The sequence below is a fragment of the Gopherus flavomarginatus genome, chromosome 10 (genome assembly GCF_025201925.1).
Source record: "Gopherus flavomarginatus isolate rGopFla2 chromosome 10, rGopFla2.mat.asm, whole genome shotgun sequence".
Taxonomy (NCBI): Eukaryota; Metazoa; Chordata; order Testudines; family Testudinidae; genus Gopherus; species Gopherus flavomarginatus.
The window spans coordinates 44,573,257-44,861,614 of record NC_066626.1 but is presented as its reverse complement, the minus strand read 5'-3'; the positions used below and the strand labels follow the sequence as shown (position 1 = coordinate 44,861,614).

Here is a 288,358-nt window from a genome sequence, read left to right as displayed (position 1 = left end):
TGGTAATTTCTGGCTCCTTCTCAGGCACAGGTTGGCCACCCCCGGTATAGACCATGTTCATGAAATCACTGATGAAAAAGGTTGCCTATGCAGTTGAGGTCACTACTGCACTCAGCACACATCTGTTAAACAAACTGAGGGAGGACACAGAAAAATTCTGTAATGCATGCTTTACACGATATTGTACATGAGGGATGTCCACTCAGAAGATGTGTGAGTCCCAGGTTGCAGCCTTATTGGGCTGTGAAAAAACACTATCATCACAACAAGGTTTGTTAATCGTTGGTGACAAGCTAATTATTCCTAAAAATACAAGGCAGAAAATGCTTAACCACTTGCACAAGTTACAACATGGCATTCAGAGAACAAAAGCATGAGTTAGGTTGAAAATGTACTGGTCAGGTATGTTTCAACATATAAAATAACTTATAGAAGGATGCAGGGTATGTCAGGAACATAGACCGAATAACCAAAAAGACTATTCTTGTATCATAAACTTCTTGATCAGCCATGGCACAAGATAGCTGCAGATACTCATACCTAATCCTAGTGGGCTACATTTTCAAATTTCCAGAAGTTCTGCACCTGCCACTGCTACAACCCAAAATACCTCAGAGGTTCACACCTGATTAAAGCATCTACAGGAAAGACCAAAGAAACAATATCACTAGACAGTTAGGCGACTATCAGTGTTTCATCCTCAAGAGCCAATGTGCCTGGAAACAACATGAAGTTGGCAACCAGCAAAGGTGGTAGCGACAGGTCCATGGTCATGTCAGATTGAGACACCTACTGAAGAAAGGTGTCTTCTATTACATCTGTATCTACAACCTGACCATACAGTTCTAACAACCAATACACAAAATACTTCTAAATTGGAAGATTCACATTAGCAGCAAGTGGTAATTATACCAGAAAACCAGCAATCATAATCATCTCCAACATCTCGGTGACACTGATTGCATCAGAAAATACATTCAAAAGAAGTAGATGTCAGGTTCACAAGCCAAGTGAATGTCAGGTGTGTATGCCAGCATGATACCAAGCCTTGTATGACAATGGACTACCTGCAGAAGCAGACTGAATTGAAGGTAAAGATTGAGCTCCAATAGAATAAGTGTTAATCTCTGATCCACCCATATAAAGATTAAACAGCAAGTAGTCAGCTGCACTGTGATAGTCTTGTCATGCATGCGCACAAAGAAGACACTCTTCAAATGCCTAAACATGTTAGAAAGCATGGCATTGTAGTCATCAAAGATCCCCTGGCACTTTTCATTGAGTTGGGAGTGTAACAAATTCTAACTCAGATATTCTAAATTTCCCCAGTAGTTTCCATTATGAAGAATGTATCTAACAGTCCTAGACCCATCGTTTACTATTTAATAATACAGTAACACACATAAGTCCCCTACTTAATCAATTTATTGTTTTATTGGCTCTGATTGTGGTTGGGCTCATAAAAGACCAGAGTTACAGTCCAGTAACACTTTATGAGGACTCTAGAAGGGCAACTATGGGAACTGTTCATTTTAGTTGAAAATATTTCTATTAATATCTTTGTAGAACACTCGTTATCTTCAAAGCATTCAACAGACATTAACTAACTAATCCTCACGTTATCCCCCACCCTCTGCAAGATAGGTAAGTATTATTCCATTTTAGGTAGAGGTTAAATAACTTGCCCAAATTTGCTGAGTGAGTGTTGGTACTGGAATTCATGAGTTCCTGGCTCCCAGCTCTATGCATAGGCGAGAACTCTGCACAGTTAAAAGCACATGGCTGAAAGGAAAGCATTCATGCCAACAGCATATCACTGATTTTGACTCCAATGCAGTCACAAGGATTTCTGCTCTTTGGTTATTGATGAAAAAGTGGCGCAAAGAGTAATGTTTCCACTCAATGAGCATGTGTTTGAGATCTTTGGTGCCTACCACTTACTCTCCTCTCCCCGAGGGCAATTGCTGGGGTATCTTGGAGCAAGATTGATCAGTGTGATCCTTGCAGAAGGCCTGTAGTTTTGCAGGGTTGTGAACATGATGGATTGGCTTCCAAGAACATTCTTCAGGACCATAACCTTCCCAGTCAATCAAATAATACAGTACTTCTCTGCATATTTGGGAATTCAGGACCCACCAAACTACATATTTCTCGTGGTCTTGTACTTGAACTAGGGTGGCGGTGGTGGATGCCAGCTGGGAAAAGACTTTAAGAGAGATACCTGAAACATTGGATAGATCTTCCAGGATTGAGGGAGCTATAATTCAAACACCACCTGATTGATTTGTCAAAGAATGGTGTAAAGACCTGTGTGCTAGTGGTCCAATTTGTGTGTAGGCCAGCCAGTCTGAAGATAGTGGACATTGATACTTTTTGATCAGCCTTCAGAGTTGGGGGGCCTCTTGGCGGTATTTGTAGGTGTGATGTTTGGGGGCTATTTTGGCAGCCTCTACGTGCTCCTTTAGGTTAGCCTGAGTCATACGCATAGTCTGTACAAGATCTGAAGTAGCAGGAACTGCTATGGACGAGGGGACAGAGAGATGGAAAACCATAATTGGAGTAGAAAGGATTGAATTGGGTGGAAGTATGTTCTGTATTGTTATGAGCAAATTTGCCTAACGGGAGTAACATAACCCAGTTATTTTTGCAATGGTTCAGGAAACAGCATAGATACCACTTAAGTACCTGGTTGACCCATTCCAATTGGCCATCCATCTGGGGGTGATGGGAGATGGATATATGAGAACAGACTTCCAGGGAGTGTTTTTCATCTCCTTCCAAAACCTGGATATAAACTGAGAGCCTGAAATGTGGTAAAATTAATTGGGGGAAGCCATGGAGATGAAAAGCATACATAATTATGAGACATGTGGTAGTCTCAGCAGTTGGGAGGCACATGACTGGAATAAAAGACTACAATTAGTATGGTATTGTGTCCTTCCGATTCTGCTAGCTTGAGTATGAAATCAGGGGTTATACATGACCAGGGTTGGGAAGGAGTTTTGGATGGTATCAGAAGCCCAAAAGGGTTGCTTTGGGAGGTCTTAATCCAAGCATAGGTGTCACAAGATCTGAAAGGATCAGACAACATCCCATATCTGCAGCCATCACAATGAGCGGGCAACTGCATGCCAAGTCTTTGGATTGTCCAAAGCGACTGCTCAATGAGTGCCATAGTGCATACATAGCACAAAAAGTCATGGGGGACCCTCAGGGACATATAGATAGTCATTAACATAGAAGAGATCACCAACCCAGCAGCAATAGCATAGGGCAGTGCCAGGGAAGCCCTCCTTGGATAATGTTATAAGCTTTAAAAAAGGATCACTGGAGAAAGCCACTCAAACTGAAGTAAGGAAGTCCAATGGTACAGATCCACAAAGGAAATGGTGTGATTTCAGTATGTTGGGTGGAAGTTCTTTGCGGTTCACAGATTCCATATGGTGAAAAGGAGTGAGTGAGGATGGGGAGAGCAAGTGACAGAGGGAAAGGGGATGGAATGAGCAGGGGTGGGGCCTTGGAGAAGGGTGGAGCAGGGGCAGGGCCTCTGGGAACGGGCAGGGCAAGGGTGTTTGGTTTTGTGCGATTAGAAAGTTAGCAACCCTAGCTGTGGTCATGGTCAGAAGTCAGACCAAAGTTCACAGCTGGAATCAGAGGTAAAAACCATGCAGAAGGTCAAACTGGAGTCGGAGCCAGAAATCATACCAGGGATAAAAATTGTAGTCAATAAGTGGGGTCAGGACAAGGGAGCGGGAAATTGATCTTAGGGGTCTGGTCTGCAGCAACTAGCTTCTCAGACAAGGGGTCTGGTGGGAACAGAAAGCTATCTGCTAGAAGATGACCAATCAACATTTGGCTGCTAGTCAGCTGATCCTGCAGAGTCAGCAGATTTGGCCTCCATTTGCTGGGTATCATCTGCAGTTTCCCTGTCTAGCCTTGCAGCATAGCTGAAAAAGTAAAACTCCTGCTTAGAAACCCTATGGGCCTGGGTTTGAGACTTGTGGCACCTGATACAGCCAGGTGATAATGTTGTTGTCTGTCTGTAAGATCATGGTGCTCATTCAGCTAACACCAACATTCTCTTAAGTCCATCCTTTGTTCACGTTGCTTGTAGCTGATCAGGATTCTGACTGCTACACACTAACATGCTAAGGTGACAGCTTGATATTGTTGCTGCTCAGCTGTAGCCTAAATCTGTCTTTTGATCAATTTGGATGCTTCCGGTAGGAAACTCTGCTCTGACTGTGCTTTTTTGCTTTTCATACTAAACATAGTGCAAGTGAAGAAGGTGAGAATTGAAATCTTTCCTCATCTCAGAGACTTTGATCAACCAACCTATCACAAGAGTGTATTTTCAATCATGTGTGGTGCTGCTGAGCACCTAGTTCTTTGTGGCCCAATTAGCCTTCCTCTTTAGTCTCTTATTGCCTCTTCCAAATGTATCTCAATTGGACAGTAACAGTTGGGGTTACAGAAGTGCTGAACACCTGCACCTCCTACTGTAATCAGGACATTATTGAGTGTTCTTTGGATGAATCAAAATATCCACAAGACAGAGCAATTTACAGCAAACTGATTTTTCCTTAGAAGTCTGAACCATATAGACCACACCTCAGGCACTCTTTTACTTAGGGAAATAATTTTTGCTAATGTCTCTTTGCCAAAATCAGTTGTAGTGATAATTGAATCTGATACATCTACTGTTGGGGGCTATAGCCTACCCTTACAGGGGAATGGATTTGGCCATCAACTAGATCTTCTCTTTTTCCCACTGCTGAGATGATCCACTGTATATGCACCTCACTGATGGAAAAGGTCAGCTCAGTTCAAGAGATGTTGGCTAATCTCCATGCAAAGACAGAGAGACTGCAGAAAATGCTGCCCTCCAGACTAGACACAAAATATGAGTCCGTGAATGCAAAGATTAACAATTTGGATGGATGCCTGGTCAGTATGCAGGAATGGATTTATCTGACTTAGCCCACGGTAAAAGTGTGTAAATGTTTGAATGCAGATTTGCTGAGGATTCTTAAAATGGTATTTTGATGGAATTGGAAAATCAACCTTGTTCCAAAAATCTAGTTGAGGATTGAGTTTGCTTTAGGTAGGTTTCATTAAGAGCAGGATTGTTTACAGTTACTTTGTGTTTTGTTTTTAATATTTAAAATGGACCTAAGAACTTTTTTGTCAGGAACCTATACTACAGCTGACCATGTAACATAAATCTCTGTCTAAGGCTATAGAGATGTGGGGGTTTGTTCTTGATTTTTCAGTATGTGAACGAGACGCTGGCGTTGTATGGGGGGTTTACTCTTCCCACTCCAGAGGTGTGCATCAGCTCAGTTCAAGAGATGTGAAAGTGGGGGGCAAGTGGGGCAATTTTCCCTGGGCCCTGCAGGGGCCCCCACAAGAATATAGTATTCTATGGCATTGCAACTTTTTTTATGGAAGGGGCCCCCTAAATTGCTTTGCCTCAGGCCCCCTGAATCCTCTGGGCAGCCTGTTTCAGAAGGAAGTGTTCAGCACTATCCACTAATAATTAATAAGTTTTGAGAATTTAGGCCTGTATTTTGTTTCTCCCTTGGAACAAAAATGAGCCTTTAGACTTTGCTTGTTTGTTAAATCTGTCTAAAGGGTTATAAACTGCTGGAAACTCTTCTTAACCAATAGGGAACAGGGAAGGCAGTTGGGGAAAAAGGGTGTTGTCTTGGATGGTGAATTTGGGAAGCCAATGCAGACAGATGCCCTGATAAAGAGTCTGAGACTGGAACTGTAAAGTGCAGGGTGGGTTGGAGTTTCCCTCTTTCCCTAGTACCAACAGACAGCAGAAACAACCCCATATAGATATGCACACCAGGGCCACCCAGAGGATTCAGGGGGCCTGGGATCTTCAGCAGTGGGGGGACTCTGCCGCCAAATTACCGCCGAAGACCCGGCACTTCGGTGGCAGGTCCCAGGGCAGAAGGACCCTCTGCTGACAAATTGCCGCCGAAGACCCAGAGAGGAAGAAGCTTCGGGGGCCCAGGCCCTGTGAGAGTTTTCCAGGGCCACCGGAACGAGTGAAGGACCCTGCTCCAGGGGCCCCAAAAAACTCTCGTGGGGGCTCCTGCGGGGCCCGGGGCCTGAAGCAAATTGCCCCACTTGTGCCCCCCTCTGGGCAGCCCTGAAGGTTTCAGCTGCAAGGAATGCAAAGCACAAGGATAACATTGACAGTGCATGCTTTGTTTCTGGTGCGAGGTTAATTTTTTTTATAAACCGCCCCCCACCCCTCAATACGCTTCCCTGCAAGCCACAACGTAATCACAACCACTGGCTATTGCAAGAGTCAGTTTGCGGCTCCAGCCATGGTGAGTAAGGCCACGAGGAATGGGCGAGAGGTCTTGTGCTGCTGCTTTTGTGAAGACATCCTTGGGATCACAGGTTGGAACTTGAGAAAAGCTGCCTTTTCCTAGCAACTGGATGATGCTTGAGGACAGGCACCAGTGTAAAGACCCCCAAATAATTTGTTTGTTACAAAAGCAAAACCACGGCAGGGGAGGATGGGGAAGAGAGACAAACAGGAAGCCGCCAAGCCTCTTTTTTTCAATGCTGCTTACAAAACCCGGTGATCCCTTCCAACCACAAAATGTTTGGGAAAGCATGGTTGTGTGACCCATATTTCACCAAATGGATGGCGGATTACTTGATGAATTGTTTGCGGTTTAAGGGCTAGCATTGAAAGCTTCCCCCGTTTCCCCTAGGTGACCCTATGCAATATCACTCTCCTGAGGGTAACAGTGGCGGCAAGGGAGCAGCTGCTGCAAGCGTCTGGGTACAGACCTGGTCGTTATGCTGCAATGCTGTGTGCTGAAGTGATGCCAGCATAGTTAATACTGGAGTGATGTGGGAAAGTGTCTTACTGTGGTGGACGAAATAAGAAACCTTCTGCAAAGGATTGCAGAGTACCACCATGAAAGCTTCCTGGCGGAAACTTTTCTCGCTTTGTTTCACAGATATTATGGAGCACACAGCAATAACAAAGGGGATATTGCTTTCACTGAGGTCTAACCTAATAAGGAAACAGTGCCAGTGTTTTTAAACATCCAAAGGCACATTCCACCACTATTCTGCACTTGCTCAGCCTGTGGTTGAATCGGTCCTTACTGTTGTCCACGCTGCCAATGTATGGCTTCATGAGCCAAGGGAGCAAGGATTAGGCTGGGTCTCCCAGGATCACGATTGGCATTTCAACATCACAATGGTTATTTTACAGTCTGGAAAGAAAGTCCCTGCTTACAGCTTTCTGAACAGACCTGTGTTTCTAACAATGCGTCTGTCATGCACCTTTCCCAACCATCCCACGTTGATCTTGATGAAATGGTCTCTGTGATCCACCAGTACTTGCAACTCCATTGAGAATTATCCCTTTCGGTTTATGTACTCTGTGGCAAGGTGGTCTGGTGCCAAAATAGGAATATGCATTCCATCTATTACCCCATCGCCATTAGGAAACTCCATTGCAGCAAACCATTCACTATGTCCTGCGTGTTTCCCACAGTCACTACTCTTCTTAGCAGAAGTCTGTTAATGGCCCTGCTGTAATAACCTTAGTCCCAGATTTGGACCTTAGCGTCCAAAATATGGGGGTTAGCATGAAAACCTCCAAGCTTAGCTACCAGCTTGGACCTGGTACCTGCTGCCACCACCCAAAAAATTAGAGTGTTTTGGGGCACTCTGGTCCCTCTGAAAAACCTTCCCTGGGGACCCCAAGACCCAAATCCCTTGAGTCTCACAACCAAGGGAAATAATCCTTTTTCCCTTCCCCCCTCCAGGTGCTCCTGGAGAGATACACAGACACAAGCTCTGTGAAACTACACAGAGGGACTCCCCCTCTCCGTTCCCAATCCTGGAAACAAAAGTACTTTCCTATTTCCCCAGAGGGAATGCAAAATCAGGCTAGCGATCCAACACACAAATCTCCCCTTGATTTCTTCCTCCCACCAATTCCCTGGTGAGTACAGACTCAATTTCCCTGAAGTAAAGAAAAACTCCAACAGGTCTTAAAAGAAAGCTTTATATAAAAAGAAAGAAAAATAAGTACAAATGTTCTCTCTGTATTAAGATGATACAACACAGGGTCAATTGCTTAAAAGAATATTGAATAAACAGCCTTATTCCAAAAGAATACAAATCAAAGCACTCCAGCACTTATATTCATGCAAATACCAAAGAAAAGAAACCATATAACTTACTATCCGATCTCTTTGTCCTTACACTTGGAAACAGAAGACTAGAAAATAGAAACTACTTCTCCAAAGCTCAGAGAAAGCAGGCAGCCAGAAAACAAAAGACCTTAGACACTCAATTCCCTCCACCCAAAGTTGAAAAAATCCGGTTTCCTGATTGGTCCTCTGGTCAGGTGCTTCAGGTGAAAGAGACATTAACCCTTAGCTATCTGTTTATGACACGCCCCCCAAATTGCAGACAGTGGGGAAGCTCACTGGCGGCGATTTCCTTCTAGAACTTGAAAATAAACAGATTAATACAACACATACACCTTTACATATACTCCTAAGTATATAACTAACAGACTTCTACATTTTAAGAACACTTTTTAACTACTGAATTCTGGGAAACTCTCACGGGAGAGTGCATCAGCAACTTTATTAGAAGCTCCTGTGATGTGTTGAATTTCAAAATCAAAATCTTGGAGAGCTAAACTCCAACGAAGAAGTTTCTTGTTGTTCCCCTTGGCAGTATGAAGCCACTTTAGTGCAGCATGGTCAGTTTGTAGTTGGAACCGCCGTCCCCAAACATATGGGCGTAGCTTTTCCAGGGCGTACACAATGGCATAGCATTCCTTTTCACTGACTGACCAGTGACTTTCCCTCTCAGACAGTTTCTTGCTGAGAAACACGACAGGATGGAAGTTGTGATCTGTTGCTTCCTGCATGAGCACTGCTCCTATACCACGCTCAGATGCATCTGTGGTTACTAGGAATGGCTTGTCAAAATCCGGGGCCCTGAGCACAGGGTCAGACATGAGCGTTGCCTTAAGTTGGGTAAAGGCCTTTTGACACTCATCAGTCCACTTAACTGCATTTGGCTGGGTCTTTTTGGTCAGGTCGGTCAGTGGGGCAGCGATTTGGCTGTAGTGTGGTACAAATCGCCTGTAGTATCCGGCCAAGCCTAAGAAGGATTGGACCTGTTTCTTTGACCTTGGGACAGGCCACTTTTGGATAGCATCCACCTTGGCCTGTAGGGGGTTTATGGTTCCTCGACCCACCTGGTGCCCCAGGTAAGTCACTCTGTTTTGGCCTATTTGACACTTTTTGGCCTTAACAGTTAGTCCTGCCTGCCTGATGCGCTCAAAGACCTTTTCCAGGTGTAGTAGGTGTTCGGGCCAGGAGTCTGAAAAAATGGCCACATCATCGAGGTAGGCAACTGCAAATTCTGCCAGTCCAGCTAGTAGACCATCTACCAGCCTCTGGAAGGTGGCGGGTGCATTTCGAAGGCCGAAAGGAAGGACATTGAATTCATAGACCCCCGCATGGGTGACGAATGCTGACCTCTCCTTGGCAGGTTCATCTAGCGGTACTTGCCAGTACCCCTTGGTTAAGTCTATTGTAGAGATGAACTGGGCACGTCCCAACTTTTCCAATAGCTCATCGGTACGTGGCATTGGATAGTTGTCCGGACGAGTTACAGCATTTAGCTTACGGTAGTCCACGCAAAAGAGTATTTCCCCATCTGGTTTGGGTACCAGAACCACTGGAGATGCCCATGCACTGGTAGATGAGCGGATTATACCCATCTGTAGCATGTTCTGGATCTCCCGTTCTATAGCAGCTTGGGCATGAGGAGACACTCGGTAGGGTGGGGTTCTGATTGGGTGAGCATTACCTGTATCAATGGAGTGGTATGCCCGTGCAGTCCGTCCTGGGGTGGCTGAGAACAATGGGGCGAAGCTAGTGCACAGCTCCTTGATTTGTTGCCGCTGCAGACGTTCCAGGGTGGTTGAGAGGTTCACCTCTTCCACGCCACCGTCTTTTTTCCCGTCGTAGTAGACACCGTCAGGCCACTCAGCATCCTCTCCCTGGACTGTAAACTGACAAACCTGTAAGTCTCTGGAATAGAAAGGCTTGAGAGAATTAACATGGTACACTTTAGGCTTTAGTGAGGAATTGGGAAATGCTATGAGGTAGTTTACAGCTCCCAGGCGCTCTTGGACCGTGAATGGCCCTTCCCATGAGGCTTCCATCTTATGGGCCTGTTGCGCCTTCAAGACCATAACCTGGTCTCCTACCTTGAAGGACCGATCTCTGGCATGTCTGTCATACCAGGCCTTTTGCTCTTCTTGAGCATCCTGTAGGTTCTCTTTAGCAAGGGCTAAAGAGTGTCGGAGGGTGCTTTGTAGGTTGCTTACAAAGTCCAGCATGTTAGTTCCTGGAGAAGGCGTAAACCCCTCCCATTGCTGCTTCACCAACTGTAATGGCCCCTTAACCTCGTGACCATACACAAGTTCAAATGGTGAAAACCCTAAACTGGGATGTGGTACAGCCCTGTAGGCAAACAGCAACTGCTGCAACACTAGGTCCCAATTATTGGAGAATTCGTTGATGAATTTTCGTATCATGGCCCCCAAAGTTCCATTGAACCTTTCCACCAGGCCATTGGTTTGATGGTGGTATGGGGTGGCAACCAAGTGATTCACCCCATGAGTTTCCCACAGTTTTTCCATGGTCCCTGCCAGGAAATTAGACCCTGAATCTGTAAGGATGTCGGAGGGCCAACCTACCCTGGCAAAGATGTCTGTTAGGGCCAGGCACACAGTGTTAGCCCTGGTGTTGCCTAGAGCTACTGCTTCCGGCCATCGGGTAGCAAAGTCCACTAAAGTCAGTACGTACTGCTTTCCTCTGGGCGTCTTTTTTGGGAAAGGGCCCAGAATATCCACAGCTACTCGCTGAAATGGGACCTCAATTATGGGGAGTGGCTGGAGAGGGGCCTTGACCTGGTCTTGAGGCTTTCCCACTCTTTGGCATACCTCACAAGACCGGACATACTTGGCAACATCCTTGCCCATCCCCTCCCAGTGGAAGGACTTCCCCAACCGGTCCTTGGTTCTGTTCACCCCAGCATGGCCACTGGGATGATCATGGGCTAAGCTTAAGAGCTTCCCCCGGTACTTAGTTGGAACCACCAACTGTTTTTGCGGCTGCCATTCTTCCCGGTGTCCACCAGAAAGAATTTCCTTGTATAAAAGTCCTTGGTCTATAACAAACCGGGATCGATTAGAAGAGCTGAGAGGCGGTGGGGTGCTCCGTGCCGCCGCCCAAGCTTTCTGAAGGCTGTCATCTGCTTCCTGCTCAGTCTGGAACTGTTCCCTTGAGGCTGGGGTCACCAGTTCTTCTTCAGACTGTGGACTTGGGCTTGGTCCCTCTGGAAGCGCTGTAGGTGATGGGGTTGTTTCCGTTGCTGGTGAACCGCTCTCCGCTGGTGCACCTGAGGGCATTTCAGGCTCTGGCTGAGCCTTTTGGGTATGGCTGTCTTTTGCTTCTGCCAGTTCTGGCTCGCTGGCGCCCTCTGGCGTTGAGTTTGAAGATGTGGTTGCACTTGCTGGTGCTGGTTGCTGTTCCAGTTCCGGGCCTGGGACTGGAGGTGCTGTGGCTGTTTTAGTGGTTGGCATGGAATCCGGGTCCACTACCTCTGTCTGGGTCTCTGGTAACACAGACGGGGCCTCTGTGGACGGCTCAGGAACAGGAATGGGTCTGGAAGCTTGCCTGGTTTGGCTACGTGTAACCATTCCCACTCTCTTGGCCCGCCTCACCTGGTTGGCCAAGTCTTCCCCCAGTAGCATGGGGATAGGATAATTGTCATAGACTGCAAAAGTCCACATTCCTGACCAGCCTTTGTACTGGACAGGCAGTTGAGCTGTAGGCAAGTCTACAGCTTGTGACATGAAGGGGTAAATTGTAACTTTGGCCTTTGGGTTGATGAATTTGGGGTCAACGAAGGATTGGTGGATAGCTGACACTTGTGCCCCCGTGTCTCTCCACGCAGTAACCTTCTTTCCGCCCACTCTCAAATTTTCCCTTCGCTCCAAGGGTATTTGAGAGGCATCCGGGCCTGGGGATCTTTGGTGTGATGGTGGTGTAATGAATTGCACTCGCATGGTGTTCTTGGGACACTTGGCCTTGATATGTCCCAGTTCATTACACTTAAAGCATCTTCCATCTGATGGGTCACTGGGCCGAGGTGAGTTACTGGAGACTGGTGAGGTTGAAGGGTAGGGTATCTGTGGCTTTACTTGGGTGGTATGTGGGGTCTTTGGCTGTCCTCGGTTGTAGGGTTTATGGTCTGTGTGCCCCCTGGGGTAATCGTTCCCCTTGACAGTAGCTTTCTTGCTTTCTGCCAGTTCCATCCATTTGGCTCCAATCTCCCCCGCCTCAGCGATATTCTTGGGGTTTCCATCTTGTATGTACCGTGTGATGTCTTCAGGAACACCATCCAAGAACTGCTCCATTTGTATGAGGAGGTTCAGTTCTTCCAAGGTTTGAATGTTGTTTCCTGTTAGCCAGGCCTCATAGTTTTTTGCAATGTAGTAGGCGTGTTTGGGAAATGACACCTCTGGTTTCCACTTTTGGGTTCTGAAGCGCCGACGGGCATGATCTGGGGTTATCCCCATCCTGTATCTGGCCTTGGTTAGGAAAAGTTTATAGTCATTCATTTGGTGCTTAGGCATTTCAGCTGCCACCTCGGCTAAAGGTCCACTGAGCTGTGACCTCAATTCTACCATGTACTGGTCTTCGGGAATGCTGTACCCAAGACAGGCTCTTTCAAAATTTTCCAAGAAGACCTCGGTGTCATCACCTGCCTTGTAGGTGGGAAATTTTCTGTGCTGTGGAGCAATATTTGGTGCCGGGTTGTTAGGGTTGGCTGGCACAGGCAGCCCAGCTTTTGCCAACTCCAGTTCATGTTTTCTCTGTTTTTCCTTCTCTTCATTCTCTTTTTGTTGTTTTTCCATTTCTCGGTGGTGGGCCGCCTCCTCTTCTTCTTGCTTCCTTCTGTGGGCCAACTCATCTTCTGCTTGTTTCCTTCGGTAGGCCATCTCTTCTTCTTCTAGTTTTCTTTTGTGTGCTGCCTCTTTGATCTGTTCTTCTCTTTCTTTCATCTCCATCTCTTTTTGTTTTATTTCCAGTTGTCGCCTGTGTTCAGCTTCTTTGATTTGTTCTTCGGCGTCAATTTTTGCCTTAGAAGTCATGGTTCCTGTTTTCTTGTGTTGGGGTGCCCTCTGGTGTTTATCTTCCTAACTGCAGGTTCTCTGTTGCCTCCTGAAGTCTGCCTAGCAACAGTGCCTTTAGTTAATTTTCCTTTTCTCTCTCTAGCTAATGTTCAATGAAGGGAAACCAGAAAAACCACTTTATTTGCATGCATATAAGTGCCGGTACTTGCCTCCTAATGGGAGGGCTATTGCATGACAAAAGACCCTTAACATGCAAGCCACAAACTGCGAGAGAGAGCAGAAAAAAAAATTCTCTCTGGTTCCCTTTTAAAACCAACTGCTTCTCTCTGCTAAAAAGCCCTTAGCAGAGAAAAGAAAAATATAATATTTCTACTGGCTTCTGGGTTCTGTCTATCTCCCACCAGCTGCCACTCATGTAATAACCTTAGTCCCAGATTTGGACCTTAGCGTCCAAAATATGGGGGTTAGCATGAAAACCTCCAAGCTTAGCTACCAGCTTGGACCTGGTACCTGCTGCCACCACCCAAAAAATTAGAGTGTTTTGGGGCACTCTGGTCCCTCTGAAAAACCTTCCCTGGGGACCCCAAGACCCAAATCCCTTGAGTCTCACAACCAAGGGAAATAATCCTTTTTCCCTTCCCCCCTCCAGGTGCTCCTGGAGAGATACACAGACACAAGCTCTGTGAAACTACACAGAGGGACTCCCCCTCTCCGTTCCCAATCCTGGAAACAAAAGTACTTTCCTATTTCCCCAGAGGGAATGCAAAATCAGGCTAGCGATCCAACACACAAATCTCCCCTTGATTTCTTCCTCCCACCAATTCCCTGGTGAGTACAGACTCAATTTCCCTGAAGTAAAGAAAAACTCCAACAGGTCTTAAAAGAAAGCTTTATATAAAAAGAAAGAAAAATAAGTACAAATGTTCTCTCTGTATTAAGATGATACAACACAGGGTCAATTGCTTAAAAGAATATTGAATAAACAGCCTTATTCCAAAAGAATACAAATCAAAGCACTCCAGCACTTATATTCATGCAAATACCAAAGAAAAGAAACCATATAACTTACTATCCGATCTCTTTGTCCTTACACTTGGAAACAGAAGACTAGAAAATAGAAACTACTTCTCCAAAGCTCAGAGAAAGCAGGCAGCCAGAAAACAAAAGACCTTAGACACTCAATTCCCTCCACCCAAAGTTGAAAAAATCCGGTTTCCTGATTGGTCCTCTGGTCAGGTGCTTCAGGTGAAAGAGACATTAACCCTTAGCTATCTGTTTATGACACCTGCAAACTTGGATCACAACAGATCCCACAGTAGATTTACCCACTCCAAATTGATGCCCCACTGACCAGTAGCATTGCAGGATTCCACAGAGTGATTGCCACTTGCTTCTCCACTGTCAGAGCAGCTCTCATTTTAGTATTGCTGCACTTCAGGGCTGGGGAAAGCTCTACACACAGTTCCTGGAAAGTGGCCTTACACACATTCAGCAGTTCTGCAGCCACTGCTCATCATCTCATAGTTACAGAATGATGCAGTCCCACCAGTCAGTGCTTGTTTCCCAGGCTCAGAAACGGTGCTAAACCTTGTCAAGGTGATGCATGACTTCCGCCAACAACTGTGAATTGCTCTGCTCTATTTCTTCCAGCAGGGCTGTTTGCATGGCATCACATTGTTCCGTGCAGCGACTACTGTACTGGCTGTAAGAAGAACAGGAGTATTTGTGGCACCTTAGAGACTAACAAATTTATTTCAGCATGAGCTTTCATGAGCTACAGCTCACTTCTTCGGATGCAATTGGCTGTGTAAATACTGCACGATAAGGTACAAGGCGTTTGTAATGCTCACAACAACAGTGTACAGCTGAGTAGGGTCCATGCTTATTGTGCTATGTTGTCCATTCGGGTAACGCAGGCTTACGAAAAAAGGCATGAAAAAGGCTTGGTTTGTTTGTTGTTGTTTGTAAGTGCATCATGGGAGACTAACACCATGTTCCCATAACCACTCACGCCAATGTTTTGGTCCCATAAAGCATTGCAAGCCCAACCCAAAATTCCACTCAGCTACATGCCCTATAGAATAGCTACCCACAGTGCAGTGCTCTGTGCATCAGTGCAAGCTCCACTAGTGAGGATTCACTCCGCTGACACAATGAACGTAGTGTGGACATGCAGGATTGACTTGCTTAAATAAGAGGCTTGATGTCAACTTACATAAAGTCGACAACTTTGTAGTGTCAACATAGCCTGAGCCACAATTTGGTCCCTGTGCTGCCCTTTTCTTATGGCAGATTGCAAGGTGCCAGTCTAGCCCCTGACAAGTGCCTCATCATTAATGTGGTTACAATTAATCACTATCAAATGAATTAGTAATGACTGGCTTTGTGTTATCTAAATTATAATCATACCTGCTCAGAAGACATTGTGCAATTCTAGCTGAAGCTCTATCTATGAACAATAGACTATGATTTAAATGCCACTAAAACTTTTCAATTAAAAAGGACCTATTAGCCAATATTTAGGTTTCACTCATAATTGTTCTCAAAAAGTGTTCCATCCATGTAAAGTTTCTGAGCATAAGGAGATAGGCGGAAAAGAACTGTGTGGGTGGGTGTAATAAGGCCATCCTCTTCCAGTGCACACACTTGCAAAATCATTTATTCATATTAAATGTATGGCCTCTCCTAAGTTTAATATTCATGAAAGCAATATCTCCAGATCATAGGAATTAGTTTTCTTTCTAACTTAGTATCTTTTTGAGAACATCCTCAATAGAAGCACTATTATGGCTCCAAGGATTTGTTAGGGCAGCCTCCCCTCTCCTGCCTTTAGCATTGTTGTTGCATTCCTTGCTTTATAATTGTCAGTTTAAGTGTGTAGCTGAGTATTGTTTCCTTTCTTAGGGAGAAGGAGGGTGAGAGTTGATGCCAAATATTATTATTTCTTTACAAAAAGCTTATTTAATGGTTAAAAACTGATGAGCATAAATAAGTGTTGTTCATGAGGATGGCAGAATACAAGTAATGTAATTGACATCAATTGTATTCCTGAAAGGTCATACCAAGCAAGCAGAAATTCAGACTCTTTGAACATGAAAAAAATTGGAAATGTCCCCCCCTTCTTTATTTTCAGTAGGGTAGACCCAATTTCAAACACATCATGCTGCTGTAATAAATCATCAGTAATAGTTAGACTTTGCAATAATTTAGCAGCTTCAATCCAAGACACTCAGAACACTGGACAAACATGAGGGGCTTACTTACCCCTGCCATGCACTCAGCAGCTCCTGCATCAGGCATTGGGGTTTGTCAGCACCTTACAGGAGCTGCCCAGTCTGAGAGCTCATCAAAAGAGAGATTCGTTCACAGGGAATTCACACACCTCCCCAAACCAGTTGCTGCTGACATTTCTGATTTTCTATTAGCTCTTCTCAGCGGCATCTCCCATTTCATTATGCTGTATTATGCATTAAATTGGGTCAATATCATCCCTGTTTTTACAGCCAGGGAAACTGAAGTACATCATGTCTAAACGCCCTACCCAAAGTCATATCAGCAGGAAGGATGGTGCCATGCTTAGGATGTTAGCCTGGGATTCAGGAGACATGCATTCAATTCTTTGCTGTGCTACAGATCTCCTATGTTATCTTAGGCAAATCAGTTAGGGTCTTGTTCCTCATCTGTAAAATTGAGGTAATAGCATTTCCCACCTCACATAGGTGTTGTGAAGATAAATACATTGAAGATGGTGGCATGCTCAGATACTTTCATAATGGGAGCCATGCATGTGACTTAGAAGTAAAATTTAAAAAAAATCACAGAGCAAATTTGTTTCAGATCACAACTTGGCTTTCATGAGTGCTCATCTTGCACATAAACCATTAGACTATGGTGCCTCTGGTTAACCCGAAGTATTTGTCTGTTGTGGGTTAGTTCTTCATGTGTTTTCTTTAGCTTGTATAGCATCATGTATATGGCAGGAAAAGGGTGAGTTCATCCAGGTAGAGTTTGCAGTGGCCCTTAGGACATCAGCTAAGGAAGGTGGTTTACATTAAGGACTGCAGGGTCCATTTCAATGCTTTATGTCATTGGAATTGGAGTTAATCTACATAAAGGGACCAGTCTGCATAAGATGTGTTTGTCTGGCACCTGGTGGGATATATCTAGTTAGTAAGCTTGTGAGGTCTTGGATCTGCATCTTCAATATGGTTCTGTGACAAAGTTCCTCCTCTACCTTGGTGGGTCCTGCGCTTATTTGGCAGATTTGCTCACCTCAGTGATCCTTCCCATGGTCTGGGTCAACTTCTCCTGTGTCTGATCAGGAGTTGGGAAGTTTGGGGGAAACCCGGGCCCGCCCTCTACTCCGGGTTCCAGCCCAGGGCCCTGTGGATTGCAGCTGTCTATAGTGCCTCCTGTAACAGCTGCATGACAGCTACAACTCCCTGGGCTACTTCCCCATGGCCTCCTCCAAACACCTTCTTTATCCTCACCACAGGACCTTCCTCCTGGTGTCTGATAACGCTTGTACTCCTTAGTCCTCCAGCAGCACACCCTCTCACTCTCAGCTCCCTGCACCTCTTGCTCCCAGCTCCTCTCACACACTTCCTCTCCTCTGCCTTCCCCCCTCCCTGGCTGGAGTGAGCTCCTTTTTAAACCCAGGTGCCCTGATTAGCCTGCCTTGATTGGCTGCAGGTGTTCTAATCAGCCTGTCTGCCTTAATTGGTTCTAGCAGGTTCCTGATTACTCTAGTGCAGCCCCTGCTCTGGTCACTCAAGGAACAGAAAACTACTCATCCAGTGACCAGTATGTTTGGCCTCTACCAGACTCCTGTACCCTACCGGCCTGGGTCTGTCACAGTTCCTATCCACAAACTGAGAATTCTTTCTGTGAGAAGTCAAGTACTCACCCTCTTCAGTTCATTCTCACTAACCTTACATTTTAGTGTTTTCTGCTTTAAGGAGACCTAGGAGAAAAGGGATCATTATTTGTTGATGACATTCTTAACTAAAACAGCCGAATTTGTAGCCAAAACTGACACTGTCTATTAAAATTAGATTGAAAATTGCAACATTACAGTATATAGAAGAAAGAGGATTTTATTTATGCATTTGATTTATGTCTTTGTTTATCAATGACAATTTTTTAGGCCACTTGCTATTGTGTAATCAGTTGCCTTCTTTTATGTTAGAAAATAAGATAGTAAATTATTATCTGAACAAAATTATCAGGGTTTGGTCCTGCACCATTCAAGTCAAAGGAATTTTTTCTATTGATTTGAATGGGAGCAGGACCAAGCCCTAACTGCAGAAATGTTTTCAGCAAAAAACATAAGAAGCATCAACAAACTGGGCCCAATCCTGCTTCCACTGAAGGCAACAGAACTTTTGTACTCAGGACAAGCAGGATCAGACTGTTAGTGTGCTCATGGCATTAACATAGTGGTCCTTAATGGACCTGTTGGATGGGTGTGAATAATATGGTAATACAGCATCCCTAAGAGCTTGCAAACAAAAGAACCTTCATCAGCTCCCAATGAACAATTCCACGCTATCAGTTGAATATCCATGGTACATTGGGTTAATAATATGCATTGTTAAAAGTCCCTGAAATGCACAATGTAGTCATTACAATCCATGCAGCCAATAAGAAGCATTTTTAAACCTCAACCATTAAAGAAGAGAAATTCACACATAAGAAGAATGCTGAGGATTATTTTTCAGTCTTAAAGGTTACTTTTCCCCTGGATAGATGTATTGATATACAGCGTTGCAGCTAAAATGTGTCTAAGAGGCAGTGTTGTCTGGCCCCTAAACCCGGGGATTACAATCCTGGGTTCTGTTCCTTGCTCTGACACATACTAAAGGCTTGTCTCTAGGTTGAACACAGTTTATGGCAATCTAGGGTGTAAACTTTAGCCTGCTGTGCACCAAGGGACCGTGTGGAGCCTGTTTCCATATGCTAAAATTTCTCTAGTGCTCTTTGATCTACTCAGCTTTGAAATGGGGTTCGATTAAAGGGAAATTTTAGTGCACGGTAGCAGGGTCCACATGGACCTACAAGGCGACAGGCTGGTTCAAAGTAAACTGACATCCCAGTTTGCTGCAGACTAAGTGTTTGTAGAGATGAGCCCTAAGACATCTCTTTTCTATTCAGTGGAATTGATATCATAATAGTGGCCTACCCCATAAGGGTGTTGTGAGGTTTTGTAGCACACAGCTTTGGGTGAAAAGCACTATAGAATTGCAAATTAGTGTTGCCCACATGGCCTCCATACTTTTATTTGTGAATGATCATATATATTCTCTGTACAGCAAAACCTGGGCACAACACAGCCAGTAATGGGCTGAGTTGCAGTTTTAATTCTCTGATGCGTATCAGTCTGCGTCAGATCCTTGCTTTTTATAGCAGAGTTTCAAAAGCATAGTTTGTTTTTAAATAATTGAAGATCAGGAAATGCATCTGAGACCTGTATTGTACCTCCTGGAGTGCCTGCCTTTTACTGATGGTGAGCAAACCTCAACCCATGTTGTTGTGCCTCTCCACATGAAAAACCAGGCTGAAAAGAACAGCAGAAATCAATTGAAGTATATTTGTCCTGCAACCTATGAAGAAGGAAAATGTTAACTACAATTGATTTTCCATTTTAATGGCCTGCAGATGAGTGAGGGGCTAGCTTGTTGGCAAGATGTTTCTATAGTTAAAAGTACATACAACTATAATAGATGCACATTGAGATCCATGTATTGTTAGTAAAGAACTGTCATGGCAACTATCGCAATGACAGTTTCGTCTGCTCATGGTATAGAGCTGTCAGTAATTGGCAATAAACTTGAATGTAATGTGGGAGACAGATTTCAAACTTAATGCCTCTTTAAAAGCAGAATTGAAGAAACACATCCAGGGCTGGCTCTGGCTTTTTTGCTGCCCCAGGCAAAAAAAAAACCTGCGGGGCGGCTGGAGCCAGAGTGCAAACTTTCAGCTAGAGGGACTCCCTGCACTGCAGATGTGCCCCAGGCACTGGAGTGCGCGTCCTGGCTAGTAGGAGGGAGGGGAAGGGAGGTGGGGGAGAGAGAGAAAGGGAGAGGCCAGGGCTTCCGTCAGCCAGGGCGCTCACCACTCGGCCCCTCCCGCTGCACCGCCTGCTGGGAGGGCTCTGCGCCGCTCCGGTCAGCGGGGAGGGAAGGATGCGGGCTGCCAGACTTGCTGCAGACCTGGCACCGGCTGGGGCAGACGGAGCTTGCAGCCAGCTCCCAGCAAGGCTCTCCCCTTCTTCGCGCCACCACCCCCTACAGGGCAGCCAGAGCGGTGAACAAAAAAAAGAAAGAAAAAAAAAGGGCAGCCATGCCGCCCTAGGATTGGGCGGAATGCCGCCCCTTAGAATCGGCCACCCCAAGCACAAGCTTGCTTGGCTGGTGCCTGGCGCTGGCCCTGAACACATCTCAATAAGCAAGGAAGCCTCCAGTGTTTAAGAAAATAAACAGACAGGAATTTCATGTGGTTTATATCACAGCCTAACTCTTAAAAGTGCATAACGTACACACTAAATAAAGTAGCATGTACAAAGCACATGCAGTTAATGTCCAAACTGGAAATGGTTCTGAGTCTCAACTGAAGCTGAATTCTCTAGAATGAAGAAAATATCCAGTAAAAGCAGAATTGGGCCTCTCTTTCCACATTTGTTCACTCTCCACCACTCTGTTCCCACCCTACACACATACATATATGTATGTACCCTATTTCTGCTTGTTTAAATATAACACATATATTGCAGAAGTTTTGGGGAGAAGAATGTTGCTGACAGCTGACATATTTGGGAGACATGTTTGAGATGAGAAGATTAAAAGTAAGAAAATGAGGATGGGGAGGTTCTCTTTAAGTTAAATTTTTAATAGACGTTTAATTATTTATGACTACATTGTGCTTCCTGTTCACCTGAAATTCAATATATTCTGGTCTAATAATTTCAGAAACCTATAACCTAGATCATTGCTATTACCTCATAAAAGGAAAGTACCTTAGATCCTTTTGAGTTTAGGTGACAGATCCTCAACTTTGTGAAAGGTGCGTTTTATAAATCTAAAAATAAATAATAAAGGGACTTGAAGGTGCTTTTACAAACATGGAAGCAATGCACTAAGCTATTTGGGGCAGGGATTGTTTTGTAATGTTTGTACAGCACCTTGCACAACTGGGTCCCACTGAATAACTGGGCTCCTACATGCTACTGATATATTCAAAATAATAATTACGGGGACTAGTATCATTTTACAGAGAGGAAACCTGAGGCATGGAAAGGTTAGGACCAAACCTGTCAAAAGAGGCTTCTAATTTTAGATGACCAGATGGAGATATCTAAGGCTAAATTTTCAAAAGTGGCCTCTCATATTGAGTGCCTTAATTAGTCACATAACAGAGGGGGGCAGAGGCCTTATTTAAGGGCAAGGTCTGCTCCAAGCTTGCTCCCTCTCAACAGCCAGCTGTCACTGGAGAGCTGAAGGCAGAAGGCCCTATCCACCTGACACACTGACCAGGCCTAAGGACCCACAAAATGGTTGGGTGTAGATTATGAGGAGAAAAGATATAGGCTTTACCTAAAGGTCTGTAACTCCTGTATGCTTTAAGAGTAAGGGTCACTGTGGTTAAGAAACTCCTATGTGACGTCTCTATTCCTTGCAATATGTGCCACATGAGCCCAGACAGCTTAAACTATCAACCAAAGTGCCCATGGCAAAGTGGGACTCTGAGGGAGCATGCGTAAGCAACTGGGGAAGCTTGAAAAGTCTCAGCTCTGGCTTTGGGGCCTTGGGCAGTTGGACTGTGGTGTTCCATATCCCAAGCAACGGTGCCAGAGAGGGAGTAAGCACACAAGAGTGTTCCTTAGAGGTCCAGAGCTAGGAACAGTGACTGGATGCTGCTCATGCCCAGCTGACTTGGAAGTATGTGGGATCCAAAGGTAGGGTCCAATTACAACAGACCAATGACCATCCACTAAGGGGACCCAGCCAGGTGTGTAAAAGCACCCATCACCGTGCTATCTGGATGGTCCAATATAAAATATTACCTCACCCAGCTTCTCTCTAACTTTAGAGAAGTTATTCCTATAACATCCCTGTGCCTTGCCTTCCTCTAGTCTAGGTTTATCCTGCTTTTACAGATGGGGAACCAATGGGAAGAGAGAGAGTAATTTACCCAAGTGAGCCTCTAGTAGAATCAGGGATTTTGAACCCATATTTCCTGAATTTCAGGCTCAGGTTTTAATCACATGACCATCCTCTCTCTTGCTCTAGTATCCCCAAAATGGGGATGAGGCTGTGCATGCAGACATGTTTCTCACTGATATTTAGTTACAAACACCAGTAGGATGTGCTGAAAATAAAATAGAAACCAAAAATATAAATAAAGAAAACAAACCCAGTCACCAAATGCAAGTATTTTGAAAATGTTTACTTAACAAACCTAAACGTGATTCCTAAAATTGGCTGACAGAGTCCTTTTAACATAGTTTTATAAATATATTTGACACTTTATTCCTGAGGAGAAGTGCTTCTGAATTCTCTGACTGCTGCAAAGAGCAAAATAGCGAAATATTTTCCATAAAGACGTATTCTAGCCCTACAAGCTTCTGCAGAAATCTATGTGATTGCTTACCAGCATGAGCATTAGTAAAGTTCATTTGTCATGATGGACAGTATCTCAGGAGAAAAGAACAGCAGACAAGCAGAGTATATAAAAGGGATCTCTGGTGGAACTGAAATCAAGATATTTCTTAACTAAGATAAAATTATGGACTATCATTAGTATTAATTTTGCAAATGAACAGAGGATTGACACTTATACATTATGAAAGTAAAGTTGAACTACTCTAGTTTAAAGAAACTGCATCAGATCAAATTTGTTCCAAAATTTGATTTTTATAAAAATAAGTTTTTGAAAACCTAAGGCGAGCAGGAATGATTCTTGTCTTTTTAAATTCCATTAGAAACAGGTTTAAAAACAAACAAACAAACAAAAACCAACCACTTGCATTCTCATGCAGCATCTTACAAACTAAACCTACTGCTTAAGTGTGGACAAGGGAAATGTATCAGAAACTGATTATGTAGAGAAATGAAACTGACACGTCTAATTTTACAGTAGAAAGAGAATTGAAATGGCTGGGTGTGTGGATGGAGGTAGGTGTGTGGGGACACAAACAATTACTAAAAGAGACAAAACGGCACTGTATGATAAATAGGAATAGTTTAAAACTTACTTTTCTCCTATGTGAGGAACTTCAGAGAGGCCAAAACAAGCTAGTGAATAAGCAACACTATGGTACGTGATATTGAATGTTGATAAACACAAAGTAATCAAAATTGGAGGGGAACATTTAAATTGCTAGTAACCTTACTGGGTTCTAAATTAACTGCCTCAATGAAGAAAAGGACTTGGGTGTCATTGTCAATGGAAACCTCTGCTCATTGTGTCACTGTGGTCAAAAAGCAAACAAGATGTTAGGATCGATAAGAAATGGGATGGCAAATAATACAAAGAATATTGTGTAATGCCATTATACATATCAATGTTGCAGTCTCATCTGGGTACTGTGTGCAGAACTGGTTACCTCACCTCTAAAAGGATACTGCAGAACTAGAGGGGGGTCAGAAAAGGGTGACAAGAATGATCAAGGGCCTGAAAAATATTTCTTATGAAGAGAGATTGAAAAGATTGGAGTTATTTACTTTAGGATGGAGATGAATAAGAGGGAACATGATAAAAGTATATAAAAGTATATAAAAAATGAATGGTCTAGAGAAGGGAATTGAGAACTTCTGTTTCCCCATCTCATAACACAAGAACAAGTGGACATATAATGAAACTAAAAGGAGGGAAATTTAGTAATTTTTCACATCATGTAATTAAACTGTGGAATTCACTGCCACAAGAATCATCAAGACAAAGAATTTAAAAAGATTCAAAAAGGGATTGGACATGTATATGGTTATCAAAAATATCTAGAGTTATAATTAATGATAAATTTTGGTATGGATATTAAGCTTACCTCCAAGTATTAGAAATCTGGATGAGATCTAATATGGGGAGGCAGATCAACCCATATCCATCTGCTGTAGGGTTCTTATGCCTTCTTCTGAATCATGTGGTGCTGACTACTGTCAGATACAGGATACTGACAAAATCGGGGTTCTCAAACTTCATTGCACCGTGACCCCATTCTGACAACAAACATTATTACACGACCCCAAGAGGCTGGACCAAAGCCTGAGCCCACCTGAGCCCCACTGTCCCGAGAGAGGACCAAAGCCAAAGCCCAAGGGCTTCAGCCCCAGTCAGGGAGCCTGTAACCTGAGCCCCACTGCCCAGGGCTGAAGTCCTTAGGCTTTGGCTTCAGCCCCAGGAGGTGGAGCTCAGACTTTGGCCCCAGGCCCTAGCAAGTCTAAGCCAGCCCTGGCAACCCCATTAAAATAGGGTTGTGACCCACACTGGGGTCCCAACCCACAGTATGAGACCTGCTGGATTAGATGGACTGAAGTCTAATCCAATATGGCAATTCTTTTGGTCCTATGTTTGTTCCATGACACAAGAAACATTTGTGGTTTGCTCTTTGCAAATCTGTTAACTACCTCAAGTTAACTGGCACCCAATTAACTTGAGGTAAAAATCTCTAGTGTAGGTAAGCCCTAAAAGAGCATGTCTTGGGTGGTAATATATTTGGGCCAGACTCCAAACTGGTGTAAATCAGTGTTGTCCTATCAATGGAGATGAGGATCTGGCCCAAAGTCTCCAATAACCTTTCTCACCATTCATTTCACATAATGTGCATGGGGGGATGTTACAAATGCCACACCGCCCAAGGAGGCTCACTCAGCCCCATCCTACTACACCTGCAATAGGTGTGAGGCCTGGAGGGAGGAGCTAAAAGGGCTGACCTCAGCTCAGGTGAGGGCTAACTGGAAAGGAGGGCAAAACTCTGGCTTTCAGTCAGGAAGAGAAGCCTGGCTGCAGCTGAGCTGGACTGTTGGCAGACAGAGACTCCCTGAAGGCAAGCAGGCCTGAAGCAGGGAGCTCAGGTGAGTGTTGACTAGAGAAGACAGACCCTGAGAGGAAGGGCTGGGTCCAGCCGAGGCCTGGGATGGATTACCCTCTTTTTAAGTTTGTTATATGTGGGTTGGAACTTTGATACCCTGGAAGGGGTGGAGCTGCAGCTAAGAGTATGTCTAGACTAGTTTAAAAGGTGGTGAGTTTAAATCCCCTTGCATTTACGTGTCACATGGACATATGTAGACAGAGCAACTTGTATTTTGACACTAGAGTTTTTAAATACACTAGCAAACATGTTTAAAAACAACAACAGAAATACACACCTTATCCTAGTCCAGCTATACCCTAAGGCCACGTCTACATTGGGAAATAAAGTGTGTTTAACACATGTTCACTAGTATATGTTAAAATTCTAGTATAGACAAGGCCATTTTAGTTAACATTTTATCTAGTTGAAGTAAACTCTAGGAGAAGCCTAGGATTTACCTTGATCAGCTCGCGCTCTCTCTCTCGTGTATGGTATCTGCACAGCAACATTCTATTGATGCAGCTGTCACTGCATTAGCCATTTCAGGGCCTCCTGTGTGCCATCCAATTCACCTTTGAATCCATATTTGAGGCATTGTGTTATAATGCATTTGATGGTTTGGATGTTCTCACTGCAGTCGCACAAAGGGGAGTCTTTGATTTTCCACTTGTGCATCAAGCAGCCACATCTTCCATTGTTTGTTCAGTTTGCTAATCAATGTGTGTGTGGCAGGTTGAAACCAGGAGGACATAGGCTTGTTGGGTCAGTAATAATGTTCTTGTTTGGAATGGTAGATGAAGTCTAGACACTTTGCCATTCCTAGGTCGGATCCAGAGACATGAGGTGGTTACGTGCGGTCCTTAGTGATTTGCACAATTTCAGGCATTGTTTGGGTATGTTATCCATAACTTGCTGGTTGGGAGTTCTGGGTAGTCTTTGGAGCATTTAAGTTCTAGTCCTGTGGCTGTATCTCGGTGGATAGCTGGAGGTTCGATGTTCGCTGATACAGAAAGTCCTGGAGGGGTGTTGATTTGAAAGGTCCCATGATGATTTGCATGGTCTAATTCAGTTGCCTATCCACAAATTGGGTATGGCCGCTTCTTATCTACACCAGTGCACAGCACTCTGCAATGGAGTACACCAAGGCCAAGACTGATGTTCGTAGCACCCAGGCTGTTGATTCCCAGCTTGCTCCTGCTAACTTTTGAATAATCTGGAGATGAGTCTCCACTTTACAGGCTACTTTCTTTAAGTGGTCATGAAAGGTCGGCGTGTGGTCAGGAATGACACCAAGATGTGTTGGCTTTGGGTCACCATGAAACTTGACAGTTAGGGTTTTGTGTGATTCTATTGTGAAGGTGGAAAGTAGAGACTACAGATTTCGTCTCAGCTGCCACTTTCGGAAGTACTCCATGATCTTAGAACATAAGAATGGCCATACTGGGTCAGACCAGAGGTCCATCTAGCCCAGTATCCTGTCTTCCAACAGTGGCCAATGCCAGGTGCCCCAGAGGGAATGAATAGAACAGGTAGTCATCAAGTGATCCAGCCCCTGTTGCCCATTCCCAGCTTCTGGCAAACAAGCTAGGGACACCATTCCTGCTCATCCTGGTTAATAGCCATTGATGGACCTATCCTCCTTGAATTTATCTAGTTCTTTTTTTAACTCCGTTATAGTCTTGGCCTTCACAACATCCTCTGGCAAAGAGTTCCACAGGTTGACTGTGTGTTGTGTGAATAAATACTTTCTTTTGTTTGTTTTAAACCTGATGCCTATTAATTTCATATGGTGACCCCTAGTTCTTGTGTTATGAGAAGGAGTAAATTACACTTCCCTATTTACTTTCTCCACACGAGTCATGATTTTATAGACCTCAATCATAATACCCCTTAGTCGTCTCTTTTCAAAGCTGAAAAGTCCCAATCTTATTAATCTCTCCTTATACAGAAGCTGTTCCATACCCCTAAATATTTTGTTTCCCTTTTTTGAACTTCTCTAATTCTAAATCTTAAGATCAGATGCAAGGGTTACTTCACGTTCTAATAAGCTAGAGACTTGAGTTGCAAGTGCCAAATCATCAGCCTGTGCAAACTTCTGTGCCATTGTTTCAGGCATATCACTCATATAAACATTGAAGAGTGTCAGAGCAAGTACAGAGTCTTGTGGGAGTCCATTATTCAAAGTGCCTGGCTTGCTGGTTTGACCTCCAAGGTATATGCGCATCCTTCGGCTACTAAGCATGGTATTCAGCAGCCTGAGAACTTCCACACTGGGGATCACTTTGGCTAGTTTCAGTAGCAGACTATCCTTCCAGATTGTGTCATACGCCACTGACACATTAATGATAGTGAGTTTTCGTTGGAATCCAGCCTCAATGTTTATAGTGAGGGCCAGGAACTGGCCGCAGCAATCTCCGTGTGGTCGAAAACCAGCTTGCTTCATGGGTAGGCTGGTGTCCAACTCACATGTTAATTTGTCTGCACTGGGATTTTAACATTGGATAGCTAATGACATGTTAAAAATACACCTTTTTTCTCCTAGTGTAATCTAAGAGGATTAAACAGGGCCCCAGAGTCTGTGCGGGGTAGTAGCTGCAAAGTAGCCTGGGAGAAAGATGTCTTTAACATTGACAGTCCCCCTCTTCGTGTGCACAACCTGGTCAAGCAGAGTCTGGCCCTCAGTGTATTCCATTGTCAGGAATTTTCACATGAATATGTGTCAGATAGCTGAGCACCTCCAGCTAAGGATTTCAGCACATTATATGTACAAGATAGTCAAGAGTTCAGCATTGCAGCTGTGGCCAAGTGATCAAGAGAGCTCAGCTTCCATTCAGGCACTTGAATAAAGGGCCAGCTTTTGAGACTTCAGCACCAAACCTGCTCAGTTCTCTTGAAAAATCTGGCCATACATCTGTGACAGCTTCTGAGTACTGAACACTTTTGAGATTCTGGCCCCAATTGTGGGTGCAGACAGAATACTTGAAAATCTGGTCCTGATCTCAGCTTTAATCTAGGCTACATAGTGCAGATGACTACCTACATTAGAAAATGGAAAGCTGCACTAAAGACTGCCCGAATGTTGCATGACAGGATCTAGTCTCTAGGGTAGTGAATGCACCCCGAGGAGGTGCAACAGAACAGTACAGTTCAGATGATAAACCAATAGAAAACACCGTGGCAAAGTGGGTAGCATGACCCCCTCTGAAAGACAGCACAATTCAATGAACATGAGATCCTTTGCTGTTTTCACAGGTGTTTCTTTCAGGAATCTGAAGAGAGGATGTAGTAGTGGCAGATCTGCAGAATTACAGCATTTCTCATAGATGTGTTGTCATTCATGTAGAATTCATGTACGTAATTGTCTGCTTACTGATTGTCTTAATCTCATCAGCCTTTGTTGCCTAACTTAAAGTATTATGTACTTGAGCTACGTTAGCTGGCAAACATTTTGGAATGGCATCATCGTTATTCAGCTTCCATAAGGGACTTGCATAACTGGCATGAATCATGTATTGTGATGTGGAAATCAAAGTCACTGAACTATATGGGGCCCACTCTGCTCCCATTGCAGTTAATAGCAAACTCCCCATTGACTTCAGTGGGGGCAGGCAGAATCCAGTGCCCTAAAGCTGTTTGTGACCATTTTATTATTCAAATGTATATTATAGTAATGACCTAAGGCCCCAATCAGGTTAGGGGTTCCATGGAGCTGAGCACTAAACAAATACAAATAAAGAGAGTCCCAGAGTACTTACAATCTAACCATTCAATATAAACTGGAACATAAACACTATAATAATACTGAGCTCTTACATAATGTCTTTAATCAATAGATCTCAAAGCACTTTAAAAAGGAGGTCAGTATCATTATCCCCATTTTACATTAGAGAAATTAAGGTACAGAGAGCTGAAGCACCTATTGCCACCCACCAGGCCAGTGGCAGTGTTAGGGAATAGAACCTGGGTTTCCTGCCTCCTACCCCATTGCTCTGTTCATGAGAAAACACTGCCTTGTCCATTCTTAAGGTGGGGCAGTGTTCTCCCACCCCAACCTTCTGCAGTACCAACTTAGGCAGATGTTTACCCAAAGCTTGGTGAGCAAAGGACAATGTGAAGACAGGATCAATTCCACAAACTACAGTTCCGCAAAGGACCTTCCACAGATTTGGGTGGAAAGGACGGCCAGTGTCTCAGGGGTGCTATTTCTTCCTTCTGTAGTCCCATCATCAGGGATCTGCTGGCTGGGTTCTCCACAGTTTGGATTTTGATTTGTTCACTACGTTTCACCACGAACACCTAATATAACTAAATCACTAGTGACAGCAACTCTTTGATTATGCTCTTAATGAAACAAAAAAGCAACATATAGCTGACTGTAATTATTCCAAATAGCACCTTGAGTGAGAAATGTATCAACAGCTAAATAATAGTAAAGTAGAGGCTTTGAACATAATAAACTGATGCAGTATTTGGGCATTCCAGCAGGGGGAAGACCTCTCCTACATAAACTTTTCTCCCACTAACTAAGGTCTTGGCCAAAGTTTAATAGGGTTAGCTAGACTGGAGCTAGCTGTCCAGTTATGAGTTGCTGTACTAAAGGACTGTTTTGCAACTTAGAAGAAACAAATATGTATAACAGGCTGGTTCTTCCTCCATCTAGGGAGCACCTGTTGGGGGCAGCTGCTCTCCCTCATTCATAGTTTTAGAGTGTTTGTCTGCAGACTTGAAGTAGAAATTCAAAGTCAATATCCAGCGTAGCCAAGGCCTTAGTAACTGTTGTCCAGAGAAATGCCATGACAAATTAGAAACACATTTGAGAGGTCATTGAGTTGATAATTTTGATCTTAAATAGTCTTTATGTGGAAAAGTTGTAACAGAAAGAAGAAAATAATAAAGAAAAGAAAGTACCCCAAACCCTTAATCTTTTTTTTTACCTGGAGCTAAAAATCTCTATCAGACTTAATAGACTAAAATCAGTATTGCCAGCTCTCTCAATTTTTATTATAAATCTCACAGTATTGGGGATGTTCCTTAAAGCCATAGCTCCTGAATTCAAGCGATTGTACAAGAATTTCTGTTTTCATTTTAAAAAATAAAGAAAGAAAAACGCCCACATATAGCAGTTGTGATTGGGGAGAAAAGCTTGAAAATGTGACCTCTAAAGGCTTATGACACCAGACAACAAATAAAAATAATCCAAATGTAATTTTTTTAAATCTCTTGATTTTTAAGCCAATCTCATGATTTGGGGGCCTGACTAACTTCTGAATGCTTAGAGTTGAAATGCAAATATTACTTTTCCTCTACTATTGCTGATCTTTGTAAGCCCCTTTCCTATTCTTTCCCATCTCTTGGAAAGAGAGATTTTTAGAAGTGTTACTGAAGTTATTTAAGACAACCCACTAAAATGCAATGAAAAAATATGATAAATTTGAATATAAAATGCTGTTTGTGTTTTATTAGTTCTCTCAACTCAATTATAACAGTCCTTAACTTTTATTATTAGAATGCTTCAAATCATTCTCCAAATGGGATGTTCTGATGGGGGACTTCCTCAGTCTCTCCTGTTGAAGCTGCTCTACCATGGATAAATAAGGAAAGTCATGTGGCCAGAAAGAGAGGGACTGAATCTCTAGTCAAATGGGTAAGGCACTCACCTCGGAGTGGGAGACCCCTGCTCCAATGCTCTGTCATAATTTAATCCACTGTGGAACAGCTTCAACAGGAGGAACTGAGGGAGTCCCATCAGCATATCTCAGAGCTCAGTGGTTAGATAACTTTCTGAGAGGTGGCAGACCCCTGTTCAAATCCTTTCTCCCTCTCTACTGGAGAGGGGGGAATTAAGCCCAGGTTTCCCACATCCCAGGTGACTGTGCTAACCCCTAGGCTAAAACACTGCCTTGTCCATTCTTAGTGTGGGGTAGTGTCCTCTTCCCCACCTTCCACCTTACCAACTTTGGCAGATATTTACCTAGAGTTTGGTGGACACAGGACGATGTGCAGATAGCATGCAGCTCCTCGTAGAAGTGGCATGTCTTCAGCGCCGCACCAGAGTGATGGTTGGCCTCCCTTGCCTTCTGGTATGCCTGCCTCAGCTGCTTGATACCCTTTCTCCTGCATCCCTCGAGCAATCAGCCCACAGGTATCAAAGTTCCTACGGCTGGATCAGGGCTGCAACTGCACAGCCTCCTCTCCCCACAGACCCAGCACGTCCAACAGCTGTGATGTGTTCCACGCAGGAGCACATCTACTGTGGAAAGCCAGCATGGTCAGCTGAGAAGATGCTGTGTGAACTGTCCATGCCGAGCAAACAGGAAGAGGAATTTCAAAAAAATTCCTGGGCCTTTAAACAGGGGAGGGATACATGCTTGTGCACCGTGAGGGCAGTGGAGCTCAAACTGCTGACCAGAGCAGTCATGATAAGCATTGTGGGACACCTCCTGGAGGTGACATAAGCAAGCACACTGTCTGTCTGTCAACACTGACACTGCATTGATCTTTCTTTGTCACAAAAAACTCTAGGCCCCTTGTTGAGGTAGTTTTATTTTGTCGGTGCCGCGGGAGAGTTAAATCAGTGGGAGCAGCCTTGTAGTGTATACAACTCCACTGTTCTGTCGATCTTTACCATTGGCTCGGTCTGCTTCTGAGGCTTTCCTATAAATGTGGAAGCATTGTTCCCATCTCCTCAAATTCTCAGCAAGGTTACCAAGGAAAGATAGTGATGGAGGTGATTTGTAATCCTCCTGGTTTTGATTTTTTTTTCATAGTGCCCTGCCAGTAATGGGGGACTTTAACTACCCAGACATGTGATAGAAAAGTAATATGGCAACACACAACATTTTAAGTAAGTTCTTTGAGACAACTTCTTGTATCAGAAAGTGAAGGAAATAATGTGGGAAGAACCAGACATGATTCTGACCAACAGGCAGGAACTGGTTGTGAGTCTGAAGGTGAAAGACAATTTGGTTGAATGGGATCATGAAATGAGTTTAAGGAAAGTAAGGAGTGAGAGCAGCAGAGTAAGGATAATGGACTTCAAAAAAGCAGACTTTAACAAACAGAACTGGTAGGTAATGCCCCACTGGAAGAGAATTTAAGAGGGAAAAGGAATTCAAGAGAGCTATGACTTTCTCAAGGAGACAATACTAAAGGCACAACTGCAAATTATCCCAATGTGAAGAAAAGACAGGAAGAATAGAAAGAGGCCATTATGGCTTTATCAGGAGCTATTTAATGACTTGAAAATCAAAAAGGATTTCTACAAAAAGTGGAAACATGGACCAATTGCTAAGGAGAAGTACAAAAGAATAGCACAAGCATGTAGGCACAAAATCAGAAAGGTGTAGGCACAAAATGAGATCCACCCAGTAAGGGACATAAAAGGCAATAGGAAAAGGTTCTTTTAAATACATTAGGAGCAACAGAAAGACAAAGGAAAGCGTAGGCCCGCTACTTAGTGGGAAAGAAGAGCTAATAACTGACAACATCAAGAAAACATCATCTCTATTTTGCTTCAGTATTCACTAAAATGGTTAATGTTGAGTAGATACTCAACACAATTAATATTAAAAACAAGGGGGAAGGCATGCAGCCAGAATAAAGAAAGAACTGATTAAAGAATATTTAGATTGTATTCAAGTTAGGAAAGCCTGATGAAATTCACCCTACTGTACTTAAGGAACTAGTTGAAGCAATCTTGGAACCATTTGCATCTTTGAGAACTTGTGGCAGATGCATGAGATCCTAGAGGACTGGAGAAGGGCAAACATAGTACTTATCTTTCAAAGGGAGAACAAAGAGGACGTGGGGAAATATAGACCAGTCAGCCTAGCTTTGATATCTGGAAAGATACTGGAACAAATTAGTAAACAATCAATTTTTAATCACATACAGCAGTGATCCCCAAACTGTGAGGTGCGCCCCCCTAGGGGAGAGTGGAGGAACATTTGGGGGACACACAGCCAGACCAGGGCTAGCCCTCTGTGGGGCAGGGAGGGAGAACCATGCTTCCAGCCCTGCTCTGTCCCCAGAACTGCTCTGCCCCCAGCCTTGCTCCTCACTCAACCCCATTCACCCCCCAGTCCTGCTCCACGTTCAGGCCCAGATACGCCTTCACTCCCTCTCCACCCGCAGCCACACCACCACTCCTCCCCCGCTCCACCGCCAGCCCAGCTTTGTCCTCACTCCCTCTTCACCCGCAGCCACAGCTCTACTCCCCCCCTGCTCCACCCCCAGCCCGGCTCTGTCCTCACTCCCTCTCCACTGGTAGCCACAGCTCTACCCCCCCGACCAGCTCTGCTGCCATCCCAGCTCTGTCCTCATTCGCTCTCCACCCCAAAACCAGCTCTGTCCTCAATCCCTGTCTACCCGCAGCCACAGCTCTACTCCACCCCCTGCTCTGCTGCCAACCCAACTCTATCCTCAATCCCTCTCCATCCACAACCACAGCTCTACTCCCCTCTCTGCCCTTCTGCCAGCCCATCTCTGTCCTCAATCCCTCTCCACCCCCAGCCCAGCTCTGTCCTCACTTCCTCTCCACCCACAGCCACAGCTCTACTCCACCCCCTGCTCTGCTGCCAGCCCAACTCTGTCCTTATTCCCTCTCCAGCCCCAGACTAGCTTTGCCTCATTCCGTCTCCACCCGCAGCCACAGCTCTACTCCACCTCCTGCTCTGCTGCCAGCCCAACTCTGTCCTTATTCCCTCTCCAGCCCCAGACCAGCTCTGCCTCATTCCCTCTCCACCCGCAGCCACAGCTCTACTCCACCCCCTGCTCTGCTGCCAGCCCAGCTCTGTCCTCATTTCCTCTCCACCCCTAGACCAGCTCTGCCTCTAGCCCCAGCTCCTCCTCCATCAGGCAAATGTGATCTAATAATGCTGTTATTCTCCATGTCCACTGGTGGTAGGATAAGAAGTGATGGGCTTAATCAGCAGCAGGGGAGATTCAGGTTAGATATGAGGAAAACCCTTCTAAATCTACAGGTAGTTAAGTTCTGGAATGGGCTTCCAAGGGAGGCCGTGGAGTCACTGCCACTAGAGGTTTTAAAGAACAGGCTAGACAAACACCTGTCAGGGAACGTCTAGGTATGTGTGGTCCTGCCTCAGTGTGGATTTACTTTGGTTTCACGTTTGTGCACTCACTGTGTCTCAGTACTCTGCACCTTCTGTTGGTTCATTTTGGTCTGTAGACTGCACTTTCTTGTGTAGCAGTTTGTTCCGTTTACTGATCCACTGTTCTCCTGACAAAAACAGATGCTTTTTGCTTCATGCAGAATGTGGGCACTTCTGACTCTGTCATGCTTTCTAGCAGAGCCAGGCATCCAGTAGTGTTATCCTTGTGAGTATGCTGCAGCCTCCGTACTTCAGGAACCAGAGTGAGGCCAAGAATATGGCGTTTAAACCACAGCTCTCTTAATTAGATACATAAAAAGGTGCCTCCTACAGACCATTGGTGTGTTTGCATCATGTGAGAGACGCCTTATGCTGGGAGGCCCTCTCGTGGTTATGCATGACTAAGTTTAAAGAGTCAGGGTAGGTGAGGTAATATCTTTTCTTGGACCAACTTCTGTTAGTGAAAGAGACAAGCTTTTGGGCTTACATAAAGCTCTTCTTCAGGTCCTTCATTTAAGGAGACTACTATATTACCATGTCATGGGTAGCAACATGGATGGCCACCTCTACCATAGCCGCAACTCATCCAAACTAACCTCAAAGACTGGGGGATTCCATGACCAGTAAGAGTGGCTTTGGTGACGACCATGAATTACCCAGGGTTCTAAGGGAGATAGATCATTGCAACATTCTCTCAGCCCTAGAGCTTGGATCTTATTTTGAAGATTAGCTTCCCAAAGAAGAGGACTAGAGACATAGCTTACATTTGAAAAAAAAAGAGTGCCATTATTCTTGACATTTACAGGGTAGCAAAATTAGGGGCTATGGATGATAGGAGGTGGTGATTCAGTGAAGTAAAGGGCAGAAGACTTGACAAGCAGTAGCACAATGCCTGCAGTAGTATATGGAGTGTTGGAAGGCGGGATTCTGTTTTGAATTGGAAATCTCCTCTCATTCATGGAGAGATTCAGAATTTTATCCTCATTCAACTGGCCACTGTTTGAATATGTCTTATTTGTTAAGTGGAAGGGGCCTTAAGATTCTAAGTATTTGCCACTCTTACACAACAACATCTGCAGTTGAGAATAATGGGCAACCTGCTTCTCAGTGCAGTAATAGAGAAGGCAGGAGCCAATGTGTTGGGGAGAGAAGCCAATGAGTCATAGCAGCAGCAGAGTCTGTAGGAGTCATCCAGCAAAGAAATCTGTAGTCAGGTTACTTAGGGAAATGCATTTAGAGACCTAATGGACACAATTGATAGAATTGCTGGGATGCTGATAAGAAGCTGATTGTAGCCATCTGTTTAAGGACAAATGACATTAAAAGTAGAAGGTCAAAGGATTTAAGGATTAGATTTTGTTAAGTTTAGAAAAATAACAATTACGCTGAAAAGTCAGGGCAACGATGTGATCTTTTCTGGGATATTGTTTATTACCAGAGAAGGGAAAAGAATGATGATAGATAATTGGTATAAATATTGGTTTTGAGGGCTGTATGGAGATGAATGTTTTATCTGAGTTACCTTTTAGAGTTAGAAAAATATTGTCATGAAAAGCCATCTGCAGCTAACCTGGAAAGCTAGAGATTGCTAAGCACCTCTTTCTAAAGAGTTCTGGGTGTTGACTGGAACGTAACCTACTCAAAGTGATAACAAACAGGAATCTCTTTTGATTGAACATTAACATAGAAGTAAATGAAAAGAGAACACTTCTTAGTGCCTGGGGGATCGTCAACAGTAAAATGTTAGCTTGTGCACTGGTGCCCTGTATCGCTCAGGAGTGAACTTAAAGCAGACCTTCTTTCTCTTGACCATACTTTCCTATGGACATAATGGACCTGATATTGAGCTGTGTCTCGGCAGCATTTGACACAGCATAGGAGGTGGGGATGGGAGTAGAGGTGATTTTATCCACCCTGCAGCACTTGGATGTAAGTTTCTAGCAACAGAGAAGTACTCCAACCATGACAATGTTTAATGCTGTGGGCCAGATGCTGATCTCAGCTACTTTCAGGTAGCTCAGAAATGATGGCTAATATTAACAATTCGTCAGGAGCCAAGGGCCAGGTGCAGCTCCCTCCAGCGCTAGTCAGTGTAGTCCCTGAGTCAGTCAAAGAGAGCTTAATCACAGATGTTTCTTGCCCTCCTTGGACACCACCAATAATAATATTGTTAATTAATTGTACAATGTCTGAAGACCATTTCTGGTCCCCCTTTAACACCACTTATTTCAGTTTTTTCTCCGTTTGTGATCTTTCCTAGATCTCCCCATAATAAAGAGTGAGCATTGAGCTATCATAGCTGGAAGGTCTAGATCAGGACAACTGGAACAAGTTTTATTTAATATGTGAAGCCACCCCTCTCACCAATGGGATATGCTATTTATATCTAGTACCTCCTTTTTTCCCACACACGTGAAGCTCTCAAGGACATTGTGTCAAAAATTCACTTTTCCTTTAAGCTGCCCATGTTCTACTAGATGACTAAGTGTGTCAAGTAAGTCTTGATAAATATATTGACTATCATCAGTGATTGTGAGTCAATATCTTCTTGTAACATGTTTTGAGTACTCTTCTAATTCCTGTCTTAGATAGATTCTGCTTATATTTTTGTCAGTCTTTTGTCTTTTTTATATTATGATGCCTTCAGATCAGCATGAAGGCAAAGAGAATATGTTAATTCTAGGAACATACCAGTAAGTAGACCCAGACTGTTATTACCCATTTCAGATAGTGATAGTCAAAATATTCAGATTTAAAATTCTTGTATTTTGTGAATGCTGAAAGTGGGGTAACAGTTTACAGTAAACAAAATTTGACCAAATACAAAGGAAAGGATGAAAACACAGTCAAGCAAAAAAGAAAAATTACTTATAAGGCAGTGAAAAATCTGGAGAAGAAAAGCTTAAAAAAAACCACTGATGCAGAAACTCAAGGACACAAACAGTAATTAGTGATTCAGATACCTAATTAATATTTTCATCTTATAAAAGAGCACCTGTCAGATGTTGAATGTTGGACTCTTCTATACATATGGATTAGTGATGGAAAAAAAGGAGAAAAAGGTTACTGCCAACTGCATTTAAGAAGAGGTGATAAATTGACACTAAGGTCCCTCTTATGTGGGGATTATCCATACTTCTTGTTAACACCCATCTTTATCAACATATCGATTTTATGTAATGCCATGTGTTACTTGCTTTTAATTCCTGGGTGTGATCTTGATACACTAGGTTACATTCACCAAAGTGAAAGCGAGAAGGTACTTTTCTAATTTTAGTTAAAGGCATTAAAATTCATATGTATATAAATACTGACTAATTCTAGTCATGATGCAATTTTAATATTTATGAAGTGTTTGCTGGTTTTCTATAGCAATACTCCAGGAATCAAGTTTTTTTTGTGTGTGTATGAAGGGTCTAATCCAACAGTGCTTTGGAGCACAAGTCAAATTGGAATTTGTGTGTGTGAAAGCTGAAGAATCTGTCCAAAAAATTGGTAATTATCAGTTAGGGTGACCAGATGTCCCGATTTTTATAGGGACAGTCCCAATTTTTGGGTCTTTTTCTTATATAGGTTCCTATTACCTCCAGCCCCATCTCGATTTTTCACATTTGCTGTCTGGTCACCCTATTATCAGTACACCACTTTTATTAGATTATTTCTGGAACAAATTGGAAAATATTTAATTACTGTATTTAATAAAAAAAACATAACAAAGGTTCTTCCTTTTTATATGCCAGTGCAACTAAAACCAGGATGCAATAGTTATAGTCTGGCTTTGTGATATACACATTATGAGTAACTTACAATGGTGGAAACAATTATAGTATAAATTATAAAATAAATTACTATTGTGATATGAAAGTGGTATAGAAAACTAGGATTGCTACAGAGGATTTGAGAAATATTAAGGAGATTATTTAATGTGGCTAAACATTGTGCATTAATGATTTCAAAAAAGGCAAGTTGTGTTGGATTTTAATTTGGAAATCAGTGGCTGACGATCATTAACTGGGTATTTCTTTCAGCTTCTGCCCAGGACAACTTTTCACACTCTCTCTGGGGTTCTATTCCTGGTGTCCATTTCTGATCCATTAGAAAGTTACTATGAAGCAAAGTACCATCTATCTCCTTCATCTTAGGATCAGGCAAAAATTTTTTTTCATCACTTTTATTATTTAAAGTTTCTTGTGAGCATAAGGAAATCTTCCTCTCCCTCTCTTTCTGGTAGCAGTGTGTGTGATCTATGACTGTGGAGAATTGCCAGTAAAGTGTCAAGAGCAAGTGCTGTAGAAGAGGAAAACCCAGAGAAAAGTCTCAGTCTTTTCAGGAAAGGAACAACAAAAAAGGAGACTGGGAAAAATGAGTTATAAACAGCTGAAGAAAAGTTAACTGGTTGAGAAACGCAGAGAAAGGCAGTTTGTCACTGAGGAGTGGATAAAGGCATAGCTAGTCGACCTGCTATAGTGTGAGGACCAGAAAAGAAATGATGGTCCGGGATTTCAGGCAAAACCCAGCCCAGAGAGTCTGGCAAGAGAGGGAAATCTTAGAGCCAGCTCCCTGGAGGGAAGCAGGGAAGCGGATGACAGGCAGTAACTGTGCTCCACCCATTTAATGGGTTTAGAACAATTCTCTAAACTCTGCCCCCTCCCTCCAATCTAAAATCATGGTTAATCAACAAAGATCCAAGAGATCTAACCTTAGCTGAGAAATGGGCCGACCGGTATGCAGATAGCTGGCCTGGGTTTGATACAAAATTCAAGGGTGAGTGGCACAAAGCTGACCTCACCAACCAGAACCTCCCCAGAAGGAAGAATTTGTTAAATCCAGAGGTGTGGCAGAACCAACCCCCCCTACAAAAGGAATCCAGTGATCTGAAATGCTTTCATGGCAACAAGAATGGTATTCATCACTGTCTGGGTGCTGGGGAGATCAGTGCATGAGCCAATACCCCCAGGAATTGAGTTCTTGGCAGACTCCCCTCCACTTTGCCATACAGGAACAGACGCCCCATGTGCCAGGTTGCAACATCATCTGGCTTGGCCACCTCACCATCTGGTCAGAGGGACAGCTCAGCCAAACTTGAGTGGAGCTGCAAATCCATGCACCAGGTCACAATGACACTCCCTGAGATTTGGCTCGGCTACTGCTCTGTATGTATAGAGGGGCAGTCAGTTTACAGCCCCTCCAAGTTGGTGCCACTGCTATCAGGGGCCTAAGGATGTTTGAGTGCACTTCCAGCTACCCGCTGGGGAATTACTTAGAATCCTGGCCCAAGGCCACTTGTGTGGTTACTTGGAGCCAGAAGAAGAAAGCAGCAGCCCATGAGTCTGACCCTTGGCTGCAAGCAGACAGCAGAGAGGCAGCTCTGAGCTGTTCCCTGGCAGTGTGAATGTATGTTTTTGGGCCAAGTGGAGTCCTGCTGATGCTGATACAAAATGATGAAAAGGGGGAGATGCTCCCCATAGCGTACCTGAGCAATAAATTGCTTCCCTGAGAGAAAAACTATTGAAATAGAAAGTTTAGCCACAGCGTGGACCCTCAGCCTTATCTTTTTCATGACATTTCACTGTATATATTCACCACTTACCTGGCTGCATGAAATAAAAGGGACTAATGCCAAGTTTCTGAGATGGAACCTTGTGCAGCAAGATTATGGTGCAGAAGATTCATGTCCAATTGAATGCAAATTTGGTTGCTGATGCTCTGTGCAGGAGATAAGTCAGTGGATTCTCTTAAGGTGCCAAACAGTCACCCTTGCTAATATTGGCTTCTTTATGGGGGAGAAGTGACAGATATTGCAAACACTTGCACTGTCTTTAGGAGACCATATTGTATTAATTTAATGATTTATGTATCATTGTGGGCCAGGGATTGTATGCAACTCTGTGAGGATGGTTACCACAGCTCCCCCAGAATCAAAAAATAGCGGGGAGTGATTAAGGCTAGTGGTTGAAACTGTAAATACCGCCAGTGAGGTACTACCTCTAGGAGAGTCTTGACTATACTGTTCAGACTGGGTTTTCAGAGACCAACAGACAAAGAAAGGGCTTTTGATTAAAAAAAAGTCCATTTAGGGAGTGGGGAGGCCCCACACTTGCAGAAGGGTTGGAAAGACTTGAGTTTAGTTGGACCCCATACGACTGATGGGTGACCTCTGGTAAGCTTTTAGTGTGGGTATAGGAACAGTTATTATTTTTTATATTTCTTTGTAATGCTTACCTTAAGAATAAATGTACTTTACTTTGTGAAGGCTGGTTGATAACTGGTATATACTCTTGTGGCCCTGGACCTTGGTCAGATCTGCCGGGGAAATCACAATGAAGTGCAGATGCCTAAACTCCCTGTCTGGAGGGAGAGAGATGCAGGTTTCAGCCTGAGAGATGACAGCTGGGAGCCTCAAACCTTTAAGTGGGTGCCCTAGAGAAGAGACCAAGAGGGGAAGTCAAAGGTGCAGATAACCCTGAAACTGTGACACTGTTCTTCATATTTCAGACTCTAGAGTAGAAAGTGCCTCTGTCTCAACCTTTCCATCATGTTGGTTGCATAATTGTTCCTTTGGTTATACTGTGCTTTAAGCACATCTCTCTCGTGTACACCTAGGGTGACCAGACAGCAAGTGTGAAAAATCAGGACAGGGGGTGGGGGTAATAGGAGCCTATATAAGAAAAAGCCCCCAAAATCGGGACTATACCTATAAAATCGGGACATCTGGTCAGCCTATGTACACCTACCATCTCCAACCACTGTCTCTGGAGACATACATACTACCCCTTGTCTTCCCTGCATACACAGTCCTTGCAGATTGCTCCTACTGTCTCCCTACAGACTGCCCCACCATCCTCATATCACAGTCCTCACAGGCTTTCTGCACCATTTCCATATTCACACCACACCTCTATACGCCTGCCAGGACACATTGTCCCTTGCCCTTCCCTAGTCACATCTGTGTTCTTTCTCTCACACCTCAAGGTTACAATTCTTGTCAGGAAGAGGGACCTTCCCGCCTCCTAGGAAGGAGAAGCACTTTTGAGCTAAGTTTCACAGTCACACATACAATTAATCATTCTACCATGTTGCTGAGCAGGTACTACCAGTCTGTTTCTCCTTGCAGCATTAAAGGCAAACATAGAGCCAAATATTGCAGCTTGTAATTAGTTTATACTCATGCAATAGTCCCAGTGAAGTCCCCACTCAGTCCTTGCTTAAAGCATCACTCCTGTTGAAGGCTGGGGCTGCAGAATTTTGCCCATTCTTCCCTTCTCTTCCTCAGGATGAGACTAAACCTTTAAGTGCTCACTAAATTTTGATCCCTCAATTTTTGCATGGCAAACTTGAGACCTGATTTTTCAAGGGTGTTGAGCACCCATAGCACCCATTGAACTATCACCTCTGAAGTCAGGCCTAAGGTATCTGAAGTTAGTAACTCAAACATTGTTACCAAAGCGGTCACTTTATGTAGAAGGGTTTTCTGGCCCCTTTTAAGGAAGGGGGTGGGGTCCTAGAGCCAGTCAACCATGTTCTATGACATGACTCCTTTAAAGAACAGGTGAGCCTTCCAGCCCAGGTAGACAGACAAGTGCTAGCAGGGCTCAAACTAGAGTGCTAAAAATAGCAATGTGGATGTTCTATCTCAGGCTGGAACTCAGGCCCTCAGGCCTAGGGTGTTGGGTGGGCTTGAGACTCTGAGCTTCTTCCCTAATTGGAATGTCCACATTGCTATTTGTAATATACTAGCTTGAGTTCCCCTGGCATGAGTCTGTCTACATAGGCTGGGAAGTTCACTCCCAGCTGCAGTGTAGACATGCCCTGAATGTCTCCTGCTGATAGCCCCAATGCAGGACAGATGCTGGATTTCTAATCCTAGAGGCAAAACTTTAATAGAGGAGTCCATGAGTCACAAACAAAGCACCTCCTGCACATCACTAGTTTAAGTTTGCATGTTTGTGCTGGAATTGGTCAAAGAATGGGAAAATAAATTCACAAGATGGCCAAGCTGTTTCCATTTTGCAAGGTTTCAGATAGTCTCTTTTTTCATGAAAGCTTTTTCTTAAATGTTCCATGTCCCAAAAATAGTATTTTCAGTAGGAAAAAATGCATCTTTTGGGAAATGAGGAATCTTTAAAATGTTAGATATAAAATTGTGGTTAAAACTTACAGCATGTCCACAATCTTTCATGAAAAGCTTCATTTTCAGGAAAAGAACATTTTTGAAGAAGAAAACTACTTGTGTAATAAAATGTCAAGTAGTGCTCACTTGTATTATTCAGCTACCCTCATTTTCTTGGTTTAAAGTTCATTTCCTATTTATTTTTGCTCTTTAGGCTTATAGCTTGCCCACCAGGGAAATTTCCAAGCTCTTGCAGCTGTATTTTGTTTTAGCTAGCAAGAAGTTGTTTTGGATTTATATAATTCATCCTTGCAAAATTTCCAAATTATAACCTTGCCACTTCACTGTGTAGAAATCAAGCTTTTCTCAGAATTATAGCAAAAATCAGTGCAAAGGAGGTGATAAAAGCCATTCAGCAGCTAGAACAGAAAGTTCCTGTGCAACAACAATTATCAGCATGTAGTTCAATATTTGAATTCAGTGGCTTCAGAGAAATGGAGACCACCAACCTCAACAACACTTGTCATTAGCTCAGAGGCAACTGCAATACCAAATACATTTTGATTTTCTTGAAATAATATTCCTTTCCAAAGAACTTTAATAAAGTTGATTCATTGGCACACTTGATGTGCTCAGATGTGGTGATCTGGTCAAAAATGTTCGGACATAGACTGTTTTGAAAAATTAGAAGTAACTTTTTCCAAATGGTTTTTTGTTTTGAAGATATTCTGTTTAATACAAGATAACATCCAGATGATTATCAGACAGAAAATAATGAACTCAGCCAATTGCCTCTACTATATAAAAGTCTGATCCGCTTCCCTTTGAAGTCAGTGGCAAAACTCCCATTGACTTCAACTACAGACAGATAATGCCCTAAATGATATAAAACTTCAAAACTACCTGTATCCAGCGCTCTATCTCTGTACTTATATGCTTCTATGAAGCTGGAAATTCCTCCCACTTATGCTGCAATTTCCCCCATGATGACACTAATAAAAACAGTGGGTGGCTCTTACCTGGCTGTAGATACAGTTCCTGGTCCTGCACCGCTCAGTTTCCAGAATGTTCCCAGGCCCCAGTCAACAGCGATTCCTCAGAGAAAGAATCCAGGATACCCTCTAGCCCATCCAGCCACATGTGCTGATCCTGGGCTTACAGCACCATGATCTGGTCCTGAGACTCCATCCCATCTTCTGCCATGGTCTCCCATCTCCCTACAGCATCAGCATTAAACCTTCCCCGCACAGAAGCCTGTCATGCAGGACAGTCATCTCTGCATTTGGGGCAGCGGTAAGCACCTGACTGACCTCTTAATAGGGGCATGTAGATGGGGATTTGCAGGACCTTCCATTGCCATCCTTAAGCCCTGCAGTAGAGGATCTTGATGCACTCCCTCCACAGCACACCAGACTGGTAGTTGTCCACCACCAGCAGCCTCTTTGAGATGGTCTCATAAATGCAGATCCCAGGTGCTTCTCCCAAAATCATGCTCCTTGCTGTACTCACACCAGAGGTTAACCAGAACCCTGGAGTGCTCCTCTGCTCAGCCAGTAGCCTGGTGCATGATGAGCATTTTGCTGTTAAACAGAGCTGGGCTGAGCTGTGCAGAAAATGGAGTATGCTGTGTGGAACTGAAGGATTAACTGCTGATCACGTGTATATAATAGGTGGGCAGCTTCCAGAGCATACGGAGCAAGTGAGAACAAGTAAGTAGAAGGAAGGGCTGGAAGCTACAGGCATAGGAAATTGGGGGAATAGCATGTGCATAGGTACTCAAGACTTTTACTGCCTCTCACTGCAGAATAGATGGATAGAAGAATGAGTTGAAGGACAAAGTATGCTTTGCCCCCTACTTCCACTGGAGAACATGAACACAGGTTCAACGCACACAAACACATATTTAAAGGGTTTGAGTATGGATGGAAGGGTCATCTGGGCAACAACATATGCAGCAAGCCTGCAGTGTAGACATACCCAGATTATGAAGAGTACTATAACCTGAGCATTCTCCCACATACAAGGCAGAAGTAAATAAGCAAAATGAAGTTGTCAGCATCTGTCTTCATTCTGGCATGAAACACAGTGACAAATCTATAAAACAATCACTGAAACAGTAGAGTTGTTCTAAAGGTTTTCCACATAGTTAGTTTTACTTCAAGGGGGAAAATGGTCTTTTTCAAAACACATAGGTTTTAATTAAAGATTGTTGTTGACTTTCTGCAACTTAAAAAATGATTATTGAATTGTTTAGACTATAGGAAAACCCAATTTTTTGTTTGAAATTGAAAATGTTCAATAACTAATTTAAAAACTAGAAATTGGTCCATTTTGAACACTGTGTAATGGAAACAGCTTCAGTGTTTTTCACAACGTTATTGGCCTGTACTGTAACGGGCTCTACTGAGCAACATCCCCAAATTGCATTATGTTATTTTCATTGTGCTTTTGATACATGATTAGTGTTGAGTTGTAATGATGCACAAACATTGTAATTTGTTTGTGATTCTTTGCAAGTCAGTGAGAAACTAGCTTTCTAGCTCTTCAAGTTTGGGGATCATTGATATAGGCCATTAGTTATCATGTTTCCAGGTTGTTAATTTAATAGTGAAGTGGTAGCTGTAGATGGAATTCTCAAGAATGTAGATTTGACCAAACTGTTTTCACTGAAGTCAATGAGAGTTCTACCCATTACTTCCATGGAAGCAACATTAGGTCAATGATGAGCACTCTGAAAGTCCCAGCTGCATTGTTTGGTTGAGCTCACAGGATTCAAGTTAGGAGTAGAAAAATCACAGCACTTCTACTATTTTATTCAGCACAAGTCCACTTGGATGCCAGGAAATGTCTATTTCATAATGACTACACTCATTGGTTTATCATAAGCATTAGAATTGTCATTCTCATATTAATATTACTGTCACCATACAGTCAGCTAAAAATAGATTTAACTCAAATATCCAGTATGTGTGCCTATATGAGCAAAGGGCAAATTTGGGGTGACACAAACCTCTTTCAGTTTGTGCTAGCCTCTCTGTCAAACTCAAATTTATAAATCACTTATTTTTAATCCAAGACAATTGTTACATAAACTGCAGGATCTGGATGGATGCAGCTTCTTATGGGGGAGTGCATGAGATAAATCACTGTGACAAGATTCATGGGTATGCTCATGCTGCTCTCCTGATACACAGCCTGCTTTGCAATTATTGGAATGGGGCAAAGGTGATGGAGAAACAGATTAATTTGGTCCCTGATTTGGATTAGATTTCTGTACAAATCAACTGTGTTCAGAATTGTTTTGCGGGGGAGGAGGAGCAGAGCAAGGGGAGAGATATTGGATCATTGGATAGTAGTTAAAGATAGTAGTTAAGTGCTTCAATTTACATTGCTGACGTCTTTGGATTTTTACCTATATGTTCCCTGACAGACAAAAGATGTAGCTGTTGTTTAAGATCTCAACAGTTTGAGGGGGTGGGGCTTGTAGAACAATCTCCTCCCTTTTATGTACCCTTATCTGTGTTTCTCAGTGCACAATAGGAAGAAAATCCAGTCATTTTCTGTTGCTTGGAGGCCCCCAGTGTCTTTGTGCAGAAATTAAGTTTTCCCGACTCCCTAGGAAGGAAGAAGTCTCTTCTTGAATCTCTGACAGAAACACAACATTATGGCCCCCATTCAGAAAGGTATGTAAGTATGTGCCTAACTTCAGGCATCTGCTAAAGTAATTTAGGGCCTTTAGTAGCTGTGCTCTGGTTACAGAGAGGTGAGCTGAGACTACACATCAATTCATAGATTCCAAGGCCAGAAGGGATCGTTATGATCATCTAGTCTGACCTCCTGTGTAACACAGATCATAGTACTTCCTCAAAATAATCCTTAGAGCTTATCTTTTAGAAAAACATCCAGTCTTGATTTAAAAATTGCTAGTGATGGAGAATCCATACCACAACCCTCGGTAAATTGTTCCAACAGTTTATTACTCTGTTTAAAAATGTATGCCTTATTTCTAGTCTGAATTAGTCTAGCTTCAGCTTCCAGACACTAGATCACGTTACACCTTTCCCTGTTAGATTGAAGAGCCAATTATTAAATATTTATTCTCCATGTAGGTACTTAGAGACTGTAATCAAGCCACCCCTTAACCTTCTCTTTGTTAAGATGAATAGATAAACTCCAGGAGCTCGACCACTAGAAAGCAAGTTTTTAATCCTTTGATCATTCTTGTGGCTCTTTTCTGAACCCTCTCCAATTTATCAACATCCTTCTTGAATTGTGGGCACCAGAACTGGGCACAGCATTCCAGCAGTGTTCATACCAGTGCCAAATACAGAGGTATTCCCCTGTTTATGCATCTGAGGACCATATTAGCACTTTTGACCACAGAGTTGCACTGGGAGCTCGTGTTCAGTGGATTATCTGCCATGACCCCCAAATCTTTTTCAGAGTCACTGCTTTCCAGGATAGTATCCTATCCCATAAGAATAGCTGCATTCTTTGTTCCCAGATGTATCCATTTACACTTAGTCATATTAAAATACATATTGTATGCTTGCACTCAGTTTACCAAACGATTCCCAGATCGCTCTGTATCAGTAACTGGTCCTCTTCCTTATTTGCCCTTCCCCAATTTTTTTGTTGTCTGTAAACATTTAAGTGATGACTTTGTTTTTTTCCAGGTCATTGACAAAAACGTTAAATAGCATAAGGCCAAGAGTCCATTCCTGTGGCACCCAACTAGAAACACACCCACTCAGTTATGATTCCCTGTTTACAATTACATTTGGAAAGCTATTAGTTAGCAAGTTTTTAATCAATTTAAAGTATGCTATGTTATTTTTATATTTCAAAAGTTTTATATTTTCAAAGTTATTTCAGATTAGTTTTTTACATTATTGAACAAGTTGCCACATTCAATGTAAATGCAAACTGTGCTCGAGTTATGCCAGAAGAGAACTTGGCCCACTTCACTTCAGCTCTTGGGACCTTTTAATTTAATTTGGAAAAACACAGAAATAAGGCTTTTTATAACCTGAGCTACATAAATACTTACTCAGTATCTATATCTTTAATTTATACTGGACTATGCAGTTATTTATGAATTGGCCAATTTTTATCAGCTCTTTCAATTTATATTCCATTAAACTGATTCAGTTTCCATTGTTTTAATATACTGTTTTGTCAGTGAAACATGAACTGTCAATGGAGATATGCTGGCATAGAATTTGACCCAGTCTATACTGTACAGAGGGAATCAGAAATTAAGTATCTTGTGTGTTGGCGTCTAACAGTAAATGAAGTTGTTTTGACACTTGAGAAATGCAAAGCTCTCAGACCTATCCATCCCTTCCCCTTTGCTTCCCTTTGGTGATTGAGTGATACTTTTCCTCAAGTAAAAGAAGAGATTAAATTTCTAGTGACCTGTGAAATTGAGGAAGGAGGCAGAATTTCATTTCAGGTAACATTTCACTAAATGGCCTTGTTTCTCCTCTTTCACTGAATTTCATTTGCCTGAATTTCAGAGATTCAACTTGTCTTTAATGGACCTGACAATATTTAATTGAGGCTCAGTTGCCCAGTGATAATTATATAAATGTGAATGTTGTTGACCACATAAGTCAGAAAGGAGTTGAAGGATCACAGTCTTGCACAATTTACTGAGAGTGATTTCTCGTTTTGCTGCTGTGAGCAGGTGGGGTGTTTGGGAAATATCACTTATTTGCACCGCACCCATCCCCCATCAAGAAAAAGCTCCAGGAGCCCAGTGGAGCTCAGACAAGACATACGATAGCATTTTGCACATCTGCATAGTACAGTGAGTCATCTCATGTAGGTGCTTCAGGTGGGCAGACCTAATTTTGGGAGTGGAGCTTGGAGAAGTTACACCACTTTCCCTACAACTACTCCAAATGTGACCACAGCAGAAATGAGGGGGAAAGAGATCATGCTCCAGGATGGGACAGAATCACTTGAAAGTTAAAAAGGGGGAATAAAGAAATAGAGGGCAAAAAAGCAAATAGAGGCATCTTTTAGGACTGTCATTGTTTTAAGTGAATCTGTGCACCTTTGTTTGTCATTTTGCTGCCAGTTGTCAGCTTCCAGCATGGCTGGGGGAAGGATGGAATGGCCACTCTGAGCACTTACATTAATATTGTTGGCAACTAGTTAAATAACTAGGGGGGCTGAGATGGAGGAAACCTAAACTGGCTACATGCAAAGCAACCTTCTAGAGGTCCCCAGCTGCCAGCTTTTGCAGAAGCTCTATTGACAACTTGCAAATGCTGGCAATGATTCACGGACCACATCCCAAACAGCTGGGCTCCATGCCTCCTGCAGCAGACGAGGCAGCTGGTGATGGTGGTGAAAATTCTGTCCTTTCTAGGAGGCTTTCCTTGTAATCTAAACCAAGTCAGTTACATCTGGGGGTGAAGGGCTCCCCCAGAAATAATTTCACTGACTTTCCTGAAAATCCTGCATGGCTATATGTGCTTACAGGCCAGAAACAGAGGGATGAAGGTAGAGTGGGATAACAGCAGATGAGTTTGATCTCAGTGGGAGTTGAGGGCAGAGCAAGTGAGTCATATGACTTTAGCAATGAATGGGGTAAGTAACTAATGAAGAGTTAAAAACCAAAACAAAATGAAGTTCCCTTTGAGGGGGGAGGGATAGCTCAGTGGTTTGAGCATTGGCCTGCTAAACCCAGGGTTATGAACTCAGCTCTTGAGGGGGTCATTTAGGGATCTGGGGCAAAATCAGTCCTTGGTCCTGCTAGTGAAGGCAGGGGGCTGGACTTGATGATCTTTCAGGGTCCCTTCTAGCTCTATGAGATAGGTGTCTCTCTATCTGCATTTCACAATAGGTGGAGTTAGTGGAGACCAACAGAAGTATAAGACCAGCTGCAGTTTAGTAAGGGTAAGAAATATCTGATTTACACCTAAGAGTGGAGGAAGGCAAGTATTACAGTGGAAGCAGTTAGAGGTTCTCAGAGCTCTCATTCAAACAAACCTGAACTGGAGATTTAGGAGTATGAAATAGAAAGCTAGTGCTAGGTAACTTCATGTCAATCCTATTAAAACAATGATAATGGTTTATATTTAAATAGAGTCTTTAATCCAGAAAGATCCCAAAGAACTTTATAAATTCTATGTAGAAATTGGTACATCAGCTCCTAAATGCAAAATGTTAACAGATGAATAGTGCAACTGCAATACTACCACAGTGTAGAAGAGGAAGTAAAGATAGCTACTGTCTCTGGTTGGGGGAATTATTTATATGGGCAGAAGTTCTATACTTTATGTGATGCTGGAGGTCAGGCTAGATGATCATACTTGGCCCTTCTGGACTTAGAATCTATTAATATAGGTTTCAGAGTAGCAGCCGTGGTTCTCCTAATCTATTAATATAGTGACCCAAGTTAGAATTTGGTCAGGAAACTGGTCTACCATTAAATAAATCCTGGGCCATGTTACGGCAATACATCTGTAAGAGCAGATCTACACTTAAAAGGCTGCATTGGCACAGCTGCAGTGCTTCAGTGAAGATGCTACTATGCCAACAGGAGAGTTTCTCCCATCAGCGTAGTTAATCCACTTCCTCAGGAGGCGGTAGCTATGTCAATGGGAGAAGCCTTCCCTCTACACAGCACGGTCTACTCCAAGAGTTAGGTTGGTATAACTGCATCGCTCAGGGATGAGTATTTTCCACACCTCTGAGTGATGTAGTTATACCTATGTAAGTTTCCTAGAAAGTCCATGCTGCAGCAAAGTGCCTCTTAATCCGCATGGAAATACTCAGAGTTCCCTTCCTGCACATTAGTAGTCCACAGCAACATAAACTGGCCAATATAAAGTGGCCTCTCCCCTGGCCCCAGCCCTGGGGCTGCTGTGGCACGGAGAGAGCTTGGGGGGAGTTCTCTCTCCCTGTTGCAGCCCTGGGGCAGCCTGCACCCCAAACCCCTCATCTCTGGCCCAACTCTAGAGCCTGCACCCCTAGCCAGAGCCTCACCCTCCCCCCACACCCTGACAGTTTGCCCTAGCCCTGAGCCCCCTCCCTCACCTCACACCCTTGACCCAACCCCAGAGTCTGCACCCTCAGCTGCAGCCCTCACCCCCCCTGCACCTAACCCTCTGCCCTGAGCGTCCTCCCACACTCTGAACCGCTAGCCCCCACCCCTGCCGCTCATCACCTCCATATTGGTGCACATAAAATTCATTCCACATATGGATGTAAAAAGTTGGATGGAACATTGGTACTGAGATGTGAGCCATGAACTCTTGGGTTTAGAAGCAGTAGCTTTAGTGCCTGAGCAATCTGAAGGAGAGACTGTAATAGCTGTTGGTAGTGACAGTCTTTCATTGTCTTCTGGGAACAAGCTCATCACAACTCAATGCTGGGTAACACTCTAAAAGTGTTAAAGTCTTCTCCTCAAACAAATCACAAGATTATTCCATGCTCTCTTTTTTTTTAAAGCCTTGCTAGGGATCATGGGTTAGCTAACCTGAATTAAGAATACACTTTTTATTTGTCACATTGTGTGGTCACACAGGTTTAGAACCCAGTCTGTAGAGGTAGTAGATAGCTAGCATCTCCAGGCTGCCCCCCACCAGAGTGGAAATTAATTTGGCTGCACTTCTCATGACCTGCTATGGACACAGACCAGGGAAGTTCCACCTCAAGGGTTTGACAGACAGCAGTCTCATGGGGTTCCTTATTGGTTCCCTTCCCTATATAAACCCGAAGGGTGGTTTTAGGCAACAGTGTGAGTTTCTGGTAGTTGCTATGACTGTTCCTGCACATGAATGCCTGGCCTGACTTGGACTTTGCTTCCTGACTCAAGTTCTGAGCCTTGGTGTTGACCCTGGCCTGGAACCCAACTATGAGCTCCTCTGCTACTCCCAGCCTCAGGTTTGCCCTTGTTATGACCCTTAGCCCTGGCTGCTCTTGTTGGGATCCTGACAAGTATAGACATCTCCTAAGGCCAGTGGTGCCTGTATTGGCAGGGACAGAGCCTCCTTGGGGTGGTAGGAGAGGGGCAAAAGTAGCAGTTTTCCCTTGGCCTTCTCTTTGACAGGGCCTCCAAACTGAGGCAGTGTGACCTGGTGCACTGGGTCACAAAGCCACTCACTGAAATTTGGCCTGGTGGCCCCTCTGTCATAAGGGAGGGGCTGCTGGGCCAAACCTGAGTGGCTCCATGCTGAGCTGAAGTGAGAGTGATTCAGCTCTGTATCCATGTGAAAACTTTCTGCCTAAAGCTCATCTTACACTAGAAAGGGCTTGCTGGTATAGCTATACTAGCAAACCTCATCAGGAGATGAAGTTTTGTGCTGTTGCTGGTATAGCTTGTAGCAGTTCCTGAGATTAAATAAGCTAAACTGCAAAAAGACTTTCCCAGTATTATTGTCTGCACTAGGGCTTTTGTCATGATAAAAATGTCATAAAGAATCATGCCCCTAACTATTATACCAGCAAAAGTTTCTCATGTAGACCTGGCCTAAGTTAGTTATAAATTCTGGTCTAAACACAGATTTTTTTTTTATTGCTTTAACTATATTGGTTTCTTCTGGGAATCTCAACACCACACTAGTGCCCAGTTTCCCAGGGAACGATTCTGCTTCAGAGTTCAAGGCAGGGCACAAACTCTGGCTGCTTGTGCAATTTCTTTCTCCTGCATGGAATCTTGTATAACCCCAAACTAACAACATAGCAAGTCTTCCCAACAGTTTCAATGGAGCTTTCGTGCCAAGAAAAAGAACATAGCCACCTGGTCACACCTGCCATAACAATATATTAAAAGCACTATTAAGCAAAGCTCTGCTATGCATTCAGATACAGTACAAGTCACTTGGGAGTTATGGGAAGTGGCCAGTCTGATCAGATTTGTGATAGTCCTATGGAGTGGAGATGTCAGGACTGCTCTGCTGCAGCACCACTGATGTTCTCAGTGCTGGAAGGAGTCTCTTTTGCTTGTGGGGAGATTTTTAAAGTTCATTTGTTTGTGAAAGGTGCCAAAACTGACAGTATCTGAAGCTTGCAATCCTCTTTGTCTATAGCATGAGTACAGTGTAGGCAGCAGCGAGGCAAGCTTCCTTGCAGCACTCTAAGTGTAAATTGACTAGTGACCCCCTTTGGAGAGGAGTGAGGGAATCAAACGGCTTCCATTCAGACCTGGAATTTTCTGCTGTTGATTACTGCAAGTTGTGATGGTGTTTCGTTTTAGGAACTGGATTGACACCACCAATTTTACACAGGTCACCAATGGTCATGAGACGGCATCAACTTTCAGTCACTAGCTGCCTGGTACAGATTCAAATAATCAAAAAGTAAATTTCACAGTATCTTATTACCAATTCCTATATTATCTAGGCCCTTAAATGGACTCACCCAGATTCTGATCACTGTTCCCTCTGTGTAAACGGGAGTGAGTAGCACTAGTCTGGATTTAAACCATCACCAATGAGTTTAGGTTTTGGCCCCCTTTTTTTTTCTTTCAATTTCTTCATCATCCTTTGAAGTCATTTGCAGCAGGGAAGCTGATGTGAGTTGGTTGCTGTCTGTGACTTTCAGGTAGCTGGTAGCATTGTACTTCCAAAATGTCTCCAACATACACCTCTCCAAGCTCACTCTAAGCTATTTAAAGACTCAAGTATTCCAATTGGCTGTAGATGGACAACTAAACCACCACATGAAACAAAAAATTAATTTTGAGGGCTTATTAACCACTGTTAATTAGTCTACTTGCTTCTGAGCCTGCTTCTAGAAAAGATCTTTGTAAACTTGTCACAACAAAACTTCCAAAACATTGTTAGAAGCTTGCAGCTGAAGTGATTGAACGTGAATGAGGTTCTCAGTATTCTGATGTCTTCTAAAATCTATTGGGGTGCCCACATTCTTATGTAAAAAAAAAAAAAATTATGTAGCACCTATTGAGAACACTGCTTTGGTCACCTTGCAGTAAGTGTATCCCAGTTCCTAAAGCACTGTCTGTTGGCCTGAACTCATGGCCAAATATTGGCAGCTTTTATTAAATCTTTGCATGTTTTTTCATTTTTAAAAAAACATTGAGAACTAAGATTATGAACATCTGGGACCTACAGTAACTGGTGTGGCTGGGTGTTTCACCCAAAGACTCTGGGTGAATGTCTGCACTGCAGAGTAAAACAGGTCTCTAGGCTGGGTGTTGACCATACTCCTGCCCTTACCATCCACACAGGAAAAATTCCTAACCCAGGCTGGAGGATGCTTTAAACTTGGGCTAGCAGGCACTGCAGAGTGTACAAGTTTGAGCTCCAGTTCTGCTTCAGCCCAAGCTGGCAATCCACCTACTTAATCTTGCACTTAGGACAGAAGAATCCCATGCACTGCTACAGACTAGGGACCAAATGGCTAGGCAGCAGTTCTGCAGAAAAGGACCTAGAGGTTCCAATGGAAAAGAAGCTGGATATGAGTCAACAGTGTGCCCTTGTTGCCAAGAAGGCTAATGGCATTTTGGGCTGTATAAGTAGGGCCATTGCCAGCAGATCAAGGGATGTGATCATGCCCCTCTATTTGACACTGGTGAGGCCTCATCTGGAGTACTGTGTCCAGTTTTGGGTCCCACACTACAAGAAGGATGTGGAAAAATTGAAACGAATCCAGTGGAGGGCAACAAAAATGATTAGGGGGCTGGAGCACATGACTTATGAGGAGAGGCTGAAGGAACTGGGATTGTTTAGTCTACAGAAGAGACAAATGAGGGGGGATTTGATAGCTACTTTCAACTACCTGAAAGGAGGTTCCAAAGAGGATGGATCTAGACTGTTCTCAGTGGTACCAGATGACAACCAAGGAGTAATGGTCTCAAGTTGCAGTGGGGGAGGTTTAGGTTGGATATTAGGAGGGTGGTGAAGCACTGGAATGGGTTACCTAGGGAGGTGGTGGAAACTCCTTCCTTAGAGGTTTTTAAGGTCAGGCTTGACAAAGCCCTGGCTGGGATAATTTAGTTGGGGATTGGTCCTGCTCTGAGCAGGGGGTTGGACTAGATGATTTCCTGAGGTCCCTCAGAACCCTGATATTCTATGATACTTTGCAGTGAGGACAGAGGTTAATCAAGCACAGGTGTTATTTGGCCTCCAGTGCTAGCACATAATTTCACCAGAGCTGTATTTTCCTGCCTGCATCATCTCTTCTGCATTGCAAGTCACCTACACTGGTTCAGCATTTTAATTGCACATTTGCCTGCTCTTCCACAGCATTTGTACAGAGATGCTATCCAAGAAATCCTCCTCCTGTGCTACCAGTTGGCCAGAAGCTGACACCAGCTTTCTGGCAAAACTGTAGTGTGATATCAGTAGGGCCAATAATTTGGTCAAATGTAACTGAAATCTCTACCTTTTCATTTCTTTCTGGTCCTCTAAATGCAAGAGCAGTCAGTTGGGTCAGTGTGCTACAAATCACTTTGAATTTCTTAATGACATTCTCATTAAAGGTCTAAGTGCCAAAGGCTGTTTGTCACCTTGAGAGCTGTCTACATCCATACTGAGTAATTCCATTTGTACATTCTTTACACAAAGTATTCTCCTGGCAGGGCTACAGACATCAGCTCCATGCTAGGATGGAGAGAGAGAGCACCCTGTGAATGAATTCCTAGAGCAGCCCAGTTCATTACCTTGCTGAGAACCAAGGCGTATCTCAGCATATAGTCTAGTGGAGCATATTTGTGGGCAGTTACCTTGGCCTGACTTGGGTAGGGCTTTTCAGTGGGATGCTCCACCCAGGCTAGGCTAACAAGGACTAATTCTAGGTATGTCTGTGCTGCAATCTAAGCCCAGGGTCAGTAGGACTTGAGCCCATAGGGTCTTGTTAGTAAGATTGGGCTTGAGCATCCACACTGAATGTTAATCCTAGTTTTTCTGAACCTAGGTCTCACATCTGTGCTCAGGAGTCTGGAGTGTATTATGCAGACCCAAGTCACATCTGCCTATCCCAGGCTTCTTAACATCCTCCCCAGCTGTAGCCACTCTAGCCCTTTGTGAAACATTGAGTGGGGGGGAACGTGATTGTCCACCCCATGTTACAGGAAGTTGTCACAACCCATCAATACAACCTGCTGAGCCAGCAACTTGGTGGAGTCCCCATTTGAAGAACTTGTCTTGCTTGGGCTTTCACTCCTGTTTCAGGAGATGCTGTTTAACATTTCAATGGCATTTTCTGTCCCACTAAATTGGGCTCTATTGGAAAAGTTCATGATGCCAAAGTTTTCCATAGATCAGGAGTCTACATTCATGGACAAACTTAGACACTATTCCCACTACGTGACATTATCAATGGAGTAATTGTCCCCACTGTTCTAGGGGACCTCACACTTATGAAACTGTATCTTGATCTTGGGGGGGGGGGGCGGTGAAGGTTCAATTGCACACTCAGCAGATGTAGAATGGTGGTTTAATGTGCGTTTGGCAGATTGAAATCGCTCTGGCACTGTTCACAGACCTTTTTGGATTCCTGCATCCTCAATGCTGTCTGTGGAGAGCACAGCAAGACACAGAACATGATCTTTTAAAGCCAAAGATGAGCCACTGGCCCCTGAATGGCCCTATGATTGCTGAACTGGCACACTCAGCCAGACAGCGTACCGGGGCACAGAATACACACATGCAACAAAAATCAGGGATGGTCTGTGCGCCCACAGTATGGACTTGCATGGACAATGGAAGAGGGAGAAGAGTAAGTTTATGACTGTGTTTTTACAGCAAAGTAAACAATAGTGTACTGTCACTGTACTCAGTGAATGGCGGGAATTGCTTGTCTTGAATTTTAATTATGAATGAGATGATTTTATGAAATGGGGTGGAGAGGTGCACCACGTGGGAGGAACTGTGGATTTTCATGAGGGATTGATATAAATGGATGTGTTGAAAAATTGTTTGGATACAACTTCCCAGCTGTGTTTATTATTTGAAATATACATTATACAATGTGATATAATGATAGAAATAAACTTTATCAGTAAAATAGAAGCCTTTATTTGTGATCATGGTTGTATTACAAAAAAACAAACAAACATTAAAGCATTGGCAGGCAGGCCAGCTGCCACTACAATACCAAACACCAGTAATTAACCAACATCAAAACCAGTGACATGCACAAAATGACATGCACAAAACAAACACCAAACAGTGAAACCAGTGTCAACAAATATATTCCTTACTTTTGCGTGTTGTAGCTCTGGGGGCTAGTTTGCCTTTATTAGATTTACTGCTTTGCATTATGTTCAGCATTAATGGAAGAAACCTACAGGCCTGTATCCTGTAAGACATTAGCTTCAGCAAGTTAGCATATGAGCTGTGAACAGATAAGCATTGCACAGATAAACGGCCCAGTGGAAAACCCCAAGTATTTGGGGAGCTGAAAATAGAGTTTATGGGGAAATTCTGATCATGGGTACATGAGTCAACCACAGAAATGTCCTGGCAACAAACTGACGTACATGAGATACATCTAAGGCTAGCCTGCTTGCTTGCCTACATATCTTTTCTTATAAGTTTCTTATGGGTTTGATTATTTTATTAGAATAGGTTTATATTAGAGTATATTTGGGCTGTAACACAAGGGACCTGCAGGCCACATCCTGTATGTTGAGCGAAAGTAAAATTAGCATACATATGTCTGGGACCTTTCACGTAGATAGATGGTGATGAGCTAAAGCATACGGTCCATGTATGGCTGCGACCTTGAACATAGAGGATGGGCTGAAGTAGGTTGGCATAGGGGCTTTTCTAAGTTCATAAGTTTAAAAGGGTAATAGGTACACTACAACTGGGAACTTGGAAACAACTGAAATAACCAATAAGGACAGAAATAACAAAGTTGATACCTAATCATAAAAAGGCCATGGTAATGAATTGATGTATAATATAGTAAGTTGAGATCATTGATATACTAACCTATAGGAAAAAGACACTCCAACATTAGTAAGGTGAGGAAATACAAATAAGGAAAAGGGGGGAAAATCCCCCACTGAATATGCATCATGCATAGCGGTGTCAGTGTAACATATTATAAAAGTGGCATCTCAGCCTAGGAGCAGTAGGAGGGAGGGATGTAGTCCATGGGAGTTGCCAGAACGTTGGCCACTGGTGGTGATGGGGAAGGTGTTGAGGAAGATGATTAACATTTCAGGTTGTTCTACAGGAGCTGGTGTGAGTATATGGATATGCAGATGTACATTCTGTAGTATCTCTATCTACCTTACTTAGTTGGGAATTATGAGTTTGTGACTGTGCTAAATGTATTAAACTATTTGTAAATATTATAAAAGTGTTCCTATATTGTGAGTGTTGCCACTGTGCATACGGGGTTCCCAGCTATATAATAATTTAAATAATACTGGGCCTGAGTTTGGGGCAAGAACCCAGCAAACCTCAAAGTGATAACTGAGGAGTCTTAAGTAATCAATATAATTAATACATAATCTACAGATCAGGCAACAGTGTCCCTGTACCCCGTTCTCCTTTTTGTTTCTTGTGCATTTTGCTCACACTTAGCACCATTGGAGGGGCATAGAAGCCTGGAGCGGTACACTTTTCCTATCCAGCTAGTGTTAAATCCAAGCTACATGGGCCACATAACCATGGAATTGTCCAATGCGTTCCTGGTCTGCAACACATGGTACTGTGGAGGGGACTCAGGGCGTGGTGTGGCTGCAGCAAGAGCCTGTATTCTTGCCGCCATTAGCATAAGCAGCCTCTCAGAGGTCTGTCTGCTGCACTGTCTTCCTCCCTCAAGCAGCATTTCCAGTTCCAGAAATTAGGCTGCAAGTCTCCTCGTGTTCCGCAATTCTCTCCTCTTGCTCTGCAGGCTGTCAGGGCCTTGCCACATGCCATTAATCCTTTTCCCCTTTGATATTGCACCTGCTCATTGCCCCTGTCCAGAATGTCCACTAGAAGTTCATCATGGAAACACTTCCTCTTGGACTGCTCCATGACAGTTTGAAATCTCAGTAGAGACCTGTCATGCTACCTTTGTGGATAAATACCATGAAAACAGTGTATCAGGTGTAGTGCAGATGCACCTTTGAGTCACAGCCACTGCCTTCACTGTCTCCTTCATCCTAATCCTGAAAGACATCCTGACCAGACCAAGCCAAAGAGAGGGAGGCAAATGACATTACCTCCTCCGGTTCCAGCTGCCTCCCAGATACCAGCCGGAAAGCAAGACTTTGTCACACACCCCTCCTCCCACACACACACCTGTTGTGTGTTCTTTTCCTTTCCCATCTTATTTCTTCTCTTTCCTATCCTTCTCCTTTTTCTTTCCATCTAATAAAAGTCTGTCTTAGCCAGCCACAGCTGTATATTCTGCAATACTGCTGTAAGCCTGTCACCAACACAAGGCAGCTAAATGCAATGCCCTAAACAGCCTAAACCTGATACAAGTTTGCCAGGTCATCAAAGCGGTGACTATCCCTGTAAGCTGTGCTTGTGTTTCTCCAGTAATAGGGTTGCAAGTATCGTTATCTGTTAGTCTTGTTTTGTCTCCTAAGAAACAAAATCTGACTTTAGCAGCAACAGCTCCAGTCCATTGCAACTTCCTCCATGTCGTTTCCCCCCCAAAAGAATAGGTAATACTATCTTTAATACCATTTAAAAATCTGTCTGATGGGGGGCTTCCTTTGAAAAGCTCTCTACAGCTAAAGGGAAAGAGAACAAGAGATGTTGTTACAATCAAAGCCTTACTTAATAGTTTATATTTCAAAAGCTTTAACTGTTTTTCTTTCTCTTCTGTATCTTTAATAAAAGGTTAAAATGGCATTTCATGGTATGTTTCCATGGTACTAAGCAAGCCAAGGGCTCTGTCTACTTTGTTTAGCACTGTATAATGTTCACCAGTAACTGGGTCATGGTAACACCTTTAACTCTTTAGGCCACTTTATTTCATATAAATGAATACAGTGTGAACTTGTCCTTCATTTGAGGCAGCTAAGGGGCCTCACCTAAAGCAAGGTATAAGGAATCTGCCCAAAATAGGACCATGTGGGTGGAGGGTTCCAGCCGGTAAGGTTTTGGGGTGTGTATCTGTATGGGTATGTTTACACAGCAGCAGGGAGGGTACATCTGATGTTGGGTGTGTCTATTACTGAGACCAACAAGTGCTCAGCAATGCTGAAAAACAGGCCCAGGGTCTGGATACACAAAGTGACTTAGACATTTCAATGTGGAACATTGTGGCACCTAACTTTAGGCACCCAAAAAATCACAAGAATAACACTGCAATTCACAAAGCCTGAGTTAGGTGCCTAGGTTCCCTATACAATGAATGGGGAGAGATGGGCACCTTAGAATGAGATCCACAAAAACCAGCACACTAGGTGGAGAGCCACTAAGATAGTCAATGGGAAATGCGGAGGACAGGACACAGAGATCGGCACTGCCTATCTCTGCTTCGTGATAAAGTTTGCAGATGACACAAAAATTGGGGGAGTGATAAATAATGAAGAGGACTGGTCACTGATTCAGAGTGATCTGGATTGCTTGATAAACTGAGTGCAAGCAAACAATATGTATTTTAAAATGGGTAAATGTATACATCTGAGAACAAAAAACAGTGACCGTATTTACAGGATGGAGGACTCTACGCTGGCAAGCAGTGACTTTGAAAAAGACTTGGGGAGCATGGTGGCTAATCAGCTGAACATGAGCTGCCAGTGCGGCGCTGTGACCAAAAGAGTTAATGTGGTCCTGGGATGCATAAACAGAGGCATCTTGAGTAGGAGTACAGAGGTTATTTCACCTCTGTATTTGGCACTGGTGAAGCTGCTGCTGGACTCCTGTGTCCAGAATTCAAAAAGGATGTTGATAAATTGGAGAGGTTCAGAGAAGAGTCACAAGAATGATGAAAGAACTAGAAAAATGCCTTCTTGTGAAAGAGTCAAGGAGTTCAATCTATTTAGTTTAACAAAGGGAAGGTTAAGGGGTGATTTGACTGCAGTCTATAAGTGTCTATATGGGGAACAAAACATTTAATAATTGGCTCATCAATCTAGCAGAGAAAGGTATAACACGATCCAATGGCTGGAAGATGAAGCTGGACAAATTCAGACTGGAAATAAGGCATAAATTCTTAAGGGTGAGAGTACGGTAATTAACCCTTGGCAAATTGTTCCAGTGCTTGTGGCAAATTCTCCATCACCGACAATTTTTAAATTAAGGTTGGATGTTTTTCTAAAAGATATTCTGTCAGAATTATTTTGCGGAAGTTTTATGGCCTATTTTATATGGAAATTCAAACTAGATGATCACAGTGGTCCCTTAGGGCCTTAGAATCTATGTCTCTATGATCCACAAACAAAAACCTGTCTCCTGGCACCTAAGATGTTTCCTGTGGGAATGAGTTAGGTACCTGCCTTACTACACCCAAAATGGCCTGAGGAGGTGCTGCCACTGCTGCTTACATTGTAACTTTTAGCCCACTATAGCACTCACCTGGGAAGTGGAAGAAACAGGTTCAATTACCCCTCTCCCAGAACAAGGTCTCCTTTCTCCTAGGTGAGTGCTCTAGCCACCGAACTATGACCTCTTCTAACATGGGGTTTCCTCAGTCTCTCCTACTGGAGCTGTTTCACTGTGGATAAATAATAAAAAAATGATTGGACTAGGGGGACTGGACCTGTGGTCTTCTGTGTTCCAGCTGGGTGCCATTCTCGCTCTCTCTTCCTGACCCAATGACTATTGAAGTATTTCTCCACAGTGTAACAGCCAGTGGGCCAGAGAGAGAGATTTTGAATGGGACAGACTTTGAATGGGACCCCGCCCTGCAGGTGGCCTCTGAGCATGCTCCCTGGATCAGGGTTGCCCCTGAACTCCTGTTCTGCCCCGTTTTTGTGAATCACTCTGTGGCTTAAGCAAGAGATAGACGGGCAGACACCTAGAGGGAGGCAGCAGTGTGTATGCCCAGAGGCCAAAACTTAGTTGCTGAGCGAACTTTTACCATGACAACTTAGGCACCAAGGGAGTTTAGAGCCTACAAGGTTTGGTGGGAGTTTTGTGGATTTCAGCGGAGCCCAAACTGGGATTTACTTACATGCAAGGCTCAGTTGCCTAAGTGTTTAGGCCAAGGGGCTCAAGTTGGGTACCTCAGATCAATGTTGGCCCTGCTAGCTTTGACACTGTTGGTATTGGGCAAGTACTAGCTAAGCGCCCCCTGATGGCCGCGCTAAGTCAGCATAATGTGGGGCTGAAAGGCAGCCCGGGCTCACTCCGAACCTGGCCGGGGATTTGCTGAGAGGCTCGTGGCTTTTCAGTGGGCTGAACTCGTGTATCCAGCCAGCACCCAAACCTACCACCTGAGCGCCCCCGGTTTGGGTGCCACGAGGGAAGTTTCGGCCGGCTCCAGCCGGGCCCGGGCAAGGAAAGAGCCACGTTGACTCTGCAATTTGCAGCCTGGAAACGAGTGAGCGGGAGGAGCAGCTGCATGGCTGCGGTTGCTGGACACGGGCCAGCCTGTGCGCACTGGGTACGAGCCGAGGCGGGGAGATGCTGCCGAGCCCCGCCACGCAGGAACCCGAGCAGGGAGGGGGCTGCTCCCTCTCGCTCTCTACCCCGTGGGAGCAGCAGCAGCCGGGCTCCCCAGCACCTTGGCTGCATCCCGCCGCCGGCTGACGCGGGCGGGAGCCAATCAGGGCGCGGGGCCCGAACTGCCTTGTGACAGGCGAGGCGGCCCTGGCCAGCGCCGCGCAGCCCAAGCTGGGGAGCTGGAAGCCTGGGCGCAGAGCGCAGCTGCTCCGAGTAAGGCGAGGGAGGGCTCACAGCGGCTGCTCCGCAGCGGGACTCGCACACAGACGCGCATCCTCTTCCTGAGCAGCACCCCCGCTCTCCCCCCGGCAGCACCAGCGCGAGGGGGGCTTGGAGCGAGACAAAGCAAAGATGGCAGGGATCCTAGCCTGGTTCTGGAACGAGCGGTTCTGGCTGCCGCACAATGTCACCTGGGCCGATCTGAAGAACACGGAGGAAGCCTCCTTCCCCCAGGCTGAGGATCTGTACCTCGCCTTCCCCCTGGCCTTCTGCATCTTCATGATCCGGCTGGTCTTCGAAAGGTAACGCTGGGCAAGTGGGGCCACCGCACCGCCGCCTGCGCTCAGCGCCGGGCTACCGGCTCTCGCCCCGGGCAGGGGGCTGCCTGCTGCTGGCTGCAGCGCGTGTGGGGCAGGAGGGGCTGCTGCTGGCCATGGGGAGGGAAGAGAGGGGGTCCCATCCAGCTTGCCGCGGGGAGATGCTTGAGCTCCTGCTGCTGCTCTCACCTGGCTCGCCCGGCCAGGGGCAGACACCAAAGGTGGAGGCGCTTTGGAGTTGATTTCCTCTCTCTGCCCGCTCGTCTCCCTGGCCCTCCAGCTCGTGCCATCAGTGCAGACTGTCTAGCTGGTGGGCAGCCCAGCGACATGCTCCCGCGTTGGCACTAGGAGGCGAAATTTCATCGGGCATGTTCAGCAGCCCTCCACTCGGTTGTGCAGGGCTGGCGGTGGGCATCGTCTGAGGCTGAAGTGTGTTGACAGTGTAAACCACCCTTTACCCCCCTTTTCTGCCTAGTCCTGGCCCTAACCTGCGTCTAAACTGTCATGGGGACGGGTCGCAGTCTGATGGGAGACTCTGAGCTCTTAGGTGCATGTTGTGAAATGTGTGTCAAGTCTTGGAATTTGCTTGTAGAAAAAGAATAAATTAGGAAGGGATTAATGTAATAGAATATCTTTGGCAAGTTTAGTAAATACTCAGTTTTAGCTTTTAACTTCTGAGCCCAAATGGCAAGTTTTTTATTTTCTCAATGAGCTCTTTGTTAACTGTCTGTTAATTCATGACATACTCTGAACCTCTCCCATTCTGGCATCTTAAGCCTTTGATATTAAATCTTTAAAGGTTCTTAGTATTAATGGGAAAAAACAGGTTCCATAGTGTTTTCCCCCCACATGCCAGGAAACAAACTGACCTAATGAGGAGTTTGTCTATTTTGAACTAAAATTCTGTGTAAACCTCACTGAGTTTTCTTAGTGGAACAATTTGATTTAAAAAAGAGCTATTTACAGTAGCTTTATCTATGCTATCTATATCATTTTATATAGATTACACTGGGTGGCAGGATTGGTTCTTGTAATCTGTTGCTGGAGACCTTGACCGTGCTGAAGCTTTGTTCTGTATTCCATTGTACAATGCACCTTATGATAGCTGCATGTTATGGTTTTAAATGTGTATATTACAGCTGAACACTAGTCAAGATTAATTAGTACATGCTTGTAAAGTGGCTTAAAAATAAGGGGCTATAATTGCCACATTTTATTTTACTAATTTCTATTCTAATTTCATACACTCCTATTGATGTAGCAGTGTAGGAAATCATAAATCTAAGCAATAATACTCAAAGTGTAATCTGAAATTAGGATTCAGATGATGAAAGTAATGCACTATTGATGCTATTAAGAATAAAATTGAAACTCAGTGTTTTCATTGAAGGCTGTGTCCTGGATTGCATCAGTCTAAACAGATTTTTTTTTAAAAGCTAATATGAAAACTTGTATATCAAAGGGTCATGTTCTTCCAAAGTAAATATTTACTTGCTATGGACATTCAGTTACTTCTGTTTAACATAGCTGTCCTTGAGTGGATAAAGAGATCATTGAGTAAAGCAGGTTGCTCACGTGTGCTCATTTTTGGGTAGATTAGTATGCCACGTCAAGAAAGATGATATTCACTTTATCTGTGAAGAACAAAAGAATGGTTCCATTTGCAAACACCTACATATTCTTGGCAGAATCTTCCTCTGTAATGATTACAAGATGTTCAAAAGGACACATGAAGAGTAACAATTATTACATTCCACACGGAATATCTGTATCCTCAAAGGTTAATAAAACATTTGGTCACCCTGGAAAGCTGAGACCTACAAAACTCTCATCACCTCTCACACGCATTTCATTTTCACAGTCTGAGCAAAGGTGTTAGCATTTGCTGCCTGGAATTGTGGTTTGTGAAATATTCAGCTGTTTTCATTACCCAGCTGGGAAGAAATGTTCATGTTGAAAAATGGCCACAGCCTTTGTTTGATTGTTGTCTTTAGAATAATTGTTTTGTGCTGCTTTATGGACTTGGGTCACAAGTGAAGGTGTATCTGGAAATCGGAGACTTTCCAGTTTTGATTTAGATGTTGAACAAGAATATAATAAATTAAGTAAAACAAAGTACTCTGTACTCTCTCAGTAACATCCAAGAACTGGCCTCCGGTCTTGCCTCTCCATCCTTACAGTTACCCTGTTGTACTGAAGGGACTTGAGGTAAGAGCATGATGTTGGGTATGGTGCCATATGAGCTGCAATATGTAAGCACAGCAGGGCTAGTTCAGGTTGGAAGAAAAGTTAACTAATCAGAGAATTTAAGCCTGAGCTTTGAATTGCCTTGTTTTTTTGTTGGTTATAATGCAACCTTTAATTAGCTTTTCATAGTTCTTTTCCTTTCTCAAGTAGTTCAAAAATAATTTAATAAAATCTTATATTTTATAAATACATAGTTACTCAGATAAGAAAAGCAACTAATTTTCATAATCCTTCATTGTAGGTAGGGCCAATAATCCACTTCCTGAAATGTATGCTGTTAGCCAGATGGAACATAACAGCTTCCTGCAGTGCTGTCGTTAGCTGGCATTGGAAAATATATTTGTGTTTCAGTGCTACTCTCTTTTTGAAGCCAATTGCAAAGCTCCCAGTGATATTCATGAGTGCAGGTTTAGGCCCTTAGTGTGGCATTAATCAATGTAGTATGGAGCGATTGTAATATTAAAATGGAGATACTCATTAAAACAAGCCAACACTCATCTCGGTCCTACTGTCATTGAACTAAGTGGGAGGTCTGTCATTGACTTCAGTGGGAACAGGATCAAGACCTAATAATAATTATTTTATTAATTATTATGTAGTAATTTATTTTTGTGAAAGATAGTATTTGAGAACGGCTACTTCTGAGGTGTGGCTTCTTTAAGAAACCAGGAAGTAGAGCCCTGAGGGCGAAGAAGAGGACCCCAGAGGGTCATGGAGAAACCTAGAGAGGGGGTGCCCGTAAGACTCCTGGAATAAAAGTTTGTTCTTGTTTGCATTTAAATTTGAGTGGTCTTCAAGATTATGGAATATCACAGTGGTAATGAGGATGTTCGACCCAAGTGTGCCTCCAGCTACTGTGCAGTTCCCTGTTTCTGTGACTGCACCAGCCCTGTACCTGATGCTACCAGGGGATTCACCCTTGCCATGTACCAAATGGATCGCAGCATTCAATGTGTGCTTGATGGCGGCTGGTCTGGAAACAGCACTTGAAGCTTGCCAGTGCACACTCCTACTCCACGCGCTAGGTACCCGAGAGACTTTCAGATCTTTTCAACTTGGGAGACCAGCACATCGTATTAGGAAGTGGTAAGGGCGCTAGCAGTACACTGTCACCCCGCACTCAGAGCTATGTTCGAGTGCATTTAGTTTCATCAGAGAGCACAGCTCCCCAGGACATTGGTCTGGAACTGGCAGTTATATGCAAATTTGCATCCCTAACTGATGAGATGATTCAGGATCAGTTAAAGGACTGGATTTTGTCACTATGTTGTGGAAGTGCCTCCTGATGCGACCAAATTCCCTGACTCTCCACAGGGTGGTGGAGATTGGCTGTCAATTTGAATTTGCAGTCCAGATCCCAAACCCTCCAGGTTCTTCTTCTTCTGGGGCATCATTCACACCATCCATTGCTGCAGCCACCCTGGTACAGTGCATTGATAGAGGTTCAGGTAACTATGTGGGAGTTATAGGGCAGCATCCTCATCATTGGTGGACTCAGGAGCAGAGTGCCAGCATGGATCCTTGCTGCAGCAACTCCTGTCACTGTCAGAGATCCGGGAGTGTCCAGCCCAGGGACAAATGTGCTGCCAATGTGGAAAACTTAACCATTTTGCCAGAGGTGTTGCTCTCCCCCAGCCATCACCTATATGGATGACCAGGAGATGGAGGAAGATTCCATGCCTGAGGGGATCAACTTGGTGACACGGGACTGAGAATATCTTGAAATCTGCCCCTGCCATTTAGCAAGTGTGAAGATATTGCTGCTGGTGGACACTGGAACACTAATAAACGACACCACACACCACAGATATTTTACCTTGCGGCCAGTGTAGTCCATGCTATCCGAATATGCCAATGCAAAAATCGCTTTGCTAGGGATGGTGAATCTCCCTGTGATGTAATATCAACAAGAAGCAGGATTGTTTCCATTTTACATGGTCCATTCTGGGGCCAGCCTTCTCAGGCTGGATTTTTTCCAGGTACTGGGCTCTAAAGTGTTAGACTCACAGAACATAGAAATCCATTTTGGGAGAATGATTGGAGAGAAGACTGGAGGTCTCCTCTGGTCTTGGCTGTGGATCATCTATGGGTGGATCCACTGGCCAGCCCAATTATACAACCATTTTGCAGACCTCACCTGGTGTTGAAAGATGCTGTAGCCACAGGGATTTCTTGCTTGCTTCAGGAGGACACTTCTCCATGGGTGTCAAACCTTTTTTCTTTTCTTCAACAAGAAGAAGTGTGACTATGCTTATGTGTGGATTTTCACCAAGTGAACAAGGCAGTCATACTTGACTGCTATACTCTACCAACCATGGAGGAATTGGCAGTGCAATGTCAAGGTTCAGCTATGTTCACTAAATTGGATCTATGCCAGCGATATCTCCAGATACCATTTTTTCCTTAGTCGTGGAACCTCACAGCTTTTCCCATCCATACGGCCCCCTTTCGGTTTAAAAGGATTCCTTTTGGTCTATCTCTAGGCCCCAGCTGTTTCCAAAGAGGCCGACCTTTTTAGGGGGATGTGACATCCTGGTTCATGGATCACCTTGTACTGACCATGATGCTTCCCTTCATACGGTATTAACCCTGACTGGGGAGAAGTGTGGTTTTTCATAGAAATTCATGGATTTTGTGAGCCATGATCTGTTGGTGAGCGGAATCACCCCATTGTGGTCCAGTGTGGATGCTATTGTTTGACTGCCAGACCCCATGGACAAGTCAGAATGCCTAGCATTTCTTGGCTTGGCTAACTGTTACCTTTGTTTTGTGCAAGATTATGCTCAGATGCATGGCACCCTTATGGGCCCTGTTACACAGTAATGCAGTCTGGAACTGGACTGCAGAGTGTTCACAGGCAGTGGGCCAGCTCAAACAATGATTACTTCAGTTCCAACACTGGCACACTTTGCCTTATGAGGCCCTACTTTTGTCATGTGTGATGCCTCTGCTGTAGCTCTTGGTGCTGTACTCTGTCAGATCCACGAAGGGGTGGAATACGCAGTCGCATTCACCTTCTGAGCACTTTCCTTAGCTGGGCAGAAATACTCAGCAGGGGAGTGGGAAGCCCTAGCTTCCATGGGCATGTGAAAGGTGGTATCGTTATTTATATGGCTGAACTTTCACACTACGCACCGACCACCAGGCGTTAACCACACTGTTAACACAGTCAAGGTCAGAGCACAGATCCCTTCATATTCATAGATGGGCTGATTGCCTACATCAGTACAGCTTCTTAGCACGGTACCATCCGGATAAACTCAATCAGTTGGCTGATTGCCTGTCCTGGACTTTACCTGACAAATCCACCGTAAGGGGAGTTATGAGCCAGGAGGAGGATAATAACACCTTGACTGATCCCTCTCTTTTCAGTCCCAAATCACTGTTGGATGCACTGCCCCAGGATGTAGGGTTATAAGAAGTTCTCAGATATGTTTGTCAGGGTTGGGCAAAAATTGTTCCAAATTATCTGGTGTCTTACTTTATTGTGAGATATGAATTGACACCATAGGTGATCATAGTCTACTCTGGGGCTCCCAGAGTACCAGAGGCCATGCTGGAGTGGTATGTATGAAACTGAGGTGTTGCACAGCATATTGTGGCCAGGATAGTCACATTAAAGAGTTGGTCTGAAATTGTGAACCATATTTACTTAGTGGTGAATCCTATAAGCTAACCAGTGTACCTTTGATCTCGACCCTGCTGCTTTCTGGGTCGTGGCACTTCATACAACTAGACATATGTGGAGAAATAACCCCTGCCAAACAGAATCTGTGGTTTCTGACAGTAGCCTACAATCTTTTTCCAAATGGCCAGAGGTAGCAGTTAGCAGCCTAGCAGCAGCAGCACACGCCGTCTGTGATTGGCTGGAGGAGTGATTCTCTTGGTGGGGTTATCTCCGCACAATAATTACTGATAATGGACCACAGTTTGTTTCTGTCTGTTTCACCCAGTTCCTGGCAGATTAAGGGCTCTGGCATGTCTGTACTCCCAGATACCACCCTCAGGCTAACTCAGGTGTTGAGAGATTTAATTTTACATTGAAGAATGGGCTTCAGGCTCATCTTTCTCATGGTTTGCCCTTTCCACAAGCTTTTCATTCAGTATTACAGCATTACTGGGCTGTTCCCTAGGGAGCTAGGCTTTGCTGGTACTGGAGCGAGAGTTGTCTTTATCATTAGACTTATCATGCCCCTTTCTTAAGGATCTCAGGAATATACGTCTGTGGGAGGTTCACAACCGTGTATAGGAGTATCAGGCACCCTCAAAAGGTTACATCAATGACAAACGGAGGGCTGGGGTAACGACCCTGGCAATGGGGCAATCGGTACATGTACGCAGACCATGGAGGGTTAGGTCACAGCTTTCAATTCCAGTGCAGGTTACACGGCCTCCAGAGTGGTAACATGCAAATTGCATGATGGGTCCCACTGGCATATCAGTACTTAAGTTCAAGTATGGGAAACCATCACAGGTGAAGCGGGTCTGGAAATCCCCACTGCACCATCAGCAGCTGAAGTTGTACTGCCTGTCCCAGTGGAGGTTTTGCCTGTTCTGGTGGAGGCTCCGATTTTGTTTCCAACCCCACCTTCACCGGCTGCTGGCGCCCAAAGAGTGATACATAGACCTTATTGGTTGTGTGGGCTCCCATAGTGGCTGAAGGACTTTACAGTGTAACATCCAAAGGAATTACTGAAATTCTGAAGGTTTAAATTGTATAACTTGTTGTATGGTTGTACCAAAAAAAGTGTTTGGAGGGGGAAAATGTAGTATTTGGGAATGGCTGCTTATGAGGTGTGGCTCCTTTAAGAACCAGGAAGTGGAACCCATAAGGGGAAGAGGAGGAGCCAAAGTGGGTTGTGGAGAAACCTAAAGAGAGGGTGCCTGTAAGACCCCTAGTATAAAAGTTTGTCTTTGTTTGCATTTAAACCTGGGTGGTCTTGTGCCTCGTTTGTTTTGAGCAACACAACTGCCTAATCCATGTCATGGATTAAGAGTTTGCATAATTTACTTTCAGTTAGCAAAGTGATTTGAGAGCTGGGAGGGACAAGGCAAAAGGGCTGCCGAACGGATGATGATTTTCTTCTTTAACTTAAAATGGCTACATCTGCCTCTTAAAAATGTATTAAAATTAGTTTATGGATGTCTTTTAAAATACTTGTGATGATGCTATTGTACTTCTTGATATTGGTAAATCAGCAAACAAGGAGTGCTGAGCTTTAAATTAATTGGTACAAACCATTTAATTCGATTTTTTATTTTATTGACAGTCCACCATGTTGATTGCTAAGCTGCTAAAACTGTATGGTTTTACCTTTAATAGAAAGTGTAACCAGCTATGAGCATTCACAGTAGCAAGAAATATAGTTAAAGTTGGGCTGTGATTTCCATTTTTTCATTTGCTTATAACTTTCTCAAAGCTCATTTGGGGTGAAACTTGCCATGCTTGGGTGTAAGGCCAAGGGATGATTTTTGTTTATACTTTTTTTTTTTGGGTAGCAAAGTGGCCCAGCCATTTTAAGCGATGTGGGTAAACGGGTTGTAGTAATTAGGGATACTTCTATTTTTTCTTCCCCCCCCCTCACAGAACTTGAAATTATTGGCCTACATCAGGGTGGGCAAACTATGGTCTGCGGGCCACATCCGGCCTGCGGGACCATCCTGCCCAGCCCCTGAGCTCCTGGCCTGGGATGCTAGCTCCTGGCCCCTCCCCTGCTGTCCCCTCTCCCCCCTGCAGCCTCAGCTTGCTTACTCCACCACCAGCACAGTGCTCTGGGTGGCGGGGCTGTGAGCTCCTGGGGCAGCGCAGCTGCAGAGCCCGGCCTGACCTGGTGCTGTGTGTTGCATGGTGGTGGCACGGCTGTAATGCCGCCAGCCACCAGTGCTCCAGGCAGTGCGGTAAGAGGGCATGGAGCAGGGGGGATTGGATAGAGGGCAGGGGATTCCAACATTGGCACACTTTGCCTTATGAGGCCCTAGGAGCTCAGGGACTGGGAAGGACGGTCCTACGGGCCAGATGTGGCCCACGGCCCGTAGTTTGCCCACCCCTGACATAGAGAGAATTCCCTGAAGGAAAAGGGAGCTGTTACATTGCCTTCTTGTGTTCATGGACAGTTTGGGTGTAAGCGAGGCAGCCTTCAAGATGCTCTGACTTAAGCCCAAGGGCCAGCCTAGTTTAAGATGAGACTAACCAGAGTGTAACTGTTTAACTTACAGAATTTCATGACTTTTGTGCACCTGACTTTTTTCTAACAATGCAATCGTAAGGTTGACTTTGTGTTTAATGTAATACACGATCATTCCTAGTGGAACATATGTGGGGTTTATATTACAATATATATCTGATTTTTACTAAATGTGGATGTACATTCAGAGTGAAACTCGCTTAAGCCTTGCAATGTGTATCTGTCTCTGTAGTCTCTGCATACACAGATGCTCTTCCTTGTCACCATGCACCATCCAGTGCAGCTGTGTGCTGACACTAGGTGGACAACTGAAGAAGGAAAACTTGGGTGTGGGGGGATGGTCCATAGTTCTATCAGTGTGGATCCAGTGACCCAAAATTTCTGTAGAGGAAGGCTGTGAGATGAGGCAGCAGCCATTATTCCAGTCTCTGGTGAAATAGCAACTATAGAAGGGCTCTGTTGTAGTCCTATGCGCAGCTCATAGGTAGCAATGTGTGCAAATTTCATTCCCTCTTTCCCCCTTAGTTCCATGCAAAATGCCTGATCACTTGGACTTTGTGTGAGGATAGCTGAATTGCCCCTAAGTAGACATGAATATGGATTTAAACATAACTTTCCAATTGTAAATAACTTTTCACTTTTATAAAACCTATTTGATCTCTTAACCACTTGAATAGGATTTCAGGCACACATACCTAGTCCTAGATGAAATTTAATCTGATATTAGTTTTCTTTTATATAGCGTTTTTTCAAAGGGACACCATCAATGTAAAACTCCTATGTTGTAAAGAAACTTGTTTACAATTTTAAAGGGTTGACATCCCTCCAGGACTGTCCTGGAGTCTCCAGGAATTGAAGATTAATCTTTAATTTAAGACTATGTCATGTGATGAAACCCCCAGGAACATGTCCAACCAAAACTGGCAACTCTTCACAAACTGAACTAACAAAAAAACCAACAAAATAACAACCTCCCCCCATCCACGAGTATTAATAGTGAATAGATGTAAAAAAAAATCTAATTCATTTTTCATTGATTATACTGTTTATCTTTTCAATTTCTTTTGGACAGTGAGATAAATTGTTAGTTTCCTTTTTGTTTATAATCACTTTGGTTATCATGCTGCAGTATCTGAGCATCAGCCACTACAGTCTGATGTCCTGTTGTTTAAAAACAACTGTTTTAGTAGGAAACGTTTGTGTGTTTGTTTGCTATGAGGTGTGGAAGCATCTCTATTTGTCTTACGTTTTATGCAGTCTTATTTTTATTAAATTTAAATGCTTGGCCAAATTTAAGCCAGCAATATCCCTTTGTCACATTCTGAGGTGCAGTCCTGACTGATGAGGGATTGTGTTACCACCTGCCCTGCAACTTTGGGTGCCTCACAATGCTTTGCTATTGTAGCTTGCAATCTGGGCCTCTCACAAACAGCCTAACTGCCTGCAGGTCACACCCTGAGTGTCGGCGTATAGCTACAGCCCTAGCCTACAGCTTGTCAACACACTAGCCATGCTCTGGCTTCCAGCAGACTTGGTTACCACTTGCAGAGTGACTCCAACACACTCCTAGTCCTGGATTTTCCCCAGAAATGTATGTTGTGCACTGCCCTGCCCTCTCCTGGACAGTTCAGATATTAAAGGTCTGTTGCCCTTTTAAGGGGTCACTGTACAACAGTTCACTTTAATTGGCATTACCAAACAATTCAGTTTAAATACACAACAACTGGATTAGTTTTGATTAAAGTATAAAACAAGTTTATTTAACTACAGAGAGAGAGGTTTTAAGTGAATACAAGTATAAGGCATTAAAGTCAGAAATGGTTACAAGAGAAAAAAGATATAATGCTTTCTAGTAATTTTAAAACTTAACACAATAGGCTTGGATCAAGAGAAAATTCTTTCCACACATTCCCAGCAACAGGGCTGACCAAATTCTCAACTCAGTTGTGATTTTTTTCTTCTTCAGAAAGAAAATGTGTAAATATGATTCATATTCGATAACATTAGCACATTTCCACACTAGGATGTTTTTCCTTTGCACAGCCATAGGAATGTCAGTTATATTACGTCATTAAATTATAACTCTTCAGATAATTGCTATCTACACAGCAGCTAATGATGCTGAAGATCTGTATAGAAGCAGAGCATCCTCTAAATTTGCTTTTAGATAGGAAGGAACAAAATGTTAAGAGATCTTCCAGACAACGTCAAATCAGTTCAATTTCTTTCAGTTTGCTAGCCTAACCCCCATTTCTAATGTGACAAATGATACCTTTTAATATTCATTTTTTGGTGACTCTAAAGTCTTGTCTCGGCATAAAAGCTGTAACATTTTATTCATACTAGTATAGTTAAAGCAGTTCAACATCTCTTCATGGGGCTGCAATTGTACCAGTATAAAGGTGCTTTTTGCTGATGTAGCTTTATTCTCAAGAATGAGAATAATCTAATCTATACTGATATAAAGCATCTCTATGCTGGTATCACTGTATCCACACTTGACGTTGGACTGGTATAACTATTTTGGTGAAAAATCACACTCCTTACTAAAATAGTTCTATGCTCAACTTTTGTACTAGTATTGCCAAGAAGTTGACCTTGTGCTTGGATATGCAGCACTCCTCCTTGTCTATCCTCAGTAGCAAGCTACTTGTGCATCCCTTCCAGTAGCAAGCAGGCTGCTAGTGAAGAAGTGGTTGCTTCAACCTTTTGCATATGGTTTGCTCTTCCCTGTGTGGCTCCAACATACTGTAGGATCTGTTCTGCAGGCAGAAACAATGGAGGCCTGATTGAAATGGGGGTGAAACTCTCAACATTGGACTCAGTATCTCCCCCTCCCATTCATTCTGTTGATGACTCACTTTAATTTGTAAATAGTTGTGAAACTGTGCACACTTCACCTAGAACTGTCATTCCTTGTATCCCAGGAGGCTGTCCTGTAGCTGTGGTGTAAGAAGGTTGGGGAAAGTGATAGCAGAATCAGCTTCTGCCTGGGTGAACTCACAGCAGTATTCTAAACCGACCTGTGAAAAGGGGCTTTAAACTTGGATGCAACGTGCAAGCCAGACAGGAAGTTGTATTCAGGTTGACACCTTCAGCCAGGACAATTAACATGGTAAAGCGTTGGTTGTTAGGCTAGGACAAAGAGTAGACAGCCTTAGGGGTGTGCAGAGGGGCGGGGGAAGAGTGAGTGGGAGAGAGATTGAGAGAGAAGGAATGCTTGTTTGGAAATAGCTGTAGAAGGGGTACACGGGGAAAAACCCTACTCAAGGGCAGAGATTATGATAGGGAATAAGTATGGAAAGTGTACAATGGATAAAGCATGAGTGACAGACTGCAATATCCCAACTGGGAGACATCTGGATGCCCACCTTTTTGTGTATCTGGTACGATAATGTACCAGGCACATTAAAGTGATCTGAAGAGTGCTGAGAGGATAGGGGACGGACACAACCTGGATACAAAAGGCTCTGACATAGCTGCTGTGAAACTCTGACATGTTGCCTTGAAAGGGTGAAGGAGAAAAGAACAAGTTGAACAACAAGATGTGCCCCCAAGAAGTGTAAGATTTTGCCTGTGGCACTGTAACTGCAGGAGCTCCTCTAGACAGCAACCATCTGTGTGGTGTGTTAGAGTAGATTCCTTATTCAGATCATTTTTATTTTACATGGAGTTTTCTCTCTAGGCTTTGTCTACACTGGCCAGTGAAGGACAAAATTTTTGTCATTCAGAGGTGTTAAAAACACACCCCTGCCCCCAGAAGACAAAGGTTTTGTTGAGGAAAAGCGCTGGTGTGAGCAGTGCTTTGTCAGCGGGAGCGCTCTCCTGCTGCTCACTAGGGATAGAAGTTTTTTGTGGGCAGGAGAGCTTTCTCTTGCCAACAACCAGCAGCTATACTGTGCACCTTTTAGTGGCATGGCTGTAGTAGCACAGCCATGTCTCTAAAAGCTGCATAGTGTAGATGAAACCCTGATCTTGGTTTACTACAATCCCTGTAAAAGCAGCAAAGAGTCCTGTGGCACCTTATAGACTAACAGACGTTTGAGCTTTTGTGGGTGAATACCCACTTCGTCAGATGCATGTCACCCACGAAAGCTCAAACGTCTGTTAGTCTGTAAGGTGCCACAGGACTCTTTGCTGCTTTTACAGATCCAGACTAACACGGCTACCCCTCTGATACAATCCCTGTGGTTTGTTTGTCTGGGAATTTCATGCAGGCCAGCCCCCTTCCATTTCCCCAGTTGTGGAACTGGCATCACTTACAGTAGCCTTACTCAAAGTAACAGCAGCAGTACTATGGCCTATAGCGGGGGTGGGCAAACTTTTTTGGCCGAGGGCCACATCTGGGTGGGGAAATTGCATGCAGGGCTGGGGCAGGGGGTTGGGGTGCGGGAGGGAGTGCGGGGTGTGGGAGGTGGTGCGGTGTGCAGGAAGGGGCAAGGGATTGGGGCAGAGGAGGGGTTCGGAGTGTATGAAGGGGCTCAGGGAAGGGGTTTGGGGTGCAGGAGGGGTGCAAGGTGCAGGCAGGGGGCTTAGGGCAGAGAGTTGGAGAGCTGGGGGCAGGAGGGGTTCAGGCTCCAGCCCAGCGCTGCTTACCTAAAGCGGCTCCAGGGTGGCAGCTGTGTGCACTGGGGCCAGGGCAGGCTCCCTGCATGCCTGCCCTGTCCCCGGCCCCAAGCCGCACCAGGAAGTGCTGCGGTCCCTGAGGAAGAGGGGATGGAGGGCTCCACAAGCGCTGCCCTTGCCGTGCCTCCAGGTACCTCCCACAGAGCTCCCATTTGCTGCGGTTCCCCGTTCTCGGCCAATGGGAGCTGCAGAGGCAGTGCCTGGAGGCAACGGCAATGCATGGAGCCCTCTGCCCCCCCTGCAGGGCTGCAGGGAAGTGGTGCTGGCCGCTTCGGAGAGCGGTGCGGGGCCTGCGGCGCCACGGGGGGCAATCCTGTGGGCTGGATCTAAAGCCATGAGGGGCCAGATCTGGCCCGCGGGCCATAGTTTGCTCACTCCTGGCCTATAGGTTCATTCCAGGAGCTGTGGATTGATAAAGTTGAAGGTCTGGCTATGTCCCCTTCCATTTCCAGCATGTGCTATATGTTGAGGGGACTGGGAGCAGGTGGCATAGAGTTGGCATTACGCCTACACCACAGTACTCTCCATCTGTCTTGTTAAGGCAGATTTTATGGCTGTTTTGCTCTCCAAAAGATGTTTCCCCTACACTTTTGTGAGTGTGTAGTCAACCTTGCAACAATATCAGTATTTGCATTATTGCAAACGTTGAGGTATTGGGGTGTGTGAAAATTCAATATTCAGTATTCTTGGAATGTAAGAAGTCACATATGAATTTATTAAATATTGGAAATAGTAATTTTAAAGGAATCACTTCTGTACTCTTGCAAGTGATTATGATGATGCTAGTCACCTCAGTTTGGAGGACAACACTGACAATCTTAGTTTGTACTAATGGGTCTTCTCCTGACTCTGTAGTAGACCAGTTCAGGAAGAACAATGTTTTACTGTGCTGGCCTACAGGGCCATTTGCCTACTTGTGCTGGTTGAATTGCACTAGTGCTACGCTTCCAGCTGCTCGACTTGATTCTTCTCAAAGATATACGGCAGCTGGCAGCACACTCCAGTGCAAATTCCACCAAATGCAAAAGATGTGGTTTGATCATAAAGCAGATGAACTCCAGGCCGTTGCTGATCAACAGGATTCCAAAGGCTTCTGTGATGCGGTCAAAGCTGTTTATGGCCCTACCTGATCTGCTTTTATACTGATAAAAATGCTGATGGTGAATCTCTCATCACAGATCACACTACCATCCACCATTGATGACATGAACATTTTAGTGAACTATTGTTGGAATTATTAATAATATTTGAAATTATTGATACAGGAAACCACCAAACACTAATTTAACCATAAATTCTTTTATTAAGTCCAAAGGCCAAATTATATTTATATAATTGTTCTAAACATGCCTTAAAAGCTTAAATAAAGCAGTTTACTACCTCCAATACAGTAACAAAACATTTATAAGCATTTGATCTGGAAACTTACAAATGGGCTGTTCCCAGGGGTGCTTAGACTCATATTGGCTCCAATGTGGGTCAGATAGGTATTAGCAATGATGCCTTTAAGAGTTTACTTTTTATACCCTTGAGCAAACAAGTCATGTCATTGCCGTTTACTGACTTCAGCTAAAAAACAATTTGAGAAAATTCACCCTTATTTCCAGGCTTAATCCAGATAACATTTATAACTTCCTTTCTTTCCAAGGCCTTTCCTCTCTGTCTCTTTCCATGTTTCTTGCTTACCAGCAGAACAGTGGGAAGGTTTGAGATTGTTTCTTTTAAGACATTTTTCCTTGTCTTGTTACCACAGCTTTTTATTATTGTATTTGTTACTTTTAGAACTAGACATCCTTCCCACACTACTTACTATTCTCATAGCCTTCTTTTATTTGCTGATTGGGGCCTTCTCTCTACTACCCACAAACTATAAAGCAAATATGTTATTTTCTTAACCAAACTTAAGCTAAGTCTAATTCTTTATTTTTTTCATCCTACAACTATGTAATAACTTATCTATTGTTTCTGATGAGTCACTTGGTTAAGTCTGCAAATTGCCCACATCTAATGCACTTGCCGATCCACCTACATGAGCTGAGGTATAGAAGGCTGTTCAAGTAATGAAAAATGAAAAATCTCCTGGGCCAGATGCCATTCCAGCTGAAGTTTTCAAACATGGAGGAAATCTCACGGAGAGGCTTCATGAATTTTTCTTACATGTTTGGCTTCAAGAAATCCTACCACAGCAACTGAAAGATGTCAATAGCATCACTATCTATAAGCATAAAGGCTCAAAGAGTGACTGTGGTAATTACTGTAGTAATTGCTCTTTCTGGCCTGAAAGATTCTTGCACGAATCTTCCTGAACTGTCTTCTTACTCAAAATCATTGACAGGGTTCTATCTGAATCACAGTATGGCGTTTGTGCTCAGAGAAACACTGTTGGCATGATTTTCATCATTCGATAATTACAGGAAAAATGTTGTGAACAGCGTCAACATTTGTACATCCTCTTTCTTGATCTAGCCAAGGCATTTGACAGAGTGAGCTGCAGTTCTGTGGAAATTGCTTGCGAAATTTGGATGTCCAGACAGATTTATTAACACTTTAGCAAGTATACGAGTAATGTCCTAGAGATTCCTACACTCTCAAAAGAACTTTCGTTTTAAAAATGTGAGTAGCCTTAGTCAGTGAACTATTTATAAAGGTACCTTATGTGTGCAAGTGTTTTCTGACACGGATCCTATATTAAAGTCTTCAGAGGTGGGATTTGTATCTGAATAAGGACTGCAGGATGCAGCAACTAGTGATTTCTTAACAACAGAGTTTTGTTTGAAAAGGAATTTTAGCCAGCACTACAGAAAATAAGACAAAGCTGTCTCTGCAAATGTAGTGGTGTTATGACAGTTGCAGTGGAGGGTTATCTCAAGTACAGCTATTGAAACAGTTCACTCTTATTGTCTGCTTGGTTTCTATCATCAGAGGGTATCATAATGTCCTCCTGATTAAAGAGCACTTGTGTCTTCTCATGCTCATTTTATTCCTCTGTAAATTGTTCTTCAACCTTTCCACCCAGTTTGGATTATCTAGTTGTCTTTACTGCTTCACACTTTGAATAAAAAATACACATATGCCCCTAGAGTGACACTCTCAGAATTTATTGTTTCGAAGTTATTGATTGTCCCCTCCCTTGGTTCAGGGGAAGGAGGAACCACAATGGAAGGAAGACAAATAATGGAAACCGCTCAAGATTCATCATGAGTTTCGTATGCATCCTCCTATCCAGGGGGAAGGGTTCCTGGACTGGACTGGTGCAGAAAGAGGATATATATTTTGGAAACCCCGGGCTTGGTGTGGAAACCAGGCTCTGTCTTCATGGATCCTGAGGCAGTAGCACAGGGAGCTGGCTCTTCCTATCAGGATTTGCAGGACTGTTCTCTTGGGAGCTGCATAGCTGAAAGCTGTAGTTTTCTTCCCCACGCTGTAGTTTTCAATCCCCATCATCTGTGGAGATGGGAGAAAGAGAGAGAGAGACTGAGTATGTTAATGCTACAGTGTCATAGGATAGTTGGCTCTTTAAAGGGAGATGGATCTCAGCCCCATCTGTGATGCAGCCAGCTTCTCCAGAAGGGGAAAAATGAAGGTCATGACACCCTCTCAGGTCTCTGGGCTGTATAAAGAAGAGAACTGGCCAGAGATTTAAGGCAGGCAGGCTTTGGGGTAGGGATGAGAGGACTGCAGGGTGCAAGAAAGCTCCTGCAGGGAGCTGTGAGACATCAGGTCAGAAAATACTCCAGCTAGATAAGGCCGGGAATGGCCTGCCAAGGCAGGGAAGACTCCAGGTAGGAAGGCCAGGGAATGGCTTGATTAAGAGTGGGGAAGGCTGAATATATCAAACTGTTGACTTGGACTTTGAGGAGAGTATTTTGGAAGTGTTTACGACAATGAGCCGTTGCAGTGTTGGCTATGAGAAAGCCTTTGCAAAATTATTGAGGAGCTCTGAGTGGAGAGAGACCGAAGCAGAAATGCTGCAGTGCAATACCAGGTTATGAGGGGTCACTCTGGAGGTAGATGCACCATTACATACAGCATTTACTATTGTGCAGAATTCCTGTAGGACATCTCTGTTTAGTAGGGGACAGTGTCACATGAGTGGCTTCTCCCAGCCCCTGACATCCCCTCTTGATATGCAGGGCCCTACCCATTAGGTATGTTTGTAGAGGGCGTTCCTGAAGGAAGGTTAAGGGGCATATCCCATGGAGCCGCTGCTTCTGCTCTTCCACGTGCCCTGATCTCCTAGGTATTTGATTTTATAATTTTTACTCTATTCAGAACCATATTCTGTGTTGAGGGGACAGTAAAAGACTCCAGTTACAATACATTGGATAGACATATAATATGTTTAAAAAATAGGGACTGAGGAAAAAGTGAAACTCCCCTGCAGGCTTTCTAAGTCTCATTAATCCATGTGATAGTGGAAGTGATTTCTGGCTGTTTTGATCCAAACAATCTGTCCACTCTTACATTTTTCAACAGAAAAAACAGCTGCTTTGTTGGTATAATCACAGTCTCTCGGGAGTCTTATGTGTGGAACTTCACTGTCTGCAGCATGGACTCCCTCTTTGCCCAGCAAATAGGAGCAAAACACCATCCACAGCATGTGTTGCTACTCTGCATTTCCCACACAGAAGATGCTCCCAAAGGAGCTCTCTTGGCTCTTTCAATTGTGTTTATGTGTTGGGCTTTCTTGTCATTCACTAGTTTTTACAATGAGGAGTTGACTGTCAGGAGTGAAATCAATAGAAGTCCTGTATGTTCTCCAATGGCTTGGGAAATCCTCCCGTGGGTAGGTAAACATATTTCAACCCACTCGATGTTGGTGGTTGTTTCTGCAGTGCACAAAAGTATGTTCAGTAGTCTACATAATACATAGAGAGTTGTCACTCTGATGCTGATGAGGGTGCAGTTGATGACTCAGGATGAATATGGTAACAAAGAGTAGAGAGCAGATGGGGTGAGGAACAGCAAGAATAGAGCAATGGGATCATATGGTTGCTGAATCTGGGCTTATGCACATTTTTACAGAGCTATAAGTGTTTTTTGTTTGTTTAAGTCGCTTCTTGTGGGCACCACATAGGAATCTTGCTGAGAGTTTTAAATGAATGAGTAGTAGGTTATTGGACCATTATGGGGAGGCAGTCCATGCACAGGGAAGCACCATGGAAAAAGGCATGGAGATGGTTGTGGGAGAAGCAGACAAATCGGGTATCTAAGCTGGCATCACTTGCAGAGGGAAGGGGTGAGGAAATGATGTGAGAAGAGAATAGGTTAAAATATTGACAGTCCCTGACTCCGAGCCAAATTCTGTCTTTGACTATAACACCTTTGTCACCCCACTGACTTCACAAAGGGCTGTGTGGATGTAACAGAGGGCAGAAATTGGATCATCTTGCTCTGGTAACAAACTGCATTGCAAAATCTGGGAATTCCATACAGCTTGTTTCCATGAGGCAGGGAATACAAACTCCTGGGCATTCTGCATTGATGTGACGGTGGGAAATCTGAGTGGAATGCTATATGGCTGAAATCCACTCGGGGTGCTGAAATTCTGTGCAAATCCCTTACATAAGTCCCTCCATGGGGCTGCATTTGTTGTCTGTTGGCACAGTGGACTCATAGGCTCCCTTTGTGCCACAGAAAGGGTTTTCTAACTGCCCCTTTTATAGTCTGGCATGAGTTTAGTGTGGATGTGAGCCCAGGAATAGATCTTACTAGTACATCCTCTTCCTCCTCTTCAATATTTTGTATACCATGAGCATTATGACTTGGTAGTTTCCAGAATGCAAGTGGCATGTAGCTTTAAATACTCACTGCTGCATTCTAAGCAAGGTCTCTTGTTTATGAATAGTATTTTGAGCTGAGTGTCATGTGTCTCCCCAAGTACAAGATGTAACCATAACGTGATTTCTGCACAGTTTTTTTTCTTATTATACAATGCCACCAACACTCACTTCTGTTATCTCCTCAGAAGCTGAGTGTGGCTCCCTGAACTCCATCACATGCCTTTTTTTCCTCCCCCTTTTTAACGTCTCATTGGTGAACCAAATTAAGCTATGTGATCCCTTTTCCCTTTATTCTCAAAGCTGGTAATGGTTAACATACTGTGAGATTTATTTACAAATAGTAAGGACAGAAACAAAATGTTAGAAATCCAAACCAATATCAGATACACAGAATGTAGAAACTTTACCATGATCTTTGCTCATGAAGATGTGGAGTTTTCTCCAGTATGTCAGGTGCCATTAGATTCTTGTTTCTATATTCTTGCACCTTGTTCTTCCAGCAATCCAATTTTAGCCCCAAAAGCTGCAAACTGCCTTCTCCCAAGTGTGTTCATCACACTGATGCTCTAGGGCTGCTACGGGAAATGCAAATTTCTAGCTTTGTTTTGTTAGAGCTGAAGAGCCAAGTCAGCCTTCCAAGTCCCATTAGTTTTTTCCCTTTACTCTTGGAGGGCAGGGGGGTTTGTGGAATGAACTAAATGGAAATATAACCAGTCTTGGAAATTACATTCCAGAGGTGACAGCAGATTCAATATGGTATCAGGGCGAAAGATACCAGCTCCTATAACTGGAATAATGAAAAAGTATATAATGCATTTGTCTTTAACATGTACAATGTTAGCATTCTTGCTGTTTGGTAGATGTTTTAATATCAGTTTTATCCAACTGACTTGTTTATTGTTGCCCATTTAGCACCTTCAAGAGATGCCTTGAGACTAAAAGCCACTTTTCAGCAACAAAATAGTTCTATCATAGATAGCTGCAAATACGATCAACTGAATGGATTAGCTCCGAGACTGTAATTCTGACTCCTTGCCCACTCTATTGTTTGTCTCTCTGAGACTTTCAGCAAGGATGCCAGTTATGGTGATAGCATGTGTTGCTTGGCTATATGCTCATGAGGAACGGAGCTGAGATCACCAGATCCTTCTGTCAGCTTTCTGATGGTAATAACTTCTGTCCATCACTGAACAGGCCTGGTTACAAGATAATGCTGTAGAGATGGAAGGCTCTGTATTGCATTACCAGTTCCCTTGAGACATCTACTTATGCAACAGGTCTTCGATTTAGAGTGGTTTACTCTATTTCTGTATAGAGTCTTTAGTGCATAGAGAGTATATTCGTTTAACAGGTCAATTCTTACAACACAAGCTGACGTGTTATTGGAATCTGTGGCAAGAGCTCAAATCTCTAGTCTGGCATTTATGTTCTGTAAGTGCCCTTTTCAACTTCCCTGCCCTAGCCTTTCATTTACAGCTGGCTTCAGAAGCCAGTTGATTTAAAGAGAAACTAGCACTTCAAATCCACCACTGCTAGGGTACCTCTTCTGCTTGGGACTACACAAGTATAACATCAGCTTTTTGCCGCATAACTTCTAACAACAAATTCCTCACTGTAATAACAAATGTGAAAAATAGGAAAAGCTGAGAATAAGCTAAAAGTGATGGCCTCTGCGCTTATATTCATCTATTATTTCATCTCCTACTGTAGTCAAATCTTTTGTCCTCTCTCTCTCCCCTTCTTGTAGGGAAGATTCAGTATTCTCACTCCTTTCAGTTATGCCATGAAACATGATGTCCAGTGCAGCGTTAAGACACACACAATAGGGTTCATTTGATTGATTTATAAATATACAACTAAGGGGCATTAGAAGCCCCAAATAGAGCTGGTTGAGAATTTTTTTTTGGGGGGGGGGCGGGTGTCAGAAAATGCTGATTCATCAAAACTGAAACTTCAGGGGCACTTGTAAGTTTTTATGAAACTTTAATCCGGAGTGATAGAATTTTGAGAGAGGAGAGAGAGAAATGTGGCACAGAAGCCTATACCCTGGTGGTTAGGGCACAAAATCAGGGGTGTGAACCTGGGTCTCCCACACCCCAGATGAGTACCCTTCCACCAGGCTATAAGCTATTCTTAGCTAGGTATCTCAGTATTTTTGGATTTTTTTTCCTTTGAAAACGTCTAAAGGTCTCTTTCATACTGATGCAGAATGGAAAAATTTGTTGAAATCTCAATTTTTGTGGAATGGGAAAACCATTTCCTGCTTAGCTGTAGTCCAGAAGCCAAGTCACGTCTTTGTGGAAGCCATGGATCAATAAAACAGGCAATAGGGTATTTTAATTATCTAATTATTTTTATTCTCTTTTGTTAATCTCTCCATTCACAAGAGCAAAAGAGTTTATAACACTGATATTCTAAAATTCTGGTTTACTCCCATTTTTAGTTTTGTGACTGTCTGCTCTTTTTCTCTCTTTTTTTCCCTAGCCTCATTCTTCTGTTCCCTTTCTCCAGTTCCCCTAGCGCAACGGCAGCCAGCCATGCTGGTAGCTGAACTCCAAAGAGAAAAAGAGGCTATGTCCTAGCTTGTGTTGTGCCATAGTGGCTAGCAGCCCATCTTCCCCATCTGGATTGCTTTCATATTGCACTTTTACTAAAAAGCGGTGCTGGGAGCCTTACAAATCCCAACTTAGCTTCTTAAGTGACATTTAAATGTAAAAGCAGCCCAGCCATCTGAGAAGGCCTGCTGAGAGCAGCAGACATGAGAAGAGGGATTTATGGCAGGGGACATAACACTACAGGCTTTGAGGCTGATCCCGCTTTCACTGAAATCTTCTTCAGTTCACTGGAAGCAAGATCAGGTGCTTTTAGCTAGCTGTGCAGCAGAAGCCTCGAAGTATTGATTTAAAAAAAAAAAGCTGGAGGAGATTTTCCTGCTTTTTCCTGCTGCCCCCACAGACACATTTTGTACCCAGTGTCAATAAATTTTCGTTGAAAGAAAACTTCATCAGAAACAAGGACACTTACTAGGAGAATGGCTCTGAGAGATGGAAGAGGAGAGTGAATTTTAGAGCAGAGAGACTGGAGCTCAGCAAGTTGAGGAGAAGGTCAGATGTGGTAGTCAAAGCAAAGATACCCAAGGCTAAGTGACCTTGCTAGTGATTCACATAGCAAGGAAAAACTCAGCCCAGTTTCAGTTGTCAATGTTTAATACTTTGTATAGAATTTCAGAGAGAAACTTCTTCCCTCAGAGGAATACCAGCTTCTCCTATTGGACTGGTCTTGCTGCTGGCAGAATTTAGCTGTTAGAGAGACTCTACTTCCTCGATCACAAACTCTCTCTCCCTTCTAACCTTGCAGGCTGAACATAACCCACTAACTGTATTGCCAATCTCAAGTGTGCAAAAGTAAGCATGAAAACCCACTGCAGTTGTAGGGAGCAGGATATCAAATGCAGTCCCAGCTGGTGGGACAGCTTGGCAGCTCTGAAGAGATAGCTGGCTCCCTGTATCCCATGTCTCCTCTCTGCCTCAGCACAACTTTAATGGGAAAGAGAATCAAACCAATAGTCTCCAACAGCTTCCTCAATTTTCATTCTTCAGCCTGCTTTGATTACTTCTAAAGACTAGCTCCAGCAATGGCCCTGGACCTGATCACCCTTACGTAGGAGGAGGAGTTTGGATTTGGATCCAAAGGTTGTAGCTTGGGTCTGTCCCCTTCTTTTAGATTCCGATTGACTTCCTCTGAGGCTCCTGATGAGTTTATTCAGATCAGATCCCCCATCTCCCTTTTCTGGTCCAAGGGCCATACTGTAAAAAATTACTGTCTATAGCAGCGGCCATGCCCTTCCTTGCTCCTCACCCAGTGACTTTCTGCAGGAAGGTTCTGGAAACTTGTAAAGCACCCCCAGAGTTCATAAATCAGGTTATCTGGTTCCCTTGGTAACTGACTGCAGCATTTCTGTATTTCTTTCCATTTGAAGAACATATTACTTCTGAGAAACTATATAGTGACATGTACAAGGAGTACTTTAATCACATGGTCTTACTTCTCCTATTTACATACTGGGCCAGATGACCCTCAGCTAGTATAAATCACAGCTCTGCTGGAGTCATTGAGCGCTACTGATTTACAGCAGCTGAGGATCTGTCATGCTGGATTTCTTCTGAGCATGGCTTGGTCATACATATGGTACCTGAATTTGATTTCACATCAATATGAATCAAGAGTTGCTCCCTAGAAGCTAATGGAGTTCACCAGTATGTTACCTGTGTAAGAGAGAAAACCCAGAATCAGGGGAGGGATAGCTCAGTGGTTTGAGCATTGGCCTTCTAAGCCCAGGGTTGCAAGTTCAATCCTTGAGGGGGCCAGTTAGGTATCTGGGGCAAAAATCAGTACTTACTCCTGCTAGTAAAGGTAGGGGGCTGGACTCAGTGACCTTTCAAGGTCCCTTCCAGTTCTAGGAGATAGGCATATCTCCAATTTATTATTATCATATGTTCCCGATATGGGTACATATAATCAGGCTATATATTTATTATACTGAGAGGATATCTTTTTTAAGAATCGTTCTCAGTGACTTAACAGAAACAAGGAGATTCCTACCCTCTGCCACCCTTAGTCAACCCTTTCCTCCCCTCATTTTTTTTAAAAATTACTAAATTGTGGCTCCTCAGTGTATACAAGCACATTCATACAGAGAAGCACAGCCCTGTCAGGAGATCCCAGAAACACTGCACCTGATATCTGCTTGGGGAGAGGGGTAGGAGGGGGAGCACCATGACAGCATAAGCCAGTCACCCTTTACACCTTTTTAAGTGGTGAGATGTGACATCACTCTTGCAATGTCCTAGGTCATCAAGTGGCTGTAGAGGGTGAGGACTATGGCTTCACCTTTCCCTCTCCTAGTTTCACTAGGAGCTAGCAGAGGGCAGTCCTTAGGCCTAGGTTTCTGCTTGTGACTAGCCACTGCGCAGAGGTACAAGGGTCTGGTGGCGTGTGTGTGTGTGAAGCTTCTTTTACCTTATATTCAGGAGAACATTACTCATAACAGGCTTGTAAACAAGCCAAGAGGAAGAGAACACTTAATGCTATGCTGTGTTAGTTCACGTGGGGCAATTATCTTGTTCGGAGAATATAATTGTGTGTAAGGTTGTGTAAATTATGCTGGAATGATAACCCCTACCTAAGATCAGCTTATTACAACTCTCACTTTGTCATAGCAAGGTGCTCTTTTGGCTTGGTTGATAGAGCTCCGAGCTATTTATATGTATTGAAATATCCTCTGGGAATGATTATATAATAAAAACTCCATGCATATCAAAACACAGCTACTGCCTACAAGAAGAAGTGTCTGTCCCAAATCCTCTCAAAATTTCCTTCATATCCAAACCATCTTCAAAGAATGCTTGGGCAAACAAGTCAACAAACTCAGACAACAGATGAGCAGCCATTGATTCTAATGGACTGCTAGGTGGACTGAGTTCCAGAGCTGAGTACATTCCTCAAAGAACCCCAAGAATTCAAAGCTAGAGATTGTCACTAGAAATACGTCAGCTGTCAGCACAGAAAAAGATGGAGGCTTTTAGCCTAGGAAGATCTAATTTGAGTGCTTTTGCAATGCAGTGGTTAAAGCAGTGGACTGGGTATCAGGAGGCTTAGGTTCTCTGCTAATGACTTGCTGGGCGAACTTGAGCAAGTCACTTAACCTCTGTACCTGAGTTTCTCATCTATAAAATGGGCATAACAAGAAGAAGTGCCCATCTTCTGTAAAGTGCTTTGAGGTTCTTGGATTGAACCTTTGAGTACAATGTGCTGGACTGGCTACAGGTTGAGCCACTCCAGCTGATTCATAAATCTGCTCTTAGCATTCCACAAGCTGTGTGTGTGTGTTCTGGTAGAACCTGTCCCTCCACCCGAGGTGCATTGTGAGACACACAAATAAAAAATCATCTTCACGCTTGAGCTACTTTTTCAGCTTCAAAAATGGACTGATACTGATTATGTATTATACAAAGAAAAATACTACTACTGAAACTACAACTCCTTTCCTTCTGTCTGTCTGCACCATCTCTCCTCTGGCCAGAGAATATCTGTATGAATAAAATAATCTAAAATGTGCCGAAAGTGAAGGTTCTCTAGTAGGGATCAATGTCAGAGAATTCAGACCCTGAGAAGTAGCACTGTATGCACCCTGAGCAGAGATACCTAGTTGGAAGCTTGGCTCTTTACTACTGAAATAATTTTCAGCATCTTCTTAAATTCAAGCGCACCTTATGAGTTTTCATGATACTACTTAGAGGCAGTATGGGGAAGGTTGCCATTAAAGCACCAGCCTAGGACCTGGAATATCCCAAGTTCTAGAAATCGTCCTTTGTCACTAACTTTCTTTGTCCCTTGGTGAAGTCACACATACTTTTTGTCTGCTCTCCCCATCTCTAAAGTAGGGTTGCTAATGAATGCCTGTCTCAAAATCAAGTTGTGAGGATTAGTTAATTAATGTTTGTAGATCGCATTGAGTCACATAAATTACTATGAAGTGCTCTGCTTATATTGTTGCTACACCTATAAGTGGGAGAGAGGGCAGGGAGAACTTCCTGCCACTTTCAGCACTTCTGTGAAGAAGGTAGCTACAACTCAAATGCTTGTGTTTGTGATATACAAAGAGGCATTAATTAGAGTTGCCAGAGACATGCAGCTTACCAAAGAGAATGGGATCAGCTCAATCAACACAAGCAGTTTGGCAATTTTCAGTAGTGCCATCAAAACAATGGCGATTTAAATGCTCAGATGCTCTCTAGGATAGGATTATACATAACAACAATTTGGACAGTCTTGTGCAGTATTTTGCAAATAATTAACCATGGGTTCAGTTATCTTCCTTTAGGCTTTATCTGTGGTGTGATCAGGCCTTGTTAAAATGTAACGCAACTTGCTGCTCACTCATTCAGGTCTAGGCCCTGATTCCAGAAACAGATTCACAGGCATGCAGTGAAAGACGAGTTACAATAAACTTTAACTAGTCCCAGTCATATCGCAGGTCAGGCCCTGGGAAGATGGTTAATTAACACCTCTTCAGACAAATGGATGAGAGACAAAGAAAATGTAAAGTAAAAACAACTTGTACAAGTTCATACAGATCTGTGGAATGTACAACAACTGGGTATACAGACTTGTTTGAACCATTTATCTCTAGAACATATTACCAGTTCTTGTTAAATCTACACCCTAAATTCAAGGGTAAATGATAAAACAGCACCTTTCACTATATGTGGGTTTAACTATATGTGTTTTGGGAGATTTCTGTGGGTAGAAGATTTTCTTGCACGTACGATGGCTGTTAGCATGCTTGCTGGACAGCTGAGGCAATGCATATAAATCTGTTATGAAAGCAGGAGGAACATGTGTGTGAGAGAGAGCGCGCACAACAGGGACGAGGAGGGAGAGAGGATATGTTTACACTGCTGAGTCTCAGAGCCCAGGCCAGCTGACTGATGCTCCTGGGGGCTTTGGGTACAAAATAAAAATGGTAGTGTAGATGTACAGGCTCTGGCTGGGGTACAAAATAAAAATGGTAGTGTAGATGTACAGGCTCGGGCTGGAGCCCAGGCTCTGACACCCTCCTCCCCACAGGGTCCTGGAGCCTGGGCTCCAGTTTCAGCCCAAACTTTTACACTGCTGTTTTTAGCCCTGCAGCTTGAGTCAGCTGACCAGACCAGCAGGCCATGTGTATTTCATTGCAGTGTAGACCTACCCAGTGTGTACACAGAGCATCCACTTTTTGTTATTGTGCTCATCAGAACAGACTACTGGTAAGAAAGTCAACAGATGCTGGCTGGATCACATGATGTAAGATGCGAGCAAACTGATACCTGTGCATTTCTGCTGACCACAGCCAGAAATCTGCCACCAGGACAGTTTTTTAATCCCCACTACTCCTTCCAAATCAATTAATTGGTGACCTCCAAAGAATTAGGAAAGCAGACTTGGAGGAGAAATAAAGGTAAAATTACAAATTTTTGCCTGCATTCGCTATGTTGCCTTAATGCAGAATCAGCAGCCGGTGCCCATTCAGCTACCAGGCAGAGGGCAGGGAGGCTTGGCTGAGCCAAAAGTTCTAAAGGAAATGTTGCAAGGTGTGTATAAATCTTCTTACAGAGTAGATTACTTCTGTGCATAATGCTAGAAATGATATGAAAACTGGCATGGAGGTCTTCCAGGAAAGATTTTCTCAGGCTGATAGCTGGAAGGGGCACAGACGACGGAGAAATTACAGCCCAGGATCACTTTTGAAGAAATTAATCTGCCACTGTAAAGAGCCAAGAAAAACGGGATGACCTAGAAGATGAATTAAGTAGACAAAAATTGTGGCTTTTAGGCCTTTGTGAGTGGGAAGGAGGAGGAGATATCTTGTCATTTATAAATAGCTTTCTAAAGGAAACCTTTGCAATAGAGCACATCACAGTCCTTTACCAAACCCCCCCTGCTGACAAACCACCAAGAGTGGTAATAATAAAATTGTTGAAATTCCAAGATAAGGAGAGTACAGTATTTTAAAATTAGCCAGGGAAGTGGAATCTACAGCTAGTAAGAGTAAAGTGGAGGGGGTTGAGAGAGAAGAAATAATGGTCTCCCCTTTTATCTTTGCTGATATCAACAGAAGAAGGAAGCAGTTTATTTCAGTAAAGAGACTGACAAAGGATTGGTCTTTTATTTATGCTATCCAGTGCGCGTGCATGCATAATATAAGTTCTCTAGTAGCCCCAAGGAACTGTGACATTTTGGATCTTGTGGAAAAGCATGATATATCTCTGCAATTAATCTGTGAACATGGGGTGACGACGCATCCCATATTGAGCAGAACTGTCTCAAAATGCAGAGTTCAAGTCCCGGTCCTGGGCTGAATGATTCTTGGACAGCATTTGTCCTAGATTGCCTGCAGCACTGTTCCGCACAGGCCTGAGGCTCAGGGGTGGCGCCAGCCTCTTCTTGGGGCGGGGAAGGGGCCTGAGGTGGGCCTTAGCATCCATTCACCATCAGGCCCTACCCCTTGTTCTTCCTCGCCCCCTGAAGCCTCCTCCCCGGCCAGGCCGAAAGCTGGAGCCAGGCAGGAGTAAGCTGACCAGGGAGCTGTGATACTAACTATAATGTTCCAACAGAGGAAGGAAGTTAAAGCATCTGAAATATTGCTCTTGCTCCAAAGCTACAGTTAGAATGTTCTTGTTATGGGTGAATGGAAGATGCTAGCTGGCCACCTATATAAAAATATATAGGGTCGGTTTTTGGAAGTAAATGAACAAAAATTGAATTTCAAACCACATATTAAGAGCAGTGTAATCTCAGCCAGCATGCACAGAAATATTTGTGACCACCAATTTCTAAATAAAAATACAAGCTGCTTTCACTCAGAGATGCAGAAAACGACTCCCTTTTGGCAAAGCTATACTGCCATTGTCTGTATGAGGACAGATGCTGCTCAGTGTTCCAAACAGCGGAGCAATTCTCTGCAAATGCAGATGAGCAAATTGCGTATTTATCCTTATCTATTAAATAGGATGTAGAAGAGATTCTTAAGTAATTTGATGAAGTGTTTAGGAAGTGCATTAGGAATATATCACATTGGGCTATGTCCCTGCTCTCCTGACTTGTCCCCGGTTCCTGCTTTCCTGACCTGTTCCAGATCTCTGCCCTTGGTCTCTGATTCCAGCTCTGATTCTTGACTTAACTCCTGACCTAACTGTGGCTCTGACCATTAGGGATGACTACCCACACCATTGCCGTGACAGTGGCACCCATTTGGTAAAAGCCAAAGCCGGGAAAGGTGAAGGTACTTGTACAAATGAAAGAATCCCAAACCGAGGAGATTCTTGGGCATGTTAACATTTAACCAAATTCATCTCTAGGTTGTGCTCAGTGATGTGTCCTATTCAGATTGGTGCTGGGAGATGGCATGGTGTGGTCCTGGGATGAGATGTAAAAGAAAAGCTTTTGGAGAGTTCAAAAATAGCTATCACTGAAGTATCTATGCAGAGAGATTTGGAGATTAACGAAGACTAAGTGTTCAGTTAAAGGAAACAAATGGGCAAGGGCTTTCCTGCCCAGTGACCACTGCTGGGAAACATTTTGTAAGGACCTAGAAGTCTGTTTCTCTCCTTTCTTGTACTGATGGGTTAAATAGCATGTTGCATGTGGTGGAAATGGGATGATAGGCACATTTATTTACATACATGAACATGAAGGGCTTTAAAGTCGTGTGTCCTCTTTTTCTAAGTTACAAAACTGAATATCCTCAAGCTGTTCTGAGCAGGAGAGAAATGGGCACATGAACAACTGAAACTTGGAGCCCTGCCTTTGGGAAGGAGCAGAGGCCTGGGGAGTGCCTTCATATGCAGATACATATATATATTTAAAAGCACAGAGTCAGTGTTGGAGATCTAGGTGTGTGGCCGAATGTTTCAGTTATTTGCTTTTTGAAAGTCCTATGTGAATGGGCATGTCTTTCTAAAAGTATTCACTGAGGCTCTGTCTATATTACCACTTATGTCAGTATAACTTATGTCGTGCAGGGTCTGAAGAAACACCTCCTCAAGCTACATAAGTTACACTGACCTAAGCGTCGGTGTGGACAGTGTTATGTCTGCGGGAGAGCTTCTCCCAGTGACATAGCTACCGCCGCTCATTGGGGATGGTTTAATTATGTCTGTCAGCAAAGAGTAGATGAGAGATCTTGCAGCCAGGCTTCAATAAAAGGTATCTTTTAAAAAAAATGATAGCAGATGCTACAATGTTGTGTCACTGCAAGAACAGCAAATCAAAAAGCACAGCAATTACTGTATTTCTGCGCCCACACCTTACCCCCATGAATGTTATTGCTTGTCTGCTAATTGATCCTTATGGCAGTGAGAGTGTATATGCTCTAGGATTACTGAACTGGAAACACCCTATCCATTTAGTTTTTCGCCTCTATTTTTCGCCTCTACTGTAGATATGCAGGTGGCCTATGTGATATGTACTAGGCATAATTCAAAGTATGACCTGAATGACTACTCCTCTTGCACTGCTATAGAAGAAATAAATGAATAATTATTAAAAACTAAGGGGGAATGAGGAATAGTGGTGAGATCGGCTAGCAAAAGATATGACTTAGTTCTGTCAATCTGCAGATAGATTCAGTTGTAAATCTGTGTTTTACTGAAAACTGTGCTTGTATTTCCTGCATAAGTAGCTGTTTTGGTTTGAGTATGCATGCTTGATGGGTCAAAATTAAAATTTTGTTATTGTGCCAGAGTATATAAAAATGTACATGCGGTACAGAGGAAGTTACACAATATCAGCTGATTCTGACTGTAGCCTTGGTGGCTTGTTCTCCCTCCTCTGTGAATGTTAGCAGTGTGAAACGCTTAATCCACCACACCCTTGTTTCATCACCCGCCTGTGTCATTAGGAGGTGGCTCGAGCACCAATTTTCTTTCCCTTGCGCAACTCTTAGAGTGACTGGGCTTTGTGCAGAGAGCAAGGATGGGGAGGGGTGTATTTTATGTGCTGCTTTGTGTGTGTGTGTGTGTGTGTGTGTGTGTGTGTGTGTGTGTGTGTGTGTGTGTGTGTGTGTGTGAAAAGCTCTCCCTGAGCTAGCAACCCGAGAGCAAAAAGTGAATTATTAGTTATTGCTAGTTAAGGGAGATCTCCTCTATCCATCTCAAGTGGCAGAAGTCTGTGAGGTGTTTGGGGGGGAGATGGGGGGTTGCTCTAGAAGAGGACACTGCTCCTCTGCATGTGCAACATATCTTGTAACTGTCTCTTGTCTGCAGCATGAGAATTCAATACAGATTGGTGTCCAGTTGTGTTGGATTTGACTCCAGGTACTCAGGATAAGGTCTGTGTACAAGACGGGGGAGTATCCTGTGTGTATGTGTGCATAATGTTTGCCTTTTTGTGCTTGCTCACAGAGAGGATAAGAAACTTTCTACAACTATTTCCTACTCTCTCCATTGACTCAGGTGCCAGAAGCCTGTGTTTTAGCAGCTGATTGAGGGGACTTTTCTCTCTGATGTATCTACTAACTGTTTGTTGTTTGCACCACATAGATTTGTTACTGGGAAATCCAACCCAAAGTCAAGGTGTTATGTGGCCGCTATTTATAGATTGAGGCCAGACAGATCCATTGATATCATCTAATCGGACCTCCTCTATAACACAATGTAGCAGGACGGGGCACTCACTGCCATGGTGCCTCCTGCTGGTCAGTATGGGAATTAGCTCATCCAGTTCAGGAGAGCTCTCCTCTGGTCAGTTTCTCCCCTGCCCTTACCTGCCCCTCTGCAGTTCCTTTATCTCCACCAATTCAGGCCCCGCGTTCCTCCTGGACCACGGAGCCCCTTACCTTGAGGTGCTGCCCCATGGCAGTGTCCCCACACTCTGGGTCTCCCCTCCCAGGGGAACCCCAACCCCCTATATCAGGGGTGGGCAAACTATGGCCCGCGGGCCATTTTAAGCTGGCCCACGAGGTCCTGCTCGTTGCTCCAGCCAGGGTGCCGAGTTGGGGGCCACACCACATGGCTCAGTCCCACTCCGTCGCTTCAGCTGGGGCGCCAGGTCAGAGGCTGCTCCGGCGCTCCAGCTGGGGTGCCTGGTTGAGGACCGCATCACGCAGCTTGGCCCCACTCCAGCTGGGGTGCCGGGTCGGGGGCTGCACCCACACGTACGAGCTGGAGAAGGGACATGCCGCTGCTTCTGGGAGTCGCTTGAGGTGAGCGCTGCTTGGAGCCTCTCCCCATGCCCCAACCCCCTGCCTCAGCCCTGATCCCCCTCTTGTTCTCCAAACCCCTTGATCCCAGCATGAAGCTCCCTCCTGCACCCCAAATCTCTCATCCCCACCCCCATCCCAGAGCCTGCACCCCCAGCTGGAACCTGCACCCCTTCCCACATCCCTGCCGCAACCATGATCCCCATCCGAACCCCTTGGTCCCAATCCAGAGCACCCTCCTATACCCCAAACTCCTCATCCCCCGCCCCACCCAAGAGTCCGCACCCCCAACCAGAGCCCTCACCCCCTTTCGCACCCCAACCTCAATTTTGTGGGCATTCATGGCCTGCCATACAATTATTATTCCCAGAGGAGGCCCTCCAGTGGCTGGGCCACTACTGAGCATCTGGGTCCCGCCTTTATACTTCTGACCCCGCCTGTTGGTTTCCAGGGCGGAGCTAGGGGTAGGGCTCTGCCCATGAGGGGGTGGAGCCACCCTCTTCCTCTGTGTCTGGGGAGGGCCAGTCCACCTCGCTACACTAGGGTGACCAGACAGCAAATGTGAAAAATCGGGATGGGGGCAGGGTGTAATAGGAGCCTATATAAGAAAAAGACCCAAAAATTGGAACTGACCCTATAAAATCGGGAGATCTGGTCACCCTACACTACACACAGCCATAGAACTTCCTGGAATAATTGCTGTTTGAACTAGACCAGGTTCTCAACCAGAGTTATATGGAGGTACATCAACTCATCTAGATATTTGCTTAGTTTTACAACAGGCTACATAAAAAGCACCAGCAAAGTCAGTACAAACTAAAATTTCATACAACGACTTGTTTATACTGCTGTATATACTATACACTGAAATATATAATTGATTTTATAATTATATGGTAAAAATGAGAAAGTCAGCAATTTTCAGTAATAGTGTGCTGTGACACTTTGTATTTTTATGTCTGATTTTTGCAAGCAATTAGTTGTTAAGTGAGATGAAACCTGGGAGTATGCAAGACAAACTTGACTCTTGAAAGGGGTCCAGGAGTCTGGAAATGTTGAGATCCACTGAACTAGAGCACAGCTTTTAGAAAAACAGCTAGTGTTGTTAAAAAAATTGCCACTAATGGAGAATCCACCAAAGTCCTTGATAAGGCTTAATGCCCTTGAACGGTTAATTATCCTTACTGAGAAAAATATGCACCTTTATTTCTAGGCTGATTTTTCTAGCTTTGACTTCCAGACCCTGGGACATAGAGGGGCCATGTGTCCAATAATCCACATAATTGAATGCTCAGTGGACACACCCCTGGCTTTCTCCCAGCCTGCCCCCAAATCTCCTCCACAATGGCATATGCTTCTCTGAGCTGGAGTCTAGCATTACACCAAGTTTGCGGAGTTCCCTCTGTTTGCTCCGGGGCATGGCCACTGAGCTGTGGAATGTCACCTCTTCTGCTCCTTCTGGGATCTGTCTCTCTTATTCATGGACAGCGCGTGGACTGCTGGCTGGGGGAAGCTAACCCCCAGCCCCACCCCTTGCAGCCAAGCTCCCCCCCCACTGCAGCCCAGAGTCCCCCACCATGGCTGCTGGTTCCTGTCCCTGACACAGGCTAGTGCCCCCAGCCCCAGAGTGCCTGGAGGGCGGGCAGCGCAGCCCTGGAGAGCCGGGAGGGCGGGTGGTGCAGCCCCAACCCCAGAGCAACGGGCGGGTAGGTGGACGGTGCGGCCCCAGCCCCAGCCCAAGCTGAGGCCACTGCACAGGGGAATTGGGAAGAGAGGGTTAGAGTGGGAAGCAGGAGGGGACCTGGGGGAGGAGCATGTGCGGGGCCTCGCTTGGTTGTTTGGGAAGGCACAGCCTTCCCCAGCTTATGATACCTGCTGCCCATGCTCTTACAGATTAATTGGGTGTCGTCAGAGAGGTTATTGCAGTGGATGTCAACTTTACCCATTCAAAACCTATGGATTTGAGTGTGTGTATGCGGGGGGTTGTGGGGGGGCCATTGAGAGAATGGCCATGGCCTTCACTAGCCTGAACCACATGGGGTCCAGGGGCTGAGGGAAGCAGGCACTGGTGTAAACCTTTCAGACTTTGGTCCATCACTTCATCTGTTTATTAGGAATGTCTTAGTCAGCAATGTTAATTTTTGCTCTTGTTTGTGTACTTTTGTTAGCTGATAGTTCTACATGTAAGTGTGCACTTAATAAAGGGGCCTCTCATGAGGTAAGTGTTGTGCATGTGTTTCTTAGCTAAGGTAGGACTCGCAACATCTGTCTACTTTGTATTTTCCTTCAGAGTCTTTCAATGTCCTTCATGTTTCTGGCTCTCTAATAGAGACTTTGTGTGCACTGTTCAGAGATCAGGGATGTATCAGTACCGCTAGTCTAAAGGATGTTGAGTGAAATGTGTGTTAAGGCAGTAACTGACATCTGTCATGGAATTTGAAGGAAATGCATGATCATGTGTATTGATTGGACTGTACTTGACATCAGTCCGTGTATGCTTCTGAATAGTCTATTGATCTGTCACATCCTCCCCAGCTTCATGATAGCCTAAAGAGCTACAGCCAATTGAAATCCGTCTTGGGCATATGATGCTTATTTTTTATATTCTGGAAATAGATATAATTGTTGCTATCTCAATACCAATGAATAAGGAAAAACAGAGTCTTGTGTGTAAATCTGTTTTGACTCTAATAATTATAGCACCACCACTCAACACTTACAGGACTTCATATGATCAAAGCACTGTACAATTATTAATTGACGAATACCCACAACACTCTTCTGAGGTTGTGTGCATGGGGTGCTGCAGTCATTCTTTCTAGTCTGGGTAGTGGCCTTTATGGGGTGGGAGGTGGTGGTGTTTGCCGCAGAGATAGCCTGGGCTCTTACACAGGTGTTGGTACTAAACCAGCTCTTGTCCATACACACAGCCCTTTCACCTGAATTAAGTGCTGCTTTCAATCCAGCTAGCTGGTCTAGTTGGGGCTTTGGGTTACAGCCCAGGAACCATTTCCCCTTGGGATGGGTGACCTCCCAGCTTTGCAGGGAGGACATAGGCTAAGAGTCACTTGAGTGTTTATAGTCCTGCAGGCCTTCCCACAATCCCCCTGTGTGCCCAGAAGGACAGACAAGTTCTCCCACAACTCATTGGGCAAAAGTCAGAGTGGGTCTGCTTCCTGCAGCACAAAGAACCTTGGAATATGCCCCCAGAAGCCCTAGTGACACATATGAAGGAGCACAGTACCAGTGAGGATGAAGTAACTTGGCCTGGCAGTGTTGTTCCTTCCGTGCGAGCTAGACTAATTTAGGTGCAGGGCTAAATGCTGCAGTGAAGACGCTAAACTGGCCTGGATTGAAGGGCCATAGATTATTTCAAGGACAGATTAATGTTAATGGTAACAAGCATTTGTGGTGGACTGTAGAGGTGTGGCTGCTTACTGAGTGCATTCTTGTTGCCAGGGGTTGCTTTACAAGCATCCTGCCAATATCAGCTCCCTTTTAGCAATCCTCTTAAGCTCTCTGTTGTGGCTACATAACCCCTTCTTTTGAGGGGGGGGGGGCTGGTTTAATATCAAATTAAGTTCATGCAGACCTCAGAGCCGTTACACACAATATAATATACTCAATGAGCCCTCAAAATGGAGTCTCAAATCATAATTCACCAGTTCAAACTTAGCTCCAGTTCTTCAGCCACAGCCACAGCTCTTTCTCTGGCAGTCTGCTCCACCCAAAGCTGCCACTCCCCAGCCCTTTCTGGCAGGAACTCCACTGACTGCTCTCTCTCTGTCTCTCTTTCTCAACCAGATACAGCCCTGTAGCTTCCAGCTGTCTTTTATATTAGATCACTTGATTCTCCTTGGATGAGGTCCATCTCGGAATCAGGACTGCCATACCCCCAGGCTCTCCAACCCACAGATAGATCACCCTGTTATATAGACTATCAGACAGAAGTGTTGTGTTTCTCTCTTTAATCGGTGGCATTACAGTACCATTGTTTTGTTAAATATATAAAAAAAGTTCTCATGAGTTTTACATAATGACTAAATTATTGAAACATATACCAGAATTAGTTGGGCACCTTGATTCTTGTGGGTTTTTTCCATATTTATATTGAAGTAGACCCTGTATGCCTCTCTTGGGATTAGGCCCCATTGCTCTAGGATTCTTATGTTCAAATACAGGTGAAGACGGTCCTTATCCCAAAGAAGACAAGTGATATAGAAAGGGGAGAGGGATGCCACTAAACATATTTACAATTTGTACATACACTTGCATTTAAAAGTCACTTCATATGTGTTTCATTACTTGATAGGGCAGTTAGCTGCCCTGACTAGCTTTCTGGACCAATAAATGGTCCCCTGTGCTCAGCCACTCCATTGTCACGCTCTTTATTTCTGAACCAATAAGAAGAGAAAAATTGTCAGGCTGAGTCCTGTCAGCATCACCCATTCACTTGCATCCAAAAATCCCTGGTACTGCACCCAGCACTGTTTCATTCAGAAAACCTACAGGCACATAGTACCATCTCCTTAGGCGTGGAGGAGAGTGGTTGTTTTTTGTGCTCTGTAGAAGACCTGTCCACTTATTGTGATGCAGCTATGCTGCTTTTTTTTGTGGAGGGGATGGGGGCGGTAACTTAAGTTGCAGAGTGCCTTGACAGTGCAAGCTGGTGACTGAGCCATATCTTCTCTGTTCAGTCTGTAGGCAGTGTTACCTGTCTGACAGCATTAGAGGCATAACAAGGTTTTTTCTCTTCCATATACTTATGGTAACCTCAGGGAGGGGGAAAAAAAGTGCACTCACTTGGCAGTGAGTATAAGATGGCTTTGATAGCACTTCCATCCACTTGATAGTTGGCTGTGGGAAGTAATAGGTTAACTGTGATATGGTTTGGGCTGTGACTATCCAGAAACCACAACGTCCTCCTTTTCCCCTTCAGTTCAAGTTCTACATTTGGGGGCTAGCATTTCCCATCAAAATCTGTGATCAGTCATTGGTTTTTACTGGGAGTTGCCTGTATTGCCTAGGTCTTGACTATAGCTAATGCATGTATTGCAGTGCTCCCTCACCCGTGTTACTGACTACAGCAGTCAACATAGTAAGTTCCAAAGTAGTGTTTGGGAAATCCACACACAAATCCTGTTATTTGTTAAGGGGATTTGTTCTTGGATAGCTTTGTTTGATCACCAGTTGTTTATTGTGCATTAGGAGTACAATGCGGTGCCTGACAGCTGTGTATGTGCATTTTATGTGGAAGAATTATTCCATGTCAGTGGATTGTGCCCTGAGAGAGACTCCAACTAGTGGAGAACAGAAAATTAAGGCCAGATTTTCAAAAGTGGTCACAGATTTTTGAGAAGTCTTAACTTTGGCTTGATAATTCAGCGATGCTGAGCTTCTGCAGCTCCTGTGTTTAGCTGGGTTAGTTGTCAGGCAGAAATGGCATACTTGTTTCTCCTCAGAAAACAAATAAAACAGGGAAGGAAGGTGAAGAACTAAAGCAAGATTTGGAAAGTGATGAGAACTGATTGTAAAGAGTATTTTTCTTAGTGTGGCTAGCATTTAATAATCACATGGAAGAGACTCTGTGAAGTGGGTTTCTTAGGGCTTATCTATCCCAAATAACGCCATTTGTGGACACTTATTCCAAGATAATAAGAAGTTGTCTACACTTGGAAATTCACCATATTCTGGAATAACTTTCAGTATAAGCCCCTGTGTAGGTGTTTATTCTGGAACAATAGTGCCTTTTTCTGGTTTAGCTTAATTCATTTTGGCAGATATAGCACACAGTGAAATTGAAATAAAACATGTTGCAACACTTAGACCTCAAACAATCCCCCCCCCCCCATGCACCTGAATTTTTCTTGGTGGTGAATTTTTCTGAAATTTGGCTTAATATCAGATCAGCAAAAAACAAAATCTTGCATTCTTAACAAAATGAACTTCCACCCTCGGAACAGCTCTGCTGCTGAACACAATAAACAACATAGGCCCAAGTCTACACCACAAAAGTCATCTGATGCTAATAACAGGTGTTTGGCAATGGGTGCAACTGGACAGGTGCTGAACATAGTTTAGCTGCAAACGTACACTGTGTGTAGCAGAAACTGGTTTGCAGAAGCAAAGGTTAAAACCTGGTGGGAGTTAAATAGGGCTTTAAACAAAGGATTTTACCCAGTTTAACTGAAACTCTCTCCTCTGGCATACACATAGCACCAGCCTTTTCTATGGCTCTACTACCACATTCTTGTGATTTTTATAATGTCTTGCACAGGAGACCAGTCCTGAATGAAAATGTAGAGAGGGGAAAAAACCCAAAATCTAAACGCAAGAACCCTCTCTTCTGCGCCATCCCCTACTGAGAATGACAGTGTTTCTTGTCAAAGGTGAGGGCCACATTACTTGTTTTGAAACAAGTTGTGTGAGATAGCACCGTGCCTGCATACAGTCACTTTCAGAGAAATGATACAGTATACCTCATCTTCCGCAAACAGTACAGTCATCAGCAAACCCTTGAAAATAAGAACCTTCTCATTGGCGCCCCATAAAGCAGATATTTTAGCAATATGCCTCACATAAATGGCAGCAATAATCAGTGATCAAACTATATTTGTGCAATAAAAATGGAAATGCTCTGTTTTCATGGTGCCCATTTGAAGCAGTAGTTACAGGTCCACCACACGGGCACTTGGATAAAATACCAGTACAGAGAACTGAGTTCTAGCAAAGCAATTTTAGTGATTTATTGAAAGCAACCACTCATGATAATGCTTGACCCAGATAATTCACATTTAACATAAATGAATAAATAAAGCTACACAGCAGAGAGCAGTTCATCCAAACATGTTCTATCTACAAAAAAGCCAAGGTAATAAATGTTAGCTGCTTCAAAGTGTTTTAAAGATGACGCAAATAGAGCTAACTTGCAGCCCTATGACTCTGTAGTTAAATTATCCATCAGAGAGTAGCCTGTATTGTCCCTGAATACCATAAAACGTATCTCCTTTAAAATCTACCATTTAAAGCAATCACTCTTCCTTTGTTATAATTAGGAAAAGGAGGGTTCAGGGGATTTTACTGAAGTGGTGTGCTGTGTCTTTCTCTTGTTTTATTTAGCCTGTGAGCCATCTGTTTAAGGATAGGTGTCTTTGTTTGTAAAGTATAAATGTATGGTACTGTGTAAGTGTTTTGTAATAGTAATATTGAAAATTACCAGGAAAAATACAAAATAAGCAAAAGAGTTTATCTTGTATTTTGAGTGTACGTATTGTATGTTTCTTCGAATGGGCTCTTGGAGTATCTGAATGGTTTTTGATGTTAGAGTGATTACTGTAGTCGAAATAAAATGGGGAATAGGATTGTGTCCCAGTTTTGGGAAAAGCACTGAAAAGAATAAAGTTCTAATGCCTGCTATTCACTAGTCAGGGCAATTCTCTAGATTACCCATCGAGTTTGGTCCTATACAGACAGAAGTTCAAGTATTTTTCTCTAATTTGGCTGAAATGACTAAAGTAGCTCAGGCTTAGCTGCTTCTGCTTTAAGTTTGAGTCGTTGAAAAAATGTTTATTTAGGAAATATTTACAGGTTCACAGATCCTTGACATGTAAATAACAGAAACAAAACAATATTCATTACAACAGCGAGGTTTTGTTAAAGAGACATTTTACAGGAATATACCATCAGATTTCTCTATTCAGCAGCATGTTACCATATTCCAATACCAGTGATGTTGTTTCTAATTGAGTGAAATCTCTGATTACACATTTAGCAGATCAGGCATGTCTATCAAATGTTAATATTCAACTGAACTGAACCATTGTACTGTATTTTTAAGCAGGTGAATGTACTTTGCCTGCATGTTGACTAACCAAATATCGAAGTGTCTATCCTCTCTCTCTTTTGTTGGGAATGTAATTGGTAATTTTTCCATAACAACAACCTCACAATTTTTTTGAACCATTCTTCTATAGTTGGACTGTTTTTCTTTTCTCAGTGAGAGGTCTCAATAGCCAAGCAGCTACTAGCAGATGAGAGATTAATTCCTTATTTTCTCTTGGGTGAGCTGAGCATTTCTGCTAGGAAACCATTTGCGTCCTTTTCAGTGCATCTGAGATAATAGCTCTGCCTTTGATAACAGACACCACAACCTCTTTCTAAATTGTGTGTTTCTGGGTAAAAATAGCTTTGTGATCATCTTGCATATCTGAGTGCTATCCACCACTATGACGAGGTGCACTCACATCTCTTGAGCACCTCCTATTGGCTAGGTGCAAACCTGCATGCACTCTCTCTGCTCACAGTGCCCCCTATTGGCTGTTACTCTCATCAACTGGGTCTCCAGTGGCGCAGCTTTCCGGTTAAGTCACCCGGTTAATAGGTGAATGGATGGATGAACTCCTTCTGGGGAAAAAGACCCAACTGGGCCTTTCCCTGTGCCCTTGTTAATGTTTTTAGCCCTGTTTCTGGGCTCAGTTCTCAGCCTCTTCTGGGCTAGCTTTAGGTCTGTTCTTGCCCTGGCATAGAGCGATGCCCCCAGGGCTTTCTCCCTGGAGATTTTTTGCCTTTACCAGTTCTTATTGCCCCAGCTCTCCAGCCAGGTCACTCCTTCACGTTCAGTCCCCTTCCAGAGTAACAAAGTCTGACAAATAGCGGGGCCTCGGCAGTGTCTTCAGCCCCATCCCTGAGCTCTTTAAATTCCAGCCCCGTGCTTGGACTTCTAAACAAAACTTGTCCTTGTCTCAGGGCTTTGGCCAATTTGCCTGTGGCCGATGGGAGGGGGACCTAGGCCTGCTTACTACTCCGGGTCCCACCCAGGGATCCTGTAGACCAGGGTTCTCAAACTGGGACCCTCAGGGGGTTGTGAGGTTATTACATGGGAGGTCGGGAGCTGTCAACCTCCACCCCAAATCCGGCTTTAGCTCCAGCATTTATAATGGTGTTAACATATAAAAAGTGTTTTTAATTTATAAGGGGGGGTCACACTCAGAGGCTTGCTATATGAAAGAGTTTGAGTAAAAAAAAAAAGTTTGAGAGCCACTGCTAGACGGCAGTCACATACTGCTTCTTTTACTTGGTTGCTGCTGCTCTTCCCTGGGCTGCTTCCCACTCAGTCCCATTGCCTTCACGCATTACCTTAGGTTACAGTCCTTGGGTTCTATTTGTCTTGTTCCCTTGTTTGCACAGGGTCTCTCCCAGCCCCCCTTGTTCAGAGAGTTTTTCCATCTTCCAGGACTTCCTCGCCCTTCTGGTCCCTGCCAAGAACTGATCTGCTCAGTCCTTGCAGCTTTTTATTTGAACTTGCTGGACTCTGACTGCTTTCCTGCAGCCTTTTGCAGTCCTGGAGGACCTGCCTTCACTGCTCTTTTCCTGGGGTGTGGTATCATAGGACCTCAAGGCCTCTAGTGTGGGGCCTCAAAAGGTGTGGTACACCCTGTCACAACCACAAAGTTCTGAAAGTTGGCTGGCTTTTCATTCCCTCTCTTAGAAAGAAAGTGAAATCTCTCTCCAAAGCATGCCCACTCCCAGTGCTCCTGGGGGAATACAGACCCCACCAATGTGGGGTAGCTGTGACCTGCTCTCTCCTCTTCAAGGGGAACAGTCTGCACCCAAAAGATGGTCTAATGTGGAACACTCCTCTCTGAGCTGAGGCACAGTGGCTGAAATGATGTGGGACAGCACTGCCATCAGCACAGGAGTGTATGTATAATTTATGTAATCTGGCCCAAACACTCCGTTTGTTTTAGGTGGCAATTTGACTGGCATTTTCTTGAATGAATTATCATACGACTAAGCAGGGTCGGCTCCAGCTTTTCTGCTGCCCCAAGCGGCAAAAAAAAAAGACGAGTGGCGGCACTTCAGCGGCAGCTCAATCACGCTGCTTCTTCGGAGACAATTCAGTGGCGGGTCCTTCACTCCGTCTCTTCCTCTTCAGCGGCACTTCGGCAGCAGCTCAAAGAAGAGAGGGAATGAGGGACCCACTGCTGAATTCCCAGTGAAGACCCAGACATGCTGCCCCGATACCCGATGAAGTGCACTTTGTATTGGCCGCATCTGCTTCCTACGCTGTTGCCCGGAGCCGGCCCTGTGATTTAAGAGGTTTTCCAGTATCCCTCCCTAGAACACAGAGAGTCTTGTCTGTTCAGCCTTCAAAGAACTTGCACCACCCTTTCATTGCTTAATGAGTTTCTTTTCCAGTTGAATAATTTCATTTCTCAATGCTTCACACTTCTTAATATTCTCTGTGAGTATATTGCTGAGCCGACACAATTGTTCTCACCTGTGACTTGCAGCAATCTTTCAGAATAATATCATACCATCTGATTGGTATCAGAGTGGCCTACAATCAGTCTTTAGGACATTTAGCTATATTTTTCCAAACTTCATTTTCACTCTGTTGTTCTGTGATTTATTGTAATAAATAACTCATGAGGACTTTGATGTGATGAAACATAATTTACTGTAGCCAGTTCAGGAGTATGGCTGGGTTCCATTGGTTTTCCAGTCAACAGTCTTTGTTCTTGCCTCACATTATTTATCAAAATGATTACAAGGGTCTAGTCTACACTAGAAAATTAGGTTGGTTTAATTACATTGGTCATGAGTGTGAAAAATCCACACCCCTGAACGGCATTTGTTAACCTGACCTAAGTCACTGTTCTTCCACCAACCTACCTGCTGCCTCTCAGGGAGGTGGGTTACTTGCATTGATGGGAGAACCCCTTCTGTTAGCATAGTGTCTACACTGAAGCGCTACAATGGCCATAGCATTTTAAGTGTAGACATACCCTAAAACTTATACTTCCCTACACAGTTTCTTTGAGTGGCTCAGCTGCTTTTCATTTTCCCCCAGTGTTCTAAAAGGGTAGGTGGCAATAGCTTTTTTTGTGCTTGGAGCCTGTCCTACTAGGCCACTGTGCAGTGATGCGTGTGAAGAGTATGCAACGTGCATGCTAAGGGCCCAGAAGATGATGCAAGTTGGTTACTAACTTCAGTAAAGGTAACTGATGGGGGCAGCTCTATGTTTTTTGCCGTCCAAAGCACGGCAGTCAGGCAGCCTTCGGTGGCATTTCTGTGGGATGTCTGCCGGTCATGCAGATTTGGTGGCAGTTCTGCGAGTGATCTGCCAGTCCCGCGTGTTCATTGTACCCACTGCTGAGTTGCCGTCAAAACTGTGGGACCGGCGGACCTCCTGCAGAAAAGTCTTGGGCACGCCACCCCCTCCGTCCCCATCTTGCTGCCCCAGGCATGCGCTTGCTGCGTTGGTGCCTGGAGCCGCCCCTGACTGTTGATAGTACAAGTTATTTTCTGACGTCAGTATTAAGAGAGTGACAGTTACAAAAGATAAAGCAATTCAGTAGACTTGTGGTGATGCAGATTGAGTTACAATAGGATAGCCTAGTGAGATGAAGAGTTATAGCAATTATTTCCCCCCCTATTTTATCCCATGAGATCCATCTTTTCTCAAATAGATCAGTTGAGTGGCTACTTCAGTTTACACCTTCACATATCCACGTTATATGCCTTCTCTCTCCTGGCTTCTTGGCCTGTAAGTTATTCACCTAGATGTACCTTCTATTACTGTACATATCAATTCTGCATTTTACCTTAAGTCTTATGGTAAAACTTCTTAAGTCAACATCTCCTGATTACAGCTCCCTCATCCTGAGAACCAGTCCCAGCCTTGGCAGCAGCTCCAGCTTGCAGCACTGATGTAGCAAGGACTGTGTGGAGGACAGACATAGCAGAGCCTCTCCAATCCTTTCCTTCAACATGTTCCCTATGATATGGGGGAGAGGGGACTGGTGCGGGGCCCGCTTGTACAAGCAGGAAATTCTCCTCTAACAGGGGAACTCTGCTGACCAGTTTCCAGTCTTTTTACACCCCTGAGACAGCACAAGGGGCAAGATCTCAAAAGAGAATCCAGCCAACTTTCTTACCTTAACTTCAGAACTATACTAAATGTGATGTTCACTGGCACTACTTTTATTGACCACTGGACTAGGACTTGGGAGACCTGGAGTCTATTCTTGGCTCTGCCATTGATCTACTGGGTGACCTTGCCCAAGTTGCATCGCCTATCTGTGCCTCAGTTTCCCTATCTGTAAAATGAGGTTAATGATGCTGACTTCTTTGGTAAAACACTTTGAGATCTACTTGACAAAGAGTACTATAAATGAATTAAGTATTATTACTTTATTTTATTTATTATTTGCCTCTTCTTCATTTTCTCTATTCCCTTCCCTTCCTCCTTTCCTCTTTCTCCAGCCTTTACTTGGAAAGTTTACAGAATGAATAAGCTATTTATTTTTAGATATTACAAAATATGCCAGACAGCTGGCTGCAAAAATATTTATTTTTGACCTTTCTGTACATCTGTACAGTTTTTGTGCTACACTGGAGACAATTCTGTTATAATTATGGAGTGTGATTCCTCTCCAAAAATGTGTTCTTCAGTTACACAAAGATACAGAAAATAATAAGTGTTTATGGATCTATTTTTAAAAGCTTATAGATAGCTTTAAAAATGTAGGTAAAACTTGGGGCCCAGGCAACTGTAGTTTATTTTCTATTTAATAGTCTAGAGAAGGTTTATGTTCCCATTTACTAAGGAAACTCCTTGAATGAGACACACAAACAAGGCACACAGATGCTGAGTTTCATTGGTAATATCTGCAATGCACGAGTATTTATAAACTTACAGCTGAACCCCCAAATTCCTGTGTTAAGATGAACTAGGCATGAGGTGAAACTTGGGATGGATTTGCTGGAAGGTTGTTTTTTCTGGTCTAAATCTGGAGTAAATATCACCAGGATGTTACAAAATTCTAATGATGAAATGACACCTCTCTGGGGCAGAAAAAAGCCCATATGCGCTAAAAGGTTTGTTGTTAAAACATAGTTTTACCCGTGTTTAACTTTACCAGCTCTAATTAGATAGACTCCACTTAGTTTCTCACCTTTGTGATTTGCTCTCTCTTGGCTCTGTTAAAGGGTGTAACTTTTTATATATAAATCAGTTCCTATGCATAGCAGTAAATATACTAGCCAAAAAGATACTGGATAGAAAAGAGGAGGCTAAACAGTCAAAGAGAAGGAAGCATTTGTTGTGATTATGTATCAAATAGGTACAGGGGTGGCAGTAGTATAAAGGAGGATTCCCTTAGCTGAGTATCAGGCAATATAGTGGAGCTGTTGGGTCTACACCTAGAGAAAGATGTGATTGCATGTACTAGGCCAGTATGTCTGTTAATGCCAAAGATGAGTGTCTTGCCCCATATGACCTCTATCTTCTTAATACAGAACAGGCTTTTCTTACACATTTAATAAAGCAATACACATCACACTCTTTATGGTGCCTCCGTTAGTAATCTCTGTGGGAAAACAATTCTCTCTCAGCTCCATTTTTGCCCAGCCAGTTGTTGGTTTAAGTTCATACCCTCTATTTCTGGGTCTGTCTCAATTCTTCATTTGCCTCAACCGTTTTACTGAGCTCCCTGTATCTACTTTTTTCCCTCCTAAAGAATACAGATACAGCTTTCCTGGTCTTTCTGGTGAGTGGCTGTCCCATGGATTTGCTCAATTACTCTTCTGAGAGATGGGGTGAGTGGCTGTCCCATGGATTCACTCAATTACCCTTCTGAGAGATGGGGATGGAGGGTGGAGGGGAGTCAGTGCACACAGGGCAGTCTTGCCAGAGTTCTCTATATTATGGGCGTAGTTATCAGAGGCAAATATGCTTTTTTGTGCGGCTAACTCCTTTTTTTTTTTTTTTTTTTTCCAAACAGACCCATTGTCTGCACAACTCTGGAGGGGAAGTAAGATAGCTAAACAAAGGAATACCATAGCCTTCCCTGCAGTTGTGCTCTCCTCTGCAGTGCTTGGAGGATAGGGTAGGGCGAGAGTATAGGGGACTACAGGGTTTCTGGTTCATTACCAAATAGTATGAAAAGATTAGGTAAATTCCTTAGGAGTGCCCATCCGGCTCGAGCATTGCAGCATAGTTTTTACCTGCATTACTATGCTGACCATTAATATTTACTAGTAAATCAGACTGACTCCTGATTTCCTCAACACCTGCAAACACTATCCTCCCTCCTGTACTAGGAAAGAGAAAGATGTGGAAAAAAATAACAGCAGACATGACAAAAACATGCAGAGTGTCAAATAACCATTGAACGGGCACTCTTGAAGTAGATATAGGCCTACACTGCCTACTTTTTTATATCTCTTTGCAAAGTTCCTGCAGTGATTTGCATTTGATTTCCATCGTGTCTTCTGCTCTTTACACAAGCAGTATAGTATGAAGGAACTTCATGGGCACAGTGGGGTCCAAATAGTTGTGTTTGCTAACTATTTAACATATGAATACTACTGCAGTACTGGTGGCTTCTGAAACTTGAAGACAGAGAAGCCCACTAGAGAACACACTATTTAAAGGGGTACCACCCAATTTCCTATACACCAAAATTTCTCAAAACTGATGGTGACAGGAATCTGAAACAACCCCGCCTTGTTAAGAGGGGTTTGATTCTGCAGGGATACTGTGGGCTCTGTTGATTCACTGAGGCAGCTGGCTTCCTATCCCACATGAATACAAGAGAGGTAGGACTCAGTAAGTGGCTCTTTGAATACAGTGGATCTTGGTTGGGGGTTGAGAAAAAATCCTAGGAGCAACTCATGCCTGAGGAGAAAGTTGGAGCTAAATTTTTGTTATTATTGATGTTTTTGCTTACAGAGAGAACTCTCAGGATAGGGGGTGAGATTTTTGACTCTACACCAGGGGCAGGCAACCTATGGCACATATGTCAAAGGCGGCACGGCACGCGAGCTGATTTTCAGTGGCACTCACACTGCCAGGGTCCTGGCTACCCATCCGGGGGCTCTGCATTTTAATTTAATTTTAAATTAAGCTTCTTAAACATTTTAAAAACCGTATTTACTTTACGTACAACAATAGCTTAGTTATATATTATAGACTTAAAGAAAGAGACCTTCTAAAAACATTAAAATGTATTACCGGCAGGCAAAATCTTACATTAGAGTGAACAAATGAAGACTCGGCACACCACTTCTGAAAGGTTGCCGACCCCTGCTCTACACAGTGTGGGGACTTGGTTTAGATAGTTATGGCAGAATTAGATTTTTCTCTTTTTTTTGATGGATAATATTGAGGTTTATTTTTAAGCTTTTTTAATTTTTATGAGTTTAAATTTTCTCAATTATGGGAAATTATGGAGAGGTCAGACAGTAGGAGCATAAAGAAAACAATTATTTAATGACAGATGTTGAGATTCAAAAAGTTAAAGCTTTATAACCATTAAAACACAAATTATCAACATCACGTCAGAATATAAAAATCAAACTCTATCCTTAAATCAAACTCTGCTAGATTCTCAAGCAACATTGTTCTTACTTTGCCTATCTGCACATTGCAGTTATTGTCGATGGAGATATTTTTTCAGTGATTTTAGAGGAATACACCAAAGGCACCTATTCACACACATCTTAAATTTTCTTTTAAAAAATGCCAGCAGCCCAATACCAACAACCAGACCTACAATAGTAAAGCAGCATAGGTCAGTGATGTTGTTGTATTAAACTGTTCACTGATCCTGAAAAATCAATGACTTCCCCAAAACAAGAGCTTTGCAACATTGACAGTTTTTCAACACCACTGCTTGGTGAGCAGCTTACAGAAAAACCTAATGTGATTGTTCGACGTAAAATTGCATGCTTGTCTTTGTCACATAAACTGGTGAGCCTGCAAATGCTGTATATATTAAATCTCCTCTTATTCTACCTATCTTTCAGAGACTTTAATAAAGGCAAATACTTTTTTCCCCTCTGAAAATACTCCTGGACTGAGGAACTTGTAGGTCACATTTTACCTCTAGGGAAATTTCTGTGACCAAGTTTTATTCCCTAAAAATTGATCTAAATGAAAACATTCCTCACTAACCATATATAGCATCCAAAGTGTGAAAGGCACTTAACAGTGACAGTTTAGTCAGGACAAAACACTATATTTATAAAGTGCTTTGCTTTTCATCCTAAAAGATCCCAAAGCCTTGTAAAAGCTGAGGCTTTGATCTTGCAAATGTACACAGTGAATCTATGTAAGTAACTTTCTGCATGTTAGTAGTCCCCCTCAATAAAGTTACTCAAAGCAAAAGTGTTTGTAGGAAAAGGGTCTTGTGCTGTTATACAAGCTACTCAAGGGAATGGTTCAGTCACAGCTAAAATGCAGGCAGCTTTGGCGTGAAACAGGACAACTGTTTCACAGTGCACATGAACTCCGCAACAGTTTAGGACCAGAAGTGAAGACTGTATCCAATATAGGGTGACCAGATGTCCTGATTTTATAGGGACAGTCCCGATTTTGGGGTCTTTTTCTTATATAGGCTCCAATTACCCCCCACCCCCATCCTGATTTTTCACATTTGCTGTCTGTTCACCCTAATCCAATATAAACTGCAGGGAGAAATTAGTCAAGCTGAAATAATTGTCCAGTTTGGAATTTGGCCATAACACTGAGGCTGAGTCCCATACACTGGGAGGAAAAAAAAGGTGTCATGGGAGTGTTAATGACCACAACTGGTGAAGCACTCTGTTTTAGGGCCAAATCCTGAGCCGTTGTGCAATTAAAAGCTTTGTGCAGTGGACACGCACCAGACTTGGAGAAAACCGCCGAATGTTCCCTTTTCTGGGGGCAGATCACCTCTGCTACAGGATTCCTGCTCCCCACACTCCCCAAGATATGTGGTGAGATGTTTTACCAGTTGATCTACACACAAATTGACTCATTGGCCATAATGTGACGGCTCCCCAGCCCACCCTAGAATCCCCCTTTTGTTGTGCAGTCTTTCCGTGCCCTGCACTGTGCTGCAATGCATTGAGAATTGTTAAGCCCAGGCTTGCAGAGTGAGGGGAGTCACAGATGCTGCAACGTTCTTCAGTGTTCTCCAATAAAGTTCTCCAATGCAGCACAGAACAGTGCACAGAGAGACTGCATAACCCTTGGACACTACAAAACACTGTTCCCTGGGGGCTCCCTCCAGGGCAGCACAGAGGGAGCATTCTGTTTTCCCCAGGCCTTGAGGATATCCCCTACAGCAGGGGTTCTCAAACTTTTTCTTGCTGAGGCCCCCTCCTCAACATGCTATAAAAATGCCAGGGCCCAGTGGGAGCTGGAGTGGGTAACTCAGGGCTCCAGGCTGGTGAGGGGGACCCTTCGGCATAGGAATAGTTTTATTTCTGTTTGGAGGGAGGGGCAAGAGCTGGTGGGCCTTGAACCAGCTCTGCACAGCAGGGTCCAGGGAGGGAGCGCCACCTCCACCCCCTGACTCACTCAGAAGGCCACCCAGCCTGTCTGGTCTAGGGTGACCAGGTGTCTGGGTTTTCGACTGTAACACCCAGTGGAAAAGGGACCCTGGTGGCTCCGGTCAGCACTGCCGACCGGACCTTTAACTAGCGCTAAGGCAGGCTAGTCCCTACCTGTTCTGGGGCAGCAGGTCCAGCTCCTAGGCAGGGGGCCCACGGGGCTCCGTGCAAAGCCCCCGCCCTGAGCGACGGCTCTGCCAATGGGAGTTGGGGGAGGGAGGCGAGAGCAGGACGTGTGGTGCTTCTGCCCCTTCCCCACACCTACTATTGCCAGACCTGCTGGCTGTTTCCGGCACGCATGCAACGTGGCATCAGGACACCGCCACCGCCCTCCCCCCCTGCTGTGCTGTTGATGGGGAGCTGCACGAGGTAAGCCCACATCCCAATCCTGAGCCCCAACCTTCTGCCTCAGCCCTCAGACCCCCACAGCCTGGAGTCCACTCTTGCACCCCAAACCTTCATCCCTAGCCCCAGCCCAGAGCCAGCGCCCAGAGCCCTCACCCCCTCCCACACCCCAACTCCCTTTCTCAACTCGCAGCCCCCTCCCACACTCTGAATCCCTCGGCCCCACCCCCCAGCCTGGAGCCCCCTTCCGCGCCCCAAGCGCCTGCCCCAGCCCGGTGAAAGCGAGTGAGGGTGAGGGAGAGTGAGCCACAGAGGGAGGGGGAATGTAGTGAGTGGAGGGGCGGGGCCTGAGCGAAGGGGCCGGGCAGGGGGCAGGGCTAGGGTGTTTGGTTTTATGCGATTAGAAAGTTGGCTACCCTAGTCTGGGCTGTGGGGGGATGCCACCAAAAAATATAACTCAGTGAGGGGACTCAGTTCAAAAAGTTTGAAAACCGTTCAGAGTGCAGGAAGTGGGGTGACTCAAGGTGCAAATGCCCCACATTGCTCCCTTCAGCTCCCAGCTGGGGTGGGTTGGGGGCTGCTGCCTTTAGCCCCATGCTGCTCCTGGCTGAGGTGAGGGGCTTCCAGCTTTAGCCCCGCGGTGCTCCTAGCTGGGGTGGGGGTGCCACCGCCTTCAGCCTTGTGCTGCTCTTGGCTTTGGGGCCGGGCCTTGGGGCCAGCCAGGGGGCTCTGTAGCCCCCCTGAAATGGCTTGTGGTCCCCCTGGGGGCCACGGAGCCATGGTTGAAAATCACTGCCCTACACTAAGCTGTTGAGAATACTGTGTAGAATATCCAAGAGGAGGATTTCTGCTTTGAGGCCTGATCCAAGGCCTATTGAAATGGACCAGAGGCCAAATGAGCCCCTTAGTGCACCAATCTGGAGATGCTTTCATTTATTTGTGCAGACTCTGCATTCTGGTAATACTGCATTTGTTTATTGGGCTTCTGTAGAAAGCCTTTGTGATAGTGAGTGATTATCTGTTAAAAGTTTGGCTATAGATATAGTTGATGAAAATGCCATTTATTCCAGTAATTAGAACTACTCCTGGGCCTTCAGTAGAATCCACTTCCAAAGCAAGGAAAATATCCTCCCTTTTAATGTGCTTGTGTAATTCCTTTAGCATTTAGTGGGAGTTATTACCTGTGCAGTGAAAAGAAAGTAAATCACACTGTGTATAATGAGGGTGTAAATCTTCTTCAATGCAAGTGTAAGGAAGTGATGTACAGGGAGGATGAATAATTGCAGCAGCAAATGCTGGCTCTGCATCTGGCCTATCAGCAACTCCAATTCCAGCATGGCCAGCGCTGCAAAACTGGAAGTAGGCAAAAGACTGTGGTGGAAAGTTTGCTGCTGCAGGAAGACGGCTGAAGCACAGATGCTACTATTAAATAAAAAAGCAAAATATTTTCTAGAGCTCTGCATCTGGCTGCAGTTTCTGAGTTCCCCGTTTGAAGGTAAAAGTAACTGGCTCAGTTTTACTGAAAAAGCAAGAAAAACAAAAAGTTTTGAAGGGAAAGTGCATTTCGTGTTTTTACCGTGAAGGAGTGACACATTGGCAGAGAGTGGTGACAGCAGATATAGAGATCAGTCCTGCTAAATATCTCCTGTTCCATAGAGAGTGTTCTATTGCTAATTTCAAAAGCTTCAAGTTCTGCCCAGAGAAATTTTCATCAGGACGCACTGAACAGAAATGGTGCTTGCATTTTAATTGAAGTTTTCTTTAGCTTTCTGTGAATCTGTTTGAGCAGAGCTTGTGGGAGAATTGCCAGTCTGGCATGAGATTTTCTCCCTGGTACCAAAACTATATAAAAATCAAATAAAGAACTCATCCCACTTGACTGGCTCCTCACCAATCAAGCCCATCCAGCTGATATGTCTGTTGATGGCATCTGCATGTGGAATTACAAAAACCACCTGAAAACTTTATTGTGAAATGCAAAAAAGGGGAAGGGGGGGAAAACCATGACATCAAAGAGAAGGGTAAGAAACTACTGCAATGAGCTGCTGTTGTGTGCTGGGGTCTGGTGTTCTGAAGGGATTTCCTCTAATCTTTTAGAAGAGGGCTGCCTTTCTTATATCAGAGTGGAAGTAGAATCAGAGCATTATTTGCTAGCAAGTGTCAGTGGATTGCATGTTCTATCAATACAATGGTCTGTACCCTGACAAGCTTCTGGGGCAATGTGTCCAATGATCGTTAGTTCCTTTGTAAATGTTTGCATTTAATTAGTCATGTCCGTTTTGCATCAGAACTTTAGATGAGCATATTTTCCCTTTCCTACAGCTTTAATTAACATCAGAAAAGAAACTAATGATTGTGCTGCACCTTGCCCCAGATCCCCTTGATAGTGCAACCCTTCATGTAGGCAATGAGCCCCTGCAGTTCTAACAGTTCAGCTTTTTGGTTGCAGGTGCTAATAGCGGTGGATGTCGCATATATTGCGCCTACTTCTGCTTTTTCTTTTTTCAGGAGAAGCTTCCCTTGACTAACAAGCTCCTATTTTTTTTCCTGCTGAGGTCTTACCCTTAGGTGAAACATTTATGTTTGCTAAATAAAAAGTGAAGTATCCTTTTAGGAATATGCTGTGCTGTAAGTATTTTGAGAGGACTCCCACAAAATATACCCTCCTGCCGCCAGCCTTTATAAGCAGAGGCATAAGTTAGAGCTGGTCAGAAATTTTCTGATGGAACACTTTTCCACTGGAAAATCCCATTTAGTAAAAATTGAAATGTTCTTCGGAAATGCATCAATTTCAGTGAAGTGTTGGAAATGGTTCTGAGGTTAAGGATAGCATTTCTGGTGAGAACGGGAGAGAGAAACGAGTTGTGCTCTCATATTTCATGTTTTGAAAGGCCTCGTTTTTGTTCCTATGTGGAATGAAAACAAATTTCAAAACCTGCAAATACTTTGTAAAATGGAATTGTTGTTTTTCATCAGCCCTAGTATAAGTGCTCGTGGAGAAGGACTCCGCTTTTCCTCTTTTAAGCACACATGCTTTATTATAACCTTGACCAAGGAGGGAGGAAATGCCATGCATCAAAGGTATTAAGCTGTATTTTGCTCAAGATGCTTATACTTTGTCCCTGTACTTTATATAGCGTATATGGAATAATAGCACAGTGTTCAGCTTGCATAATTTGAACAGGAGGATGTGCGGTGAAGACCTTGTTGGGGTGCGGTGGAGTAACTGGCCTGGGAAGCTTAAGATACCTGCCATTTGATGCAATCTTGTCCATTCCAAAGTCGAAACAAATGTTGCTTTCCAGAAGTCTCAGTAAGAACCTTAGGGAGACATCCTCTCTGACAGGGATGGTTTAGAGACCAGAGAATGGAAAACTCAGTCAGAGGCAGAGGAATCAGCCCAAGCTTGCCTTCGATATGCAGGGGTTCATGGGCTTCCCCTCCAGTGCAGTGCCGTGCTCCTCTCTCATTCTGTATGAAAGAGGCAAACTGAAGTCATACAGCAGTGCACTGAACCGGTGACTAATTTCAGAGAAAAGGATGTACGTTTTCCAAATATTAAAACTTAAAAAACATGATATCTAAATTGTTAGGGCCAAATCCAATGCCCAGGGCAGAACCTAAGTAACCAGGCTGTGTGCTGGGTACAACTGTAGGTGGATAGAGGAATCCTTTTCCCTGGTAGAGTGGCAGCTGAGCTTCTCCTCTGCCACAGCTACATTTGCAGGATAGCAATAGCCATTGGAGCTGCTGATTACCTCCACCCTGAGTGTCCCCATCTCTAACCCTATGTCCAGCCCCCAAATGGAAGAGTGGTTGGCACTCACTATGGGGAGTACATCTTTTTTCTATGCTTCTCTGGATTCTTCCCCCTCTGCACAGCAGGACAACCCTGGTTCTGCTGCAGGTAGGGCCCTTGGAATCCATGGAGGTAGAGAAAGGATTTGCCCCTTAGCCTCTTTATTCTGAAGGCCCTCAAAGCTCTTCCCAAAATGTGTGCACGCAGGAATCACTTCATGCCTCACTGAACTAGTGCCATTCCTGGGGTGGGCAGGACGTCTCACAAGTCAGCACCAGTCAGGTGATGGATATACTGCATTCTGCGCAAGAACATTGGGGCAATCGTGAATTGTGCTCTGAATTGTGTGCTGGGATCCCTATTGTTTATCCCGAGTAGACAGACAGACCCATAATTTCTAAATGTTGCATGCAAAAGTTGCATCCTGCTCCCCAGTACACATAGTAAACTGCAAGGAACTCAGCATATCTCTCTCAGAGTGGTGAAGGCTGAGTTAACCAGCCTAGGGCTCACACCCGAGCTACAGTGGAGTACAGGTATTACCTGTTGTTTATACCAAAGTAGAGAGCATCAAGACATCATGCACCAGATTAAACACTGGATAAACAGGCACAACTCCAGTGAAGTCAGTGGATTTACGCTACTGCTGAGTTTGTCTCATGAAGTGTCCTGGTGAATGGGTCTGTTTTATTGTTCACATTAAAAAACCAAAAACAAACGAACAAAAAAACACGTTTTGAAACATTTCAAATTGGGACCTATTGAATTAAATGTGTTGGCTAAAAAAAAAAGACATAAATCGCAGTGTAGGTCATCAATATCGTTCATAGATTCCATTGTGATTATGTAGTCTGACCCCCTGTGTAACATAGGTCATAGCACTTCCGCATAATAATTCCTGGAGCATATCTTTTAGAAAAACTTCCCGTCTTGAATATGTGTTCAGAAACAAGCCGCCTCTGCTTTTGGCTCATCTGGGAAGCTAGAGTAATTTAGATAGATGTGCCCTCGTTAGTTGCATGGAACAGATTGTTTTATAAAACAAAACATCCTGACAAGTCAGAATATCATCAATTACATATCCCTGAAAGCAATCTGCCCTTTAGAGAGCTGAATGCAAGTGAGGAGGGAAAATCTGCTCTGATCCATCTCTGGAAAGGACAATATGTCTTTTCAAAATAGTAATAGAGAGGGGTGTTGCTTTCACACATGTACTTTTTTTCTCCTTACTCTTCAGGAAAACAAACCCTGTATAGAAAATAATCAGAGGTCCATTTTACACAGGGTTGTTTAGTTGTAATATAGTGGTTTAATTTGTGTTATGTCTTCCTTTATTGGTTGGCATTAGCAACTTTTGCAGCCTTTTAATTTGTTAATCATCAGTAGAGTTACTGCCATAGTGCAGGTGTTAATGGATTGTGACTTTGGTGGTTTCTGGTCCTTGCTGGTCTTTGGTCCTTGTATGTAGCCACAGTTCACTACAAAGCGGAGGAGATTGATGCATTTCGGGGAAGACTCAAACAAATTCTCCTAATGCATCTGCAGAAGGCAAAATCCCCTGGCCTTTTCTAAGGGTGTAGAAGGCCCCAACCATCATGGAAATACCATGTTCTCAGTGTGCTTGAGGACTTGGTAAGCAGTGCATGCTGCAAACCTGGCCCATGCCCCGTGTATTTATGCATAGGATGGATCCACTGGCCCCAAACTCTGCATAGGGGGAGCAGCGGGCTTGGTCTCTGTTCCTGCCAGAAGTCTGCGGTAGCAGCCTTAGAGTGATTCTGTGCTGGCTACTTCACATTGGGTTCAGACATTTCCCTGACAGCACAAGCCTGTTTTTCAGGCTGTAGGCTCTATTAAGAGGATTTGGCCCATAATGAGGAGTGAGGAGTCCCTTATGAGTAGGAGTTAGAGTCAAGTTGGAGTGGTTCCAACTGTGTTCAACAAATGCATAAAAATATCAGAAATGTACTGGTCTGATTCTCTTCTTGCTGATGCTGATGTAACCGATGCAAACCTGGTGTAATTGATGGGAGAATCATGCCCTCTGTGCTTAACACAAATGGGGTAACAGAGAGTGTTACCCAGTATTGATACAGTGGGGCTGTGTTTTATAGAAAGATACTTTTTTTAGAGGAATAAATTGTTAGCCATTGAAATGCAGTAAAAAAAAAAAGTGTCATTAGTTTAGCAAGACAGGAAGGAGATATGAAAAAAGTTCATGTGAGACTAAGAAATCACACTAGTAAATCAGAAACTGAAAATAATTCACATCTCTGAGCTCCTGGGAGATGTCTCAAGGTCACAGAGCAGATAGGTCTCTTGTCTCAGTGTAGTTAAATTGAAAGGTTTAAGTTAAAAATTGAACAGCATTCAGAAACCTTCCTGCCATACAGAACAACACTCAAAACATATTGTCTGTAAATGGAATTATGGTTTTATTATTTGTTAGGAGCAGTCTGTTTTAAAAAAAATCCAAATGTATATGCTGCCACTTGCTACTGTTTTCCTGGGTCTATTTATCTCTCTCTGCTGATACTTCTGCATTATGCTTGTGACTCTTATGGTAGGCTTAATAATGATAAACACAGGATTAAAATTTTATATATTTAAGATGATTTTTCATGTGTTAAGAGTCTAATATGGGATTAGAATTTTTTACATGTATAATCCCCATTGTAACATTAATTGAACATGAATTCAGTGGATGTTTTTTGTTGCAGTCTGTGGCAGGAAATACAATAGAGCTAGATAATAGCTACTGTGTTGTCTTCTGGCACTGCAAAGTAATGTGCTAATAAATTTGTAGTAGACTTTCCATCTCATATCTCAGGCTGAAAAAGAAGTTGGTTGCTCCTCCATTTTTAGGACTCTTTCTTAGTGTCCTGCACGTCTTTGGTTTACTCCATAGTTAAAATGGAGAAAGGATGGTCACAACTTTCCTGTGTAAAAATCTTGGGGTTGTTGTCTTGTGCCATAGAATAAAAACATTAGATTTCTGGTTAAATGGATGAGGGTATGGATAGGACGTGTAGAGTGAAAAAGATATAACCTGAACAAATTAGTTCAATAATTAACAATAATTTTGGATTGTTTAAAGAAAACCCCTTTCTATAAACTGGGTAACATGTGCAGCTGGTTAACTAATATTGTCAGGTTTTTTTTTAAGTTGTTTTATTTTTCAAATTACTTGAGTACTTCCTTCAATCCCCCATTTATATAAACTACCGGTATGTGAATTTTTTTAATAAAATGTTTATACAATGTACATTTGCACAGCTCTGCTAGTGTGTATTGTACCACTGCCTTCTACTGGACAGAATGCAAACAGCATAATTGTCAGAGACCCTACCCTGCTAAAAGAGTCGGAGATCATTTCTGAGCACCTTTGGACTAGCAGGTTCTAACCTCTGTCTTCAGTGTTGCTGATAAACTCCAAAAAGGCCATGTGTACAGAACAGTGACCATAGGTGGCTACTGTTTTCTTTAATTTTAGAAGCATTGTATCAAGATACTACAAGAGAGCTTTACGGTATGCCACTCATATTTAAAGTGCATAAATTGGTAATGGAGGAACTCTTCATTTCCTTATTGTAACTAGAGAGACCTAAGAAATATGCCCAGCTTTTTATCCTGGTTTGGAGAACGTTCTTCTTTCTTCTCTTCTGTCACATCCCTTCTTTTAAAGAAATGCTAATATTATGGAACTTGGATAATATGTTTTTCAACAAGAACAACATGGAACAATAAGTACAATAATTGGAAGCTTTATATTTACTTTAATTAAAGAGACACTTTGGTGTGTGAATTTTGAATTGATAAAAACCAACCCGACGTGCTGTCTAACAATAGAGTTGTGTAGTTAGGTAGTACATTTGCCCTAAATGTGGTCTGGGAGAGTTGTACCTTGGACCATCTGGGAATCCCCTAATTGCAAGTACAGGGAAAAACTACATATGGAGTCAGATGGAAGATCTGTAGGCGAAAACTGGCCATGTGTCCCACCTAGAAAGCTAGAGGAAAGTGTTACCTGGGTACCTGAAAATACCATTAAAATATATCTTTGTTGAATGAAACTACTGGCATAATTGGACCTCTCATGGCAGCAGATGAATTGTATGTACTACAGAGCAATTAAAATACATAGTATTTGTTGTATTGTCATAAACAGATAGCTAAGGGTTAATGTCTCTTTCACCTGGAAAAAAAAAAGTAACCTGAAGCACCTGACCAGAGGACCAATCAGGAAACAGGATTTTTTCAACTCTGGGTGGAGGGTTTTTTGTGTGTGAGTCTTTTGTTCTGGGCTGTCTGTCTTCTGCCTGTCCCTCTCAGCTATGAGAAGGATTTCTATTTCCTGCTTTCTAATCTTCTGTTTCCAAGTTGTGAGTACAGAGATCATAAAAGCAATAAGAGTTATTGTTTTTTTCTTTTGTATTTACATGTCTATAATTGCTGAAGTGCTTTGAATTGTATTCTTGTTGAATAAGGCTGTTTATTCAATATTCTTTTAAGCAATTGACCCTGTATTTGTCACCTTAATATAGAGAGACCATTTGTATGTATTTTTTCTTTCTTTTTTATATAAAGCTTTCTTTTAAGATCTGTTGGAGTTTTTCTTTAGTGAGGAACTTCAGGGAATTGGGTCTGCAGCTCACCAGGGAATTGGTGGGAGGAAGAAGTCAGGGGGAGGTCTGTGTGTGTTAAATTTACTAGCCTGATTTTGCATTCCCTCTGGGTGAAGAAGAAAGTGCTTTTTGTTCCAGGACTGGAATTAGGGAGGGTGGACTCCCTCTGCTTAGATTCACGGAGGTTGCTTCTGTGTATCTCTCCAGGAGCACCTGGAGGGGGGGGGAAGGGAAAAGGTTTATTTCCCTTTGTTGTGAGACTCAAGGGATTTGGGTCTTGGGGTCCCCAGGGAAGGTTTTGGGGGACCAGAGTGCCCTAAAACACTCTAATTTTTTGGGTGGTGGCAGCAGTACCAGGTCCAAGCTGGTAACTAAGCTTGGAGGTTTTCATGCTAACCCCCATATTTTGGACGCTAAGGTCCAAATCTGGGACTAGGTTATGACATGTATGCAGGGTTCCGACCTAGATGCATTGCATACCCAGTCTAATCAATAACCCCATATTTGCGAAATTGTTTAAAGATGAGTAGATTATCAGGTGGTGAAATCCTTTATAGCTCTTGGAAGGTCTGAAATGGAAGTTGTACTTCAAGATAGGATCTTAATTTTTGTGATCCCACAATAAAATGTCTCTGCCACAAGTCACATTTTGTAACGGAAGTTTTATGGGTATTATGTATAGACATTGGGAGAACAAGTGCTCCATAAAGTCAGATTCATTTTATTTGACAACCTTTAAGCCCCATCAACAGATGAGTCTGTAATTTAATACGTTACAGAAATCATATTGGAAGAGTCAGGGTATTTCTTCCCCAGGCCTTTCCCCCATTTGATTATCTAAAATTATTTGTTAAATACAGATTTTGCTACTGCTAATGAACATCAGTATCAAAGGATTATGAGGGTCAATACGAACATTTTTAGTTAAACCTGGGATTCAAATCATGCAATTTGTGGCGATAAGTGACATTAAGATAAGAGGGGTTAGCACAACTAATAAGGATCACCCAGTAGAAGAAAATGAAAGAGATTGACATAAACCAATCATATCCTTATGGTGAGGCATACATGTTCGTTTTTAAAAACAAAACCTTGTTCTTTGTGCAGTGACATTGGGTGAGATTCTCAGTGGTGTAGACTATACCAGTTTACATCAGCACAGGAACTGGTCCATTCATATTTCTGCAGAATAACTTTTTAGAGAGATCTTTCCAGCTCACCAGGAGGGATGTTTATCACCATGACATGCACTGTAATCATAAGACTGTGGAAAAGCAGCTTTCAGAATACAAAATGTGGCTATGGTATCTGTTATATGAGGGTGCAAATTCTCCAATTTTTATTCATGCAAAGCTTTCAGTGAATTCGGGGGAGTGTTGCCAGAGTACAGATTGCAGGGTTGCTGTCTGTTGACAAGGAAGACATTCTTGTCTGCCCTTATTCAAGCATTATGGCTGTTATAGTCTGTGACGGGAAAGTGATATTAATTTATCTCGTTCCAGAGCAGCAATGATCAAGGACATAAAGAAGAGAAAGCAATCACTTCCCTCCTTCCTTCTGCTTCTTTTTCCACCTTCTGAAAACCAGAACTTCGTTCCTCTAGCTCAGCAATTTTAAAGTGCAAGAAGGAGATCAAAAATAAGAAGGAGTTATTGAAAAGTGAAGTTAATCAAATGCAATTCTGTTTATTTTCTTCTGGGGAAATATTTCCCCATGTTCACAATCTAGTGAAGAGCCTACTTTTGCTGCAGCATTCTGGGTGTGTATAAGAACAGAACGGGGCTCAGTGTACAGTAGATATTAATGATGCTGTTTTGTTAGGAGTATGTGACATATTCAAAGTCACTTTATGTGCCTTTCTTGCATTTTGTAAAGCTTTTTTAGTACTATGGTAAATAGCTATGAGATGTCACCTACGTAGGAGTCAAAGTGCAAGCTGGGGCTGCCTTCAGGTGTTATACAGTACCTGTAAAATACTTGACATATTTAAACTGAGTGCAAAATAATTTTGGAATGCAGAGGCCGAGTGCTTCCCACTCAGACACTGTACACTGAGATCAGGTTTGCATTATCTGAACTGATAGTAAAAACAGTTTGGCTGGCTACTGTGAATGAGCCAGATTGCTTTAAAACGAAGTTAGAATCCATGGTCTGGACTTGGTTTAAGTGTGGTTTCACCTCCATTCTGGTGCGAGGCTTAATTTGGTACATTATGAACCAAATTCTCCTTTCATTTACCCTAGTGCAACTTCACTGACATTAATTGAATTGAGAATTTGGCTTGCAGTTACCTTGGACTCTCATGATTAAAAGAAGGGAGTGAGTGGGCTAGATTCTGATGCCTTATTCACATTGCACTGTACCAGACTCTGAGTAGTCCCACTGACTTATTTGAATTATAGTAGAACCTCAGAGATACAAACACCTTGGGAATAGAGATTGTTTGTAACTCTGAACAAAACGTTATGGTTGTTCTCTCAAAAGTTTACAGCTGGACATTGACTTAATACAGCTGTGAAACTTTTCTATGCAGAAGAAAAATGCTGTTTTTAGCCATTTTAACTTAAATGAAAGAAGCACAAAAACAGTTTCCTTACCTTGTTAAATCTTTTTTAAAACTTTCCCTTTTTACGTTTTACCCAGTATTGTACTGTACGGTATTCATTTTTTGGTGTCTGCTGCCTGATTGCCTACTTCTGGTTCCCAACGAGGTATGTGGTTGAACAGTCAGTTTGTAACTCTGGTGTTCATAACTCTGAGGTTCTACTGTACTGTGGAGTAAGGTGCCACGCAGCAATTGTAAAAGTGGCAGAATCTGCCTTCGCTGAATGGTGATATAACAGAATACATTCATTTGGGAAAACACTGGCATTTCATTCATTAATGTTCAAGCTTGAACTCTGATGTTTGGTTTAGGAATACAGGTTAAAGCTTTATCACAAAGAACATAGTGATGACATGCAGATCACTGATAAAGATTTTTTTAATTTATTTATTTTTTTACAGGCAGCTGACAGCACTGTAGTAAGACGAGGCCTTGAAACAGAGGTCCAGTCTGAAGCCTGAACCAAAGTACTTCCAGGCATTGCTAAGCAAAAGCAGGGTTGTGAGCCAGAGGCAGGCCTCACTCATAGAAGTTGGTGAGAAGAGGGTTGTTAGAAGTAGGTGCATTCACATATAAGTGCTAATAAGAGAAACTTGTGCCAAGATGGCACGTGGACATCCACAGACATAACAAGGAACAGGCAGGTGCATCTTAAAGACAGGGCCAAAAGGACAGCATGATGGATAGATCTGTTTGTCTGAAACAACTTGATCAAAGGGAGAGACAGTACCCTAATGAGCCGAGGGGCTGTACGTTAGTAGGGATGAGTAATCTGTCCTCTAACTGTATAAAAGTAGGTCTCGGAGCGCACATCTTTGTCTGGCCTAGGGGGCAGTGGAAAGTCCTGCCACTGGCTGAGCTGGTCCATTGTCGGGGGCACAGATTTGTAGTATGTTTTGTAGAGTCTACGGGAAACTATTACTGTGTTTCGTTTGACAATAAACCTGGCTCGGGTTCCTTCATACCTTACTAGAGTCTGTGGTCTTTGGGGGTTCTCTCGGGGTTTGCTGTGTCAGCTATCTGCGCAGAGCTGGGGCAGCACACAGAGGGAACACGCACACAGCCGACTGTTATCATCATCGAACAAGAGCAGGACACCACATCAGTAGCTACTGACAACAAGCACAAATTTAGGACACCACTGGTTAAACTTTGTAAACATTTTAACCTTGGAAAACAGGGCATAATCTGCAATGGAGGCAAAAGTGAGAGAAGTGCAGTTTGAATTCCTTGACTTTTTTTGCGTAGCAAAACACTGCAATAAAAAAGCTCTTAAATGTCACTAGCTGCTCCAAATGCACATGAATAAAGTGCACACACACAACTGGGTGAAAAATTTTGGATGAATAGCGTATTTGTTGCAAAACACAATTTCGATTGATTCAAAACTATTCATGAATTTGCCAAATAGTTTTCAACCAAATTTTTTTTTTATTGGTTAGATTCACAAAATGCCTGGAGAAGGAGGAGACAACACTGCCTAACTTGTGACGTTTAGCCCAATAGTTAGGGCACTCACTTGGATGTACGAGACCTGTGTTCAGTTTCCCACTCTTCTTCATGTTATTCAGGGATTTGAACTTGGAAAGTGTCCCAGCCACTGGGCTGTAGGTTATTCTGGGTTAGGGCTTTCTTAACAGCAGTGCCGGAACAGAGCGGGCAGGGGCCATGGCTCCATCATTGTAAAACATGAGTGGGATATGCTCTCTCCTCCCACTTTTTACCTGCCTTAAGGTGAGCGATGGATGGGGGGAGAGGAGTGAGTGTGGGTGGGGCCTCAGCAGGAACAGGCAGAGCGAGGGCAGGGCCATGGTTTGGACACTGGTGACCCCCCCTCTACTTCTAGGGGCTTATGGCGCTCCTATTTCTTAATCTCTTCTGTTGAAGCTGTTCTACTTTGTAATCATTTAAATACTCATTGCAGTAGGACCCTAACCCTAACCACGTGCTGTAGAGTGATTCTTACTTTCTCTCTGTGTCTCAAACCCTATTCAAGTATTTTTATAAAAAAATCAATTATTCACCCAGCTCTTCCTGCACATATGTGGATTGTTGTACACAAATATTTAACATTGCAGGTATGCAATGCAAAACACTACTGTTAGATTTGCACTAATCCCTTCATGTTACCATTTTTAATACATGAATTTAGTCCTCAATTTTAGATTAATAGTCCATTATTAAATTTCATAAACATGCTGTAACTTTCTCAAAAGCAGAGGAATAAAAATGAGGCCATGAAATTTTAAGCTTTAACAAACTCACTTTTTGCCATACGTGCTTTTGTAGCAGCCAAATAGCAGACTATGCCTTGAGTGCTTTAGATAGCAACAGACTGGGTGCACTGTACAACTTCCCAGAATGTCTTGCTGTCCTTTGTGGAAACGTTCTATAGAATTTAGAAGGCATGAAACCAATAGAGTCTATAGAAATTATGTATTTGCTAAGGAAATTATGAAAGTTTGTCAGGCACTCAGACACTGCAGTAATAGGGGCTGAACACATACCTAAAGTAGTTCCTGTTTCTTTTGTGTCTGTAATAAGCACAGTAGAAATGTATTTTCTCCCTTTATTTCAGTCCCTTGGTTTTAAAGATTAAAGAGAATTTCCTGGTCTAAAGCATATATCCTGTCTTGCACAGTGCGCATAACTGAACGGTAGGCTCCTCTTTTTTTAATTTTAGGCTAATGCTCTGTTTGCCCTTTATTATATTTCCCCCAGCATATTAATTAGCAAGTCTGTCATTTTAAGGTTGTACTTCCAAGTGGCTCACAGAGAGTTCTGTGAAGATCATATCAACGTGAAGCTTGCTGGAGTTACACCTTGTGAAGTTTTAGTCCCTCTCGCTATTTTAACCAGCTTTTGACTCTTACAAATTGAACACATTTTTGCGTCATATACTCTCTGCATAGGGTGACCAGACAGCAAATGTGAAAAATCAGGACGGGGGTGGAGGATAATAGGAGCCTATATAAGGAAAAGACCTAAAAATCAGGACTGTCTCTATAAAATCGGGACATCTGGTCACCCTATCTCTGCCGTGTAGTACTTTGCCATCTGATTTACATTACCTCAGAACAATGTCATTTCTTCACTCACCTGAGAGTTAGGTAGTCAAAAGCCAGCTTTAGCACTTATACTCAACCAAGAGACTTTACTGAAGGGGAAAAATAGATTTTCAAATGTTTAGAAAATCTGTCTTTGAAATCATCTTATTTTTATTTGTACTTATTTTCCTGTCTCTGGATGCTGCCATCAGCAATTAAGGCTCAGAGTGTGTTCCTCTGTGAGCCTGACAAGTGAAAAAGTAGTCTCATTCTTTTTATTTTGATTCCACCCACAGTCCTTCTCTATTTTGTCTCTGTTTATAAATGATGCCTCCTTTGAAGGTTTTTATAAAATTAGCTTGGATGCTGATTGACTTTCCCTCTGGTTTCCTTGTGACGTTAATCTCATCTGGTTTTATGCCTTCTCTTAGGGCAATCAAAATAATTTCTTTAATTTTAAATGGTTTTTAGTATATTCCTGAATTCAGATGCTAAGATTCCCAGCCTCTCAGAAAAGTAGCATCTTTAGAAGGACATAAGAGGATGTCTACAGAAGCTTTAAAAACATATATTGGAGGTGGGAAATAAAGTTTCTGAAATAAATATCCACGTGAGTTTTGTTATATCCTCAACTGCATTTAGCTGATCAGATAAGTGGTAGTCAGCATAGCTTTTATTCCATATGTTTCTGGATAGAGAATACAACCTTTTTTCCCCCTTTCCTTTGTCAACTATGCCTTTGTCACCTTGAACTTTAATACCGCAAGACTCTTTACTTGGGCTGCACCTTAAAACCATTTGGGAAATTAGGCTCATCCAGAGTGTGGCTGCACATCTGCTAAGTGGAGTTTCTTGATGGAGTTTCTCATATTAGACAAGTGCTCTGTATTCTTTATTAGCTCACTCAGAATACAAAGTGTACAGTGCTCACTTTATATTTATTATTGATTACAAGAATTTGCACTGTAACCTCCCCCCCAAAAGAAATAGTATTTTTCAGTTCACCTAATACAAGTACTGTAATGCAATCTCTTTATCATGAAAGTTGGACTTACAAATTTAGAATTATGTTAAAGAACTGCATTCAAAAAGAAAACAATGTAAAATTTTAGAGCCTGCAAGTCCACTTAGTCCTACTTCTTATTCAACCAATTGCTCAAACAAACAAGTTTGTTTACATTTGCAGGAGATAATGCTGCCGGCTTCTTGTTTGCAATGTCACCTGAAAGTGAGAACAGGTGTTCTCATGGCACTTTTGTAGCTGGCGTCACAAGATATTTGTGTGCCAGATGCACTAAAGATTCATATGTCCCTTCATGCTTCAACCAATGTTCCCAGGCGACACATGCCCATGCTGATGATGGGTTCTGCTTGATAACAATCCAAAGCAGTGTGGACCGACACCTGTTCATTTTCATTATCTGAGTCAGATGCCACCAACAGAAGATTGATTTTCTTTTTTGGTGGTTCGGGTTCTGTAGTTTCCACATCAGTGACCTCTCAAAGCTTGCTCCACACTTCGTCCCTGTCAGATTTTGGAAGGCACATCAGATTCTTAAACCTTGGGTTGAGTGCTGTAGCTATCTTTAGAAATCTCACATTGGTACCTTCTTTGCGTTTTATCAAATCTGCAGTGAAAGTGTTCTTAAAATGAACAACATGTGCTGGGTCGTCATCCAAGACTGCTATAACATGAAATATATGGCAGAATGCAGGTAAAACAGAAAAAGGGGACATACAGTCTCTCCCAAGGAGTTCAGTCACAAATTTAATTAACACATTATTTTTTTGAGCGTTATTGGCATGGAAGCATGTTCTCTGGAATGGTGGCTGAAGCATGAAGGGGCATACGAACGTTCAGCATATCTGGCACATGAATATCTTGCGATATCTGCTACAAAAGTGCTGTGCAAATGCCTGTTCTCACTTTCTGGTGACATTGTAAATAAGAAGAGGGCAGCATTATCTCCTGTAAATGTAAACAAACTTGTTTGTCTTAGCGGTTGGCTGAACAAGAAGTAGCACTGAGTGGACTTGTAGACTCTGAAATTTTGCATTGTTTTGTTTTTGAGTGCAGTTATGTAATAAAAAAAATCTACATTTGTAAGTTGCACTTTCACCATAAAGAGAGTGCACTACAGTACTTGTTTGAGGTGAATTGAAAAATAATGTATTTTTGTTCATCATTTTTACCGTGCAAATATTTGTAATAAAAATACACTGATTTCAGTTACAACACAGAATACAATATATATGAAAATGTAGAAAACATCCAAACTATTTAATAAATTTCAATTGGTATTCTATTTTTTAACAGTACGATTAAAACTGTGATTAATGGTGATTGTTTTTTAATCGCGATTAATTTTTTTTGAGTTTAATCACAGTTAACTCTCGCAATTATCAACAGCTCTAATTTTAACCTATAAAGTTCTAATGACTTGATATCTGACCATCTAAATATTTGTCTACACTAGAGGATTTTAGTGTTTGTCTGTAACCATGCACAAGTATTACCAACATGGCTGCGGTTGCATTTATTCCAAGCAGTTTACACCATTGTTGCATTCTGCCCCAGAAATCTATACCATGGGCAGTGCCTGTACAGACTGAAAGCCTGGTGTTTCAGTGGCACCAGTGCTATTGACCCTCCAAGCGCAATCCTACAAGTCTGTTGTTAAGACTTGAATGAGTTCTCTGGCAAAGGCTTTGGAGAGTTCTAATATATCTCTTGTAAATGATAAATGCTTCACTGTAGATATACAACTTATGTTTTACAAGTAGAAAATGAGTCAAGGCAGAAGAGCTACAGCTCCATTCTCCTCTCCCATTGAACTCAATGGTGAAACTGCCATTGACTTTGCTATTGAGGGATCAGATCCTAAGGGAATGTATTTACATTGCTTGTAGCCTTGTTCTCCTGGTTGATGCTGCAGCCACTGGCAGTATGATTAGAACATGATTCCTACAACTGATTCAGATTTTATCCAAACTAATAAATATAACAGAAAATGTATGTCAAATTATAAAATATGGAAATTAAGTGATCACACTGGGGGTTTCTTTTAAGGTATGGAAGTAGAGAAAGAACTGACAGAGATTTTAAGGGGATTTGAAATTCAAACAGTCCTGTTATATGTTCCTCAGAGCACTATGAAAGTGTAAATGTAAACAACCTATTTTTGAATGCATATTTCTTCTGACTCACTTTCCATTTACCTTAAAAATTTTTTTAAAGGAAGCACATGCTGTAAACTTGTGAATTTACTAAAGGTTGAACTAGAATCTGAAGCCAATCTGTTTTCTTTAACCAACATCATTGCTGTGATCAATGCAATGAGATTTATTTTGTATCATCTATGTTATCTTTAGGAAAACACAGTTTATTCTCAAAACAGCCTTAGTATGGTGTTTAAATATTGATAAGAATTCCACATTTGCTCTCAAGAGCCTGCAATCATATTCAGGGGCTTAAACACAGAGCAATTTTTTATCTACTTAGTGTGCTGTTTTTTGTTACTTTGTTGAATTTTTAGGATATTATGAGAAGTCTTTAAAGGGAAACTGAGAACAATTCAGTATATTCAAACACAAAGCAGCTAGAAGCTTGGGGAATGGAATAGTTTTGGTGAGGGGCAGTGGAATACAGCTCTTACCTCAATTATTTATTATTATTAGTATCTCTGTAATGCGTAGGAGCCCCAGTCATGGATCAGGCCCCATTTGTGCTAGGGTGCAGTACAAACACAGAACAAAAAAATGATCCCAGTTCCAAAGAAGCAAAGAATCCTGTGGCACCTTATAGACTAACTGACGTTTTGGAGCATGAGCTTTCGTGGGTGAATATCCACTTCGTCAGATGCATTTGACGAAGTGGATATTCACCCACGAAAGCTCATACTCCAAAACATCTGTTAGTCTATAAGGTGCTACAGGATTCTTTGCTGCTTTTACAGATCCAGATTAACACGGCTACCCCTCTGATACTATACAGCTCCAAAGAGTTTACTTTACAATCTAAGGGAAAGCTTGCAGTCTAAGAGCTGTGATTTACATTTTAACCATTTAAGTAGTGTCCTGAAATCCATCTAAGTATTTAGATGGATTGCACTGGGATACATTTTTCAGTGCCTGGATTTTAGCCAGATGATTTAACACAGCTTTGTGTGAGCAATGGAATAACTCTAGGAATATTTTCCTCTTTATTTGCAAGGATGTTATTAGGTGAAATGCAGTGCTCATCATAAAGTATATATTATTGTAGTCTTTCTGAGCATGTTAACAGTTGGACTTGAGCTTGTAGGAGGAGATGAACTTTGAGCCATGTAAGAAACTTCATTAGCAGAACTCATTAAATGAGCAATTTATCTTAAACACATGGAGTGTTCCCATTCCTTAGCTATGGAGCTACATAGCTAATCTTTATTTATATTTTGCAAAATGGGTTTTATGTAAAAGGAACTATTTATAAGGTATGCAGAATTATTGATTGGTTTTATTGGTGGGCAACATAGTCAGGTGGGTGCCATCTGACTGCCACAAGCTCGTGGTCCTGGGCTGCCAGAGCAGGGGTGAGTGTGGGCAAGCCCAGGACTGGAACCCTGGCCAGCCGGGTGGCGAGGTGGGGCGGAGACGGCAATGCCACCCAGAACTGCCAGCCTGGCAGGGAGGTCCAGGCAGCAGGGCTCACCCCTGCAGAGCCAGTGGGCCAGCCCCAGGGCCCCCCTGTTCCGACAGGCAGGGATGGTGGCTGCACACCCTCTCTCCTCCTGGTAGGTGGTCAGGGGGCTCCATGTCTGGTGAAGCCCTCAGGCTCAGAAACTCCTCCCTATGCAGGCCAGCGAGGCTCCAGGACCAGGAACTGGTCCTCATGCTCTGTGTCCCACGCTGCTGTTTAAAAACTAAAAGAAAGGGCACCCAGGGTGCCATTTTCCCTAAGGCCAGCGCAGATTTTACCTTTTGTGGATGTGTGCCGAAGATCCATGCATTGGCAGAAGAGTTTTTAGGATATACTTTTTTACTGGAAACTGTCAAAGAATTGGCTCCAAACCATTTTGAGTTAGATGAAATCACCTATGTTGGTATTTACTGAGTTGTGTTGGTCAAGCAAGTCTGAGGTTGTCAGACATTAAAAGCTGTGTCTGACACAGGGCACAAAAGCAAGTCTGTGTTCATAGCTAAGCTGGGGTCTAGTTAATTAAAGAGACAGTAAGGTGGGAGAGAAAATATTATATTTCGCATGCCTGTTGCACACAGCAGTCTCCCCGTGGTAGTTTACTCTTTCCGTATGCTCTTCTTTTCTGATGATCCTTCTCCCACTCTTAGTTCTGGTCTTTTTTTCTTGCCTCCTGCCAGTGCTTTGAACTCTCCATTTCACATACTCGATGACATTACCTTTCCTTCTTCAGATCCCCCCTTAAAACGCTCTTATTCTGTGATGTTTTCTTCCACTGATGCATGCACCTCTACATACTTGCATTTGCACTATTATTCTGTGTATTGCAGTTGTCTGACAGAGAAATTTCAGGACAGGGACCATGACTTCTTTTTAATGTTTTAACATTTATGGCATGTCACTGATAACAACAGATCCTGCAATAAATAATTAAAGAATCTCATTTGATTTTCTCTCCTCTTTGTTTTGTTGTAGGTTTATAGCTAAACCCTGTGCCTTAGGTCTTAAAGTCCAGGCGAATGGACCACAGAAAGCCCAACCTAATGCAATTCTGGAAAAAGTTTTCACTGCAATTACAAAGGTACAGCATTTACCTAACATGTTCATTTTATAAAAGGTGATATGATGCTTTAACATTGATCTGTGTAAAGTAAGATAATTTCAGGTGAAGCCAAAGAACTATTAATGCAATGTTAAGATTTCACAGTTAAAAGCAGAAAATGCAAATGTAAAGATTCTGTTACCCATGCTAGCTTTGCAACTTGGGCAAGCCCTTCATCGCATACTTGTTAGAACATGACAGTATCATACCAAGCTACACATTTAACCAGCAAAGAGTCCTATGGCACCTTATAGACTAACAGAAGTTTTCACCCACGAAAGCTCATGCTCCAAAACTTCTGTTAGTCTATAAGGTGCCACAGGACTCTTTGCTGCTTTTACAGATCCAGACTAACACGGCTACCCCTCTGAAACTTGCCATTTAACCAGGAAAACTGTAATAGAAAATACTCCAGAGGTATCATGTGGCTGCTTATATTAACATTCATTTTTGTATTTTATTTTTTTGTGGGGGTAGGGCAGAGGGGGTTGGACAAAGAGGGGGAAAATGTTACTCTTTATTAATAATGTTAGCATGTCAATGTTCAAGATTTGGATTTGAGTTTTACAACTCTCAAGTGAATTGGGAAGGATGGAGCACTCACTATTGGTTGAATGATATCTATTTGTGTTGTGATGGCTATTCTTCGCATCAGAAAAAGCTAGGAAAATAATTTTTAACAACGAATTTTTGCAACTTGTGGAATTCTGTAGGATACAACAAAATGATAGGGAAACCTTAAACTCATTTTTCCCCTTTGTGCAGCTAATTTTCTCTTGCCCTTCAGATAAAGGCTGTGGGTTTCCATATTTGTGGATTTTGTTAGTGAAATGTTTGTCCTAGCAGCAGTTCTTGGCACTGTCTGAGCCTCCTGATCAGGCTAGGCAGCGAGAATGCAGTGATGATCAGGTGTCGCTTTCCTCGTCTAAAGATCTTAGCATATGCCCACGTTCTTTGGACAGATATCACGAGAGGAAGCTTTCCTCTGCTTTTGGTCGTTCTTCCCATTTTATGTTAACACCAACCTGCAGCTGAACACACACCACATCTCAGCTGGCCTGTTGCTTTGCAGACATCTCTTTCACAAAGAACAAAATCAGGATTTCATACAGGCCATTTTGTCAGGGTTAAAGTTACCAGAGGCAATGTTAAGAGGATGAAATATGCCCGGAGACCTCTAGGTGCTGGCTGCCTGCCTACTCATCTTGCATCAGGGGAGCTGATCTCCTGCTTGGTTTGGTAGTCTACCCTTCTAATAAGTGTAGGTTCCATGTTCACCGTTGCATTGGTTCATTTTGGCAGCATACTTGCAGAGGGTGGATCAGATTCACCTGCCTGTCTGAAAGGCCCATTACATCTATCCCTCTCTGATTCAGGGGGAAAGGGAAGGTGTCTTAGAATAATAGACTCGGAGATCCTGTAGAAAAATACAGGGCTTCTCTGTGTTAAGATTCAGTCTAATTCCTGCTGAGTTATGTTAGCTGCTGCATAGAACTAGCTCCAATGAGAATATAATGGAGAATGGGGAGCCCTCTTAGAGCTGCAAAGGAATGTAGATACTTACACTCTGGCAAAGAACTGGCTGATGAACCTCTGGCAGGTGCTGGAGGATCATTTTCATGCTCACTAGTCCAGTGGCTGTGGTGTGAATCACAAGTTGTGACGGTCTGGATAAGTTCCATGACTTCCCAGAGCCGGGGGCTGATTTCCAGGCCCCATCCCAGCATCCTGGTAGTGCTGTTTGGCAAGCCATACTTACAAACCACTGTCAGCAAGTTGGTCATTTTTGTTACATGCCAGATGCTACAGTCGTACCCAGGCAAAACTCTCACTGGCTACAGTGAATGCTCTGCCTGTATAAGACCTATGGGTTTCGACTCCAAATGACTTTTTTAAAAAGAAAAATAAATGGCTGAACTGATTAAAAATCAGCTTTAGAGAAAAAGTATCCTTTTCTCCCTTGTTCCCTTTTCTGGGGACTCAGATACCAAATTTCAGCCTGGAGGGGATTTTATTTCAGGTTTATTAATCCATGGAATTTTAGGAGTTTATATAATGGAAACTTTCACACAGTCTTAACTATAGCAGCACTTGCATTTCATCCACCATATCAAATTGGCTTATAGGAGCAAATCTTATCCCCAGGAAAACAGATGCACAGAGTGAATTCTTAGGATAATTTTTTTTAAATGTGATGGGGGACATTGGAATGTACTTACTGTGGAATATTGTACACAGAGCATCAACAGACAATTTGAAATGTATCCTCTTCCCCTGTTTCCCATGTAGTGCTCAAGTCCAGTAAATTTCAGTTTTCCCTCGCCTTATGCATACTACAGTATGCAACGTAACCTCTGCTCCAATGTAGTAACAGTCATGTTTGCTGCTGTTGAAAATGACTACTTAAAGCTAATTTTACTGAGCACGTCTGTCTCAGTTGCTAAGGTGACGTTCTTTGAAGTTGTCACTTTAAAAATAGAAAGTGTAGTTTTTGAATATTAATGTACAGGAAAATGTGTTTCTCTTTATCAGTTGAACAATCTCCTTGGTCATGTCAACAGTTAGATCAGTTACACATGCACAGAGTGATGAAAGAGACAAGGCTCATGCTGAGGGGTTTTGCAGTCCCCATTGCTCAAGGAGTGTATAGCATTTGATAGACAGGGAGTGCTGGAGATGAGGTCACAGAAAAGGTTTCAGTTATAACTAGGTGTGGAAAGATTCGTTTTTTACTGGTAAATGTCAGAAAATGTTGATTTCACCAAACACACACGCTGCTGAAGAAATATATTTACATTGATAATAATCAAACGTAAGAAAAATGCTGCCTGAGAACCTAATAGAGTTTGATTTAAGGATATTTATTTTGTATATTGTGATGTGTTGAAAATTTGTGTTTTTAACAGTTATAAAGCTTTAACTTTTTGAATCTCAACATCTACCGCCATTAAATAATTGTCTGATCACTCCCTTGTCCGACTCCCCTTTAATTTTGTACAGCTGTGAAAATGTAAAGAGATGAAAAATAGAAAAAAAGCTTAAAAATAAATATTGATATTACCCATCAAATTGATATATATATAAAATTGAATTCTGCCAAGCCGATTTGTAACCTCCTGTTTTCCCCAATAACTTTTAAAACTTCCCTATGTAGCTGCGTTGCCTTAGCCCCTTTTATTAGAGTACTGTATTTGATTATACATCCACCAATAGGTGTTTTGTATGAAGAGACTTTGTCTTACTTCCAGTTGTCCACGAGGCTGGCAGAGAGCTGGGGTTGAGTCTGTAAGTACTAGTCGTACAGTAAGTTTGAGTTCTTTATGACCAGACTTGGGGGTCTAAATATAAAACAATATTATGATATCTGTTATGAAGATAAAATGCACCTGCAGTCATTTTATCACTTTTTGTTGTGTAGCATCCAGATGAGAAGAGACTGGAAGGCCTCTCCAAGCAGCTGGACTGGGATGTACGCAGTATTCAGCGTTGGTTTCGACAAAGACGCAACCAGGAAAAGCCCAGCACTCTTACAAAGTTCTGTGAAAGCATGTAAGGAGCTGTGTTCTTTCTTGCATGTTTTACAATATGCTTCCTTTGTTAAGTGCCCCGGTTGCAGTGTTTCTCCTCAAAATGAAGGAATTAATTTATCCTTGAACTGAGAGAATCTTCTTATCTCAAAGGAAATCAGATAGGGACTTGAAGAGCACAGGAGCAAGAACAGACTGAAAGGATCCTTTAGAATGTTATTGAAACAATGCATGTAAATTAACCTGGGGAAGTTTAGAGACACTAGAACACAGAAAGGGAAACGAGACTGGTGATGCAAAGTTACGGGCGTGGCAGGTTGGTTCTTTGGGGCAAAATCGCTTGAAAAACTTATTTGTAGCTATGAGATATTCATCTTTATATCACAGTTTTAAAGCAATATAATTTGAAAGAAGCTAGAGATGGGGAGGTGGACACAAAGACCTATTGGGTCACCTAGCCCATCCCTGTTATCAGTGCAGGATGGTTTCCTATTCTATCATTTTCTGGCACTTTTTTCTGATCTAGATTTAATAACTCTGAGCAGTTTAAGCCCCAACCACTTCCTTTGGGAGGTTATTCCGCAGTGTACTTGAGTTTACTTTTAGGAAATCTTTCCTGATGCCTGTTCACTTTAAAACCAGATCTTCTCATATTGAGCCTTTGCTAGATAGAACCCCATTGTTTTTAGAATCTAAATTACAGTTCCATGCTGTTTTAAGCATTTAATGCTTAATCTATACTGAAAGAGTCTCGAAAATTAAATCTACTTAAAATATTAGAGCAATTTTTTTCTTAAACGGAACTAAGTGATAGATCGTTACCTTATAATGAATGTGAAGGGAGAACATTCTTCTGTTGCTTTCTTCTGATTCATTCCAAGAATCAGCCCAATGGTACCCAGGGCAGCCCAGAGGATCCAGGGGGTCTGGGGTAGGGCCAGGTCTTCAGCGGTGGCTCCCTCTTCGAGGGAAGGACCTGCCTCTGAATTGCCACCAAAGAATGAAGCAGCGGCACTAGAACAACCTAAATGCCACCGATCGCGGCTTTTTTTTTCTCTGCCACTTGTGGCACTTGTACTCACCCAGCAGCGCTCCGAGGCTTCAGCAACACTTCAGCAGCGGTCCTTCACTCACTCTGAGTCTTCTGCACTGAAGGACCCGCCGCCGAAGACCCGGAGCGAGTGAAGGGCCCGCTGCCAAAGTGCTGCCGGAAACCCGGAGCGGCTTGCGGGGCCCCTGTGGGGCATGGGGCCAGGGGCCTGGGGCAAATTGCCCCACTTGCCTCCCCAGGCGGCCCTGATGGTACCGAAATAACATGTTGCTCTGTAGACATGGAAGGTCACACATTTGAGGCAAGATTTACTCTCTCTGGGTTGGGAGACGTGACCAGAACTGTGGTGGCAGGAAAGAAATATTGGGCATACAATTTCCAGCACACCCTTTCTGGTCCACCGGTCACATTGTTGCTGGCTCAAGAATTCCCTTGTGCATCCTGTTAGCTGGGGGAAAGCTGTTACATAGCAGATGTCAGCGGAAGTAGAAAAACCTAGGCTGAAGTTGAGAATAAAATATTAAAGACGCTCTGGAGAATCTTTAGATGATTTTAAAATATGGTGAATCAGTGTCAGCAGGGTTTTGCTTGTTCAGCAGATCTTACTGCACTGCATGTTTCTCTTCTGTATTTTATATTATTTCTCTATTTAGGGTTTCCTAAACCCTGCTTTAGCATTCACTCCTCTGCAGGATGGGTCAGAAGCTGACTTTTAAAAATAACAGTTGATTCATCTGGACATTTATTCTCAAAACAAACACAAATGTGATACACTAATAGCAGCCTTTTATTTATATTGAGGCAAGGACTGAATGAGGGGCGAGAGTCTGGAGGTGTTTCTGTTAAGCAGATTTGCCATCTAAGCTCAGAGAGCTGGAATGATTTGTCATATAAAACATGACAAATTGTGCCAGTGCAATTGCCTGTTAGATAAACAGAGGCCCTTAATCATCAGAGCTCTTAATTTATTTCCTTCACATTTACAGATAAAATCCATTGTTTTAATATTTAATAATACCAGAGTAAGATTCTGGATCTTTTTGATGGCAGAAGCTGGTGATATTAACCATTTTAATTGGCAGAAGAATCACATTTTGTTGTTGTTAATGACTTCAGTTAATTTTCCCCAGGGATTGTAATTTGTATACTGTTCCCTTAGCACCTGGGAAAGGACAGGGATCTTAACAGCTTTCTAGACCTTTGCTGCTGTTGGTACGTTGTATTTTTAGCTCTTTGATGTACGGTTCCATAATGTGGGTCAAATTTTGCTCTTTTACACCACTGGGCCTGAACCAGTGTAACTGGGAGTGGAATTTGGGTCTTCATTCTGCAAGTGGAAGGGAAGCACTGAAGAGTTTGCAGCTGAATTCAACACCGAAGGATACTTCTAGAATACGCATTTTGGGGCAGGTTCATCAGTGACTTACAGCTTGTGCAGTTCCACTGGTTTCACGGGGGTAATTGGTGCTGAATTTGAGCTACGTTAGGTAAAAGGTGTCTGAAGCTTGGACAGTGCAGCTGGGAAAAAGGTGCAGTAATGAGATAACATCTTTTTGAGGGGAGAGGTAACGTAATTTTTTTTTAAACTCCTCAGTAAAAGAAAGTGCAAAAATGAGGCCAAGATGTAATGAAAGAGCAAGACAGTTCATCTATTAAAAAAAATTAAGTGCCAGTTTCATTCAAGAGTCATTGGGCACTCATACGATATAAATATTTAATAGCAATAATAATAATGCATTCAGCTCCAAAAGAAGCAAAATGACATCTGTGGTAAATATTAACAGTTGAATAGAGGCTCAGCAGAGTACTGAGTATGGGTCAAATTTTGTCTGCATATGATTCCAAGTGGCTGTTGCCTGTGTTATCCAAGGGCAGAAATTGGCCACACACGTACAGGTATTGTGAGGATATACTCTTCCAGCATTCAGAATGGCCAGGAATCTTACCATGCTAGCATTGTCAGTGATATCAGAAATGATGCAGTATATAGCGTCAAATGGTAACCAGGCTGCAAAGTGGCATGTCTAGTTTTTGGCCTATCTATTTAGTAGGGATAGAGCTGTTGGACTTTCATTTGAATAATGTGACAAATCACTGTAGACTCTCCCTTCCCAATATCATTTGTTGTCTGGTTCAATGCATATCCATCTACACTGGGGCACCTGGACTATTGCGCCAATCAGAAATATTAGCCAATTTGGAGTAAAAAGAAAAAAAGTATCTCCACCCCAATTCTGTGGACTATGCTTAACTGTTAATTTAATGGGATAGCCTTTTGTAGATGAAGAATCCATGTGTGGGCAGCTGCTTTGGAGCCCCAGTCTGCATAAAGCACATGTTCACTTATGGGACAGGGTGAGGGCAGGGAAGAGGTTGGCTCCAAAACCGCAGTAGCAGGGATTCGCTGAATATTCCAATATCCACAGCAAAGCACAGCAGGGCCCTTTTGAGATGTTCCCTTAAGTAACAAGTACGCATAGAGCTATGGCAAGGTAACTGCAATCTCCTCCATACAGTTTTGGCCAAATTTTGGCACTGTCCTTCCAGTTCCCTGTCAGCAGCTGAAATAAATCTACTGCACTTTGGAGATAAAGTAAAAGCTCATTTGTCAAATGTAGAGCAGATCAATTTTTTTTTACAAACTTCTTTTTCCCCATAGAAAAATGCTGTTTTGTCAAAATCAAAATGTTTCCAGGTCCATGACTAAATTTCTGGAGAGAAAACGACCCACTCTATAATAGGCAATAGCCCATTGGTCATGGCACACAACACTGGGCTATAGGGTCAGTCTCTTTCTGTGGCCCAGTGACTAATTATTTATACAAAGTGGAACAGCTTCAAATGGTGGTGCAGAAAGATAGATTCTGTAGCCTGGTGGTTGTGGCACTCACCTGGGATGTGGGCTACCTAGAGTCAAGTCCTTAGTTCAAATCATGCAAAGCAAGACATCAGTCTAGGTCTCCCACATCTCAGTTGAGTGCCCTGACTGCTCGGCTATTAGCTGTTCTAAAGCATGCGCGTGTATGTAACTGTCTTTCTCAAAACTTTTCTTTGAGGAGGGAAAGATCCCTGTTTTGTTGCATGTCTGGGAATTCAGATACTATGGGGATGAGTGCCTTGGAAATTCCTGTACCTGAGACCAAATAAATAAAACCTGGCAAACTGTAGGGGGAAAACTGAGGTATTGTGGTATCACTTAATAAGAACCATTTTGTTTCTTTTTTAATAAGTGGCCAAATGATGATTATTTTAGGTATTGACAGGTAGATCAGTTGTGTCATCCATAATCTGATCATTTACAACTTGTGTGTGAGAGTTACCAATGAGGTTTTGTGTGGTAAGTGTGAAGGGCACCCAATAATGTTAACCTCAGCTCTTCTACAATTCTCCAGCATGCTTAAGCGTTTAATAAACCTGATTGTATTAGCTGAAGCCGAGTGAACATGCAAAATTAATGCTGCCTCTTTGTGTGTTCCTTTGTGGGGATTTGTTTTGGAGCAAAAAGCCACAGACCTTGGCCCTTTCCTCACATAATGGGTCCAGTGATTTAGGGGTAGAGTGTTTATGGGGAATTGTTGTACGTGCTAAGTAGGCTTGGGATAGTCTTCAGTCCTGGCTTTCTGGACTGCTGCTGTTCTCTGTTGTTCTTTTTCCCTCATTTGAAGATCCGACCCAGCTTCCCCTAAGAGCCTTCCAAGTTACTTCCATTGATTTCAACACAAATTGGATTAGACCCTCATGCTCTGTTTTGTGTGTACATGGCATACAAGGAAACCAGAAGGGACTGTGACAGAATAATCATTTCCTGCAATATTCTGAATGAACTTTACTAAATTAGGTTGAACTTTGTTGAATTAGGTTAATACCTTTGGGGTCCATTGTATTAAAAATGCAATTGTGTATGTAACTTCTCTAGGAGATTGCCTAATGCACACTCTGGAAGGTATTATGAACTTCAAAGGGCTTTTGGGACCAATATGTATGAAGTGGATTTACTAGGAAGTACTTGGGTGTAAGGGGAATGCAAATAATCCACTTCCAATCAGCCCATTTGAAACTATGCCCTGGGGAGGTGTAACCGTGCTTTAGTGGGTCATAACTGAGAATGCCAAATTCAGGACCAATTGCTGAGAAATAGGGCAAACATTACCCAAAACTGGTGGTTATTCTTTTATAAGATATACCAAGCAAGCCACAAAATTAAACTCCTGTTTCACCACACTGGCTAACAAGAAAACATAAAGGCAGTTTACTCAGGCATTCCAGTTCTTATATCACCACCAAAAACACTGGATTCAGAGATGAGCGGTTCTTTACAACCAGTCTCATCAAATAATAGGTTCTTCTGATCCCAAAAGACCAGCCACATACCCAGATCAATATATAACTTAGATCTTACCCAAAAATCACACTGATGCCAGTCCTTTAGCATCTAAAATCTAAAGGTTTATTCATAAAATGAAAGAAAGAAAGGTGAGAGTGAAAACTGGTTAAAGGAATCAATTATATACAGTAATGGCAAAGTTCTTGATTCAGGCTTGTATCAGTGATAGAATAAACTGCTGGCTTAAGTCAAGTCTCTGCAGTACATCCACAGCTTGGATGGATCATTCAGTCCATTGTTCAGAGCTTCAGTTTCTAGGAAAGTTCCTACAGAGGTAAGTAGCAGGAATGAAGACAAAATGGAGATTTTGCCAGGGCCTTTTATAGCTTTTTCCCTGTGGAGGGCATCCCATTGTTCTTACTGTGGAAAATTACAGCAACAAGATGGAGTTTGGAGTCACATGGGCAAGTCACATATCCATGCATTTTTCCTAATCACAGCAGGAATTTTCATTAAGTGTAGATAGGAATCTCCCATGGTCCAATGTCAGTTAAATGTTCTTTCGATGGGCTACTCAGTTTGAATAGTTCCTCCAAGATGTGCTGGCTAATTACTTTGTGGGCGTTCCCCCAGGAGCAAACATTTGAAATCCAAGTACAGACACTTCCCAACTTATGCAAGCATTCCGTTCCGGAATGCCTTGCATAACTCGAATTTTGCATAAGTCGGAAATGTATCTCTGACCATTATGCCAAAAAAACCCCAACCCCTCCTATTTCTAGTTTACAAACTTTTTCTGTAAGTGTGGATTTGCATAAGGCGGGTCTTGCCTGGGGAGCGTCTATATAGAACCAATTCTCATAGCTTCACGTACAAAAATGATACATGCATACAGACAGCATAATCATAACCAGCAAATCATAACACTTTCATAGACATCTCACTCGAAAACCTTTGTACAGTATTTGCTACAAATATATAACAGTGCAAAATCCTACCTCAGTGCCTCATCGTGGTGCAGCAGTGACCCTGGCCTTCTGACAACTATGGTAGCAGGGCATATGCCCTGGTAGGTCTGACCATGCTACAAAGGTGTCAGACTATCCAATCCAAGGAGGGGCATTGCTCTCTCAGAGGAAAGAGCGTTTTTCCTTCTCCTTAGAGGTTGAAGGCTCGCTAAGCTTGAGGAGGTACGTATGCCTGCCCGCCTAGCCAGTGGGATGGCTTAAAGTTAACGGCTAAAACAACATGAGTAAATGGGTCTTAGTTCCCTGTGTGTCATCAAATCGTTCTTCAGTGGTGGAGTGGAAATTGAGCAACAGGAGGTTGCTAAAAATGTCAGGTGCTAGGCCAACATGGAAAAGGACAACGCTCGCTGTGTGTACTTACAATGGTAAGTCGCTGGTGAGGGAGGAAACATTAAACCATCTGATGGAGGAGAAGAAAAGGATAAGATGTGATATCCTCGGTATCTGCGAAACCAGACGAAAGAAGGAGTTGGAAGTCAACTGGAAGGATGGAAGCGCTGTGAGGCTTGGAAAGGGAGATGGCTCTAGAAATGTTGGAGGAGTTGGATTTATTGTCAGTAAGGATTGGGTTTCGAAAGTCATATTATGCAAGCTAATATCATCATGTACTGGTGTGCTGTATCTTCAGATGGAGTCAAAAACTATCATCAAGGTCATCCAGGCCTACACTCCCACAAGTGCAAGTGAGGACGAAGAAGTGGAAGAATTCTACCAAGAGCTCGAAAGAGCCCTCACGCAAAAGTCCACTTACACTGTCATGATGGGAGATTTCAACGCTAAGGTGGGGCGATGGAAAGCTGGCGAAAAGTTCATAGGAAGATACAGCAGCTGTGAAAGAAATGAAAGAGGAGAAAGGCTGGTAACAATGGTAGAAACGAAAGAACTGTACGTGGCAAATGCCTCGTGCAAAAAGAGGCTTGCAAAAAGGTTGATGTGGATCATGCCAAACACGAAGAGTAAGAAAGAAATTGACTATATTTTAGTCAATAAAAGGCGCATCGTTCAAGACGTCCCTTCCATACTGGCAGTGACCATCGCCTGCTTAGAACAAAGTTGATTTTCGGCAAAGTAGTGGAAAAGAAAGCTTTACAGATGGCAATCAGGAAACAGCGCCCGAAGACATTGGATGAAGCAAAACTGAAGAAAGTGATTTCTGGATTTGACTGGAGCCAGACAGAAAAGTGTGATCAGGACTATAGTATCTTTGCTGACAATCTGAGACATTGCGTAAAAGCAGATGAAATTGAAAAGATGAAGAAGGCAAAGGGAAGAATCTCGAATAAAACAAAAAGCTTGTTAGAGAAGTGGAGAAATATGAAGAGGAGCTTGGATAACAACCTCGAGTACTCCATTCTATGCAAGCTTATACAGCAAAAACTGAAGGATGACTTTGAGAACTTCCGAAAAGAAAAGCTCCTTAAAACAGCTGAATCATGCAAGAGCCTCATGACATGCAAGTGGGGATTGGCGCAGTATAGATTGAACGTAACAGCATTAAAGAGCAAGGATGGAGAGACAGTAATTGACAGAGCAGGGATGGAGGAGGTCTGCAAGGAGTTCTATGCAGAACTGTTCAAATCAAGAATCAACGTCCCTCTCTCAACGCTCCAAGAGTCAGAAGAATTCATCCCCCTAGTAATTGTCAGTGAAGTTCGAAGCGCACTACACCAGATGAAGAAGGGAAAAGCTCCAGGCAAAGATGGAATAACATCAGAAATGATTTCTGCAGCAGGTGAAAAACTTTGGAAGGCCATCGCTTTAAGATTCAGTCAGTATCTCAAAGAAGGAAAAATACCATCAAGCTGGAAAGAATTGAATACTATCTTGCTGTTCAAGAAGGGAGATCGAGAAAATCTTAAGAACTATCATCCTATATGCCTGCTCTCTCATATCTATAAACTCTGTATAAAGGTGATAACAAACTGATTCTTGCAGAGTCGGATGAACAACAGCCGAGAGAGCAGGCAGGGTTTCGAAGAAATTTCAGCATGATTGACCATATATTTACCCTTAGCCAGCTCCTAGAAGAGCAAGGGAATACAAACTCCTGCTGTGCATTGCTTTCGTCAGCTATGAAAAGGCCTTTGATAGCATCGAGTTCAATGCAATATTAAAGGCGGTCACAGAGCACAGCATTAATACGCAGTACATCAGTTTGTTGAAGGAAGCAAATACTGGATGTACAACAGACATTACTCTCCTCGAAACTCCCCTCCGCATCCCAATCGAGAAAGGCGTAAAGCAAGGAGATATGATTTCACCGAAACTATTTACTGCCCGCCTTGAAATGGTTATGAACAAGATCAATTGGAGGAGTGGTGTTAATATAAATGGAGAACGATTATCTCATCTCAGATTCGCGCACAACATCATACTAATTGCCGAAAGCACCAACCAACTGCAGAGCATGCTACAAAGACTCGACAAGAAAAGCAATCAGATTGGTCTGAAAATGAACCATTGCAAAACGAAATACATGCGATCAGATGTCTTATGAAAAGCCCAAATAACAGTAACAGGAAAAGAAACTGAAGAAGTTGAACAGTACGTATGTTTGGGCCAAGAAGTTAAAATGTGCCAAGACATGAACCGAGAACTCTCCTGAAGGATTCGGGCAGGATGGTGTGCATTTAATTCCATCAAGGACATCCTCAAAGGAAAAATCGACAAGACCACATGTACAAATATCTTCAGTTCAGTAGTGCTGCCAGCCATGGCAGTGAAATGTGGACATCGATGAAGAGAGAAGAACAATGGCTGTCAGTAGCTGAAAGGGCAATGGAACAAGCTATGCTGGGAATTTCCCTTCTGGATTGTTATTCCAAATTAAATGATTAGAGAACGCAGCAGTGTGAAAGATATTGTCATGGAAAGCAGATATAATAAGATATGACGTCCGGGCCACATAGCACGGTTCACGGACAATAGGTGGACCGCAATCATTACAGAGTGGTACCCGTGAGAACAGAAAACACCACCTGGTCGGCCTCCAAGAAGATGGGAAGATAACATTGTTAAACGTTTTGGATGAACATGGAGAAGAAAGGCAAGAATGCGAGAAGAATGGCGGACGTGTTGTGATTGGCGCAGTCTTAATGGCAGCTGAAGACTGATTGATCCAGGATATAACAGTGGTTGCAGCAATGATCTATATGATCATATTTTAATCAGGTAACGTCACAGAAGGAAAATCCATTGTCTGTATAAACATGGGGTATATCCACACCTTAAATACTGTGTGCACTTCTGGTCGCCCCAGCTCAAAAAAGAGATATTAGAACTGGAAAAGGTAAAGAGAAGAGCAACAAAAATGATGAGAAGGATTGAACAGCTTCCATATGAGGGGAGTGTGATGTTCCCCTGGTGTTATCTGGACCGGTGATCTGCTAGTTCCCTCCATTCCTTAATTCTGGGAACCAGACAGCCTTATCCTGCCCTGCTCTGCTGTGAGAACCCCTACTCCTGGGGCATGTAAGCAGCTCCTTAGATTGTGCAACTGAATGACACTAGCCAATATCTCCGGTCCAAGACACAACCTTAGGAACCTCCGTCTTGCGGTGTCCAGTTTTGCCCGCGGGACGCTGCAAGCTTATATGAGTTCGTCAGTTTAACAAAGAAATTGATATGTACCAGGCTCATTATCCCAAGAGGAGTCTCTGACACGCTTCAAACCAAACACACTGCCTCAGGTAGAATAAACAAACATAGGGGGGGAGGGATAGCAGAGTGGTTTGAGCATTGGCCTGCTAAACCCAGGCTTGTGAGTTCAGTCCTTAAGGGTGCCATTTGGGGATTTAATTGGGGATTGGTCCTGCTTTGAGCAGGGGGTTAGAGTAGATGATCTTCTGAGGTCCCTTCCAACCCTGATATCCTATGAGGACAAATGTAAAAGAATGAAGAGCAGTAAGCCTTTTCACCTGTCTTTGAAAGAAGTTAGGTTATCAGTGGTTGCATATATGTACTGTGGATGCAGGAAAAGGGGCACTTTCTCTCTTCTAGGAGGAACATGCATGGACAGAATTTATCTGTCCTTGAGCACTCTCCTCCTCAAGAAAGCAAATTAAGATTGCTACTCCTTCTTTGTTTTGAATTGTATATCTTTTTCCAAGTGAAATATTACAGTAAGGCCTACAGTAAGGAGAACTGTTTGTCAGACCCTTCATGTGAATTTTTTATGGCAGTTTGTGACCTGATGTTCTCTCCACTTTCCTTGAATAGCAGGATAATTCCACATACAAGAACCTAAACTGGGAAAAAATAGAGACAGCTGCTTTGGATATTGAGAATTCTGATCTGTGGAGGAGGGAGTCCCGACAAAATGCATCGGAACTTGTGTGTGTGATACATTAATGCAGTAGCAGAAAACCAGAAGGCAATAAGCTCTCAGAACTGAATTTTAAATAGCCCCGGCCCACTCAGGGCACCCAAAATATGTGACTCTGTATGTTGGGAAGTGGAGGGAATGTTGGGGTGTATGGAATGTATTCAGCTGAAAAGACAACTTTTCTAAAATGGCCCAATTCTCCATATATCATAGTAGCTTCATAGACATCCTCATAAAAAGTGAGTTAAAAGACCTATTTAGAAACATGTAGCAGAGCTGCTGTTCTTACAGGCCCAAACTTGTTTTGGGCAACACAGCATGAGGACCTAAAAGTACACAACAAGAAATATTCATGGCATCGATCATAATGAGTTGGATTTGGGGTCCTCCAAACTAATCTTGTTGGGGCACTCTGAAGTCCTGCCAACCCTCCAAAGGCTTATACAGCAGGCTTTAAACACTGCAGGAGCCTAAGCATTGTAGCATGTACAAGGGCTACAAAGTTAAGCTGCCTAAACTTTACTCTCCAGTTTTTCTAAAGTTGCTGAAGGTACTGTTTGAAGTTACTGTGACTTGGGAAGCTGGCTTTTCAACTGACCAATATGTTCTCTTCACTCAGAGCTACTTTAAAACTCCCATCCCCTGTTATGCCTTGCTGCTTAGTCAGCTGTGAAGTAATAGGAAGCAACTCCATTACAATTCTGTTTGATTCAGTGAGCTTCTATTTGCAAGCAACAAAACATGGCATTATAGATCTGTATAAGTCTCTGATTCGTCAATATAAATTTTGAAACACTTCATCTAACACGATGGAAGACTAACCAGTGTTTCATAAGCAGAAAGAACCGGGGGAACTGATTTGTAAAGAAAATCTTGCTAGATGTGGGACAAGTGGCTGTCACTGTGCATTATGAGTGCATACATGCAATATGGGGAGAAATTGAGCCATTATTGCAAGTGGAGCAGTTTTAGTTTTAGTTTATTTGTGGGGAACTGTACTTTTAAGAGACTTTGGTAAGAGCTATTTGGAGCCAGTTGTATTATGTAGAAGGCGCATGTTAAGCAATGCTGAACTGTTAGAACTTGGACACGGAATGAAGCAGACTTGTGTCCGACTTCTTGGCTCTGAGTGATCATGGACACCATCACAGTGACTACAAGCTACAGGTGAAGTGCTTATGCTCCACTGTTCCTTCCCTTTCTGAATCCCTAGTGGACTCTGCTTCTTTTCCACTTTCCTGTTTGGCTCCTGCTCCTGTTGAGACATCTCACTTCATGACCAACCTCACAATGAGCTCTTCCTTCCCCCATCTGCAAGAGATGGGCCTTATTTCACCATCCGGGAGGCTGGGGCCAAATTCAGAACCAAGAGCAGGTACTCTCTGGCTAACACCCCCGGCTTTACACTCTCCTCTGGATTTAGCTCTGAGGCTAGATCTGAATTCTTAGAAGGTGTACCTGGGAGATGCTAGAGCCCCCCAAAGGGGATTGCAGTGCATAGTGTCGGGAACAAAGGCCAGCAGCTGAGTCTGGGACTAGCTAGCTCTCTCTCTCCAGGCTGTCTAAGAAATGCAGATGAGCTACAGCAGAACTGCCTGATTGGTTGATCCTTCTGATTGGCTGAAGGGAACCAGGAGGTGTGCTCTCAAGGCCAGCAGCAGCAGGAGGAGGTAACTGGCTGCTCAGTGCTTGTGCCCAGATCTGTGATTGCTTCTATACCCGCCTTGTTCCCAGCCTTGTTCCAGCTGCAGCTCCGCTTCCTTACCCAGCTTTAGATTCCAGCTCTGACCTTTGGTTCTTACTCTGGCTCTGACTAGTAGGACAGATGAGCCCACATCTCGGTTTCTGACACAGAGAAATCATCTCCTAGCTAAAATGCAAAATTTGTTAACACTGGGCAGACTATAGTCTCTGTGTGTAGTAGCTAGGTCCTCGGGAGGCAACTCTGAAAGATCCTCAAGGAGTTTCCTCCTCCTGTCTTTCTGGAGAGGAGGAGGATATTCCCCCCCCCCAATCCTTCCCCTGTGGAAGAAGATGAGAGTTCAGCCCACAAATTCTGTAGTTGGTACAAAGCAGTGTGCATCCACCCCTGTTCTGGCCCCGCTCCTTGGCAGCATGGATCCATTGAAACCACCTGTCAAAAGACTCCTGCAGCCCTGGCTGACCCTGGGGCCTCTCTAAAGTGGACGGCTGCCTCTGAAGAGGGGAAGTGACAGACTAAACCCCTACAAAGGGATGCTGGGCTCTTCTATTTGATCATCATAGGCTCAGGTGCTAAAATGTTGAATAAAGAAGTTACTGCTGCCAAGTCAAACTGGCAGGTGGGTCCAGTTATCTGTAACTGGGTTAGAAAGGTGTGAGAGATCTTTTTTTATGGTGCAGAGGAGGTTCTGGAGTGAAGAGATGTTAGCAACTAAATGCAGGGAGTAAGTTTGGGCTGAGGTTTGTGATGGGTTGTATTGAGAACTCACAAACAACCAAATCCCGTGAACTTGAGGAGTGGCATTTGGACAGGTAAATGGAGGTCTGTGTGCTGTGGCTGAAGTAGGGAATCGGCCTATTAAAAAGGGGTGTACTGTATTCATTTAGATGGAATAAATGGTGCTAATTTTACAGGATTAGGACAAAATAAATAAACATTATGAATAGGTGCAAGAAAACTAGACAGAAAAATTGAATTAGTTTAAACAAAAATGGCCAACAGATATAAGTGAAGCACTATGGTGAGATCATACTTGGTAAACAAGAAAATGTGGGCAGAAAGTTACCCATGCCAAGGTTGGCCTTATGAAAATGGATTTAATTGGTGGATAAAATAATGAGGATAAAATATGCCGTTAACTTTTACCCCTTTTGGGGTTCTTAAAAGAGACTGAAAAAAAGAAGAATCACCCCTGCCCCCCCCCCCAGCTCATCCTGTGACCTGCCAGCAGTGCTGCTCATCTTGACTCATCGCAATTCAGAAGGAGCAGACTAGGTGTCATGGTATCTTTCCCCAATCTGAACCTTAGAGTCTAAAAGTTGGGGTACCAGCATGAATTTCCCTAAGCTTAATTACCTGCTTAGATTTGATAGCTGCCACCAATCAGGACTTGGAGTGCCTGATACACTCTGGTCCCCCCAGAACCTTGCCCAGGGGACCCCCCAAGACCCACACCCCCTGGATCTTAACACAAGGAAAGTAAACTCTTTCCCTCACCAGTGCCTCTCCTAGGCTTTCCCTCCCGGGGTTACCCTGGAAAATCACTGTGATTCAAACTCCTTGAATCACAACACAGAGAAATCAGGTTTGTTTCCCCCCCCCCTTCTCTTCCCCCCCTTAGCTATCTGTTTATGACACTAGGTTAAGGGACTTTCTCCCCAAGAGGAAGGACAGCTGGCCTTGCTACTATTTAAGGACCTTAGTTTTCACCTGTGAGTGTTGAAAGTTGTCACATTATCATGGCATCCAATCCTCAGTCTGTCAGTGGGGATATTTAATTGCCTGCACCACAAAGGCATGTAAAATGCTGTACTGTTTCTTTTCCCCTTGTTGTGTCACTTTCTGTCCCCCCTTCTTTCCTCCTGTCCTGTCTCTCATTCTTTTAGCTTTTCATCGCATCCTGAAATCAGTTATATTACATTCATCCAAGCCTGCCTTATCTAAGGAGAAAGGATTAAACCAGAGGACATGGTGATTTAATGGTTTCTTGTGACCTTGAACTCTATGAATTGTTTGAGATATCAGTTGATATAGATTTAATAACAAACACCATTAGAGCGAGGGGAAAAACAATAAAATACAAAGGACTAGCCCCTTCATCCCACAACAACAGCGGGACATTCAATGAAACTGAAAGGTGATAAATTCAAAACTGATAAAAAGGAAATGCTTTGTCACATAAGCCATAATTAGCAATGGATTTCCCCACTCTATTATTGGCTATTATTGAGGCTGATAACAAGATGCAAAGAGGGATTGAATGTTGATATGGATAACAAGAATATTCAGTGTTGGGTTTATGCATAGTTAATAAACACAGGTTTTTTTGGAACTCAGAAGTGTCCATGTTACCTCTTATATTCTTAATATTGTGTGGAGAGCAAATACTCAACAACTAACTAACGATAATGTTGGAAGGGAGATAAAACCTTGGGTTTCACTACACAAACCAATTTCTAATTTTTAGAGATTAAGATTATGGGGCAGATTACACTACATCTGTCTACTGTGGAGTTTCTTGCACCTTCCTCTGCACTGTCAGAGAGAGGGTGCTAGATTAAATCGACCTCTGGCCTGATCCAGTAGGGCGGTTTCTCTGTTCCTGTGCAAATTTAAGTCAGCATTCTGCACATGGAGCATTTTGGGTTGTGACCATTTGAGTTGTCATTTTATGGTTCGTTAGCTGCTGCTGCTTCTGCTTTAGAAGTGTAGCAGTGACTGGATGTGTGTGTGTCACTACCATGCTCCTCCGTGAAAGGTTATGGCAAACTAATAGCTCAGAGCACCGATTGGGCTTTGAAGGAGGGGAACAAGTTACCTTGGTGCATTGAAGGAAAGTAACCTCTTCCAGGAATGTAGGCCTGAGAGTGTGGGGTCAGAGGTGTGGAGTCAAGGAAGGAAACAAAGGGAATTTGAGAGTGAGCAGTGTTCACAAGGAAAAGAAGTTCTGAGATGTTGGCAGGAGCAGATTGGGAGAGAGCCTTACAGCTGAGGATGAGGCATTCCTGTGGATGTGGAAGGAGCCTCAGGCAATGAAATGACTCAAGGATAGGAGTGACACGCCCTTAGCAGGAAGTGACGAAGGGCTGGTGTACACTATATGGTTAGGTCAACATAAGGCAGCTGACGTCGACCTAATTATATCAGTGTCTATGCTACAGCCTTTCTCCCGCTCATATAAGGCCGTACTACACCAACATAATAACTCCACTTTCAGGAGAGGTATAAGGCTCATGTCAGCATGATTAGGGTGACACAATGTCTCTGGAGACACTGCATTAAATAGGTCAGCTGTTGGCCAGGCAGCTAGAGCCCAACTGCCCCTGAATTGCTGGGTGGCTGGGAGCCGGTGTGAGAAGGCAGGGCAGCATCCCCTGTCTCCTCCCCCTGAGCCTTGAAATTGACAAGGCTGCCCACCTCCTGGCAGGGAATGGGGAGACGAGAGGCCCTGGGCAGAGAGCAGGGCAGCCAGGCTCGCGGCAGGGAGCTGCTAGCAGAGCTGAGAGACTAAGTTCTCAGCTCCCCACCCTGCCTTTCTTAGGTCGGTGGAAGCACTTCTGGTGAGGACGCACACGACTGACCCAAGGAGGGTAGTATCAACATGCACCACCATAGTAATTACTTACCTTTGTAGTGTAGACATAGCTGAAGAGGATGTTAGCAACTACACTTTGAATAGATTGTAGGGGAGGAGAAACGAAAGTCCTGGAGGCCAAAGAGAGGGAGACTGCAGTTAAATTATGTGTCACAATGACTAGGGTGTGGCAGATGAAGAGGAACAGACAGGTTCTTGAGATACGGAACTGGAAAATGGACCTAATTTGGTATGTGTGTCAGCACTGAGTGTAGTCAGCATGTCACATACTGTGGTGGTTTTTTATTATTCGCATAGCAGAGTTAGATTTACATCATATTCTGTAGCACTAAAATACACATGGAACTACTGCCCAGAAGAGATGATTGCACCCTAATACTATGCACAAGTGTGGTGCAATGAACACAAAGAACACACAGTGACATTGTATTTGCTCGTGTGTGTGCTTAGACCTCACCGATTAGGGGAGGAGGGGCTAAGAGTGATTTGAAGAGAGACAGGGAGGGTGCTTGGCAACTATTGATTGGGAGGCCTTTCCAAGCATAGGGAGTAGTGTGTAAGACGGCATGGAGGCTGGAATGGTTGAAGCAAACTGAGAGAGGGGACTGGGTGGAGCTAGGGTGACCAGGTGTCTGGTTTTCAACTAGAATACCCAGTCAAAAATGGATCCATCCAGACCCCTCACCCCCTCCTGCACCCAGCGCCCCGGCCTGAGCCCAGAGCCCCGTCCCACACTCCGAATCCTTTGGTCAGAGCCTGGAGAACCCTCCTCCACTCCAAATCCCTCATCCCTGGTCCCACCCCAGAGTCTGCACCCCCAGCTGGAGCTATCTCGCATCCCCACCCACTGCCTCAGCCTGGAGCCCCCTCCTGCACTCAGAATGCCTCATTTCTGGCCCCACCCCAGAGCCTGCACCCCCAGCCAGAGCCCGCACCCCCTCCGACACCCCAGTCCCCTAAGCCAGCCCATTGAAAATGAGTGAGTGAGGATGGGGAGAGTGAGTGACAGAGGGAAGAGGGATGGAGTGAGTGGGAGTGGGGCCTCACAGACGGGGTGGGGGCTGCACAGGGCCTCGTAGGAGGGGCGGGACAGGGGCAAGGGTGTTTGGTTTTGTGCGAGTAGAAAGTTAGCAACCCTAGGTGGAGTACAGGGAGCACTTTTATCACTCCAGTATCTAAAGGCAGGTCTACATTAGGGCTGGAGGTGGAACTTCCAGCTTGGGTAGACATTCCTGCACTAGCTCTGATTTAGCTAGCAGTTTGGCTGCAGCTGTATGGGTAGTAGGACAGGTTAGGTATCCCAAGTATTAAACCTAGAATCTCAGATGGGATTTTACTTGAGGTGGCTAACCTATTGCACTGCCTGTGCAGCTGCAGCTGCACTGGTATTTTTAGCTCGCTGGCTTGATCAAAGCTAGCATGGGTATGTCTACCAGTGCTAGAAATTACACCTTCAGTTCCAGTGTAGACATGCTGTCAGTGACAGGTTATAGTTCAGATGTGATCTTGGGGATGGTGGGGGAGGACCTATGCTTTCTGTTGTACAGACCTGTTATAATTCATACATGAAGTTATGTCTATTCCAATTTACTGCATGATCCTTCTCATGGGATTTTACTGATTCCAGAGGGGGATACAGGCACTCTTCCTACCATGCCTTGCATGTATGGGTCTTGATATAGGATTTGCCTTCTCTGCTGCAAAACTATGTATTTTTCACACCATGATAAACATATAATGTAATTGAATTGTTCCTGTTTTTTTAATCTCCTAAAGGGAAATTATACAGATTCTGTTATGGAACGTGGCATAGAAACAGAACAGTACAGCATCTAAGAACTCTGCACACATGCACCATCACTGCAAAACCACATTGTCCAATGCTGCATTCCAAAGATGCCTAAGTTCTGAAGGACTCTGAAGCAGAGTTGCCACATTCACCAATGTCTTTTAAAAGTCCCCAATTTATTTCCAAACTATGTTATAATCAACATATTATATTTGGCAAAGTACCTGTAGAATTATCTTAATTCTCAGCATTAAGAAAACAGCAAATTATGTAGGAACACAAGCACAGCAAAACAGAAGGAACTAGGTGCTGACATTTTGTCACTGGCTTCAATAGCAGCAGCACTGGGTACTGTACGTTTCTGTAAATTTCACTCACTAAGTAAAGCTGTGAGGTAAGTGTTGGATCAAACAAACATTGTAAGAGTTCTTGAAAATATTTGGCGGTGCTTCTGACCGCAGGATTCTTGTGGAGTCTAGTAAAAGATCTTTTACAGTAAGCACTGTGGGGCAGGAGCTGTCTTCGTCTTTGTACAGTGCCTAGCAAAATGGGGTCTTGGTCCATGAGTAGGGCTCCTGTGTTCTACTTCTGTACAAATAATAAATAGCAAAACTTCAGTAATTGTCCTAGAACGTCTGTGTGTCTCTAGTACAGTGGTAAAATGTTATTGTTTCTCTGGATTTTATATTGATTTTTAAATGAGAAAGTTTCCATGCCAGATAAAAAAAAACAAAAAACTGAAACACACAGGGCACATTACATATAAAGGAATGAATCTTATAAATTAACTGGCAAAAACAAAATGCAAGTATGAGGGAGGTGAGTAGCGTTCTTTGAAAGGGAGAATTCTGTGTATTATTTTCAGAGGCCCAGCATTGAAATACCACATTTTGTCGTCATTCTCACACTGAGTGAGAGAATCTGCGTCAGGTTTGAGTGTTTTTCCAAGAGGTATCAACAAAAATAGCTCTGCAAGCATCCATTTCTATTGCCTGATGTCAAGGTAGATTGAGTCAGATTTGTTTTCTCTCCTCTTCGACTGTTTCATTGGCAGAACAGAAGGGCATTGATATAGAATTTTTTTCCCCATCTCGTGCAAGTAGTTCTCTTAGTGTCATGCTCATTGCCAAGAGCTGATGTGCCTGATGAAGGTTTTCTGTGCAAAGAGAGACAGATGATGGTGTGATAAGGGATTTCACTTCTTTTGCCATGTTGGATGATGTGATAGTTTGTAGAGTAAGGCTTTCCTGCCATGAGGCAGTCCGCGGTGGAGAAGGAGGGCCTGGTGCAGAGGATAAACCAGAGGCCCATGGCACATTCTGGCTGGCAAGACAGAATAACTCACAGGATCCTCAGCACATTGCATGCTTGGATGCTCCAAATAGGTGTTTCCCAGTTCCTGCTGTCTGCTCTGTGTAGAGTTGAAAAATAGTCCCTGGCAATGGCTCGAAATATTGACATTTTCTGATCAGTTACTCATGGGGAAATGTTCGTACCATTTGACCAGCTACCACCAGTGTCTGGTTTGAACAGTAAGAATATTGGACTAGATTCTGTCACTTGCTCTGCTCCTTATTGCACCGCTGTAGCAGTGTAAAGGGAGCAGAAAGCCACTTGATTTCTGAAGCAGGGGAGACCCTGGTGCACAGAGAGCTGGAAAAGCTGCTCCTTCACCCCATTATTACTCCCTAGCATGTCAGTGAAGCGGGGAGGGTATAGTGTATGGCCCTTTGGCTGCTCTAATTGCATGGCAGCTAGCATAGAATTGGCCCTGAAATCAGCAAGCCTCAACTGTCTCCGTTGTGGCCCATTTCCATCCCTCTCAGATGTGCCCAGCTGAGAATCTGGCCTGTTGTTTTATTTCATAAGCTCAAACCTTAAGTAACAGCCACTGGCAATGCACACTGCACATTCAGAACTCCAAATGTTTTCCCTGCATGTCTGGGGACGGGTGGTTAGGATAGTGGAGATGTCGTCTAGATGTGTTACAGAGGGTTTACTTTAGTATATTCAGTGGGTATTTATTAGAGTGGAATGAGAACTCTCATTATTCTGTCCCCAGCTTTGCTATTGTGAAAGCTAGCTTGTGAAATGGCGGCCTGGACAACAGGGTGGACAACAGTTGAGACTCTTCAACCTGAAGTAAACAAATAAAGGCAGGACAGGAGCAAGGATTTTCAGGAGGCTGGGTCTGACCCCATCCATCATAAAATGTAATATGGACCATTTTGCTGTAAGGATGGTTTGTAGTGAAGTCAGCAGCCCTCTCGCTTACTGCATAGCCCAGACCTGGGCTTCAAGATACCCTGTGTCTACACTATATATTGTAATACACTAGGGAGTACATACTGCCTTTAGTTAGTGGGAGAGCTAGAGCTGAAGAGAGAAGTACATGAGATCTTTTGATGTCCAGCAGCTGGTGTAAAAGAATCACCTTTATATTCTCTACTGGCGTGTTCTGACTCTCTCCTGCAGTGATGGATGCTACATGTGCTTTGTTACTTTAGGATTTGAATTATGTCTATGCTGTACCTTTAGATCATTCTAACGTACTCAAACTGTATTCAGGTTGTACTGTGACAGTGTTCATATATTTCTTATGAATTCCCCCCTTCTCTCCAAATTGGATTATTTAGAATTCCCAATTCCTTGAATCTTTCTGCTTAGGTGATGCAGTATTAAATACTGTTAATAAGTTTAATTAACTCCTGTACAGATCCTGTGAAGAAGCTATCACTTAATGTTATCACTTCACATTAAGCAATGTTATAATAAATTAACTAGATTGATTTTTCCCTCGTGGTTTGTGTGCGCTCATCATTGCTTTATGGTATGGAAATTTAAATAATCCTTTCTTAAATTCTAGTTAATGTGAACACTGGTTTAAAATTAGGTTGGGAAGTCTGCTCAGACTGAAATGTAACCGTTTAGCGTGCTCCAAGGGGAGAGCTGAACAGACAGTACTAGCTGTATTTCTCACAATCTGTGTGTCTTTGCATTGGCTTGTGATCAATTTTTGAAGAGGTTATGCATTTTCTGTGGCATGCTGTACACCCTCAGCTCTGACTGAAATCACCTGCCCCCCATAGTACTTGTGTTGTGAGTGTAAAGGCCTGTAGATGAGCATGGAATTATCAAAAGGAGTCGTTTGGTATTCCGGGATGGATCTTGTTCTCTTCTGTTGGAGCTGTTCCACTTCCTATAAATCATTAACTATTCATTAGAACAGGCACTGAAATCCTGGGTGAGTGGCCTAACCACAGGGCTATGGAGTCACTCGCTCTTTTTTTGCTGGCCCAGTGACTCTCTAAGTATTTTATACAAAGTAGAACAGCTTTAACAGGAGTGAGTGAGAGAAAGAAACACCCCAGAGAAGCCAACAGCCCACTGGAAGGGAAGTGACCTGAGATCAGATCCTTACTCCAGTGTGAGGATGTCTTCTACATCTTAGGGGAGTGCCCTTACCACTGAGTTGTTGGGCATAAGAGGGGCACTACTTCCTCCTACTGTGAATCTAGCCCTTTATTTCATTGCTGTTAGTAAAAGTGCCTAAAATTGAAACATTTCATTGTTTCATTTGACCCAAAAAAACAATTTTCCACCTTTTTTGATTTGCCAAAATCTGTGCAAAGATACAGGGCACAACTTCTATTGAAGCAAATGGGACCTGTGTATTACACGGCAGACTAGTTCCCCACAATATTTAATATTTGTTTCCTTCTGAGTTTTTGACTATCCCATGTGAATATACCTTTCAATAATGTGCTTTCATGCTCTTTAGAGAAAGCTAAGATGTGAGTATTTTTTCTGATGTAACTATTTTATAAGCTAAATTGGAAGTTTACAATAGAGGTATAGATTTTTTTTGTTTCATGATTAAGAGCTGAAAGTTGTAAACTGAGCTGAAGGTAATGCCTGCTGAGCTGCATTTGTACAGCTGTCTATCAAAACACCGCTATAACAAGGATCTCCATTCAGACCCCGCAGAGAATAGATTTTTTACTGACAGAACAGTTTGTGGTATATGGAGATAACATTGCACGTATATCCAGAATAACAAAATGACTAACAGTGGAAGATTGTTAGACAGTCTGTTGCTTGCCTGTTCTAAACGAGGATCACTGACAAACTCACTGAGCTTGAAGTCTGTTGATGGAGAGCCTTCTAATAACTTATTCTGTAAGGCCATATTCTGTCTTCATTTATACCCATACGACTTCTTTGATTCCACTTCACTGACATCATTAGAGTTATGGACTGAAGACAAAATTTGACCAAGTGACCAAAGACCTGAAGAAGAACTCTGTGGTTCAAAAGCTTGTCTCTGGTCCAGTGAAAGATATTGCCTCACCCACCTTGTCTCTCCAATATTTGGCAAATCAGACTAATGTTTTGCACTTTGACCCCTCTCATCCTTGAGACCCATGAAGTCAGGGTCAGTGAATTCTGAAAAAAATGCAAATACAGACTATTTTGTTAGATTCCAGAATGAATTTGGTATAGAATCTCCAAGGGATCAACTTATGTAAACAAAGTTACTCACATGAAAGATCTAGAATCAACCATTTAAAACATGATGAAAATTTGTGGCTGCAGGCTACGAAATATTTTCAATGCAAGATACTGCAGAAATACTATTTGGAAGTATTTAATGCCCATTCCTCAAATCAGTTAATTGTGCTCAATTATGGCCCTTAGATACTTTAAAATGAATGAGTAAGGCTTGACTGTCTGGTGCTTCTTGATAGATTTGCTGGTATTCTGGCCTGTTAAGTTTTGTTCTCACGCCACCCTGAGGACACTGCTTTTTCTTGAAACCTGCTATATAAATCCATTATTACTGTTTCTTTTGTAGTTTGATTGAAATCTTGCGGGCTAACGCACATGCTGATTTTCTTTAAAAAAAAATCTGAGGCAGAGTGACAGTTATTTGTCTTCATCTGTACAAGTAAGTATACATGTGATGTTCCCTTGGTAAACTAATCCAAAGGTACAACAGATCGTGGGGTAATGGGCATAATGCAGGGGAATAGAAGAGTAAATGCAGTCCTCTAGAATAGATGAAGAAAATAAATTGAAGAGTGAACACAGACAATGAAATTATTTTTTTTAAGAAACAAAAAACCTATTGTGTTACAGATGAACATGAAACAGTGGTTGTGATTGCTACAGGAATGTTATGCAGTCATGAATGGGAGGAGAGATGGTCTGTGTGCTTACAGGTGAGAGGTGTTTCTTTAATTAGTCTCTCCATAAAGACGTATAGTGCACAGTAGGAGGAAAAGTTAGAGAACTCCTGGTCCAGGATACCAGAAAGAGCTCCTGGCTGTGCACACAGAGAGTGAGATCCAGGGAAGGCTGAAAGATTCATGGGCTTGGGTAACTTTTGAGCAATGAGCATCACTAACGGTGAAGACAGTCCTATCAATCAGAAGGTAAAGATGACTGCATGGCAATTAAGTCTTTGTTTTTTAGGCACTCATCCCAAGAGTTTTCCAGATGCGAGTGCATCTTTGTAGGGTGATATTTGGTTAGACTAATGGATCTCTGAGATCTTATCAAAGGTTTACTTCATGTTGACCTTGAAGTTTACAGCCAGACCAGTTATATAACCATTAAACTGTCCAGGGCCACATAACACAGAAAGAACTATGAAAACACCTATTAAACTGTACATCTTTTCTGGGATAATTATACAAACATACTGTATTATTTATAACACTGCATTGCTTTAGAAATTTAGTGCTAGGGTGTGTTTTGGTTGGTTTTTTTTTCATTTTTCTGCACTACTAAATTTTGCTCTTAATATTTTCAGAGCTGCATGTTGAGAATGTGGATGTAGGACAGTAGTGGTCCCGAGTGGTGCTGTAACATTAAATATTAAATAACTGTTTAAAACATCAGCCCAGAGGAAAATCAGAAGTCAGCCAAACTTTAAACCATGAAATTTAATAGGAAGGCAAAGAAGATTTCTCAATTTATACTGCCTGCTCCTTTGCAAACTTTAAAAGAAGGCAATCTTTCTGCAGTAGAGTTACTTCTTCAAATCACTTTAGCTGTCTAAGAAGCCACACTAGTGCATGAACCTGTTTACCATTTGCAAGAACATGCCAATCCAAATAATCAGAGCTACTATAACTTTACTGGGCTGAGAAGTGCAATGGAACTTTTTATCAACTCTGTGCATCTAGTGGTAGCTAACCAGGTTCAACAAAATACAGCAATATATCCTAAGAGAAGCTTTGGGATGCCAAAAGAATTGGGTGGATGGAGCACTTGTCATCGGTGATATTGTCACACTTGTAATATTATACCATACAAAGCTAATGTGGTTAGAAAGAACGGAGGTAGGCAAGGCCTTAGGAGACAGCACATGATGTCCAGAGAGACATATGCACTTTCTGGATGGGTTCTGAACCTGTGAAAGAGAAATGTTGTCATTCTCTTCTACAAAATAATTAGGTTTCTAAACACCTGTTTTAAAAGATGTGCTATATAGATTTGTGCTGTGTTCTGAAGAACACCAAGATGTTGCATACTCAGGGGTACAAGAATACATAAATACTTTTCTTTTCTAAGTAGCAATTGCTGTAATTGGCACAGGGATGTGGGACTGTGATTAGGAGGAGAGGTGGCCTACAAGAAAAATTCTTTACTAAAACATTGTTCACACTATGGAAAAGGTTTGAGAACCCTTGCCCTGAATATTCTCCAAGGGTTAACAGTATATCCTTAAACTGGTTTGTTATTTTGATTTCATGTTTAGATAGGAATTTGATTTCTTAATCAAGTTGGCCAATTGACAAGAAAGCTAATGCCTGAAACCAAAGTTGTGTAACTCTCCAGCTGCAGATAGAAATTGCAAAATACGCTATATTGTAACTTATGCACCACCAGCTTCTAAAGCACTTTTGGAAGAAGCTGCATGTTTCAGCTTGTGTCTTTTTTTTGGGGGGGTAAAGAGGCCAACAATCCTCCTGTCTCAGAAACTAACCAATGGAAAGGATTTACTGACAAGGGATGTCAGCTTTGATGTTCTGTTTTCTGTAGCTGAGTGAATAGTCCAGTAAAGTTAATAAGAGACCTGCCCCTGGAGGAGGGAAGGCAGGGTCTGAAGTGCCTACACAGTCAGGTCCATGTCTTCTGCCTCTAGGCCCTGCAGAGGCTCCTTTATGGTGCAGGTAGTCCGGCGTGGAGAGTACTGGCACACGCCTTCCTGCGCTGCTTCCGAGGGCTCCGATACGACCGGCAGCTCCTTTATCTCAATCCGAGAGGTCTTCCTCGAGACCTCTCTGGGCTGCCGGTCTTCTACCAGGACCTCCTCTGGACCTGGAAACTGTTCTCAGCGACTAGGTCTGCGGCAGCCACCGAGGGGGCAGATCTCCTCACGGAGCCCCTGCTACACAGTCCTCAGCTCTGTGTGCAGGTGGCAGAGTCCCCCTCGGTGTGCCAGAGGTTGGTTCTGGCAGAAGTCAGCAAAGTTGGAGACCTCCTGGATTACGACTGGGGAGACTGGCTGGATCCCCTGATGCTTGCTCGGTGTATGGGGTTTTCCAGGCCTTGTACTCCCCAGCGTGTACTTCAGGAGGTGAGGGCTGCTTTGCTGTCCACTGCTCGAGCCTACCTCGAACGGGTCCTGCACGAGGGCACGCCCTGCCCACCTTCCACCCCAGGACCTTTTCATTGGGCCCCTGCCCCGTGGACCCAACCGGCCCCCTGCCTCTTCTCTGTGAGCTGGGTGCATGACTTGCAGCCAGTCTACTTCCAGACTGTGCCATGAAAGCATCTATACATGCTCGTGCTTCACACCCTTCACTTCCTCACCCTCGTGTCCCGCCCCGTCACCCTCCTGCCACTTCTGGAGGGTGAGGAGCCCTGGTGGGCCAGCCTATACTCCACCCTGGTCCGGAGGCCCGCTGGGGATACACCTGATGTGTATTTGGCACAGTTTACCCCGTCCTGCCCCTTCTGTGGTGTGAGGGAGATTCTGGCGCACATTTACTTGGAGTGCGCCAGGTTGCAGCCCCTATACTGGCTCCTCACACATATTCTGTTACATTTCTGGCTGCATTTTTCCCCCTCACCTCCTTCTCTACGCACTCCCTATCTGTGGCCCCACAAAGTCACGGGACCTCCTGGTCAACCTGCTACTGGCCCTGGCTAAAACGGTCATCTATAAAACCAGGGAGAGGAGGTTGGACGATGGAGACTCCTGTGACTCTGGGACCTGTTTCCAGGCAGAGTTCCTCTGAGTGGCATCCACTGGCTCCCTTGACACCTTCGAGGAGCAATGGGTACTATCCGGGGTTCTCTGCTCGGTGTCCCCGTGAGGCTCTCTTCTTTTGACCCTTTGACTGTGCTCCTGTCCCTGTTGTTTCATTAGTTCTCCCCCGGAATCTTTTGGTTTCCTAGTCCTGTAAATCCTCCCCTTCTCTACTTTAGCAGTGGGCGGGCTTTTGCCCGCCCACTTTCTGGAACCCAATAGATACAGCAGGGAGAAAACAGAATGCCAGATGAGTGCTGCCATGTGGATCTGAAAGTAGAATTTTGTGCAAAGGTTACGTTTTGTAATATCAAAAATTCCAAAATTAAAAACGTGCTACTTTTGGATCTGTGTCAGCATTACCCTTTGAGAATAGTCATAAGCTTCTTAATTCTCTAGTTGGTGCATGTTAAAATTAGATACGTTATTTTTATTACTCATGGTGTGGTAGGTAAAATATTTCCTTATTTATTGATGGAAAAAATATGAAGTATAACAGATGGGAAGGAGGGCTGGCCCATGGATTAGTGATTCTAACAAGCTGATCCAAAGCCCTTTTAAACCAATGGCAAGACTCAGTAGATTTTTCCCCACATCTCAAGTCTTTTTCATCTTTTGATTTGGAAGCAGTTGCTCAGCGCTGAATAGGAATGAGACCCCCTTTGCCAGTTTAGAAGCAGCAATCACTCACTCCAGAGAGAGTCATGTCCAGCTTCTCTTGACCAGAAAGAGGAGGGTTATTATGTGGAGCTCAGGGTTTCAGAGCGGGAAAAAGAGAGAGAAAGTGTTGGCAAATGTACAGTTGCAGTATGGGTATGGAGAATTTATCAGCCTTGCCCAGTAGAAGACACAGCCTCCCCATAACTATAATAGTCTTTTTTACAGCCTGTATAATCTGTACAGGTTAGCCTCTGAAATGTTCCTTTGAGTGCCTCCACTAGAGTTTTAATAAAGAGATATGTTTTATAACCCCAGAAAATTGTTACAGTGACAGTGTTATGTTAGTCACAGCCCAGCTCAGTAAACAGTATGGAATCTAAATGCCAAGAGAACAATATGTACATATCATCGCAGCTCGACCCTTGTGATCTGTTGCCAGAGCTCTCACTGCATCAGTCTTTGAAGTACATTTAGAGTTTCCATTACAGTTACTACAGCTTCACCTCTACCTGTTAGGTAAGTTTCAAACTAACGAGCCCTAACTTGGCAAAACTTGTCCGTGGCTGCATGCTAGGCGTGAGTAAAAACTGCTTGGTTTGGAGGTGTGACGTTATTATTGTATATGAGCGCTACTGGAAACCATTGTGCAGTGCACTTTTTCAAACATGACAAGGAAGATGTGGGTCAATGCAAAGGCTTTACTAAAGAGACTAGTGGGAAGTCTGGAAGCAAAGTGGGATGTTATTTCCATGTCAAAACCCAAGATGCTCTGGGAACATACTCAAAGCTGTGGATTTAGTTTGCCTTGATGTTTATTCACATAAAGAAAAGAATACTTAGCAGCTATAGTTATCCACATACATTCCTATTTGAGTTGGCAAAGCTGAAAGTCTGCAAAATATAGGAATGGATTTCTTCACAGTTTAGTTGTATGATTGTGCACACTTACAATGTTTGTGCAATAATATCTAATTGAAGGTGTGAAATGTGAAGTAATTATGTGTAAACTGGAGAGTTATAGCTATTAACCAAAGCTCATTCTGTTTCATAACAATTAATGTTCCAATTTCATGCTAATATATAGTAAATGTTACAACCACCATATCCATACAGATATCCTGGTCAGCAGAAGAGACTGAAAATGGGATCTACTGCAATAAAATCCAGATCTCTGACAAGTGCTGCCTCCTACCAGAGCTCCTTTAGCTATACATAAGTAACAGTCTGGAGCCAAGCACTAGAGAGAAAATGGCTATATGCACTGAACAATTGCATTATAATAGATACAAGCAAAAAGAATTGTGTGTACACAGTATTAGCACAGCAGTACTTAATCTACAGTAAAACAGTAATAGGACACATAATGTCATGTCCATATATTAGACCAAATTCTGCACTGAGTACACCAAAGTCCACTGGGTTTGCACAGGTCATAAATCAGAGTACAAAGTGGGCTACTATGTTTAAAGCTACATTAACATTAAGAGCCTAAATTCAGTACTAATAAAATGTATCTCAATACAGAAAAATGAAAGAGAGAGAACAACAAAAAGGGAAAAAGTAGATTGTTAATCTCCAGCTCCTAGTATCATCCAGTCACATTAACAAGAATTCCTGTAAGCTCTCTCTGGCACGTTTGATGCAAAGATCAGTCAGCTTAATGCTTCTAGAGGTTCCCAACACTAAATTAACTCTGCAAGGCAGGCAGGCAAAACATTTGGAGACCAAGGTATTTTTTAAAACAATGCAGCAGACAAAGCCATTGGACTCTGCTAAGTGACTAGCTGAGCTGCTTTGCTTATATTTTTCAAGGAATCAATTTTATTAGCTGATGAAGTAGTTAAGAGTTTACTGTAATTTTTTGGTGCAGTACTAACGGCCCTGATTCCGAGTGTGTTTCAGCACATGCCTAAATTTAAGTATCTAAGTAATTGCATTGATTCAAAGATATAGCAAGCTGATTTGTAAAGGTTCTCTCTTTCCTTTTATTCATTTTTCCTATTGGTCTGCATCTTTCTGGAACATCTGTAAAATGTCATTACTAGTATAAAGTTAGAAGGCTTGAGAGGTTGGGAAATCTATTTTGGCAAGTCTGCACTTCTCACCAAGAAGACATGTCATGTTGAACAAGAGCAGTCAAGTCTCTCACTGCATTCCTGAGAAGTACTTTAGAACATACTGCCAGTCTACTTGTCTTGGGAGAACATTTGATGTTGTAAGTGGATAGACAGTCACCATAGTATATCAGTTTCCCATATGAAGTACTGAGCCAGCCGTTAATCAAGTAAGAGCAGTGATTGTGCCGAGTCAGGTGAGATCTCTTTAAAGTGGTATGTTTATTGAATGCATTTGGAGCACCCACATTTTGCCCAGGTAAAGGCCAAGTTGACAGAATGTCCCAAGTCTGAAGGCTGTACATAACTGGCATGAGATGGAGCAGATTGCAGTTGCTCTCTTCCTTTAATCAGATGTTAATGCATGAAAGCTACAATTACCAGAGTGGGAGTGCCAAAGAGTAGTCACCTAGGCATTAACTCTTCTTGTGGACTGTGTGACTGACCATCCTGATTGCTGTCTGTGACAGCTGTTCTCAGGGCTGATATCAAAGCAGACGGTACTTTCCTGATAACAAAAGGTAGGGGCATTGATAACCAGGGAAATATTAAATAGGCAACAGTCTGAAGACATGGTCTGAAGCAACAGAAGCTGCTAGCCAAGAAGCATGGATGGATTCAAGTGGGTGGAAGATTCCCCTAGCTCCCTAGCCAATGTGAGTGGAAGGGAGAGAAGAGTTGTCTACCAAATCTCACACATCCCTTGGTTTGATTCCCATTCACTACCTTTTGCTTCCTATCTCATCTTGCACTTACATGTGTTGGCCCTAGGGCTGCAGTAATTTCTCATTCCCAACCAATGGACACTTAAGAGTATATGATATACAATAGTAGTTAGACTGGAACAGTGTAAGGAGCTCTTTTTTCATTTCCCATGGATCGGGTCCTCACCTTCCTCTAACCAACTTTTGTCTCTGTACATGATCATGTATGGGCCTTACACATCCTTTATTGCTGATCCATTTTCTAAAATGATTTAACCTAGTTACAGAAATGTTAAGACTGATTTTCTTCACATACTCTGCTAGAGTTTTGGGCATTTCTTTGAAATTCTACAAACATTTTAAGATAAGTTTTTAGCTATCTAAGGAAATTGTCATTAAAAGGTATGGGAATTGGGTATCCAAATCTCCTAGGCAGATTTGTAGATATTGCACTATAAAATCTTTTGCATAACCCTGTTACAACATAGCAGAGAGTTTATTCAGACCAGTGTTTCTGGAGTATGAGATAAATGTTTACAAGTAAAAAAACAACTCTAATGCTGTGGTTCCATCATTTGCAGCAGTTGTTGTGTAGGCAAATACTGCTACAGGGGCATACATATTAATTTATGCAGTGATGGAAGCAACAGTACAGTAAAATGACAAGTAGTTTGTCCCATTGTTGCCTGCCTGCTATGCTGAATCTGAACGATGAAGCAATTACAATTACTTGGTTGAGTGGGTTTGGATTTTTTGTGTTTGCACATCATCATGTTAGAGCCCAAGCTTATTGCTGTTAAGTTATATATTGAAAATGACTAACCCCAACTGCATCATATTTCTTCTTTCCCAAATCTTTTTTATTTTCCACCTAAAATTAGCAGCAGAGCGCTTTTGATGCAAACTGTAAACATCTTAACACAATGCCATTCAGCTGAAATACAACAGGAAAGAGTGTTATATAATGAAATTAAGGAAAGTGTGTCAGTCATTTTCTTAAGTGAGGCCACTGTACTGTACGTGCAGCAACTGCATTTTAAATGATACTGGAAAATAGAGAACTGCTGTCGACTGCAGGGCTTGAGTTTAACTATTACTATATTTATAGCTGTGTAAATGGTTTGGTACTTTATAAGCCATAGAATAAAATATGGTTCCTGCCCTGAAGAGCTTGCATTGTAACCCAGGGAGACAAAATGTAAGACTATCAGCAGGCTCTTTGTGTTATAGCTCTGTGGTTGCCCATGCTGCTTTGCAGACCATTGGATACTGTCTGAGACCTGAGGAAGTTGCTATTAAGGGCAGGTCTACACTATGAGGCTAACTCGACCTAAGTTAGGCAACTCCAGCTACATGAGTAAAGTAGCTGGAATCAGTGTACCTTAGGTCAATTTACTGCGGTGTCCACACCGCAGTGGGTTGATGGGAGAAACTCTCCCATCTACTTACAGTGTGTCAGCCAAGATGGCCTCACATAAGTGGGGTCTCTTCCAGGATTCAAACAGCTGTGGGCCTCAAAGGCTGAGGATGAGCCTCATTTGAGGAGGGGGAGTGTGTAACACATAAGTGAGTGTGTGTTACAGGCCCCTCTCTGTGCCTGATACACAGAGGATATGAGTCGTTTCAGCCCCCAACTATATAGGTATGTGATGGAGAAGGCAACTGACATTATGTAAAGGCTTGGCAGTGAGATGAGAAGTATGTGATATTAAATCAAGAGAATAAACTCTCAGTATGCAGCCTACATGGTAGCCAGTCAAGTAGGCTCATTTCACTTCTTACTGCTGTAAATCAGGACTGTTACAACAATGGTGCATATGAGAAGAGAATTAGGCTTGATGGTGAAATCTGGCCCCCTTTGAACTCAAGGGAGTTTTGCCATTGACTTCAGTGAGGTCAGGATTTAATCCAATATCTTCACACCAGGCAAAGAGCAAACCAGATGATAGACAAAATGGTTTTTCAAAACGGGGGCACATTTTTATTTAGAAATGGAAGTTTATATTATTTATAAAAGGTTTATAAACAATCAGGTGTTATAAACATATTGCAGACATGAGTATTATGTATTTTTGGATGATTATAAGCACATCAAAAGAGAGTTTTATAGATGGTTATAAGTAGCCTGTTGACCTGATGGACTCTAACAGTCTATAACAATTATTTATTAAAACACCTAATCATTTAAACCTTTACAAACTCTTTTAAATAATGTGAGCAAAGCCAGCTTAGGGCTTTGGTTTACAGAGACACTAGCTGATGCAGGGCTCAGTACCATCTGTGTGCTATCTATGTTTGACGCCAACAAACAGTCATAAAGACACAGCTTAAACACAGGGCTGCTTTTTTACCCTCTAACAGAACCAAGGAAACCCATTTCTCCTGTGTCAAATGACTTGCAGAATGTTTCTGATGCATCCATTCACATTCTGTAGCCCATACAACACCTCAGTTTGCAGAGCCGTAAAACATGTAACTGAAAAGTGCCTTTGGCAGGCAAAATGTGTAATGAATTGCAGGAGTTGAGCCAAGTATTTGTTATGAACCAGCCCTAATGACGTAGCTCATTTATACAAAGTCATTTCCACCTCCAAGCATATCTTTCTTGGGGTACGTCTTCACTACCCATCGGATTGGCGGGTAGTAATCGATCTATCGGGGATTGATTTATCACGTCTTGTCTAGATGCAATAAATCGATCCCCAAATGCACTCCCCGTCGACTCCGGAACTCCACCAGAGCAAGCAGCGGTAGCGGAGTCAACAGGAGAGCTGCGGCCATCGATCCCGTGCCATGAGGACCTGAGGTAAATCGATCTAAGATACTTCAACTTCAGCTACGCTATTCACGTAGCTGAAGTTGCATATCTTAGATTGATTCCCGCCCCCCCCCCAGTGTAGACCAGCCTTTGGAGAAACTCTTCAGGTCCCCATGTTCTGCTATTGGTCGATAATTTAAGGTATAACACTGCTGGCAATCTTTTAGGAGTCCTGTTCCACCCCCACCCCTCCCCTGTGCTATTGACCTTCAGTATGTTCCCTGAAATTGTTTAATCCATAATGGAATTGGTGACTCATTTAGAGCAAACTAACTTTCAAATTAACTTCGAGAGCATCCATAATCCTACTTCAGGCTGGCTTCATTATGGATTGGTGATAATGCTGACACTCCCTGGCATGGCCTACCCTCATCGTGGGTTACGGCACATATTCCGTGGGCCTGCTACTCTCATTCCCACACTATGGCCCTGCAGGGAGGGGGTTATAATCTGCTTGAAGTACAGAGCAGACTCAGATTACTTTCTCTCTTGAGCAAAATAAGAAACCAGGCACAGAACTGAATTATAATTCAATCCCTGGCCTGCTCCTGTGGCAGCACAGCTACATGCAGTCTCTTGCTCAGAGCTAGTGGTAAATCCACAACACAGTTACTGATGGGTCTGCCAGCTGACACACTGATCATGTCTTTTCCAGTTTTAAAACTGTTTGTAGGAAATGTGCTAATATCAGTTTGCTGTCCATTTATTTCTTCAGGCTATAATGGTCCATGAACCTCAATCTAAACCGTCTCAACTACAGAGTTAATTGAATGGATATTTTAGAGTGCTCAGTATATATTAATTATATTTAACACACATCTAGTATTAATTATTGTATTTATTTAGATGTAATAAAGACAGATATCTATTAAATACCAACTGATTTGTTAGGTCATTGATGTTTGCTGACTCTATACTAGACCATGTAGCAGTTAAGCTTCACTGAATATTGCATGTTAATTGTTAGTCAATTGATTTAAGTAGCAAACCAGTTACATTATTTTTCTTCCAAACCTAAATGAATTCAGGTTATTAACATTGATATTATTAATTATATAGCTAATATGAATGTGTCTACCCGGACAGTGGTCTCAAGTGTTTTACTGTTAATTGAAACAATAAACCAATGTAGGACTATACATAAATGGCATGAGAGAGCCTATGGGCTTTATGTAGGGGATCTTGATTTCATCCTTGGTGCTAAACCAGGCAAAATTTGCTTTGAAAGCTGCCTGACATGGAGTAACAGAAAACCTTTTGCAGTTCTGTTTCATGTGTTCGGAGAGCAAGCTTAAGACATTCTACAGCTAAAGCTAATAGAGTAACTTACTGCAAAAGTTGATTGATGCAGATTCTGCCAGTCTTTGAAACAATTTTTCTTTATAACAACTTGTCCAGCCCTATAGGTTGTTGAATAACTCATTGTGAATAGAATTCATCATGAATTCTGGCGCCTGGTTTGGTGTAATAAGAATATAGGTGAGGTCCTTGCACCACTAAAGTCAATGGGAGTTTTGTGCTGTCTTTCATTAGACTTCAGGCTGATTCAATGTTCTGTCTTCAAAATAATGGGCCCCATGCAAAATGCGGTGCACATTCACAACTGGAAGTCAGTGTTTCTGGATCTGCACTTCTCAGGGTAAAAAGTTTTCTTTCTCTGCAGTGGCTGCTGCAGCAAAATACAGCAGTGACAGGTTTCAATGGCCTTCTGCAGGGCTAAGCAAAAGAAGCCTCCTTAGACAGCTGTGTGGATGGTGGAGTCCCAGAGGTCAACCATTTAAAACTTCACCTTGAACATGTGTCAGAAGTCTGTGAATCGCTTGGAGGAGAGCTGTCTCAGTCTGTGTGGAGTAGTGGGTCTTTCATACACAAGGTGCAAATGACCACAGTAATTTTATGAACTTTGCCTTGAGAAAAAATGCAAGAAAGATCATATTAGGAGGGGTTTTTAAAGCAGACAACTGTCACTGAAAGGTAGTTATTGTAACTGCTCACACTTGGTATGAGTGAGAGAGGGCTGGGCAGTGGAGGAAGGGGAAGGAGGTCAGCAGGAATATTTTCCATGGAGTTAAACATGGTAGTTTTGAATTGTTCCCCTTGATTGATTGATTTGCATTGGCAGAGTCTTGCAAACTCCACCACATGAATTACGTGACTTGGCAGTTCTGGAGCAGGGTTCACTGTTCCAGGACCTGGCTCATAAGGAAACTCTTACATTCCTTCATCTCGCTATCCTGGCTATTTCCTGCCTGCGCATGATTAGAAGACTTTCCAATACCAGAGGTGACATTCTTTATCTGAATACTAGGTTTGTGCAGTAGTTCCTGGGGAATGTGGCAACATGAATCATACGCACTGTGTTGCTGGTAGTACCGAGCTCGTGAGAGAACCAATATTTGTGTAATACCAATTAAGCAATTTCATCTCTGCAGCTCTGTATCTTACAGATGAACAAGAGGCTGCTTCTGTTCAACTAAACCAGTCACATTTTGAATCTCACTGGCATTTTTACATACACTTTCTGCCCAATTTGTCCTTCATTATATTTTTATAAACTAGATCTGATCTTTCCTTTTAGTTGCTTGTATACTGGTGGCCTGAACTCCCCTTAAAGAAAGCAACGTGTCTTCCCTAGAATCTGCTCAAAAAATGCACTAAAATGCTTCAGGGGCAATTAACAGCAACCAAACAATTTTACTGAGCAGACAGAAGATAGTCAATAGTACATTTTACTTGAGATGTTTAGTGCTCCATTATCAGCTAGCTGTTTCCTCCAGTACATGTTAGTATCGCTTATTAATGAAGCTCAGGATTTTTTAAATTTAAATGTGTTTTTTTAAATTCTATTTAATATTAAAGTGACATCCTATATCAAGGCCTAAACTTGTTATAAGCTATTAATAATTTAAAATAAATACAAAATTATTACTTAGTAGTACATATTTGCTGCCAAATTTTAAAGAAAGTCAAATCCCTGAATGACTGGAAGCAACTGGAGCCTGTTTCTTGAAAACCAGCTTTTGATGAAAGAAGCCTCTTCTGCAGGTATAGAGAGAATATTTTCTTCATTTCAGCTACTTCAATTCAATGTTTAGTTCTTTCAAAGTTAAGAAACCAATTGGGAGCTTATTTTAAACTATGAATAAAAACTGAGTATGAGAGGATAAGCTCTACAAGGTTCTAAAATCTTGAAAGACACGCTTACCAGAAGCAATCAGTTCAGTTCATTACCTACATAAAATATTTCATTTAATAAATCAGCATTAAATTCAAACACATTTTGATAAACTTTGTTAAGCTTTTTTATATGTATCCAGCACTATAAAAGTAGTTTTAACAACAAAAATTAAATTTTTATTTTTTATTGAATTTGGATTCCCATCCAAATAGCACTTGACACAAAACACAAGTAAAAATGTAATCATTTAGTAAATTCACTGTGTTAACTTGATTAAAAAAATGTAAAAATTAAGAATCTGAATAAATGTAACTTAAGCTATATAATTGCTTAAGTAAATGTGAATAGATATATAATGTCTTCCCGGTTAGCAAAAAGAAGCACCAAAATTAATGTAAAGGCTGTATTTAGTCATAAATATCATGTTTTAATGATTATCAGTTAATGAGAATCAACCTTTCCTTAGGAAAACAACTAAAAAGTACAAATACAAAACAGGATTTATATCAAGGTTTCCTGCTTGCTGATTTAAATTATTATTAAAATCCAGTGATTTAAATCAGTCCATGCTGAGCCCAAGTTATTTCTCACAAGGTGATGCCACCTTAAGGGCCCTCCTGCAGCAGGCCAAGGCACAGCCAGTATATCCCTGCTCAGTTTTCCTCCTTTCGAGTCCCCAATAACTCCATGACAGCTCTCCTATCTAATAATACCTTTCCAGGTGTTGGTTTATTATGAAAACATAATTCAAAATAGTCTATAAAGTCCTCAAACATACTCCATTTCTAGTACCCAGTGTCTATAGTCCGTAAAATTCCACATCTTGTGTAGTCCATCAGCACAGCACATACCACACACTGGTTTCTTCGATGTTATCTAGGCTCTTTGGTCCTCATCTGTACCATTACCAGAAAAACCACCCTAGTCTTTCCTGCTGGAGTGCAATCCCACTCTTCCCCATGGGATCACCCTGGCTGTCAGCCCTCTGCCATCTACTGGCTCCATCTCTCTGGCATGGAGGTGTCAGTGAGCAGGCCCCTCCACTGCTCGCCTCCTTTCAACTCTATCTAGCCCTTGGCTTTGGCTGGCTGACTTAGAAGCTAGCAGTCTACTCTCTCTGCTGCTCTTTGGCCTTCAGCCCTCTCCAGCTCTGGCTTTCTGGCTTGGGGAGGTCAGCCAGCAAAACTCTGCTGCTCTCCTGCCTTCAGCCTTCCTCCAGGAACCATCTTCAGCTTCCTTTAAGGATCTCCTGCAGTTTTTTTGTGTCTGGTAGCTCTCACCTGCCCATTTCCGGATCGAACCACGCAGCTCTCCTCTGCCCTTGTCCTAACTGATTCTCTCTGTTGTTTGGCTGTACCACTTGTATGGCTTAGGTGCCCTCTCTTAAAGCTCAGTTAAGAGATTGCTGACAAGTCACAGGTGCAGTGGCCTCTTTCCTCCTAAAGGGCCACTGTCACCCTATGACACTATACCTGCTGTAAGCATCACTAACTGTAAGCTACTGGTGTTTACCTCTTATGTGTGTAGCCAAACCTGCCTCTCCTGGGAATCTAGCAATTTCCTCCAGAAGTTATGTTGTGTTAGGCCTTGCCCAGATCTCCATCCACCTCCCAGTGACTTGTATTTTCTAAGCCAGGCCCTGGGGCCAGCAGGTAATCACGGGTCTGGCTGGCTGGCTTCCTTCTTCATTTGACTCTGGCTGGATTGGATCTGTTTGGCTCTGTCCTCTGTTGGGTCTGGCACCCACCTCCTAGGCAGACGGTGTCTGGTTCAGACTGATTTACCGTGACATCGTTGGGTGGGTCAGGCTCCCGCTGGTGCAGCTGGGACTTTGGTTGGGCTTTCTGTTGCGTCTCAGGCTTGGTCTACACTACCAACTTATGTTGGTGTAACTGCATTGCTCAGGGGGGTGGAAAATCCACCCCTGAGCAACGCAGTTATTTCAACCTAACACCCAATGTAGACAGCACTATGTTAATGGGTGGGCTTCTCCTGTCAATATAGCTACCGCCTCTCGCATCTTCACTAAATGCTACAGCTGCACTGGTGCATCCCTCAACCCCAGGTTCTAATCTGTGCTTTCCCTGCCTCTCTCGAAGGAGCCCCCGAAAGACAGACTTGCTGTGTCAAGGGTATGGGGGAGTGGAAAAGTTAGGAACATTCTTTAATTAGGAGCTTCTATCATCTTAGTAATAATAACAAAACCTTTGGGGAGCGAACCATATGTGGATTTGCAGGTGTGCTTATCAACTGTTCACTTGAGACCTCTGGGAAAAAGTCATTCCCACCTCAGGAGCTAGTAGTTAAAGCCCACCCAGAGCTCCAGTCTGACTTGGGTAATGCTGTTCCCTACAGCAGAGCACATTTTTATAATCTAAGAAACCTCACGTGTTAATTGCTGAAAGCATAAAATACTCTCTTGTTAGTGCTGAGATATGAGAAGGGCACGTCATTTAAAAGCACTGTTGGGAGGTGTTTATGTCTTCCTTAATTGCTTGCACTGGTCTGACAACAGGGAAGGTTTTATCCTATGTATTAAGGTTAAAATGAAAATAAAAGCTCTTTGAACATAAGGAAATCAGCCAAAATTTGGTGCTTTAATAGTTGCTTTTTAGCCAAAGACCCAATCTTGCAATCTGCACTCAGGCAAAACTCCCTGCAGCTTGGGCCAAAGGAAGCAAATATGTCCTGAAGAACGTAATTGTATAAAAAGACAAAATACTAAGACTGTGATTCAGGAAAGCACTTAGGCAGGTGCTTAACTTTAAATTTAAGCAAGTGCTTGACTCCCATTTATTTCAGCAAGACTTAAGCATGTCCTCAAGAACTTTGCTGAATCAAGGCCCTGGTGATTAGAAACAATCTTCTGAATGAAAAGAATTTATGTTGATTGGTTGATGTGCATTAAGCTTATGATGTAATGGGAGATTAAACGTGCTGCAAAATATGTAAAGCTAAGATCATAGAGTCAATCTCTTTTACCTTTTGCAGGTGGAGATTTACATTTTACCTTTATATATTTACCTATGGAGTCCGGTTCCTGAAAAAGGTAGGAGCTCTCATTATTGTATTATGCTTTTATAACTGGTTACAAATCTGTTTAAAGTTGTACACCTCTACCTCGATATAACGCTGTCCTTGGAAGCCAAAAAATCTTACCGCACTATAGGTGAAACCGTGTTGTATTGGACTTGCTTTGATCCACCGGAGTGTGCAGCGCCCCCCCCCCCCCCGAGCACTGCTTTACTGTGTTATATCCAAATTTGTGTTATATCAGGTGGCGTTATATTGAGGTAGTGGTGTATGTATGTACAATATATAGCAATGGTTTAGAAAATCATCGGTCACCACTAAGAAAGATGTGCTTTGTTTGAATTACAAAATAAGTTGCAATTGGTACTTTGCAGAGAACCCTTGAAGCTACTACTTTTTAAACAAAAAAGAAAAGAACTTTGGAAAAACCATTTGAATGCCAAAAAGGTTGTCATAACAACATCCCTGGTTTCCTAATAGGTGTTAGGCTGCTCATGGTTCTTGATACAGGATGTATTTATACTTAAAGCATGATTATATTTAGATTGTCCTCATGCTGGGCCCTGTGTTCTCCTGTGTGAAAATAACCCATGTAGGAGAGAGGATTCTCCAGGAAGTTTCCTATGGATTCTTTGATCAGAAATGAATGTTTGCTCTCAACCCCACTTCACAGGGAAAGCTCAGGGAATTCTGCTCCCTTAACCCCGGCTCAGGAGGTAATGAGCATGGTCATGGAGTCTGTTGCAGTATTGCAAACTCTGTTTTACTGCAAGTCTTGTGACATATTTTATGTTTTCTTAAAGCCCCAGATGCTGGAATTGGGAGACTCCATGAACATCTCAGTTTTCATTTAAAACAAAATACAGTTCTAACCTTCATGATTTGGAGAAAAGCTTGAAAACGTGACATAAGTGCGTCGTAAAGGCTTAGTAGCCAGATGGCAAATGAAAACATCTTTCTTTCTTTCTTTCTTTCTTTCTTTCTTTCTTTCTTTCTTTCTTTCTTTCTTTCTTTCTTTCTTTCTTTCTTTCTTTCTTTCTTTCTTTCTTTCTCAATTCGTGCTGCTTAAGCCAATCTCCATGATTTTTTGAGATCTGCCTCATGAGGTTGGAATGCTTGAGACTGGAAATACAGCAGATGTGCACACTCTAAAAGGGGTATGGCCAAGCAGAGTGAGAACATGGCCATCTCCTCAGCCAGTTGTCTGAGGCCAGCTCTAATGGGAATATATGCTGCATCTTGCACAAGGAGGAGGAAGAGCTGCTCCTAAGTAAACTTACCTTGTATTCCTGAACTGGGGCACTGTACAGACAAAAAGCTTCCAGATAATGTTCCAAAACTCCACTTCCCCACCCTCTTCTATGGCGGTAGTATCAAAAGCCAAAAGGGGTGATAATGAATGCCGTCATGGTGAATAATGCAAGGGAATATTCCGTGACTAGTTTCTATTGTCTTAGTAGGATATGGTCGATATAGTGCTTACTTCAGACAGCTGAACTTTGCTGTGGAGTTATTCTCTTATTGTAGTAAAAGTGATGTGATGCTGAGGAATGAGAAGGGAACCCTGTTTTTATCCCTGGATCTATTACTTTGAAATGTTTCCAGTTCACAAGATATTGTCCGCAAGGAACATAACAGTATGTCAGACAACATTTCTGAGCCTATACTATAATATTGTGAAGCAGGGTGGACTGAGTTTTAAATCAAAGTGATTTAAAACACTGTTTTTTTTTTAAAATAATTTTATTTAAATCAGCAAGCAGGAAATCTTGATTTAAATAATTGATTTTAATCTTGTTTTGAATCTGTCATTTTTAGTTGTATGCCTAAAGGAAGGGTTATTCTCATTGATTGGTAACCATTAGAGTATGTTGATATGCAACTAACTGAAGCCTTTACAATCAATGTAGTACTTCTTTTTGCTAACCACAAAGATTCATTCTATTTATACACATTTATTTAAGTAATGCTATAGCATAATATACATTTATTCCAATTTTTATTAGAAAATGGTGGATGATGCATTTCTTAATTTTTTACTCCAGATTTGTGTCAAGTTGCATTTGGATGGAAATTAGAATTCAATTAAAAATGCACAAAAACAACTTTAAAAAATTATTTTTATGAGTTAAACAAATCTATCTTAAATGTGCTGGATACTTAAGAAGAAAAAAAAGTAAATTAATCAAATATGTTTCTCATTTAAAACTAACTGATTTATTAACCACAGGAAGGACTAACTGTAGTTCACGAATTAATGGATTGTTGCCGGTTAGCATGAGCTAGATTTTCAAATATATTTAGGTACTTAAAGATGTAGATAACACCAAACCAGGTTAAGTGCCTAACTCATGTTGAAATCAATGGGAGTTAGGCACTTACCCTATGTATCTTTTAAAATCTGGTCCTGCATCCTTCAGGTTTTTTGAATTACTAGAGTTCATCTCCTCCCACCTGGTTTTTATTCAGAGATTCCAAGAGGAAAACAAGCTTTCCTGCTTTTTTTTAGCTGCCAGTCAGTTTCGTGACTTTGAGTGAACTAGTCCAAAGGAAGAAAATAATCTTCCTCTCTGCACCTCATAGTTAAACTGAACTATGAAAAATAATTAAGGCAAAAGCTCTTCTGCACCACAGAAAATGAAAGTACTTACATTTGGGAAAATGTGAATATCAGCTTTCTCTCCAGGGTAAAGACTGAAACTAATATACTTACTGAAGCATTATGTGATACATTTATAAAGTTTGAGTGGACCTCAGCAGTTAAAGATGTTTTCCTCTAATTCTCTAAATAAGCAAAAAGCAGCACCCATTTACTTATTAAAATTTGGGGAAGGCTTATTAATGCGGCATATTTTTATTTATTTACTTAGATGTTTTAATAGGTTATTATAAGTTTACACCTTAACAGAGGTTATCATAATTTCAAATTTAATTTTAAACAGATTTGTTTTTAAAAGGAAAAATATATTTAAATAAAAACTCTGATTTAAATAAAATCAGATTTATTTTTTATTTTTTATTTTAAATAATCTATATTAACCCTGTTGTGAAGACAGCTCTTTGTCAGCTTGGAGTACAGCCACTATATATATTCTAATGGTCTGATTGTAGACCCTGTACTCATAATAGTGAACAGTAACTCATGAGAATAGTTCCATTGAGTGGAGCAATTGGACCCTAAGCAATAAGGGGCTGATCTAAACTTGCTGAAATCAGTGAAAAGAGTCCTGTTGGTGATTTCTTAGTGCTTACTCAGCATCAGTTTTCCAATGCCGAAGTAGAGATGTGCAGCCTGTTAAGTACAATCTACTTAGGCTCAATGCCCATATACTTGGTCCAGCAGGCTGGAGAAGCCAGGAATGTGTATGTACGCTGGCTCATGACCATGAGTGCCAACCTCAGGGTAGACTGTCAAGAAGCAGGGCAGAGACCCCAAACTAGTCTATGGGCTTGGCTACACTGGAGAGTTGCAGCGCTGGTGATGAGGTTACAGCGCTGCATCTCACTCTGTGTCCACACTTGCAAAGCACAGCCAGCGCTGCAACTCCCTGGCTGCAGCGCTGGCTGTACACTTGGTCTGCTTGGGTGTAGCGATTCCAGCGCTGGTAATGCAGCGCTGGTCATCAAGTGTGGCCACCAAAAGTGCTTTTATTGGCCTCTAGGGTATTAGGAGGTGTCCCAGCATACCTTTTCAGCCACTCTGCTCATCGTTTCGCACTCCACTGCCCTGGGCTCAGGTGACCCACCCTTTAAATGCCCCGGGAATTTTAAAAATCCCCTTCCTGTTTGCTCAGCCAGGTGTGGAGTGCAATCAAATCAATCAATCAGTGACCATGCCTCTACGCCCCAAACGAGCCCCAACATGGAACACTTCTGAGCTGCAGGACCTCATCAGTGTTTGGGGTGAGGAAGCTGTGCAATCACAGCTGCGCTCCAGCTGTAGAAATTATGATACCTATGGGCAGATATCAAAGTCCTTGCTGCAAAGGGGCCATGAACGGGACGTGTTGCAGTGCAGGGTTAAAGTAAAGGAGCTGCGGAGTGCCTATTGCAAAGCCCGTGAGGGAAACCGCCGCTCAGGAGCTGCCCCCACGACCTGCCATTTTTACAAGGAGCTGGATGCCATACTTGGGTGTGACCCCACTGCCAATCCGAGGACCATGATGGAGAGTTCAGAGCAGGGAGAAGAGGGGGAGGGTGTAGAGGAAGCCAAGAGTGAGGCTCCTGAGGTGGAGGGAGACACCCCGGAGTCCCAGGAGGCATGCGGCCAGGAGCTCTTCTCAAGCCAGGAGGAAGCTAGCCAGTCGCAGCAGCTGGAACTTGTTGGTGAAGAAGAAGCAGAGGAGTGGGTTCCTGGTAAGCAGCTTTTATTTTAAGAATGGAAATGTTTTGGGAGGGGAGGGGGCGGGGGGGTTATGGCTGCATGCATGCATGCCTAGATGTGGAATAGCCCATTGATGTGGTCTATCACGTCACAGTAATCGGCCTCGGTAATCTCTTCAAAAGTTTCAGCCAGAGCGTGGGCAATGCGCTTGCTCAAGTTTATAGGGAGAGCCACCGTGGTCCTTGTCCCAGTCAGGCTAACTCGTCCGCGCCACTGTGTAGCGAGGGGTGGGGGGATCATTGCTGCACACAGGCAAGCTGCATAGGGACCAGGGCGGAATCCACATTGCTGTAGAAGACCCTCCCTCTCTTCCCAGGTAACACGCAGCAGTGATATATCTGGCAGTAGAAAATCCTGTTGAAAATGTAGGGATAGTGTTCAGTGCAGGTCCACCCCAGCTGCTCTCTGCTTTCCCCAATGCACAGAAACCCCAGTGAGCCCTGACTCAAGCAGCTCCCCTTCCCAGGTGAGTCGCGGCAGAAACACTCACCCCATTACTCACCATGTCTTCACTGCTGTGGCCTCTCTGTGCTATGTTTGCTATGTGTAAATGATGCTACAAATAGTCTACAGACTCCTTCACTGTGATAATAAACAATGCAGCCTCTGTATTAAAAGTTTCTATTTCTGTTTTTTTAAGTGTCCTTGAATCCTCCGGCCCTATCACAGCCTGCTGAAAGACTACAGAACTTGAGGCGTAAACCAAGGAAAAGCAAAGAAGATTTGGTGAAAGCAGTTATGAATCAGTATGCCAGAGAGAATAAGAGGCTGCAGAACTGGAGAGAGAAAATGCATCAGTGGAGGGAAATACAAAGCAGGAGAAAGGAATTGGCTACCAAGAAAAGCACAAAGCAGCTGATAAGCCTCCTGGCGCGCCAAACGGACTGTATGCAGTCTCTCGAAGCCTTGCAGGCAGATCAGTACCGTGCTAACTGCCCCCCCGCAAGCTCTCTCCCTTGTGCCCCAGTGTTTGCTCAAAACCCCTTTCTCCAGCAGTCTGGTTCTTACCACCACCAGCTGCCCCCAACACCTGTACGTTCACCTACCAGCCCTGAGAACTACGACCCTTACCCTATGCACTCAACCGTCATCACCATGCAGCATATTAATCCTGAAGTGCAGCAGGCATTGCACAGCAATCCAGGCAGGACATATTCAAACCTCTGAATGTACAGTTCAGCACCCTACTCCCCTGTCCTTTTATGTACTGTATTTTGAATAAATGATTTCTTGGCTTTTAAAACATTTTTTATTATTGCAGAAAATGAAAAATACTGTTCCCCAAGGGAAAAACAGGCACTGCAAATCATTGTAACCACTGCACTTCACACCCGTGCAAGGCACCAAACATTACTGTTGGCTTTCAGCCTCAAATTGCTCCCTTAAGGCATCCCTAATCCTGGAAACCCTGTGCTGGGCCTCTCTAGTAGCCCTGCTCTCTGGCTGTGCAAATTCAGCCTCTAGGTGTTGAATCTCGGAGGTCCAGTCCTCACTGAATGTTTCACCCTTCCCTTCACAAATATTATGGAGGGTACAGCACGCGGATATAACAGCGGGGATGCTACTTTCCCCCAAGTCTAGCTTCCCATAAAGACACCTCCAGCGTCCCTTTAAACGGCCGAAAGCACACTCCACAGTCATTCTGCACTGGCTCAGCCTGTAGTTGAACCGGTCCTTGCTCCTGTCAAGCTTCCCTGTATACAGTTTCATGAGCCATGGCATTAAGGGGTAAGTGGGGTCTCCAAGGATCACAATGGGCATTTTGACGTCCCCTACTGTGATCTTGCGGTCTGGGAAAAAAGTCCCTGCCTGCAGCTTCCTGAACAGGGCACTGTTCCGAAAAATGCGTGCATCATGCACCTTTCCAGGCCATCCTGTGTAAATGTCAGCGAAACGCCCATGGTGATCCACAAGCGCTTGGAGAACCACAGAGAAATACCCCTTCCGATTAATGTACTCGGATGCCAGGTGGGGTGGTGCCAGAATAGGAATATACGTCCCATCTATCCAGCCTCCACCATTAGGGAAACCCATTTGTGCAAAGCCATCCACAATGTCCTGCACGTTCCCCAGAGTCACGGTTCTTCTTAGCAGGATGCGATTAATGGCCCTGCAAACTTGCATCAACACTATTCCAACGGTCGACTTTCCCACTCCAAACTGGTTCGCGACCGATCGGTAGCTGTCTGGAGTTGCCATCTTCCAGATTGCAATAGCCACCCGCTTCTCTACTGGCAGGGCAGCTCTCAATCTCGTGTCCTTGCGCCACAGAGTGGGGGTGAGCTCCTCACACGGTTCCATGAAAGTGGCTTTTCTCATCCGAAAGTTCTGCAGCCACTGCTCGTCATCCCAGACTTGCAGGACGATGTGATCCCCCCACTCAGTGCTTGTTTCCCGAGCCCAAAGGTGGCGTTCCACAGTGCTGAGCACGTCCGTTACTGCCACAAGCAATTTAGTGTCTTGCGCGTCAGGCGAATCAATATCATCGTCTGACTCCTCACTGTCACTTTGGAGCTGAAGGAATAGCTCAACTGCCAAACGTGATGTGCTGGCAACATTCATCAGCAAGGTCCTCAGCAGCTCGGGCTCCATTTCTAACAGATATCGCGCTGCAGACTCACAATGGCGCCAAACTGCTGGGATGTGTAGCGATGCACCACGGGGCGTTGTGACAGGAAGCGGAATGCCCTGCACCCTTCCGTCCCCTTCCCACAACCCACAGCGCCAAAATGGGACGAGGTGCTCTGTGGGATAGCTGCCCACAATGCACCACTCCCAACAGCGCTGCAAATGCTGCAAATGTTGCCACACTGCAGTGCTGGTAGCTGTCAGTGTGGCCACACTGCAGCGCTGTCCCTACACAGCTGTACGAACACAGCTGTAACTCCCAGCGCTGCACAAATGTAAGTGTAGCCATACCCTATAATTAGATTTCCCCAACCCAATAAAATAAAGCACTATAACAGTCTTGCCATGGAGTCACAGACAGTCCCCTTGGGCATTCCAGTCTATCTTACCATTCAGGCAAGCTGGACTTAGCAATAGATGGTTGCGATACACAAAAGATCACAAAATATTCAGGTTGTTCCCGATCCCAGAAGACCAGTCACTTACCCCAAGCCAACTTGTACCTTAGATCTCACACCAAAGACAACATTTGTAACCAATCCTATATTAAACTTGTCTAAGTATTTATTAACTAAGAAAAGAAATGAGAGAGTTATTACAAGGTAAGCATGTATACACAAATAAGTTACAATCTATGGTTTCAAAAAGTGAGAGAGTTGTAGTAATCCGTCAACTTTGAATATCTTTTAGGACTAACCTGGATTGACCTTGGGGATCAATCCTCTGCTTCTGTTTCATAGCACTGTCCCTGTGAGAGTCCGAACAGCAAAAGATGAAAAATTTTCTTGTCAGCCATTTTTATTTCTCCTTCCAGCATTCAAGCTGATGGGACAAACCCTTTTGCACATAGCCTTTTTGTGGGAATGAGGGGGGCAGTTAACAAAGTCTTTGTTTTGTGATGCCTCACAATGGCTCATTTAGTTTTGATAGACCTTCTTGAGAAGGAGACAATCCCTGGTGAGTGGGTTCAAAGTTTCAGAGCAAACATTTTTACAGTTACAAAGCAAAAAGTTAAATCTTAACTTATAACAGGTGATACAGATGTAAGTGAGATTAATGATTGCAGCAATTTACAGGTATTTCTTAAAGTCTAATCCCTAAACACCTTGTTATAAATTCAATATCCATCTTAACCATACTAACACGTGGGTGAAACAGACTGGTTTCCAGCAATAAAATTGTCAGTGCTCTGCTGAGTTCTAAAGCCTCGGAAAGAGCTGGCACCTTGTCTGCCAGCGTCTCAGACATAATTCCAGCAGATATCTATACAGGCTTATCAAGTTGACAACTACAACATCTTATGGGATGGAACATGCCACCAGTATGTCACCAAGTTTTACATGTTCATTTGACTCTTTAAAATCCAAACGAATGCTTAATGTATAAACCATTTGGGATTCATCAGATCTGACTTTTCAATACATGCGGTACTTTTCATTCAAATATCCACAGTATTATTAAAATAGAATATAACCATTGAAACTGCATTCAAGTGCTTCTGGCTGAACATGTGCATAGATGGTTGATTGATCTTCTTGCTGAAGATAATTAGTTTGGAAAGAGCATTTGTGAACGCCTGAAGGGTTAAAGATCCAGTCCGTTATGTCAGAGGCTTTCCCAAAGGTTGGGCTGGGAAGAGTAATATGGTTTGCTAAGTGTGCCTGTGACTTGTCCTCTGCTTGTAAAGTATCTTCTTCTCTTGATGAACAATCCATTTCTCTTCCAAATTCTCTGCTTTGGGTATTACTTTTTCATGGCAAACTGGTCTGCCACTAAAGCTTCCCACATGTTGCTATGTATGCCAGAATGGGAAATTTGATTGTTTTAAGATCTAAGTAATTTTTTCTCTCTGTTGATCTTTTGCCCAGTAAGTGTATTATTCAGCATTTGAGTGTATATTGTCTCTTGCATGGGGGACAGGTCCAGTCCAGTAAAGCTGTTAGGGTTACAATACATCTGGGTTTTCCCCGAAATTGCCTCGTTTTTGAGCCTCCATCTTCTGTCCGGGCACATTTTTCAAATAACAGGCAATGCCTGGGATTTTTTTACAGCTCAGAAAGAGCCCCTAATGGTCTGCTTCCCGATTTGGTCCCTCCCATGTATCGGCAGCTGATTGGTCCATTCCCCTACAGCCACAGCTGCCAGATCCTGCCCACCCAGACCCAGGTTCCCAGCCCTGGTGAGAGGGTCTGGCAGGGAGGCACTGACTGATGGTTATCATTGCATCCTGGGCTTGCACCTGCCACCGTGACAGGGAGCGATATTGTGCCCCACCTCCAGTGAGTACCCCTGCCACAGGTACCCTCGTCAGAGCTCCCAACTGTACCCTCCTTCCAACTCCCTCTCTCTCTGCAGTGTCCTCTTTTGGGGCACCTGAAATATGCTAACCTTAAGAGCTGTGTTGGATAAGTGTCTCCAGGGCCGTCCTTAGGATTTATGGTGCCCTAGGCGAGATTATTAAACTGGTGCCCCCGTGCCTGTCTTGCTCTTAGCAACACAAACATAAGCTTACAGTACTGGAAAACTTGCCACATGCATGTTATTAAAACCAGTTTAACTTAATGAAGCGCACTGTAATGCTGATGGACTAGCACTAAAGAAGTAGCACTATAGAAAAAATTCTGATATGACAGAATGATGCAAATAATATTTTTTTAAATTTGTCAACATTTTATTGGAAATTTCTATGAAGAGGTATTGAAATAAGGATCAGTTTGTAATTAAAAGCAATCTTTCTGGCTTTTTTGGCTGCAAAATCAGTAATAATGTCATCGTATGACAAAAACAAAGTGATGTCTTGTTCGATTGCAAGAATAGCAAGACCAGTCAAGTGTTCCTGACTCATTGTAGAGCAGAGATAGTTTTTAATGAGCTTTAGTTTTGAAAAACTCCATTCTGATTCTACTGTTACAGGAATTATTAGTAGAATACGAGTGGCAATGTACACATTAGGATATATGTCAACAAGTTTGCTGGTATGAATAAACTGTACAATGTCCATCATCGATTTTGCATGTGGCAACAACTCAATTTTTCGAACAGTTCAAGTCCATTTAAATCAAAACGATCACCATGCTTCAGGAGGCTCTTTAGGTCAGGGGTCCCCAACGCGGTGCCCGCAGGTGTCCCGGCGCCCGCAGGAGCCTCTCAGTGCACCCACGTACTGGCCGGAGGACGAGCATCTGCCGAAATGCCACCGAAATTCGGCATCATTTTGGCAGATGCTTGTCCGCCACCACGGTCCTTCATCTGGCGCCCGCCAGGCAAAAAAGGTTGGGGACCACTGCTCTAGGCTCTTGCACTTTGTCATTAGTTGCTCTTGTTTTCCTATTTCATTGAATTTAGTCCCGCTCAGCCCGCTGCCAGCTGAGTGAATGGAACCCCAGGCTGACAGTGGGTTGAGTGGCTCAGCCGGGCTCTCAGCCGCCAGCCTGCTCAGCCACTGCCAGCCTGGGGTTCCTTGTGGGTCCCCAGGCCAGCAGTGGGTGCTGAGTGGGGCCAGCGGCCGGGACCCTCGGTGCCAATGGGGCAGCAGCCGGAACCCCAGAGCAGTGGTGGGCTGAGCTGCTCAGCCAGCCGCTGCATGCCATCAAAAATCTGCTCGCGTGCCACCTTTGGCACGTGTGCCATAGGTTGCCGATGCCTGCTCTATACATTAGTAACGAGATGAGCATATTACAGTTGTTGGAGGGCTCTATTTAGCAGTAACAGGGCTATAGGAAAGTCAGTCAACATTTGTTGTTTCTCTGATGAAAACTGGCCCACTCCCTTCCCCATACCAAACTTGTGACAAATAATTGTCAACAATTTAATTTTCTGGTTTTGGCTAAGATATTGATTTTTAAAAAAAATATTGAAATTGAATTCAGGATTGTTAGCAAGCATTTTTGGCAAACAAAGTTGTTAAATGACACTTTAAATGGCAACACGGTACTGCTTTCATGCTTGGCTCACCCCCCCAGCCTGCTGGTCCAACAGCTGCTGTAGAGGAGGAGATAGGTGGGAAAACTGCAGGACCCCAAAATCCACCTCTTGGGGTGCAGAGTGGCAACAGCAGCAGCAAACCCTCAGGTCCGATCACACGCCAATGGGCACCACCGCCAGCCCAACAGACCATGCTGAAGTTAGCACAGCATCTGATCTCAGGGACGGGGCACCCATGGAGCCACGGCAGCTCATCCTGCCCTGTGCAGCTCCCCCTAGATGAGATAGATCATTGACAGCCCAGGGGAGAGACGCACTCCCCAGCTAGGGTGATTAGATCCAGATGTCCTGATTTTATAGGGCCAGTCCTGATATTTGGGGCTTTGTCTTATATAGGCACCAATTACCCCTGTCTAGGGTGACGAGACAGCAAGTGTGAAAAATCAGGATGGGGGTGGGAGGGAATAGGTGCCTATATAAGAAAGAGACCCAAAAACTGGGACTAGCCTTATAAAAGTGGGACATCTGCTCACCCTACCCCAACCCTCTATCCTGATTTTTTGCACATGCTCTCTGGCTATGCCCAGCCCAGCCCTGTGTGACCATTCCAATCCTGGCTGCCTGCCGAGGAAGTGAATTACTTTCACTGTCATTCCTTAGCAGGCAGCCAACCAGCCTCCCCTCCCCCCCAGCACCTCACCAACCCAGCCCTGACGGAGGGGAGGGGGAAGAGAGGGGTGCTCCACGAGGGGGGAGGGAGAAACGGGAGGGTGCTCTGTGGGGCAGAGGGGAGAAGAGTTGACATTATGGGGGACAACAAAGGATACTGCCAGAACCGCAGAGCCTGCCTCATCTCACGCCAGGGGAAAGAGTCACACTCACAGGTGATTTCCTTCCCCCACCCCTTCCCAGAGACCCCAGCAGCCAATCCCCTCCCTCAGACTGTGCTGCATTCGGCTCTCTCTAGGACCCAGCAGCCCTGCTCTTACATGCTCCACTGCTTCTCGTCTGTTCAGGCTCTCGCAGAGCGGTGCCCCTAGACCTAGTGGTGCCCTAGGCGGCTGTTCTGCCTATGGCTAAGGACGGCCCTGACTGTCTTTAAAGTGCAGTTTGTGCAGCTCTCTTAGAGAACCTCATTATCTTGCCATGTGATTTGCGTAGTAGCTTGAAGATGTATTGATGAAATTTTTCCATCTCTGTTTGTGCTGATGATAACTTGCCTATGTTTTACAGGTGTGGGATAAGGTAGCTATCAGCAGAGAATAATACTCATTAACTTGAGTCTTTTGTAATTGTACCTTGGTTCCAGATTTGATGTTTCAATCTGCACTGTGCAGCACATGCCTTCTTAATCTGGGTAACAACTTCTTGTTTAATGAGGACTGCATTAGACACATTTTCTCAGACAGGCAATCTACTCAGTTTGACAGCATGGATTGTAATGCTAGACTTTCCAAACCTGGGTGCTTTCTCAGCTGCTGTGTGATAAATTATTGTCTCTATACTTTTTTATTGTCTCCCACAATTGTGTCTGTACTTTTTTCATACCTTTCATTTAGGTTGAAATTCATCCCTGTACACAGTAATAGGCCTGTACACCACTGAAGTACCACTTTAAACCAATTTTGATGGCCTTTATTTTGGTGTGGCTCTCTGCACAGCAGTGAATTTCACCATGAGCAGTGGGTGAAGCCCCTTCCACCCAAGCCCACCCCCACCCCCCAGTAGAGCCCCAGCCTGCTAATGGCCAGAAGATCCCCAAGCCACTGGCCAGCCCGAGCACCGAGCTGCTGGCTGGCCCGATCCCCAGGCTGCCGGATGGCACTAGCCCCAGCCAGGCCCCCAGCCTGGCCTGAGCCACCCTGGCAACTGTCTGGAGCTGAGCCACCATTGGTTTCAGGGAGAGGAGGAGCGAGGGGGGGCCTCCCAGTGGAGCATGGGTGGGGACGCGGCCTGGATTAGGGGAGGTTTAGCCTTCCCTGGCCTATGGTATCCATCCATGAATTTCACCCTTATATTCCCCCTGAACATTTTTTTCTCACTAGGATTTAACTTCCACTTTTTAAAGGATGCCTTTTTGCCTCTTACTTCTTCTTTTACTTTGTTTAGCCATGGTCAGGGCCGGCGCTTCCATTTAGGTGACCTAGGCGGTCACCTAGGGCGCCAGGGTTTGGGAGGGCGGCATTTAGCGACTCTCGGCGGCAATTCGGCGGTGGGGTGTCCTTCCGCGCTTCGGGTCTTCGGCGGCAATTCTGCGGCGGGTCCTTCACTCGCTCTGGGACCTGCCGCTGAAGTGCCCCGAAGACCGGGAGCGCGGAAGGACCCCCCCTGCTGCTGAATTGCCGCTGACTGGGAGCGCGGAAGGACCCCTGCCTAGGGTGCCAAAAACCCTGGCGCTGCTCCTGGCCATGGTAGCACTTTTCTGGTTCTCTTAATGTTTTTTTTAATTGAGATATACCTTTAAGTCCTCTCTCACATAAGAGTAACAAGTATACTATAGAGCTGCAAGGTGTTAATTCCATTAGGTGTTCTGGTGGCACTGTCAGCCATTGGAGAAGGTTTGAAAAAACCTATCCTTGTTTTGGTTTGAAAAAACCCATCCCAGCTCCCAGCATATCTGTGGACCTAATGCTGTGCTCTGTTACACTGACCTAAATCAGAAGTAAATCCATTGACTTGAACTGACTTTTCAATTTAGCACTATATATAAAGTACTGTGGGGTTATTAAGTATTTACTAAGAGAAACCTCAGTGAAAGAGCATCTAATAAGGGAATTTTTTTTGTTTTTTTACTTGTTCCCATCTTTTTCCTTTTTAATAATTTCTTTTCAGTAATGAAATAAGGTAAGAAAATGCCATGTTGGGGATGAAAGGCAAAATTATCTGCCAGTGTGCAGAACATAGTTGCTTACAATATGTATTTTTACTTTTAGTTGGTAACTGTTCCAAAATAATTCCATAGTAAGGACAGCTGTGGAAAATATTTTGTGACTGTACACTAGGGTTATATATTTCCTTCTTGATAGTACCAGGGCTAGAGTTGTGAACAGTAGACTTCTCTTCCATCAAAGGAATTTTCATCTTCTTAGATGATCCATATAGGGATAATATAAGATCAGGATTTAGAACACCAAAGGCCAAATTAATCCCTGATGTAATTCCTTTGATTTCTGTGCTGTTATGTGGAGATAAATTTGGCTCCAAGTGCCAACACCAGTGTGGAGAATAATTATGAAATAATGATCTGCCACAGGGCTTTCCTAAGAGATGGCATCATGTGAGGGACTCACAGAAAAACGATGTGTGCCTTTGACTACTCAGAACTAATCTAAGATGATAAATGCGCTGTGATGTTCCTTATGTCTTATAAATCACTGAGATCTGGAGCATAAAGCAGAAGATAACTGATTTTATTCCCACTCTGATCATTGATATGGGTTTTTTCCCTTTTGGCTGCAGCTGAGCTTTCAGAGTAATCAGAGCTCTGATAAAAAGTCAGCTTGTTCCATTTACATTAGCTACTGATCATTGACTTACAGAGCAACCCGCTAAGATTGATTACAATAAAACCTGGAGCTCCAATGACAATATTAGAATATTTTGTTCATCACTGACATAGGACCAAAATTCAAAGTCCTTACTTAAGCAAAAATCACACTGAAATCAGTGGGAGTTTGCTTGATTAAGGGTGAATGGCCTGCGTCTTCTCCCATTGAAGTCAATACTAGAACTCCCACTAACGTCAATAGTTCAGAATCAAGCCCTGTATAAAAGCAGAGTAAGGACTTCAGGAATTCGCCCACAGCATGTAGCCTGTCCTTGGAATTGTGCTGTATCTCGGTATTCTGTAAAGCAAAAGCATTAAGAAGATGTGGAACGGAAGCTCTTCATCTGGATACTTGACATCCCATAACCTCTGCATTTCCTTTCCATCTTTGCCCATGAAAATTACAAAGTTGCAAAAGAGTGTGGACTAGCTTCAATGAGAATACGTCTTTGGAGCTGAGAAACCTGAAACTGCATGTTGGAAATTTTGTTAGAAAAGGACCACGGTAGGGCCATTTTGGGGGCTGGTGGTCATTTGCTTTAAAGATCTGATCACTAAGTAAACTGATGGAGCAGATAAACTGGTCATGTTGAAAAATGCCAGAGAAAACTGGATTTTTGTGGCACGTGTTTAAGAGATGCCTATGGCAGCTCTGTATCTTGGTTCTTCAGGAGCCACACTAATCCAGTGGAGTTATTTGGCTGAATCTGTTGATCAGTTACAGGCTTTTACAGATAATTTAACTACATTTTGAAACAATAAGAAAGCAATGATATAGTGTAAATTTCACATAAAGGACATATTCATGGCACATATGCTAACTTAAAGCCAAGTTGTGGAGATCTTTTTTCCCCACCTCTCTCCATGTGCAGACTGCTAATGGCCTGATAGAACCCCAGTTCCTGTGCTTAGGGTAGTCTCTACTTCCTTGGGCTCAAGATGCCTTAAAGGAGACAAGTCAATGTCCCCTCTCCCCACCACTATCACTTATGAACTGGCCAATGGAGCGGACCAACTGCATGAACACTAGAGTGGTCTAAGTAGTGGGTCTGCAGCCTCTATATGCTGAGGAGCTCCAAGTGGCAGCCTATGTTCTTGGTGCTCCTGAGGTGATGTTGCTCCACCCTGCCCTTTACCTGGGCTGTGATGTTGGGAGAAAATGTATTCTCTGCCTTTCTCATGGCAGGCATGTGTATGCTTGGGAGATGCTCTGGGAGAGCTGTAAAGTTTTTATTGTGATCACTTTGAGCGATGAGTGATGGAACCATAAATGTGGAATCAGATGCCCTGTATCTGACAGACTACACAAACTTTATAATATTCCACACCATGCCAGAGTATGTTTGACTCCATTTTTAACCTTTTTTTTTTTTGGTCTCTTCACCTCTTGACCATTTGTTGTGCATGCTGGCCACTAAGGAAGTAAGAGATTAGCAGGATTAGTGACATCCACAGCTGCATAATAAAATCAGTTTACACAATGCAGTAAAATTTGTGTATTGATTGGGAAAATGTAGGCATTTATGTGGTGATGATTATAACTGCAGATGTGTTAAAAATATCTGTGCAGTGGAATTTTCTTGTAAGAGAGTCAGTTTTTCATAGAGCAACTTGACTATAAGAGGAGGTTTGCTATAACTGCCATTTGCATAATGAAATGTATTGGAAAAAATTGAAACTTTCATCCTGTATCACCAGTTACAGGGTTTCACTACAGAGTTAGGTTGACTTAAGTTGTCTTGTTTTGATTTATTTTTGCATGTGTCCACACATAAATTTGTCTCCTGCCGATATAGGTGCCCCATTCCATTGATGCAGAAACACTCTTCTACCCAAAACAATGCAGAGCCAAAGTCAACCTGCTTCTGTCAGTGTAGGCATTGCATTACCTGTGTTGACCCTTAACAGTCCTCCAGCAGGTGTCCCACAGTGCCCCTTTCCTGTGACAGTGGGTGCTGTGGTCCCAGTTTTGAACTTCACTGCCCAGGGGTCACAGGTGCCAGCAGTGAATACCTTGACCTCGAATTTAAAATGGTGCAAAAGTTTGGAAAGGTTGATGAGGACATTTTGCACTGCACAGTTTGTACAACAGACATCTCTTGTGAGGCAGCTCGTGTTACTGAACATTTGAAATTAAAAGGACATCAAGCAAAGATAGCCCAGGCTTCAATGGAAGCCTGTTTGGGAAAAACGAGACAAAAGAAAGAAGCTGTGGAATTTTCACATGATCTGGTGCTCATGTTATGCTTTCAGGCAATTCCAATGAAAGTTGTCTGTGACTTGAGCTTTTTATTAGCTCTGCTTCACAAATATGCTCTTGCCCAGAAAGTTATTGGCTGGAAGAAAAATATTTGCCTGACATTTTTTGCTCACCACCAAGCTGCAATTAAAGATCCTTTGAGTGGTAAGAAATTCGCTTTAGTAATTGATGAAAACTCCAGAGCGTGTGAGACAGCCAGCAATTAACATCCTTGCAGTGTTGTACAGTGACAAAAATAAATCAATAAATACTATTTTATTAAAATCCTCTGTTCTTCAGTGCAATGCAGGGATCATTTTGATTTGGATTCAAGACGTTACAAGAGTACAGTCAAGTGTGGGAAAACTGCATATCAATCAGCAGTGACTCCATGATGTACATGCAATGCCTGGTAAAGGACATGAAAGAAATGCATCCCCATCTGCTGCACATTCTATGTATTGCTCATCTTTTGCATGTAATCATTGATCATGGAGTCAAAACTAATGAGTTCCATGACATCAACACATCTGTGGTATGTTCTCCAGTGGTGTGTAAGTGTACCAACAGGCAAAAGTGAGCGTTTCCTTAAAGTGTTCAAGAAGCACTATCACTCTATTGGGTTTGCTTTTGTCCCCTCATGTTGTCCCATTGCACTAGTTTTCCAGGCTCAGGGCTGCAAAATTCATTCATGCTTACAGGGGCAGTGTGATAGACTCTCTCATTAAAGAAGAGGATGGAACCACCTAAAAAAAGTCAATTAAACTATGCTTGATGGTCAAGGATGATGGAAGCCAGTGTTAACAGTATTGTATCTTTTCTTTGTGTATTTTGAGGAAAAATATACAAGGTTCATTTTCAAACAGAAAAATAATATACACTGATATGCTGCTTAATAGCAGTTTGCAAGTTGCTGCGGATGTAGATAATACTGCAAAAGAAGTGGAACTCAAGTCAGGAGGCTCCAAAAGGCAATTCCTTTCATCTGCTATGCATGATTTCACATCAGAATTTCAAAGCAAACTGAAGGCAACCATATCCTGCAATGTATTCTTTGAGCTGTATATGGCTCAGCATCTTTTTGCCAACTGTAAAGTGTTTGATCCATTTTTCAAGGGTCAGATGTCACACAAGATTAGCATCTATAAAAATATGCTGCAAGGCAGAAGAGTTCAAGCATGATTTTGACTTCTACATGTTGCGTGAAGTACCCTGTAATGACGCATAACACTTGAATACTGGAGAAATAAACCCCAGTCATTGCCAGTAACTTCAGCGTTTGTGGAAAGATTGTTCAAGACAAACATCGCATGAGCCTCTCCACCTAACCAGTTTGGGCAGCTCAGGGATTTGTACTGCAGTAAGGACACAACTTCACATTTGGAGAACTTTAGAAATCTGGAATGGTTTGCTGGCTCTGGGAAATAATTGTGCATTCCAGTAACAAAAGACCTGAATTTTTTGAAACCTCCTAGCTGTAGGAACTGAAAACTTTATGGGCAAAATCTTTTGAATTAGGCAGTTTAAGTTAGAGCAGACCAGGGAGAATGTGTTCTCTGAGATCCTCCAGTCCTCTGCAGCTACTGACCAGGAACTCAGGAACTGATGAAGAACCAGGAATGGAGAGATCAATTGCTGGAGGGAGAGGCAAAGGGACAGAGAGGTGCATTGGGAAGCTATAGAGCTTTGCTTATGCAACAAATGCATGTTGCAGAAAATTATTGAGCTAAATATCCAAAGATCTTGTATGCAGAAACTTTCCAATTCATGGGAAAATTCCATGCTGCCTGCTCCCAATACCTGCTAGTATAACTGGTGGCAGCGTGGCATGAATCCTTACAGCTCCTTCTCTATGCTAGGGGAAAATAAGGAGATACATGTTTACACCTACAGTGACATATGATAACCACGGGGTCAGCCAGCAAACACAGTGCACTGTTTATTTTTACCAGGGATGAAACACTGCAATATGTTTTTTAACACGTAAACATGTATAGTTATTGTTTCATCTGGTTTTTATAGGTATGGCTCACCCTCATACAGTGTTACTAAAATGTTTTTAGCTTGTTTGTTTGCATTTTAACCTAACTGTTTCCTGTTCATTTGCACACAACATTTTATTTTTTGAAACTCAGAGTATATTTATTATTTTGCATTAAGCAGACATGCCACATTACCAAGTACATAATAGGCGTCAATAATCCCACCCATATTTCAGGTCTGTATACATAAAGGCACATGTGTTACCAAAAGCATCCCACGACAGTACTATGCTACTGTAAAAATGATCTTTTAAGGCCTCCCTCAACTGTACAGCTCCATGGTTTGCTTTTCTAATATTGTCTCAGACTGTTGAACTTGAGCAGATGGCTGATCCACCTCACCCCTCCGTCCTGCTGGTAGCCTTTTCCCCTTCAGTTCACAAATATTATACAATACACAACATGAAGCAATAATGATAGGAATGTTTGCCCTGCTGAGATCCAGTCTAGTCACTGTATATCACCAGCAAGCTTTGAGTCTACCAAGCGCACATTCAACAGTCAACCTACACCTGCTCAGTTGGTAGTTGAACCTTTCCTTCGTTCGGTGAAGGTGCCTAGTGTTTGGTTTCATGAACAAAGGGTAGCAAAGTCACTGCTGGCTTTTCAACATCACCAATGTGAATGGGCTGATCAGGGAAGAATGTCCCTGCTTGCAATTTTTGGAAAAGTTCTTTAATCTTGAAGATGCAAGCCCCATGCACCTTGCCTGACCAGCCCATGTTGATGTCAGTGAAGCATTTCTGGTGATCCACTAGTACTTGCATAACAATAGAAAAGTACCCCTTTCTGTTGATGTACTACTGGCAAGTGCCAGAACAGGGATGTGCATCCACTCTGTCACCTCACCACAGTTTGGGAAGCCCATTGCTTCAAATCTATCAATCTACAATTTCCTGCACATTGCTGAGATTCACAGTCCTGTGCAGCAGGAGATGCTTAAAGGCCTTGCACATATGGGTGACAACAGCCCCCACTGTGAATTTTCCAACTGCAAACTGATTTCCCACTGACTGATAGCTATCCAGCAATGTAAGCTTCCACAATGCAATTGCCACTTGTTTTTGCTGCTCCCATGCTGGTATCCCTGCCCCGGAGGGCTGCAGTGAGCTCAGCGCACAGATCCAGGAACGGGGCCTTTCACATCTGAAAGTTCTGCAGCCACTGCTCGTCATCCCGAACCTGCATTTCAATAAGCTCCCCCTAGTCTGTTCTCACTTCTCAGTCTAAGCAGCCCCTATCCATTGTCTGCCGATGCTCCATGAACGCTAGCAACAACTTGACACTTTTATTCACGGTGTCCATCATCCATTCATCAACCTCAAGAATCTCATCTTCATCACCACCTCACTGGTTTTAGTGGCAGTTGAAGTTCTGCGGATACAGGAGCATCGTGTGTCCTGTATTAGCAACGGTAAAGAGAATTCTGCTGAGTTGTGCAGGGTCAATGCTTCCCGAGACATGGCAGGAAAATGGCACAAAGAACTGGGGGAATTTTTCAAACTGTGTGTGAAAATTAGGAATGGAATAAGCATTATGGGATGGAGAAAGTGGGCTTGTGGGAACTTGACTCTTAGTTCTCAGAAATGCTTGGGCAAATTGCTGTTATCTCCCAAAGTGTGAAAATGTCCCACAAGGCATTTCACCAAATGACAATTCAGGGCACACTTGCACACCTGCCTAAAGAGCATCACATTTTCTATTGATACAACCAATCTTAGGATGCATTGCAATGATGCAAGAAGCCAAGTGGGCATGCAACCAAGGGAGATACCAACTTCAGTGGCTGTAAGCAAACATAACTTACATCAAACAACCTTTATAGTGCAGACACAGCCTGTGCCTGAGTTCATTTATAAGGAGGTCCACAATGTGTGAGTATTGGATCAAAAAAGCGTGATTTTTCCCTGTGACATCCTGTGAGTTCCCAATGCAAGTGAGCTTCAATACCAGATCAGCTCTCCTGGATGATGTGAGGAAATAGTGGTTATGGCTCCAGCTGAACTAGAGTGACCAAATGTCCTGATTTTATAGTGACAGTCCCAATATTCAGGGCATTGTCTTATATAGGCTCCTATTACACCCCCACTCCCGTCCCAATTTTTCCCACGGGCTATCTGGTCACCCTAAGTCAAACCCTGCATTCTTCAGGGTCCCAAGCAGTCCTTATTGTCTTTAAGCACAAGGACTGAGATTATGGGTAGCTCCTGAACAAAGGGCTTGTGTGAGAGAGTGCAGGAGGTATCTTTTTTGGAGGTGGAGACTCTGCTTTGCATACCCACACAGGGCTAGTCACAATCTAGTCCAAGCTGTGCAGATATTAGTACATCTGTACGTGCTAATCTACAGGCTTAGATTGCATTTTGTTGTATGCAATCTTCTACCCACCTTGCTATGCAGAATCTCTTCCGGCAGTGGACTGCCCGCATCGAGATGTAAGGCTGTGTAACAGCTTTTTCTTGTATACACTGTACGATGTTTTTCATATACTTTACGTTTATCAGAAGGAATTGCCACTGCTTCAAGTCATGATCTATGTGTCATCAGACACCATAAAACATATCGGACTATTTTATTTAAAAAAACCAACCCAAACCTGATAACGTAAATATCCCTCTAACAGAAATATACCAAGCAAAGCTGAGAGGTTGGTGATAGCTCATCAATTTAATCAGCTGCAAGGCCCAATAAAACACAACCACTGAATGTTGTTTTATTGAATCTGATTACACCAACAAGATGCTCTGAAAGACCTCAGGAAAGCAATGTGATCAGCAACATTGCAAACCGAATGTTTCTCTTTTAAGGCTCACAGATGGCTGACTGCAGTTGATGCACCAAATCCAGGGAAAATTGATCTATTTTTTAAGTGGTGTAGTTACAACCTCCATTTCTCATTGAAGTCAAAAACTTAAGTATTATTGGAAAGATTAATAATAAAAATACTAGATACAGTGGAGAACATAAAAAACCTTCATGAATTTGAATGAAATATTGTTTGTTATTTTCCTGCTCTGTAAATTTCACTAGTATACAATAAAATCAGTGCAGCTGTTCTGCTTACAAAAAGTGGTCATTCATCTTCAACAAAAGAACTGAAATACTTCAGTTCCATAGAACTGCACTGATGGTACTTATTTGTATATAGGAAATACAGTGGTTCAATTAAAAAGGTTCCTGAGGACAGGCTAGGCTGTTAGAAGTGATCTTTGCTAACAGGACTTGGGAGCATGGAGCATCTATCTCCTTATCTCTCTTTTGTACATGAAAATGCAGCACCAAGCTAGAAACTTATTCTGTACACATATGAGAAGTTGTCGTCTTAGAAACAGCATTTTCTTGTTGAGAAAGGGTTAAATCCGTTCCACATCAGAATTAAAGACCTGATGATTGTATTTGAATTGGAAGGAGCAGCATTTTAACTTTGTAGTGTAGATTATTAAAAATGGAAAGATAGTGGGCTGCACGTGCAGAATTCATTGCAGGATTGAGACCTAAGCGTAGTTTGTGTGTTTGAAGAAGCTTGCAGTGAGTAGAGATGTGGTGTGCTAGATGTACGTATAAGTAGCTTGGAAATTGTCACATCGAAACAGAGCTGGTTGGAAAAACTTTGAGGAAACTTTTTTTTTTGTGGTCAGAATTTAGTGATTCATTAAATCTAACTATTTCATGGGTCCGTGCCAACTTGGATGAAAGGCAGGTTTTGATTCCTCCGGCTCCTCGGCCCAGCAGGATGGTGGGGTTCCTAGGTTTCCAGGTTCCTGGCTTCTTGGCAGCACACCTGCTGAGCTGACCCAGAGCCTAAAAGCTGTGGAAGGCTTAGCTCCTAGATTTGCAGCTCCTCAGCAGCCATGACTCAGGGAAACTCTCCAGGTGGGCTGCCTCAGACCTGGAGCCACCAGGGTCCCCAGCTCTGGGGCAGCCTGCTGGGTAGACTGCCCTGAAGTCTAGGCTCACAGAGCCTCCAGGCTCCCTAAGTTGCCCAGCTTCCCGTATGGTGGTCTGCTGAGGCCCCAGGCAGCTGTTTTTGGAGAACTATGAAATTTTGGGTTTTCATTCCAAATCAGAGCGAAACTAAATTTTGAAATCGCAAAGTCTTCTGCAGAAGAGAACTGACCATTTTCTACTCAGCTCTGGAAACAAATGAAGCTGTATTTACTTCAGTGGCACTTATCTTCTAAATGTTTCTTTCTGCCTAAATATCTAACACTACTTACAATCAAAGTTTTGGCAACAAATTATAATATTCATGCATAATTTGGGCAGCATTATGGGGGGTCTTTAAAGTTGGCTTCCTAAAGAAGTTGCAAAAGACACCCTATAAATGTTCACAAGTCACCTCCTGTGTTACGTCCCCAGCCCTGGCAGATCTTTCTGCGATGCTGATGGAACACAGATGGAAACTACTGCACAAATCTAATGATACATCTAAACCACCTGAAGTCCTAACATGCCATCCAGTGAGGAAGCAGTCCATAGCTTTTATTCTTTCAGGCCTTCAAGTGTTCCCTTCTTACCCATAAATGTTTCCCAATAGCAATTAAATGTGACATTTGTGAAGGGCCTGAAGTAGGGATATTTGGGTCCCCATATCTCAATGTCTACTCATGTTTAATAGATAAAATGATGTAAATCTAGAGCAGATTTGTTAAGGAAGGCCTGATTTTCCAGGGTGCCAAGTTCCTGCAGAGCCCTCTGAAAATTAAGCCATTAATTTTTGCCTTCAATTAATTTTTATTGTAGTCTCAGTATTGAAATATTAGCAAACATTTATTTATATTGGTAATTTTCTTACATCAGACAAGCAGCATTTCTTACCTGCAGAAGCTGGCTGGGAATGTGAAAATATAATTGAAATAGGAGAGTAGGCCCTCTTGTGTGAAAACAGCTGTATGTGCGTGCATGCAGACCTGTGTGCGTGCACTCATAATGGATAATAAATTGGGACTGTATTACGCCTGAGTGTATAGCTGTGTTCTTATTGCAGGTCTGCAATCCGTGATGCATAGGACGAGTGATTTATAAATCACTCAAAGCCTAAAAATAGAAATGCAGCTGTGTAATTATACATGCCTGCATTATTTAGTACAAGATATGGGGGAAAAGGTTTTTTAATGTAATGTAATTTAAATGACTAGATTAACACTGGAGACAGTTGTTAAGTCTTCCTTTTATTCAATACAATTTATGTAATAAGATGGAAGTGACTGCAATACATTTTAATGTTGATAATAAGGACTGCTACAACTGAAACATAGCAATGAGCCACGCCATGCCTGATTATTAGCAATGAAACAAATCACAGCTCTGATTATTTTCTTTCCACTTGGTAATCTCCCTTTAAATGGCTGAGTGAAGAACATTAATACATGGGGCTGTTATGTTATGGCCTCACGAGCTACTGCTACAGTCTGGGGCTAGAGGGGAGATGTGGGAGTGGTATTCTGCCAATGCACATAACGGTAACAACCTTTTTCAAGAGGGCGCTGGATTCTCCTTCAGTCAGTATATAAGTGGGGCAGGGCCCTGTGCAGTCATGCTCCTGTTGAAGTGGATAGTGCTGCCAGTGGTGCTGTCACACACGCTGGGACTTGTGAGGAAAAACTTCCTCCAAGCATGGATGAGGAGGAAGAATCTTCCTGGCCAGGCCATGAAGTGGCTGCAGAGCTACTATAGCCCCATGGCAGCACTCCGGCAAACGCTGAGCAACCCTCATCCTGGGGAAGTGTCCCTACAGTACAGCCATGCCATGTGGGGAGCTCTGTGCTTCTCAGAAGTTGTGTGCACACTGTGTCCAGTCTCTTCCTTGTATAGCGGAACCACATGGCCAAGGGGACCTCTGCACTTGGAGACGTGGGCACTTGATTTGCCCCACAGAGCTCATGATATGGCTGGCCCTGCACAAGAATGGGGATGGTTCTCTGTGCCCTCACCCCACATGCCTCTATTTGTGCACTCTTGCAGGAATGCACATCGGGATCTGGCCCCGATGGCTAAATTTAATTATTTGCATATCCCTTTGAATGTGTAAAAGCATGGAAGTGCCAGACAGCACTGATGTGTACCATGCAGACACTAAGGAGGAATGGTGAGGTCTGGAATGTGTTAAGCATTTTGTAAAAAGGATGAAAAAAAATGTGTAGATTGAAAATGAGTATTGTGGTTTGTCGCCACAAGAAAAGAGAGTGGGTAGTGGCTGGTTGGCTGTTGGTACAGGAAGAAAGTACAGCAACATTTACTTTTCTGCCCTTAACACATCTCCTTATTCTTTGAGGGACTCTTCTAGGTGAATATTTCAGCCCCTGCCACTGAAGTAAAGAATGTCTTAGTTCTGTTTGGATTTGCTTTTGCAAAAGATTTAAGTCTCCAAAAAACCTCCCAAAGTATTAAGTAATTCTCCCTGACAATCTGTTCATATTCCATTAGGAACATTTCTCCTGTCACACTGTTTCCTGGCAGCATCTACTCTGCATCCTCACCACTCAGCTCTGGATTGGAGACATTTACTGATACTTTTAAGACTTTTAGCTGAGTGACATTATGATTCATATGCTGCCTGTAAAGTAGGAGTTAGTGATGATGTGAAATCACTCTAGTCCTCTGTGTCCCAAATTCATACTGTAGTTTAATCTTCTTTTCTTTCACTGTAACTTTTGATCTATCTCCTCTTGTGGAAAGGAAGGTGGTATTGAAGCTTTGTTCTTACAATTTTGAAAAGCAGGGCCTAGCTAATCTCTGTTGAAAGAGATGTGCTCTACACTGCTTGCTGGTTCTCCCTCCCACCCACAGCCACAGCAGGCTTGTGGGCTGATGGGTATCAACTGCAACCACTTCCCTAATTCTGACTCACTCAGGAAGCACATGCACTCTCACAGATCACTTCCATAGCTGAATAAGCCCTTGGTTTGCTGGGAGCACATGAGGCTTTTCTGCTTTTATGGTATGTGGGGATTTTTTCCTCCTACTGTCATGAGTGCTAAATTGTATCTCCATGGGATAATACAGAGTACATTATAGACGCTCTTAATAGTTTTGTTTGTTTTCTGTTCTGCTGTGTTCAGCCTCTTGGAGAGTAACTGACCTTGAAAAATACAGCATGAATGGGAAACATTACTGCACACACTAATGGGAGATATTAGCACCCATTGTCAATGGGACAGTACAAACAATGAGATCAATGTATTCAGTCGAAGGCTGGCTGCAGAAATTACTTGGAATCTTTCAAATCACTGTTGGAAGCGGAATGGTTAGAAGATACCTTTTCCTGTAATAATCCTGGTGTGGCTGTCTTGGCCTTTCTGTTCCCTTCCATATGGCCTGTTCTTCTGATATTCTGTTCTATACAGCACTGAGCAAGTCAGCACTCCATAAGTATTAATAATGGTGATGGTTCCACAGCACAGTTTAAGGGAAGGAGAGAATTCTATGAAGAAACTCAACTCCTTGTTGCTCCTTGTGGCACAATCTGCTGCTGCTTATGACGACTTCATGTCAGATCAATCCACTGCCATGTGTGTCTAGAAAATTCAGACTTCCATAAGACTGGGAGCCAGTAGAGCTGCCCCTAGGGTAAGAATGCTTTGCCTGTGAGATCTCCTTGTCTGGAGTTTGCTGTGTAGGTAATTTTTCTTTTTCTTTGGCATCTTTGATGTAAACTCATGGCTAAACAGATGATGGTGACAAATGCCTCATGCTTTGATATTCCTGAAATCCAACAAAGAACAAGGGGGATGTTTGGATTTGTAGCTATTTATTTTTTATTATGATGATGTCAGTTCAGGAGAACAAGAATCTTTCTGTGCTCCTAAAAGAAGGGCAGTGCTACACATTAAATGGGTCTTTCCTGGAATATTAATGATGCCATTCTGGAGAGAGTAATTAAACAGAGTTTGGAAGCAAAGTTCAGAGATTGCTAGATTCTGAGCACCTCAGGAAGCTACTGTGCCTCCATGTATGTTTTGTATAGTCCACAATGGAGTCGTGATCCTGGCTGGGCCATCTGGGTGTGACTTTTGTATACGTATTAAATAATAATATAGCCTCATCTGTGATGAGAACAGGGAAAAATCACAAGGAAAACTAGACAATACTTTAAATGATTCCAACAGTCAGTGTCATTGGGGAGCTATCCAACACCAGAACCTCCCAAAGACAATCATGGTAGCAAAGCTCCCCAAACCAACAATTGGTAAATGAAACTTTTTTAACTTTGATACAGCTATTAGCAATAAAGATCCAAGGCAAGTTTCCAGGCCATTTTGGCAGACGTAGAGGCATTAGACGGAGCCTTCTGCAAAATGCCAGTAGTTGCTAAGCTGAGAAAGCAAGTTTATGTTAATGTTGAACAACAATAATTGTTTCTGCTTTCTCTGCAGAAAATATGCTAAAAGACAAATATCAGGAGCCCTTGTAGCACTAATTAAAAAAAAAGAAGTGGCAGCCCAAACAGTCTTCCTCTCTACTAATTTTGGAAAACAGTAGAGAGTTTGATGGTGACAAACAGTTGAGGGGTTTGGCAAAGGTTGTATTCAGCTGTGGTGCAACTTTATTATCTTCAGTGGAGTTTACACCCAGGCTGAATTGGCCCAGTACCCCTGGTTCTAACATTGGTCCTACTGAGCCAAAGGATTTTATTGGAAATCTCTAAATCTCTCTGAACAGCTGTTGATCTTTCTAAGTATTACTGGCTAGGGAGTAGACTCAAACCTGTCGCTATCACAGTTGCACAACTATCTGAGCTGCTACTGACTCATGCGTAGAATATATCACATATTATATGCATTGTTTGTTTTGAAGAACAGCATGATACAGAAAGTTGAATCAGTAAGAGACAGCACTTCTTTTGCTGTCTTTATTTCCATACCAATCAACCCACACTTTTTGCCTTTAACTTTCCCATGACTAAGGCTGTGTCTGCATTACAAGGGATTCCCCTGCTTGTATACACACACTTGGGGTAGCTCAATGAGAATGAGTGCGAATATAAATAGCAGTGCAGCCATGGTAGCACTGGCAGTGGCAGCAGAGGGATGCGTGAGCCATGCCAAGTACAAACCTGCCTGAAAACAGGTACATGTTGATCACAGCTCAGCTGCGCCTCTGCTGGTGCTGCCGGTGCTACCGTGACTACACTACTACTTGTGATAGCTGTCATGGAGCTCCCATGAGTACATGTACACAGGCAGGGGGATCACACCGCTAGGTCTTGTAGTAGAGACACAGCCTAAATTACTTAAAATTCATTAGGGCTTTATTCTCCAAAGACTTTTTAATTAAGGGCATTTTGAATAATTTGGGGAACCAAACTAGATACACAAGCTTGCTCCTAAGAAATACTCACCTCTCTAGCTTTAAGTGGAGATGGACTGCATAGCTAATGTTCAGACCCTTTGGGTATGTCTATACTGCAATAAAAGAAGCCTGCTTTTGTCATATTGTACTTGATATAAAATTGATAGATTTGGACTCCTGTGTTTTCTTGATTTTAGGTGAAAATTGCATGGCTTAGTACCTGGGACAGATGCTGAAAATTGTTAAGGTAAAATATAGGACACTAAGAGTACATCTAGACAGCAATTAGACACCTGTGGCTGGCCCGAATCAGCTGACTTGTGCTCATGGGGCTTGGGCTGTGGGGCTGTTAAATTGCTGCGTAGACATTTGGGCTGGGGCTGGGGCTGGAGCCTGAACAAGGGTCCCAGAGCCCAGGCTCCAGCCCAAACCCAAACATTGACACTACAATTTTTTTAGTCCTGAAGCCCAAACCCTGTGAGCCCAAGTCACCTGACCTGAGCCAACTGCAGCCATGCCACAGCTGTGGGGTTGCCAATTTTGTTTGGACATATTCCTGGAGGTTTCATCACATGACATAAATGTTCATTAAAGATTGGGCTTTAATTCTTGGAGGCTCCAGGGCAATCCTGGAGGGTTGGCAACCACAGCCACGGGTCTTTTATTTCAGCGTAGCTGTACCCTAAGGGTCCAGTCTTGCTCCCATTGAAGTCCATGGCAAAACTCCCATTGGTTCCCCTGGGAGCAAGACTTAAGCTCTAAGTTTGGGAGCAAATGGAAGCAACAAGAAATCACTACATGGAAACAATGTCTAGTTGTGCAGGAAAGAAAGGAGAACTAGTGTGCCAAGCATCCCCATGACATCACTGTCAAAGAATGTGGTTATGAAGAAGGGGAACAGCATACTGCATTGTTAAAGGAGTAGCATTTGAATGGATTGGAATAAGTTTCCAGTTGTAAGACCGTAATTAAATCTCTATCCAACATATGGACTTTGCTAACTCGGATACCTTTCAAAAGATGTAAATGTTAAGACCATTCAGCAAGGGGAATGACATGATTCTGGACATCCAGACTGAAATCATGAAAAGTATGCTGTGAGAAAGGAGATCAAAGTCACTGGAGAGATTTCATTTTTAAAAGAAGCATGGCCCTGCAATGTACCTGAGCAAGAAAGAGCCAATGCGGTTTGGAATATACGGGAGTTTTTTCCCTGAGAAGACTGAATAAGTTACTATGTGAGCTGTTTGATGCGAGGATGATCAATTAGATCAGAGGAATTAGGAAAGGACAGTAGCAAGAGAGAATACTGGATTTATTTATGGACAAAAAGAAAATAGCAGGATGTGGAGAGACAGAAAAATGATGTAATTACTCATTCAACCAGCAGAGTATTTTTGAGACACAAGACTTACAAATGCAGAAAATATGAATATAATTGTGTTGTGTGGGTGTACAGCAAAACACCCTGAATAAGAAAAAGAAAATCTAGATTTGAATTTTCTGTTCATCTGCCTGGAATCCAACTGGGATATTTAATTAATAATCACTGACAGCATAGTAATTCTTTCTGATAAATCAGATTTTTTGAGAGCTAGGTTTGTACTGAGCTATGCATTGTGCTGTTAATATTGCTAACTATCCAAATAAATTGTACTCATTGCTCAGACCAATAAAACAAAGGCCATCAGGCCTTATATACTTTTGTTGACAGAATGACCTGGTTTTCTACTGCAGTACAAATAGCTATACTGCTGACAGCAGAGAATCAACTCTCTGAAAGATATGATTTTTTCAGTGTCCTGTATATAAAAATAATGGGGCTAAAGGCAGTATTTGCCAGTGTGTTTTGTTTGGGAAATGTTATGAAAAAGATATTTTAATTAGATTTAATATAGCTGAAAGCTAAGCCAGCTTCATTCCAGAGCGTAGCAAAGTCAAGAATTCAGCAAAATGCCTCTCTGTTTTAAAGTGTCTATTTTATAGAAATGTAGGGCTGAAAGGGACCTCAAGAAGTCATCAGGTCCAGCCTCCTGCACTGAGACAGGGCCAAGTAAACCTAGACTGTCCCTGACAGGTGTCTGCAAATTGGTCTTGAAAATCTCCAGTGATGAGGATTGTGCAACCTCCTTTGGAAGCCTATTCCAAAGCTTAACTACCCTTGTAGTTAGAAAGCTTTTTCCTAATATTTAACCTAAATCTCCCTTGCTGCAGATTAAGCCCATTACTTCTTGTCCCACTTTCAGTGGACACAGAGAACAGTTGCTCACAGTCCTCTTTATACCAGCCTTTAACACATTTGAAGAATTATCAGTGCCCCCTCAGTCGTCTTTTCTCAAGATTAGACAGTTTTTCTAACATTTCCTCATAGGTCAGGTTATCTAAATCTTTTATCATTTTAGTGATTCTCCTCTGGACTGTCTCCAATTTCTTCACATGTTTTTTTAAAATGTGGTGCCCAGAACTGGACACAGTGCTCCTTCTGAGGCCTCTCCAGTGCTTTTACCTACGACACTCCTGTTAATATGGTCCAGAATGATAATAGCTTTTTTTTGCATCACATTGTTGACATGTTCAATTTGTGATTTGCTAATATAACCCCCGGATCCTTTTCAGCAGTACTATCACCTAGCAGTTTATTCCCCATTTTATGGTGGTTCATTTGATTTTTTTCTTTCCTAAAGTGAAGTACTTTGCACTTTTATTTAATTTCATCTTGTTCAATTCAGACCAATTCTCCACTTTGTCAAGATTGTTTTGAATTCTAGCTCTGTCTCCCAAAGTGCTTTACAACCCTTCCCAACTTGGAGTCATTTACAAATTTTGTAAGCACTCTTCAGGTCATTAATAAAAATATTGAATAGTACCAGACCCGGGACTGACTCATGCAGGACTGTCACAGGGCGCCGACTCACCCCTGCAGCGCCTCCTGTTGGTCATCCTGGGAATTAGCTCTTCGACTCAGGAACGCCCTCTGCAGGCCTGTGTCCCACTTCCTGCTGGGTCCCAAGTCCCTCCTGGACCCCAGTGCCCCTGTCAAGCCAGGGCGCTGCCCCCTGCAGTACCCCACAGTCTCGCTGGGTCTCCCCTCCCCAGGGAACCCCCAGCCCCGTATTCCCACCTCACCTCAGTCTTTGGCTACTGCCAGTAACCCTCTAGCCCCCGTTCACTGGGGCAGACTGTAGTATAATTGCCACTCATCATCGGCAAGGAAGGTTTGGACCTGCTGCCTCTGCCTACCCTTGGGCTGCCATGTTGCAACCCCAGTACCTTTTTGGCCCTTAACAAGGCCTGTAGCCTGGGGGTTTCCTGGGCCAGAGCTCCCCAGCTCATCTGGCCTTTCCCCAGCCCTGCTCCACTTTAGGTAGTTGGTTCAGCTTCCCAGCAGCCAGGCCCTTCCCCCTCTATAGACAGAGAGCGACTCCTTACTCCTGGCCGACTGCCCTCTTATAAGAGCCAGCTGGGCCCTGATTGAGGTGTGGCCATAGCTGAGGCTGCTTCCCCAGTCAGCCTTTCCCCAGCGACAGCCCTCCCTAGGGCTGCTTTTAACCCCTCCGGGCAAGAGCAGGGTGACCACCCCGCTACAAGGACCCCACTAGATACACCCAGTGAACCATTGGTAGCTATTGTCTGAGTGTAATCTTTCAACCACCTTATAGTAACTTCATCTAGACCACATTTCCCTAGTTTGCTTATGAGAATGTCATGTATGATAGTTAGAGAGACAAGGTGAGTGAAGTAATATATTTTATTGGACCAGCTTCTGTTGTTGAGAGAGACAGACTGATTCATTTTTTGCCTTAGCCTTTCTGATTTTGTCCCTAGAGGCTTGTGCTGTTCTTTTGTACTCCTTAGCAATTTGTCCAAGTTTCCACTTTTCTTAGGATTCTTTTTTATTTTCAGGTCATTAAGGAGTTCCTGATGAAACCATATTGGCCTCTTACCATTCTTCCTATCTTTCATAGAATCATAGACTATCAGGGTTAGAAGGGACCTAAGGAGGTCATCTAGTCCAACCCCCTGCTCAAAGCAGCACCAATCCCCAGACAGATTTTTACCCCAGTTCCCTAAATGGCCCCCTCAAGGATTGAACTCACAAGCCTGGGTTTAGCAGGCCAATGCTCAATCCACTGAGCTATCCCTCCCCTTTCCTATCCCCTATCCCTTTCCTTTGCATCAGAATAGTTTGCAGTCGTGCATTTAATATTGTCTCCTTGAGAAACTGCCTGCTTTCCTGAATTCCTTTTTCCGACCTTTTCCAGATTCCCCCACGGATTTCCCTCTTATTGCTTCTATGACTCTGTTGTGATTTTCCATGTCCCCCATGACATCTAGCCTTCTGTCAAGTTTGCATTTTTTTTATATTTACCTGTCCCCTTTCAACCTAGTTGAAAATCCTACTCACTAGGTTGGCGAGTTGGTGCAAGAAGATGCTCCTCCCCATATTGGTCAGGTGGGTCTCATCTCTTCCCAGCAGACCTTCTTCCTGGAACAGCTTCTTCCTATGGTTGAGGAAGCCAAACCCCTGCCATCGACACCATGCACAGCTACATATTCATCTCCAGGATGTGCATGTCGCTGCCTGAGTCCTTTTTCTCTGGCTGAGTGTGGACAAGAACACACCCGCACCCCCAACCTGTGTTCCCTCTAAGGTGCATACCTGTGCAGCCACACAGGAACCCATCAATGGCCACGCACTGATGAGGAGAGCCGTGCAGGCACGCAGCCAGACGGGCCTGTAGAGGAGTAAGATGTAGGGTACTGCATCTCTCCCCCGTCCCTGTCCCGGGGCTGCTGCAGCAGAGAGTGGGCTGGGGCGAGTTCTCTCTCCCCAGTGCAGTTCCAGGGTAGCCTGCATCCCAAACCCCTCACCCCATACACACACCTCAACCTCTGCCCCTACCCAGCTGGAGCCCTCACCCTCCTGCACCCCAACCCTCTGCTCCAGCGTTGAGTCCTCTCCTGCACCCTGTCATAACCTATTCCCAGATTTTGACCTTAGCGTCCAAAATATGGGTGTTAGCATGAAAACCTCCAAGCTTAGTTACCAGCTTGGACCTGGTAAAGCTGCCACCACCCAAAAAATTAGAGTGTTTTGGGGCACTCTGGTCCCCCCAACAACCTTCCCTGGGGACCCCAAGACCCAAATTCCTTGAGTCTCACAACAAAGGGGAATAAACCATTTCCCTTCCCCCCTCCAAGTGTTCCCTCCCTGGGTTCCTGGAGAGATATACAGAAGCAAGCTCCGTGAATCTAAACAGAGGGATTCCACCCTCCCTATTTCCAGTCCTGGAAAACAAAAGTACCGAGAGCTAATCTCTCTTCCCCCCTCACCCAGAGGGAATGCAAAGTCAGGCTAGTAAATCTAACACACACAGATTTCCCCCTGACTTCTTCCTCCCACCAGTTCCCTGGTGAGCACAGACTCAATTCCCTGGAGTTCCCCACTAAAGAAAAACTCCAACTGGTCTTAAAAAGAAAGCTTTATATAAAAAGAAAGAAAAAATACATAAAAATGGTCTCTCTGTATTAAGGTGACAAATACAGGGTCAATTGCTTAAAAAAAATATAAATAAACAGCCTTATCCACAAAGAATACAATTTAACACATTCCAGCAACTACACACATGTAAATACAAAAAACCAAACCTATGGTCTTTCTATCTTTGTACTTACAACTTGGAAACAGAAGATTAGAAAAGCAGGAGGCAGAAAAAATCCTCTCATAGCCGAGAGAGTACAGGCAGAAGACTAAAACAAAAAACTCAGACACAAACTTCCCTCCACCCAAATTTAAAAAAGTCTTGTTTCCTAATTGGTCCTCTGGTCAGGTGTTTCAGGTTACTCCTTTCCAGGTAAAAAAACATTAACCCTTAGCTATCTGTTTATGACACACCCTGGACCCCTCATCCCCGACCCCACCCCAGAACTTACACTCCCAGCCGGAGCCTTCATCCCCCGCACCCCAACCCTCTGCCCCAGCCCTGAGCCATCTCCCACACTGCAAACCCCTCAGCCCCACCCATGAGCCCCCTCCCCCACTCCAAACCCCTCAGCCCCACCCCCGCCAGATATCATCTCCATATTGATGTACATCATAAAATTCATTCCACATATAGATGGAAAAAATTAGAGGGAACATTGCTGCTAACCCCTTCATCCTCACTCCCAGAGCTCTGTAGTCACTGCTGATCTGCTCAGTCTCATACCTAGCAGTCTCATGATTATCCACATAGATGAGTAGCATGGGGTAGTGGTCAGAGGAACAGATGAGCCTTGGCAGCCTTTCTGTAACGTCTCCGACATGGGCTCCACGCAGGCAGCACGCCTCCCAGTACATTGTCATGTTGGCAGATGGATGCCTCCATCCCCTTCAGAAGGGAGTCCCTAACCACCAATGCGCTCTGTCTCCTCCTCTCTTGTCGCCTTCCATCTTTGGGAGCAGGTGGTCCCCCCTCCTCAGTCACTGGGGTCTTCTCCTGACCTCCTGTTGCTAGTATAGCATGTTTAGTGTATAATGGTAGTTTAATAATGGACAGCCTAGACCTTCAGATTGTGAGGAATTGGAAATTGCCATTCTGTTGAAGCAGCTGTAGGTATAAAGAAATTGCCATCCTCATTTTAAATTAAAATATCCTGTAAGACATGTTTTGGCTTTGCTATTATAGAACAACAGAAAAACCCACAATTTGTAAATGTGGGTGTTTGGATTCACTAAAAGTGAAGGAGATTAAAAGTTACATTCAGTCTTTTAAATTCCAAATGAAATGGGCATCTTTTCTATAGATTTGGGCCTTCTTTTTATGTTCAAGACATATTCCTTCTTAGTTATTAGCATATTTTCTTTTTCTATTTCTTTCACATTCTCCCTGACTGCTGAGGGTTTGGGTTATTTAATGTTAATAATAAAACATTGGAAGTTAATATCCTGAAGTATTACTCTCTCAGTAAAACTTGGGGCCTCGAACTAAATTACGTATTCAGCTTTTTTAAATCAGGCATTATTTTTAGACACAACTTCAATGAGGAGCTTTAGACTTCAGGTTTCCCCCAAGATTTCTAGGTGTGTGGAAATCAGGTTGTGACCCAATTGGTGCTTTACTGTACTCTAATCCTACTGAATCGCTTTTAAACCAGTTTTACTCTAGTATAACTCCATAGACTTCAGTCAAATTACTCTCAGTTTATGCTCTTGTTAGTGAGATCTTTTTTATTACCAATTTGAAAAAAAAAAACATGAATCTTGAAAAACACTAGAACATTATGTCCATGAATGAATCCATCAGGAGGAGGCAGAACAGAAGCATAAAACTTTAACATCTTAAGCATTTCACCAGTGTAAATGGAAAATGAAATACAAAATAATATACATGGCCATTTAAGTGGGGTTCAATCCAACTAATGTGCAGCATTTTTAAGTACGTACACATTATCCTGTAAAGGCTGGTTTTAACATGGCAGAGTTTTTAGTGGTCGTTGAATCAGAGCTAAGCGGTAAGCCGTCCCTCATTAAATGTATTGTTGTCAAATTAAAATTAATTAAAAAGGAGTATGTCACAGGGTGGCTGACCCCTGTAAGTGACGCAGGTCAAGCTTTCTTGTGCCAGAGTAGGTCCTCCTATCTGGCCAATTAAGAGGGTAGGAGAGGGTATCACTTGGGGCTATAAAGGGTCAAGGGGCATCTGAGGGGAGGGAGTCAGTCAGGAAAGAGGCAGGTGGTAGTGGCCTGGGTTAGTTGGGGCAGGCGCGAGCTGCCAGAGACCAATGGACTGTGGAAGGTCCAGGAAGGAAGCTGTAGATGGTTCCTGGAAAAAGGCTGAAGGCCAGAGTGCAGCAGAAGAATTTGCCTACTGACTTCTGCTGGAGAGGACTGAAGGCCAGGGGGCAGTGGAAGAGCTTGCTTGCTATCTCCAGGGCTGGAGAGCTTGACTAAGGGAAGAGTGAGAGAACTACGGGGAGCAAAGAGGATTTCCCAGCAGAGAAGCTGTGGGGGATTCCTGCTGGGAAGAGCAGGCTTGCATTCCAGCTGGAAGGGCTGGCGTGGATGTCCTGGTAGAAGAAGGCCTGTTCACCACTCCAGTGTCACTCAAGGTCTGTTTTGCCAGGAAAGCCATGTGGTCACCCTCTATACTAAGACAAATTAGTAAAGTCCTGCTCTGTTTGGTATTAAGCATTTTATCATTTTGATCCTGTTTTCATTTTTGTGTAAACTTATTCAGGGTTTCCCTCCTCTCCATATAATTATTAAGGTTTTATCTATAACTTGTTTTTAAATATAATACAGTAAGACAGTGTGACTTCACATTTGTAATTATCTTAAAACATTCCATTCTGATGTTAAAGAATGCACCACAAAGTCAACTGCATCTCTCCTTCTGGACAGCATGCAGCAGTGGAATGGAAATGGATGCCAATAGCCATTATAGCGCAGAATGACTAAAGGAAAGACAGTCAGCAGGAATTTCCAAAAGCCTGATGCAGTAGCATGCCCTACGATGCAAGAACTATTTCTCTTTACCAAATTGGATGGAAATTATCTACTTGTCAAAATTAGTCCCTCTGGCAAGGCAACTACATAGTCTTGTTCGGGAGAAAGTAAATATATAAAGATGAGTTTGTTTAATTATTAACGTCTTCCATATAGGTCTTTGAAAAACTAGAATTTCAAACATCTCCAGAAACATAGGAACCCCTCTGACTTTTGTTAAAATAACAAATGGTGTTCTTTAAACAGTCCAGGATTACAGTTCCATCGAATGCCAGCATTACCACTGTAGTAGCGGAATTGATATGTTTTGGGGTATTTTTGTTTTGCTCTTAAAGGTACAGTGACTTTAAACAAACCAAAATCATGCTTAAGTAGGGTTCTTGGAATCTAAATAGGAAAACTTTGAAACTTGATCCATTCTTTAGGGAAGTAATTCCAAAGCTATAATTTACACAGTGATATGGTCTTTCTTTCAAAAAAACCCTCACAGATGTCCTATTAAATTTAAGGTCCAGATTCATTGGTGTGCTCTGGCTGCTTTATACTGCCTTAAAGATATAAGGCAGCCATAAACTGCTTAAATTGTATGAGATTATAGCTGCTTTGCTTCACTAGGGTGTTGCCAAGCATTTTGTGTGTGTGTGTGTGTGTGTGTGTGGTGTGTGTGTGTGTGTGTGTGTGTGTGTGTGTTTAAGAGGCTCTGAAATATATTGAATATTTTATGAACAGGAAACCCACTCTTCCTCAGTAGCTGTCCCAAATTCTTCTGTGTGCAAAGATATAAGGACTCTGTTAAGTCACAACTTTATATCTTCAGCTGCTGTAAACAGGTAACTCCATTGACGGGCCCAGAGTGTCCATGATGGAAAAAATGTTATTGCTATTTAGCATGAAGGTCACTCAACAAAATGTAAAAACTGTTCTGTCTAATAAAAAACTGGTAACTGAAAACAAATAGGTAAAGCTGCAGAGCAAGAGGGTGCTTGGATGAGAGCAAGCTGGTTGAAACTCAGACTAGGTAAGACACAGATTATGCTAGTTGAATGGGAAACGCATCTGGAGAAGATCGCAGTGATATCGTTTCTTTTGAGGGATTCTGTCATCCGTTAAAATTCACTCGGCTGCTTCTGGGTGTCCAGCTAGGAGCAGTGGTCCGGAGTCATTTTGCAGTCTGTGATTGCTACAGATTGGGATCTTTCCTTCCAGATGTGGACATGACTACAATTGTCTGTATCTTTGTCACTGCTAGGTTGGGTTACTGCACGTGTAAAGCTGACAGACCCCGGTCATCGGTGGGTGGGATCGAACCTGGGATCTCTGAAGCTTAGTGCATAAGCCTTTACTGCATGAGCTAAAAGCCAACTGGCTGTTAGCAAAGGCTGTAGAGCAGACTCATTAATTGCTCTCTAAGTGGTCTCAATGCCACTAGATGGGACAGAACACCACACCCAGGAGATGTGTGCCTTACACATGGACCTACACTTGCAATTCACTTGGGAAGTTCAGCTATGGTGAAATTCACTCACGTAGGTTGCCAACACAAGACCTCCATGCTACTGTAGTCCCACGTACGCCATATTTGCAGGGCTTCTGTTGGATTTGCATGGTGTGTACATCTTGTGATGTCCCTCTGCAGAGAACTGAATTTCACTCTGTGAATAATTCTAGCTGCCAATTCACAATTTTTCTTTGCAACAAATGATTTTTTCCAGTACAAAAACATACATTTACATTTGAAATGTCAAGTGCCTCTTTAAGTGATTGTCTACACTCTGCGTTTATACTGAATTTAGCAGCGTTAAATCGATTTAACGCTGCACCTGTCCACACAACGAAGCCCTCTATATCAATTTAAAGGGCTCTTAAAACCGATTTCTGTACTCCTCCCCGACGAGGGGAGTAGCGCTGAAATCGGTATTGCCATGTCGGATTAGGGTTGGTGTGGCCGCAATTCGACGGTATTGTCCTCCGGGAGCTGTCCCACAGTGCACCATTGTGACCGCTCTGGACAGCAATCTGAACTCGGATGCCGTGGCCAGGTAGACAGGAAAAGCCCTGCGAACTTTTGAATTTCATTTCCTGTTTGCCCAGCGTGCAGCTCTGATCAGCACGGACTGTACGGGAGATACTGGATCAGATCGCTTTATGGGCAGACAAATCTGTTCTATCAGAGCTCCTTTCCAGAAGATGAAATGCCAAAGCATTTGAAAAAATCTCCAGACAGAGGCCACAGCAGGGACTCAACACAGTGCAGCGTGACAAGCATAACGGAAAGCCAAAGAATCAAATGGATGCTCATGGAGGGAGGGAAGGGGGACTGAGGACTCCAGCTATCCTACAGTCCTCACAGTCTCCGAAAAGCATTTGCATTCTTGTCTGAGCTCCCAGTGCCTGAAGGGTCAAAAACATTGTCCTGAGTGGTTCAGGGTATATCTTGTCAATTTACCCCCCTCCTCCCCCCGTGAAAGAAAAGGGAAAAAAATAGTTTCTCGCCTTTTTTCAATGTCACCATATGTCTACTGCATGCTGCTGGTAGACGTGGTGCTGCAGCACTGAACAGCAGCATTCCCTCCCCTTCCTTTCCTGATGGCAGACGGTGCGAAATGGTGGAAAACGGTCCTCATCATCCTGTGAGTGCTCCTGGCTGGCCTCGATGAGGTCGGAGGGGGGCACCTGCGCAACAATGGGAATGACTCCTGGTCATTTCCGGTAGACGATACAAAAGAATTGAAAACCGTCCTCATCATAGCAACTGAGGGCTGAGCTCCATCAGCCCCCCCCTTTCATGTCTATTGAAGAATCTGTACTGCCTGGACTATCATAGCAACGGGAGGCTGGCTCCCCCTCATTTTATCTCACTAAAAACTCAGTGTCTCTTATTCCTGCATTCTTTATTACTTCATCATACAAATGGAGGGAACACTGCCACGGTAGCCCAGGAGGGTTGGGGAAGGAGGGAAGCAACGGGTGGCGTTGTTGCAGGGGCACCCCTTAGAATGGCATCATCATTTCTGCGGGATCTCGGGGGCTCTGACCCGAAGTGGCTGTGCTCTCTGGTTCTCTAGTATACTTGCCCCATATTCTAGGCAGGACTGACTCTATTTTTAGACAAAACATAAAGAAGGGAATGATCTGGGGAGTCATTCCCATTTTTGTCCATGTGCCCCGGCCGACCTCAGCGAGGCCATCCAGGAGCACCCATCACAGCAGCAGACGGTACCAAAAGACTGATAACTGTCATTGCCAATTTCCAATTGCAAATGGTGCAAAATGACTGATAAACATGATCACCAATTTCCAATTGCAGATGGCACTATAGCTGATAACCGTCTCTGCTACCTTGCAAAGAAAAATGAATGCTGCTATGTAGCACTGCAGTACCGCGTCTGTCAGCAGCATCCAGTACACTTACGGTGACAGTGACAAAAGGCTAAACGGGCTGCATGGTTGCCATGCTATGCCGTCTGCTAGGGCAATCCAGGGGAAAAGGGCGTGAAATAATTGTCTACTGTTGCTGTCACAGAGGAAGGATCGAGTGACGACATTTACCCAGAATCACCTGCGACACTGTTTTTGCATTGGGATCTCAACCCAGAATTCCAATGGACGGGGGAGACTGCGGGAACTATGAGATAGCTACGGGATACCCACAGTGCAACCCTCTGGAAATCGATGCTAGCCTCGGTACATGGACGCACACAGCTGAATTACTGTGCTTAGTGTGGCCGCATGCACTTGACTTTATACAATCTGTTTTAAAAAACCAGTTTCTGTAAAATTGGAGTAATCCCATAGTGTAGACATACCCTAATTTTGGCCTCTTATGATTCCTTCCATATGTGGTTTCCCCTTCCCATTAGCATAAGTATTCGGCTAGTTTTATTTGGGAATTGGGTAAGAGGGGAGAGAGAAGAGGATAAGCACTCTGCATTGCAGTAGTTTCTGTACCACAGTATTGCTGCATACTTTCTGTAAGCTACTAATGCAAAGTGCTAACCTCCACAGAAATCGCAGTCCTACAGAACTTTCTGATGGCTTACTTAGTCTGAAAAAGAAGGCATAAGCAATGTATCATGTTATCTTCACTTAGATTGTGAACTATGCCAAGAAGTATGAAAGACTACTTGGGTCTGTGAAGAATTGATGGAAATGCTAGTCTTGGTGTCTGAAACAATCACATCCTTTTTCAAATAAACCACTAGAAGGAATAGCAAACAGAAGTTGGCACAAAATGTGAACTGTGGGTTTCTTGAGATCACTAAATTATCTTTGGTTCCAGAACAGCATTTGTCAGTGATTTTGTGGATAGTGGGAACTCTATTTATTTGAGATGGGTACATGGTCAAATGCCGACGTTTGTGGAAACATATTTATTCCTGTAATGTTTTCTCAGGGCTCCATGAAGCACAGTTCATCCTTACATAAATAATACCCATGCAGTGCGGCCCATGTCATTATCTACGGAGCTTATTTGTTACATAAATGCCTAGGATACAAGCTATTTTGGAGGCTGGAAGCTTTTAGTCCTAACTATCGAGTGGTGCTTCTGCTATTTCTAAAGGAAATATTTAAGCAGGTGAAAGGCTTATGTTTGAGAAATAGCTAACAAAAACCAAGCAGCAGCTACCTCTGATGATTTTAACATGTTCAGACTCCCAAATAAACCAGAACCATTATTGGATGAGATGATGAAGGGAAAACATTTCAAGATGATTAGCCCATGGCTTACCCTAAAACAGTGTTACTGGAAAATTGCTTATTTTCTCATTTTTACCATATAATTCTAAAATAAATCAATTGAAATATAAATATTATACTTGCATTTCAGTGTATAGTATATAGAGTAGAATAAACAAGTCATTCTCTGTATGAAATTTTAGTTTGTACTGACTTTGCTAGAGCTTTTTATGTAGCCTGTTGTAAAACTAGGCAGCAATCTAAATGAGCTGATGTACCCTCAGAGGTACATGTACCCCTGGTTGAAAACCACTGCCCTAAAACATGCTGCTACAATGGGTGTTTACTGGGTCCCAAACAAGCTTAGTGCATGTCTATGGAAATACAGTTATGATGCCAAAAAAAAAATGGTCTGGTTGTTCCAGACAAATGCACTCCCGTTGCACATTTGTTATTCTTCTTTTCATGCTATGTGGCTAATGGAGGGAGCATTCTAACTTCTTTTCAGCAAAGAGATAAAATGGACAAGAAATGTTGATGTTTACATATGCGGCCTACAATGTGTATCTTGGGCCACAGGTGGCAGGGTGTAACACTCCCTCACTCACTCTGGAGGAGGGAGGTTGCTGAAGGCTGTCGGTTGCCTGTCTCCACTCTTGTCTCTGATTAACTAGGCTCAGGCAGCCGGCAAACAACACAGTCTCAGGGAGTTGGCTATAGTCTGGGCAGGGCTCAGGCAGCCAGCAAACAACACAATCTTCCAGGTAGGCTTGGGCCTGGGCTTGCAGGGCTCAGGCAGCCAGCAAACAGTCTCAAAGGGGCTGGGACCACTCGTCTTCAGAGCAAGCATCCCTTGCAGAGGCACAAGGGTCGGTCATCCTGGGGGCGGGACAGGGGGATGTGAGCCCTCCCTACTCCACCGCGTCCCAGCCTAGGGCACTGGCAGAGGCAGAATCAGATGCCCTGGGATCAATGGGGATCCAACCGCAACACGCTGACGCAGGGGCTCAGGGCTTTGCAGCCAGGCCTCCGAGGGCTGCCCCTGGGCCACTTCCTGCCTCCGCTGGGGTAGGTACCTTTGGCATCCAGTCGTCATCCAGCTCCTCTGTGTAAGCAGCAGCGGGCACTCCGGGCCAGTTGTCATCCACGTCCGGGGCTTGGGCTGAGCCAGGCAGGGAATATGCTCCGTGCTGCTCTGGAACCGGCGAGACGTCCTTTCCCTCTGCGGGCTTCCCCCTGAATGAGCTGCAGGTCTGGTCTTTTATACTGCTGGCCATGTCTCTGTCCTTCTGTTGAGGGGGGCAGGACAGCCTAGGCTCCGCCCTCCAAGGGGTGTGTAACACTCTCTCACTCACTCCGGAGGAGCGAGGTCTGTCCACCTCACTACACAGGGCAGTGGCAGCCCAGACCCCGACCTCAGACTCCCACCATACAGGGCCCGCTGGCTGCCTGTTTGGGACCCCCACCATGCTGGGTCTGCTGGGATCCCCAGATTCCCACCACATAGGGCAGACCGGCTGCCTGAGCTCACCTGGCAGAGCCAGCCGGCTGCCCCAGGCAACTGGGAACCTGGCGGACCCTGGCATGCTGACCTGCCTTTAGCACACAGCTGAGCTGGGCCACAGCTGGGTGCGAATTGGGCCTCATGCGGCCCGCTCGGGTTGAGAACTGCTAATGTAAACAATCATCTTCCAAGACAATAGCCATCCAACTGAAACTATCAAGACAATAATAGCACTCTTGCTTTGATTTACAGGAAGAAGCAGTTGCAACAGAAGCTATAGATAAAGTGATGATATCCAAGCAAATTAAACAAAACACCTTTAAAATAACATAAGCATGTTGTCAGAAATCTGTAAACACCAGGAAATGCAACATTGCTGCCCTCATAACCCCAGCCTTGTTTGTCTAGTACAGCAAATGGTGTGTGCTCCTGTATTCAGCGTTCTTACAGCTGTGGGTCTGATCTAACCATGGATATTAATTTCTGACTCCACTGTGCTCTAATACCTAAGCGGGGATAAGGTAACAATGCAGTCTTATGTCAGAATTTCTTGGCTTTTATTCTTGACTCAAAACACCAAAGCCCATACAATGAGCTAATAATGCTTAAGCATAGTGATGCTTTCACTAAACAATATAGATCACAACTCAAGAGTCTGATTTTTTTTTTGAAAAACCAAAGAAAACAACAATCAACATGAAAATTTCCTGCAAGACATTATTGGGAAAAACAGTAGGTTATCTTCTTCTGGCATCTTTTATCATTTTTAGTGTTTCCTTTTTGAATAATTCATGGCTGCTTAGCTTTGATTTCTTCTCTAACAAATTAAAATCTATAGTTTTTTCTGTACCGAGGAGACAAGATAATCTTGGTTTCACAATGCACAGGAAAGGAAATATTTTGCTCGGTGTTCCTGGTTTGCTTAAAATAAAGGAAGCTTACAAGAGTCATCACTGAAATAGACATCCGTTAAACCACAAAAAAAGGAGAATCCCAGGTTACTATGGAATCTGGAAAATTTCTTGGTTTCACTATAAACGGGCAGAATAATTTTTACATCTGAATGTGGAGTTGTAGAGGCTCGGGACTAAACAAGGATGTTTTGTATGCTGTCATGGTAATCTGACTTTTTTCTAATGTCAGCAGCACTTCAGAATTACTATGGTGAGAGGATGCAGGTGCTACACAAGAAAAAAAGAAAGCAATTCAAGTAATTCTAATCAGAATACTGAATACTTATTAAAACAATGGCATGCAGGAGGAATGCTTATAAATTTGTTAAATAAAAAGAATTTCCAGCATTCATGGTCTTAGTTACAATTTTTTTATATGAAGACTGAAATACTATTTACATTAAGCATGTAAGATTGCATGCCAGAAGATTGGAATGTCTGTTAATTATAAATAGTTGTCCTTCCACTGCAAATATGAAAGGCACTGTTCACTAAAAGCCTGTAATTTTCAATTCATGTAGAATGTATGGAAGGTGGAAATAGTTACATGTTTTGTATTTTTAAGTCAACGATGACACTGCAGCTTTTTTTCTCAGTCCCACTTTATGCAAACAAAATACAAATTTGTTCCTTTGGATGGAATTTTTATGATAATAAAGACCATATTCTGACCTGGGATGCAGCTAAGAGTGAGAATTGCATTTATGTATCTGAGGTCAAGCTTTGGCTCCTAGGGCATAGGCAGAGACCACACATGACACTCTCCCTGAAACATCTTCTGGCCTGAGGACATGTATTAGTGCAGTGAGGATAGAACTGTGCCCAACATTTTTATTATATTGACTTTAATGAAAATATACTGAAAATTTCTGTGGTACTTAGTCTAGAAACTACCAAGAATCTTTGAGAATAAGGTCAATGCAGTAAACTCCATCCAAATCCTGGTAGTAAACCCAGATAGCAAAATCCATGCCCTGCTAAGACTCCAGACAAATGTGTTGTACATACGTCACTCTATAAATGCTAAGTATAATTGTTTTTCTTATTTATAAAGTTGTTTTTTTAAATGATGACTGATTGTGATGTCCTGCTCAGGACACCCAGAACTGTGAGCCACTGTGTTATCCCTCTGCCTCAGTAAGAGAGACTGCTCAGCTGCTACAGAACTGTGTGTTAGCTCCTTAACACACCAGCCTGTCTGCTTTGCCAGGGAACTCTTCAAGACTCTGCCAATCTAAACCTTGCCTGGCAGTAACAATCAGTGAACCCCAGTTCTTGAGTTCGCCAGAGAAGGAGTAACTCTGGACAGTCACTGAAATTTAGATTTGCTGCCTTCAAAGAAACACAACAAACTCCAGCCTGTTAGGTTAGCTGAAGACTCTCACTTCACTTTAATACACAGTACTGAAATGGTGTTGTAATAAAACAAGAACAAGCTTATTAATAAAGAACAGAGATTTAAATGATACTAAGCAAGAGAAAAAGAGACAGGTCTGGTTACAAACAAAACAAAATTAAAAAAACACCTTTTAGTGACTAAACCTTGATCTTAGCAAGTTACAATCTTTGCCTAAGCAGTTTTCTTACATCAAGTTACCAGCATCTCCAGCTTTCCAGGTCAGAGGACTCAGCATTCATAGAATCCAAGGATGCTGGTCCCTTTGTTCCCTAAGAGATGGATAACTAGAATGTCTGTCTGTTTGCTCCCCTTATATTACCCAAAGTCCATTGTCTCTGCCTCGGGGTTCAGACTCTGCCCCCTCGTGTGCTTTGTAAGCTGTAGCTTATTCACTCTGTTTACAGTATATGTAAATACACTTTCATTGTCCTCTGCCAGTAATCAAGCCAGTTGGACAGGTAAATACACATTCCTTTGTCTAGGGTAGGCTGGATTTATGGCATATACATTTTAAGAATATATTTCTAACACAAATACATAACTCTTTATACACAAACTGTCCATACATCACACAATGATTTTGGGACCAGCATGTCACCAGTTTACATATATCTTACATGACACCGTTTAGATACATATTATGACAACAGCGTGTTGTGGGTACTGAGTGTGTCAGACCTACTTATGAGTTACAGTATGGTGGGGCCTCTGCCAATTGGCATTGAGGGCCCCTCCCACCCCCCGGTCCCACTGATTGTGTTCCCTGATTTCAGAGGGTAATTTTAACAGGCTTTTGAAGAGAACACTATCATTTTGTTTTGAAAATTTATTTGGGGGAATAAGTGGATTTGAAATTGAATTTGCTTTCAAGAGATGTGGTTTTTCTTATCAATAAGCTATTGTGTTTTGAATACACACTGTACTCTGATAAAACGTCTGGCTAAGCTTGAGGATTGCCTTTATCTAACTGAATGTTTAGCAAAGATACCTTTCAATGCAGATCTTCAAGAGACTCTCTTTTGTGGTTCAGCCATTCAGTAGTGATCTGTTTTCACACATTGACAGGAGGCTACTGTCTTTGATAACTTAAAATGTAAATCTGTCTTTGAGATACTGTTTGTTTCAAGTTTCAGAGTAGCAGCCGTTTTAGTCTGTATCCGCAAAAAGAACAGAAGTACTTGTGGCATCTTAGAGACTAACAAAGCTTATGCTGGAATAAATTTGTTAGTCTCTAATGTGCCCGAAGTACTCCTGTTCTGTTTGTTTCAAGTATATGGTGCAAACAAACTTCAGCCAGTCTCGGGTCTGCATGAATGTTTGCATGTCCACACTGATGTATGTATCAGATTGTGCTTCCAGAAGAGGGCATGAACCAGTTTGTGTTTACAGGATCCATATGTGTGTGTCCTTGTTGTGCATTTGGTTTCCTAGCTGTGCCTGGGTGGCGCACATAAATAGATATATGAATGAAGTTTGGGAGAGGAAACAGTTGTACAGGTAAAAGTGTGTACACAAAAATGAAAGCTGGGGCAGATAATTTGGTCCATACTGCAGATAACTGAGGGACGGATTTTCAAAGTTACACACCCAAACTTGTTTGCATAAATTTGCACGGGACCAGTTTATACACTCAAAAGATCTGATGTGCATGTGCATGGCCAGTTAGTTGCCTGAGTGGCTGTGTGTGAAGGCATCTACGTGCACGCATACATCAAACGTTTGCATGAAAATGTATGTGCATGTCTAGCTTTGAGAATCTGTTCAATATACTCTGGGTCTTGTGGGTACAGAAGGGCAGGAGACTATTCCTCTCTTGTACTTGGTTCACTGTATGATTAACTGCAGCCTAACTCTCTCTCTATTTTTTTTTTTAAAAGAGAGCTCCCAAAGTAGCATTCAGCTGTAAGATAGACACTCAGCCCTACCTCTTAGACCACTTGCTGCTTAAGAAATAGAATACAAATGTAAGGGGAAGTTTTGTACAGCACTACAATTTTTCCTCTACTATCAAAATTTGACCTTTCTTTCACATACTATATGTTAACAATACTTTGAGCAAAGTATGCAGATTTCATTGCTTTGGAGCTTTTGGAAGCCTGGGTCCAATTAGCGTCTCTTTCTAAAGAGATAGGATAATGTATGCAAAACAGCCGAGGGCTCCTGGCTAGCATGCAGATTTCTCACATTATTTCTCCTGCAGAGTATTAAAATTCTCCACCATTGCCCTGTCTCAGAAGTTCTTTAAAAAATAAAATTCCTTTAGCTAATGGATTTAGAGAGAGATTTGACAGAAAGCTTTAGACAGGTTTTTATATAGAGAGAGAAAAAGAGAGAGAATTGTTCCTTAATAAATGACAGTAAATGCAACAGCTGTTTATCATTCTTCTTTGTCATGCATGCCACACTGATTAGGCACTGCACCGAAGGTGGGGTAAAGCTTAAGTTACATTTGAGCTCTCATGCCATTTAAGGCCAAAATCCACAGAAAACTGCTAGCAGAACTGATACTTTATGCCCAGCAAAAACTGATTCCAAACCTTGAGTGTTACACTTACAGCTTTATGCTGTTTTTGTTTCATCCCCCTTCCACTTTGTTTTGTTGTGCTATTGGTCTGTTTTTGGTTTGATAACTTAGAGCCAGATTCTGCCAGCCCTATTCTGGATGAGTCACAGCTTGTCCCACTGGAGTCAGTAGCACTGTTCAGGGAGGAATGTATTATTCAGCATGCATATGGATATCGGAATCTGGTTCACCCCTGTGAACCCTGGGTGACAGAGATGGCAATTCCCTGCAGTATCTTTTGGAGGTGTTACTGTATTAAGTTTGTGGGTCAGGGATTATATATCATTCCCTGGGGAAAGGTGACCACAACCCTCCAGGAACTAAGAGCAGTAGGAGGAGATTAGGCAAATTCATTCAGGTTGTAACACCTCCAGAGAGGTACCAATACCTGGGGATGCTCACAAAAACTGGTTCAAACTAGATTCTTCACAAACCAACAGACAAAGAAAGGACTGACTCAGCCTGCTTTCTGATCCAGAAAACATACAGGATAGTCTGTCCTAGGAGGGCCCCAATCCTTCCTGGGAAGGGCTGAAAGGACTTGACGTACTGAGGCCTTGGCCACACTGGAGAGTTACAGCACTGGTGGTGGCTTTACAGCGCTGCAACTTACTCCCCGTCCACACTGACAAGGCACATACAGCACTGTATCTCCCTAGCTTCAGCGCTGCATGTATTCCACCTCGACGAGAGGAATAAAGAGAACGGCGCTGGTGCTGCAGCGCTGGAGTGCCAGTGTAAACAGTGATTAATCTTACTACGTTGTAACAGACCTCCGGAATTTTCCCATAATGCTTTTAACTAAAGAACTCTCTTTGTTTTGTTATGATGCCTCTCTTTGTTTTGTTGTGAACTCGGGGCTCCGGGAGCTGCTTATCTAAAAAACAAACACAGCTACTGTTTGCTCGAGCAGAGGCAGGCAGGGAATGGCCACAGCTAGTGTTTGCTTGAGGAGAGAAACAGCATGGGAGTGGGGAGGGAGTCCCTCGGAGCAGCTGCTTATCTGGTCTGAAGGCTATTTGCATTTAAGAGTGAATGAGAGAGGAGTGGGGGAAGTGGTCAGAATTTGCAAGACAGGGAGCTGACACAGTGTCGGCTCCAAAAATCCACTCTCTCTCTCTCCCCCACACTCCCTGTCACACTCCACGCCACCCTCCTCTGTTGAAAAGCACATTGCAGCCACTTGAATGCTGGGATAGCTGCCCATAATGCACCACTCCCAACACCGCTGCAAATGTGGCCACACTGCAGCTCTGGTAGCTGTCAGTGTGGCCACACTGCAGTGCTTTCCCTACACAGCTGTATGAAGACAGCTTTAACTCCCAGAGCTGTACAGCTGCAAGTGTAGCCAAACCGTGAGGCCCTATAAGGCTGATGGGTGACTACAGGTAAGCTTTTAGCATGCATATAGGCCCTTTTATTGTTTCTGTATGTTTTCTTGGTAATGTTTTCACCTTAAGAATAAATGTGCTTGCTTATAAAGAGCTGTGTGGTAATTCATAACTGCTAGCAACTATGTTGTTCATGGCCTTCAAAGAGAAATCAAAACACAGATACTCACCAGCTTAGGCAGTCTGACTTGCTAGGGATATCACAGTGTAGGCAGGGGATTGCGCAGTCTACAAAAACCCCAGGAGGGAGAGACACTCTCTGGTCTCTGCCCAAGAGAGGTGATGACTGAGGAGCTGGGAGCCTAGAGTGGATGCCCTTGATGGATCGCAAAGAGAGACTCAATGGACAACTGCACCTGTAAGTCAGTGGGAGTCTGGATAAGGCCCCTACTGCTAGGGGTAGAGTATGCAGGGGAAAACAGGTGAGATGTCTTAAAAAGGAGAGGAGATGAAAGGAGGCTAGTCAGAGTAAAGTTTCTGAATTTTTTTCTCACTTTCTCATATCCTTCTCACCCCATTCTAAGCCCACCAAATTAGAGCTGACTGGAGGATAGCAATTGTGGTTTTTTCGGGCTCAAACTTGCTCAGTAGCCTGGTGGTTATGGCACAGGCCTGGGACGTGGGAGACCCAGGTTGAAGTTCCTGCTCTGCTTGGTTTAGTGCAGAGTTTTTCATCCCAGGCCAGATCATTTCAAATCAGGGACTTGAACCTGGGTCATCCACATCATGTCCTAACCACTCAATATAGGGGCTCTTGCTTTGTCTCTGACCCAAAAACTTCCCCAAGGAAAGTTTAGTGGAAATGGATAGATAGATTCTGAGACATATTTTAACTTTGGCACAACAGCATATTTTGCCAAATCAGCAAAACTATTTCAACGAGCTCTGCACAAATTGTACAACTGTTCTGTGGCAGGGCAGCTGCTCATATGTGGCACGCAGGGGGTTGATTTTCTATTTGCCAACAATTGCACAGAGAATATAGTCTAGAACTACCCATCCTAATGCATGTGTTTGTCATAGTTTATTAGTGTAGGGCACCCATCTTCCAGTGATATAGACTGTAGAAAGAGCCCTCTGAAGTCAGCATCTTTTATCAGGACATCAGCCTAGGAAATTACATCATAGTTAAAGTAGGAGGGGTCAACTGCACAGTACAGTGTGTGTTTTGCTACACTATATTGGCTTTTCATTTACATGGTAAAAGAGGATTGTTTATTAATGAGGCTCAGTTCACCTGAATTTCACCTCTGGGTGGCCCATGGAAACCCCAGAAGCTTCAACAACTAAGCAGGCATGAAGGATAATCACTGAGTGGCAAATCTCCTCTCTCCAGCATCTATAGAATTCTTGATTCAGCATTCCACAGTATCCCTTTCCCCGTGACTCCTCCCAAATGTATTACCCTATATGGTGGTTGGATTGTCCTGGGAGAACTCCTTTGAGTCTGCTGAACAGGACTGCTTAGTGGGTTCATCTTTGCCACAGTGCTGTGTAATTCAATGAGGGTAATTATTCTGCCATCCAGTGGATTTTACCTCTCCTTAATGGGGTGGTTGGCATAATAACTCTCCAAGTTTCAAAGGACTGGGCTTCTAACCCAAGGAAAACAAAGGGCCAGTTTATCCAACCACTTCCTTAACAGTGATTTGAGGAGAAGATATTCTCCAAGCGAGTCCAGGGAGCCAGGGAGCAAAGGCTGCAAGAGGGTATTTGTTTCTATTTATGACTCTGGCTGCCTGCAGCTATGGTCTTTGAGGGTTTGTGTGGCTCAGAAAGGTGCAAATGTTCTGTGATGGGTCATTCCCTGAGATGCAGAAACCAAACGTGTCTTACACTGTCAACTTGTGATCAGTTTTCAGGCTTTGTGATCAGGTCTTGAGTGTTCTCTAATGTAACTTGTTATTTTATTTAGTACTCAAAGTTTAATTGAATCCAAACCTCTTCATTGGCAAATACTGTAACAAGGTTTCTTTGGAGAAATGCTAAAGATGTGTCATAATATTTGAAAAAAAATAAATGTGAATATTTTGCCAGCACCTATAATTTAGGTAGTGGGAAAATGAGTGAAGTATCTCTTGATGTGAAAGGCAGTCATTGCTTTTCAGATTTGGCTAAAAGTAGGAATTATCTTAAATGAATGGGTTGACGATATATGAATGGCTTTAATTTAGGCAGTTATGAGACAGACATGCTTTAATTCTATGTATCAATAACAAATGTTCTGCATTTCCAAAGAACTTCTCTCATTTAACTGTAGAGCCCAGCCCAGCCCAGTAGATAGATTAGTTTATTAAAGGCTTCATTGTGGTTACATCTAACATGGCTAAACAAGGGGGCCCTCTGGGCAGCCTCCTTAGACTTGGATTGTAACCCTGAGCACGTAGAGGAGAGCAGGGGCTATGAGCCTGATGCCCCCACTGCCCTGAGGAGCAGGTAGGTAAAGCCCTGGCTCCACCCTCACCTCAGCCCCTCATGCCCAGTAAGTTTTGGTGGCTGGTGAGTAGGAGGAGTGAGAAAGGGCAAGTACTAAAGGCTTCAGAACGTTGGAGATTAAAACTCTTATGTCCACAAGAACTCAGACTCCCATCTGAACATCTTCTATTGGCAGAAAACCCTCAGGGTTCCATTCCAATAGGCAGGCAAATTGGACATGCATTAGTTCCTCACCATTAAGGATTTCTATGTAGGTCAGCTGGAAGAGACAGAGGTACAATAAGATTGAGTCATTTGAACCTTGTAAAATGCTTGTGTGAAATGATTCTTGTTAACAGAGAGAAGAGGAAGTTTGAATTTTACTCGTAAAGCCTCAAGATGTACTGTATATTAGGAACTTCATGCAGTTATCACTTAGAGACCTCTTTCGCTGCTAAGGATTCCTCATATCAGCTCCTGGAATCCTTGTTCCTTCTGTATATATTTGTAACTTTTATTTTATTTCCAACTTAAAGTAAAATAATTTTAAACTTAGAAATCATCTTCAATAGCCAAGTATCACCATCAACATATAGGTACTGCAGGGACACTCTTTTTTATGACAGGTTTCAGAGTAGCAGCCATGTTAGTCTGCATCCACAAAAATAACAGGAGTACTTGTGACACCTTAGAGACTAACAAATTTATCTGAGTTGAAGCTTACACTCAGATAAATTTGTTAGTCTCTAAGGTGCCACAAGTACTCCTGTTATTCTTTCGTATGACAAATTCTTTCATATGACAAATTCAAGTTAGAAGCTAATTATAACTCTTCGCATAACTTGAAAATGGGAATATATTATTAATAGCATTTACACTAACTTGGAAATGGAAATATATTCTTAATAGCATTTATACTGTCCATCTATGTACTGCAAATCCTTTCTGTGATGAGAATCATTAAAGATCGTAGAAGCCTGGTTCTCAACTGCTTTAAGCCTCAGAATAATGTTCTAGTTAGTGTCCACTTTATTTGGCTTGATGCCGACTCATTGCACTGCACATGAATTTTCGCTCTGCTTTTGTTGACTAACAGTGAAATTAAGAGAATGTGTGTCATGACTCAGAGTTGCCTGAAGGATTCATCTGAACAAATCTCATTTTAGTGAATACACCTATTGTTCTAATTGTGCATGTGTCCTAATCCGAGAGGCCTATTAACTAAAATCTTTGTGCCCGCATTACACTTGGATGTAAAGCAGCTCAGCTTCTGTAAAGGAACTGAATACAGCCCATTGACCCCTGGCTCGTCCACGTGCTTCTGTAAAGCTCTGTGGATGGGTACTTCAGCTTTAGAAATGTGCTTCACGCCGTACAAGAGCTACCGAAACCCAGCTTGAAGTTGTGCTTCATGAAGTACAAGTCCCTTCCTGTTTATGTGCAAAGGAAATCTTGGCAAATTGATTTAGATTGGCAGCGCAGTCGAGTTTCTTAGATCATGCCTTAATCCTGCCTTGTGTAAACACAGCGTTCAACAGAAGAGGATATGTGAGGGGTTGAGTGGGATGTGTGCTCGCCCTCTGTGGTATTTTTGATTTACAATAAAATTCAATTTAGTAACACAACAATGGAAAGAAGGGAAAGAATTTTGTATTTATTTGTTTTTGTCTTCTCTTTTTAATACCTGGATGAATACAAAACAATGCAACTAGCTGGAACAGTAATTTTTGCAACTTTTGTGTTGGAAGCACCGTTGTAAATTGAGTCTAATGCATTGTAGGTTTTTGCAGGAGGCCTGAATTCTGTTTCATTTCCTGAGTTGAAATCCTGGCCCATTGAAGTCAAATGGCAAGACTCTGACTTCAGTGGGACCAACCAGGATTTCACCCATAATCTCTTGTCCCACCTGTCCAGTGCAGTGCAATTCATTCAGCTACCTGGGAGGGAATGAAAACCTCATTTTATCAACATAAACCTCTGCGGTTGACTAAGAAACTGCTGATTACTTTTTAAGGGAATCCCTTTATCTGTTTGTGTGTAAGGGTGGGTGACTACAATGCAAGGCCTTCAGCATGAGAATGTAAAAAAATGGAGAGCTCCCTAAGGCTGGAGAGAACACCTGAGGGGCTGAGAACGGGGATGGGATTGGAGAGAAATGCACAGTGACGCTATATTAGAAAAAATTATTTCCCAAAACAAACCATTGTCAAAATCTAATAGCTGAATCTCTTCACTGGCAACAGTGTTTCTTTAACCTTGAAAAATCTTCTATTCCACTAGGTTGGGGAAAGCAGATTTTTGTAGGCAAATAAAGTAGAAAGAGTTTTTCAATCAATATCAGACATCATTATTATTTATGTTACCATAGTGCCTCAAGTCCCAACTGAGATCAGGACCCCATTGTGCAAGGCACTATATGCACACTTAGAGACAGCCCCTGTCCTGAAGAGCTCATGGTCTAAAGACAATAAAACAAAAGGTAGGAGTAGAAAGAGGTGAAGTAACTTGCCCAAAGTCACACAGCAGGTCAGTGTGACAGCAGTCAGAGCCAGAAATAGAATCTAGGTATGTCTCCCAACTCCTACAGCAGGACATGCTGCCTTTCATGGTAAAGGCTAGGAAGGCAGATTTTGTACATAGCCTAGTCAGTTTTAGAAATTGCTCCTGTTAACACTTGGTTGAAATGTCCACACAATGAGCTAGCATGAAAAAGGAATCCACTGACACTAAGGGATTAAAATGTAGTTCTTTGTATTAAAGCAGCCTAATATGTTGTATATTGCTTGCTGGGTGGAATAAGGATAGTTGAAACAAATACAGTGTCTGGTAAATAAACTCACTTCTGCATCAGGAGACTCTGTAGTAATAAGTGACTCAGCCCTCAAACTCCTACTCTGCTCTGACTGTCGCACAGAGTAAAAAATGACACTGTTCTGCTAACTAAGCTAACAGTTTTACATTTCTAGCTCTTCTATAATTAGTATTGATTCTAAGCTCTCTCTGGTCCTATGACCCTTGTTAGTGTCCTATTTCTCTTATAAAAGCAAGTCAGCATCTGCTGCCAATTTCAAAATGTTTGTAAAATACTTTAAGTAGAGCTTGGAAGACTTTTGATCTGAGTAATTCTAAGACTGCAGCTTCAGGCTCCTCAGTTAGGACCATGGTACTTGGGAAGAAGTTTTCTGAAGTCAGCATCACTGTTCAAGTAGGATTTTTAAAATAAATACCTGTTCCCAATGTCTCTGCCAAAGGGTACAGATACCTTGTCCTTGGCAAACAATGAATTACTGGCAACTCGTGCTCAGAAGTGCTCCATTTATGGCCCCAAAAGCAGGAATTCCAGAAAGGGAGGGACCACAGGGGTGAAGTCTTGTCTCTGAACTCTGGGCTGTATATATGGATAAGAAATGTAGAGCTGAGTATTTGGTGCTTATCGGGTTTTCTGTATCCAAGAGATAAAGTTCTTGCTGGAGAAAGGGCTCTGACTGACTCACCTGCCATTTTGTTGTATAGAATTGCTTCGCCGGCATAGTTTTCCTGTCAGCTGCCATCTTGAACTTTCTTCTTTAGGGAAGCAGTGCCATTGACTGTTAATTTTGAGTTACGGTAGCATGTTGGAACACTAGGCATTCTTGTGCCCACAGTATCTGCAAAAGCCTACTCTAGCCCTCCAAGTTGCTGTTTTGGGTGGGCACTGGTTCTGGGACAACTGATAGCACATTTTTCTTCCTGGTGTGTGGTGTGAAAAAATTGAAAGTTGATGTTTTGCCATGTATTTTGCAAATCATAGGTATACCATAATAGACATTAAAGAAGCAGAGAGGCAGGGTGCAACTCTTTGGGATACCAGTTTAAATAACCTCTTCAAGAGAGGAAAAACTCTTTCTCTAGCTGGTAATAAATATAAGATGATCTGGCCTTGGCTGCTATTTTTATCAGTGCTGCAACACGCTGAAATCCCTTCTGAACTGAACAAAGTAATAAACCTGCTGAAAGAATAGATTTACTGACATTTAAGGAAACTTCCCTGTTCTATTCTTTCATGAAAAATTGGGGGATAAATAGTCACATAAATCTTGTACAAATAGCCAGAAATCAAATTAAGAACAGCAGTGATGCACCTCCACAAGAACCTTCTTGTCACGTCTTTCTGAATTCTTTGGATTGGCCTTTTTCAATGGAAAAGTCAGTTGGTATTTTACACACTACATTTAGTTTCTCTCACTTAGCATTCTTTTTGCCTTAGGAGATCACTGCAAGCAGAATATTAGGTATGATGGCAACCTCTATCCTTTAGGACAATGATAACCAAAACCAGGCTTGTAGGGACTTGATTTGATCTCCATGGGGGAGGCAGGACAGTCAGGGTGGAGGTGGAAGAAATAATCCCCTTTCCTAGGATTGACTGGAATTGGACTGAACAGCAACCTATGCTGAAGCAATTCTGACTAAACATTTTGACAATCTGAGGCCAACAGGGCCATTAGACAGTGTGTCCTTGTGAATAGAGTACTGGAGTGAGATTTAGGGGACCTGACTTCTATTCCTGGCTCTGCCACTGACCTGTTGGGTAACTCTGGGGAAGTCATTGCACCGCCCTGTGCCTCAGTTTCCGCATCTGTAAAATGAGGGTAATTATATTGATCTCCTTTGTAAAGCACTTTGAGAGCTACTGATAAAAAATGCTGTATAAGAGCTAGGTATTTATTAGTTGTGTTGCTGAGAGTGTGACTCGAGATCTTGTCACTTGTGCACAAGCTGTAAGAATGACTGAATTTACAGTGTGCTGTTTTTAGAACATAGTGCGCAAAAATCTTACCTGAACAAGTCAAACTCTTTATGAATGAGTGGGTGTGACGCTCCCCTCTGGTGTTGTCTAGACTGGTGATCTGCTAGATCACTCCAATCCTTGACTCTGGGAGCCAGCCTTACCCTGCTCTGCTGTGAGAACCCCCACTCCTGGGCTGTTCACGCACAGCCTCTGGCATGTAAACTGCTCCTTGGTTTGTGCAATTGAATGACACTAGCCAATATCTCTGGTCCCAGACACAACCTTAGGAACCTCCATCGTGCAGTGACCAGTTATGCCACTGGATGCTGCAAGCTTATATGAGTTTGTCAATTTAACAAAGAAATTGATATGTACCAGACTTGTTATCCCGAGGAGAGTCTCTGACACGCTTCAAACCAAATGCACTGCTTCAGGTAGAATATACAAACAGATTTATTAACTGCAAAGATAAATGTTAAGTGATTATAAGTCAAAGCATAACAAGTCAGATTTGGTCAAATGAAATAAAAGCAAAATGCATTCTAAGCTGATCTTAACGCTTTCAGTGCCCTTACAAACATAGATGCTTCTCACCACGGGCTGGCTGGTTGCCCTTCAGTCAGGCTCTCCCCTTTGATCAGTGCTTCAGTCGCTTGGTATGGTATCTGTAGATGTAAGTGGAAGAGAGAGGAAGAGAATGGCAAAGATCTCTCCCTTTTATCATGTCCTTTCTTCCCTCTTGGCTTTGCCCCCCACTCCCTTCAGAGTCAGGTGAGCGTTACCTCATCGTAGTCCCAAACTGACCAAAGGAAGGGCAGTGACTCACTCGAGAGTCCAACAGATCCTTTGTTGTTGCCTGGGCCAGTGTCCTTTGTTCCTCTGAGGCTGAGCTGGGTTTGTCCCATACATGCCCTGATGGGGTGTAAACTGCCCCTCTGCTTTTGGAGAGTTTTTTCCTGGGCTTGCTTTAAGCCATGAGGACACATTTTCAGCCTCATAACTATATATATGAAATTGTAACCTATAACATTACTGTAACAATAATTACTATAACATTACTATAACAACAATGCTCAGTGCATCATGAGCCTTCCGAAGACATTCAACATGACAAACTTTGCATTGGATACCACACAGTCATTTTATAAGGATGAACATGGGGGTGTAGGGTGTTCCCATGATGTACAGAACATCAGAGTGGGTTGTTCTAATATGGGACACACAACTTTGAGGAGTCTAGCACTCACTCTCTGTGCCTATTGACTCCAGTGGGAGGACATACAAATGTTCAGCAGCTCTCAAGAGTTAGTCTCTGAACAATATTAACCATTTACATCTTAACTGCCGAGGACTGCGTTGTTTCATTTCACAACGATTAACATACCCCTTTGTTTTGTTTCTTTAAGACTCCCTGGCTCTGGAACACAAGGCAGTGCTGGAATGGATATCCGTATCAGGTAAGTCATCCTGTTATATAGAAATAAATATACAAGCTCATTGAGAAGTTGTTTTTACTATGCAAATCCCGCATTTTATGCAAATGTTGATTAGCTTTATCAGACTGCCCAACAAACACCATTTCGCTTCCCCTATTGTCTGAGTCATGGAGGAGCAATATGAGCGGCATCCTCAGAGAAGGAAATATACCCGTCCCTCCTGTTGAGGAAAAAGTGTATCAGCGATAACTGGCAGAAAGACAGTATGTCTGGGGGACAAAAATCCCCCCTGAACGAAATGTACGCATGGTGGGAGGAGATACCTCCTCGTATTCAAAGTGTGGGAAACCCAGCCTTGAAAACACTCCCCACTCGTGAGTCCCAGAGCTCAGCCTGAGGCTGAACATTTACACAGCAATTTTACACCCTCACAGCCCAAGCCCCATGAGCCCAAGTCAGCTGGCCCAGGCCAGGTTCAAGTGTTTAATTGTTGTGTAGATGTACTCAGAGAGCTAATAATACTTACCTACCACTCAGAGGTGTTGGGAGCATCAGTTAATCAATATCTATTACATTTTAAACAATATTGTTAATTAGAGAGTTCATTAGAGAAAAATGTCATTGTGCATATGTGGTTAGGAGTTGGCATTGGCAACCATTTCGGAAAGTTCAGCTTAATGGATATGTATTTTTATGCAATACCAGTTTGCATTTATCTCATCACAAAAGTATCATGCTTGCAAGATTACAGAAGAATGTAAATAAGCATCAGGCTACAATTAGAGAGCCCTGGGGATTTCACAGCTGTTTGAGTGAGAGCAAAATTATGTTTGGAACTAATTGCCAGTTTCAGAGCAACCATTTCCTTATGCCTCATCTGTCTTCTTAATGCTTTTAAACGTAAATCCATTGTCATGATATATAATATTTTTTTTTAAAATCAGGTATCAAACATCACCAATATCACCTAACGATGCAGGCTTCAAGACTTGCGGTATCTTGTGGTTGTGTTTTTGTTTTGCAGCATTTCTACCCATCTAAATTCCAGATTTTCAGAAAGCCTCCAAACAGTCATCTGTTTAGCCCCAAATGTTGTTTTTCATCTTTACTTGTGTAACAGCAGTACTCAAAACCCCCAGCAAGGATCAGGGGTCCATTGTTCAAGACGTACAAACCCATAAGTAGGGTTGCCAACATTGTATTTCAGAAATAAGGGACTGTTTTCTTAGCACTCCTGCCCCACTCCTCCTCCTGATAGTAGTAGTAGTATTCTCATAAACAGTATTCACATACTTCGCCAGGGTATTTCTTGCTGCTCTTTGCAGCACTCAGCAACTCCCAATCTTGTTGTGCAGAGATGAAAAAATAAGGAATGTCCCTTGTAATAAGGGGCCCTAAGTGATAATTAGTACCCAAAAGTCTAAGAGAAAACAGTTTAAGAGTTTGCAGTCTGAGAAGTCTAAAATGTCAAGACATGTTTGTAAACTGCATATTACATATATAAGAAAATCTGCTTCTGAAGAAAGAATCAGTATGATTGGCTAATGAGCGTGAATATTTGCTAAGCTTATGATCAGGACAGCGAGGTTGCCCTTTGTTACTGAGAAAATTAGTTGTACTCTTTGAATACTAGTAGAGACCTGTGAGATTCTATAGAGACAAGCAGCAGACAAAGAGAAGGTCCAGTGCCAGAGAAAGAGTTTTGATAGATCGCAAATCACAAAACAAAAACAGTCATTGTCCAGGAGAAAAAATATGTGTTGGGCTCAAATCAAGGTTGTGTTTGCGGGGGTTTTGTTTGTTTTCTTTGTTTTCTAAACGGATAAAAGTTCTAATCATGCTGTGACTCACATGAATTATTCAACATGGCATTCCAGAAATCCAACACAACTCTATATAGATATAGACAAGTGGGTGATTCTGCATTCACTTGGTTTGCTAATGCCCAAATCCTCACTTTATGCACTATAGAAGTTAAGGATCAGGAACTAACATTGGAACTGGTCAAGTTCTCTGCTTTTGTTGTGCATGTGTTATGAGATGAAAACTGGCACATCCTCACAGTGTGGGGGTTCTCACCACCCGAATTATCTTGATTCTTGGGTTCAGAAAAACTTATCAATAGAGAACAACCAACTATCCTAAAAATTCTTCTAATACAAATTTTCCTTGTAAATTCTTTGGGGATTTTGACTGTAATTCCAGCTTCCTTTTTAGTTCATATACTAGAATTAAGTTTTAAAAACTGCCGCTAATCAACCCCCTTACTGGCAATGTCAGCAGACCAGACAAGGACTGAATGGGCCAGAGAGAATGAACTACCCTTTATCACTTATGGATTGTTCCTTCATTGGTGGGGAAACTGGGGAGAGCTTACTATCCAACTCGCCATGCCTTTGGATTCTAGGATTATCAACCAGGCGCCTTTTACCGGCATTACATTAAAAGCTAAGCAAATAAATAAAAAGCTAGAAAAGATTGTTTAAAAATGAGCACGCAGACCTGGTGATGGCAACAATTGAGTTTTTGTATTGTCTGATTCACATAGCTGAAACTTTAAAAAAAACCCACAGTAAATGTGAGCACTTTGAAAAATATTTATTGTATTTTACAAAGCAGGAAAAACAATTATCCCAAAGCATTGGCTGGGCACCTAAGGAAGGTTTTCTAAATATTAAGAAATACATGAAAATAAAGATTTATTGACAGGAAAAGATTGTAAAAGAAGAAATCTGTTAGTGTTATAGAATAGAAATGATCAAAACTACACATGTAGGACAGATTTTGCCCTGCTCTTCAACAACTTTGGGTGGTCCTCCAATGCAAAGCTGGTCTAAACCTGGTGACTCTGGCATAAAAATGCAGTAACATCTATCCCAGAACTCCTCCCTGTCATTGATGTAGGGGACATGATGAGCAGGAAATGGGCATGGCTGAATGTAACTTAGAGTAGCCCCCAGTCTGCTCTAATTTATGTCTGGGACCAGACTTAAAGCCCCTTTACACTTCTGCCCTTCTCAGCTGTGGCAAGCACTCCTTGGCTGCAGGTAAGGATATGGGCCCTGCTTTTTTCTATGTTGTAGGCCAAAGGGATCTGAATGGATTTAATCTATACAAATTGCTTCCTGTCCTCCAAAAGATAGCATGTTCATAGGTCATTTTTAGACCCCTTAAAAATAAATTACATTAGAAAGATGGATATAACTTTCATCATGGTGATGTTGACAGCACTACTTTCATCCCACCGTGGTGCCAACACACAGAGGTAAGTAAGACTGTTTACTGGACCCATTTCTTCCCAGTTCACTGTGCATCTGCAGCTTTTGGTATGCTCTAAATTGGTTGCAGCTGATTTGGAACCCAACGGGAGACAATTGTATAACCAAACATTCCTTTGCTGCATATGAGAGAAGTGTTGGATTCAAAATGGTCCAGAAACGTTTCTGCTCCAGGTACCTAAAGAACTAGGGCCTGGCTTATTGGCATTGCAGGGAAAGGGTATAGCTCAGTTCTCAGGATCTAAATATCAAAGAGGAGAAGTGTAAGTAAGATATGAGGAGGGGCTTCTCACAGAGCTATAGAGCTTGGAACAGGCACCCGTCAGAACTGTCCGAGACAGGAAGATTACGCCTTAGCCAGACTGCAATTTCCCCTCTCTTTGTGGAGTTTTGTGTTTATAAAGCGAATTACTTTCTCAACCTTTTTAAACCTTCTTCTTTCAGCCACTGATGCCTGACCTTCATTACTACTACATAGTCGAATTGTCATTCTATTGGTCCTTAATGTTTTCTCAGTTCACTGACATCAAAAGAAAGGTAAGAACAATCAGTGTAAAAACTTGTCAAGGGCTGTGCACACACTTTCCTTGACTCTTGGGTAGCATGCAACCCTGTCGCTATGTACTGTGCTAGACACTTTAGTTCCATTTGCAAGCTATTGTAGATGTTCACTTTGTGATACTCATGTTAAAGTGGGCACATCATTCTGTTCCTGGGCAGTGGGATGTGCCATTTTCTGCACCTTGTTGAAGCAGCCCACAGTAATCTAATATTCAGTAGCAAAGGGCACGATGTCAATTGATAATCTGCTATTCTCACATCAGAAATTGTGTTGTCTCTTGAGGATCAGCGAACTGTGGTGTACTCACTTGACATGATGTGATAAGAGCATCCGTGTCAGAGCTAGATACTGCTGTGAATTTACTAGAACATCTGTGGTCAGCTTCATGAGAACTTTGAGTTCATCCCCCTGTAAAGACAAGATGAAGGCATATAAATGTATCTGATATTAAATTAATACTACAGTATCAATCTTTCCTTTACAGATGAAAACCTCAAGAAGCTTCAGATCTTTTGTGTATAGCTGTAACTAACCAGATGTGCGAAACAACACCCAGTCTCTTTTATTTTCTGTGTAATGAGGGGAAAATGAAATTTTGAAGTTAGGAAACTGTATAGACTGTGAAATAAATCCATTCCCAATGTGTCCATCTTTAAGTCATCATCTGGGAACTTGCCTGTTATACAAAGCAGGTGGGCTTTTAACCAGAAACCTATAACTTTGCAGCACCACATTGTCCGTGCTGGCTGTCCATATGAGAACACTATTGAACAGTGCCAATGGCGGCCTGCTCCATTTTGTTTTCCCTTCTTCCTCCTCCAGCAGGCAGCAAGATTTGCACAATGATAATCCATAACAAAACCAAAAAGAACAGCAATAAAAACCCTGTGCTGTATTCTACAGTAATGGTCTAAAACACAATGTTAATGCTGTACTTCGGATTATTGTAACGTGTTAAAGTTGCATAGGATAGAATTTATTTTTGTTTCTTTTCTTTAAAAGAATAAGGAAATTACATTTAAAAAAAACTGTTCAAATAACTTGATTTAGTTTGCAAAGTCAAGCACTGAAAAGTAACAAAATGTCTGTATTAAGGTTGCCCATCCCCCTTTTGACACAGTCTTTAATTAAATGATCGCAGCCTAACTCATATTTTTAAAAGAAAATTGTTTAATGAGGTAGTTAATCCCCCTGTTTAATAGGGCAGTTAATTCTGACAAGACCATATTTCTGGGAAACAAAGTGGAGAATAAAGAGTGTCCTCAAGAAAATGAATCCTCCCCCTGGAACCACAGTGTACTACTGGGAATCTTGGTCTGTGTTTTTTTCAGCAAGGAAAATAGTCCCTTTCCAGCATCTGCAAAGTTTCTCTCCAGAAGCAGGAGGCCCAAGGAAATGTCCCAAAATCTCAAACCTTTATTAGATCATACAGTATAAACAGAACAGTTGACACAGACATATCAGTCTGTTTGCTCCAAGTGCCCAATCTGCTTACAGTCGCTACTTATGCAATCAGTCACTGGCTTGAAATCAATACAACTTTACTGATCCTGCAACAGAAGTGTAGAGAAACGTGGCTCAGCAGAGGGGTCTCACAGCAGAGAAGAATTCAATCCAAATACGATACGTGTAAGCAGCAGTAGCAGGCAAGACGCAACCATTCGCAAACATGAAAACCAATACCAAATCTCTGCAGCAGTGTGACAGTATCATTCAGGTTATTCCTGCAGACGTGTCATTATATCTAAGCAGTCCCACTGCATGTATTTAGCCTTATATACTGCTCAGTTATATCTTTATTCCACCTTCTCTGTGCACCTTTGGGGGGGAGGAGTGTCATAATGGCAAAACTATGGAATGCTGACATGGGTGCATTTTTTAAAATGCCTGCTAACATCTTTGATTGTATAAAAAGTGGGAAAGTACTGAACAGTATCTAACAGTGTTAAAAAGGAGCTCTCAAAAGGTCCATTGAGATGTTCCAAAACTTTCCTAATTTGAAACCTCTTGGGGGCAAATAAAGTGACCATTTCTCGCATGACTCAGCCCTGGTCTACACTACAAGTTTAGGTCAAATTTAGCAGCATTCGATCAATTTAACCCTACACCCGTCCACACGACGCAGCCATTTTTGTTGATTAAAGGGCTCTTAAAATCTATTCTGTACTCCTCCCCGACACGGGGATTAGTGCTGAAATCAACCTCGCCGGGTTGAATTTGGGGTAGTGAGGATGCAATTCAATGGTATTGGCCTCTGGGAACTATTCCAGAGTGCTTCATTGTGACTGCTCTGGACAGCACTTTCAACTCAGATGCACTAGCCAGGTACACAGCAAAAGCCCGGGAACTTTTGAATTTCATTTCTTGTTTGGCCAGCGTGGTGAGCTCATCAGCACAGGTGACCATGCAGTCCCAGAATTGCAAAAGAGCTCCAGCATGGACCGAACGGGAGGTACTGGATCTGATTGCTGTCTGGAGAGATGAATCCATGCTATCAGAACTCCATTCCAAAAGATGAAATGCCAAAATATTTGAAAAAATCTCCAAGGGCATGATGGACAGAGGCTACACAGGGACCTGCAGCAGTGCTGCATGAAAATTAAAGAGCTTGGGCAAGCCTACCAAAAAACCAAAAAGGCAAACGGCTGCTCCGGGTCAGAGCCCCAGACATGCTGCTTCTATGATGAGCTGCATGCAACTCTAGGGGGGGCCTCTACCACTACCCCACCCCTGTCTGTGGACACCTGCAAGGGGAGAGTCTCATGAAACAGGGATGAGAATTTGGGGGACTAGAAATATGAAGATGTGGAGGAGGATGAGGACAGCACACAAGCGGAGAAACCATACTCCCCGACAGCCAGGAACTGTATCACCCTGGAGTCAATACCCTCCCAACCCTCCCAAGGTGGGCTCACGGACCATGAAGCCAGAGAAGGCACCTCTGGTGAGTGTACCTTTGTAAATATAATGCATGGTTTAAAAGCAAGCATGTTTAATGATTAATTTGCCTTGAAGACTTGGGATACATTTGCGGCCAGTACAGCCCCTCCTTTTAAATGGCCACCCAACGGGTGCTTAGTATGGGAAAGGAGGGCGCTGCTGTTTGAAACCATGTTATGAAGGTTGAAGAAGCGGAAAGACTGTGGCTTACCATGGCTGCCTGCAAGCCAAATTCTGTTGCCCAGCCCAGCATGTGTGATCTCTCACACCAAACCAGCAGGCCCTCAATAAAAGAGGCAAAGTGCAACCTTGTACCGAAAGCACATGTGCTATGTAATGTTAACAGCTTGGTTCACTGTGAAACAGTCTACCCTTTGTTCTCTAAAATTTGTCTTTTTAAATACTGCTCTCCCTTTTTTTCTTCCCGCAGCTGCAAATGTTTCAACGCTCTCCCATCATCTCCATCCCAGAGGCTAGTGCAGATAAGAAGGCGAAAAAAATGCACTCACCATGAAATGTTCTCTGAGCTCATGCCGTCCTCCCACACTGAAAGAGCTCAGCAGAATGTGTGGAGGCAAACAATGTCAGAGTCCAGGAAAGCAGAAAATGAACGCGAGGACTGGAGGGATGAGATGAGAGGTGGCGGGAGCGAGATGAGAGGTGGCGGGAGCAAGAAGAGAGGTGTGGGGAGCAAGATGAGAGATGGCGGCAGCGTGATGAGAGGAGGAAAAATGCAATGCTGAGCTACTGGGGGATCAAACTGATATGCTCTGGCATCTGGTGGAGCTGCAGGAAAAGCAGCAGGAGCACAGACCGCCACTGCTGCCCCTGTGTAACTGCCCACCCTCCTCCCCAAGTTCCATAGCCTCCTCACCCAGATGCCTAAGAACCTGAGGGTGGGGCACTCCGGGCACCCAACCACTCCACCCCAGAGGACTGCCCAAGCAACAGAAGGCTGGCATTCAGTAAGTTTTGAAGTGCAATGTGGCCTTGTCCTTCCCTCCTCCCTTCAGCCGCCACCCCACCCAATGCTTCCCTGCTCCCCCACCCCTCCCAGGCTACCTTGGCAGTTATCCCCCTATTTATGTGATGAATTAAAAAAGAATGCTTGATTTTGAAACAATAATGACTTTATTGCCTCTGCAAGCAGTGAGTGAAGGGGGGAGGGCAATTGGCTTACAGGGAAGTAGAGTGAACCAAGGGGGCAGGTTTTCATCAAGGAGAAGCAAACAGAACTGTCACACCGTAGCCTGGCCAGTCATGAAACTGGTTTTCAAAGCTTCTCTGATGCGCAGCGCACCCTGCTGTGCTCTTCTAATCGCCCTGCTGTCTGGCTGCATGTAATCAGCAGCCAGGCAATTTGCCTCAACCTCCCACTCTGCCATAAATGTCTCCTGCTTACTCTCACAGATATTGTGGAGTGCACAGCAAGCAGTAATAACAATGGGAATATTGGTTTCACTGAGGTCTAACTAAGTCAGTAAACTGCGCCAGCGCACTTTTAAACATCCAAATGCACATTCTACCACCATTCTGCACTTGCTCAGCCTGTAGTTAAACAGCTCCTTACTACTGTCCAGGCTGCCTGTGTATGGCTTCATCAGCCATGGCATTAAGGGGTAGGCTGGGTCCCCGAGGATAACTATAGGCATTTCAGCGTCCCCAACAGTTATTTTCTGGTTTGGGAAGTAAGTCCCTTCCTGCAGCTGTTCAAACAGACCAGAGTTCCTGAAGATGCAAGCATCATATACCTTTCCCGGCCAACCCACGTTGATGTCAGTGAAATGTCCCTTGTGATCCACCAGTGCTTGCAGCACCATTGAAAAGTACCCCTTGCGGTTTATGTACTGGCTGCCAAGGTGGTCCGCTTCCAAGATAGGGATATGGGTTCTGTCTATCGCCCCACCACAGTTAGGGAATCCCATTGCAGCAAAGCCATCCACTATGACCTGCACATTTCCCAGAGTCACTACCCTTGATAGCAGTAGCTCAGTGATTACTTTGGCTGCTTAGATCACAACAGCCCCCACAGTACATTTACCCACTCCAAATTGATTCCTGACTGACCGGTAGCTGTCTGATATTGCAGGCTTCCAAAGGGCTATCGCCACTCACTGCTCAACTGTGAGAGCTGCTCTCATTTTGGTATTCTTGCTCTTCAGGGCAGGGGAAAGCAAGTCACAAAGTTCCATGAAAGTGCCCTTATTTTTGCAAAAGTTTCGCAGCCACTGGGAATCATCCCAGACCTGCAACACTATGCAGTCCCACCAGTCTGTGCTTGTTTCCCGGGTCCAAAATCAGCGTTCCATGGCACAAACCTGCCCCATTACCACCATGATGTCCAAATTGCCAGGGCCCGTGCTTTAAGAGAAATCTGTGTCCATGTCCTCATCACTATCGTGATCGCGCTGTCGTCGCCTCCTCACCTGCTTTTGCAGGTTCTGGTTCTGAACATACTGCAGGATAATGCGTGAGGTGTTTACAATGCTCACAGCAGCAGCGGTGAGCTGAGCGGGCTCCATGCTTGCCGTGGTATGGTGTCTGCAGGAGAGCAGAGATGCAGCGGAAGCGGCAGATGATGACGGATGCCACGAGAATAGATATTTATACTGAACGATGAAAGGACCTGCAAGGTGGATTCATGGCACCAGGAGAGCAGAATTGCAGTGGAAGCGGTGGAGGATGACGATTAGCACTGCGCACATTTGCCAAGGAAGAACACACATTCCCAGGAGCCCATGACAGACAACATGGAGAAATTTACTATCGAGACACGAGCCGGAGAGCAGAGTTACAGTGGAAGCGGTGGATGATGATGGGATGGCACGAGAATAGATATTTATGAAGAACAATGAGAGGACCTGTGAGGTGGATTGATGGCACCAGGAGAGCAGAGTTGCAGCGGAAGCGGTGGTTGGATGATGACGGTTAGCAGTCCTACTGCACAGTCTGCTGAAAGCAGTGTGGCATCTGCACGGAAAAAAGGCACAAAACGGTTGTCTGCCTTTGCTTTTACGGAGGGAGGGGCAACTGACGACATGTATCCAAAACCACCCATTAATTCCAATGGGCAGCGGAGACTGCGGGAGAGTTACCCACAATACAATGCTCTGAAAGTCGACGCTAGCCGTGGTACTGTGGACGCACTCCATCGACTTAATGCACTTAGTGGGGACACACAAAATCGACTGTATAAAATCGCTTCCTAAAAATAGACTTCTATAAATTCGACCTAATTTCTTAGGGTAGACATACCCTCAGAGAGTTGTCACATTTGATCAGACAGATAGATATTTGCATACACAGATTGACTGGCTGAGTATCTAACCTTTCAATTACTGCTTGCTGTTTTGGATGCTGTGCCCGCAAACAGAGTCCATTCCTGAAGCTCTCACTCTAGGCCAAAACCTGTCCATAGCACAAAGGCCAGGTCTCTCCTGAGGGGTCAGGTTGAGATCTAGCTTCTCATGCTCCAGGCTACAGAGAACTAGCGGAGCTGCTTCCCTCTGGGCACATCCATTCTCTGGCCCCACACTGTTGCATGGAGAGAGTCTCAGAGGGAGGCAGAATTTTCCCTCATGCAGCCTTCTTGCACCTGGAACTGCCTTATGGAGTGGAATGCTGTGAGTGGTTCTCCTTTCTGTTGGTTGTACAATTTATGGGTCCCATTCATTTGAAGTCAGTGAAAAAAGTTTCATTGACTTTAGTAGGCTTTGCATCAGGCCCTATATACTTACTTGGGCAAAACTTCTATTGATGTCTGGAATGCAGGCTTTGGCACACAATTTACATGGATAAAATTGACTATTCTGTTTATTTAAGTTTGTGTGTGCTTGTGGATATCAAACCTTTCCCTGTGGCAGTGTAGGTGTGAATGGACTTTACAGACATGTAAGCAGGCCAGGTTCCTGCGTTGCTGAGCTTGCAATATACAGCAAAGGCCAGCCACAATGAAGGACTGCAGCTCAATGCTTTCACTCCCTCCCCGCCATGCTTTTCTGTTTGTCCTTTGGGGGTGGGACATTTAAACTTTGCTTATTTTCTATGTGTCTGACTGAGTTTTGGTCACCCTGGCCTGCGCCCAGATCTTGAGCTGCTATTTTTGTCCTGTGCATTACCAGCGACCCGTGAGTGATATTAAACTATTGTGGTATGAACTTCGAAGATCCTCTCTGGTCTTAGGATGCTGAAGAGCCTTCCCACTTGTGGCTTCTAATTGTATAGATTCAGGTCCAAATTTTGCTCTTAAGTTACACTTCCACTGGAATCAATGAACTGGCATGAGTGTAATTGAGAGCAAGATAACTTTATGAAAAAAGGCAAATGAGCAAACAGTTCTTAAACAGATGCTGAAGACCAAAAATGAAGTTAATAGCATTTAAACCCTGAGATCTACAAGGGAAATATCTTGCATCAGTTACTGCATATACACCAACATCATGTCAATTTTCTGTTCCCAAATGATTACATGCTGAGCCTCGGACTCCACTAACTTGGTGTAAATCAGGTGTTAATCTGCTAAAGCCAATGGGAATCACACTGGTGTAAAAGTGGTGAGAGAGGGGTCAGGCCCATAGTGTGAGTTGTGATATATACACTGTTGATCCTCATATACAGAAGAAATACCATCAAGTGAGTATTGATTAGTTGTGATGTCACTACTATTTGAATATTCAATTATCAAAGACTACAGTGTCAAAATCTTGTGAAATAGTTCGACCACTAAATAAAAAAGTCTCACTAAGAAACAAGCCAATGGGAAACATCCTGTGCATAGCGAATTTGGTATTGCATTTTCTAATGCGTTGTTCTGGGATTCTGTGACCTATAACTGCTGTTCATACTGTCACTTTTTGTGACTGCTACGTTTATAAGGGGTAGCTAATGTCAAAGTTAGAATCAGGACTCACAATTTGTCAGACTACTCTGTTTATTAGCGCAGCGCTCCGCCAATAACATTCAGAATATGTGAGTGGCCATGCAAGGCCCAAACAGTCTTATATATACAGATAAAAGAGCAGGAATTTAGACAAAGGGACAAAGAAATCAAAACAGTAAAATTCACCTGGGGCGCAGCATGCATATCCTATTTCCTTACTAACTGTTATCGATCTAAGGCTAATGCTTCACCAATTGCCCTTAAACGGTGCAATTGTTCTATGTTAATGTCTGTATTCCTGACACCTGGTTGCAACATTCCAACAACTTTGCTTAAAGGTACAGACAACATTTCTTTAATCCTTTCTATTCTTACTATATAATTCATTCTACTTTCACAATCCCTCCTTTTGGTCAGGCGTACGCCATGACCAACAATTACTGGGTTCCACAAATTAACCATTCCTTATCTCTTTGTTCATCAGTGATATTCAAAATCATCATATTAGCACTCTGTTTTGGGGCAGTCATCTGGGTGACACAATTCTGGATACAACAGGAGATTAACTGAAAGCATACAAAAATCATTAAGATTCCAAACAGGATAGTTAGGGCTCCCTGAAACAACCAGTTTCCTATGCCAGAGAAATTGAACAGGTTACTTAGCCATAAAGAACTCAGCTCTTCATGAGGAAGATGTGCGATTTGTTCTAAGTGGCTATAGCGATCTATTACCTCATTGGTATTGTATAAACACACAACATTGTTTTCCAGTGAGAGCACAGGTCCCTCCTTTGGCCGTCAGCACTATGTCCAATGCCTGATGGTTCTGGAGGGCCACCTGTCCGATCGCCCCTGTTTCTTTGCTCAGGGCTCTTAAACTTTCTCTGGTTTTATTTGCCATTATTTAACTACTTAGGAGCCTTTTTTTGCCTGGTGTATTGCTCCCCCAAGTGGGATAAAGGAACTGCCAATAGCCTCTTCCCAGGTGTCATGACTGTTCCATATTATGTTAAACGGACAAGGTCCTCCAGTGAGGTCTGGGGAATTGAGTGGGATAGCCAGGACAGGAACACCAGTTTGAGAGTGGGCTGGGATGTGGCTGCAGACCCAGCATTTAGAAATAATAAGGGTCTGAGCTATCCACACTTGCTGCTGGATAAAAGAATTGTCATTGTGGACTCCCCAGACCTTGAGATACCAGCAGCCGAAGAACAGGCACCACCAGAGGCGCATGTTGGAGGCAGGGCCCTTCTGGTTCTGACAACCTTAACTGAGGGAACTGCAGTCACAGTTTTATGTCCACCAGGCAGCAGGCACTCGGCTCACTACTGCTTCTTCTTGGGCCTTGCTTTATGTAGTCATCTGCTTCTGGCAACCCTTACGAGAGCGTAGATTGTAAGGTATTGCAGGCTGTTTCTCTACGTCTTCTTCTGGAGTAAAAAAAATTGACTCTGCGTGGTCCTGAGGTGATGATTGGTTCACTGGGGTCTGTGCATTCTTACACTGCGAAGCATGGATCCACTCTGAGATGCCAGACAGTTTAACAGCCGTCCCTTGACTCGCTGTAACAATGGCCTTCACACCTTATCTTTTCCTGATGCATACATTCCTCATTCACACAAATAGATTTGAGAATACAAACAGTAGTATTTTATATTGAACAAAAAAAAAACCATTGCAAATTAAACCTTGCTAAGTTTTACAATTGATAACTAAGACAATTTACATTGAGACCCAGGCCTTCAATGTTTCTCTAATTTACTTAACACAGACACAATAGAGAATCCTGTCTCTTACTACCTAAATCTTGAAACAAAGAGTTAGAGAGGGCCCAATTTGTAATGCATATGGGAAAACAGAATCTTATAGTCCCAGGGGGTCATTTCTTTCTGCTATTTAAAAATAGTGACTAGCAGGATGAAATCAAATTATACTTTAATTCTTATGGGATATTATAAAATCCTGCTCCTACATATCCCCCTTTTGACACTAAGATTATTAATCGCCAGTGTCACTTCTTATTTAGTCCACGTAATAGAAAATACTGGGAGCTGATTTGGGCCTGTGGCTTTAGCTTTACATACATTTGTTTTATCCACCAGCACATTTTAAACATTTTAATTAAACACATACAATGTAAAACCAAAAACAATTAGGGTAGTAATATTAGTATGCCAGTAGTTGTGGGAGACCATCCAGAAAATGTTATACCAATGGTAAGCTGTTATGCTTTTATGCAGTGGCAATTTTTAACATGTCCCCATTTGCGTGTATAATATGAATAGCCCAGTTTTCCACATTGTTTTATTTATTTATTTATTTAGGACCCATGTCACCTTTTTACCTTTTAACAGATGATTGGTAATTGTTTGCCATTCAATGCCAAGATTGATAGAGAACTCAGATAAATCAGTGCTTACAGTAAGCTGAGACTCTTTTGTTGTTGTTGTTGTGGCAAATAGTAAATGTGATTATTGGTAAACACAGTACTTACATTACATTTACATTTCTCTTCTGGTGGGTTGCTAACACTTTTTAAACACTTTTCCCCAAGAATTAACACATACACATAGTCCATTATACAGTACTTTGGATTATCTGAAAGACAAAAAGAACATTTTTCTACCCGTTTTGGGGTGGCATTGATTATTGCTTAAAGATTCCATTCTTTTACAAATACCCTTCCTGACTGCAGGCAAAACAGAGGAATTACCCCATATTTTCCTGCAGTTTTTTTTTTTTTTTTTTTTTATAGGCAGGCCAGGTTTTAATGGCTTCTACATTTTAAGGGTTATGCAAAAATTATTCCACTGTTTAGTTATTAAATTCATGAGGTGGTGTACCTTAAGTTTTGCCTTTTATATAGCAGACCAAGTTTGTAATGTTTTTCCTGCTGCGTTAAGCTTTAAGTTTATTTACAGGTAATAGCTGAGAAGCATCAGTACCATATTACTTTAAAGGATTTTTTTCAAAAATGATACACACTACAAGTTGTTACAGGGGTACTTACTAACATTAAAGTTATTTTAATGTTTAATATTAACAGTAACATTAGCATCAAATCTATAAAAGGTATCTTGTTATACCATGCCTTTTATGTAGGCAGTTTGTGTGCTGACCAGGTATGTTCTTTATTTGCAGCTTCGTTTGTGCTGGCAGTTCTCACCTTTCTTTATCAGTTAGGTAATTTGCATCAATACAGGCTTGGCTTTTGGATTCAAAGCCATCAGCAGAGCTCAGAGACTCTGTCTTAACACACAGGGATCTGAAAAAGAAAACACAGCCTATTGCGGCTCTTTTTGGAGCCCTAATAGGATTTTAATTCAGCAGCATGTTTCATTTGCATTTTTTTTTTACATCCCTTTCTACAATATACGCTGCACATGTCCTATGGGAAATGCACATTTTTTCTATACTATAACTTTTTAAAAACATTAGCCATATTAATTTTTACATAAGGTATAACTGTTTCTTTTGTTCTTACAGAGTTTTTATGTATTCTTATCAAAGTGACAAGTCTGATTCCACAGAGCCATTTTTAAGGCTCAGTGTTTTTAATATTGCTTCTTTTTGTTTTGTGCACCTCACCTCTGCTGTTGCTTCAGAGGGTCACTGTTAATTTCTTATTCTTTCACTACAGCTCTTATCTGCTATTGTTACAAAAAAACCAAACCAAACAAACAAACAGACTCCAGAATCTCTGCCTATTCTCCTGATTTTGACTGCCCTATTGCAGCCATGACTTGGTCTTTATTTAAAAACATTTTAATTTTTGTAAAGAAACAAGTTACCCCTTAAGGATTAAATGCTAAATCCCAAAGCCAAACAACACTAATTACCTGTGTCTTGCAAAAAGGTCTGTCAGTTTTGCAACTTTGAATTAAAGAGTCAAATGAATTTTTAGTGGCATTAAAAACAAAAACAATCAATTTATCTTACACCTACAAAACAGTAGTTTTACAAACCAGATGTGCTGGTTTAGATTCTTAGAACTTTACATATTTTCACAGACATAGATACATACACATTTTCTTTTCCTTAACATTCCTTTAAACTGTTTTGTTTTTACATAGCTGTATATATATATGGATTATTTACAGGCACTCTTCTGGAAAAGGGCCCATTTCCCTTCAGAATGGCTGCAAAGAAACCAAGAATTCTCTCTCTCTAACATGGTCCTTTTTTAACATTTTTACAAAGTTTAACTGCTTAATTTTCTCCAGCCTCTGTAGAGTTAACTTTTCACTCTCTTTACTTAAATCACTTGTTAATGTTCCAAAATGACACCTTTATCACCTCAGATTTCACCATTTTAGGTATTGTTCCAGGGGTTCATGCCTGCACTTACTGCTTTTCTTACTTCTAACACTATTCCCTTAGGGCTTTCAACCTGTTTTTCAGTTTCTTTATCTGTTGCTTGCCTGCTTTTCTGGGCCCGATCCTGCTTTTTTTTTTTTTTTTTTCTTCCTCCAATGAACCGTTTGTGAGTGCTATTGTGGTCACTTCACAATTTTGAAAGAAATGTTCAAGGAAAGGGACCAGGAAGGGTGGGAGCTAGTTGAGGAGCTCCCCCCCGCCCCCAGCCTTGCTGAATTGGTAGTGGGACACTATAAAGAATCAGTTTCTGAGGCAGACAACAAAGGGGAACAGAACAAGGGACTTTTTGTCCTTTTTACAATGAGATGGGAGTATGAAGGGGTTTGGATCGATCCGGGGTTTGGGGAACGGGGTAAAGGGGAGCGCTCGGTCTAGTGCTGGGAGAGGAGGCTTTTAATAAAGCTTTTAACTTATTATTTGAATAAGTGAGAGGCCAGTTTTGATTTTGTCCACCTATGATTTGCCTCTTGCCACCACTGCATGAAACAATTAACCTCTCCTTTAGCAAATTTAGTTTTAGGTTGGCCGAGTTTGTCTTTTAAGACGTCCACTCAGTCTTTGTTCCAAGATTTTAACAGTGGCCACTGAGTTTTGGGATCCCCCTGAGTTAGCCTAGACCATTTTCCCAGAAATTTACAGGAGTCTGGACCCTTTTTACAGGAGTCTGGACCCATCCTAAATACATAAAATGAGCCGGCGTTCATTTAGGGAACTGTCCTGACTTAGACGTCTGTTTACCAATACAGGAGGACTTCACACACCAATCACACAAGAAGGAAATTCAGGTTCGTCAGAGCGATGCCTGCTGCAACACACAAAAGGAGCCCACAGGCTACTGCCTCAATTGCCCTTGCTTTCACACTAAGGGTTTTACCCAAGGTGTGGTGCGGCTGCAATTGTGCAGATTTCACTCACTCAGACCACGGGGACAGGAACCCCTTGGTCGGCCGATCCCCAGACAGAGACGGCACCAGACTCAAACACTCCACAAGAGGACAGATAGACACAGAGACAGGACAGTCCTCAGTCCGGACAAAACACAGAAATAATTACCTGACCAGATTCCTGATGTCAGATCCCGGGATTCCTACCAGAACAGAGTGGGAACCAACAGGTTCGATGGCGTAGACCTCACTGTGGCTATGCGCCTTTCCGCTTTAGTGGAGGATCGCTTGGGCCAAATGCCCAGGTGCCGGCTGCCACGGTCATCCTACAAAAACAGTCAGGAATCACACAGCCCCAGTGAAGACGGTTGCCATCTCGGTGGAACCTCCAAATTGTCAAAGTTAGAATCAGGACTCACAATTTGTCAGACCACTCTGTTTATTAGCGCAGCGCTCCGCCAATAACATTCAGAATATGTGAGTGGCCATGCAAGGCCCAAACAGTCTTATATATACAGATAAAAGAGCGGGAATTTAGACAAAGGGACAAAGAAATCAAAACAGTAAAATTCACCTGGGGCGCAGCATGCATATCCTATTTCCTTACTAACTGTTATCGATCTAAGGCTAATGCTTCACCAATTGCCCTTAAACGGTGCAATTGTTCTATGTTAATGTCTGTATTCCTGACACCTGGTTGCAACATTCCAACAACTTTGCTTAAAGGTACAGACAACATTTCTTTAATCCTTTCTATTCTTACTATATAATTCATTCTACTTTCACACTAATGAATATTAGAAGATAGAATCTACAAACAGCTCATCTGTGTCTTAACCCATTTAACTAAGCTGCTGTTTGGCTAGAAGGAAGGTGAAGTTTGCCACCCAATACAGGACATTATTGGAGTACTTCATGGACATTTATAGGTGGCAGATTTCCATGTCTCAGCCTGAGAAATCTGTTGCTATTTTTTTTAACAGTGAGAAAATTAATTCCTTGTGTAAGTTCGGATCCCTTTCTAAGAAGTTTTTAATGCCACAACAATGGTGTCATAGTCCAGAGTGATTAGAAATGGCTTGGCAGTTATTTCTGCTGTCTGAGTCCCTGCTGGAAGTCAGCTGCCCACTTTCATTTTGTCTGACCTCTTGCAATGACTGGTGCTAGAACTCCTTATTTAAAGTGCTGGTGCTCAGCACTGGCATCATTCCAACACTGGTCTTTCACTTTGTGCATCTTGAGAGAAATGCACTCACTATTTCCATCTCTACTTTATTCCTCCCATACAGGAAATTCATGACTTGAAAATGACTTTCCGTGGGATTGCTGATTTTCAAATACCTGTTTTGGTTTTATTTGTTTGTTACACATTCCATCAAATTATCTGTGTGTGATTGAAAAGAGATGGACAAAAATCTAACTCTTTTGCTCACTACATAGCATCAGCATTCAGTTAAGGCAATGAAACAGGGTAGATTAACATTTATAATTTCATAATGGCATGTTTGATCATAAGCTTTTACTGATGTCGCTGTAATAATTTTCTAATCTTAAGGTGTTTTCAGTTTACAAAGACTGCAACTGAGTTATGATTTTTACACATCTGTGCTGCTTCCCAGATTCCTCTTCTGAAGGGCACAAACTGTAAGAGGAAAACCAGATCTGTTAAGAAACTTGTGGCTGTCAGAGGGCATCAGTTAGTTTTGAATCAGTGAAGTTTATGCATGTGTTTGTTGGTAGCATGGCAGAAGTGTATTTTGAGATAAATATTATTTATTGAGGTCAGTTTAAGGGATTTTGTAAAATTGCTACCTCAATCCATGCTTTCCCAGATCAACGAAAGAGTGTGCAAATTGTACTTTAGTGATTACAAATTGTATATGTTTTCAGGTGGCTTAGCAGTGCCTAGATCCTCTCCATTCATTCAAAAAAAACCTAGCTGCTAATTACCCTGCATGGTGTGTTTATGTTTATGGAAAGCTTATAATCATATTTCATTAGCAATCTGCTCCACAATGTCTATAGTTAGACCTTGGAACTCTTTCTGCATGCCTTTGTGAAAGGAGGAAGAATCACAGTGATGTGTTTAGTCTCAGAGAGAAAAAAATGCAAGTTGTGCTGATCTTGTGAAGCTTGGGTGACTAGAATGGAACTGTTATGGTTGAAGCCTTGAAACTAGGTGAGTTTCCTTCGCCACATGCCAAAAAACAAACAAACAGACAAAAATCCTATATTAATTAATATTAATGGAACAAGCTAAATAGAGGGTCGAATTTTCCAGAACATCCTGATGACAAAGGAGCAGAAGTCCTATTGACTTTCAGTGGTATGTGAGCTCCCCAGTCACTTAGGCACTTTGGAAAATTCCATCAATAATCCAGTAGGAAATATCCTCTGGCTCCGTCAATATATTTTGTTTGCTTTGTTTTAATTCACCACATTGTTGCTGTCCTATGTCTGAGACACCTCAAACATAACTTTAGAAGGCTTCTTTGGAAACCTCATGACCTTTTAAAGGAAAGAAACAGTCTGACATGATGAAATACAAAGTATTTGAATGAACTTTTGGGAAGGTTATGTGAAAAGTCTGCTCAGTTTCACTAATGAATGACCCTCTGACTCAGTATGCCACAATTTCACACAGTACAATTCACTTCCAGAGTGCCTTATTGAATATAAACGGTTTTTTATATACACAATTTAAAAACTATCTTTTGGTGTTAAAATATTATTTTATTTACTTATTTATAAATATCCCTCCAGAAAGGTTCTGTGTGTGTGCATGGTACAAGCTATTATACAATAAATTCCAAATAAAATGAACTCCCCCAGTCACAACCTCCTCTCAACCTCCACTCACCAACCAGGGAAGGGCTGGAATTCACAAGTGAGCTTTGCATAGGAATCCTAAAAATCCCTGGGCTTACATTCTGTCTGACCAACAGGGAAGCAAATTCCAGAGAGGAAGGTCCCTCCCTTGAGAACATTCTGCAAAAATATATTCTCTGTGATGTGTTGGATCAGTTCTACAAAGGACACAAACTATTTTGTTAGTTAACATTTTTGAAGAAGTTTAAAATCACAAATATAGAAGCAAATACAGCTCCAAATCCTGCCCTTACAGATTCTGCATCCTCAATTATCAGGCTTTTGTTTGCATGTAAATGATGGTACAATTTGACCTATAGAGTAAGGGATCCAAAAAGCCCCATAGAATATGTATAATATAATCATTATCATCTCCTTTTTGCAATGTCAAGGGTGAGTAGAGCTAAGGTTATGAGCAGCTTCCATCCACGTCTGCTTTGAGTTGCCATTTGAGTCTGTTGGCGATTGTCTGGGTGGTTATACCATATACCACTTGTCCTTGAATGTCCATGGCCTCTTTCAACATCCACTCTTCCACAGAGAAGAATTTTAGGCAGTTGGTCTGGGGCATTCTAGCAACATGGCCACACCATTATAGTTGGTGCCATTTGATGTTTGTAGTTGTTTTTCGTTGTTGCCTTCGTAATTGGTGTCCTCAAGAACAGCCTGGTCAACTCAACTATTTGCATTCAATAGCTGATGAAAATATTCTTTCCACATTTTAAGCTTTTGACCTTTATCTACTATATAATTCCACTGAGCATCACTTAGCTGAATTGTTACAGGTGTTAACTTTGATAGTAATCTAACTCTCTGAAAAAGCCATCTTGAATTACATTTTTGAAAGTGTTTTTCAAGCTCTTCATCTCTCAAGTCAGTTTTTCTTCACCTTTTTGACCATTCATCCTAGTTCCTTGTTGAGATGTCTGTATTTGTTATTTTATTCTGCTCAGTGCTATGTTCAGATTTCAGATGTTCTTAATATGCTTCATTTTTTCTTCTTCTTAGATTGTCAATCTCTGATGCCATCCAGATTTTGCTTTTTGGATATGAGCTCATCCCTACAATCTCCCCACTCATGGCCTAGAGTTGTTCTACTCTTGTGGCCTCTAGATCTAAGAGAGGGGCATAGCGACCATTGATGTATTTTGAATGTTCCCCATAGTGTCTGTATTTTGCAGAGGGTGAGCGGATTTCCTGCTAGCAGATTCTGCTGGCAGATCAAACACTGGCTTGGCCAACACTGTGGTACTTTAATTGGGAATGGGGATCTGACCTTGCCACAAATCCAAGGTCCCATTCCAATCATCTTGTGGTACTTTTTATATACTATGAAAAGAGAATAAAACAGATAAAACTTTAAAAGAGACAGTGAATTACATGAAGGAAGTAGTCCACTGTACAGCTAATCCATAAGTAGACAATAAATAAAGAATGATTGCTCAAGAATCTTAAGGCCTCTGACACACAGTACAAATGGTCAAGAACTCCTTAAAAACTTCCAAAAGGAGACTAAAAAATCTAGTATTTGTACAAGCATGGATGTGGCAGCTACAAAAGCAGAGAAGATTTGCTGCTTGGCTTACCCCTGCATACTAATTTAATTGCCCTTGGCTGTAAATTCACATCAGTTCCGTACCACAGGTAATGGCAACATGTAAGGAAACAAGGCACGATAGGTCAATGTGGAAACCTCAGAGACCACATTATTTTCCTAGCCATGCCTTTTCTAATGTTTGGGGGAAAGGTAAAAGCTTCACTATTTTGATTACAGAAGGCTTAAATTTTCAGTTGGATGGCCATAAATATCTGGACTGGTACTGAATTTGAGAGAGACCATTTTTCTCTATTTTGATCATTAAGACCCTTGGAATGTGAAGCAACATTTAATCCTGCTTTTCTTACTTTGTGTTCTGTTTTCTTAAGAAATTGAAATTAAGGCAGTATTTTGAGATGACTGCAAAATATATTTCACTGTGCTCCAGTCAGCAGCCTTAATGTCAGGGACCATCATGTTTGAAAAAAATCCATAAATAATTCAAGCTTGTATATCTTCCTCCCAAGACAATTATCAACTACAACAGAAATGTCTGGTTTTAGCATTCTTTTTTACCCTCATGGTTGACTTGCTAGTGATATCCAGTTCTAGATGTTGTGACATCCAGAGCACTTGTTAATGTTTTCCAGTAAAGTGGAGAGTGGGGAGTGGTATCCTCTCATTGTTAATACTCTGGAGAATTCTCAAGCAAGAATGTGCTGCAGATTTTTTATATCATTCTGTACTTGTACTGTAAGGTACAAACAAAATTCATATGCCCAAAGGGACAATGTGTTGTCATATTTTACTCTTTGCTTTCCTTGCAATTAATAGTGGAATGAAGTCATGGTCATGCCTGGAATCTACAAAAAGCAAATGCTAGCACTGATGTCATTGCTTCTGTGTGAGCCAACGTCATGATGTTTTTTCAGAGCAGGTGACGAGAATCAGGCTCCTTGGGTTCTGTTTTCTGCTCTGTTATATGGGTCAGATTCTCCCCTCTGTTCCTTCTCTGGTCATTTATACCTGTGCAAAGTGAATGTAATATCACTTTGCACACCTATAAATGATGGCACAAGATGCCAGGCAATGGAGAATTAGGGCTTCTTGTTTGGAAAAGGAAATAAAATATTTATAATTTTATAAAGAAAAAGGGAGAACTTTCCAAGCAGAGGAGGTGAGGTGGTTTATCCTACTATATTAACCTTGGACTCCTTTGCACTCATGTTCTCTTCCTTTTTCTCAATCGAGAGATTGAGCAATTGAGAATGGGAGGTGCACTGGTAGAACCTATCCATATCACAACTGGGCATATACTATTGGCCTGAACTGGAAGCTGCTGTATTTGTTGAGGTGGCCAAATACAGGCCACTGGAGCAGAGGATTTATCAAATTGGGGTCCAGGTCCCTTAGAGATCCATGGAGACTTGAGAGATGACGGGATCTGAAAAGTGCCTGCATTCTCACTGACACTGGTATTAGCATGTGTAAGCCTGCAGGCTGTCTTACCGGCCCATGCACCAAAGAACACTCTCTCACCACACAATCCCAGTGCTATTCTTCAGAGTGTTGCTTTTATTTCCTCAAAATAAAACTTATTTAACTCAAGTTCAACATCTCAGTCAAGACCTTTTGCCTTGATCTGGGGTCTTCTGCAGAAGCCTATCTACTCCCCGTAGCTTTTGCACTCCTTAGGCCATCTGCCTAGGAGTCAAGGTGAGCCTTTCCTCTAGCCTGCTGCTTGCCAGATTACACTCCACCAGCCATCTACCTGGGAGTCACATAACTGAGTTCTGTCCCCTGATCCCAAGCCTCCTGTAGGAGCCTTCCTTCCTCCTGCAGTTCTCACCAGCAGCTGAGATACTTGCTGGCTCTTAAGAAGACTAGTTGATCTTCAAGCTGTCACCCAAGCCTTAGCATCACAGCATCAGCTGATTCCTTTAAAGGGCTACTTCACCCAGTGACAGCATGTGGGATGAGAGAGAAGAAGCAGTTTCTTAAAAATATTAGAAATGGGATCCTCAGTGCTAAGAGATCTGAGGGTCTGTATCATGACACAGTCTATGAGAGGCTTTTAATACAGTATAAACATGTGTTTGTGTTTCTATATCTACTGAAGGTGCACTCAAAGCAAAGCTTGTAACAGCGTCTGAGCTCTTGTACATGAGTGATTTTGGGCTGCATTGTTTTGCACTTTGTAAGCTGGCTAGGACATAAGAGAAATGGTGTAATTTGAGTGGTATGCACATGTGCCTTTTATAAGTAATTTTAGCTGTAAAAGCTTTACTTCATTAGATATATTCACTGTAAACTGTGAAATGGAAATGCTACATAACTCTTAATAACCTATTTGTATTTGCTCTACATACAATAACTGTTTTGTTTAATTTAAATTAAATGCATAATTATGTGTATTTAATATGGACTCAGTTAAAAGAATTATACAAGGTTTTTAAGTATTGTAACCTCTAATCCTGAGTTTAAAACTTTAAAAATCACCCATCTATTTGTGTAAAGATGCTGAATCTGCTGCACAATATCTCACTGTTTTTTTTTTCTTTTTTTGCCATTCTAGGATTTCAGCATCATGTTTACGCATCACATTGTAACAGTCATTTTGATATCCTTTTCATATGTAACCAATTTGACACGAGTGGGATCCCTGACCTTGTGTCTTCATGATTCAGCTGACATTTTGCTGGAGGTGAGATTGTTCATGTGCCGTCAGTATCTGTCCTGTACAAAAAGTCAATCAACCCTGCTAATTATACTGGGCATGCTATGTTCTGTTAGCTAGCAGACAGAAGGGTACAATCCTACCTGTGTTGCTTGCACAAAAAAGTATTTTCCTAAAAGAGAAGCTATTCTAAATAAAAACAATGATTATCATTAGCATACCTCATTCATAAAATAGTATCATATTTTTTTCTTGCCAAAAGTATAATGTATCTTTTAAAAAAATCACGCACTGTATGTTTTTTGTGCCTTAAAGCTGGCTTGTCTAGCCACTGGGAAATTGCCCCAGTGTAGAGGAATCCTGAGGTGGTATAGAGCTGTTGTAGCAAATCCTATGCCTCCCCTTCCTTCTAGCCATCAGTGTTAAGGGTGCAGTCAGGGAAAACAATGCATTTTGAGAGTTCCCTCATGCCCAGATAATCTCCAGCTGCTGTAATGGTCCCTTAGGCTATGTCTACACAGCAATGTAAGCCTAGGGTTGTTGGGACTCAAGTCAACTGGTCCATGTCAGGAAACTCTTGGCTTGAGCATCTACATTGCTTTTTAACACCTTCTCCCCCCCCCAGTGTTGACACTCATGTCCTAGAAATATGTTGCACTGTGGGAAAACTCTACTACCCACCCTGTTTCCTAACTGTGATGGTGGTATTGATGGGACTCGGGAGCTCATAAGGAGCACACGAGTACATCAAGCATAATTAGCTACGTTAGTGTCCATTGCAGTAGAATGGCTGCAGTTTGAGATGGCTTTATACTGAACTGCCATCTAATCTGAGAATTGGGCTCTCCAGCTCCAGGCTGAGTCACAGTGGCAGGAAAATGTCACGTACACCTGTTCTGAGGATAGTTAGGACATCAGACTCCAAGGCCATCAAACTATTAAAATAGAACTTTGCGATTCTTAATTTTTAAACTGGGCAGTTCAATGCCGGTGTTTTGGTTGGCTGGTTTTTTATTTATATTTATATTATGTTATATAGTGTAAAAAGGCGTCATATAAAAAATGGAAACTAGGTCAGATTACAAAGGACGAATATAGGCAAATAACACAGGAATGCAGAGGCAAGATTAGAAAGGCAAAGGCACAAAATAAGCTCAAACTAGCTATGGGAATAAAGGGAAACAAGAAGACTTTTTATCAATACATTAGAAGCAAGAGGAAGACCAAGGACAGGGTAGGCCCAATGCTCAATGAGGAGGGGGAAATGGCAGAGATGCTTAATGACTTCTTTGTTTCGGTCTTCACTGAGAAGTCTGAAGGAATGTCTAATATAGTGAATGCTTACGGGAAGAGGGTAGGTTTAGAAGATAAAATAAAAAAAGAGCAAGTCAAAAATCACTTAGAAAAGTTAGATGCCTGCAAGTCACCAGGGCCTGATGAAATGCATCCTAGAATACTCAAGGAGTTAATAGAGTTGGTATCTTAGCCTCTAGCTATTATCTTTGGGAAATCATGGGAGACAGGGGAGATTCCAGAAGACTGGAAGGGGGCAAATATAGTGCCCATCTATAAAAAGGGAAATAAAAACAACCCAGGAAACTACAGACCAGTTAGTTTAACTTCCATGCCAGGGAAGATAATGGAGCAGATAATTAAAGAAATCATCTGCAAACATTTGGAAGGTGGTAAGGTGATAGGGAATAGCCAGCATGGATTTGTAAAGAACAAATCATGTCAAACTAATCTGATAGCATTCTTTGATAGGATAACGAGCCTTGTGGATAAGGGAGAAGTGGTGGATGTGATATACCTAGACTTTAGTAAGGCATTTGATACGGTCTCACATGATATTCTTATAGATAAACTAGGAAAGTACAATTTAGATGGGGCTACTATAAGGTGGGTGCATAACTGGCTGGATAACAGTACTCAGAGAGTAGTTATTAATGGCTCCCAATCCTGCTGGAAAGGTATAACAAGTGGGGTTCCGCAGGGGTCTGTTTTGGGACCGGCTCTGTTCAATATCTTCATCAACGATTTAGATGTTGGCATAGAAAGTACACTTATTAAGTTTGCAGACAATACCAAACTGGGAGGGATTGCAACTGCTTTGGAGGACAGGGTCAAAATTCAAAACGATCTGGACAAATTGGAGAAATGGTCTGAGGTAAACAGGATGAAGTTCAATAAAGATAAATGCAAAGTTCTCCACTTAGGAAGGAACAATCAGTTTCACACATACAGAATGGGAAGAGACTGTCTAGGAAGGAGTATGGCAGAAAGAGATCTAGGGGTCATAGTAGACCACAAGCTTAATATGAGTCAACAGTGTGATACTGTTGCAAAAAAAGCAAACGTGATTCTGGGATGCATTAACAGGTGTGTTGTAAACAAGACACGAGAAGTCATTCTTCCGCTTTACTCTGCGCTGGTCAGGCCTCAGCTGGAGAATTGTGTCCAGTTCTGGGCACCGCATTTTAAGAAAGATGTGGAGAAATTGGAGAGGGTCCAGAGAAGAGCAACAAGAATGATTAAAGGTCTTGAGAACATGACCTATGAAGGAAGGCTGAAGGAATTGGGTTTGTTTAGTTTGGAAAAGAGAAGACTGAGAGGGGACATGATAGCAGTTTTCAGGTATCTAAAAGGGTGTCATCAGGAGGAGAGAGAAAACTTGTTCACCTTAGCCTCCAATGTAGAACAAGAAGCAATGGGCTTAAACTGCAGCAAGGGAGATTTAGGTTGGACATTAGGAAAAAGTTTCTAACTGTCAGGGTAGTTAAACACTGGAATAGATTGCCTAGGGAAGTTGTGGAATCTCCATCTCTGGAGATATTTAAGAGTAGGTTAGATAAATGTCTATTAGGGATGGTCTAGACAATATTTGGTCCTGCCATGAGGGCAGGGGACTGGACTCGATGACCTCTCGAGGTCCTTTCCAGTCCTAGAGTCTATGAATCTATGAAAAAGAAAAATTTGTCTGAGGGTGGAAGAGTTTTCGACACTTTCACTGCAAGTGCTGTTCACATAGGTGTACATGTGGACATTTCAGGCCAGATTTTCAAAGGTACTTAGGCATCTAGTGGGATTTTCAGAAGTGCCTGAACACATTAAGTGCCTAAGTTGATTTCATTTGGAGTTGGGCATCTAACTTGCCAATGGAAGGTAGGTTGCCTAACCTGTTTAAGTGCTTTTGAAAATCCTACTAAGCATCTATCTGCATTTTTAAGTACCTAAATACCTTTGAAAATATGCCCTTGCTTTGCTCAAATTCATGAATACTGTACTGTGAAACTTGCAGTTTTGGTACACATTTCAAAGTTGTTAGTTTTATACTGCCGTAGCATAGATGGTGTCATCCTTTAGGTGACATGTTAAACTGTACCCTTTTCTGTCAAATTCTAGTTGCCCTGTAAGAGGAAGTACAGTTCCCATGACACCTTTCAAAGAGAATAGGGGATACACTCTGTGTCCAGGCCAAACAATTCCTTCTGTCATTAAGATATCCAAGGGCTGGATGAGAATTACTGCTGAGTGAAGTGTCTAATGTGTCTCATGCCTATATAGCAACTACACTGATGGTGTATAATTTTGGATCTAAAAAGCTCTGTGATAACTCGTAATTATATTTTGAAAGTCTAAAGCAAGGGCCCCAGGGGTTCTGTGACTCAGAGAGGCCACAGAACTGTGCTATGGAATTGTCACTCTGGCCACTGAATTGTGCTGCAGAATCCAAGTCTAAAACAATAGCTCTGAGAAGTGTGAACTGCCCCATTCATCTCACTGGGTTGTTAGGTCTGAAGACTAAAGATGACTGTTTAAATGTCAGAATATTAACTGTCAATCATTTTAGCAGAAACATCTAGCAAATGTCTTTATCTCATGATTCCAAATTTTGTCTCATTTCACCACAGGGCCAAAAATCCCCAACTAACATTTACTCACCTACCAGATCCTCCAGCTTGTCCCCTGATACCGTCAACAGTTACATGTTGTCAATGTAAATCCTTTGGCATGTGAAAGCCCAGAGAGTTTGGGTAGTATAAATAAATTGAATTAAATGTCAGAATAAATCAGGAAAGAGCCACTGCACAGCTTCTATTATTTATTTTCAGATTTAATTCATTTTAAAACTGTTTTTGTTTTATTTTTTTAATTGAAAAGAAGCTTCCACAGAATTTCTGGGCTGCTGCACCAGAATGGACAGAAAGCAGGATTTGGGTCCTGCTTGCCACATAGTTCATGGGACCCCGTCTGTAAGAACTTATTAATAACAACCCTTACACTGCTTTCATCTGAGAATTATTAAGTGCTTTACAAACATGAAAGACTGATTTTATAAACCTGTCCTCCTGTATGGCATGTTCACTGACACAGGTGAAGGTAGGTAGAGAGCTTGCTACCTGATTGATAGGAACTCTAAGGTAGACGTCTGTAACCCCTCATTTACACTCATAAAATTGTACCCCTAAAAAAGAGCCAGGGTTTTTAAAAATCTCACAACAGACTTGAGAGAGAAGTTATATATGAAACTCAATCATCGCTAGGGTAGAAACCAGCAGCTGTTTTACAATTTTAGGACAGTAAGTGAAGAAGAATCTTTATACACTCTATTGAAGCTGCAGGAGGAATTTAGGAGAGTATAATTACCTGAATTGTGCCTACTCTTACGGAACGTGTCATGGGATTGTTAATGACCACAGGTGCCCAGGGCCTTAGTTTTAAGTGACTGACTTCCAAAAGCAAGTGCCTCCAGCAGCATATATCATTTCCATATTTTGTTTTGCCCATTACTGATTGAGATGGACAAATTCCATCTAACAAATCACCCTCACCACTTTCTGCAGACTTTTCATCCAAGCACTCAGCTGATCCCTGCTTAGTTTGAAATCTGGCATGATCTCAGCACAAGGGGGTACAGCAGTATAAATACAAAAGCACATGAAACCAAATTCTATACTAGTCTGCCTGGGAGATATGGCCTTCCTTCCTAGTTGGACTTTCAGTCTAAAAATCATTGAATTGTAAATATAATTCTACTTTATATGCTGATATCTAAAGTGGTAACATTCCTTTATCTGATGATCAGCCAGAAAATATTACTTTGAATAGCACATCTGAATGAATTTGTACATGTACATGTCTTTAGGTAGCATCGAAGCCTTATTTTAGTCTACTATCAGTATCCCTTCAGTTTCCTAGTTTGTTTTCTGCAAGCCAGCAAATCACCTTTAAATTATAAATACAAATGAAAAAACCACTGAAGTTATGCAAACACCAGATTATTCAGGGTCGTCTCAGAATTTGAACTCTGGTGTTTGTTTAATGTGACTGTTTCACACTTTTCAGGTTCAGTGTCATGATGCTAACAAGGTCATAGGTAATGCAGCAGTGCTGCCTTTCTCATCCTTTCAAGAAATTATCTGAATTTATTTCTGCATTCTGTGCAGGGTTTTAAGTCAGTACATGTGGTAGTTTTTCTCACTATTATTGCTATGTTAATAAGCCTTAGCCTTATGCAATGCCCATAGAAGCCAGTGAAAAGTCTCCTGCTAATTAAAGTGGGCATTGAATCAAACTCTTGATGCACTATTATTTATCATTTATTAAGGGTACATCAGTATTGGCATTTCAAAGTGTAGACGAAGAGATTGTCGCTTCCTCAAGAAGCATGCATTCTAAAATAGGCCATTTTGTTCAGCTACATGAACAATCTCAAAACAATGCGGGTATCTTTATATATATTTATACACACACTTCTTTCTCTTTGTGGGATAAATGTTGATGAGCTTCAGGGAAGAAAAGTATTTTAAAGAGGGGTTTGAATGAAGAAGTGGTTGTTTGGTACACAGAGAAAAGGAGGGAGTTCCAGGCTTAAGAGCCAGCATAAAAGAATGCACAAAGACGAATGGGAGAAGCATGCCAAAGGGATGTGTAGAACAGCAAGTGGCAAGAAGCAAAAGCAGCAGGAGAGAAGTAGGAGAAAATGAGAGCTGGGATTAAGGCAGTGGTGGTGGAGTACAGGGCCTTGATATGGAGAACAAGAAGCTTGTCTCTGATGCAGAGGACAAAAGGAAGCCAGTGAGGGGATTTGAGGTGGGGAGGGACATGGTCTGAGTATTGGACAAGGATGATTGCTTTTAGAAGAAGTGCTTTTTATGGATTGGAGGGGAGCTCAGTTTGATACAGGAGACCCCAGGAGATGGGAAGAAGAGCAGCAATCAAGTGTTGGTGCAGGAGCAATCAGAAGTGCCATGATAGCTAAAAGAATACAGTCATGAAAGCTGAGTGTGAGGAACGGATGGAACAGGAAGGAGTGATAGGCCAAGTCAAAAACAGCAGAGAGTTCAAGGTGGAGGAATACAGAGAAGAGGTCCTTATGCATGGCCAGGAGAAGGTTCTGAGTACCTTCAGAGCAGTCTCTGGTAGTGGAGAGGGCTGAGGATTCAAGAGAGAGTTAGAAATGAAGACGTTGAGGCAATGTTTATAGACAGTAGGCCCAAGGAGTTTGGAGACCACAGAGGAGGAGGGAAATGAGCAGTAGCTGAAGAAGAAAGTGCAGTCGAGGGGCAGTGGGGTGTTTCATTAGGCTGGGAGAACAGTAATGTACTTGAAAGCTGAGCTAAAGGAGCAGAGGGAGATGCCTGAAGACATTTCTAATCCCTTGATTACAAATGATACCTGAGAGTCTGAAATGGTAATGATGTGGGAGAAACGGTTGGGTGGGAATGGGTAGAGGTGAGAGGCAACTCTTGCTGGATTTTCTTACTGAAGAAACTGACCAACTCCAGGGCAGAGAGGAAGCAAGGTCACTGTATAGCAGAACAATGTGAATCTTGATGTATTTGGTTGAAATTTGGCTCCTTTGCATTTTAATTGCTCATCGCAGTTCATGCACAGTGTAAGACTTTTGCAGTTGTTATCATAACTGGAGTAAACACTCTTCATCCCTCTCTTTTGCAGGCTGCCAAAATGGCAAACTATTGCAAGTGTCAAAAACTGAGTGACCTCCTGTTCCTTATGTTTGCCATTGTCTTCATCATCAGTAGGCTTGGCATATATCCTTTGTGGTGAGTAAGCATGCCCCCTTCCTCAGGTACTTGGCCCTAGACTAGTTTGGAAATAAATGCATTACAGTAGAGTGCCAGCTGTGTATACTGGCCTATATCTCACAAACATTAAAGAAAAGTTTCAGAGATAACTAGATGCCCTTACTAGAGAAGATCCTAGCTGGTTACTTCTATAGATTACCATGGTGGTCAACATTCATTAAATAGTAAAGGTTAGGGGGCAGGGTCTGAGCTGGTTTTAAAGCAGAAATGGGCTGGAGACAAGACGGCCACAAGTAAGTATGCAGCTGCCTTTGTAGGGTAGGGGGCCGAGAATAAGGTGCTGAAAGCAGAGACCAATAGGTGAGGTTGGAGCTAGTTGGCTTTCAGCACATGCTTTACCACTTTCATTGTCTTTGGAAGAACACAGAAAACAAGTGAAGTAGGAGTCTGGCCAGATGGCAGTGCTGCTGTCATGCAGGATTGTAGTGCCCTGTGCCTCTCTTTTTTCCTAAAGCAGCTGGGAAGCAGTATATATGCTGTGAAAGCAATGTATGTGCTCTGGGGAGGGCGGAATCTTTTCACTTCTCAATAGCAAACCCTCTGTCTAATGAGGAAGTAGCACTGCTGTGTCCCAAGGGAGAATCCTTTCCAGATTTCTTTAAAGCTGCAGTATGAAATACCATCTCACACTTGTGCGCATGAAAGGAGCAGCCCCATTATAAAGTGAGCATCCTGCCTTTGAGAAGAGTTGGTGAGACAGTTCCAACATGACCTCACTGCATTCATGACCCCACACCCTTAATCAGTGTTCCAGAAACAAAACTAATCCTGTCCGGCAGGATAGTTCGGGAATATAGTGGAATAACAGTTTTGTCCATTGTGTTTGGAGAGCACTGTTAATGCCAGGATGCTATGGTAAGCAGAAATTCTTAGTGATCCTGCAGAAAGAAACAGCCACAAAAAGCCCATTACTTAATCACACATGTAGTTGACTTACACACATACCAACCCCTCGCCTCACCCCAGATCCTTTCCCAATCCAGTAAAATGAGATCTCTTTGGGGGCTTGTTAATATGAAGCCTGGATAAAGTCAAGTTACCTTTTAGGAGTCATCTCATCAGCTGTGAAATGCAGAAGACTCCCCTAGTGGTCAGAGAGTCCAGAGGTGCTGTGCTGATGACTGCGCTCCGAGCCAAAGAATCCCCATGTATTCAATAACCCCAGAGATTTAAAAAACAAACCCAACAGAAACCCAAACTCTATGTTAAAGTCTTCAGTACATTTTTGAGGATGGGATGGACTTATTTTTTAAAATGACCTTTTTCACCTTCTGCCACCAAAGGTTTCTTAGTCACACATTAAACTTCAATAGCTGCAGTACACAGATTTCTCCCACCTGTGTGCTACGAGATGTACAGCAGAGCCAGCATTTTCCATATGGTTTCTTCCTCCCATATATCTTTTTAAATTGGGGAAACAGTGAGAGCCAAATTCCACCAAAAGAGATACACCACAGACGACTGTGGCTATGGGGGTTTGTCCATGGTAAGGTTCAGTTTGAACACAGGATAGGTCTTTGTACTTGTCCAGATGGAAATCAAGTGCATTTTCCTCTGTGTGATTTCCTTCTTTGCCTGTAATGTTCTTAAAGGAATAACAGATTTACACTCCTTGAGTAGATAGCTGTCTAGTTTGTTTAGCCATCACTCTAGCTCTTTAATATCACTTTAAACCCTGCTGTATGGTATTTGAAAAGCCAAGGAGAGAATACCAGCTTTAAATGTCTGTCTGTTATGCTTTTCAAACACCAACATTTACCAGAGCACTGCTATGTGCTTGCTTTGAGTGAGATCAAGATTGATCTCACCCAAAGCTCTTTTCCAAGTAGTCACTAAGTCCACAAATTCAGGGGAGTTTATTAGTTTTCTCTCAACTGAAAGTAGATACTCAGAGTATGTTTTTCTCAAGGCGTGTGAAAATAAGAAGGATGTAATTCTGCTTCTCCTTTACCTCCGTGCAAGCCCACACAAGTCAAGTGTTTGAGAGTACAGGAGTTAGCCTGAAGTGTTTACAATCTGGGTTGAAGATCAGGAAATGAAACCTCACACACAAATTTCTCGGGAGCACTCCAGCCAAATGTCATACTATACAGCAAAGTCTAAGGAAAAAACTGAAATTATTGATGCGCTTCTCATGTTAATCATAAGGTAACCATTTATAGTTCACAGTTAAATTAAAGACCTGACATAACTGGTGAGAGCCAGGCATAATACAAATAGAAGTTTTGTGTATGTTTTCCTACCCAACTCTCTGTTTGACCACACCTGCCCTGCTATTAGACACCACATTCTAGAGTTAGAGATTACCAATATAGTGTTACATTGTCTAGCAAATGTCAAAAACAGTCTGAACACAGATTTACATTCTTACCATTTTGTGCAGTGGTTTTGCAGTGTGCACCAATATCCTTTTATGCCTAAAATGAGAACAGCGTCATCTCACGTTTGATCAAAGCCTTATTTGAATCCAGGTCTGTAGAAGCAAAGACCTAAGCCCCAGCTCAGTAGGTAGAAAAAGTGTGACAATTGGGGGGCGAGGGGAGGAAAGAAGGTGGCTCTATGGTAGCATCCTCCTTCACTGCAAAGCCACAAGCAACTCCTGTGTGCTACATTATACAATATAATGTAGGTTAAAGAGGGCAGCAGACTGCAGCACAGGGCATGGCCAGATGCAAGGAGGGAAGAGCCAGCAAAACATGCTGCTTTTACAGTAGTCAGGGCCAGCTCCAGGCACCAGCATTCCAAGCTGGTGCTTGGGGTGGCAATCTTCAAGGGGCGGCAGTCCCTGTTGTTTTGCCCCCAGCAGCATGCCGAATTGCCGCCATGGACGGCGGGGGCAGTCCATGTGCCCTTAGGGTGGCACGTGCGTTTCCGCGGTGGCGGCAATTCGGCAGCAGCTTCTATATTTAGCTGTCTGCCGCAGCTTCAGCTAAACATAGAAGCTGCCGCCGAATTGCCGCAGCTGCGGAAACACACCTGCCACCCTTAGAGCACATGGACTGCCTCCGCCCCCCACGGTGGCAATTCGGTGCACTGCTTGGGGCGCTTTACCCCCTGTGATCATGTTGTTATTGTCAGTTTATTTAAAAGCCATTTTAAAAATATGCCAGAAGTTGCTCTAGTCTGGGTAGGCACAGTATTATTGATGATGGATAGAACTGAAACTATCAATTAATTCATATTCTCTCTGCTGACTAGCCAGTGGGGTGGAAGCAGATGATAGAGCAATATAATGTAGGTCCTATCTAATCAGTAACTATTGTTTGGGTTCATTCCAATTTACCACTACCAGAGAGATAGTATTAATAAATGTATTTAAAATCTGGAAACTGTTTCCTTTCCAGTTATAACCATTGTAGGATAGGTCCAAATTTAAATACCGGTTCTGATGCATTACAGGCTTTGCAAGCCCATGGAAAGTGATTCAGCATTTCGTGCAAAATGTAGGTTTTTAGTATTTACATAAAGCATTGCTTAAAGAGGGGGGGAAAAGTTTAGATTCACTTTGCTACCAGAGAGATGAAGTCAAGTGTACACATTTTCAGCTTCTCAACTATAATTGTGCTGCTTTAAATTCTAGATAATTCTGCATAATGCTCTCAACATAATGTTACATTGCTCACTGGCACTGAAGCCTCATTATATTTATTTAACAAACTGGCTATCATGTTAACCCAGGAATAATTTAAAGTGCTTTTTTCTTTCTATTCCAATGACAGTGTACAAAATAATGTTCTCAAAATACAAAATTTAATCAGTAAAGGGTCTTATGAATGTTTTTAAATTAAATTAAGTAGGTTAAAGCTCTTCTTTTTTTTACTCTCAAATTATATTACGTTAGCTTTCCCAGGAGAAATATAGTCGACCAGGGTTAAATGATTCAGATAAAGTTCAGCACATCCTCTTAATCCAAAATCAACTAACTGGTGCCAAAGCTAATCACTGCATGAGCAGAATGGAGGCATTCTGTTGACGATTAATTTCTTTGTGGTGTGAGTTTCCCTATCAGTAAAATGAGATATTTGCATACCTTACAGGAGTGTGTTGTGAATTAATTAATTCATACCTCACAGGAATGTATGCCATAGAAAATCTTTTACTGTTAGGCCAATGGTACCCAAACTTTTTCACATCATGGGCAACATTTTAATAGAGAGGGTGTCTCCAGGATCCGTTTGTAATCACATAACATTCCAGAGGTAACTAGCAATTCTTTACATGGCATAGTAATGTTACAAATCTGATCTGTTTATTTTGGGTGTATCTAATGTGACAAGTGTTTGTCTCGTTTGAAAAAGTTAATCCCACTGTCAGTTTTACTCTTAATTTCATCTTCCCCTCCCATCTATTCTTTTCCCCTTTCCTTTGTGCATGCACCCCCTTCCTGTCTTCCTTTGCCTTGTCCCCTTCTCCCCTGCACATGCTGCCCAGGCATCGGTTTCTTTGTCTTCCTCCACTTCTGGATATACTGCATGGCCCGTGTCCACAAGCGTTCCACTGCTGCAGGCAACTTCAGTTTCACTGGTCCATGGGAACTGCTTCGGTTTCCTCTCATGTAGAGTAGTTCCTACTAGGTGCATCAAAGCTGCCTCCTTCTTCTTGATTTCAGCTGCTTCTACAGGCCTCCTGATAGGAGGAGAGCCAGCACCATGTGCCCAGCCACTTCTCTGCAGACCACCAGTGGTCCAGGGGCCACAGGCTGAAAACAGCTGAACTAGGTGACTGAAAATCTTTACTTCTTTACCCTTCCCTCTCCCCAACCCCACCAAAAAAAGGTAAAACAAAATCCATGCAAATGCTGTGTAACCACCAAGACTTGTCTAACATCACCACTCAATCACACTGTGTTCCTAACTTCTCAGTGTCCTCTCCCCTTCAGTGTTTCTATCTTCTCATTCTACCCCCTCATCTATGTTGCCAGTCTAAACTGCAAGCGTTTTAGGGCAGCGACCTCTGTCTTAATATCTGACTGTAAAGCTCCTGGTTCACTGGTGGCAGGATATAACTAATTAATAATAGCACAGCACTTTGGAAATGTTGCATAGTATGTAATATAATTTGTCAAGAACAAATCGTGTCAAACCAACCTAATAGTTTTTTTTGACAGGGTCACAAGCTTTGTAGATAGAAGGGAAGCAGTAGATGTGGTAGAATTTGACTTTAATAAGGCTTTTGATACTGTCTCGCATGACCCTCTCATAAACAAATTAGGGAAATACAACCTTATGGAGCTACTATAAGGTGGGTGCATAACTGGTTGGAAAACCATTCCCAGAGAGTAGTTATCCATGGTTCACAGTCAAGCTGGAAGCGCATATCCAGTGGGATCCTGCAGGGATCAGTTCTGGGTCTAGTTCTGTTCAATATCTTCTTCAATGTTTTAATAATGGCATGGAGAGTACACTTACAAAGTTTGTGGATGATACCAAGGTGAAGGGGTTGCAAGTGCTTTGGAGGATAGGATTAAAATTCAAAATGATTTGAGCAAACTGAAGAAATTATCTGAAGTAACTAGAATGAAAATCAACAGGGACAAATGCAAAGTACTCCACTTAGGAAAGGTCAGTTGCACACTTACAAAATGGGAAATGACTGCCTAGAAAGGAGTACTGCGGACTGGGATCTGGGGGTCATAGTGGAGCACAAGCTAAATCTGAGTCAACAATGTAACATTACTGCAAAAAAAGTAATTATTCTGGGATGTATTAGCATGAGTGCTGTAAGCAGGACTGGATTATTGTGTCCAGTTCTAGGTGCCACATTTCGGGAAAGATGTGGACAAATTGGAGAAATTAGTAGCCGTGTTGGTCCTATTAGTGAGATAAGGTAACTGAGGTAATATCTTTCATTGGACCAACTTCTATTGCTGAGAGAGACAAGCTTTCAAGCTTAATCCAGTAGAAGATATTACTTCGGCCACCTTCCTCTCTAATATCCTTGGTCCAACACAGCTACAACAACTCTGAAAACTATTCTGTATTTTCAGGCAGCAGATTTTGAATGACTAATTAACAATTTTCATACCAGGAACTTGATTTACGGAGTTACTAATTCTCTCAAGGAGCAGAAACAATAGCACTAGACCTTGGACTTAGGACTAATGATCAAAACTAAGGAATGCTGCTTGAATTTCAGATATTTTGTAGTCACAACAAACAGTTAATGAACCAACCATTGGCCAATAATTATTTGAAGGAAACTTTTGTCAAATAATTTTGAATAATGAACAAATTTGAGGAAGTAATAAGCTATTCATATATAAGATAAAAAAGAGGCTCAGTGAATTAAATAAATAACTCACCTTGAATCTTTCCCCTTGTTTATATTCTTTAGCAGAGGAGATGTAACATTGTCATCCTGTCTGCTTCCGATGAAGTGTGAGCTTATGCTGTCCTTAACGGAGGCTGGTTACTTTATCCCTTTGACTTGTGTATGGTTCTTGAGAACCCAAAGCTTCAAATACTGTCTGAAGCAGAGCTTGCGCCTCAGCAGTTTTAGGCCAGCCCTAAGCCAGCTTTTCCTAGAGGGAAACTCACCAGTGCAAAAGTTAAAAATGTCATTCACCAGTGAAAGGTTGTAGTGTGAATAACAAGCAGTGACATTTGCTCAGTGTTTCTGGTTTGGGATTTTCATGTTATCATAACAAGCAAAATTTAAATAAAAAGAGTATCATCAGACTTATCAAAGTCAATCTTCTTATCCTCAATTTTGGTTCCTACAGATTGTGTTATTGGAGCCACAGGGAACATTCTGTTGACAGGGACAGATTGTTCAATCAGTGTTCTTGGGGCTTTGGGGTGGTGGTTATTATTTTGAATAGTGTCTTTTCTAAAATACAAATAGAACAGAAAGAATTACCGCAGCACTCTGGGCCGAGAATTATGGTGGTGGGTATAAATATCTCAAGAGAAAGTAAGGGGCATTCACCTTCTTGCTGCTGCCACACATATTTGCAGTGCTGTTTTTAAATCACTGTGATTAATGAAGTGTGAAGGCTGGAGAATAAACAGAATACTGAGAAACATCGGCTATCAGGATTGCTCCCACACATCCACTGTGATGGATTCCACTATACACCTAATCTGGAGTTGAGGGGAGCTCTATGAGAGACAACTTTGCCACCTAGAGAGAGAGACCAAGACTAAAGGATTTTAGGTTTTCTGGTTTTGTGAAAAGGAGAGGGAAAAAAATCCAAAGTTGACTCAAAATTTACTTTTAAATGAAACTGTTACTTGACTGTTTCTAGAAGATGGCTACTTTACTACTTGGAGTAGCACCATAGACTTGCATTAGAGTGTTGATGCTTTGAATTTCTCAGCTAACGTTTGTATTATTTAGTTAAGCTTTGCTTATTCTCTAATGACCATGTGTTGAATTCTGTGTGGTGTTCTGTCCATCAGGTGCGAGGATACTTTTTTTGTTTGCTTGTCTAAGTCCTTTAGCAAGTAGATAAAATTACTCTCCAACAAGAATGTAAACTTTGGATCATATGTTTGACAGCATTTCTCTTAATTTATGCATTGAACTGCTTGTGTTTAGTATGATTGATCTTTGGGGGTCTTGCAGGTGATTCAGTTATTCTAGTGTAAAAAACTCTGGAAGCAAAATACTATGGGCTAGGTCATGCTCTTGAATTACTGCATTGGTTTGAGGCAGTACAGAGTTACACTGGAAAAGATTATTAGGAGAAGTTGGTACAGTCATCTTGCTGGAGTGTCTAACTTGCTGTATAGATGGGTCCTTAACCCCGCCTCCTCCCAACTCCCCGGGGGCAATGGAGGGGACATTTCCTAAGTTTTCTTGCACTCAGGAACTGCAATTGTCCTTAGTACCAAGAGGAAGCGTGGAAGAGGAAGTGGGCACGGCAGAGGCTTTTTTTACTCTCTCCCTGCACTCCCTTGCAAAGGCTAGGGACAATCTGGCCCATACATCATATGCCAAGTCTTTCATTTATGCAGGGAAAAATACGGGCCCTGAAACGGATGCCTCTTGACATGAATTCTGTGCTGTCTGTGCAAGCTTTTAGTAAGTTCTTAAAGATTTTCAGATTTGAAAATATAAATGACGTTGTTTTCTCTATCTATCTGCTCTGACCCCAGACACATACACATGCATTTTGGCAGAACACATTCCTGATAAAACATTTTGCTGAGTATAATTGCATTCTGCCATGGAATCTGAAATCCTCCTTTATTTAAATCTCTTTAGAAAGACTCTCCTGAGATAGGCACCTTGATTGTGAAAGTGTATATGACCCTTTGTTTTCAGTTGTTCTGTCAACAAGAGTAGAGATAATAGTGTTCATACCAGTGACTGCAAATCTGTTAGTGGGCAGGAGCCACTGATGAGAAGAAATTGGGTGAACAGATAAGCACAATTGAACTCAGCACAATAGACAGCTTGATCAGAATGACTCCTTTTACACTACATCAAACATGAATAATTTCCTGTCTGTTGCATTATATTAGTTAAATAACTGAAAGCCCTACTGATCTATATGGGGCTTAAAATAACCTTGTCTCAGTGGCAATTCTGTGATTTCTGCAAAGATGTTTTGTTGCTGATTAGTATTAAAACAGGTATGCCCAACTCTGTGACAGTCAGACTGTATTGGCATCTTGCCAGGAGCCCAGGGCTGCAGTTAATTAGTGGTTAATTTATCAAAAATAAATGTGCAGCATATTTGTTTGTACTTTTATCTTCCTCAATAGGTTAACAAAAAAGAAATCAGCTTTTGATCATCGTTGGTCTCATCCTGCACTTACACTTAAATCCCATGGCAAGACATTGTAGGTCACAGTCGTCCCTAAGGACGCCTATTGGACACCCCACCTTGGGGCCAGTGCTACTTCCTTGATCTGTCTGATTTGTTCTTGCACAACAAAGGAGTCTGTACTTTACAGAGTCAAAATCCCTGGTTGTTATGTGACAGCACTGAAGCACATTGAGCAACTCAGAATTCACTTGATTGTTTGGGAATGTGGCTTCTTTAAGATCCCGAGCCAAATTCTTTTGTCATTCATGAATGACCACTTGCTTTCAAATACAGGTATATGTTAGTCCATTGCTCATTTTGATTTCCCTCTCCATCTGACAAGTGACTCAAAATCAAAAGAAGCTATGGGTCAAGTTCTACTCTTAATTATCAGGATGTAAATCTGGAGACGCTCTGTGATGGGGTGTACAAACCCCACACTGGGAACTAAAGGGTTAAGGAATTATTTTGGGCTCAGCCAGCTCTGCCCCACTACACCTGCAGCAAATGCACTGCTGGAATAATTAAGACAAGGAATTCGATCATTTGGGTGGCAGAGGTGGAGATGAGCAGACCTGCAGCCCACAGCTCCAGCAGCACAGAGTAGAGGGCAGCCTAAAGGCTCTGACACAGCTGCTCAAGAAGACCCTCCCTGAGGGAAGGGAGGACCCACCCCAGAGACAATCAGAGAGGGAAGTATCCCCCTCTCCCTCATCTGTGGACCCTGGACATTGGTAACCCACTCTTATTTTTTTGGTTTGGACTTCCCCAAAAGTGGAAAGCCTTGGACTAAGCTGACCTGGGGAGGGGAGAGGGAGGAAATGTCCCAGGGAAGACAGCCTTAAGCAGCCTTGTTTGCCAGACCACTGGTAGCCCAAAAGGCCCTTGGTCAGAACCCATTGGAGTGGGAGGGCCCAGGCTCCCCTCCCCACAACCCCGTTGGCAGTCAGCAGTTGTGGTCATGACCACTAGGCCACGCTCGCCAACCAGACCCTGAGTGAGAACCATTACACACTCTATTAACTTTAGTAGGGTCTGTTGGATTTACACCTGTGTAAATGAGAGCAGAATTTGGCTGCGTGTGTATATTTCTAATGCTGTTGATAAAGCAGCAATATATTCACTTCATAACTGTCCTCTATGCTCTAGAGGAGGATGAGCAGATCTCTGTGCTCTAGGCTTATCACTGATCTAGGGCCCCTGGACTTCATGGCTCTAGTTCATTCACAGAGTCGGCGTTACCTGCACTTTTGTGGGAGCGCTTTGTCCCCTACTTTGTCACTGGTACAATTCTGAACTAATACACACGGGAGGGTTGGGAAAGGACAGCAGTGATGAAGGAAGAGAAGGGAAAACTGTAACTGTTCACTTAAATGGCTGATGATACAGCTCGGCTACAGATACATACATAGCCCAAACAGGGAGGAGCCTGGCAGAGTGGATTGATTTGAAAAGGGTCTTGAATAATTGTAAAGCCTGTTTTTTAATGTGTTATCTGCACAGATCTCCTCTCAGCTAGACAGATTAAGTGGCTACTCTGGTAGCATCACCAACATCATTTGATATGGTGAAAGTTGCAGACGTCAGTGGAATTTTGTCCTGGGGAGGAGCCCTTCATTTCCTACTGCCTTCAGGAGAAGTTTGGCAACTCATCTTAACTGAGCCTGGGCAGAAGTTCTAACATATGTGCGAAGTTATCGTATAACTGAGGTCTGGATCATTACCAGTAGCTAGAGAACCCAGTTGAAATTGTGAGAGCTGAGATATAGCTCACATTCAACTCTAATCATGGTAAAAAGACAGGGTGATCCCCTGCAGAAACTGATTTTTTACCTGGAAGAGAGGTCGTAATCATTCTCAGCTGAGGGGGACTTACCATCTCTTGTCCCCTCACACACAGACACATCTCATTCTTTCCCCACCTTCCTAAGATGGTCCAGCTGAAAATTTCACACTCCTTCAAGCTTCTGACTCAGGAAAGCAATTTCAGACTCAGAGCACAGCTGGATAATTAAGTTTAACAGATGTAATATTTTATTTTTGAAAGTGTAGAACAGAGTCTGCTTGCCAAGAGAAGAGTGTTTAATAGCAGTAATTCTGTCCAGTGTTCGGTGCGTTCTAGTGTGCACAACAGGGGATAGAGGTAGCAATAGTGCTGTGCCTCATGTTCTAACTGAATTGGAATAGTGGGGAGCTGGAGTTACGCAGATATCTCTCTGACACAAATAACTGATGCAAACATGCTGTTCTGGAGTGCCATGTATTGCATATATTTGTGCGTGTGTTGGGAGCAGGAATTGTTGTCAATAATGCTAAAGTGCGTTGAATCATTACACTATTGACTAACTACTTTTGAATGCTCCATGGAAGCTATCGAGATTAGAAAAGGTTGAGAATCTCTCTCGACATCCTTCCAGCTGGTAAAGAGAGAGACCACTGCCTTAATTGTGAGTCTAGATTGGACAGGGCTGAGGAGTATTTTTCCCTCCCATAACATTTTTTTCCACCTTACTGTTCTTCCTTTCTTCCAAATGCTTTAGTAACGAATGACTGAAGCCTCACAACAGCCCTGTGAGGCAGGTAAAAGTCATATTATACCCATTTTAATGAACAAACTGAGGCAAAGGAATGCTGAGTGTCAGTGTTCCCTCTAATTTTTCCCACTCATGTGTGGAATGAATTTTGTTATGTGCATCAGTATGGAGCTGATGTGTGACACATCACCTTCATATTGATGCACATAATAAAATTCATGTGATGGGGGTGGGGCTGAGGGATTTGGAGTATGGGAGGGGCTCAGGTATGGGGCAGAGGGTTGGAGTACAGAGATGTGAGTGCTATGGTTGGGGGTGCAGGCTCTGGGGTGGGGCAGAGGATGGGGGGCTCATGGATGGGGCAGAGGGTTGGGATGTAGGCTCTGGGGCAGGGCCGGGGATGAGGGGCAGAGAGTTGGGGTGTGTAGGGGGGTGAAGGCTCTGGGGTGGGGCCAGGGATGAGAGGCTCAGGGCTGGGGTGTGTGGGGGGGTGAAGGCTCTGGGGTGGGGCCAGGAATGAGAGGCTCAGGGCTGGGGCAGAGAGTTGGGGTGCAGGAGGGTGCTCTGGGGCTATGGCGGGGAGAAGGGACTCCCTCTCAGCTCTCTCTCCCCATGCAGCACCTGGTCTGGGCAGGAGAGGTGCCTTTCCCTGCCATTCCAGCTCAAGGGCTGGGACCGGCGGAGAGGTGCCCCTCCCCTGGCCATGGTACATCCAGGGCTGGGTTGGGGACCGGGGAGCGCCAACCCTCCCCCTGCCGCAGCAGGTCCGGAGTTGAGTTGGGGCCGGAGGAGGGGTGCCCCTCCTCCGGCTGCAGCAGGTCCCGGCTGGGCAGGTTTGGTGAGCACCTGCGTGGCGCTAAATAGGCTGTGTGTGGCCGCACAGCTTACAGGGAACTTAGCTGAGTGTCCTAAGATCACACAGCAAGTTACTTGAATAGCCAAACATAGAACCCCAGAGTCCCAACTTCCAGTTCTCTGCTCAGATTGACTAGCCTCAGACATTGGAGCAAGGAAACTCTCCAGCTCTCTTTGTTTGGAAGTGGAGGAATAAATAGAAATGTTTTTAAAGTGAAAAATCCAGGAAAGGACAAAACAATCGTTGCTGAAAAATAACTGACATAATCATTGAATGGGCTTGTAATAAATAAGGTTTAAGTTACAATTACATTTGCTTTTATACCTGGCTATCGATATGTTATGAGATGGGTGTGGTATTGCAGGATGTCTCACTCCCGTGAAGTGTTAAAGCAAAAGCAGGACAACTATACTGAAATGGCAGACATGCCGCACACAGGGGCGTGCTGGCTCCATGTTTTGCTCTCCCCTATCTCTGTGTAACTGCTGGCTGCCCCGTTTTGGCAACGTGTGCCTTTCTTTCGCTAAGTGAATTTGGGGAGAAATGACTGGCCAGAAAGAGAGTAGACCTGAGGAGCAGTCCTTCAGTGCAGCAGTCTCCCCTAGAAACACGGTATATTATATGATGAGAAACACCATAGAAGCTAGTGCTACTCACTTCAATATTCATTACAGTTCTGCCTCCTTTGGCTGAGAAGCCGGAGCAAGTTATCTAGGGCCAAATTTTCAGAAGTGGTCTCTGATTTTGTTGTGCCTATTTTTATGTGACCAGCTTGAGACATCTTGGGCCTAACTTTCACAAGTGCGGAGCACCAGCAGCTCTAACCAGATCACCTCTGGAAATCAAGCTCAAGGTGTCATGTAAGGCAGACAGAAAACGATGGCTTCCACAATCAATGGACACTTGTGAAAATGTGAGAGTTAAGCACCTAGGTGCATTTAAAAATTGCACTAGGTGCCTAGCTGCAGTTTTAGGCTCTAAATACCTCAAAAAATCTGGCCCTTGGGCCCTTTTATAAATTTTACCCACCACAGGCTCTCTGTTTTAGTTAGTGTTTATTTTGTGTATACGGTTAATATGTGTCAAATGAGTCTTTAGAATCATGGAAGTTGGAAGAGAGGTTTAGGGAGTTCTCGCCTGTCTCCTGCCCTGAAAATCTAAATATAGAACCAGTTCCCTTCATAGTCACTCCTACCTAACCAGCTGATCCCTATTTACACCATCTTCCAAAATGGGATATTCTTTCTTTGGGGCATAAACCAATTTTGTACCTGTCTGATACTTCTGTGGTCTTCTATGTTCAGATTCTATTTCTGTTTTTCATTATGTACTTGAATTGCATAACGATTATCTTTAAAGGCCCAGCCGTCCCTCCCATGCCAACCAAATTGTGTCATGTCACCATCCCTGAACTGCATTTTGAGTAGTCAGTGCAATAATCTTTGTGCAAACCATATCAGACACTTATTGGAAAGTTCTAGTTTGTTCCTCAATCTGTCAAACATGAGCAGACCTGAGAGGGTTCTGATCTTCTGACGGATGCTTATTTCCCATCTCTGATATCCAGCAGGTAACGTTTGTGCGGCGATACTGCTTTAGGCCTCAGACATGCTCTACATGGCCTCTCTGTCTTCCTAAGATTTCAGACTTGTTAGAATGGGCCATATTTATCCCTGGTGCAGCATAACTTACTCCTTACAGGTCTGGAATGGGGAGGGGGTTCGACATCAAGAGGAGATTCAATGTAATGAGAGTAACTTTACATGCAAGAGCTGCTTATTTTAAAAGTTGAGTTAGATATTGTAATTAGAACTGAAATAACTACCAATGCAATAAGCAAAGCTGACTAAAGCTATGTTTTGATATGCATGGAGAGTGTCACCTTGGATTATGAAGTGGGACATTACTGTGCCATTTAGCACTACCGTTGACAGAACAAATTGCACAAAGCTGGGACTATAAATCCTAGCTAGTAACAGCAATCATGTGTCAAATATCTAGTCTTAACTCTAAACTCTTTCATTTTCTAATGTTTATGCCATAAACAGAAAGAGTTGTAAAAGACTGTATAATGAAGCAGTGAAACTTCCCTCTCTCACAAAAAGCATTGTAAGATTTATGAAGCAGATACAATTTAGCATAAGGGACCAGGAATAAAAAAGGACCAATGTTAAATAGAATCAAAACTGCATTTTGATGCTCTACAGCTTTAAGACTAATCTGCTTAAGCTAGTTTATTAGAAATCATCTACTAATTTTAACCAAAACAGTTTTATCCTAATTAAATCATAAATACTAGAGGGTATACTTGTTGCATTTGGATATTTCCCATTAATAGTGATGGAGTTATACAGAAGGGTTTTTGGAGAAAATAGTGACCAAGTCTGTCATTAGGTAAAAAGAATTCTTGAAGTGTACAAGATATGTCAAAGTTAAAACACAATCTGGTGGTTCAGTCCTAGAGAATGAGATCTGAACTATTCTAAAGCCCTATAGGACATTAGCTAGATTTCTATGTTCTAAACACAGCATAATAAGAGCAGATTGAAAGCTGTACATTTGTTAGCTTGATTAAATGTGCCATCTGCTGGCTATGTAGTGATAATTAAAATTTTAAAATATTAAATGCAATGAACTTTCCAGTACTTCAGATATCAGCAAGAGGGGTATAGAGTAGAAGGTATGTAAGAAACCCTCTATCTTCTTTGTTTTTTTAATCGACTCCCGAAAGTATCAAGCATTCCTAGATAGCCGTATGTTGCCATAAGTACTGCTGTTTCTTCTACCTACATCCTGTTATTGCCCAAGCTTCTGTTAGTTTTGGTTGTTGCCTCACTCTTCACTGTGACCCAGATTGTATGAAGCACTATTTTAGTTTTCAAGTGATGAATGAGTTAATTCCTATTCTGAGTCTTATCATTGGCATGCTATTGCCTTATATACCACAGTTGCTGAAGTCTCTTGTTACTTGAATTGTCTCATAGTACAGGTTCAAATCAACAAACCATCACTGGAGGCTTTGCTCATGTCAAGACTGGGAATTTACAGTAAAAATATTAACAGAGCTGTAAATAGTATTGACAAATGCTCCAATAATGTATTCACTGCCATATGGTTTCATGTTCTTTGTTATAAGAGGTGTCTGATAGCAAGTATTGGTTACTATTTTTAATAAATGTTTTTAATCCTAATCAGACAAATTCCTTTCAGAGATGGGGGAAACTCATTATAGCGGTAAAATGGGTGGAGTGTGGGTGGCATTATGTTGTACTCAAGTACAATCTGATTTTAAGGTTCCTCCTTCTCAGAAGAATTAGGTTACCTGGAAGTGAGAGGTGTCCCTCTTTCTTAAGTGTTTCATTGTTAGCCCATGATGAGCATCATGGAAAGTGTATACTCTGCATGAGGAGGAGAATAATCTGAAGAATGGGGTTGTCCAGGATAAAGAGGTATTAGAGAGAACCCATGTCTGGTTACTCACCGGCTCTGGAAAGGAAGGCAGGGAAGTGTAGAACCTTTGCTTTGTATATGGGGTGTTTGCTGGTTGAAGTTAAATAGTGAAGGTGATGTTATGCAGTCATTTACCTCTGGAGACACAGAGCCACAGATGAGACTTGATCACTCCTCTTCCAGTGCTATTCACTCTCTCATTATAAATCTGAGAATTGAATATATGTGTGGATATCATCTAATCAAATATTTGTCATCTTAATTAGAAAAAGGGATTCTTTTTAGATTACTGTTGACTCGAAGAAAATGTAAGTATTTTTGTCTCCCTTTCTTTTTCAGGATATTAAACACAATGCTGTTTGAATTATATGAAGCTCTGGGCAATTTTCCTGCCCTGTGGTTCTTTAACATATTGCTCATAGTACTTCAAGTCCTGCACTGTTTTTGGTCTTATCTAATCATAAAAGCAGCGTATAAAGCTATCTCCAGAGGCAAGGTAAGATGACACAAACACTGTCTGATGTTTCGCAGTAACATGTTGTTTGTAATATTTTTTAAATTAGTAAATAGCACTTAGTAATTGTCCAGTGATTTGTTCTTTATCTGACCCAAAACACAGACTTGAGGACAGATGCTATATTGTGATATGCTTTTCCTTCCTTTAATGGAAAGCTTGCTAGCTTTGTTCCTTGATAACAAATGTACTAGATATGTGAACTCCAAATGCATGCATTTTTAAGACTAGGATAATGTTGTTGTTAATATTTCCTTTTTTAAAAATAGGTGTGTCAAATTCCACTACACATATAGGAGTTGTGTAAAAAGAACTTGTTTGCATTCTGCTAGTTCTGTTTTACTTCCTTTCTTAGAATATTTGGTGAAAATTATCTGCCTCCCAATTGAGAAGAATAATAGAATAAACTGAAACGTGTCATGCTGCCTCTTTGGTAATTGGCAGAGATGTGGGTCTGAACTCTTCTTCAGGGGCCTTTTGGCTGAACAAAGGGCCGTATTTCCAGGAGCCAAAGGGCCATACCGCTTTGTACGAAATTAACACATTGTTGCCACTTCAATTTAAAAACGGGGTGTGATTCCCAGCGTCTCCAAGTCAAAGCATACAGTATGTCCAAACTACTCCAATCAAAATGCTGAACTATTCAGTCTGTGGGCGCAGACTAACAAGGGGCAAAGCACTTAAGCATGTGCTTAACTTTAAGCATGTGAGTAGTCCCACTGAAGTGAATGAGACTGTTCATGTGCTTAACTGCTTTGCAAGATTGCGGCCAAAGTGCTCAGCTCCTTTTTGGATTGAGCCCACCTGATATCAGCTGCCCCCTCTGTATTAAAGATGTGTACTGCTGTGGTCTGTGATTTTGTTTGAGGGCCACAGTTAGGACACCTCTGCTTTAGCAATTCTAAGCCTCAGTGATCCTGATTTCACACCAGCATTACTGTGACTTTCTTACTCTACTTGTTTATCCTTTTCCTTGTGCTGTCCTGGAAGGCTGGAAAGTGGAACCCTTTGCATGTAAGTTTCTCTGATTCTGCTGTGCGAAAGACACATGCATACAAATCTATGTTTTGCTATTCCCTATGTCCTTCCTCCCTGTTTCTTCTGAATGTTACACCTGCTTCTTGCTAAGGCTGTGTTTAGAGGCAGGGACGGTTTTTAACTTTGTGTTTGTGCAGTGTCCAGTGCTTAATGTGTGCCAAGGCTTGCCAGGGCTGAGGCCTGGCACCTCTAGGCTTGTCACACCCATTATGAAAGTAAAAAAATTGTGTGAGCCCCAGCATTTAATTGCTTGAGCCCCGGCACCTCTTTCATTACAAATTAAGCACTGGCAGTGCCTAACCCCACAGGACTCCAGTCCTGGTGGATGTGTCTACTGTAATACAAATAAACATAATAGACTGTAGAATAATCTAACCCTCTGCTCTGGCACCATTCAGGTTGTGTATTTCAGTGTATGACAGCTACCTAAAATATTGAATTAAAATTTAAATTAATTCCATCAAAGAAAACTGTTAAGACATTGTTAAGGCTGCAGAGTTAAGCATTGAGAAATAAGGAAATGACAAGGTTAAGGATGTCAAGTATCAGGAGTAGCCGTATTGGTCTGTATCCACAAAAACAACAAGGAGTCGGGTGGCACCTTGAAGACTAACAGATTTATTTGAGCATAAACTTTCGTGGGTAAAAAACCCACTTCTTCAGATGCATGGAGTGAAACTTACAGATGCATCTGTAATTTTGAAGAAGTGGGTTTTTTATCCATGAAACCTTATGCCCAAATAAATCTGTTAGTCTTTAAGGTGCCACCGGACTCCTAATTGTTTTTAAGGTTAAGGATCCACCTGCAACCTTAACTCTGTCCTCAACAATGCAATGATAATTTACATGATCACATACTGTCCTGTTTCTCAGATAATACAATACAATAAAATATACAGTGTGGTATCATAGCATTTTTTCCTCATTCTTGCAAATTGGGTCATTGTTATAATGATCTAGTATTTTTTTTTATTGAGTTGGACTACTGGGACACTTACTGGGGTTACCCGAGGTGTCTGGGGTGAATCACTACCACCTGCTTACAGCGGGAGGGAGTCTTGTTCCTGCCCACAAGGAGAAACTCTTTCCAGCCACCAGCTAGCTGCTGGCAGCACAAGCTGTTCCCAGCTATACAAGCGCTTCTCTTTCCCTCTACAAGCTAGCAATTTACACACCCCACTCTGTTACTCTGGAGTATCGTTTCCTATCTTCTGGACACCCTCAATCACACTGATCCACTGCCTCCATTCAGTTCACCCCCACTTCAGCAGTTTCACCTCAGTTCAACACTCTTCTTAGCACGAGGCACTGAGATGTATCTATAGTAAAACCAAATTAAAGTTTATGTACGCGAGCATGAAATAAAGATTCAAAATACAGGCACGTAAAAGGATTGGGAAACATCAGGCTACAGGTAAAAGAAAAACATAAGACACAACTATAGTTACTGTAGTTATAGTGGTGAAATATTGAGAAGATGGTTTGGGGTAATAAACTTGTCTGAGCATGTCTGTGTCATAATTACTTGTACAACAAGCTCTCTTTTTCAGTCAGGTCTGTATGTTAATAATTTAGTCAGCAGCCATATAATATTCAATTTATTTGCAACCAGCAGTAATCTTCATCAGGTGCATTTGAGCTAATGAGGTAATTAACTATGACTGTAGTTTACCAGCTAATTTAGGTAGTCAGCATATGCCATCTTATCTTCATTCTTTACTCTGTGTTATACCCAGTCTGTAGAATCACAGAGTCAGAACTGGAAGGGACCTCGAGAGGTCATCTAGTCCAGTCCCCTGCAGTTTGTGTTATAAAAATGATGTGCTGTGTAGTTGTCATATAAATGACCACCTGGATTTTGTTTATTTGCCATACGCTGAGTAGTACACAGTACAGCAAGGTGCTACACCTGTATCTAAAGTTATAAAACAAAACCCCTGCTTATTATACATATTGCATTTTTTGAATATATAATATCTGATCACATAATTAACAATTGGGAGCACAGTTTAGAATAGTGTTTTAGATTACTGGGCTTCACTATAGTTACTCTGGTTTTACACCAGCTGAGGATCTAGCCCTAAATTTTCATACATTCATAGAATTAAAGGCCAGAAAGGACCATTAGATTATCTAGTCTGACCTGTGTAACCTGTTAACAGGCCACTCTACCTTGAATGGCCCTTTATAATATGTGCTAATTACTGATGCTAAACAATCTGTTCCACCTTGCTGTGATGCTTGGAGTACCTTTCCCAGACCTGAGGAAGAGCTCTTTGTGGGTCGAAAGCTTCTCGGTCTCACCAGTAGAAGTTGGTCCAGTAAAAGATATTACCTCACCCACCTTGTCTCTGTATAACACGGGCTATTAAATTTCACCCACTAACCTCAGTATTGAGTGCATAACTTGTGTTTGACTAAAGTATAATTCAGAGTGCATCATTTTATTTCAAGAGCTTTAACATAAAAGTCCCGTTATGTGGAAGAGTCCATAGTAATATTTAATTGAGGAATATAAAATCAAAATTCTGATTTGAGCAGAAGTCTGATTTCAAGGGCTTCATATCTGCAGCATTATAAGATACTGGCATTAGGGACTGTACCTAGTAGCAGATACTTTGGAACTCCTAAGTGTGCCTTGTGCTCTATTCTCTGTTGGCCAATTAACAAATGTAGTCTGAAAGGAGTCATGTCAGTCAGCCTTAATTGTGAGGATGGTGGTTGCTGCTGGAGTCTTCAAAGTAGTTGGGCTATTAAGAGGGAACAGAGGGGGAGATACTCTGGTCTTCTTCAGGAATGTAGAAGGATCCCTGTAAAAACTGAAACAAGTAGAGTTAAATTTCTTACCCAAGAGCACTTTAAACATTTCAGAGAAATCACTTCATCAGCTGTTTTTTGCCCTCACCACCGATTCACACAAATTTATTGCACTGAAGAAAGCTAGTGCCTGTGTTTCTAATCTAGTGTTACAGCATGGATGGCTTCTTAATACATGCAATATAATAATATGTATATTAATAGAATCAGTCATGGAAGGAAAAACTTTAAAGTTGCACATCACTGTTGGCCTGCAGGCCTCTTCCCATTAGTGCCTTATGCCTAATGCACCTTCACTGATTTCCTCTCTCATTTCTTGCTGTCCATGCTGGCACTACATTCCTCACCACCATGGTAAATGCATGCGTGCCCTGAAACAGGGCAGTGAGGGAACTCTAGCATTCTTTACTCTCTGCCTCTTTCTGGCTTTGCTGCATTACACCTTACACTATATGACCAAGGTCATACATTTGAGGAATGCAATCAAGGAGGAGAAGAGGAACCCCAATGACGTTTGTACAGCAATCAATGCTTGAAGGGTGCCTAGGAAGGTAATTGCACCAAAGCATGTCAGGGGTGAGGCCCCTTTTAAAGTTCAGATTGAAGAGTCTCTTCAGGCTCTAATTTCTCTGATTCTGGCGTGAACTAATGCATGCTTCATCACGTTGTCATGCAATAGCCTATAACATGCTCCTTCTCACACGTTCTTCAGGTAGCAAAGGATGACCGAAGTGATGTTGAATCCAGTTCGGATGAGGATGATTCAGTACCTCGTTCAACTAATCCACACAACACTACCACCACAAATGGGACCAGTGGTGCTAACGGGACAAATGGATATCTTACTGGTAGCACTTGTTCAGAGGACCATTAATCCTTGAGCTAACTCATGAAACATGAACACAGTGAACTCTTTACTACTAGAAGTAAATAATAAGTTGTGAATGCAGTTTCTTCATATATCTCAGCATCAGAAAAAAAATTAGAAGTATCAAATCATACTGATAGTGCACTGCCATATTTCCTGTTTGTGAACAAAGAGACACACCATTCTGTATATGTAGGCATGCTATACCTGTATGTAATTGACTCAATGGGAGCAGTATTTTTATTTGTACTATCTTAGAATATTATTTATTTTGAATATGTTTGGGGACTTATGGACAAAAGGGAATGTCCTTACTCTTTTGCTCTTTAGATTCTCAGTAGTGGAGACCGACACGCTAAGATCTCTTCGGTCCATTCCTGTTGCCCAGTCTTCTATAAGTAGTAGTCTGCTTGATTTGTCACTTACAGTAAGCTATAACATGGCTTTACAGATTCTAGCTCCGCTCCAGAGAGTTTTGCTATCTTTGTGTTTTAAACTGCTAGTTTTGAAATCATCTCTGAAATCACAGTGGCCATTTCCCCAATGTAAAGTTCTAAAATGATGGTTTAATATTTTAAATAGTGTCTAATGTGGTCAATTATCAATTCAGACAAATCTGTAGTTATTGTAGGGTATTACTTTAGCATTGTTTTCAACTCAATTGGTGGTTAATTGCATTAGAATAGACTTGATTACTTGTTCAAATACACAAGATACCTTTCTGTCAACAGCAATGATAAACTTGTACTTGAAGTTTAGTTCTGCTTTGCAAGTTTTAACTCTACAGACTTCAGTTACTTGCACAAATTTCATGCCAAGAGATGATCCAGTGTCAGAAGAGAGAGGTTTGCTGATGTCCGCTGTTGTAAATCCAGAATTCATTCTTGAATTTGAGGATTTGTTCCTTTGAGCTGGAAAGGATGAGAGCAGTAGCACAATGACAAAACAGCAGCTGAACGTTCATTGCTTCGACTGACAGGATTCAGTGGAGATCTTGTTCTTATCATTCCAGATTTTTTGTCATTCAGAAGTGGGGAGACCGCAGAATGTTCTGCACTACCAGACCCAGAGAAGTTTATTCATAGCAAACTTTTAGGGTGCTTCATTATTTTTTATTGAACCTACAAATAAAGCTGTAAAATTTTGCTCTACTATTCAACCTGAGATTTATGAGTAGGGGCAAACTGCTCCCAAAGGAGTCAGTGTGAGTAGAAATAGACTGTTCCTTTTTTGATATGATCATCAGTTTGTGGAAAATCCTTGGGTGAAGTATTGCAAAGAGCACCTCTTTAGTCTTCTGTACTATCAACGGCAGTGCCAGCAGTAGGAGTGTTTCTGGGGAACAGTCTCTATGCATCCTGCTTTTCAACAGTGTTGCGTATGTGTGCACAGAAGAAATGTACATATAGACCAAAGAAATTTAGAAAGGAGTAGGAAGGAGTAAACCAGAAAAAGTTTTGTTTCCTCACACTATGCAAGTATCAAAATGCAGATGATTTCTCAGGCCACAGAGTATTATTATTAGTGGCTTTATTCCATATGAATGGTACTGAAAGAAGCTACAAGACCATTTATTTCTTTTGAAAGATTGATATTTATCCCATCTCTTTACCCCGTTAGTGTTTTGTGCTAGTTTTTGAAAGTCTCTGGAATCATCATTATGCACAAAGGCCCTTTGTACTAGCCAAAAATGTGCAGACTGTAAAGGCAAGACATCAAGAGTAAAAATGGCCCTTCCACTTCAGGGAGAATAAATACAAGAATAATGGCATAGAGTAAGAGATGGAAGGAAAGGCAAATGACTACTAGTCTGTACAGAAAATACCCTGCATATGAGATCTGAAATGGTACGCTGATGCTGGGATTATAGAGAGAGAGATTATATTAATGGGATATAATGCATTAAAAATTATAATCTCTGAAAGGCCAACTGTCAAGACTATCATTAAGAATAAAGGCTTAAACGTTGCTGTTCAGTGGAGTAGATGGCTGCCTTTGTTGGACTATGTACCTTATGCAAATAAAGGTGTAAGAAGTAGAATGTCTCAGAAAAGTTTGGGAATTCTTGAAATTCCAGAGTTCTAGAATGCTGGTAAATTTTTCATTTTATCCAACGATGCAGTCTTGTTTTAAAATAGCAATGTACATATGATACCAGCACCACATCAGTATCTGGGACAGAGATTAATTAGAGGTTCCACCTCCCCTCCTGTACAGTCATGCAAGAGTCATCACAATCTGTCCTTTACGTCAGGTGTATCCCACTCATTTCATTAGCAACCCTCTCTGGCTGTCCTAGACATTCCAAGTCCTATTAGCATGAAATGGGACTCTAATTAGGATGTATCTGCATGAGGAAGATGTGATATTAAAAGTGGGTAGTTGGAAAAATAGGGATGGGGATCAGAATGTATCAAGAGCTTTGCTAACCATCACTGAACCATTGCTAGACATTCAATCCACAGTATTTGAGGAAATAGGGAAATTCATTGAATTTCTCCCATCCTTATGAGACAGGACCAAAAAGTTTTGTTGAACATGCTTTACAGTATTGTTCTGGGTCATTACATCAATTGACAGGAGTCAAAACAGTTCTGACTAAGCCTTTGCAGAAGAACAATGTTTCACTCCGTGAAGAGAGTGGCATACATTCAAAATATTTTGTATATGAACCTGTGCTTATGTTCTTGCATTGAGAGCAATTTAATGGGGATGGAACACTTTTGATGGCTGTTGTATATTTTTTGGGTAATGATGTATTTCACAAAACTTGTAAAGAGATTTGACCTGTAAATGGTTCGCAGAGCTCTGTATAATTGTGAAGGATTGGAAGGTTGTGTACATCAGTACATATCACAGCATCATTATCCAGTTCCTATAGAAACAAGAATTTGTATTCCAACTATATATTATTATTTTCAAGCTCTTTGCCTCCTAATGAGCTATTTATCATTTTTACCTCACTTCAACTTCTGTGCTCCCTTTTTTGTGGTATGTTAAGAGACACTGAGGTTGGAACAGGTAAGTAGAAAAATGAAAAAGCAACATATGGATTTTATTAACAAATAGTAAGAATTTGTCTTCTGTTTCTAATTATCCCTGACACATAGTAAACTAAGATTCAGTTCTTGTGGCATTTACTCTTTTTTAGCATTGACATGCAATATACAAGAAGGAAAGCACATGGTTTTAATCAAAAGCTGAGAGTCCTAGAATATGCTACAAATCTAATCAATCAAAGAAATAGGGATGGAATTTAGATTCATCTGAGTCTTGACCAAGGTTATGTTGTGTCAGTTCTAAAATACCAAAAAGTGACACGTGCTGTTTCCTTGTTTACCATTTTGTAGATATTTCTATGGATTATTCCATTTAATGTTTCCAACAGCGGTAGAATGGGGCACAGCTTCCCTCTACATGCATCCAGATGTGCGTACTTTAACCTGGCATCAAATCTTTGTGAACATTCAGCATAGTCACTAATGCCAAAACCCCTTTTCAGAGAACCAGCCATGTGCACAAAAAGTTTCATGTACTTTCAAGTAGTTCTTGCTTTAAATCTGAGTCCATCAGGAGTGACAGAAAGTCACTATGTGCCTATGAACACAACACTATTTCAAAAAAAAATTTGCTCTGCGGCCAAATGCCATTGATAATCAACATAAGTGTCTCTGGCTAGATACTACACATAGGCTACACAGAATTTTCTAGTTAGAAATCAAATGCCTGTATTATTCATCTCACTTAACTGCACATCATTATTCCAACCTCCTGTAATTCTCAATGAAAGACAGGATGCCATTGGTTTTCTACTGTTCATACTTTGATATTTTTTAAAAAATCTTGTTTGCTAAAGTTCATTCTTTGTATATTTCCAGTTAGCTACTAGTGAGATTTGTGAGAGAGGTTCTTTCGAACACTTTGTACCCTTCATTGTAACATAGACCAGAATAGACCCAACCTCACAGTGTACTGTAAATTACAGTTGCCTTGAAACGACAAAGCAAAATCAGTTTGTATTATTTATATGCTTTGAGTTCTTTTGGTTTAGAAATGGGACCTAATGGGAATTTTACAAAGACAGTTGTTTTTTTAAACAATGGTGGAAGTTTGGAAAAGTTGACATACATATATAGCCTTTACATTGTAAGGGTTTCTGATTGTAGTTGCAATGAAAACACAGTGTTTGAGTGTGTCTGTACTGAGTTCTCCATTTTTGAAATGGCTTCCAGTTCTAATAATGGAGGAAACAGTGTATATATTATGGTGTGACATTTCAGAACCCCATCAAGCGTAGAGCTTTAATGATCAGCCTGTCAACCTGTAAACCAAAGTGATCTGTAATTTTCTGTAGACCTTTCCTGGTCTAAAATGATCTATGGAACAAAAACACATATATTCTGGGTCCCATAGAGCTTTGAGTTCCTTTAGCTGGGTCCGTGAATTCTAAGGCTTTATTTTCATACACATTAGCGACGTTATACGTGCTTTTTATCTACAGAGCCAAGGTGGGACAGATGACACAATTTCACCTGTGTTTTCATGACAGTTCTGTACTTCAGCAACTCTCTCAGAAATACGTGTTAGAATTCCACTGTCCGAAGTACCGCTCTGTATTAAGTAGTTAGAATTCTTTTATGCATAGATATCGTGCAAAACTTTGGGAGTTACTTCATGTTTTGTTGTTTTTTGGTTTTATTTTTAATATGGAAACAATCAATATTGTGAATTATTTTAATTTGGAGACAATTTCATAATAAACATAAGCATTAGGAATGTAATGTCAATTTCCTTCTCAGTTCTATGAAATGAAAACGTAGTATTTCCAGTGTCCGTGACACCATTTCCTAGCTCATGGATTGTTACCCACAGTACACACTCCAACACTTTTTTCAGTGGTCC

At 42.7% G+C, this 288,358-nt stretch overlaps 1 protein-coding gene across 2 annotated transcripts; it reads left to right on the top strand.

Annotated features, from left to right (window-relative positions):
* Positions 1-62,182: 62,182 nt before the first annotated feature.
* CERS6 (ceramide synthase 6) lies at positions 62,183-284,919 on the top strand. 2 transcript variants are annotated; one of them, XM_050916285.1, is made up of 11 exons: positions 62,183-62,574; positions 131,623-131,728; positions 135,168-135,298; positions 173,818-173,875; positions 231,482-231,532; positions 235,234-235,326; positions 255,414-255,542; positions 262,476-262,582; positions 278,559-278,715; positions 279,724-279,747; positions 283,301-284,919. In XM_050916285.1, the coding sequence occupies exons 1-11, from the start codon at positions 62,405-62,407 to the stop codon at positions 283,460-283,462; spliced, it is 1,188 nt and encodes a 395-aa protein (XP_050772242.1). In that variant the 5' UTR covers positions 62,183-62,404; the 3' UTR covers positions 283,463-284,919. The 2 variants fall into 2 exon arrangements, with proteins under 2 accessions (XP_050772242.1, XP_050772243.1); XM_050916286.1 differs by lacking the exon at positions 279,724-279,747.
* The last annotated feature ends 3,439 nt before the right edge of the window (positions 284,920-288,358 follow it).

Bases quoted from the DNA above. Each gene is read 5' to 3' on its own strand.
- CERS6 (XM_050916285.1), top strand. From the start codon at position 62,405: ATGGCAGGGATCCTAGCCTGGTTCTGGAACGAGCGGTTCTGGCTGCCG. The intron at 278,716-279,723 runs GTAAGATGACAC...CTGTCCTGGAAG, and splicing joins AAGCTATCTCCAGAGGCAAG to GCTGGAAAGTGGAACCCTTT. The intron at 279,748-283,300 runs GTAAGTTTCTCT...CACGTTCTTCAG, and splicing joins GAAAGTGGAACCCTTTGCAT to GTAGCAAAGGATGACCGAAG.